A 288358-nucleotide genomic window follows, 5' to 3' on the forward strand; every position below is an offset into this window, starting at 1 on the left:
AGCTTTAATATTAAAAGCCGAGTGCTGCTGTGAAATAAGTAGTGGTACAAGTTGTACGTGCAGCAAGTGTATTAGTTTGTATAAATTCCCCTTTAATGGACGAAAATCATGGGTCACAGAGAATATAATACGAAAATATTTTAAGAAGTCAGAGCCCATCTTGTCTTATACCTTTCTGCTCTTTTTTTGCTTACGAAAAAATCAGAGTTCTGCTTCTTCAGAGAACAATTTACACCAGCCTATATTCTTGCTGCCACTGTAAAAGTGCTTGTAATACAGATGTTGGTTGCTTGGTACGTTACTTAGATGTGCTTCATTGACTAATTGCATGTTGGATCAGACACAGCAGCAACAGGGAAGTGCTTGATGAGTGCCCTAGCCCCTAGCCAGGAGGATGTCTGTCCCTGGGATGGCTGGTAACTGGCGGGGGGCAGGAGAGCAGAACTGCAGCCCTTGTCCACTAGTATTTATCCACTCCTTTGCCAGCAAAGTCATGAGAGAAAAATCTAACCTGGTTCTGTCTGTAGCTAAATATGATTAGTTACTTGTTGTTGTCTTACAGATTGACACAATTTGCTTTTTTCATGTCCACATCCTGCACACATTGTTGCAAAACTTCTCTTAAAAGGACTGAGTCAGAAAAATACCCTCATTGTTGTATGTAAAAGAATTCTTTGCAAATTTTCACTAGAAGGTAATTTATAAATCTAGGATATATGTTATAAGGTGTATCTTCATTAGAGTTTTGGTTTGCAGAAGAAATTCTGAAGCAAATCTCTCGATTGTCCTCACTTATCAGAACTTTGGTTCACCTCTTGGGACACATGGACTGGATTTCTTTTGGATGAAACTAGACTGTAAGGTATACTCCAGGAGCTCTCCTGAGGCACTCCAACTCTTAGTGGGCATTGAATCCATACCATCACATTAGAGTTACTCCGAAGTAAACGTCCTCAAAATACGTATCATGTTGGTGGCAGGTCCTCAACACCAACCTTGTTTGCTGTGCAATCTACTCTCCCAGGGCTATGACACTAACACAGAATAGCAACTGGACAACCACAGGATTCTGTGCAATAACAAAATCCTACATTTTCCATGGCCTAGATCTATGGCCACATAAAACAACATCTGATTCTTTGTCTAGCCAGGCTACATCAGCTGCAATCTTAATTTTGATTGCATGTTGGACTTATTTTGTACAGTGGTCTGGGGAAATGTGTCTAGAAATCTCTGCTGCACTAGGGTGTTGGCAGCCTAATAGTCAAAGATAGACTAAAAGGCAATGGAATTAAATTTTGAAGCAAATGAAATTGCATTGATCTCCCTATCCCTTCTAATTTCTTTTAGGTCATTAGTGAAGGCTCAAGTTTACTCCACTATGCTGCATGGGAACTTCTGAGGCAAAAAATATTGAGTTCTATAAAAAGTTGAGACGAAATAATAGAATATGTTTTTTATTTTGCAGGTCTATTTTTTACCCACTCTCAATAAACATATGACAGTATGAGAAAAGTAGTTTCTCAAATGGGGAACAGAAGGATTTATAACGGAGGATATTTCATTTTTATTCCTGATTCTCTCGCTGTAACTCTTAGCTGGACTTGCACATATTTGTCAGGTTGTCTGTACTCGGTTGGCAATCTTGCCACTTTAGTACAGGAAAATGGAAGCACAATACTGTTAACACATGCAGCCATTTAGAAATCTTTAAGAATGATACTGGAACTAACTATTCATTGGAAACTGTACTTCCTTGTTTCTATACACTGGACTTCAGGTAAAATCGCTGAGACAACAGCTTTAGAAAGCGGAAGGGAGACATGAGCACTAACAGAAATGTCCGTGTAGCCAATGGCAAAAGGAACTTTGAAGAAGAGAAAAGGATACACCTTTCTCTGAAAATACTGAGAAACAGTATTTTCACTGTTTCTGAAAATAGTCTATGCCTTAGACAGATTTGTAAGAATTATATACACAAAAAGTTGTACAAATATCGAGTGAATTTGTTTTTATCCATAAATCAGCTAACTGCATATAAAGTAGGTAATCTGAGTTGAAGGAGACTAAAATAATGTTAATTAAATTTTTAACGGCTATTTCACCCCAACTGAACTTCTCCATTGAGTTTGTTAAACTTCAGATGAGCAACATATATTTTGAAGTTTACTAACATTTAGGATGCTGGATATGGAAACATTGTGATGAAACATGCTGTATGAATGAACATATCAATTGGTAATTCATAATTACTTATATTTCTATTTTTGTCCAGTATTTGTAGCCCTATAATTAGCTCACGGTTTAAGGATTCAGATAACTGGAAAATGACGTAGGAAAATGACTCTAAGAAATGAGTTCAAATATTTCTTAATTAGTTTTTTTGGTAATTATTATCTATGAGATTTCAACAGATACCATACCAAAATTTTGAAGTACAAATTGATTAGTGTATCTGATAATTTGTCTTTGAAATCCCTTTTACTTTCCATATGAAGCAAAAGGCAATTTAATGCTTTCTGAATAACTAATTTTAAAGTGAAGTAGCCAACATCATCAAGCCTGATGTCTTTTCCATTAAGATGAAATTTTCTGCTAAGAACAGTGGTCCTTTTAAAGCGTCATCACTACAACTATTTGATAATTTCCAGGGCTTCTAAACCTGGCCGCTACAGCAAAACCAAATTACTTTGTCTACTGTAACTCATATTTATACTCTTTCCTTGCATATGAATGTAATAAAATAAAACCAAAACAACTGTAAGCTCCATCTTAAGCACAAGGAGCAGTTTCTTTGTTAAATGTCAGCTGGACAGTCAGACTAGCCCAAGACGTGGGCAACGAAATAGTCTGTACCCAGCGGCATAGGCCTGCGCGTTCAAGCACTGCTTGGAAGACGGGGTCATGGGGGACAACTGCACAGTCGATGGGCTGATATCATTGTGGCACCAAGGGAAATGATAATCACACTACGCTATGTCCAACAAAACAAATCCACTGATACGGGAGTATTGTAAACTGCAGACAGTAATGTGTAACAAACCAGTTCCATACACGGTGGAACTAATGAAGTGGGAAATGAGTTAAGTAGCATCATTTTGAGTTGCACTACCCTGTTCTTAGAATATGTTATGTACAAAGTATATGTACATGAGTATGTACATGTAAAAAGCCTACTCTTTTCTTGCGTTGCTGTATGGCAGAGGTATGTATTGCTTTTGTTCTCTGTCTTGCCTATTTCTGCCTTCTGGGCAGAATTTCTGTTATCCTGTTTTTCAGTGATAGTCTTCAGTCTTTCCCCTTCTTGCTTATGAATGATTTTCTCTCTCTTTTTTTTAAAATACTTATCCATTTTTATCCGTAGTCATTCTTTCATCTCATGATGATCTTATTGCCCTCTGAAAAGAAAGCTCACTCCTCTATGTTGATGAAAGAACAGATTTGAACCATCTAGCCTTTGCTACGGACTTCTTTTATGCTGCTGAGTGCTCTGCTAGGAAGAGGGTGCAGGAGTAAAGCTCTCGTTCACTCAGTACGTTACAAAGCTTTCAGCAAGTCTGCTAGAGTGCCTCTGACGAGCCACTTCCACCAGCACCAAAATTAATGTGGGGAAGTTCTTGCAGATTGGTATTTCATAGCTGGTCAGCACTAAAACATGAAGTGTGAACTATAATGGAAGTTTTCCCCTTGATGCAGGCAGATATGCATGCTTTGGCAAAATCTTGGATGCATAATAAGTGTAAGGTTGGGCTACAACCTTTCTCTCAGCCTGGGCACTTGCAGGATATCTCTTTCCAGTCAGTATCTTTTTCTGTCAGACAGTAACAATCCCTCTAGGCATCCACTTTGTCCAGTTCGGCTGCAATCGGTCAAAAGTATTTCAGTTATGCACACACAGAAAAACGCATTGAAACGGTGGGACTGCAGAAAGTCTATTTCCTTAGACACCACCTAAAAAGCAATGACTAGAAGCAAAGCCAAAACAACTTACTCTAAGAGGTAATGGACTATTGGTTTGGCATTTCAGGACTGAGTTATATAAGAATGAGACTAAAGTCCACAGATTCTTCATCTTAATGCTACTAAATGCTTTGTTTCTCATCAGTAGTAATGGATTCATTTTTATATTGACATAATGTTAAAGTAGAAATGTACAATCAATGAAATCTCAGTGCTCGGACGTGGGTGCTCTTTGTTTGGTGTGAGCAGTAACTCACTAAACTTTTGGTTTCTAAAAGAATCAAACTGCGTTTCTCAATGAGAAGATACAAACCCAGTGCTTCTCAAAATTGTTGAGCTACCCTTAAAAGCATCAGAGATACACAATTTGCCTCAGCTTTCCCCAGCTCGGTTGAAGAATACTTTGCACAAAGCTGCATTGGGGTGGAGGCTGTGTTGTGTGGTTATGGAGGGCTCTGGCAAGATGCTCTGGGTGGAGATGATGGTATTAATGGATTTTTGCTAATGATAGAGTCTGTGTGCCTCTTTTGGGTAGGCAGAGTAGTAACACTGAGCTTGGGGTTTTCGTATTAGTATTTCCGTATGCAGAGCAGAAATAATTATTTCTAGGAAATTATACTTATTAAGGCTATTACAAAAGCTGGGAAATCCAAGCTATCAACACAGAAAAATATTGATGGCTTTAAATTGCAGTGCAAATATCAAAGAACATTTAAATTTCTAATAGCTGATAAAAACTGCTAATTGTGCTAGTAGTTTTTATGGACTGAACACTCGATTTGAATTCGTCTTCAAATGTAGCTATATGATTATTGTATTCCATGAAATTCATTAACTGCTGCTATGAAGACAGCTGGATATGTTTCTTTTTTTATGGAAAAAAGTTATATTATTCCAAAAATGGCTAGAAAAGTGTTCTTAGTGTTCAGAAAGATGTCATGTTACAGTGACTGGATTTTCTCATTTCATAAATTTAAATGCCTTACTAAAATGTTTTCTGCATTAACAACATTTGGATTCACTTGCTGTATTTTTCATCTTTCTTTTGGCTTTAGTATCCTGATAGATCGAATTTCATTCAAATTCAGCTGTCAAGAAGTTTAATTGAGAGGTAGAAGCTGTGGACTCAAGTTGTTCATAAACACTGTTCTCTATTTAAAATGGGTGCTAACAGTATAATTAATTGTGTTGATAAGGGATATAAAGATTAAAAAAATGCAATGAAAATATCACAGGAGTAAAGTAATTTCCCTCACTTGTCAGTTAAACACCTTCAGGAGTACTGGCTAATTTAATCTACCTCATTTCCTTCACCCCTGGAAAGAAAAAAAAAGGTAAAACAATTAGAAAAAGACTGATTTAGCTGGTTATCCCTTTGAGAGCTAACATGCTGAAAAAGTCAAGAACTTTCTTTGTACACCCAAAGTGCAATTTTTTATCAAACAGTTGCTGTCATGTGCTTCTTACTTATCAGTGAATAAAAAACGTGTTACAGCGAATGTATTTTGGAAGGTGTGTCTTCACAGTACACATTGCCTAGGCTGCGTCGGAGCTGAAGCCATACCAGTTGTAATATACTGTGCTACTTCTTATCTATGTTTGCTAAACATTTTTAAGCAGGTTGCTGCAAACCAGCTCTGGGGAAATGCGGTGGGTATGGTATGTTTTTCCAAAATGTAGAACACAAACAAGCCCACAGCATACATACCCCCCCCCTCCACACACACACACGTACATGCTTGTTTCCTGCCCTTTTTTCTTTCTTATCAGAACCTGAGACTTGATAAAATCGTTCCACTTTATAATTACTGGCAATTTCTCCCGAAAAAAGCATAACATTTGGACACATCTCACATTTACAAACACATTCAATTTTTAAAAGCAGTATAGAAGTACACAGGAAAGCGGATTAGAATAGCTGTTGGTAAAGTTATTTTTCTACAACAATGAAATAGCAATTATATAAGCATTGCCTCCAGGAAAGACCAACAACAGAGGATGTTAAACGCTCCTTTGAGATGTGCCATCATTGCAGGGAGAAATATTGAAGAAATTGGCACTCAGAATAATGTACTAAAAATCAGATGTGGCATACAGTATCTTAAAAATCTGTAAATAGCAGCCTGCTGCTGCAGCACACCCTCTTGTGAGGTTCTGCTTGCATAAATACATTGCTCTAGAGAAAATGGCTTTCAAATATTAAAGTTCACATAGATGTAACCAGAGGAAATAGAAACGTACCTGTGCTGTTAGACTCTTCCCCGCACATCATGTTTTTTTTATTTTTAAATGAGGAAACTACATTCACTGCCCACACCAAACAGACTGTATTTGGCAGTAATTTAGCAGTGACTCATGTTATACTGCATATTTAATTGTTTAGAGGTAGAACAGAAGGATATTTTGGGAGAGAGGGAAAAACATCAGTTTCTTTGAATTATGCCGTTTATAAAGAAAGAGAAGACCAGACTGAAAAGGCGTAATGGGAAAAGTGGGTGTTGTAATGAAGTTTATTCATGTGGAAATGACATTTCCTGTAGTTCAAAACCAGAAGTAATGACTCCTCTATTTAGATTACCAAGGACAAAAAATAAAGGGAATTTAGGCTTAGTCTTCTGGGAAGTGGAACCCGGTGCTGCTGCCCAAGGCAAACCTGGCTCGACGAGGGCTCGCTGCAAAAGCAGGCACACAACATTACACTTTTTTAAAAAAAGGGTTAAGACATTAAGCCTCCTCCTGGGTACCCATAGCTACCTCTAACACACCTGGGGCTGTGCCAGAGAATGATGCGTCTGCTGCTCCTGCCCCGCTTTCCTGTGCTCTGCTAAGCAGCTGCCTCTTGGGCGCTCGCGCAGAAGAGGGTAAGGTTTCTGCGTATTCCCTTCCCACTGTATTGCAGACGAAGACTCTGGCAATGTGGCCTATGGGATATTTTACGCGTATGAAAAAAAATCTTGTCGTCCTGGACGTGATAATAACTCCTGAATGTTGCAGCAAAAGCCCAGAATGGGAAACAACTTTCTGTTTGAGAGTAAATTTTCTTCCTCGGTTCCATATTTTAAGTACAGCATTTGGAAAACACACGTGAAAAGCACACTGCTGAGGTATCATTAAGTCGGAGACTCAAATTAACAAGGAACGCACCGCTTCATACCTGCGATGCGGCAGAAATAAATGCTGCGGCGTAGCCAGCTCCAGGCAGGCTGCGTGAGCACGGCAGGGGCACTGCAGGGGCTCCAGGCGACACTTTTCCTTTTGACTTGCTTCGCTGGTAACTGCGACTCTGTGTGAAATTGTGCTCTTCATTTGAGAGGTTGCGTAGGTGGTCTGAGGCTTCTGGACACGGTTTTATCAAAACACTGGCAAGCCCCGAGAGGTGCTCTTGGGGTGCCTATTCCTTTTTTCATCATCAAGTTTACCCTTTCTGGTATGCATAAATCTCTTAATTACTTCCAGCTTGCATTTTTTTTCATATATTACCCAAAATATAGACTAGACACATATTTCATGTTTTAATTTCCCCAATACTGTTCTTTGAGAGTTTACCAAAGAAAACTCAAGTAATAAGTACTTATATGATCAAAGTCGATACAGAAAAAAACCCAGGTACCCATAACCACCACCACTCACAAGTTAAATCTGAAAGAAGCAAGCCTTTTACACGCTGCATACCTCCAACGAAACTCGCTGATGTAAAATAAGCTTGCTAAACAAATCCTTTCTGAAGAAGACGCAGCCCAGGTGGACACCTCCTAGTTCCAGCCTTCTCTAAAACTTCAGTATCTCTGTCTTTCCCCCGTGGCATATGTAGAAGCAAATTCCTAGCAGTCCCTGATACGCAGCTCTTCTGGTGAAACACCCGGTGTTAACGTGACCTCCTGTTTCATGTCCTTTCTTGTCCTGCTGGATTCTGGAAACACAAAACAGCATGGAGGTGAAATAGAAAGGAGATAATATGACTGTTATTTTAATCACTCATCTATTTTAGATAATTATTTATCTAAATATTTTTAGATAATTATTTTATGGGCAGGACCCTTCTGGTTCCCTTATACCGACAGCTGTGGAGGTCTCCCCAAGGTTGAAGGGAGCGCACCATCTGAACTCCCTTTAAGTGTGATGTAAGCAAAAGAACTAGCATACTGTTTTCAAAGTCCACCTCAGACAGTCCTTTATTTCTCGTGATACTGTTGAAGAGATTATCCTGACTCACCGCTCCAGGGTTTACGTGCCTTCAGAGGCTCCTGCGGTGCCAGGGAATGGCAACCCTGATTTTCCTCAAGTGGGAGAAGGCGCTTATGCACAAGTTTAGGGGTTCCCTGCTGCACGAGTCCTGTGTGCTTGTGGATACGCTCTACTAACTAACTTCAGATTTCTCTGGCAGCATGTTAACATTTGTATTCAGTATGTAACCTGCACATTATATTCAGTCTAATAGGAAGAAGACGGCTCTGTCCTATTCATATCCTTAATGGAACTCTAGTTCTATAAAAGGTTTGGAAAAATTAAAGGAATTCCTTAGCTCAGCATAACACTAAGATTCTCTGTTCTTTTTTTATCTTCAGTCATATTTATCCTTCCTACAGGCTAATAACTCTCTACCATACCCCTTTATTTTTTACCATCTTGAATACAACTCTTTCTTATAGTTCTCTAACTTCTTCGCTATCTCTGCCTTCTCTCTTTTTCCATTTGCTATATAAGCATTCATAACTATGTAAAGAACATCCATCATTTGAGATCCTAGGTATTTGTTGAGACTCCTTAGCTATTTCTTATACTACATCCACTTCTTATTAATCATATAAAGGAAGACTAAAGTCTTCCCTTCAATAGAAAAATTGAAAGCAGAGACGTTTCAAATCTAATAAAAACAAGAATAATATCTCCTTTGTCAGAAAGCTCAACAATACTAATTTTAAGTCTGTCAAATCCAAACTACTTAACTAGAAATTTCTCTACCCCACCAGCACATTATTCCCTTCCATTTTTTTTCTCAATTTAGATCGATGGGGGAATAAGCATACTATTTCAAAAATAGAAGGTGAATATTTTCTTTTATAAAATGTTGAAACAAAAGTTGCATACTTTCCCCAAATGAAATTTTATGCTTAAAATAAGTATCAGATTAAAGTATTCTGGCTATGTAAGAATTTCTTTCATTGATGTAGTGGAAACCCTGAACTTTTCTGCATCCTTTGACTGCTTTAGTATTTTTGTCCCAAAATACGAGTCCAATACTGACAGTTGTTCAGGAATTAAGAAGGTCGTACGCACAATTAAAAACAAAATCATTTTTATGCATTTGTAAGTTTTAACAAAACATTTGTGACAACTTTTTTGTCAATTCCTGGGTGGAAACCACGGCTCTTACTGCCACCCAAGAGGGAATGTGAACACTGTATGAGAACAGAACTTGTCTTGGTATTCACCTAAGTTGTGCAAGACACAAATTTTAACCCAACAGCAGAAGTGTCAAATAACAAGGCTCAGTCATATATTTTCTACATTGTCTGAGCTTGGGTCGAGCTCACAGTTCTTTTGTGGATAAGCCTTTCCTTACTGCAGAAGGAGATTTGAGAAAATTTAAGAAAGAATGTCAGAAAGCACTGTGGGTTGGGAAAACCACTTTCCATCAGCTCTAACCGCAGACTCCTCTGCTTACATGGTATTTAGCTACGTAGTGTATTTTTTAAGTGTTTGTCAAAAGAAGTTGAGAAATGATACGTTATTATATTTTTATTTAGGAACTTGAAAATTATAAATAAGAGAACAGGATAACTGTAACTCTTATGCTTAGGGGACACTCAAACATGACATTAGGAAAATACTTCTAGAAGAGAAGTGAATGTGCTTTGTATTTTAGTGAGTGCTCGGTCTTATGGCGTAAGAGAGTAATAAAAATCACAAATAGGAGAGTAATAAAAGCATCATTCTGTAGGACAGAGTTGAAACATGAAAGATCACTATTTTGGGGATGTAGTCTTAAAGGCAGTCAGCTGTGAAGCAAATGGAGGTGGAATGCTAGTCCTGAAGTCTGATGAGGATGAGGCTGTTAGAAAGAGGTGACTGCAGTTACAGGAGAGATTGCAGGTTGAAAGCCACACTGGAGAGGTTTGATGGGAAAGACTATAGTTTCTGTCAACACAAAGATGTTTTGTGATTCCTGTTATGCAAATAGAGATCCTCTTTTTCTTTCTCGTAATAGAGAAACTAACTTGAATTCTGAACATTTTGTAATAGAACATCTTTGTGAAGCTTCTAAGGTTTTGTATTTTTTCAGTTTTGCAATCTTGGAAAAAAAGAGGAATATAATAATTACAAATATAAGTTCCCAAATGGTAGTAATTAAGATTTTAATTTTTAAGTCACATTTTTATGGGGCTGAATATTCCTGTCATGTTCAATATCAGAAGGCATTTGGCAATGCACTTTTTTCTATACACTGGATCCAGTGACAGAAAAGTTCTTCACAGTCTCATCATATTTTATTGTGTCCAAATAATTTTTTGTGTATGTTAAAATGGCAGTGGGAGTAAGATAAACTGCCAGAAAACTAGTAAGATTTTGTATTGCAAATTAAGTGGAATAAATACATGTACTGTTACACGCTCACACACAGCAAGGTGGAATTTTTGCAGAATTGATCCCCTTGGGGTATTTGCAGAATTTTCCCCTGGAGGTACACACGGCACGGTGCTCTTTGAGCACAGTTCAATTTCTGATATTTATGAAGAATTCCAAAGCAGCCAGGGGGCCTTGGGATCCCCTTATTTGAGATATCTTATTCATGAAAATTAAAAATGGCTGTTTGGCCTAGGGCTTTTGAGAGCTCTTAAAAAAAAGCATAAAAATTAAAAAGAAATTCCTTTCAAAGGAAGGCATTCATGTCTAATGCTAAACAGACACTCAGTATGCCAGATTAAATGCAAACACTAGTAAGAATGCCAAAATACAGGAACTGCGCAGTATAAATGCATAGAAAGAAAAAAAAATAGAGGGAATTTATAGGAGAGTTAACGTTTTTAGTCCTTGTGCAGTAGGGAGAGGATGAGAGGTGGGCATCCACAACACTGTTTTCGTGTGTAGGTAAGACCTGGACAGACAGCAAAGTTTTGAGTAGAAGTCATACAGACTTTTTGGCTCATCTCTGGTTAGCTCAGGGTAGATAAGGGCAATCGGCGTGTCTAGAGAGATGTGGACTTAAGTGCCACTCTGAACCATCAGCGAGACACTAAGCCCTGCTCTCTCTCATCTTTAGCCTTAACATCTGTAGCTAGATGGGAACAAGCTGGCATTTATGTCGCGGCGCTTTCCCGCTAATGTAGCGGCAAGCTTTGCTGTGCCCCCTCCGCAGCTCATCTTTTTTTATCTCATGCTTGCACGAGCGACACTCAGCACCTCTGATGTGTAGGATTAAACCCTTAAAGCTGGCAGATGGTGTTTATAAAATATAACTTCCACCAAGCAGGATATTTGGTCTGTGGTGAGCTTATCCCCCCCCTCTTTAGTTAATTCACGTGTATCTTCGTATGAACTTTCAGATGAACGTGTTCGTAGGGGTTATCTTTGGAGATAAGAGCAGCTAGCATAAGCTAATATGCTCTATACCTCACAATAAAATACAGAAATAATGCATTATTAGTTCTGGGTGTCTCTAGCAGTAAGAAATACCCTATGTGCATGTTCTATAATTCATATGTAGCAGAAGAAGGTAAAAGTCGCAAATAGCGCAGGAGAAACTCTTGGAATAGTTTCTAAGCAGCAATATCAAAGGTGGAATATCACTTTTGATCTCTCTGTTACTCTTTATGTTATTAATATTTAACAGTGACTGACATGCCGGAGCCTTCTGAACTTTAATTCTTTGGATACTTTTGTTACAATAATTTGTTCTTTATGTTTTCTTTACAAAATGTCAGGTGATCTTTTTGTTGCTTTGCCTCAGGTAAATGTCATGTAGCCTGTGTTTCATTCGTTGTCGGTCATTTCTGATTCATGTATTAACTTGAGAAAAAAAGGAAAATAGAAAACAAAATAAAAATCCCTTTGCCATGAATATTGTAAAACTTTTCTTATAAAGTTAATACAGCCTCTGCTGGGCCCATCCATGAAGCACTCTTGTGGATTCAGGTTAGACAGCAGAGGATATTTATTACCCAGCATTTTTCTATGAATTAATTTGAGTTACAGCAGTGATTTTCTACAGAAAAATAGAAAGATCCTGAGGAACTATGATCAAATTTTGCAAATTTGACTCCTGCCAAGATCACACTGTTCTGCACTCCCGAAGTGAAGTAGATTTTAAAGAGGTAGACGTTCATGTTAAAATAATGTGTTTGCTCAAACAGCCACCAGTAAGGAAGGAGTTACTACTGATAGGACAACTGATGGTCACCACGCTAACTTACAATCAAAAATGTTCTTAACATTAATTCACAAACAAGTGAAGTTATCTAGCAGGGGGAGGAGAAAAAGATGATTAAATGCAAAGAAGAAAATGTCTGCAAGGTAAATAAATTTTAACTTAGTTCCTTCTTTTGTATGTTTTTTGAAAACTGATGGCACTGTATCCCTGAGGATATTCTTAAATGAAGGAGAAACAATAGAATTATAATTCTGTCTCCTGCACAGTGCAGTTTCAGTTCATATCTCAGAAATAGTGGTTTCAGTACTCCAATGCATTTTGAGTTAAGAGTTAATATCCAAATAAAACCGCACATGGAATAGCTAGAGTAGCTCCCAACAGACCTTGGGTTGTTGGCTCGTAGGCACCCCAAGCTGTTTTTTGATTTCTTTTGAAAAAGTTGCCTGCTGGAGAACTGCAGTAGCAATGTAATTAAAAGCCCAGCAATAGAAACTGTGGTGTCTGACTGTAAACTGTTCCAAAGAGCATGACTAAAGTGCACATATCACTACATAACATTTTGTTTAAACATGCTTGTTTTTTTCAAGTAGACAAAAAATGTCTAGCTTTTCTTTTTGTAGCTAAACCAACTGATAAAAAATGATTAGAAAGCATTTGTTTTCCTCACTGCAGATTGTATTAAGCTTAAAACTGATATTAGCCACCTTTCATTAATGACAGGTTTAAATTTAGCACAGCGTATAATTACTCCGGTAATGAGATAATTGTTGCTACATGGAGAACACTTGCCTCCCCATAGGGTCTGCATGCAGCAAGAGGACATTAACCTAAAAAAAAATAGTCAAAAATATTTGAAAACCTCTGATGAAATAATCTGTTCCTCTACAAATTTAATCTTTACCTTTATGTAATTTGAACAGCAGAAAACTCCTTCAAACCTACAGATTCACTTATTGAATGTAAACCATATCAGGAAAAAAGAAAAAATCTATGAAAAGCTGTCATTACAGTGTTAAAATTATCCATGCTTCCTTAACAGGGAATGTTTTCTATGTATGTATAACACAAATCTCTCTTCTTTATTCTTCAGCATACGTACTGAAAATGCCTAGAAAGACCATTTTAAAGATGAATTAAGTTCCATGTGCATAGTAGGAATGATTACTTGCTGATTTATATTTGACATGCCTCCTGAAGCTAATACTCAGCAGGTATCTTGTTTGCATTTGAGAAAATGACACAGTGTAAGGACATGTGTAAATCCTGTGTCAACACTAATTATTCATAACTAGGTCAAGCTATTAAAGATGTCTAAGGAGACTTTCATGTAGCTTTTAAACTAAACTATCTGAAAAAAAATCCTAATTGTCCTATTTATAGGCATACATATTTCACAAAATTACTAATTTATGAAAACATCTAATTTCCCAGCTTAAAAACTTGACATTTAGGCCTATGTAATTAAAATCTTCTCTGGAATGGACTATTCTGATTAATTCATTAACATATACATTAGAAAAGATTTGCAAATACTTCTAATTCATTTGCACACCAAGCACTGTAAATACAGCAGCATGCCTACTTTGTTGTGAATGGCCAATCATTTACTTTAAAGATTTAAAATAAATTATCTTCTTATCATTTCCTTGGCTATTCAGAGGTACTGGTGGTGATTGAGTCATTTTATTGATAGTACTTGGGGCAAATTTGACAGAAGTCGCTAGTGCTATTTTAAGCTGCCCTAGACTTAAAGATAAGTATATCATACTAGCTTTTTCTTTCTTTTTATATCATTACAGACATTAGCTTTGTTTAGCTGTTGTGAACATGAGTTTTCTCGTCGTGGAAATATGCTAGCATCCTTTTTTGCATCCTTTAAGCTATTCCCACTGCAGAGATAAGCCAGAATTTCAATAACACACAAACTACCCTCCATAGCACCACGCATTTACTGAAGTAACAGGTTATTCTGTATTTATGCATGCAAGAGACTTCTCATTAGCAATTAATTGCGGCTTTAGGACTGTGATCTACATAGAAAGTAATTAAACCCATACATGCTTGGTTTTCAAAAGTGTCCTGGAACGTTTTGGTTCTTGTGTAGCATCTTTCCCCTCTGTGCATTTCTTCCATCCTGTGCTTTCTCTCTCCGGGATGCAGCGCTGAGCTCTCCTGAGTCTTGCCTCCCTGAGCTCTCTTCGGCTCCAAACTGGCCCTTCATCTGCATTTCCTCTCTCTTTAGACCACTCTCTTCTCACCTCTCAGAGACATTTCTGCTTGTGAAACCTTTCCTTACAACTCTCTGTCTCTATGTAATTTATAACTCACCACCTTTGCAAATTATTTGTGGTCCTATGTGTCACAGTAAGAACCCAATATTCTGCTCTGCAAGTGCTTATGCTGTACTCATAAATATGTCATCAAGAATGCTCAGTGTCATCTCCTATTTTTTATACTGTTTGTAAAGCTTACAGGTTTTCTGTTACCTAATTTAGTTATATTTTCACTTCTTTCTGCAAGTATACTTGGAAGACAAAAGGCACGCTAGAAAAGATGCACATTATGAAGAAAAGAAAGAGCAGAAATAAAACTTGGTGTCTTTTTAGTATTTAGACTCTGTTAATTCACCAAGAGATGATTTTTAAAGCAATATGTTCCTTACATTATGTGAGATAGATGAGACTGCAAAAAGTGTCTATAAAAGAAAATAAAGTGATCAAGGAAACTCATTGAACATTATATCACATTCATAGCCTGAGTTACTTAATTTTAGAGATGGAAGGACGCAGATGTCTCAATCAGTGACGTTTGTATTTATTTAAATAAAATCGCTAAACAGCAGGTGGGTGAAACTCAGTGTTTTTGAAATATATAGTGAGCAAGAAGTGATACTTTGAAAGTGTTTTTGGCTTAGTCTGACAGCTGCAGTGTGATTTAAGTCTGATCCTCATTACGACCTCAAGCAAAACTCTATGGATGTCAATGGGAGTCTTATTTCTCTAAGAACTGCAATATCTGACCTTCAGCTATATGGTGAAATTATATGGCAGTCTGTGTCCATCAATATTAATATTTAAGATTTCTGCTTTTCAGAGCGGCCCCGTATCTATGTGTGCTAGAAGAGGCTTTTCAGGAAATAAGTCTTTTTGCTCTTGCCCTTTTAAGAAAACAAGAGCTTTCATGCTCTTCAGCTAAATAAATTCTGGAACGGGAAATTGGAGGGGAGAAGATATGAATAAATAAAAACAGCACTCCTCTTCAGTACACTATTCTTCAGGGATTTCTGTCTCCATCTCTACGGTCTGTGTCATGGCAATTTCAGATGGAAAGGGGACATGTCTGCACTGGCATTCTTTATCTTTCTGTATGTTTCTTGCCGTCTGTTGCTCATTTCAGCTCTGCTGAACAAATTTTCACAAACAGTCTTGCTTTCCACCCTTATCTCACCCATGACCTGTCTGCGAAGCTTGTATGTGATGGTTCATATTTATGTTGGGGTCTCTCCAGGCACAAGATTAAGACTATAAAGTGTTCAGTTTGGGAAAACTCTCACTAGGAAAACAAGGAAAATTAGAAAAAAAAAGAAAGGAAAAAATCTCCACCTGGTTCTGCTTAAGCTGAATATTTTACTTTATGCGAATTTGCTTTGTTTTCTTTACAGTATATAACACAGTTTTTAGATCTGGGATCTACAGCGATCACTTCATGAATGAACTTAGATCCTATTTCAAAGAACATTGAAGTCAGCGGGGTTCTATTCTTTGGGTTGGGACACCAGCGTAACTCCTTTTCCTCCTAATTTCCTTAGTATGATCTACTGACTTCGGGTTTCTTTTTCTGTGTTACTTACACCGGTAATTTATTTTGTATGGTTGAATGCTTGTTTGGACATTATTAAGTTTTTTTCCAGTTCCTTCCATAAATATGAAGGCAAATAGATATTTAGATAAATAAAACAATTTGTTTTGTCTCTCTTCTATGAGGCTGATTCAGGAAGCAAATCTTGCAATATACAGGCTGATTTATTGGGTAAAAACAAGAAGATCAAGAATTCAGTGATATTCATACCCTAGGACAGAAATTATTGGATATAGAATCTTTATCAACATGAGAAAAAATGTAAAAGGGGTAAATGAAAAATATTTGAGATTGATTTCAAGTCTCTTTCCTCAGACACTTATGTTTCAGGTTCCTTTTTGCACCATCACCAAAAAAAGGAAAGGAAAGGCACAAGCATAAAATGGGATACATGGTCTGGGATAGAAGGGGAAACAGCTTAAAAACAGAACTCTGACTTTGGGTGTTATTGGTAGAAAAGAGTCAGCAAATGGCGAATTTAAGTAAGAATTCCTTGGTGGACCTGATCCTCAGCTGGCAGTGTGGGCAAACACAGGTTACTTCAGGAGCACAGAATTTTAAAACTGTGAGCTTATTCTGACATGGATAATCATTAACTGTATGGATTTTATTACTATATGTTAGGCCTGCTCAGATAAAAGCACCAAACCAGACTGCAGTTATTACTGTAATTGTGCATGATTCATCAACAGTGATTGGAAATTGAAGTATATGCAAAGATTTTTGTCCTATTTAATCAGAAAACTTATTTTGTAGAGGTACTGAAAGTTGCACTCATAATTACTGTTCAGTATATTTTGGCAATAAAAGATACAAAGGAAAAGATGCTTGAAAGGATACATTTTCAGTTCTTTACTGCTGATGGACTTGGTCTCATGCACACACACACACACACACACACACACACACACACACGGAGAGAGAGAGAGAGAAATCAACTTATGTTTTGTTCCTATATTGAAGACTTAAAATAGATCAAAAATCTAGTAGCTAAGGCTCCTATTCAGTTGCTTCAGAACAGCCAGAGGGCCTGCCCACACAGAGTTTTGACATGGATATTAATTTACCTTCCAGCCATTTTCCTGTAAAGATATTTACCGAGGTTTGCAAATAACAATGTTATTGTTATCTGTCTCTGGTGTTTGGGGACTGAGAGAACGTATGTATGTATGTATCTATGATTAAAACTGTATTATATTTTAGTTCTTATATTTTTCAATTATTTTTTCAAAACCACAGCTTAAAAATATGTGTTTTTTAATGAAAGCTTTGCAAAAGTAGCACAGTTTTTTTCACTCCTTTTGCACTGATCTGAGAATATTTCTTCAGATGCATTGACATTGAATATTAAGCTATATGTATCCGCTGAAACTATAAAGTCTTTAGAAACAGAGAACTATTCATTACACAGTATGTGTAATGTATGTATGTAAGTTGCAGAAAATCATAATATACGTGCAACTCACTTTTGCATGGATCCAAACTTACGTGCAAATTAACTAAATCGCTGTTTTCATATTTCGTTGGGTCATACACAAAAGAAGAAATAATTTTACTTGAAATGACAATCTGTATTTAAATTGTCTGAAAACTTACCTTTGTATAATATCACGGTATATAGTACAGGAGTATTATGTTCATCTACCTGGATATTGGCAAAGTAGCCTGTTTTGGTTTCTATATTTAGCCACCACCTTTCTGATGACTGAGTATTTATGCCTACAAGAGATGAGAAATATGAGAATACATTTTAAACATTATGGGACATGCATATATATCTGAAGGTTAGTTGTGACACACATATATATAAACAAAATGTATAGTATCTCTATGGGGAAATATGTGGAACAAATAATATTATGTGACAAAAAAAATTCTATAGTTTAGCCAAAGACACATATACACATATTTCCTTAATGACCACCCTGAGGCTGCCGGAAAAATCTCTTATTAATATTTGATTCTAAGGTGTCGATATGAAATTTAATGTGATAATGGATCTTTCTGTATCTACAAAGTATTATTGTGGTTCGTTACTATTATAGATCACATGAATATCTTTTAAAAGGGGTATCTGTTATGTGTAGTCTTGACTTTGTTGTGGAGGCATAAGACATGGAGCAAATTTAAAGCAGTGGACCATAACACTTGAGTATTAGCTCTGTCCACTCTCTGATCTCGCCTAAATGACAGTTAGCTGGGTCTAGTGCAGTGATATGTGCTCCCCAAAGAAAAGGAGGTATTTGTTGAGGTGATTAATAATGTAAATCAAGTATTAAAACCTAACAGAATAGAAATAATTGATGATAACCAAGAATATTGGAATTGGAAGAATAAAAATCAAGACCTTTCCATACCTACTAAGCCCATCTGTAGTGGGAGCTAAACCAAGAACAACCTCCTGTTTATAATGCTCAGTATATTTCTGTTCTTGAAAGTAAAAAGTAATATTGACAAAAGTTTACATAAGTAAGACAGTGCTGGCATGGATTCCCTTCATCTGTTCATCCCTTCTTCTGTCCCGCATTCTTCTTCAATTGCCCAATTAGATGAGACTGGAGACATTTTTCAGGGACTATCTTCCCAGACTGGTGGAATCCAGGAAAAGAAATAAAAAGGAAGTGCTGAGTGCAGAGTGTGTTGAAAAATGTGTCTTTTTGGACAAGGAATAATCTTTTTATACAGCAGATCTAGCAACAGGACTTTAACCTACAGCTGTCAGTATCCAGAGACCCTGACTACTTTCAGTTCCTTTGATTTGATTTATTAGTCCCCACCTCATCATTTCTTCTCCTCACTCTCATTATCTCCACTCTTTCTTCTTAAGTAAGTCAGACATAGAATAATTAGAACAGAATAGATAGAAAATGCTATAATACTTCAGATATTATTTTATAATATTTAAAAATAATTCTATACTTGCCTGAATATTTTTGCCAGAATAGTTTTATGATTGTCTGACAGTTTATGTGACTTTATCCCTATAGTAGTAGTTTGGAGTCACTGAACTTCATTGTAACCAATAAGGTACTTTGGCATAAAGGACAAATGAAGAGCTCAGTTACAAAGCTAAATGCATTTCTGATCCCTGCCTGGCCTCAATTTGCATCCTGAATATGTAAGGTGTCATGTATTTATTTTTTCTGGAACACAGTATCATGAGTCTCCTATTCTTAGAGTGAGTCTTCCCAAGAGTGCCTAAAACAGGTCTAGCAGGGCTCAGGATCTGAGTGGCTGCTCTTTGGAAATCTTTGCCAATAATCACATTCTATAAAAAATGTATTTTATTTAACTATAAGAGGTGAACATTAAATAGAACTGGCTCTATATGGCCTACAATCTAGTTATTCTTCTGGATGGGATACAGGTAAATTTGCATTCCCCCAGACTGTAGTCCAGTCTTGCTCTACAGGCTCAGTAGTGTGTCTTGCTTTCTCTCTGTGTGCATACGTGTGTGTTCATGTGTGTGTCTGCATGCAAAGGGGAGGCATAAGTCAATCACCCAATATCCTGCTGCTCATAGTGACTAATAAGCAGATACTGGAGAACATATAACAATATAGAAATACAGTGAAATTATCATGAAATACTCGTCCTTTTCTTTGGAATCTGGGGTCTACAGCTGTAAATTGCATTTCTATATTTAATAGAAGTTGAAAGTCTTTTCTTCAGTGAATGTCTCTGCACACTTATATTTCAGACCTACATAATATCCTGTGGAGATCAGAAAGCTCCATAATATATTATTTATTGTGTGAAAAGTACTTTCTTTTTTGATTTAAACCCCCAGTCTAATAATTTCTTTGACTACTCTTTGCTTCTTGTGATGTAAAAAATTATGAATAATTATTCCCTGTTAACATTCTTTATATCCTTCTTAATTTTATGGACTTCTGTCCATCATCATTATTCAATGAACAGATATGCATAGATTCATATGGTTACAATGCTTTTGCTTTGCTCCTTGTTCCTTTTTAGTGGACAACCCACATGATCTTATTTACTACCACAGCACATCATGTTAGACCGACCATTTCAAAGAACCATTCCAGATCTCTTTCTTGACTCCAGCATTCTCCCTTTTTTCATCCTCAACAACGACCTTCTTGAATGCAGTTTGTTCTATAGCCTTCACTTCTGCTAATCCTTTCATCTCCTTTGTGCTGGCTTTGTGCAGTACCTAAAAATACTATTATGGACATTAACAATCTCAGTTTCCTTAAAGCTCTATAGCCTCTTTTGCATTCTTATCCTTCTCAATCTGCTGCCCTTTGTTGATCATAACCTCCTACTGGCAACCTACTTTCACGAATTAATGCTGCCCTACTTCTTTAGACCATGCTTCGTTATCTTCCTACTTAGTTATTGTCTTAATATCCTGCGAGTGTCTTCTTATGTCTTCAGACTCATTCTAATCCTATCAATGGGCACTGTTAAACCTAAGAGTCTTTCATGTCTATACCACAAGATCTTCTCGTTTCCTATAGAAAAGAGGATCCTACATAAGGAATCTTATCCCCATGGATTCTATTCATAAAATTTCCTCTAAATCATCTGCCTCATTTGAGTGTGTCCATTTCCACTTCAAAACCCTCACTGGCAATACCAGCTGCCATTTTCAGCAGCATGTGTACGACCGAATTACAGACAAGCAGATAAGTAAGTACAGATTGCTGCACCTTAGTCTGGCTGGACGTTTATATACCCCATCCCCTTGGTGGGTTGCTGGAGGTCTCATCCCGTGCTAAAACATCCAGGGTCGGGTGGTACACAGTCCTGTGCCCAGACACCCCAGGCTGAGTGATACACACACTTTATTTCTTCAATAAACGCCTTATTGCCTTGTTTTTAAGTTCTCACAGAAGTCACAGTGTCTCTAGTCCGTCTCTGTGCTGTTGTCTGCGAATGTTTCCCATTCCTTTCGTGTGTCCCCACACCTTCCTACCTCTGCCCTTCACTGCAGGTTTCCACGAGGTCCAGTATAGCTGGCCACAGCTGCCCCCCTCAGCCACAAGGCCTGAGACTTATCCAGCTTGTTCTCCATGATGTGGAATGTGATGAAAACCACTTTCCTTTTTTCCTTCTTTCATACTTTTCCTAAATCCCTTTCATCTACTTTTTGGACCATGATTTACTAAATGATTTAGGCATGACTGCAGGGACTATTCATATACTTAAGTTAGGCCTCTGCTTAGCCTAGATCATAATCTTACTGTAAATTACTTAGAATATGATCCCAGTACATTTTTAGGCAACTATATGATCAAAACTAATGTTATGCTATATACACAATGCTATTAAAAATGTTTAATGCATGACTTGTCTTAATGCTTTATCTGAAGTACTAGTTCCTTATTTACAAGAGTGCACATTTCCCTTAGGCTAATCGCATAAATGTTAATATTTACTTCTAGATTGCTCTTTGTCATGAGTCTAATGGATACTTATGGCTAGTCATGAAGAACAAATATCACAGTAAAACAGTAGAAAATTCATATGTGTATTAAGAAGGGATGTTTGTCAGTGTGCTGAAGGATAAAACAATGTTTTGCAGGAGAATTTTGGATCCCTAGAGAAATGGCATAAGGTCTCTTACTCATAAGATTATTATACTAGGCTGCAGAGCCTAGTATGTAGTTTGTAAGTAAACATGAACTTATTTTTCTTCTTGAAATATAAAATACTACTAAAAAAACTGAATAACTTCCTTGAGTAACTTGGAATTTACATGAAAGTTTTATCAAAGGGTCATGAGAACATTTTTGGAAATATCTGCTCAGAGACCTCAGGAATTTTTTTTTCCTGTGCCTCTGATTAAATATTTCATGCCAATACATGCTTATTTATTTGTACTCGCACTGTTCAAGTAAAAACAAAAGAAAACACCCTCTCCTCCCAAATCCTTCTTTTAGTAAATATACTCATTTTGAACACATTTCATATCATAAGCAGAAAAGCTATCCTGGACAGACTACTGAGCCTGTAGGGTGAATGTTGTCTCATGCTGGAAATGAACACACAGGCACATTCCTAACTGTCAGCTTCTGGAGCTGGTTTGTTAATTTAACACTTGAAGAAATACGTTGAAAACCCTAGGCAATTTGTTGCACTGGAAGACGGGGGAAGCACATCTAACAGTAGACCTTCATACTGGTAGGAGAACAATAGTAGGTAAAGTAAGCTCCTAAATTTCTTATGTTTTTAAAATTATTAGCAACATTCTGATAATTTATCTGGAATAAATGTTGTGATATTTATATTCCTCATGAGCATTTTAGATCACTAGATTTTTCTGTTACTAAAAATTGATAAGCAAAACTGACTGCAATCCTGGGTTCGTTCTAGCCATCCCTGTGTGACTATCATGGGTAGCTGACACTTCCCTTATGCCACATCCACTCTCCATCTCTCCATCTCTCCAAGCCTTTGTCATCTCATCTCTCTCTCCACATGCCCCAACCCTCCCTGACCTAGAGTAAATAAATAATAATAATAATAATAAAAAAGAAAAGCAACTTAAAGTAACTTCTTTTTAGGTTCATTAAATTGTTTGTTTGGATTGGGAGCTATGCCTTAGATTTAATGTGAATTGCCTCCTACCCTGCTTCTAGGATATATTGCCTGGTTCAGTCTTAATTCTTTTTGAGCATCTCAGAGAAATTTTCTTTCAGTTTCATGTTTGAATAGTAGCTCTTTACTGTGGAGCAGCCACTTTTCTGATGTCCCAAGCAGTAATTTTGTACAAGCAGCAGTGGTGGAACCTGCTAGCAAAGGATCTACCTGATAAGGCATGAATAGATGAATACCAAGAAATAGATAATGACTCCTTACACCTTTTTTGGCATCAGAAAATGTAGTGTGTTTTATTACTATATGTTTTGTTTGTTTACTATGTTTGTAAACATAGCAGAAGTATCTTCATCTTGAAGAGAATTAGAAACCAAACCTTCATTCATAAAAACTCATAAAAATAAAACTCCTTAGTGGAAATTCAGTGAGAAAGTGAGTTCAAAATGTCAAGTTGTCTTCAATTTTCTAAAAAATCCCAATCGTATTCGTTATGCTATTGCTGGTTGTCATTTTTTAATCATTGTGATCCCAAACCCTGTTGGCCTCGATGCCCTGCGGTTGTACCCTGAAAAGCAAATGTTCTCAAAGATCTTTCACCATACTGTCTGATGCTACTGATATGTAAATAATTTACTTTATGCAAACATTTCTTTGACGTTCCATGAAAATACTTCTATTCATAACACTGCTCATACAGGGACCAGCTCTAGCTATTTGTTAGGGTAGGTGGGATTACCAATTACAGCCCTCTTATGTTAACTTCCTAAAGTTAACATAAAAACTTCATAAAAATACTAAAAGAATGAAATTAATCGCCCTTGAGAATTTTAACAGGAAACAATTACTGTTGGCAAATAATGTTTCACTTCTACAAATCTGCAGTTTTTTGGCACGCGTAGCTTCTTCGTATACCTTTGAGTATATGAGTGGGGGGTCTTTCTATGTGTTTTAGATATGTTTTGGAAGAAAAAAAATACGCTCTGGATAGATATATTCATCTTTTATTGCTAAGTATGGATACTTAAACCGAGCTCTACCTATGCACAAAGACTGACCCCTGTGATGTGGTGATGGATTATAGCTGTAGCATAGAGGTTCATGTAAGAAAGAGAAATTTTGCCTTTGAAACTTGTACAAATATTCATTTTAACTCAGTGAATTTGCTCTTCATCTAGTATAATTCACATGCATTTCTGCATTATTATCTGTAAATGACAATATCTTTTCTAGAAAGAACTTCCAATTTGGGGGACCTTACTAAGTATTCATGACACTTTTCCTTTTTTCCTAATGGTAGTCAAATATTTTCTAAGTCTTTGCAGCTGGTGATTAAAGACAAAGCAAATATCATGGCACAGAGTATTAAACCTTGAAAGCAGAATAAACAATAATATTATACTCAGTGCCTTTAAACACTACAAAGATTTTTCAAAAAATATATTACTTTTATGCTTGTGCTTCTTTACGTTCATGTTCACAGAGGCTGAGTAATGGATTAGTGGACATGAAAAGGTGAACAAGCCTTTAAAAAAATCAAAGCTATGCAAAAAACCTACATAATATAGTTGTTTTACTGAAGTTAATAAACCCCACCTTCTGAAACAAATATCCTCAAGCCATTTGTTTAAACAAGCAGTGAGTTTAGCAGTACTACACCATAACATGATACTCCAAATTAAACTTTTGCATCTCAAGTGACCTTTATAGCAGTTTTACAGTTCATAAATTCTTTACAATAGTGCTCTGTGGAGCAGTTTTAATAAATCTTGATTGTGCTGTAAATGTTATAGCACGTACTTGAAATGGCATTTCCAGTCCTAACAAACACAAGTACAGGAATGATTCTCTATTCCATATGGAGAATTTTGCTTCAGTGTTCATGAAATACTAGAGAATATGCTGGTAATGAAGGGAAAAGTGCCGTAAGTAACCCATTACTATCACAAAAGAAAACTAGGAAATATCAAAATTATATTATTTGCATATTTATTCAAGTGGAGAAGATTGAGAAAATACCAACTCCTCATATACCAATGGGAAAGCCTTATTCAGTTTGCATGACTCCCAAAGTACTCAGTATGACTGAATAAAAAAGATTTTGTTCTCCTCTTTTTTTTTTTTTTTTTTTTTTTTTTTTTTATGATTTTTTGGACAAGTATCAGATCCACAGAACTGCAAACTGTGTGGTCTTTTTCAAACTCCCCAAAACACTGGGTTAATATGCTTAATTTAAGTATGTTTGTTTAGCCTCATTTGTCTGCTTATTTTGGTTCAATTTTGGGGAAAAAATTGAATACTATAATGAAAGCTTTCTAGTAAAAAGTTAAAAAATTGTTTTGATGTCAAAATATTTTTCCATTTATATTTTTTCCATTCTTTATTCCAGCTATTTTTTTATTTTCTGACATGGCCCTCCTTAATATCTTTTCACAGAATTTGGTTATAGTTGATGAAAAATCATTGCCTATGAACCATGATTCTGAAATAACCATCCGATCATCTATCTTAACAACTTCTCAACATCTCTTCCTTTCACAATTCCTCGAGTGATATGTTTTCTCATTCTAAAATGTAGCATTTAGTTTCTTGTTATGTGTCTAAAACCCTTTTCTCTTCCTTGTAGTTTTCACGATTTTCTTTTCTTGGTCTCAACTTTTTTATTCTCACAGTATGTTTTTATTTTCCTCCTCTTTTTTTTTTTTTTTTTTTTTAAGATATGAGAACATGAATAAATCCTATTCTTTTTCCCTCATATAGTCTGATGAAAGTCATTCTACTCAGATAATAAAGTATTTGAAAATAAAAGTTTTCAAGCTTCATTTTCTCTGTGGATTTTACTATTGAAAATAAGCCAAGCTTTCATTTTTTTTTTTTTAAAAAAAAAAGCTTTTCATTGAATGTTAAATTATGAATTTTCAAGCCAGAACTCTAAGCACTTTTATAACATTTACACATTTTGAGGACCTCATTCATAAAAAATGCACAAGTTAATGATGAATTAGTTAACAGATAGCTACTGCCATAGATGTTCTTTCCCTAAAATAAGCAAAACCTACAAGGTCTGCAAAGCAGTTGTGCTGTTCAAGGAATGCAGTGTGACTTTGATGAATTATAATGACTGATCTACTAGCTTGCCTATAAATAATGGGCAATAGGTGTAGTATTTTACAGTGAAATAGAAATAGTATATTGGATAGGCAGATACAATCAAACAGATCGTAAATGTTCAGCTCTGGAATAAATGATTAAAATAGAAAATTCTTAAATGAAAAATCATTATAAATGGTCTCATAAGAAAATGTATAATATAATATTGATGAACCTGGGTCAAAGACCCATTATTAGCATGGGAGTCATTGTTTTTTTAGCAGTAGTTAAATGCTAATCTGTAAAGACAATTTAATAATGAATGGCAGACTCCAAAGCTGGTCCATTCCTCCTTAGGATGGAAATATGTAGATCAAAATATCTGTCTGAGCAATTTGAAGAAGACAGAGGTTAATAGTCTCTATAATTGCCAGAACCTGTGATAAGTGCTTAAAGCAAATAGTCATCTCTTGCAACATATAATATCTGCAAATTATACCACGATAATAGGAGTAGGCGTTGATTTAGGATATTGTTTTGATTACTGTGCCTATAATTATTGAGTGCTATTTTTTTTCATCTGCTTTAACACTTTACAGTTACTATGTTAACATCTAAATTCATCTGAAAGCACTTTGAACACAGACAACAGAAAGTGATGTTTAGTAAAAGTGATATCTTTGATTTGTTCTCTAGATGTATTTTGCATTTACTGGGATTTCAGGGAGGATCTGATAACTGAAAGTTTCTGCCACTAGATTTTTCCCCTAGGTTATGCTGAGTAGAATTTTAAAGTACATCTTCCTTAAAATTAAATATATTAAACATAGCCCTGGAATAGATGTCAATACATTGATCTTAAAGCATCTGATTTACACTTTCTGAGGCAAAGATTTTCTTGGCTTCAGAAGATAAGCTGTAGGAAAATTTTAAACTATTTCAACATTTTTCATTTTTCTTATTTAGCTGATAAGGACAGAATGATTTAATCATGGCAAAAACTAGCCAAATAGAGATTAAGAATCATATCTACACCGTGATCAAGTTTGTTGGCCAAAACTGTCTCCCCAGAGCTCAGACTCCGAGATGTATACTTCTATATAAATGAAGATTTTCATTTCATATCTTTTATTTTGTGTCTTTTTTCCTTTTCTTTCATTTTATATCTTCTAATTACTATATCAAAAAGATGCAATCCTGTTCATTCAACACTGAGCAGAGCATTGCTCGTTATAAATCAGAGAAACAATCTAGCCAGAATGTTTGTGCTTTCTCTAATTTTCCTTTATTTCACCTATTCCTCCTTCTTTTCGTGACAGTTTTTGCCTGCTGTTTCCCTTCCACACTTTCCTTTCCTGCCATCTGTCTTTATGCTTTCTTTCTCCGTAGACTCCATGTTGTGTGATCTCTCTGTCCCCACCATTTTCCAATTGTTTCCTAGAACTATAAGGACTTCTTTTATTTATATATATAGTATCCCTGGCAGCTTTTTCACCCTTGTCTTTCATCCCGTTATTGACATTACCTCTACAAATAAAGTATTCTCAAACAAATAGTCATTCCGGACATTCCAGAATTTGTTTTTTTAAGCTATTAGAAGACAAACTTTGGGTTAATATAAATACATTATCTGACACACAAAAAAGTACCTCAGATCATTCAATCTGATAGCCTGTGCCCACTGTTACCCACTCATCCTTCAAAGGGAGCCAACAAGATATGATTGACCAAGAATAATTCCCCAAAAGACATACAGTCCAAATTGGAAGATGTCAAGAAATGGAGCGTTTATCTTTTCTATCGATACTTCTTTGAGCTTTTGTTTCAAATACTAGGAATGTGTATGAATTACTGAGAAGATGGTAAAATGATTTCTTTCCTCTTCAACTGATTTTTAGGCTCTGGAATGAAGTTGAAACATGAATTAAGTTTGCGAGAAACAGGAGCTCTCAATATTAAGGTCTTGATCTTGCATAGCATATGATTAATGTAGTACGTACACATCATCATGTTGAAACCAGTTAATCTATGCCTATGTATAGAGTTAAGCACACGCACCCGTCCTGTTAAGACTGAAAGAAAAGGATAGGAAATTCTGAGGCATCTATAAAGTGAACTCAAAAGAACTGTCTCCTTCAAGGGAACTGAAGTGTTTAGATATTGCTGCTTCCCTCTGCCTCCCCCCCCCCAAAAAAGCACAAAGCCTCAGTTCTCTTTAAGCTCTTAAAGTTCAGGATTGTTTAGATTTCTGTAAAAGAGGCAAGGCTGGACCACCCTTCTTGCTTAGCAAAAGTAACTTCTGTACATAAATCTGACAGACTTTGAAACACAAGTTATTCTTCAGAGAATGTCAAATCATGGAGTCAAACAAAAACAGCTTCTAAATTAGGAAATGTTTCTGCCAGCTTTTAAAATATGGCAAAAAATGGGAACATTTCGTAAGCCTACTGTTACATTTTTCAGTCTGTGCAATATCCTAGCTGGTCATAAAAAGAGCTATATACAGTTGCTCTCCAGAAGCTTAGTAACTTTTTGAGAAAGTAGATTCTATTATAACCTACTCAGTGGAAAAACATATGACTGAAATCAGAATAATTGGAACAAAACCACAGTAAAAAAGACACTTCTGGATGCAAAAGGGGATCTTATATTTGCTGATGTATTAGTCATCTTCCTGGTCAACTCTATTCCTATTAAATATTCCATATTCTATATTCCTACTAAGCCATCGTCTATATTCCTAATGAGATTTAAATTAATCTTTCAGTACAAAGCTTAATATTCAGTGGTCGTATCGAAAATCCAAATAATTTCATGAGCCATTAATAACAACATTGGACCTCTGAAATATATTTCCTGACAGGAAGAAGCCCCAAAATACTTGATTTGTTTTGAAATATCTCTTTCAAATGAAAATACATTGAGATTGTGTTGGAAAGTCGTGCCAGTTTCCTGTCAATTCATTGACTGTGAAGAGCCATCAAAAGTAAGGCATGAGCATACTAAAAATTAAATGAAAATTCCTTACTACTTATGACAGTGAACCATTTCCAGAATCATCTAAGGTATCTCAGAGTTAGAAACAGCCATTAAAATGTGCATTTAGAAATGTTAATGTTGCCAACAGTGTTCTCCGTGAATAATTTTTGCAAACAAAAGCAAAACTCCAGTAATATCATAGAAGAGTTTTGTATGAAAAGTCATGCTGGCTGAATACCACCCACAGATTGGATAACATCCAGTTAAGTCATCCTCTTCCCATTTATAACCATCATTCATTTAATAATACACATTCCAAAACACATGCAAAGATTTATAGCAAATCTAGATCACCTACAATAATATGTTTTAGTTTTAAATATAAGCTATCCTAAGCTTGAGTGACAGTCTGTTTTTATTGCCTAATAATGCAGAACTTGAAATGTGCAGAGTGGTAGATTTAACCTGACTAATAATAAATAATTGTTCTACTTCGTATGAAAAAATGTTTTGGAGCAGGTTGTTCTGAACTTACTTATCCGTTTGCTAACAGAACTAGACTTGATATCCCACCAATAGGGAAGGGTCAGCTGCATGTTAGCATAGAAATGTACTCAAACACTATGAAGACAGCTTTCAGAAAAGCAATGCCAACTCCAGTAAAAAGAGGAAGAAAGAAAGATCCACTTCCAGTCTAGCTTTCTCCTTCTTGTCTTCATGGTGTAAAAAGGATCCAGCATTCTGACCCTAAGACACTATTCATTGTTTTTTGTTTTTTTTTTAATTATTTTTTTATTCTGAATTTCTCCAAATCCAGGAAAGCTCTGTGGTATTTATTCTCAGATGTTCCCTTGGGTTATTTCAGTGGCTTTGGGAAGCCAGCTGATTCAGAGTCCTGCTAAGTGCAACATTTAGACAAGAATACAGCATTGCTATTTCTCCTTTCCAAAGAAACTGGCATTCCTCTACCAGTTCTTCAGTTGGACAAGTGAACAGCTAGCACTTGGTTGTGTTATTTTTGTTTGACTTGTTCTAAAGTATTTGTTACCTTTATCTCAATGACCACTTCTTTGTTCCTATCCAAAGGAAATGGAAACTAGAAGCTATGTTAATCCCAAAGTCAGAAAGAATTGAGCAAGGAAGGTTAGGAATTAAGATAGATTTTTACTCTGAGTAAATTTTTTTTTAAATGCCAGATACGGAAAAAGGGGATGGAAGATATTTTAAGATTTTTAGTTTCTAAAAAGCAAAATACAAAATACGAATGGTTTTCACACTATTTTTTAGGGATACTTGAATATATAGCTTATAAATATGATAATTTGAGCATTAAACTTCCAAAGTACTTCAATATTTTTCTTGTGAGTATTATTTTAGACCTTGGTGCCACTGAAGAAGATAGTCCAGCTTTACATATAGATCCAATTTGTTATTCAGTTTACACTTTCTATTCCAACATACACTGTGCCAGAGCACTGATGTGAATTCTGAATATTATATCATGAATAAAGAAAACTTTAGATCTTTAATGTCCCAACAGTAAGAATAAAGAACTAAAATATAAAATAAAAACATAATATATAATAAAGAAAGAAAGTAAAAATGATGAAAGAAGCTGGGGAATTTTAAATAAATGTTTTCTGACATCTGCTTCTTCATAGAATTTGGTTAAATGGAAACTTCTCTCATGGGAAGAATACTGTATACTGCTAACTCCTACCTTCCTAACTTAAAGTGGGAGACAAACAACCGTGAAGAGCAACAGGAAAGTCAATTACCTATGAATAATTTCATTTACGTATAGATGTTCCATTGGAGAATGAGGTTACATAACTCTAGGAAATCTGTCCAAATCTGACATACATTGCAAAATACATGCTATATCCTTCACTGCATGATGAAATTTGCAAAAGCACACTGGAGCTAAACATAAATATTATATTGCTGTATTTCAGCTGGGCACTCTGTGTTCATTCTGACAGGGGTAATGCAACTTCCCATGTATGAGAACAGTTCCCAATTCTATTTCAAGTCTTGTTTTTCCTTCTTTGCAAAAGACAAACTGACTTCTGTAAGGGCTAAGTACTGCAACAGAGTGCTGCACCAAATTTCCCAGACGAGGTTTCTAAGTCTCCTTTCAGAGCTCAGCTACGTATGCTTAGAGGGAGCTGAGCGTGGGCCTCTTTTTAGTTAACGGCTTATCAAACATGCTACTGCGGATTCCTATGCAGAGAACAAATATAGGTTTGAGCTCATTTCTGTTGCAATCTTTTGGGGATGAAAAACTGGCTGCACTGAAAAAGCTTCTATCATGTTAAACATGATAATGGTCTTTGAACATAAGAGTGCTGCCCAGAGGAAAGGGATAAACTGCTTTCCATATCTAGAATGGCTGTGACAGGAAATAAATTGAAGCAGGTGAGAAGTAAGCATGAAATACTTGGAGGACTTTCTATCTTTAAGGACTGTATTGCTTTGGGAGACTGAAAACACCACATCTTGATGTTAGGCAGTATCTGTCAGGCATGGACAAGGTGCACTTAATTTCGGCTTGAGAAAAGAAATAGCGTAGATAATCTCATAACGCTCCTTCCAGCTGGGTGTTCTATTATTCTTGGTGACTAGACATTAGAAAGAAATCACATGTGATTTATATGCTTGCCAATGGATACAATACTTTCTTAACATTTCAGTGATTAATTACTCTAATACAAAGTTCCCAAACTTTATACTGGAGCTGGTGAGACTTTTTCGCAATTGAGGAGTCGGTAAAATCTGATATACAAACCCAATTGCAAGCAGCTTTCAGCCAAAATGTTTAAAATATAAGTTTAAATACATTCACTTCAAAAATATATATTTTTTATGGATAAGTGGAATAAATTCCTCCTTAGCAAGTGAAGTTCTAGTTTATGTTTTGCTGCATATTTTAAAAAATGTTTTTGAATATTTATGGAACACCACCGTTATGATAGATAAAGGTATCTCACGAGATTGATGTTAAGAAAGATATACGAGTAAGCTAAAATACTGTAGCTCATTTGTGACGGATCAGACAAGCTTGTTGACTTGAGACAGGAAGAGAACAGGATGTTCTTTCTTTCTAAGTAAGACCTTGCAATATTGTCTCTCCTTTTGTAAAGTTTTATAATTTAAAAGAAAGCTCAGCTTCATGTTCATCATTTGTAGAACTAGCATAATATCATAGCTCCCATGAAATCAACCTGCATTTAACTGGATAAGTAATTTTCAAAAGGGAAGATCTGGTACAACAAGCAAATTAAAGAAAGAGGGAAACCTAAGTAATTCAGGGAGGGAGGGAAGAAGGGAAATGTATGATGGTTCAAATTTGCAACACAAATTCATGGCAGATGATAACCAAAGGTCATAGTAACCTTGCCGAAAATTACAGAGGTAAACTTAAACTAGCAGAGCACTGTTCATGAAATGTTTCATGACTGCAGCAGACAGTGGGCATGTTCCACTTTTTTTTTTTTTTTTTTAATATTTCTATGGATAATTCAGGGCAAATTCAAAATTTTCTGTATTTAGATTCTGTTTAGTTCACCTTGTAATGCTGAGAGACCACCTCAATTCTGTTTTTTGTCCAAATTTTGATAACCTTTATTTTTAACTTCTGAGCTTGGTTGGCTCAGATTGGTTTTTTACTGTACATTTCTTTCTAATTCTTAAAATTAAGAAGATCTGATGCTGAATTTCATTGATTTTAACTGTAATTCAAGCATTAATTGAAAAGAAGTGTATGTAGCTCCAGAGAAGTTTGTATTTTCCAGCAAGAAAACACCTGGAAGTTTTGCAGTTGACTTCAGTTGTGTCAAGATTTCTGACGCTGTTTCTGTCACTCATCTGAAACAAGAGCCTGTTTTCAAGGGTCATATTAGGAAGAATCTATTAATGTCTGTGAGATACTCACACTGATACAAAGTCAAAGGTTGCAGACCTATATACATAGATTCTAACTTGCAAGATGAATCTCTCTGTACATAATATCTGAAAACTCAGGGCATACACCTTGGTCTGTGACAAAAGATTATTATTCTGAAGATTTGCCAGAGTCTTATGAGTTTAATTTTCTACAAAAGATTACATCTAAATATCCTATTATTAAAGTAACTATATGATACTATAGATGATATTTACCCCGTGGAAAACTATTTTAAATGATACATTTTATGTCATTTATTACTTTTCTCTAATTTCCAGTGAGTTTAAATAATGAAAAAAATTGTAATAGTTTGAATCCAGCAACTTAAAAATTTCAGTTTGACAGGCTTACTATTTTCTGCCACTGAAAAAATTAAAGAAAAAAATGGATTAATTTAAGATTTTGAGTACATTCATTTATTAATTAAAAGAACAGCATAAAAAAAGAGTGTAATTATTTGAGCTTATAAGATTGTTCTGGCTAAAAATGATAATAATTTAAAAGTTTTCCAGTGCTTCCTACTCCTATTTGGGCTGTAAGAGCAGCCTGTCTTCTGAAAGAAGACCTCATAGGTGTTTACAACAATAAAATAAAATGACTATGTATTTCTGATCTTTGCAAAAAATACTGCTATAGACAAAGTGAAATATTTGAGAAGTGAGCTTTAGTGGTTTTGAATTGACTCTTTTTATCCTTTAGGAATCAGGGCACCAACAGAGGTATATATGCAGGAACTTCAGAGAGAAGTCCTTTAGGGTGATGATACTGTGTAGGCAAGTCCTACACAAAAAGCTTTGAAACAGGCTTTCCTGTTTCTGTCTCCAGAAGCATCATCTCTGTGTTATATTAATCACTTTGCTGTCTTCCACAATATAGCTCTATAGCTATACATCTGTATACATTTGGCACTCTGTACCAAATGTAGCTGTTGTCAGCTCAGGAAAACAGAGCAAGGTTGTGCCAGCGTGCTGGAGACAGGAGACCTGCTTGTACGAGCAACTGAAAGATAGAAATGCTTATTTGTCTCCGCCATGTATTTCCGAAGAGAAGTATAATGACGCCTTTTGAGAGATATAAGAGAGAAAAAAAGCTCACTGTTCAGTCTGTGCCTGATTAAAATTGAAGGTTTTAGAGGTAAGGGAGAATGAGCAGGTGAAGAGGACTGCATCATCATAACTGCACTGGTTTCACTTTGCTGGACTGCAAAAAACATCATACGAGGCAAGTAATAATTAATTGGTAATCCTCATTCAACAGGGACTGTCTTGTTGCTATCTAGCTGATGCAAATATAAATAGGGGGTTTCTGAAGACTTTTCTTTTGCATGAAGTTGCCATAGTTATTGCACACTCCATTTTAAGTCCTTTTTTTTTCTTTTTTTTTTGAGTATAGTACTAACTATAAATCCTATACAAAAATATAGCCTGAAATTTTTTTTCTCTTGTTTTTATATGAGCACAGAGAGAATGATTAAGAAAATAAATGAATGTCTGATAATGTCCTGTAAATCTCAGGGAATTTCTGGTGGGCTTTAGAATATCCTTTTGAAATAATGCTCTGATTGTACCTAAAAACTGGGTAATTCACCCTGGGTAAATTATTCAAATAAAAGTGACTGATAGATGTTCTGATAGTCATTCATGAGGTCACCTTGAAGAGGGGGCTAAGAGCAGGCCAGTCTCAATCCCTCACTAAAAGCTAAGAACTGAACAGATTTAGACCATCCTTTCCTTTTTTGCTTTTGTTTTGGTTTATTTCTTTTTAAAGAAAAACACTTAAAGGTGGGTTTTGACTACAGCATATCTCATCTTATAAAAAATTGATAAGTTCTACTTATCTAATTTGACCATAGACCGATCCAGTTGCACAGCACTGCTGCCTGAGGGAAGCATGGTAAAAGCAGTAGGGCTCCGTAAAGTACCTCAAATCTGCAGATGAAAGGGTATCAGAACAACATATTAGAAGGTGTGAAACATGATGGACAACAACACAAAGGCTGTTGAAGTTAGACAAACACGGGCAACTTATCGTAAAGGTCAGAAATAAAAGCTTTAGCTGCCCAGCTGTGTAAACAGGAGGATCCAGGCCCACTCTTGCATGCCCATGTGGCATCCATCCTACTGTGGATTTATCAAAATGCCGCTGAAACCAACCTCTCTTCCTAATCTGCTAAATATCAAGCTGATAGAGAAGAGAAAACATCAAAACCTTAGCGTTTCTGCTGAAGTACCATTATCATGTCACTGCCTCTTTCTCTTACTTCAAAAAACACTGCCTGTGGAGCTGAAATCTTCCTCCACCCTCCTGTTTTCCATGACAAATACGCAGTCTGAAGTAATTTCCCAGCAAGTCAGAGTGCTGTTTTTCTCATAAAGTTCTTCAGTCATATAACAAATTACGAGGTAATTTTAACAAAGATGCAGGCACTTTTTACTAATAAGCAATTTCCACACCCCTTGTTTTACTCTGTGCAGACCATAGATGCATCCTCTTTGTATGGCTGTATAGGGAAGACGGGAGCATATGGTTTGACATATAGCCTTCGCACGGATAGACTGTGGATGCAAAAAGGCAGAGTTTTAGATGTTGCTTACTCCTGCTTCCTAGGGATATTGCTTCCCTCAAGCCCTGAAAAGTGAAGGTGAGGCAGTGCAAAAAAGTTGACAAGTGTTACAGAGGCAAAGGTGATGTTTCCTCATTGCCCAAAGGGTATTCACCGTATTCAGAATAAAAGAAATAGAGGCCTAAAGGGCATGTAGTCAACACTGGTAGAGTAAGACAGGATAAAGTGTATTTAGACCAAAAAAAAAAAAAAAAAAAGAAAAAAAAAAAAAGAAAAAAAGAAAAAAAAAAGAAAAAAGGTCAAAAGCTTCAAATACTATTCACTTTTTCACTTTTCTACTATGTCACTGTCCTGGAGAAGGTTTTTTTTCTCACATCCAGATTAAAGATATTTTTACAATTGAAAAGCTATATTTAATTTGCTCTGTGGTTTCACCTGTTCACTAAATGATCACCTGTTATATACCTGGTTATGCATCCAGTCCCCAGACATTTTTAATGCTATCTGAACTGTTTTCTTCAACCTTTACTCACTGATCACATCTTCCAAACCATTTTATTTTTACCTGAGTGCCTATCTTCAGTTTGTTTACAACTTCACACCACAGTACTCTATTAAAGAAGCACTAGTACCTCTCTGCTCACAAAGGTGGATCTAAGAAAATCAAGTTAGTATGACATAATCAGCTCTTGGGAAATTCAAAAAAGCTGTTATCATCCTCCTCATCATCGTTCTTCTAGATATTTTCCAATTCTAAAATTCAGTTAGGGAAACAAACAGTGTGTGTATTTATGGGACTGGAAACTATGCTAACTATACTAGTATACTTCCTACATGCTTCTTTTTTAATGCTTTCTTTAAAAAGACATGTTAGGTTTACTGTTTCAAATATATTCTGGATATTACAGACAAATTTTAGAGGGTAATGATGAGAAGATGGAGATCAGGAACTGACCAGAATTATACACTCTAGAGTGAATTTCTTCAGTCTGAGGTGCGTGCCAGACATCTTATTTTAATACATTTTAAATGTTCTCTCCTCTGGCCCGCACCTTTACTCTCTGAATTTGTTAACTGTCTGGATCCAGAGAGCTTTTACTGGTGGCTTTTGGGTTTGTTTTGTGTCTTTGTTTTTGTAAAGGCTGAAGCATAGTGCTATTGAATACTTGTCTTTGAGCCCTTCAGAATTTTCTCCTTTTTTACTGGACTTATGTTTTGATTTTCTCTTTATGCATTTTGGGGAACTCTGTCTTTTTTCCTTTTATATTCCTGTGGTTTTCTGATCCTATCCCTACAGGGCTTGAGCTTTTTCTTTACACACTTCTTTAGACCTATAATCTTCTATCCACTTTTTGTATGATTCCTTTTAAATTTTCAGGTCACTGGAGAAATTGTGATTCCTGCACAATAGTTTCTTATTATGCTGCTGTTCCTTGCTTCACATACACATATGAAACAAGAAATGGCATTATAGTAATAATAATCCGACTCTATAAACTACTATCATCTTTTCTACTCCTGTAGTAGGTGAAGTCTGCTTTCTCTCTCATCTGTTTCCTGCTTTTATATCTTCATATACATATTGCTTACTGTTATAGCTTGTGCTTTCCATAACTTTTCTCTAATATTTCGCAAGTTCATTTGCTCAGTTTAACTTTTGCTTTATATATTCTATCATTTTTGTCAATTGAAACTGCATCTTAAACCAGAAGCTTTCTTTACTTTCCAAAACAAAAATTGCCCTCATCATATTCAAAATGTCCCACGGATTGACTGTGTCATCCTGCTTTGCTCTTTAGCCATCTCTGCATGATTATAATACCAAGTCTCTGATTTTTGGAATACCAAATTGTCATTCCAGAAAAATCACCTTAACCCTCACGTCCTCTGGCCTACATAGAATACACGAGTTCATCTCCACATTTATTTTCCTTTCCTTTTTTTAGGTAGGAAATCTAACAAATCTCACTCCTTCTTTCCCTGCACGCAGGAAAAGGTACATCCTTGATGCATGGTATGCCTCTCTCTCCTGTTGCCACACCTGTCATTTCTAAAGAGACTCTGTCTATAACAGTGATGCATTCTTGTGGTTTAACTCAGCAGCTTTCTAGATGCCATTTTTTATCACTTTAGTCTGTACGTTAACAGATACCGTGGTGCCTGTGTAACAGCATCTCAGCGACTGCACTCCTAGTTGTCTCTTTCATGACTGTATTGTAGTTTCTGATTCTCCTTCCCCCTAAATTTAGTTAGAGGAATAGATTTTTGCTTTTTTTTTCCCCATCACCTCTGAGATTTTATCACAGGTCCTAATCAAGTTTGCTTTAAATCTCCTTCCCCTGAAGCACTCAAGGATATCATGTCTCTTCTTTTTTTACATGGACCTTAAATCTTTCTCTTCTCCTTTGTGGGATATCTTTTCAAATATCAGAATACCTATCTATACTCTTTATTTATCTGAAACGTTCATCTCGGAGTCATCTGCCTCCATCTGCATCTAAGATCTTTATCAGCTGATGCTGTTGTCTCCAGTTATGCTACTGTGCTCTCAGATACTTGCAGCTTCTTTTATATTACATAGGATTCAATATAGCAGTATTATTAGGGTCATGTAAGTAAGTAGCACAATGAATCGAAAGAGAAGGACAGAGACACCTTGCTTGTCTTTCTGAAATGGCCCATATTATGGGTACAGGCAGGAGCACATTCCTGAAATGATGTGTTGTCTGAATTTTAAGCTAGTCAGGGACAGGACCCTCAAAAGACCTTATCTGGTAATGATTTTTGTTTTTAAATGCTCTTCAGATACCAGTACAGACCAGGGAGTATTGTTCCTATTTTCAAGTGCTCCTCATGTGAACAGTTCTTTCTGTCAAGAAGAGGTAATAATAGAACTCTAAGAATAGAATAAGTCAGAGAAGAATTATAATATAACCTTGACTTTCTTGCCTCTTTGCCTCTCAGGAAATCACACACTGATTGTACAGATTACTTATTATTTTCTGCGTGCCTTTATTTTGAGCTCCTTTTTGGGAAGCAAGAGTCATTATCTCTTTGCTGTTGCAGGGATAGGCAGCAGACTCCCACCCTGGAAGCACTGGATTAGGCAGACCGTCAGGAGAGGAAATACTTTGGGGAAACGCAGTTGTATAATTTGTAGCATGACTTCAGCCTATATTCAATTTTTGCTTATCCCAGTATTTGGTCATTGGTCTCCTATAATGATATATTAGATGCAATATAATAGACAAGTGTGTGCCAAAAGGAGAATATTTAAAAAATACATAGTAGAATTTTGTCGCTTTCCTGCAGTTTTTCACCCAATAGCCAGCATCAGCGCATTCTGAGTGGGAAAGAATAAGAATTTTTGTTTTTTCTAAAGTATAATGTCTTGTTTTATTAAGTATTGTATTTGGCAATATTTGTGTTACTATTCTCATATGTTATAGACATAGTTATGTCAGCAAATTGGTACTTCCATTTCAAAAGCCCCATTTTTTTCAGATGTGCAACCCAATCACAACAGTTTGCTTCAGGCTAAAATTTCTTGTATATTCTCAACCTCAAAATCTTTGTTTTAGTCAATTAAAACAAAGGACTCAAATCATCCATTAGCTCTATTTCTTTATTAACCATGCTGAACTAGAGCTAAAATACACTGTTTTGTTTGAAGCTTTTTTGATTTTCCATAGGCCAGTAAAATAGGCAAAACAAGAAGATGGCTCAAATGAATAATTGCCAAAACCAACAATTATTTAAACATTTGTCATGTTTATCGTTTATTATCACTTGGAAATTGGACTATTCTGCATGGAGACTGATTTTTTTTAAGTATATAACCACACTGCTATTCACTGTAATTTTGATGCTATCATTTGAGCCCATACATGAGCCCACCTTTCTAGGTTGTATTTCAGAAGTTATGGCTGACTAGAAGTGTACTGTGCAGTTTAGGGCAATATTCGTGAACCGGACCACGAAAACAGCCATTCAGGAGCAGAGCCCCACACCTCCAGTCACACACTCGAGACTCTTACAGAGTGCTCATTGACTGCATAGTTTAGTCCTAATTGCAAGGTGCCATGAGAGTGGCAGAGCAACCCCAGCGAGCAGTATTAAGGTAGGGTTTACCTCTGTTACTCACTCTATTATCTACGCACAGAGAAACCTCCTGCCCCATATGAGTGGCAGAATTTAGTTCCTAATTGCTACTAATTCCTTAGCTATTTGTTGTGCTAGTTTTAGTCTTGATGCAGTCAACATTAATGCCAATGTTACATCTGTTATAAAATCTCCACTATAATTCCTCTTTAATTAGCATCCTATTATCTTAAATTGCTTCAACAACTGTTTTTTTTTCTTTCTTTCTTTTTTTTTTTTTCTTTTTTTTTTTTTTTTTATTATTCTTTCCCTAAAGCTTCTCTGGTCTATTAGTAATACCCTTTTTGTAAAACTGCCTAAGAATTTTACCACTGGTTGGCTCTGCTGCAGTTTTTCACTTCGCCTTTTAATAGCTTATTGAAAAGGAAGAGAAAAGCACAGTGAGCTCTCGGTAGCGTTCTGTAGTATCAGTGTTAGTGTTCTCAGCGTCTTCCTTTCTCTGGAGCATAATGGTTGAGCTGTCTTGCAGTGAAGAGCAAACCTCCTGGGCTAATGGCAATAAACTTGCAAGCAGTGAGAGACTTGTTTGCTCAAGTTCAACAGAAATGTGAATAGTTCATTGTGGCTCTAATTAGGACCCTTGTTGTGAATAAATAATTAAATTTCAGACTGGTTATTCAAATAAAGAGATTAAGCTGAAAAAAATATTCTTCACATTTACAGGGAAATGCAGAGTCTTGCATTTCTCTTGATTTACCAGCATAGATTGAGCTTCGTTTGGAATACCTTTAAATGTGACTATGTGAAAAAAAAAAGGTACAGCCGAAATATTGCATACTGTCTATAATGAGTCTCTCTGGCAATGATGCAGCCAGAGAACATTTCTTTTTCCTTTATAACTATAATTATAATTAATGAATAGGTGAAAGCTTGCATTTTGTTCTTAAGAAGGATATTCTTTAGGCTTTGGAAAACTGCACGTTATTGCGTATCAATAAAAGTAAAAACAGCGTCATCATTTCAGCTGGTGGATTGTTTGTTCTGCCCCCCTCGCCCCAGTCATTGCATGGGTGGCTGAGTGCGAACTGAAACATGGGGCATACCTATTTCTGCTCTAAGAGCTATTACTGACATGGATGGGTATGTTTAATTCTAGTGATCTAATCACCTAAAGCAGACACCTTGGATTCCTATATTTTGTGAGGCTTTAATATCTGCAGAGTACCTTCAGCTAAACTAACCAGGCTGTTTGAAGTTCACTGTGTCCCAAGGCTAACCTCCCTTCAATCTTTTTTTCCCCTTCACATTAATATTTCAGCATTTTTAGTGTATTTAGAAATTGTTTTAAGGATTTTATTTATATTACTGCTTTCTGACAAATCTAGTATTGACATAGCAGTATAGTTCAGAAAAGGACTGTAGAATGTAAGGCCAAGGATGTCTAGGAAAAAAATCAAACTGGTGAGTAATTCTGGATATTTTAAAAGTATGCAACAGAAAACATTTCTTAGTATTTTTCAGAACAGGATTTTATACATTTTTTCATTTAGGGGACGAAATGTGCTCTACATCAGGATAAAGGTTGATTGTCTTGGGTTTACAAAACATTGGGAGGGAGAATTGAATTTCTTAGGTGGCAAGAAATGATTGGTAAGGGTAGAGAAAAAACAGAAACAGGTCAATTACTAAAGCTGTGCATTCTTCCAGATATGCTGATTTGCCCCTCCACTTGTTTGTGTGGAGAGCAAACATTATGCGTCCGGAGAGTCTTCCAACTGTTTTATTCCATCCAAGAACATCCAAAACAATTCAGTTACAGTAACTTGCATGTTTTTTCCTTCTGCAGTGGCATATAGGCTAGCTGAGACACTGCAGAAGTATTTGCACAAGTTTTCAAAATCTAGATTTCAAGAATTTGAAGTGCAGAAAGAGTTGTGATAACCTATCCTGACTTTTTTTCATTGCACCAGTAATCTAATTTCATCCAATAATTCTTCTTAAAGGGTAACTGATAAAAGTAAAAAGTCTCCTTTGAAATCATGATTGCCTACCTCCTAATCCCTTGCAACTTTTTTCTGCTCACTGGCCTCAACAATCTATAAATGTTATGGTGACAACAGCAATACACACTGTACATAAACCATTTATCATGCCCTCATGAACTGTGGTTTAAGAATCAGTAATGTTTTTCTGGACCTGCACTGTTAAAACTTCCAATATTATCTATATTTTCCATTCAACTGTATTTCCTCGAAATAAGGAATTTGGTACTGATATTGTCAGAAATGCAAGATGACATAATGGCAAGATATTGACAGTGGACTGCAGAGCATTCAAATGAAAAGAAAAAGAAGCTGGTAATGAAGCTTAGTATCCTGAAAGTCCCAATAGTACTACAAGTTTCTTGGGTGATAGTGTGAATTAAAGGCATGTCTAAAATCTAAGATCTCTGTACACATACTACTCTAAGTTAAAAGCAATTAACATATATTTTCAATAATATTTTCCTTTGGTGAACATAAGTCCACATACGTATAGATTCTTTTTCTGTATAATTAAAAAAGTAGGCAAGGATGCCATTTGTTTAAATTTTATAGGAGTGAAATTGCACTATAAACATTATTCTCTTTTGTGAGATTATCAAGTCAAACATTCAAGATAAAATATTTTTATTTCTACAAATAATTTTTTCTAATTTTTCTAATGAACTGCAATTACTAATGAATTCGTTATTATATAGCACAAATTTCATTAAAATATTTACCTCATGATTCACATCATATAATTAATTGAATGTAGTGTACCAATTTAATTTCTGATTTAATTCCTTTAAAGTAGAAGTTATTACATGAAGAATGATCTTTTAGTACTGACTGGAAGGACCTCATTTCTCTTCACCAAAGATTTTAAGTACTGTTTACAGTCATATCATAATTCTGCCTATAGACCTGTGGAGCTTCATCTTAAAGGTGAAGATAATAGCTGACAATGTGTGATGAAGAGACCCTCAATATACAACAATTTACAGAAAAGTCCCAGCTTACAGTGGACATTGCCACTATTAATCTCTAGCACGTCATTACAATTTCTCTTACTACGTTTTTAATAATTTAATACTCAAGACCACCTGGTTTGTACAGTACAATATTATGATATATAGATAATGTCCCTTAAATCTGTGTAATCAGCAAACATCTTTGGCATGTTTACCTTCCTGCATCAAGAGCATTTGATGTAAATAATGTTAGGTAACATGATTAAAGGCTCATCTCCAAGAGCGCAAATAGCCCAGATGATGCGCAATGGTGGCGGGGAGCCCCAATAACCCAATCGGAGATCCCAGCTCCTGCCCGGAGCCTCCCCGAGCTGTCACAGGGGCTGAGGGACACCCACTACCACGGGTCTCTGCAGCACCGTTCAGACTGAGGAGGGCTCCAGCCTAAGGGGGTATGGGGCTTATTACGGGATGCAGAGGAAAAGGCAGGTTGGGATTGTTCAAGGCCTATTATGGGATGTTTAGGGGAAGGGGAGGATCAAGGGAACTGGTGGAGGATAAAACAGAGGGAATAAGAAAATAGAGGGATAAATGGGTAAAGGAAGCGTGTAAACAAGTTGCTGGTCAGTACGTCTCTCTGGCCATGTCCAGTACCTGGTCCCCACAGTCTTGCCTGTCTTCTCATTATACTCCAATTCCAACTGTTTTTCTGGGTGAGGGGACCCTATTCTGTGTGTATATGTTTGTGGAGGTCTAAGTGTCAACCAGTGGTGTGGGGACCATGCACCTGGGGTGCTGCAGAGAGCAGAGTGTGTGTGTATTGTGTGGGTATCTATGTCAATGTGTGATCGCTGGCAAATATCACACTGGACTAGCCGGTGCAGGAGGGTTGGGAGCCTAGTGCTGGAGTGGCCCTAAGTCTGGGCCATGTGTGGGGGAAGAGCTGCCACTCAGCTGGAAGGACCAGGAGGTCCAGGCCAGCAACTGGAGAGACCGTGGGACCTGGGGGTCAGCTACTGGTGAGGTTCTATATCTGGACCAGCTACAGAGGAAACCCATTTGCACGCATGTGTACGAGGTAACTGGGACTCCAGGAGACCAAGGGGTCAGCCACTGGGCAGACTGGGTGTCCAAGGCCAGTTACTGAGGGCATCCACAGTGTGTGTGTGTGTGTGTGTGTGTGTGTGTGAACATCAGCCACTGGAGGGGGGCTGCTGCCTCAGGGGCTCATACGTCCAGGTGCCAGCAACTGGGAAGAGTGTGGATACTGGGGGCAGCAGCAGGTAGACTGAGTGTCTAAGGCCAGCTACTGGAGGGGTTCATATAGTATACATATATATATATTTATGTATTTTCCCCTAGCAACTTTTGTCCTTATCAGCCAGAGAAGGGAACAAGATGAGGCCATTGATGCTGTTTGTGCTTCTGTGAGTGCTGCGTTTTCACACTGCGCTGATCTGTGTGGCCGGCCATGTGTATGCATACATGTGTAAGACCTGGACATACATGTGTCTGTATACCTTTTGGGAACTTAGGCTCAGCCTTGCTACTAGTTGGACTTAGGGACATGGAGCTGTAGCCTCTATTAGACTATCATATTGGGCTCATCTCCAAGAGCGAAGAGGAAAACAATAGCATTTTTTTCTCCTCCTTCTGCTTAAAGTCTTTCACAATTCTATACTCTCCCCAGTCTTTCAACTCTTTTACCAGTCTTCAGCTGAACAGTCTGCCCTGTAGTTCTTTGAAGAAGACCAGAGAGAATAACTGTGTAGTTATGCAACTGTATAACTATGTGCATGGTAGGTTAGTCAGGGATAAATGGTGTACCAGGTCTACTAAATAAGCCTAGCACCTTCATTTCATCTATTTCAAATTTAATTTGGAGTAAATGAATGGTCCTCTTTGCAGTAACTGTCATCTGAATCATTTAGCTTAAGGTGATGCCTTTGAACGAAAGATTACATCTAACGAGTCAAAGGGCAATGTAGACAATTGCTATGTATCGTCTATTTTTAATGTGGCTCCAATGCACTAGCAAGAATCACTAAGTTTCTCCAGTTATTTCAGAACCAGATTGCTATTAGGGATTACATAAACTATGCTGTATTCTTGCCTGTCCAGCAAATTTGGATTAAATATGGATTTCCTAAAAATGAAAAGTGGGGGACTAGGTTAGTTATTTTCTATTAAATGGTGGAAACAAAGTCCAGCAAACATTCCTCAGTTATTTCTTGTGTTTCTATTTAAGGTTAATCCAACAGAAAAATCTCACAGAGGACACATTTCCCTGGCAACTTGTCTATTACTTAAAATAAATGTCACTAAATCAGACAAATGCTAGCTCTGTGACTCGTCAGACATTAATTGAACCCTTATATTTTAGGAATGCTCTTATGTCCATTTGTTCTGGGCACAACTCCATTTCAGAATTCATCTTTTTCCTATTAACCCCCCCCCCCCAAAAAAACCCTCTTGCATTAAAAGCTAGCCATGTAGTTTAAAATTACATGTGATGGATGCTAAATGGAACCTGACTAATTATGAAGAACATGAGTTCAACTGAAGAATAGTAATAGTGAAGAGACTAGTGAAGTGGAAATCCAGGAGGCATCTACAAAATGTAAACCATATAAGTACCTGTCCATTATGGCAAGAACAAAGAAAATTGTTCAGGAAGAATTTTTGGAAATGTGAGACAGTTCTCTGAATGTGCCTGAATAAAATGATCAAAAAATGCTTATATGTGCTCCCCTATACCTACCACCTCTCTCTTCTCTGTCCATCTCAGTATAGCCTGAATTTTCTCTATCTGTTTTTCCAGACAGACTTTGTCTTTCCTTTCTTTTCCTTCATCGTAGTACTTTCTTTTATTTCTCCTCTTCCTTCCTCAAATCCAATTATTTAATCTATTATTTCTAATACTGTCTCTATAACTCCGCTGAAGGAAAGAAAAATTAATATCTCAGAGTAGTTGCATTTTTGTACATGGATATTGCTGATGCAGGAAAAGGGCAAACAAATAGGATTTTATTACAGATTTTAGCATAATTACAGTCAGGCTTTAAGTTGCTAGCACATTCTGAACATTTTGTACCTAACCAGTTGTTTTTATTTTTTATATTAAAAGTTAACCAGAAAAGCGACCTATGTCAAAATAGAGAGGAAGAACGTAGAAAAACATTACTAGAATTACAGATTAAGTCATCTACAGAGCTGTTCCACCACCCTTATGAAACTGAATTTATTTGTCTTCTTCATCTCTCAAGAATGAGAATAAAGTCATGAAAATTCCAATTTTATATACCCTGCTAAGAAGACCTGAGCCAGCTATTGTACTTGCTATTCTTCATTTGGGAGAATCTAATTTGATGGATTTTTGTCAGCATATCTGAGCATATGATTACATATACAGTGTGTTGGATCTAATGAGGCTCATTCAGCACTTCAGAAAGCAATTAGCCACTCCTTGATTGACACATACCCATCTTGAGTGAAGAATCTAAAGCATCATTAGATGATTTCTGAAAATGATGCACTTTCAGCTCTGCTACAGTTATTCCAGATCAGATGAATAACTTCTGCTTGAACCAATGCTGAGTGTTTTGGATGAACACTTCCAAAGCAATGGAGGCTACCTGTAGGCTCATACGATTAGAAGAGGCCTTATGTTTGAGGAGAACAAGCATAACCACAACCATTCCTTCATTACTGCTCTGCCTTTTTCTGTGCTTCTGCATATAGACTAGCTCTGTCATCATAATTGACCCAATTTTGTTTTGCAGGAGAGCCTTGGATACAGACCTGCCTCTGAAGATACTCACAAAATTGAATATTAGCCTTAGAAGCAAAATTTAGCAATCTCTGCTAGACAATACGGAATGCCAAAGCACATCTTTATATATCTTACATGGTTCAACAAGACCATAGCATCTGGCAGATAGCTTTTTCCACAACCATGACCTTTCTCATTCTAAAATCATTGCTAGAAGAGATAGACTGATCACTTCTGCAGGTACTCTAACAGTGGACAACTGGATCACATCTCTTAGCTTTAACAGCTGAGCAAGAGCTTGTGGAATGATCAAAGCAGTAAGAAAAGCCGAGTAAAAGGTCTCACGAACGTTACCAAAAGTCTCCTTTATCAACATCCAAGGATGACTTTTTCCTGAAAGTATATGCCATGAATTTATAAACTGCTTTTCCTCAGGCACACCTCAGGTGAGACAAAAAGAAATCACTGAATCACATGGAAAGGTAAGTGACCACACTGCTTTCTGTCTAATGTAATGTGTCCATCTGAGGCTGTTGTGGATAAGTTCACCAACATCTCATAGAATTACACTGCAGAAGATATCCACACCTTTCTTATGAAAAAAGTCATGTCTGAAATAGTATCATTCTTATTATTTCTAATGTTCATCAAAAATCCTATTCATAAAGGAAAAGGTTCTGTCTTTAATTTTCTAGGTGGTCAACAATTAGAAGAAAAGGGACTTACATTTTCCCATAAGGGCAATGCTCTTAATGAAAAGATAAATACTGCCAGACAATCTCTATACTGTGAAGCCATGCCATGAAAGATGGAGTGGTCCTAATTTAGATTTAAATAGTAAAATGTACGAAGTATGTTGATAGCTCAGAAGAACTCTATAAATGGCTAAAAGGGATGTGTCTATTGATCTTTATCTAGCTAAGATTAAAACATAAATTGCTTGCTATTTCTATTAGTATTACCAGTGACTGTGCTGTCTAAAGTCCTGATAGTTTTACGGGATTCTTTGCTTTGTTGTCTGCTGCTCTTTATTATCCTGTCATCTTTTACCACCTTCTCTAGGGATTTGACGAATTCCACTCAGATCATTGTAATCCTCCCCACTCCTTCCTATTGATACCCTGCCCAGAATTACTGCCCTTGAATCATTTCATTGGAGAATAGAGCAGTATCATTTGTCTTGACATTAAGGACATCTCAAACGTACTGAGGATTTCCCTTAAAAATAATTTCCAGTCTCAGATTCACACTAAATATCCTTGCTTCTTGCAGATAGATCATACTTCTGTTCTTTGGATATTTGTAATGGCCAGCTTGTTGGCTTCTCCTGTTAGAAATAAACCTACTTTGGTGTTACTAAGGTTCTTATATTCCCTTCTATCCTTTCCTCTTCTTTTCTGTCATTCATTTTATTTCAAATTATCTCTAATTTACAATCACCGACATAATGCTTTCTGTGACAATATCCTTTTTTTCTTTCTTTGGCTGTGACCTGAGGGTGCCACCAGGCATTACTTTTCTACGAGACCAGCTTCCCTGGGTCCATCAGTCTTTCCCCAGTGGTGCCGCAGTGGTGCTGAGCTCCAGCTCCTCCCTGCCTCCTGGAGGGACCTTGGCCCAGCGCTGGGTAGCTTGGCTCCTAGATGGCCCTAGGGATGTTGCTTGTAGCTTCTCTCTAGCCTTTTGCTCCTGATGGGGCTCCTTGGGAATGCTTGGCCCTGGCTCATGGCTTGCCATACTGGGGGCTGTTGATGGACCCCGTTACCAGCCTCAGCTCTGGCAGACCAAAGCTTGCTCTCTTCTGCCGAGGTTGAAGTTGTTTGTACCTGTCTCTGGTGGTGATTTCTCAACTAGTTCATTGTACATGAGCTCTTTTGTCATAGAGGTGTGTGTGGCTTACAATCTTGTTTTCACACCTTTTCTTAGCCATTCATTTGCTCTCTGGAGACTGATAAACTGTTTTTTATTGTTATTTTTAACAGAATTCATTGCATCTTCTGTATTTTCAAGAAATGATCATCCAATGGAGTTTAGAAAGAATGTTGAGCCTTAGAGGAAACATAAAACTTATTAAAGCTTCAGTTACACATATGTTTACAATGAGTTTTTCCACTGTGTAAAGATATATTCACACAATTAAAGAAAAAGAAAACCTTGTGTTATGAGTAAAGGAAAATAAAACATACCGTAGAAAAGGGCTCAAGAACTAACTGAATGAATTACTACATTGAAAAGGATATTAGAATTAAAGCAAAGGTGGGAAAAAAAGTTGTCTTGTAGTTTTAGACAGATTGCATAAACTCTGCATGATACAAGAAATTAATAAGGTCTTCAGGGCTATAAATAAAAAAATGGTAGTCTTTGTATGGTGAGAACAAGTGAAGGACTATACACCGAAGAAATAAAATGAGTTGTTTACCTTGGATTTGAAGAAGAGTGGTAGTACAGCAAGGCAAAAGATGGGGAAACAACTTCATAGGAGTTGTCACATCAAATGGAAAGAAAACTGAGGCTGCTGTGCCCAGTGTGGCAGTGCTGTGCACAACACAGAATTGCTGCTCTAGAACTGTGAGAGAACTGGTGCATTATGCTGAAGTTGACCAAGAGTGGTTGTAAGTCAAACTGAAGCCTAAGTATGGTGTCTGTATTTTAGAAAGGAAACTGCAAAGCCATTAGTTTATCTGGTAGTTAGGTAGGGCTTTAAAGCAAAATTTTGAAAGAATTATTGACATGAAAGTTAATAGAGGATAGGAGACATTTCAGCAGCAATTTATTAAATTTCAAATTAGCTTGATATACCTATTATATGTTTTTGGATATGAAAAAAAATCTTCTAAAAAGATAAAAAGACATTTAGTAGCTATAAGATACACTGGTCCATTAATTCATATGCTGACTTTTGTGGATTACTCCTGAACTAAGGAAGATTGTCCTTAATACTAGTGAAAGATAAAGGCAGTGAGTATCTAAACAGCTCAGGGTAAATCACCTGCAGTTACAAAGCTGTTTGTTTAGTAAGATGCCATACATCAGCTAATATAGCCTGCTTTTCATCAGGCTCATTAGCGTGGACCAGCTATATGGTTCATGTAACAGAGCTGGCTCATTCTGTACAGCTTAAGAACTATTGGAACACATTTATCAGTTGGTCGGGCACCTCTACCTTGTTGTAATCAGAGCAAAAATAAAAATAACTCCATTTTTAATCCTTAGATTTCAGAGCAATTTATAGTAGAGGGTGAAATGCTCTAAATGAAAATGAGAAATAATGAGGTCAAGTTAGCTTAATTTTGAAGTGAGTTAAAGTTACTTCAACCAGTTTGAGTTTCAAATTTAGACCCTTATTCTTGATTGCAATGGTGTCCATGAACTGTAAGTGGGCATAAAACGGTATATAAGCAGTTTACTTCTATTCTGTATTGCTGTTAAAATAGGCACAAACACACCACAAACAAGGTAGCGTAAGGTGTAAGACAACAGAGGGTTAAGGCTGCTGATTTTCCAGTGGACCATGCTTAGGAGGCAGTTTACATTTAGAAACATTAGAGAAAAGACTATGGAAGGACAGATTGTCTTCAAGAGCAGAAATACTACGTGGTAAATGATCTGGGTAGCCACTGAACTCTGAGAAAAGCATCTGTTTAAATATTGTTTCCCAGTGCAGTTTTATTGCATCTTTTCACCTTTGCAGAGAAGTTTTTTCTCCTGAGGAGACAGCAGCAGTGAGCACTTGGTGCCAGCTAAGGTGTGCAATATGAGAGTGTAATTTAAGAACTGATTTTTATTTTGTGCTGTTTGTATGATTTAAAGGTTTTATATTATTTTTTCATATTTTGTTGCTCAGGAAATATAACAGAAGAAACCCTTTCCCCACCTTACTACTTCTTTTATTTTTTTTTTTTTTTTTTTTTTAAAAAAAAAAAGTAAATATAGCAAAATATATATTACTTTCCTCCTTTTCTCCACAACCAGACACTGACAAGGCAGTAGATGAACTGGCATAAAGTAGAATGAATGCATTTTATTCTCCTAGAATGACCACCTAAATGATCTGATGTGGAATTTGACCAAAGTTGTAACTTCAGTTGAGGTATAAGGTACAGATAGGACGCTATACACTGCATAAGAAGCTGGATTCAATGGCCTGAAACAGTCAGTTTCCCGAGCTTTTGAAATGAGGTTGTTCTCTAGACTGTTCTATTAATGGGTTCAAAAATCTGAAAGTTAGTTAGTCTAGCTCTGACCTCAACTAGCCAAGCGAAGCATAATAAGAATCAGTAGATAAAACATCGCACTTCAATTTAGAGACAGAGACAATCACCAAACATTCTTCTCTTCTGGCAACCAGCAAGCTACTGAGGATCCTCAACAGGAATAATGCCAAAAAAGGTTTTTCTCTAGGATGGATATGGTATATTGCTGTAGTTACAGGAAACAGCATTGTAAAAGGCAGTAAGTGAAGATATTCTAAATAGTATCTTTCAATAATCCTCTGTGATGCTCATGCAGAGACAGTCACTGAATGTGGAAGCTCTGCCTTGTTCTCCTGTGCAATTTGAGCAAGAACAAAAGTGTTGGTGAGGCTTTGCTTTGCAGCATAGCACAGCTACCTACGATAGTTATGACCCCAATTCCTCACAGTTCTCAGTGGACTCTTATGGGACATTGCAGCCAATCTGGTTGTGACTTTCTGACAAAAATGAAATGTGGATCACATAATAAACCAGTAAATTTTCATAGCAAAGTTGCTCCAGGAAACCTCTTTATCTATGGAAAACTTTAAATATAAAAGAGTGCTTTATGGACAGAAGTAAAAAAGGTCATAATTTCTTCATATGTTGCTGTTGTACATTACCAAGAAGAAAGTTGGCCCAGTGTGACCGTATCACTTAACTCTCAAACACCCTCTATAGCTCCCAGTGTGTCTTCTTACAAAAATCAGGTTCAAAATCCTAGTTTAGAATTCCCTCTTCCCCTTATAACATTTTTAGTCTTATTCTTGTCATCTCTGCATTGATTTCAAGGAAATAAAGTCAGTTACCTGGGGCAGCAAAGGAAGAGGGAGGAGAAGAGTTTGTTGGTGTTTTTGGTATCACTGGTTTCCACTAGACGGTGTCTAATAACCATAGCAGATGCCTTGCATATGCCAGAAACAAGCGTACTTTGCTAGTCTTGATGTGGTTCAGTGTCAGTTTTTTTCTTTTGCGAGTCCCATGCATATCTCCTGTGCCAAAATTGAAAACACTCTGTATATCAAATGTCTATAACATTTTTTTTGGCACAGAAGCTATCAAGAGTAGGTGGTCTTTCAATGACAGCAGCCTTGCCAAACAGTTTTCTTTTCATAATTCTACCACCCCTTCTTACGGTCTTCTTTCAGAATTCACAGCTCTGCTACTACATTTTCTCTTTTTAGCTTTAAAATAATTTCTAGAAGTTTTAATATGACAATAATGGTGGAGCTAATACTTGCTGGTTTTTACAGGACATTCTTCCTTTTTGCCTTCCCTCACTCTAACTCATTTCTTCCTCCCTCTGCTTATCTAGCACAAATTCTAACACTTTAAATCAGGTTATCACTATTCCCGAAGATTAATTCTCAATTATATGCAATAGTCACAGATACAGAAACAGATAGCAGACAGGTAAAAGACATCTGCAACTTCACTTCAATTGTGTTTATGGGTTACAATAGCAATTAGTGGGTTAAACAAAAGAAATGCTGTTTTTGCTTACTTAGAATTCTCCAGGTGTATGCAGTGTTTGCTTACTGTGTCCCTGGCAACTCACCAGTATGTTACTGACCACCATTCCCAGAGATGATTTGAAGGTCAGTGACAATTTTCACGTTGTCAATGACACACAGAAACCATCATTCTAAATGAGTTATTGAACAGTGGACATAAATTTTTTGACATTTTCATACATCTCTAGTGAAATCAAGGAAGAAGTTCAATGAATAATTCTTTCAATATGGAGCAATGGAACACATTTCCTTTCTGGTCAGTACAGTATCACATTTGTTTTACTAGGAATATTAAATAAATTAAATAAATTTTTTTTTCATTTCCTAGGAAATTTCTTAGCTTTCCTATGATTTTAGGAAAATAAACTTAGATGGAAGTAAAAAGCATGCCATTAGCCAGGTGAACTACTTCTGAAGGGTTTTCTTCTAATTCGAGCTTTCAGTGTTAATATTGCATCTAGCAGAGACTGCTGGACTCTGCTTTTGCTCATGCAAAATGTAAAGTGCATCTGTGTGAAGTGAAATGCACATATGCTTACTTCCCATGAGCTAAGTCATCTTTAATGTGAGGTTATATTTCTATTTTGTGCAGGCAAAAAGCAGTGAATCACTGAAAGAAAGACTATAAAAGGAAATATATCTTACAAAACTGTCTATAATGACTTCAGGTAACGCCTAACTGTGGTCCCAGAAATGACTACAGTGTGTGAATATCCCTGTGTGTAAATTGTCCTCTATGAGGACTAATCCACACCAAATAAGGAAAAAGTTCTGGGCTAGTATTATTAGAAACTTAATATTCTGTCATGAAGGGAATCAGGGACTATATAATCTATACATGAAATCCTTGAACTATTGAAATTGATTGGAATGATGCCATTTATTAAAGATTAACTGGAATTCTCTGAGTATGTCAAACCTGGATATATTTATATAGCACATGACACTACTTTGTGATACTTTAGTTGAAGTAGTTTGGTTATATTAGTTGAGGCATTGCACTAATGCAGTTACACTGCTTTTGGCATCAGTGCTTGCCTGGACATTTCTGCAAAGCATTGTATTTGATACATATACAGTCCATTGCAATATAGTAATCCATTGCAACAACGATATGACAGCTGTGTGAGGAATGCTTGCTCTCATTTTCATCTTGACTTTGTGATTTATAGCATGGTGAACTGGGAAAGGAAGAAAACAGCATATGGATTAAAATGGTTGAGTAACCACTTACAGTTTTAGAGCATCCTGATGAAACTTGATTTTGGAGTTAAAATTTGATTTTGTATTTAAAAATATAAACTAAAAATTTGACACATATCCTTTAACTAAATTTGCAAAAGCAACTATATGTGAGCACGTGGAACCACTGTTATGTCCTTGCATGACTAAGCTGCTTCAGCTAAGAGTACGATCATGCTTTAATTCATTAAAATGTCGTGGTTAAGAGAATGAACCACAATTCACATAACAAGATTTTAAAAAAAATCTAAATGATATATATATTTCAAGAAAATTGAAGTGTAATAGTAGTGGAGATGGATGGAAAACCACAAAACTCTGGCAATATAATTTGTGAATTTATGTCTTCTGTCCAACCTTTTTCTTCTAAATCAGAGAGCAAATTTCCAGGGTACTTAGATGTAATTTTTCCTATCATTATTGTTAAAGAAAGAATAATTCAGATCTACATTACTCCGTAACTTTAATCGAGTCAGTGAGGTCACACCCCAGTAAGCTGGAGGCTATGAGACAAGAATCAAGGCTAATAGAGATCTCATTGCCATATACAGCCTTATACACAATTAGTGCCCTATAGCATCAAAAGAGACCAGGCTAGAGCTTATCTGGCGAAGTCAGAGATTTTTTTAAGAGATCATGCATGACTTCCTAACGACTAATACTGTAGTTGCCTAAACGTTACCTTACTGACCAGCAGCTCTTTAGGTTGAAGGTCTAGGGATCAGGAAACTCCATTTTTCAGCCGCCTTTGCTGTCATGTATTCAAATCTAGCTTTTACTTTTGCCTTTATTATGTATAGACTTTATTGCCTTGTGGATGTATATGATGGTCTCCTTTAATCACTTACTTGCTGGTTTCATTGTTATACTTGCTGTAAAATTGCTCATAAGTTGCAGCAGTTTAGCTGTAAAACTCCAACAGTACAAGAAAAACCCATTACCTGGTATTTCCCATTCTATCAGACAAAAATGTCACTTTAGCTCTATACATACATTGAAGTATTATTTTTTTGTAGCTTTTTCAGGACCAGTGATTCAACAGTTATAAACAGATGTTTATTATACCATGAAGACCAAGGTTTGGGCTTACTGCAATTTAACATACACTTGCATATGGTTTTAATCAGTACTGAAAGGACTTAATGGCTGGTCATGGCAGTTCAAGATGAGCCCGATCTGCTGTATACAGACATCTGAACTTTCTCCTAGGTCAATTACAGTTTCTATATTTTCCACCAAAACTCTGATTTGGATGAAAACAAATGATTATAATAGAAGCAGACATTTATGCATGCACTGGCATTTCAAGTATTATTAAGAGATAATGTACTATGTCCTCATCTTCAGTAGTCACTGTAGCTTTGTTGCAGAGAGTCTCATAGTAGCGAAGGAACTAAGTCTCTGTCTATTTTGCAGTAAATCTCAGTTTCTGATTCATGAAGGAAATACCACTAAAGAATCTTGAGAACTGAATTGGCACTGTTTTATTACATTATGCCGATATCTTAGAAATTTTTATACCCCATGATACTCCAGCAAAGGACGCTGTCCCTAAGAAAGGATAACGATATCGAAGGAAAGGAAATGGCTCATGTATGATGCACTCATATCATAGAATTCAAGTGACCTATGAATTAGTAGGACTAAGTGATTGCTTGATGTGCAATATAAAGTTTAAATTAATAAGAACTCTTAAACTGCATTAAAGGAAAGTTTGAAACAACATACAAAAAGCTTACAAAGTGTTTTCTTGGCTGAGTAGTTTTACTAGAGATGTATGCAATCTGCAAACCTCTGGGTAGATTTAAATATAAACTTTGAATTATTTTGTTGACTAAGGAAACATGAAAAGAGAATAGATGTAAATACATGATTTTGAGTTATCATTCTTGACATCTGACTATATTATTTTGCTGTGATATAAAGCTCCTTCATTCACTAGCTAGAGACTTAACATATGGGTTTAAAATGATATTTAGTAAGGCATATGCAATAGCAATCTGATACTGCAGCCATTGCTCCAAAAAAGCATAGCAACTGACAGGTAATTTTTGTATGAACAGGCACATTGATGAAGTTGAGGATTACCCCCAGATTAGTAAACTGTATGTTATTTTATAATCATTTCCAGGGATACACATTCATATACAAATTTCTATAATAGAATAATAACAAAGATTGACAGAGGGAAATTTGGCGGTTGTATAACTAAAGAACTGATCTAGACTCTGCTCTACTTTTCCAGCCTCTTACCTTTGTAGCATGGGAGCACTCACTTTCACCAAACACCAGAGAAGAACAATTCCCAGTCCAGTTTTACATAGCATTAATGCATTGAAAACAATCTCTGTTACAGGAAGGCATATATTTTATTATTAAACAGGCTCCAACTTCAACATTCATCATTTTCTTCTGAACATTCTTACAGTGTCCAAACTTGCAATTAATAATGATGGAAATGTAAGAATTACTCTAACTGGGGTACTGACAAGGGCTCCCTTCTGAAACTGAGTTGAACTAAAAATAGTAACTATTTAGCTGAGAAGGAGGATGAGAAGGGCAGAAACACTCTAGCCATATGAAAAAAATCCTATCTACAGAAAGAAAGCTTTGTAAATACCATATGATCTGCATTAATGTACCAGCTCTCAGGATGCAGTCAAAGTACTTGACAATAAACTAAAGGCCTTTTTCATAAACTTTTTAAAACACAGTTTTGAACAGAAATAACAAAGTTTAACTAACCTACTGCTCCGTTCTTTTTGATTACCATGATATATTCCCACTGTTACTTCTCTCTGGTAACATTTTGACAGTTCAAAAGATAGCAACGTCTAGGGCTTTTATAGATTTTTTTGTAAATTAAATGTACTTGGACTTTGAGAACCATATGTTAGCCCTGCAACAAGTTCCCTATTTTCTTCCTTTCAGAATATTCAGTATCTGGCAGAAACATCATTCAAAATAACACTTGATTATCCAAACAGGATATCCAAACATTTCTGTCTGTCCCATGTCTTCCAATCCTTTCCAGAGAATTTGATAGAGATTAAATTTAAGGTAAAATGTAATGCACCACTGAGTGCAAAACAAGTCAAAGTAGAAGATAAATTATTTAGAAATTGCCTTGAAAAGCTGCTTTGTTAATTTCTTTTGCATAAAGAATCAAATGCATATACTAATTTCCCAAGAAGCAAATTAGCATACAAATACATGCCAGTGAATAAAAATATCTAGCAGGACAGAGAGCTGTGAAAAATTCATCCACTTCAGGATATATTGATTGGAGAAGAGCTTAGAAATACTTTTTACTTTTACTAAAAATGGATTTCAGAGCATCACCAAGAAGAAATGTGATTTTCACAATGGAAGTACATGCTGATTCTTGAGAATGTTCAAGGTCAGATTCTGTCTTACTGAGGTTGGTTAATCAAGGGTACTCTACAGAACGTTATACAATGTTATTAAATAAGGTTGTTGGGTTTACCTTCTGGTCGTAGAACTTACAGTGCATGCTACTTGACCTGCATAACATGCAAGTATTTATTTTGCTGTAAAAAGTTCTGTGCTTACGAGTGCCACATTTTTACCTTAAAAATGTACTGCTACCTACATATTCAGTTTAGTAAACTGAAAATAATAGTATTTTTAAATTAGTCTGTATTTCTTCATGAGTTCCCTGGAGTTCTTCAACAGCAAAGGCCAAAATGTTTGATTTTTTTTGGGGGGGGAGGGGAGAAACGCTTTACAATAAAAGATCTTAGAACTGGTAGGAAAGAAGAGAGGTGGCAGGTAGAAAAAAAAAAAAGAAAAAAGAAAGTATACCTTCCCTGGGTAGGTGCATGATTAAAGTATCTTGCTAAATCTTACATGCCACTTAAACTATTCTGCATAACATTTTTTCCCAAGTCAAACACAATTGCAAGTACTTAAATATGACAGAACCAGAATTAAAGAACTCACTATTCCTTATCAAGTATATATACTGTGTGAGAAATAAAATGAGAAATAGCATCTATTTTTCAGAACATCTGGGTTTTAAGAGTATTATGAAAATGGATGTAATTTTGCCATGATGTTCAACATCACTGCTGTACTGAGAGAAAATTGCAGAAATCCTCATCCTATTGACATGATCAAAAAAATCCTTAGAGAAGAAGAGGAAATTAAAGAAATTGCCTTCTGTATCATAACATTTTCAGTGTATTAAAGAAAGAATGTTTCTGGGTTGAAATAACGCTCTGATGAATTTGGCTTACTTTACCCTGGAAATTGTTATTGTTTTGCTGAGAGGAATGTTCAATTTATTTTGCATGTAAGTTTGACTGAATAAGGTTTAAATGGACTATTCCTTTTCTGGTGAGCAGGCATCAAAAGCAGAATGATATGAATGATTAATTTTTTCAGTTTGTTGGCTAAATTGAAAAAAAAGGAAAACTTTTCAAATGAACCAGAAATATTGTTTTCTTTCAAAATGAAAAGAAATGGAGAATAAGGTCTTGCTTCCTGACTGGCATTAATGACTATTAATCTATTCTGGAAGCAACTCTGGAATAGCCATAGAATATCACGTAATAAAATGGGATATTCCAGTAGGCAGAAGTGCCTACTAAATTAAAAGATTTTATTACACATGTATAGATGACACAGATAAGCTGATAGATAGTTGAGCAATAGCATAATTTATTAAGCATCTAGTTCTACTTTGCAATATAATTACATGTTGAAGCCATTTTATAAAACCTACATACTGTTTTCAACTAATAGATGTCTTTCAATTAATCTTTCAGTGGAGTCAGGTTGAGCCTGTAAAAAGCACATCTATCCATTCTGTTATTGCAGTAATCCCTTGTATTTATAGTATACATGCTGCCTTCCTTCTGGAGTATATAACATTTCAAATGTTAATAATTTCACCATGAGCTAATTCCAGTAACATAGTCTTGGTATTCACATTCCCTTGGTTGGGGCAGCTGAGATGAAATTTGAGGTTAGATCTAAATAAGGTCAGGAACAAGTTACCCAAGCTAGCTGAGTGTACTTAGAGCAGTCTGGTGGTATTTATGGGATACTGAGTTTAGGTGAACAGGGTCAGTGCTACAGGACTGTGAATTGCTTTTGAGCTAGCTGGGCACTGTATCGCACATACAAATTCTGTTTGACTTGACTGAGGAACCCATAGTTCCTATCACAATGCCAAGTGGTTCCCTATAATGTGCTTTGATTATTTTTAATCTTAATATGTGTCAGAGAGATCTTTTTAATAAACTAATAGCCTTGACTTTGTTCGATTTTTCCAAAAGAAAAAAATATTTATGAATTATAAGTCATCCAAGGAAGTTACTGGTCTTTTAAAACAACTCCTTAAGAGAAAGCAAGTAGAAAAGCTGTGACTGTGATTAACAGTATTTTTGGGGGCCTTCCTCCATTTATTCTTGACTTTTTGGTACTGTCCCAAATTGTCATATAGCTAGGTTTACATTCTTCAGAGAACACAGAAGATTTTGATTATTATGTTTTCATGCTAAAAATTTGAAGTCTGGCCATGAAAAGTTGTGTCAAAATATGTACTATGGAATAAATTAAGGCCTTGTTCCTTGCGGTAACGGTAAATCACAGTTCCTTGGACAAAGCTATGAGGCTCTAAAAACAACTAAATAGTTCTTATTAGCTACAATACGTTTCATAGGTCAGTAGAGTTGTATGTAGATGGGAAGTCTGAGAAGGGAGGAAATACTTTTTGCATATTGCCAAAGATTATTGTAGATTGCATATCTTTTATAAATACTTGCATATGTCTCTAAATACTGTTCAGGGCAGTCATACTACATGCTGTAGTTCTTACAGTTGATTTCAATATCTATGCCCCAGCTCATGTGGAATCTTGTCCATATAGTTTCTTTGTACTGATGATCCTTAGATACTTTCTAAAACATAAAGTTATTATCTTACTCTTAAGTCCAACCTAGAACACTGACATTGATAAGCTACATTTAAGACATGCAAAAGGGCCTGACAGTGAATGTCGCCCATAGTAGTAGTGTAAATTAAGGGTCTTGCAAGCACACTTTAGTTGTTCCCAAGTTTAAATGCAACTACCCATGGAAGAAGACCAGCAGATAATTGATTTGTGAGGTCTAATGAAAATTAAAGAGAAAAGAAAGTAAAGTAAAATCATCCAAACAAGGATTTAGTCTGGAGCTGAAAGTGCTGTGATCATGAAAGCTGTCATAAATAATTAAGAAAAACTGGATCTTCTAAATAAGAACAAATATTCCAAATCATGCATTAGTGTGACAACAAAATGTTTGTAAGGTTTGATCCCAGAAAACCAAAGGATTATCTGCATCCTGAACTAGAAGTGACTTGAAATTTTACCATCATTGAATACAACCCCAAAACCTAGCTTGATTTTTAACCCAAACACTGGCTAATATAGAAAAACTCATCTAAACCTGGAAACTGTCAATAACTCAGTTACAAACTCAGCTTTTAGCTCTTACCTAGAGAGAGATCATACTGCAATGTCCTGGGGCCTCTTAGGTGTTTTTTATGGCAAAAATGGTAACAAGTGAAGGGCAGATCAATCTGTTCAGACAGAGCAATGAGAGAAGGTAAATTTGCTCAGCTGGGCAGTGTGTGGACATTGATCAACAAGCCTTTACTGGAAAGCTTTTATCCTAAAGGAGTCTGCAGATGTGAACAAATAGCACAATACCAACAAAATTTGAGAAATTTTGTCTGTCTGGAAAACTGATTGAACTGTAAATAATTATACATATATATAAAACTGATAGACCTTTAAGGAATCTAAGGCACATGTAAATAGTTGCCATGACCGTGGCATATAAACCAAGTTATTCTGCCAAAATTGCAGTAAGATGTATTTCATTTTATAAAAAAAAGTTACTTTCTATTCATTTAAAACTGAAAGATAGTATTTGCACTGAGTGACACCTTAATGTGCATCCTGTCATCTACTGTTCCTCTTGGCTGATTAAAGCTAATTTATAGTTCAGTCTTTTCCATAACTCAACAAACTATGCAGTTGTCAATAAGGAATGAAAAGGCCATTTTTTCCATGCATCTCTCATAGATAATATGAGCTAAAATTTCATATACCCCAGGGTTTACCTAATGAATTCTGTCTAGTTAGTGGCACTCAACACAAGGTAGCTCTATGTTTATTAGTATATTGTATGATTATGATAGCCCAGACTCAGGGGCTTCAGGGAATATAAAGATGAGAGTTCAGAAAAAAGATAATGAGGAGATGTAGTATTTACATCCTGAAACGCTAGCATCTCAGAAATCAAACCACCAAAGATGCTGAAGATGCTAATTCACAGCATAGGGTATATTAGGTATGTGTCACGTACATGCAGATGTGTGTAAATGTATACATATGCATATAAATAAGTATACATTCAATGTACATAAAACCTTAGATGAAAATCACAAAGAATTTTTAACATAAAGGAGCTGAGAGTGGAATAAATTTCCAGAAGCAATCGTATTAGAATCCTGGTGGACTATTTCTAATACGTAGCTCAAAGTCCAGTCTGCTTTTCTGAGAATATCCTTTTTATGGTTGGCAGCCTGTTTTCATTCACTTGTTTTCTTCAAAAACAAATGCTAATAAAATCAAAATAGTCTCCTTTCCCCTCTCAAGACGAATACAGTCATCCTGAAGCAAGTAAACGAGCAATGGTGAATGGGTTGCAAAATGACCTGGTTAACAAGAGATCTTAAGATGAGCACGTGAGTGTGAGCAGACCCAAAATTGGCTGCGAGGACGTTTGCCCCAAATGATTGTTGGGTGACTGGATTAAACCGTAAGCAGGGAATTGAAAGGAGACTCTTAAAAACCTCAGGTGTGTGTATGTGACCTCAAGGGGTGCTTTTGCACATGTGTGCATTATCAGGTTGTAGGAGCAGTACAGGTGCTCATATGGGGGGGCTCTATGTGTGTGTATGTGTGAGAGTGTGATTAGGACATTTGGCGTTTAGTTGTAGAAGGGTATTTAGAAATTTGAAGGTGTTTATTAACCTTCTCTAAGAGTCTAGTGCTGTGGTGTGTACATGTGATGTTGCTGATATTGATCTTGAATGTATAGTTCACTGATTGTGAGTTAATTAGTGTCATTCCTAAATCAATAAATGATTTTGATCCTAATTTAAAATGTGTCAACTGAGCAGGTGTTCACTGAGACACTAGTTCAGCCCTGACTTTTTGGACTAAAAAAATAAAGGATCCCAACACTCTCCAATGCCTGGAAGAGTTATTATTAGCCTATTTTATGCAAAAAGCATTCTGATTTTACAGTGAATAATGACGGTACTCTATATTAAAAAAATGTATATATATACACTGCAGCCAAAGAATTACCTGCATCTACAAAAGAAAAATGAACTACTCCTTAAAGTATCAGTCTATTACTGTCTATTGTCAGGGAAAACATTTCCTTCTTTCCTCTTTTCCCAAGTGCTATCTAGAACTCTATTATCTGATCTGCATGCTTGCCTAAAAAACTTGGTATTAAATCTTGTAATTGCTCATATGCATATTACAATAAATTTTGAGATTGCCTCAAGCAACAATACAATTGGAACTTTAGAATATTCTTATTGCAATTAATTGATAAGAACCAAACCAACAAAGCCATAACTCCACTTCTTGGGCGTTGAACTTCCATGGCTAACACCTGCAAACTTTTGTCTAGGCAGGATAGTCTTCCTTTGGTCAACACCCATAGTATGGCTCCTCTAGGTTTTGCTAAAGAGTAGGTAGCTAGCTTTAGGTGCTCTGTATCACATGTTGGAGGTGACTTTTCCAGTGAGTAGGATAAATTTTGTTTTAAACCTAATAACAGGGATGCATCAAAAGAGAGTCAGGCCTGATCACAGCTAAAATTGCACAGGGCTGCAGGGAGACCACCCTTTTATTGATCTTGAGAAACAATATTTCTTTGCAAGAGGTGGATGTACAATGAAAGCCACACACCGTTTTTACTAGAAATTGTTATATATTTATCTACACTTTGAATAATATTTTGTTCTTGTCATGTGGTTTAAAGGTTATTGTTTTATTTTCCAGGAAGGAAAGTATATAAAAAAATGACCTAGTGTTTAGGTGTATATTTTATTTAATAAAATAATGTATTTGAAATCAAAATATGTATAAGAGATGTAATTAGTGTTTTCTTCATAGAATTTTCAAAGTAGAATCAAGCTATCTTGTGTGGAATTCATAAAAGTTGTTACTAAAGAGGGTTGTTGTAACATTAATAAATCCCTTTATGTCAGAAAGAATTTGAAAAAGCCACAGCTTGATTATGGGTTTATAATGAGTAACTTGATTACGAAACATTGTGGAAGTGCTTTGCCCCCAAAGCAACAGTGTGCTGGTTTATAAGTAATAATCCCAGGTGGGCCCCTGCATTCCTCCTTCCTTGCAAGGGAGGGAACTCAACAACTACTGCAGAATTATCTCGTTGTTTGTAGACTGTAGATCGTGTTGGGTGTCCGATGCAGTTGGGTTTGGCCTGTCTGCTCATGGCCACTGCCTGATATGTGAAGCAAAGTGGCGGGGTTAGTAGAACTGGTGTGAATGCAGGGGCGACAGAAATGTCTTCTTTCTTTTGCACACAAAGGCCGCTGTCCTATTCCTCAGTATCTAACCCCCAAAACCAAATAATTTAAGCATATTTGAATCTATTGGACAGATATGATAAAGCTACCTTTTATAAAAAGATACTCCTTTTTGAAACAGAAAATTTCTTGTTAGATAAACTGGAATCTTTCCCACATCTGAATATTGAGATGGGTTCAATACATGGTTCAATGTAGAAAAAGTCAGTGATTTTTAGGTTTGTCTCCAGGGTCTAGTAAGCCATGTGGAAGAAATCTGGATTAAGTGTTATAGAGTTTCTGCTGGGTGAAGTATTACAGTACAAAACTTGTTTCTTTAGCTTTATAAAACGGCATGATCTCCGGAAGTCTCAGAAATGATCTTAACAACGAATTCACTAGTATACTGGAAAGATGAGTTGTTATGTCTGTGTTTATTCAGCATGGATTTCATATATCCTTCCGAAGAACTGTTTACAAGTTTAATCTTTAGTGGTCTGGACGAATGCCACAAGATCTCCATGAATATGTAATATACTTCATTTTCTAATACTTCAGAGCAGCTAATTTTATCTAGTATTGGTATTCTCCATATTATAGATCAGGCCTTCTGAGCAGATATGTGCCTATGACAGTAACAGCTATCTATCATTTCTATATTCTAAATTAAGTTTCTATTGCTATCAGGACTAAAAGTCTAGCAATATGGCAAAACAACACCACCCCCTACTTTTTGCTAAAAATAGTAACTGTAGAGAATGAGGAAAATATTGATCTTAATGAATCAAAACTACATTTTCTGACAAGAAAAAACATCCTATATTTCATACAGTATCTATCTGGAACCAAATGATCTCCTTTTCTCATATGGATGCTTATCAGACAGAGTTGCTCTAGACTGCAACTTTTCCTGTTAAAGTAGCATTTCTGGTCCTATTTCAGGTAGCTCCCCTTTTTTCTTCTAATTGATAGCTAGCAATATTTGGGGTAACCTTAAAAATCTCATTTCATAGGATGGAAAAAAAAAGGAAGAAAAACGTATCCTTATACAATAATCTCTAAATAGGGAAACAGAATATTGGATATATACTTTATATAGTTATAAATCTTATGAGAAATGCTTAATCTATTCCATGGCAGCAAAGCTTTTCATCCTTAGGTAACTGTGAAAGAAACTTACTCCCAGTGGCAGAACTGAACACTGTCTTGCAGTAATTTCTTACATAGCAGCTTATTGCAGGCAATTCAGTAATAGAGGGCAGGAGCTGAAGGCGCCAGCTACTTATAGGTCTACTGGTCTGCATCAGATTATGACAGAATAACTCTACTTTAGCTAATGTCAAAATTATTTGGCATCATTCCAACTTCAGACCTTCCAAATTCCAGCTGAGGGGCATAAATTATGTGGTGGACTTGCCATGAGAGATGATTTGCCTTGACACTGGTCAAACAATTCACAAGAATTCACAAGCAGATATTGCTTTGAAGCAGATTTATTACTATTTAGAACCTTTTATAAGACAAGAAGAAAAACCGTGTCAAAATATGTAAGTAACAAAGTGAACCACTGATCTGTACGTAGGACTCAATTCCCATCAGTCTAGTAAAAAATAATAAGACCATCTTGTATCTGAAGCTGTGCTGTGGCTGCGTTGTGATACAAATCTGTGCAAAATAAGGCTTAAAATAAAATAAAATCAGAAGATAGATTCTTCCCGGTGCAGGCAGTACAGTGATAGAGCAGTACAGAGGTATAACAAAAGCTAGGGTATGAGTCTCTGTCAATAGCTACTCTCATGTAGTTTGAGGAGCTCTTCCTAATGTTCACTTCTATCATCTCTCATGGAGAGATCCAGGTGTTCAGCTTTGTCACATTTTGCCTGAATATCTAGTTTGGTTAAATAATTCTGAATCGCCTCATAAAATATAATTTGACCAACTAAAATAATTTAATATAATTTTCAGCTTTTGTCACCTCATTGCTCAGCATTCTCCATGTTGTTAATAAGTACACTGAATAAGTCCTGATATTTCTTTTCAGACAATTAGTCCCTTTCTCTCAGAAGAATTGTTCTTTTTCTCCCTGTGTTGCAGCTAACAAATAAGTGAAATTAAACTACTCTTTGATCTTAGCACTTTTTGGAGTTAACCTAGAATGAAATTTAGTAGAAGGGAAGGTAACAATCTGGCAGTTGGAGGATATTTTGTAGTGTTCATTTTAAAATATGTAAATAGCTAATAAATTGTCCACATTCTTATGAATTTACTTCTGAACCTTTAACACTAAGATACTTTTGTTTCAGCTCTTAATAATGCTATGCTTTCTGCCAGTGATAGATCATTAGATTGTCATTATCATATACAGTACTTCTTTCTAAGTATGATTAACTTAACTTATTTAAAAAAAGCTGATTCTCTTTATTGGTAAGTAGAGGTAAAAGTAAATAGATTTCTATTACTCCAAATAGCTGAGAAAATTGAGGGAAATGAAAGATTTTTGCAGATGAATGAGTATTCTAGACTTTTTATTAAATCTTAGAAGTAACTTTTTTAGCCTGGAAAAACGAAGGTTGAGGTGGGAGCTCATCAATGCATATAAATACCTGCAGGGGGAGGGGGTGTAAAGAGGATGGGGTCAGGTTCTTTTCAGTGGTGCCCAGTGGCAGAATAAGAGGCAATGGGCACAAACTGAAACCCGGGAAATTCTATCTGACCATAAGGAAAAGCTTCTTTACCGTGAGGGTGACTGAGCACTGGAAAAGGCTGCCCAGAGAAGTTGTGGAGCCGTCATCCCATCCCTGTCCCAGTCCTCACGCAGTGCTACCCATCACTTCTTTGAATAAAAGCTATATGTTCTGACTGAGTTCTTACTTTTCTTTGTTGCTGGAGGACTAAAGTATCAGACCGTTATTCGTTCCTGAAAGCTCAGGCACTACGCTTGGTGTGTACCATCATCTCATCTTCTTAGGACCTCACTGCTTACTTAGCAGAATGCCTGTCATGGTTGTAAAGTTAGGAAGTTGTATGCTAAAGCATTATAGGAGTGGGAGCTGGAGCATGAAATACCATAGACCATTTAATATCTTCAACTAATCAAAACCCACCAATTCCCTGTCACACAATTTATTAACCATAATTACAGCTAATCTCATCAACTCTTTGGTTTGTTTCTAGTTCTTGGCAAAGTTTTTATGTATGGATTCTGATCACTCTTTATATTTTGTTTTCATAAAGCTGCTGATGCCTTATTAGAAATTATGAGTCAGAAGGAAAAATTCCTTTTGTTTGGGAAAGGAAAGCTTTTTTTTTTTTTTGTAAGTCATCTTTAAAATATTTTGGATTTTTTTCCAGCTTTTAAAAAAATTAAAACATGGTTTTGCTGAATTTAATGTTCCAAAAGTAGATTACGTTCCCTGAAATTATATTTACATATACAATTTTGTTTGCTAATTTGAATTTTGAAATGAAAAGTCTGGACTTTTAATTTCAAAATGAATTTTCAAAAATACTTTTTCATAATTCAGTTATATAAAAACACATTTAAGAAGGAGATAATCAGAATTAAATGTTTTGATGCTTTTCAGTGAAAACAAAGCAGAATTTATTTGACTGAAATGTATTTCTGAGAATAACTTGAACCTTGCTTGGTTAGGGTTTGTTTTGGTTCAATTTGCGGCTATACTACTTTCCTCCTGAGCCCCTTCTAACCTTCTAATCCTGGCAAGCTCTGATGGCCATTCCTCCTCAGATATGAGTGGGAGTGTCTTTCTGAGGTGACTTCAGTGAAAGTATGCCAATTTGCATCAGCTGTTTCTTTGGTCCTGTGTAATTTTGTTTGGATAAAAACTGTTGATTTTCTATACCCCTGCTCACAATTTGTTTCCAAATATGCATCCCACACTCCAAGGGCCATCTGCTGTTTGTTCTAAGCTAATGAGTGTGCTTTACCGTGTTGATGTCCTTGGGAGGAGGTGTCATGCTGTCTCACTGTACAACAGGGTTCTTATTTTTTTATAAGCTCAAATTTCCAGCCCTCAGGAATTTGCAGATTTGAATAATTTTCTCCACACCATGCACACAGACAAGAACCATAGGTACCTCAAGGATGCTATATAGATTTACTGTAATGTTTAATGATCCAGGTTCTCTGCCCCCCTGCTCGGTGATACAGATCTCTTAAGCAAGGGAGAACACCTGCGCAATGATCAGACTTGCAGGGCACTAAGAATGCAAGCTGTTTTAGCTGCCACTGTTTATGGAGAACTAATATATATTCTTTCTAAGAGTGAACAAATCGTACTTATAGAATTATTTGTAATAAGCCCTATGTAAGTGTGGTAAAAATCTTCTGGAATTTCAAATGAAAAGATTTGCAAAATATTGTTTAACAATATGTTTCTGGATGATTTTTCAAATATTATACGTATTTCCTATTTATGTTAGTAATTTGACCTGCCTTTATACACAATTAGCATTTCTGACTAGAAAAATGCCACTAAGATCCTCACAGGTTATCTGAGATGTAAGTCTATATTTAGACTTATGAAAGCTGCTAGGATGATAACAGTGTGTCTCCTGCTTTCCCATTGCTGGGCAAAAGCAGAATAACCACTACTGCCCCGTAGCAGCTACGAAGCAGATTATACCCTGCAACTGCTTGACAGACAATACTCATTTTGCAGAGAAATGATTTGGCCACTGCTCAGGGGTTAACTTAGTTAACTTGACTTAGTTAAGAGTTTCTGAGATTAAAGTTATGGCCCGTGTTTAAGTTTTTGAAAAGTAGGCTCTCTTGAGTCAGAGCAGGGACTGGGCCTGGAATCCAGTTTGTAGCCCACTGTTCATCAGCAAAATAAATTCCCAAGGCTAAAGGAGAAAGAATCAACCAGCCAGACCCTCTGGTTATCCAATGCAGAGCACTAGATGCCTCTTACAAGCGTTTCAGATTTGTTTCTCTTAGGGAGATAGCTTGACTATCACGTTTCATCTTGGATAAAAAGCAGTGCCACTGCAGCTGGGACAAAGCCAGTATAAAAGCTTAAAGCTAACATAAACCTCATATTGTGTCATGGCTAATTTGATAAACAAGCCCATACCTCGTCCAGAGCAAATGTACACCTTCAAGCAATCTGTCAGTGCACAGACATGGTATGAGCAACGATGTAACCCTGAGCTCCCAACGCACTGCTTCAGCAGTGCCTCCAATATTGGGTAAAGGAAAGGAAAAATTAATTTTAATGTGAGAGCCAGGCAGGCAGAAGTCTCCCTCTCACCTTCCTATGCATTTTGCTTTCAGGTTGCTTCTCAGGTAGGAATGGGGATCAAAAAAGGACTCCTTCTTCTTTCCTTGTCATCTTATGGAAGCTCTTTTTCCTTTCTAATTTTATTAAATAATCTCAACCTTTGCACACCCAAACCACTCACCCTGGTGATGCAGCTCAAGAATTTTGTTCAAGGATGTAATCATTGTGAACACACTATGCAGTTATGGGAATTCTCCTTTATAAAGAAGAAGGAATAGAGCTTGAAAGATGTGATATGTATTTGCTTTTCCTTACATGTCTATATTTTGAGCTATGCTAATTCTACCCAGCAAACAAATGTTCTAATGAAAAATTTGAATGCTGTTACCATTTTTCAAACTGTAACTCACAGAAGGATTCAAGACTCTAAAAAGCTTTGGGAAGTAATATAGTTCATGATTCAGTCTTACATAAGCTACTTACTGCAAGAATAATTTGTTTTGATATTTCTAGTATAGCCAGATTTTCTATTAGCAATGGAATTAAAGATGGAGTTTAACACAAATTGCATCTTTTAATTCTGCTCTTTTAAAAAGTGGATATTTTAATCTGAACACTACTATGCCAATAAAATGAATTGGTAATATACTATATGTATTTTTTCTCTTTATCTATTTTAAGACATTCTGCTTCTTGCTTTGGAAGAAGCAGCAGTTGCTTGCTGGGAAACAAAATTGCTGCACACTACTACATTATGCATCCTACTGAAGCAAAGTTCATTAACGTAAGTAGTACTGTATTGAATGCAACCTTACTATAGTCAGTCCACTTAATTTTAAGCCTTGTTGAATTTTCTAGAAGGTTTGTGTAAGAATAGTAAAGACAATCATAAAGATACGTGTACAGCTCCATTATTGTGAACATTGTTCTAGTTTGCAAAAGGCAATAATTAAATGTAATGCATTTACCTTTATGTTGTTTATTATTACTCGTGTAACATAAGGGGTAGCCATGCCCATTTGTATATTAGCAGAATTAGTTTTAATTGTTCAGTCGATGATAGATCTAACATAGATAGATAACCATGACAACTGGCCTTATTTTAATTAGGTATTTAAAGTAAAACATGGTTTAGTTCTATAAGTGAGACAAAAAGAGGAAAAATTTGCATTCTCTCTTTCTGGTAAACTTGCAAATTGAAATTTGTAGTGAAGTGTAGTGTAATAGCAGGCATTAAAAATGCATCTGAACTCTAAAACAGTAGGAGCTACATAGCTTAGAAAAATTTCATATTGTGTCTTAAAATGTATCCTTTGTACCATTTTAAGTAGTTTTGCATGTGGATTAATAGAAATTCTTGTTTATTTTTCAATGTTTCATGTGTTAAGATACATTGCAAAGCAAGTCATTGACTGGCAGAGAAAAAGCCAACACACATCATTTCACTATCTTTTTTTTAAACATACTGTTACATGAGGAAAAATGGAAAAATATTTATTGATATTAGACCTATTGACTGATAGATACAATACATCAAAAACCAATTAAGAGTTTAACTTAAAGAAAATTAACATGTTCTTCATTAAAACAAGTAATGAAAGATAAAATATAAATAAAAAGAATTCAGTGGGAAGCTGCAAAATCTCTGAGCTGGGGTTTATCAGAGTATTAGGAATACATTGACTTTTACATATTGCAGATAAAAAAGAGGAAAAGGGAAAATATGTATTTAAACAAACTGTCACTTCTTAATCAAGGAGAGTTAAAAGTGCTGCCAGGATGCTCAAAAGGAATATTAGGCTCAGAACAGGAAAAGCTTGCATCAAATTGGTGATCTACATAGCTGCATGAATGGAATGAAGCAATGAGAATGATGTGCCTTTTCTTTTTTTTTTTGAAGCATTTTCATAATTAAAGTATTCAAACTGAAATTTCACTTTTCAATCATTTCTATCTTCTCTCAGACATAACACTAGGATACAAAGGTATACTTGAAAAAATGGCAGGTTCATAGAGGAATGCATGGAAGCAAACAGGAGAATATCCATTTTGCTCTGCAAAGCTGAGATTTGTCTTAAAGTCATCAGTCAAAATAAGGACAACCACTAAGTGTTTTGTATTTTTCTTCAAAGAAAGCAAAATATTCTATTAGACATAATTTCAGACTTACTCCTTGAAATAAGCAGTAGTCTTTTTGCACCATCTAGTTCAGTGAAAGCAATTTTTGTAGAATTTTGAATCCTCTCCAAATCTTCTGTACAAATTTGCTACTTCTTAGGTAAATTTTAGTAAAAGTATATTGGAATGCAGCTGTACCACTTCTGTACTAAAATATTTTGAGTGGCTTTAAAAATACAATTTTGCAATCTTGGCTTTACTTGTGGTGGTAAATTCAGTTGAGTTACAAGAAGCTTCAGGAAACTCACTGGTTTTCTGGTTTATTATTGCAATGATAAATGGTGTCCGTGAGCAAATTGATGCTGAAGGACCTCCCTAACTTTCCTCAGCATTAGATTCCTCTGAGGTCTTAGGGTGAACATCAGTACATGCAAGACATATTAAAATTACATTAGGGAGAGGTGGCTGAAGATTAGATACTGAGATTGAAACTTGCATAAATTTCACCCAAGCTTTCAGAGGCAAACAATACTGCCACGCAATGTGAGGAAGGTATCTCCCAACGCTTTTCTTTTTAGTTAGTTAGTTGGTTTAGTTAGTTAGTTGTAAAGATACATTACAAGCTGTTTTGGAAGCATCTCTACAGTTAAATACCTATGTGTAGTTATTGGCTATTCTGAATATTTGGGCAAAAGCTACTCAGGATAATGGTGAAATATGCATCTTTGAGAATGGAATGCTTTGAAGATTTTTTTTTTGTCTTAAAAAAGCTTGTTTCTACTCTCTCTCAAAATCCCTTTATACAGGAAAAGAAAGTTATCTCAGACTTAAATATGTAAACTGCTCTAGTTACTTGCAATTTTTACGTTCTGATAAAGCTGAAAGGTTGTGCTAAGTAAATGAGTGTATTTAACACAGTGCATACCTACTACACAGTGCGCAGTCTGTAAAGATACACTTCAGGTGGCCAGTGTGGTTACAACACCACCAAGTTCAGCGTGTACTGCCTCACGGGTACTTACCCGCAGCAGCCAGTCCCTACCAGCTTCAGCATGCCTATATAATTTGCATTTACATTTTTGGATTACAGATGTGTAAACAAGATGGCACAATTGCTGAAGGAATAACCGGCTAGAATTCCTTGGCTTAACCTTGCCGAGCTTAGAAGACAGATGCAGAGACAAAGTATTTTCTTTGGGATCTATTCAGATATCTGAGGAAGGACAGCTCAGTTTGTTGGATATAAACAGTTTCAGGAAACAGAGTTCACATATTTTGGATTTCTGGCAGGTAGAAGCCATTCATTCTGTGACGTTTAAGAGGACAGTTAAGGTTTCATGTATATTATGAACACTGTCCTATGCTTTTAGTCATTATGATTAAGTTTACATGAAGAACATCTGCTATATATCATGCAATATAGATACACATGAACAGCATCAGAAAATATATATTATACTATTCTGTTGCCATCATAAACAGTCTATTACAAAGATATATATATTGCATGCATACCTATCTGTGAAACAATAGTAGATCTGTAATGTGTATAACCTAAACAATATACTAGATATTAAGCACTTAGCACCCTATAATGAGTATTTGCTGAATATTGTTTGATGACTTATACTTTCAGCTCATTTACTTTGCAGATAAATGATTCATCCCATGTAGTGCAGCTTGGAAGGCTGTCTTACTTGTATATGAAAAGCTTAATTAGGAACGCTGATGAATTCAGAAGTTCTTATGAATAAGAAAATTTAAAGTATGGGAGTCCAGGCACTGCATGCATGCATGCCCAGGATAGAAGAAAGTTATGAATAAATACCTAAATGCTATAGAAAACAGTAAGGCTTCAATACCACAGATAGGTTTGATAAAATATCCATTTCCAGGATCATGATATGTTGCTAATGTCATTTTGCTATGTAAAGATGCCTTAATAAAATTCAGAAGTTATGTCTGTGCACTTGTAATGCTAAGGAATCTTAGTGTAAAGAGAAACATAACAAAGTGAATAGAAAAACAGAAAGGTTACGTAATCTTATGCTCTTACTTTCCTCTTCCAGTGGCACTGAAGTTGCTAAGTAATCTAGATACTTCAAAGCTGCTTTATGTGAATATTTCATATTGCTACCCGTAATATGTATAGCTGCATGAAAGGCATTTCTGGCGTTGCATTACAGAAGATAATATAACCTTAGGTGTTACAAGACATACAGTCCAAGTTTATAGCTGAATCTTCAACCCTAAAATGGTGAAGCCATTATTAAATACCTACTTCTGCTTCTTTAAGTAGCTTTTGATAAAGATTTGGGTCACCAGATTCATTTGAAGTCTGGATTTTTGCATTATGTTTTTACCTCATTATTGGATGAATCAACAATCTGTTATGTAATAACCCTTTGAAATCTCTGAAAGATGAAAATGCTAGCTTATCGGATACTTGCCATTCTGACTGTGCTAGAAATCAAAGAATACTTAAAAGAAATTTTAATAACACAATAATTAAGAATAGTTAGCATTAGCGACAATCAAACCTCCTAAGAATTGTTCTTTGTGCTTCGATGACTTCTTGCTTTGATTAGAAGGCAGAACCTGGCTGGGTGTCTCAGGAGATGTGGTTTGCTTTCCATCGTTTCCAGCCGTTCTGGGTTTGGATGCAGACAGGTATACTTCCCGTTATTTAAACAATTCTGTTATTAACTGTTTAACAGTTCTGTTCACGTTATGACTGTAGAGCTGCTATTACAGCAGGTCTGATTCTGACCAGAAAACAGAAGCAGAAAAGCAGATAAAATTATTATACATATCATAGAGGATACATTTTTTTCAACCTAACCACATCCTCCTACGAGAATACTGCAGGGCCCCTTCGCACATTAAGACAGGAGTCCTGGCAGAAAGCAGAGCCAGCGCAGCGCAGGGCTGCAGTACTTCACCTGCGTTTCGTGTGTAGCTACAAGTTTTGGTTCCTTCCCAGCCTGTCACTGTAACACGCTGGCTGCAGTCTTCCACTCCTTCCTCTGTAAAGGTTCAGCCATTTGTGCTTCTTGCTTTCCTTGAAGTTATGATGACCGAAATGAAATAGCTTGTTTGTTCACACCATAACGGTGCATGCACCTCCATCACCTACTTCCAGAAAGCATAACGTTACAGATATTATTATTATTACTTTTTCTGATTCAAACTTCAAGCCAAGGTGAGTCTGACCCACTATTTAAGTGATTATATATAAAGTCTTAAAGACAGGATAAGCCCAGGGCTGCCTTGAGCATTCGGTCATATAATTGGTGGTTTCTAGATTTCTCTTCTTAGGCTCTCAAAAGCTCTTTTTTTTCTTGAATCAAGAACATCATGCTATCTCTTACACACTCCCTCTTCCAGAGCAAAATTGATATGTAATGACATATTGATCTTGAAATTCTCTCCATTTTCTCATGCCTCACTTTGATTTAACTAATCCCATCCAAGTCTTAGTTTTTGCTTTTTTAACTCTGATGAATATCTATTCATAATCAAATTCTTCATAAAATTAATGGTATATATTTTAAACTGAAACATGTATATGTTCTTTTCCTGTTACTTCAGCGTATACATCTTTTATTCATCTTCAAATATAAAAACTAAAAAGTCATGTTTCTGTCTTTCCTTACATGCCTGTAATATAAATAATTAACCATGGTGCCTTTGGGGAAAATCAGTATCTGAGAAATACACTAATAGGAGGACATTTCACAAAATATGAGAACTTACTGGACTCAACTTGAGGAGGAAATTCAGTACTGTATACAAAGATGAAACTCAAGTGGCAAACAGAATAATCTACTTTTCCTAGATTAGAGGACAGCATTTGGCTAAAGAGTATAGCACCAAGCGAATGGCTATACTCATGCAAATAACCACTAAAGGTGATATCTGCTGCATCTATGGAAAATCTTAATCTTTTGGCTCCATGTGGAATGATGAACAGGTGAAATACACTCCTGTTGGGAAATTTGCTACAAAGCCCTATGTGAGCAGCAGTCCATCTCTGTAGACTGAAGTGCTCCATACGAAAGCTTATCAGCTTTCCTAAGATGCCGGCAGCTATCATATAGGATCAAGTAACTAAGTCCTTGTACCTTGAAGTAGTCATAGATGTTGTTAAAATCTCCAAAATTTCCTATCACTTTACTGGTCCTCTTCAGCCTTCCCACATCAGAGCCTCTTCCTTTGCCTTTGGTATCTGTTGTGTTTACAGCTTCTCCTGTGCTGTCTATGAATGGTGTTGAGGCAAACTAAATCCTAAAACTATTTCTTCTTGTTTACCTCCCCTAAAGTCCTTCTTCCTTTAATGCTTATGAATTGTCTAAATCATAAAGTAACAGGGTTCCTCCATACAGCAGCATTGTTATATTACTACAGAGTTGTAGTGTGGTAAACAATTATGTAGGAAATAGGATATCAGTGATTTTAATGGAAAAGGAATAAGAACAAGAAAAGAAAGTTAGTTCGTTTTCACTTCAACAGTGAGCATAGGTTTAGGGAATTTTCTCTCTCCTCCCTCCTCAGAGAGGATAAATGCTGCTGAAACCAATAGATGCTTCTCAAGCCTTGTTTTTGTCTATTTTTCATTTGTTCCTATCTGAAGTAGTTTGGTTTGTTACCCTGCTATAGATTTACTGTACCAACCTTTGCTCTTTAGTTTTGTATTCAGGAGGATAGCATCCTTATTCTTCAGCTGAATCTTTCTGTGGACAACAATCAATAAATCAGACAATTGTTAACAAAAAGCAAGGTCTTTGAACACACAGAACACATACCCTAACATTTCAGAAATAACTCTGGATCTTAACACTTTAGCTTCCTAACCTTTCTGTAGCTGTTCCATTGCAGAGGTCTAGAGAAATTAGAATAAGCATCTATGTTGAGATTCACTTTAACAGAGCTGATTCGCATGTAATATCTGCACAGATTTTGCGTTGTCAGTGGTTTCGGTATCTTCACTTTGTCGTAATTGTTTAATTTACAGTTGTGAAGAGGGCAGAACACAGTTAAACCATTCTGATTTTTTGTTTTGTATTTGCCAAAGAGCTGGAAGGCAGAGTTATTACTAGATGTTAAGACTTTGTTTTCAGATCCCATTTCAGCTAATAATTTCAGACCCAGAAATCACATAGATATCTGAAAAGCAAATTAATTTAAAGTAACAAAACAGTATACACTCAACTATTCCTCTGTGTAACACTGATATATGGTCTGAATTCATTCTCTTAATTTCCTCTAGATTTTAGTCCTAACAGTCAACTAATGTTGCCTTCATCAGAAAGCAGAAACTAGACCAGAAGGCAGCTTTCCCCTGTCACTGTCAGAGCTAACTCACATCTATTGCTTTTTCCCATTATATTCTACAGTTGCAAATGCTCCTCTTAAACACTGTTTAATTATCTTACTTGCATCTTGTTTACTTTAAGCAAGGCGAGCCCCTGCAGACAGCAGTGTGATGTAGCGGCACCCACACTAGCTCAGGGTATCCAAAGTGGCACCTGCAGTCTCCACGTGACCAGATTTCCTTGCTTGTCTCACGGAGAGCTACTGTGGACCACGTTAGCTTATCCACTCTTGACAGAGAAGACAGCATTGTGGACCTTGTGAAAGGGCTTCCTCTTCCCCTGCAAGTAAGGCTGTTCCATGAAAGGAGTCATGCACCACAGAAATATCAAAATCCAACATAAACTAACAATCTATTCCAGTTAGTCTTTCTACCTTGGTAGACCCCTAGATTAAAAAAATGACTTACCTAAAGGCAGACATAGATCCAAGTTTCAGGCATATCAAGATGCTATAAATACTGTTTAATACATACTTGAACTCCTTCCCATCCTATCCCATATTTCAAACTATTTATTATAATTCACCTATATTCCTCCTATGTTTTCTCTGTATTTCATGGAATAGATTTAAAATAGAAATTCAAACTACTATTTCAGCCTTTGAAGTATGTGATGAAGAAGGAGAAATAAAGTCTGCTATGTGAAATCATAACCTAAATTTCTCCCATGTTCTTCTCTGGGCTCAGCAGATATGAAGCTAGAAGTCTATACTTACTTTTCCAGTCATATTAGTTCCTATATTTTGCTCATTTTACATCTCTTTTGGCTAAGAGTTTATAGTTTTAATCCTTTTGTAGGCTCATTGTTTTAAGAGACTATAACTGACATAGTCCTGAAAGCTAGGAAGTGTGTGTGTATGAGGCTTTCTGATGATGTTCCTTATCTGCTTAGGTTCTGATGACTGTGAATCAAAACAGACAGGTTTGTTTTAATGCAAATTACATAACCATGAAAAATCTTTTGTAACACTGCTGTTTGAAGAAAAATTACAATTTTTTTTCTCTGTAAAGATTTCATTCTGTTGAATTTTGTTTTACTCTGGACTTCTGGAATTGCTAAGGACTTATTAATCCTTAGCAAATGTTTCTCTAACTTAAAATGTGAAAGGAAATGGAAAATGACTCCTTGAATCAGAGTTATATTTTACTTTGGACGCTCACATGAAATACAGGAAACCAGAGTCCTTTCTCTTTTTTTCCTGCTTCAGTGGTGTTGTTTGAAAACACTGTTTTGAATTGATTATTCTAAGTTGTGAGAATATCTCCCTTACGTTAAGTGAACTCCCATATCACCTGGCTACTCAGTACTCTTCCACAGGATTTTTCATGATTATTTTTGAAATGTTTCATTTTTGCTGGAGATATGTAACTGTTTGTGGAATGGAATTATTGTGGTCCAGCTATAATTAATAATTAAGCTTTAGGATTGCTGGAAACTCAAGGGAACTTCAAACAATTCCTCAGATAAATAAGTTGAAAGCAAACATTGAGGGCTTTTTTGTTTTGCCCCAGAGCTCCATGAATTGCATCTATGTAATTTTGAAGGGCATTTTTGTATTATTGGTAGAACACAGGCTGGCTGCAAACTCCTTTCCAGAAACAGGGATTTCTTATGAAATCCATAAACAAGAGTTTTTTACCCTTTTAGATGACAGCTCACTTAGGGACAAATGCTAAGCCAACAAATACTTAGTATGCACATAATGCTAAATACTGTCAGATATCTCAGGTACTCAGAAAACTCTTACATCTCCAATTAAAGTTATAATTGCTCTTTTCTGATATAGTTCATCTACAGGACTCTCTGTCACTAATTGTTTTATAATCCCTGCATATCTTGAGGTATAAAGAAGCACCTAGAAGCATGATTTTGAATTTATTTTATTTTATTCCTGTGGAAAATGATATTGCTATATTATCTGAAGATATATGATACTTTCTTTTTAGGAATGATGGTACCAATAAAAGGAAGAAATAGACTACCAGGAAAATGGAACTGAAAATCATAAATAAATGGTGCAGTATAAAGTATCCTGCTTTGGTGTACCTTTTTCTGATGTCTTGATGCACTATGAAGAAATACTTATCCTGAGTGCTAATATTAAATGACATCTTTTTAAATCTTTTGTTCTAAGGCGTAAATTTATTTCACAGTAATTTTATTAATGAGAGAATTACTTTTAACCTTTCACGGAAGTCTTCTGCTACAGGGTATATTCAAAAGCTTTCCCTCTCTAGCTAGAAGGGTTTGGAAAGCCCTTAAAAAAACAAACGCAAATATGTCATATAGAAGCGTTTCAAATTTGATAGCTGGGTGTCATCACAATGTGTTTTAGTCATTTCAGCAGACAAGCTGTTTACATGCCTAGATTCAAGTCTTGTAGAAAAGATGTTTTTCACTTTGTCTTTTTCATCAGTTAAAACATAATGGCATACGATGATGCCCAGGGGTAATCAGATTATTGCATGAAATGAATTTCTATTAGTGCATCTCTCATTGAAAAGTAGAATAAAAAATGTTTTAACTCATATTTACAATTTTGCAACCAAGCTGAAATTCATATCTATTCAAAACTATTTGGAGAACCTTTTGATAGTGTCTTATACTGTCTAGATACAATTAAACTTTTATATTGAGTTCCTGCACTGTGAAAAAGAGGTAACAGTAGTCAATTATTTGTAATTAAAAGTCACCATATCTTATCTATATTTTATATGAGGTGTCATTATTTTGATAAGGAAACTCTGATCCGTCTTTGAATGATTTAGAAATAGGTGAAGAATTAAAATATGACTGCATCACATATCACATGCTCAATTTTAACAGCCGTGGAAACATATATTTAAATCTCAGTGAAGACAGTACCCCTGTTTGGGAAGCTTATCAGAACAAATTTAATTTAAGCATATGCTTAGTCTCTTCTCTGAACAGAAACATTTTCAAACACACATTTTCCTGAATGGACTCTGTTCTTCAGAATATATCACTGCATCGCTAAGCTTTTATATTCATAGGATCATACTGAAATTACGTTCAATTTTGATAATATTTGTTACCCATTCTTGAGATATAAGGACTCCTTGGGCCAGGCAGTGTTATTAGATGACACAAAGCACCATACACAGATATTCTGCTGCTAAAGGCAACATGTTTTCTGAAATAGTGCAATTACTTTTGCTCAATATGACGAGTGGTTTAATAAAACCTGCAAAAACCAAATAGGCCTAATTCAGATCGTTTTAGGTATCTCTGCAGAGCTTTAGAAATGGTGGGACTGAGAAATGTGCTTTAGAGACATTTCAGTAATATTACCTGGGCTGACACCAGCTTCAGGTAGACTTGTTTTCTCTAGCCATGCCAGGCCTGAGCTGAGCTGCCTTGATCCTCCACTTGCTCTCCAGTGGCAGGAGGGTTCTGGCTCAGCCCTCTGGGAACCAAAATCCAAGTCCAGGCTACTTCTGCACTCAGCGTAATAAGTCCTGCTGCTGGAGCACTCAGCTGCCCCACCGAGGTTTCAGAGCAGCCGCCCTGAGTCCAGCGAGATAAGTGCTGAGCTAAAGCTAACAAGCTCGGATCACCCCGAACTAGCTCATTATGGAGAATGGGAAAGTTTCTGCAGTGACCTTAGCACCTGCCTTATTTGGGGTCAGGAGCTCTTCAGCTCCCTGAATAACAAAGAGCTGAATGCATGCATGAGGACTGGATTCTCTGCTGTCGTTTTCCTTTTAATAGTTTAGATCGTATTTTGGATTTCTTCATAGAAGAAATCCTGAAATATCCTTTTTTCAGCCATTATTTATTTTTCCTTTCTAATCCTCTCTTTCTCTTTTTTAACCTGAGAAGCAATTTTTTCTTTTTGTTGTAGTCCAGCAAATTGAAATATTTCTAGGGAGCACTGTGTAATAAATATGAAAATCCTGTATTTACCATTAAAAAGTAGTAATCTAAATTAATAATGTGCACATTCATTGTTTGCCTTATTTTACATCTAGTCTTTATATCCCTGTTAAATGAAGTTCCTGTCACTGGTCCCAGGCTGGTGCTCTAAGAATGGCATGAAATTGGTTTCAAAGTTCTAAGTTCAAATCTTCACTTGTAAATATGATCAGCCACAATTTCTTCTGCTCAAGACTCCATCTAATTTGGAACCAAAGGCATTTTAGAAAATGGCTTAGCTGATTAACCGCTTGTAGGCTAAATAGGTACTCATATGCTGCTGTCTGTAGTTTTGTAGGTGCTAGGACAGGTCATGGTCCCTAGCTGACATGGAGTAGCAGAGGAAAGAGATTTGCAAGTAAAGGGAAATAGAGGCTTTATTGAAGAAAAGAAAATAACAGAGGGGAATAATGGCTTCTGTCTCTTCGAATTATTGGTAGCCCTGGTTTGCTCTAGTGAGGCTTTTGCAACTCTCACTACACATCAGCTTTACCTCATCTGCCATAAACACCAGCTTAGCCCAGCATCACCTTTCATCAGACTCTATCTTCTGGTATCACACAGCACTTCAGGCTTTTCAGTCCTTACAAAATCTCCTACCAGGCTTTTGCTTCAGAGTCTAGACGCTTCACAGAAGATATAGTATAGATTTACATCAATTCTATTTCTTACGTAGGTAGGATAGTTTGTGACAAGCTTACTTGCTTTTTTTCCTCAGAAAAATTGGAAAGTAGTTGTAAACATATGTAAGAAGATAAATATTGTAGCTTCCTACTTCCCTCAATTCCTTTTGTCACTTCCAAGTTTTGGAGCAGAATTTAAAATTTATTTTTACGGGTATACAAGTGCGTCAAAATGTTTGGTTTTAGCATTATGGTTTCGATGATTTATTTTACTTGCTTCCACATATTTCTGTTTTTGACATTGAACTGATATTGGTGTATACTTGGGTAGAACCATCTTAAAAGCTGATGTACGCATTATGCAACCGACAAAGTTCTATTATTGGATCTGAAAACCATTATAAACATTAGTTTCCCAAGGAATAGATATCTATAAAAAATTTCAAAAAAACTAACTTAGAATCACCACACCACGAGTACTAGCGGAATGGCTTTTTCAAAGGATTAGAATGGTTTTAAGGCTAAGACACTGGTTCAGAACTAAAGACTTCAGTTTCTGGACATATATTTATATGAGGCGGATACTTCTGCCCTGTGAATATTCTTCCCATAAGTGGAAAATTATGGACCTATGTCTGGGCACCCATCCTACCTGGTAGAACAAAGGAGAACCCCGACTAACTATAGATGAAGATATGAGACAGTGTCAGAAATTCTGAGCCTAAATTTGAGATGTTCAAATTAGTAAAAATGGACTACATGCTAATGTATGCTAAAGCTGAATTAAAAAAAAAAAAAGCAAACCCACCTTTTCCTTTGCTATTAAAGGGAATGTCACAAGAGACTGAGGAACTTTTAATGGAGTTTTGAAATACTGCCTTTGATTCTTTTAATGCTATAGCCAATAGGTCATTGTCTGATGAAGTCTCTTTAACAACTTCCTGTCTAGGGACTGGAAATTACTATGTGAAATATGATAAAAAATATAGTAGGTATTTTATAGCTATGATTATTTGGACAGAAACAGAATACGAGGAATAACAATAAACTGTATCAACCAAACATAATTTTGTAGAAGATGCTAGGTCAAGTATCACAAATTTTTTAGGTATGATGGATATTTTGATACACTTAACAAAGACGACAACATAATTTTTCTCTTATCATAGCTTCTTTCCTCATGTTAATTCTTTTCATTCGCTGGTCTCGCTCACTGCTTGCCAGACACAATTGCCACTGCAGCCTCTGCTAGCAGCCCTTGCTCTGCCGTAGTGCCTGGGGAGGACGAGGATGTGGGTGAAACAGGGCGAGACGAGAGAGGCATCAATATCTGCTGGGAGCACTACTTTGAAATACTGGCTGTGCTTGAAAGCTGCCTTCCCCGAGGGAAAACAGGATGTAGGATCTCTTTACATAATTGACTTCTCCCTTTAATGTGGTGGCAGTGGTTACAGATGCATGTGAAAATTGCATTTCTCCTTTGGTACTTAGAAGCTGGTTATTTTCTGCTTTCCTCCCCCTCCTCCTCCTCCTCCTCTTTCTTCTTCCTCTTCCTCTCTTCTTCTTCTTCCTCTTTTTTAACAGTTCTATCACAAAAACCATCACTTTGCTGTGGTGAATGGTTTAATTATGTTCCAGTTTCCAAGGGTGTTCAATAACTATCTCTGCTCCCATTGGAGTCTGTGACAAAATTACCATGGATATCTATGAGAAGAGTGGTAGACCAACGATTACCAAATTTGAAAAATCCTATTCTGTTACCATCAGATGAAATTTCAAGCTCCTGTGAATGTAAATATTCTTAAACTTGATAGTCAGTTTTCCTATTTATGTTTGTACAGCTCAGCATGGCATTTATTTGCCAAATAACATTTCAACAACTGAAATTGCAATTAAATAGTAATTATTTTCCTAACTTATTGTAATAGAATATTTTTTTCCTCCAAGAGGAAAAAATAAAGAATGAGAGAGCTTGATTAGGATTTGAAAGCCAGAATGAAGCCCAGAAAAAGAATAAAAAGAATAGAAGAATGGGATCCTAGCAGAAGATAAATTTATCTGTATCAAGAAATGGTAACTTTGGAAACTAAAAGAAGCCCACTAAGTAAGTAGCTGTTCTTTGTGAGCATAAATATTATACTAGGTTGTCACAATAAAGTATAAGCAGTAGGTGCATGAAAGATTTATCAAATTATCCTGTTCACTTCAGTGCTCATGCAGTATTCTTTTGCATAGATTCTGCATTTTTACTGAATTTATCCTTTCTTGTATGTATCTTCCCACAGAAAAGAATCCTAAAAACGTTAGAATTAAGATGAAATGAGAATTTTTCAGCATTTTTAAAACAATAATGGAATATAACCATATCAATAGCCATCTGTAACAATACTGTAATAACCAAACCATAATTACACTATTTGAAAAGTTTTACAAGGATGTCTGGAAACTGAATGAGTTTTGATGTGTTAGAACTGAATTAAAATCATACTTTGTCAAAATACAGCTTAAGAGGAAAAACCCGCTGCTTAATGAAGCTTTCTTCTAATATTCATTTTTGTTCACCAAAAAAAATACAGATAAAGGAAAAAAAAAAGTGTCTCATAATAAAAAAAAATTATTTTTCCTCTTGACTTTCTTACGGTGGTTTAGTGAAATTGAATGTAATTATGAATCAGCAAGCAGAAGGCAAAATTTTCAAAAGAATGACTACATAATTGACTAATTTGTCCAGATGTGAGTTCATAACTTTTTGTGCAACAATGAAATAATAGTTTTAGAAAATACAAATATACTTTTTTTTTTTTCCCCGGGATACAGGGGCAAACAAATTGCCAAACAATATTAAATGGCCCAGGGAACAATGGCAAAATAAGACATGTCTCTTAATAGCTATAGTGGTGTGAACTAAGAAGAAATCAATTACACTGGTGAAAGTAAAAATAAATGTAAAAGATATTAGCATACAGTATTTTACTGAATGGAATTAGCATTTCCATCTTTCCATTCTATCTTTTCATCTCTTGGAAAGATTCTCTGAGATCTTCAGTTGACAAATTCATGTTTACTTATATCGTTTATTTTCATTTCCAGTTCAGATGTGTATATGAGCAGACAAATGAAAAACAAAGATAAAATATCAGACCAAACTCGGATTGGCACATATTCTTCCAGAGTTTGAGACATTTCTTCCAATATGTCCCCCCTATATTCATGCAAATTTAGGGACAAGTTCTACTTTTGTGTGGAAGTCTGTACTGTCTCCCTCAATGGCAGAAAATACTCTATGATTGAGATAATATACATTTAATTCAGGATAAATTAAAAAAATGGAAATGTAAAATTTAATCACACTAATTAAAACCAAGAGAGGGTGCTTAGCAGAATGATTAAAAGAGAAAAACAAAGGGGGAATTGGATAGCTCAGAATAAGAAGAGACTTGATGGGATATTTGTGTTAGCCAGTAATAAAGCTCTCTATTACAACAGCAGAGGATGGGATCCCAGGGACAGAGCTCTTCACTGGAGTTATCAGATGGTTTGCAATACTTTTATTTCAATCTTTAAGGCCTGTACAACCTTAGAGAACTCCAGTAGAAGTTCAGACTCCTGTAAAGTGATTTCTAACCTATGTATCTAGAGATTACATACTTGCTTTTCTTAGTGATCTCCTATGTATAGTCCAGAGGTCCACAAACACATTCCTCAGAAGTCCTGAAACCTTAGGCTTTTCATTAATTTGCATGCAGCTCAAGAGGAAAATAACTTAAAGCTCTTCCCACCACTAACAAATGAATATTCTATTACATTTTTCCTTGTACATTTTGATATCAGCGATCATACCACTTATATATACACATACATTTAAGTACACTCTTACATGTAACTACTGAAAAAGTTACTTGACTATAAGTCATTACTGAATGAAATAAAATCCAAGTGAGAGCGGAACAGGATAATGAATGGTAAAATGGCCCTTTGGCAAAATAAGCTGAGAAGAATGGAAAGAATTGAAACTGGGAAGTGTCAATATCAGAAAATGGTGAAGAAAAAGAGATCAGATTCTTCTTTATGCCTAGCTGATATGTGTTTCTATATATCTAATCTACTTACCTAACTATCTATCTGGTAATGGCAAATATACCTGCTATCTTGGGAAAGAATAATTCCTTGCAAAAAATGCAGGCTGGGGACTGCCAAGCTGGGGAGCAGCAATGTGGAAAAGGCCCTTGGCATCCTGGTGGGTCACAAGCTGAGTGTGAGCCAGCAGTGCACCCCAGCAGCAGAGAGAGCAACAGCCCCCTGGGCTGTGTTAGTGGATCTGGGGAAGTGATTATCCCCTCTACTCAGCATTTGTTAGATCATATCTAAAATAATGAAGGAAAAACTTTTTCACCAGGAGTCAGCAGACAAGCTGCTTTCCCAAAGAGATTTTGGCAGTCTCCACCCTTTTTTCAAGGTCTGACTGCTTAAAGCCCTGAGCAATCTGGTCTGATACCACAGCTGACCCTGCTCGAGCAGGAGGTTGGACAATATGTTCTCCTGAGGTCACTTCCAACTTGAGTTATCTTATGATCCTATATGCAATGCTGTAGCTCAAAGCTTTCGAAGACTGCAATGTGCTGTCAGGTCAACAACTTCAGTGGATCAATGAACTTCACTGGGTCAAATTCATGCCTAAAGTTATTCTATTGATTTCAGAGAATTACCACTTGAAATGCTATGCTAAGTATCTTATCTCAGGATTCAATGGCTCATGTGGAGTGCAAGAAACTTCATAAATTAAAAACAGAATAGTATCTTCCAGGTACAGGTAGAAAAGTATCTTCCATACCCCAAGTACTCAGTATTGGTTTTGAGACCTAAAATTCTTAGCTCTATAGTCAAAATATGATTTCATTTTACATAAATAACTGTGGAAGTTTTGCTGATTTATATAAATCTCTAATCTTTTCAGAACTGCACCAAATTCTCAGCTTCAATAATATTTTTGAAGAGATTTATGATAAAACTTGTGAAAATAAGCATGGAATTATACAATGAACTATGAATGTCACATCCAGACTCCAGATAGTCCAGTTCAATTGATAATTTAGGCTATATTTGTCAGTTAAATTATTTAGTTGAATCAGAAATTAGCCACATAACTCCCCAGATGAGCTACCAAACATTAACCTCATCCACAGCAGGGTTTAAATTTACATTTAAGATCTAGACATCTTTCCTCCATCATGAATTTGTTTAATCTATAGATCCCAATGGTGGAAATCACCTTTGTGTAGAAAATACGAGCAAAACCAATTAAAATAGCTTTCCCTGGAACCTATATTTGGTATAGGGTTGTGAAGGACTCTGCACAAGACTGGACTTGTTTCTTTTGTTACAGTGATCTATATCTGAGAGCTTGTCTGAAATTTTTTTGATAAGCAGCAAATATTATTTTTAGTCTAGTCAGAAATAAAGTGGTCCCTTCACTCATGCCTCAAAACATTAAACATTATGGATTATCATCTGACTGCTCTGTAAGTTGTGTTATACTTCTATGACTTTGCTCAAGATATGAGTATTCTGTCCCAGTCATCATCTTGTTCTTGCTACTCTTCTATTTTAAGTAGAGTAGATGTGACGTGACAGAGCATGCCATTGAGGAGACACCAATAAATGTTTTCTAGACCCCTACCTTCCTCTTAAATGTTTAAGAGGGCAAGTCCTCAATACTCTGTAGAAAAGGAAAGATCTTAAAATCATGGGGTCGAACCTCTGAATCCTCAATGCCATCAAGATCAGCACTTGAGGAAATGTCTTACAATATAGTTGTTTCTCTCTTTCACTGCAATAAGCAGTTTGTCATGAAAGTGTGATCCCACCTATAATTATGCAAAATAAAAGATAAAGTATTATTAAAAGCACTGGGCCTCCAGAGCTGAAATTGTAATATGAAATGCTGTCACTATAATGTGTGACAATTTGTGAAATTTCAAGGTGGTGTTCAGCCGTAATAACACTGCATGGCTCACTGCTCAACTGTCACATTAATAAAGCACAATAAAAAGATGGTACTATTCCATGTCACCTGCTTTTTCTGCACTTTTTCCCTGTAACAGCATCATCTAGTTACTTTTCTTAAGACTGTTATGTTTACTTGTATTAAAATTCAGTTATCACTAAGAATATTTTATACCAAATACTGTTATACTGTAATAACAAACAACTCTTGCCAAGTCTGTGTGCAAAGTCATAAAGATATACATTATGGATAATTAGGTATTTCAAGACAAATATGATCTTCTAGAAAGTAGATATTCAAATGTAAAATATTACTTTGAAAGACAATTTTATGCTGATTTTTATGAAATGTGATTGATCTGTGTTCTTTTCTGACACAATTATTAATTGGATTACTCCAGCCATTATAAAATTAATCATAATAAAATAACCCAAAAAAGAAACAGAGAAGACTGCAGATATATTGTTAGTCTGGTTGCATCCTTTAAAATAATCTCTGGAGAATTTGACTCAAAGCTAATTCTTGTTATCTTTTCCAAAGCTTGCCTATATTATCATGTATTCTAATTAGTCCAAATACAACAGACAGCACCTGCAACGTGCAGCTTCTTTTGTTCTTTTAGGATTACAGTTAACAATGTTCAGCCAATTTCTGTCAGCTTTGAGCAAATGTGCTAAGCGGAGGAGAGATGTTTTCCTGCAAATGAAGGCACCTACACAGGAGGCAGCCATAATTTGTATGGCTGCGTGCCCGGAGCCCAGGAGGGAGCCGGAGGAGAGGCGCTGCTAACTGCAGCTCTCTGGACTCCTATGGCCCTTCTTCTCGCCCTGGAGGAAGCGCATTGCCACACAGGCCTTTTGCACGCACAGGCAATTAGAGGGCAACATTTGTTGGTGTTGTTTGCCCTTGCTGGATGTGCGTGACGCCGTTCCCGTTGGGCATCTCCACCACAGTCACCACATCAAAGCCTGAACTTGTATATTTACGATCCTGAGAGACTACATAAGCACCCACGACAAAGGCATTGCAGTTCCTAAAAGTAATTGTTTGATCTTAGCTAGCTCTGGAGGAGTCAGTGAAGTGTTTAGTCAACACAAAAATTATGTTGTCTCTAACGATTCTTCAATGTGACCGGTTATTTGGGCCCTTCCTAATACTCGTCTGCTGAGGATAAGGCCCTGGCTCAGGATTTCAAATAAGGGTCTCTAAAGAGTCAGTGCACTGATTTTTCTTTTGATGAAAGGCATCAAATTAGGCAGCAGCCACATTCTCAGGAGATTTCATGCATTTTATATTACGTAATTGCCAGATAAAAGCAGACATATTCTTAAGTTCAGAAACTGAAGCCAGAGTTACTTTCTTCTAGCCGAGTGCCCCTGAATTCTACAATATAGAATCACAGTCCTCTTCCCTGTTCCTCTTTCCCCATAAATCCTGTCCTCCTGAAGGTGAAAGAGGGTTTCATAAAGAGGTAGGGGTGGAAAGTCTCCTGCTCAGCCAGCAGGCCTTTCTGCTGCTTGTTCCAAAACCTGCCCTGCTTGTCCCAGGTTGAACGTTGTTACCTGACGTGAAGGACATCCTGAGCGCAGACACCAGATCAGGATCCCCAGGTATCCCTCTGATGCAAGCCTGCATCCTAGCAGAAGTTTAGCAGGGTAAAGACATTTAGTTCCCTAAACAGTGAGATAACTGCGCATAAACCCCCAAATACAGGGGTCTAGGCTGTGGAAAAAATAGGTGTCAAAACGAAATCGGTAAATAGTAAAAACTGATCGGTAAAATCGGTAAATACTGAAAACGCCTTTCTTCGTTCATTGCACGTACCGTAGCTGATCTTCTAGGTCCTGCCCTGAATCGCTCATGCTGTTGCCACAACAGCAGTACAGTTTCATCCGGCCTTCATGGAAGGCTGCAGCACTTTAAAGACAACGGTCATGTATCAAAAGGTCAATTTTTAACAGGAGTTCCAGTAAATGTCATGTGAATTGCTTTTGGTCCAAGTATTTTGAATACAGAGCAATTGGGAATTGTGAAGAATTTGCTAACACTGTTGAATTTTTAAGGGTAAGCACCGAAGCAGCCACCAATTTCACATTCATTTTCTTTCCTTTAGGAAAATATTATTGTAAGAAAACCATCAGCAGACAGAAAGTGACAGAGAATACTATTTTAAAGCTACACAGCACTTAAAAAATGGATTATGTTACACTCTAGTGATTTAAATTAGAATGCAAAAAGAATACTAGAATAATTTGCTTGAATTTTTATCTTGAATTTTTATTCAGAACTTTCCAGGCAATCTTATGTCTATGAACACAACTTGAGTAATCATAACATTCAGCTAAGTTAGGTTTTCATGTTCATCTGTATCTGTGACAGTGGCTTCAAAACTGTAGTAAGTTTCAAGTGTCTTTTTTAAGGAAGAAACCATGTCTGCTCCTAATCATTTTAATTTCACAGATATGTTTGAAGTGTCCTGAATCATGCTTTTAATGTTTTCTGTTAGTTTGACAGGAAAAAAAAAAAAAAAGGTAATGTTACTGCCCTATTCTTACCTAAAAGAACATCTGAGTAGATTTAATTTAGCAGTGATGTTTTACAAATAAAATGAAGAAAACTCTTTTAGGTATATTGATAACAGAAAATATGAAAGAAAGTATTTGGAAAGTAAAGTGACCTTCACTAGATAAATTACAGCTGCATTTATTCTTTCCCATGAGTCTGATTTTGTGATGTTTTTCCAATGCACTTCAAAAATAGATTCCAAATCTGTTCACTCTGTCAGAAGTGTCTTCATTTTTTATGCATTAGATTTTCATATGTTTCCTTTCCTGATATCCCTCTCATATTCAAGAACTCTGGTTTTTGATGGCCAGGCATGCCAATTTCCACACTAATCAGCAAGTATTGTAGCTGACTCCAAATTAATCATTATCTTTCATCTCAGTTTCTATTTATAACTCAGATTATTCTTCTGAAGTCAAAATTATACATTTTAAATTTATTAAGCGTTCTTGCTGTAAGGTCTGTTAAAACTTGCTCTCACTGTTCCGGTGAATTGCAATGCTCAGTGGGGCTGTGATACAGCTGCTGAGAGGAATAAATGCTTTTTAAAAACAGAAGGACCTATGGATAGATTTTATATTACTGTAGAATTTGTTTCATGTCATTATCAGACTCTTTAAAAAGATTTAATTGCATATTTTCACATCTAATATGTTTTAGAGTTATCTGCAGTACTAGAAAATATAAATAAGCTAAATATAAGCTATGAATAACATTTTGTTACTGCTTGCTGTCAAGAAAATCAGTGGTACATGACTCCTTTTGATTTCAGAAAAACTGAGAAAAAGCTTTTTTTTAATAATGTCCTCTCTTTAAGTAGTATAAATAAAGTTTGCATCTGAAATGGTTGTCTAACAGGAAAAGCATATGAAGTCTTTCAGAAGCATTTGTTTTCTGATAGCAAGGCTGTTTTCTGATCAGCAGCTGCCGAGGTGACATTTTGGATGTGAAGGTCTCATCCTTATTTCTTGCCTTTATTCCAAAGAAAAGAGGCCAAGAGGAAGGAAGTGACCCTAGGCAGCCTGTTTGCAGCTGGCAGGAGACTGTGTTTTGGGGAGGAGAGGAGGAATAGGGATATGGGAGATTTTTGAATTAGCTTACCTGTTCATTTTTCTTAGGCTGTGAAGGAAATACTGTAAGGCTCTTTCCTTGTGACCCCAACGTCCACTCTGTTCTCATAAGGAGTAAAAAGTGGCTCTAGCAGGCACCAAAAGCATTCAGGTATAGCAGGGGACCAGTAGTTACTCTCTGGTCCACTTTCATGATGCCCAGCCTCTTTTAGAAGGTATTTCTCCCTTGCTCTTACTCTGCTTTCACTCATCTGCATCCATATCCTGCAATATGCTAAGGCACAAATTAGGCTGACAGATCAATTCTGGGGCAGTATGAGCTAGGTAGGGGAAGTGATCCAGATCAAAACCAAGCAACTAAAAATAATCTGGATCTACTCCCTGATCTTATTCATGGATTCTTTGCACCAAGAGCTGTGTCAGCAGAGCAGCAGAAGAGCCTCCAGGTGTGGGGCTGGAGAAGACCAGGAATATTTTAAGTTGATATTGTTGGCAAACATATTTTATTTTGAAAGCATAGCCAGAAGGAATGGCTGATGGAGACCATGCTCCATCCTTTCTGGGAGCTGCAGCTCCCCTGATGCTACAGAACACAAATGTCAGTGATATTCAGCAGGAGTCTGCAAAAGGTACAGTTCCCCACAGTGACGAAGGCACCGTAAGAAAGTGATTTTTGTGATTTTGAGGAAGACTGTTACAAGCCAGATATTTTTCCTGGGGCTGACTCCCAGGATTAAACAACTGATTTAAATCCTCTATAATTGGACTTCACAGTCTTGAGAACATTGTGATTTTCATCTTGCAATCTTTCAAAAGCAATGTCTATTACTTTTCCTACATATTTAAACTGTTGCTTTTATTTGCTGTTCATAAGTGGATAGATTTGATGAAGTGTAGTACTGTACTGTAGTTTTTTTGATAAAAATGGTACTAGAGATCATAATATTTTCCCATTTTTTCTTTGACCAGAATCACATCTAATACAGTTTCTCATTCTTTTCCTATTATCATAAAAAAAAAATCCCCCAAAGGTAACTTCCTTCAGAGAAGTCATTAAGCACTTACTGAAACCAAATGTACCTTCCAAATTTGGTTCAAAACAAGTTCACCATGATTTCCTTCTCAGAAACATTTTATTTGTAGAAATTCATGGAGTCAAGCAATTCATGTGTTCTCATGCTGAAAATACAAATAAAGGATATATTTCATGCTTGCAGAGTCTTACCTGTCCCCCTGAAAAACAAAATATTTCAACTCAAGCAAGCACACTTCCATTACGAGAACTTGAGCAAATCTGTCATTACTTTTTGAAAACACAAAATGTTTGCCAGTTTCTATTAAAGCTGAATCACGGAAGGAGTAATGTCCAGACTCTCTCTGGAGTAAAAGACATTTCATTCTTTTATTGCAATAGGAAAAGTCGGGTATAGGGGAAATGGGTAATAAAAACTGGGATCTGCGTATATCAGTGCAAATATTAAATGATGATAATACTATCATAACTCTATAATCTGAGGATTTTCAGGGCTGGCTGCTAACTGTGCCTGTGTCTGTCCACACAAATGTTCAGGATAATTCTCAGTTATACCATGTGCTGAAGTTAAGTAGTGGCCTTTCAGCTAACATATAAATAGCTGGCTTTAGAGCTAGACTGCCAGTTGTGTGATATTTTCCTGAGTGCAGCCATTTTCTATGCTTAATAAAAAATATTCATTCTGTTGAGGGTGCTGGAAGTAGCGCTCTGTAAATCTTCCACGCAAACGGGGTGCCGAGCAGACAGAATTCAGTTCAATTTAGATCAAGGTATCTTTGTTTTGTTTTCAAAAGGCCATTGAGAATCAAATGAGGTAAAAAGCCCTCTTCTCCACCCACCACCTGTTTTTTTTGGCAGATTACAATTCCATTTCAAATTTGTGTGGGTTGCATTCGAAACTAGTTGTGTGTTGCAAAGAGGGTTGCTGGGTCCGAATGGCAGGGGAAGCTGGATAGGGCTGGGAGTGCCAAGTGTGAGCCCAAGCTCCGTCCAGGCGTGCCTGGATCCTAATGAGTTCAAACAGTTTAAGGCGTACAAAGGGCAGATGGACCAATTTATAGGATATACCTAACTCAAGCACTTAAGAGAGTGCCTGACAAAGCTAGTTAAAGATGTGGTATGGTTAGAGATGTAATTAAAGACTGAGCACTGCAGTATGGTATAATACCAGGATGGGCATCACCATCTTTACTGCAAGTATGACTATCCTGGGAGCACAACTGCTGCACACTAATACCAAAGTTACAGCGAATAACTGCCTGATAAAAGGTAGGAAAAGATGAATCAAAATTTTCTGTACTCTTTATCCTAGAAACAATTTGCCTTTCTCCTTCCAGGAAAATGCTAAGGAGCTACCGAAGGGAGGACCAGAGAGTTATATATCTCATTGAAGCAAAGCGTCATAAGTGAACAGCTCGCTCCCAGTTTAACAAATTGATATTTACATACTTATGGAAGTGTGTGGCAGGGGGGCTTTTATCCTAATTAAGAGGCATCTCCTAATTGAGGAGAGAATAGAAGAATTTTTAAGGGAAAAGATTAAACTACCTGAACAGCTTGAGTTAAATCTAATTTTAGGCAACTTCTTAACAACTTAAAGCTGTGGGAAGCCTATAAATTCAGACCTGGGACATTTTAATCAAGTAATTCAGCTCCCCAGCGTATTCCTCACTATGCCCAAAGGCTAACAGAGCAGGTCCCTATGGATGGGCTGGGCAGCTGGAGTTAGCAGAGGCAGAGCTGTCTTGCAATACCTTTTGGTGGCATTGAATTTTCTCTGATCTACAATAAGATACTGGGGTCATTTGAACCTTGAGCATCTGAGGGAAGTAGTCTTACATATGACATTTCTGATTTAAGAAAAAAACAGTTTATCTTGTGCTATATTTTACTAGTGAATTTTAAAAGTATGATTTAAAGCCAAAGTTTATGTGAAGTTATATGAAGTTATATGTGCAAATATTTACACTTAGTATGCACATTTAGGCAATTTCTCTACATAGGTTTTGAAAGATATATAGGCTTTATATACTATGCTGTATGAAAATTATGTTCTCTTTTACATACATTTAAAATATACATCTAACTATTGAATGATACATTTTGTATTTGGAGCATCTTTATCCTTTGTTTCTGTTACCATGATATTCTTTAGTATTTCTGTATATCTATGCAGCCTTGCAATAATTCTGACAAATATGCAGATTTAATCTTAAATCTCTTACCAACAACCTTTTAGAGAGCCACACCACCTGTCTCTCATGTTTAATGAAGAAGTGATTAAATCATTGGAAAATAAGAGATAAAGTAAACATCTATGGAAAGAAGAGCTTAAGAAACCTATATTCACTCTTCCATTTGATTTTTCTTTGTTTGCCACCTGACAATTTTGCTTTCTTCTCTGTGCTGTGAAAATACCACAGAATCTGCAATGCTTTCTGAACTTTCAATGCATGCATACAGCCCTTTCTAAAAGTCTGTAAGTCTTTAGATTTAGGCCACAGAAGCATCTACAGCCTATTTCCTACACAGTGCTGAAAAGAAGACCTTCATTATATTTTAAAGCTAGGAATATTTTTGAGGTTGTTAGAAAGAATTGCATGACTGGAATTAACAAAGCTTACTTTGTATATCAAATTAGAAATGCTTTAGAAGAAAAAATATTTGTGGAATATCTTATGTTCTGCCCCTATTCTTCCCCTACCCAAAAAGAGGAGGTTGTAATTTTGGGAACATACAGACATTCTGTACTGAAAAGAACAAGATTTTTTTATTTTTTTCATGGTGTTTTGGTTACAAAATTTTTATGTAGTCTTCTGAGAGATTTATTTATTAACAAAATTTTGAATAATCATCAAATAATAATTAAATGATTAACAAAGATATTTCATTCGTGGCAATAATGAGAGGCTTATAAGAAAGTTTAGGAGCTAAAATTTGACCTTTGTTGTACAGGTCATCCCATCAAAGCTAAGAGAAGCTCTGAGAAGATACTAAAACTAAAATGTACTTCAGAAGGCTCTTGCTGCATTTGAACACAGGCAAAATTCTCTCTCAGGTTTCTCCTATTTTACATAATAGATGATATAGAAATTACAGATAAGTTTGGATATTTAAAGAAGTCCCAAAGATTACCTTGTGCATGAGACCCTCCTTTTTCAGATTTCATTAATTCCCTAAGACTGGTTGCAATCCAGTGCCATCCTGTGCAGGTAGTCAGTACCAGATGCTCCTGGGAAAGTGCAGAAACACCTGACTTGGGCAGCAGAAGAATAAAGTGCTCAAAAGAAAATTTTCTTTTTTATAGAAATTTGCCAGCCACTGCTTATGCTCTAGGGCATTACCTCCTTATCAGCAGTAACAACAAAAGGCTATCATTGTATATAAGACACACTTATCTGAGCAACAGCTGTTTTCTCAGGCCAAAGGGCTGCAGTTTTATCCAATGGAAGCATTCAGCCTTGAGCTGTCTTCGTAAGATAAGGAATTATCAAAAGGCAGGCTGTTCAACTTGGAGAATTTTTAGAAAATCTCAAATTTACTAATCATTGTAATCTAAAATACACTCCAGGTAGTGACCTTAGGATGTGCCAGAGGACACGTTTCTTCATCCAAGTAGTTTGGAAATGAGAGATGTCTGTAGCTGAGCTGCATTGAGAATCAGCCTCAGAATTAGAAATCTTAAAATGTTTTTTACACACCAGTCAGTGCTGGCTGATGTGTTGGAGTTTTGATTTTTGTTCCTGAGTATTTAAAACTACTGTAGAAAGTAGTCCTCTCAGTTAGTAATCACAGGCTACAATTCATACTTCGAGAGAAATACCTCAGCCTTTTCTGAACCTGCCTAAACTCCTGAGCTAAGTATTGCTCTGGGACAGTAAGTTCCACACTTACATTGCATGGCAGAGAAAATATTTTGTATGCATTAATTCCTACTAATAAATACAACTGTAAAGACTGAATATGTTAGTTAGTAGCTTGAACGCTTCATTCTACCACAGCCTTGGAATATGTATTGCCTGAACTTGGAAATGTATTTGCTTGGGTTTTGTTAGTTACAATTTGAATTTCTTGCAGCACCCGTTTGGGAGAAACTAAGGTGGGAAAAAGGTAATTTCTCTTTACGTTCCTGAAAGAGTAGATTCTTTGCAGAAATCTGTTCCAACAATTTTTGTGTTAAAGATGAATGCAAAAGAATAACAGCATTAAGTTATGAAACTCTAGTGTGTCCATGGTTTTACATTCAGCAGTGGTACTGCTTCAGCCAATTTAAGCAAATCTTACCTTCTACCTCTATCCTTCCTCAGTTTCCCAGGTGATTTAAGCTTTTGCAGTGGCAGATTCCTGCAGAAAGAGTGAACCTGGCTAGACTCCTGCCCCTCTTTTAAGTCTAGTCATAACCACAGAAGGAGCTGTGCTCACAAGGCGGGAGGTGGGATGTGTAGCTGGCAGTGGGAGAAGGGGAGAGGAGGAAAAGGAAACTGGCTTTTCATCATCAGCCTACAATTTTATCAGCTGAAGCTGACCGTAGAACTATGGTATCTACTACTTCTGGTCTGCCCATCATCATCCTTGTGCCAGCTTGTGCACTGAACCAAGTCAAGGTGATGATTCAGGGCCCTGCATCCATCTCTAAATAAATTGCCCGGGTCTCTCTTCGCTTTGAAGAGATTTGTTTGTTAATCCAAGTCACTATGTGGCCATGCAAACATACGTTCTGGCACAATGTGGAGAGCAGCTTGGCACTGGCATTGGCAAAGTGACTCAGGAAAGAGCATGACTGCAGTCTGCTATGGAAGAATGCTTCAGTGCAACCTCAGTTTCAGGTGAATAAATATTAAATCCCTCAGGGAGTATTACTAACTTCAAAAGACTTTAGTAGGAGTACCCATATGAGTAAGCAATGTACAGGATAGCCCTTGGCTTCTCTGCAGTATTTTATCCTCAGTTACATCACTCATCCCTGGTTACCCGGCAGTCTCACTCATTTTCTCACAGATTTCCATCTGCACTGTGCTGCCAATCTGTCACACATTTACATTAGCATAATGGGAAGGGTTTGGGGCTTTTGTCATTACCAGTTTTGTAGAAAGCAGAGTTTTATAATGTATTTAAAGGATTTGGTCCTATGAAGTGCTGGGTCTCAGAGGCTCACTAATTTCATTTGGAGTGGAGTTTGCTGAACATCTCTGAGGGCACTTGGCCTCTTAAAGGATTAGACCAGTCTGGAATACCATCCATTTGTGTCAATATTTTGTTGGTACTACAGAGATTATGCATTAGATTGTGTCTTAACCTGATTAACTGCTGTACTAGAAAGGGATATTGCATCTTTATGCCTTTAATAATCTAGAATACAGTTTGATATACACTGTATTGAACCTTACAAATAAACATAGACCTCAAAATGCAAAGCGTTAATACTATCCGGATAGTCTATCATCAGGCAGTGAATATGAACTGTCGACACTTTAAAACGTCTGTTGGAGTAAGTGTCTGACCCGGTGGATAGAAGGGAGACGAGGAATTTCTCTCTGAGAAGGAGGGTAGGCCTAATGTCTGGGCTGCGGGTTTGCCCAGCCAGATGCTGTGGGTAAGTTCACTCGATAAATGCTGCTCCCTAGGTCACCCCTCTGGACCTGCTTTCCCGGGCCTTCCCTTCGCAACGCTCGCTTCTTCTGAAACCGCTGCCAGGCACGGCCCCTTTCCTGGCGACTGCGGGTGCCTGTCTGAGGCTCAGCCTGGCTTCCACTTCTTCCCCTACTTCAAAACCATTTCCCAGGAAGTATTTGAGATGTGGCAGAGCTGCGGCTGGCACCTGGTGTTGCTGCTCGCTCAACGCCCATTATGGCAGCAGGGCACAGCCATCCGGAGAGGAAGGTCGTCCTGAATCGCAGGGAGCCGTCAGGGCGCACAGAGGTGCTGCTTCTGCAGGAAGCAGAAGTACCAGTGATGGTGCAAAGGGTAGCCTCGGGAACACAAAATTTGATACCGGCTCACAAGAGGAGGTGTAAGAAAGAGGATCTCTGCCTTCGGGGAGCAGAGTGTAGAGCAATGACTGGCTGGTTTCACACAGAAAGAATTGGATGGCACAAATGTGCCTTGAGGGATACTCCATCCTGATTTAATGAAGGCAGGTGCATTTTGTTCCTGATAGAAAAGTGAAAAATATTACAAAATATTTAGGTGACAGTGAGGGGTAACAGCACATAGAATAAAAAATCTGAGGTAGCAGAGAGATAGTGGATATATTTCTCTCTGGGTCTTAATCAATTTTAAATTATGTAAATGTAGAATAAACTCTGTATTTACCAATAGATTTCAGATTGTTTACTAAGCTACTTACTTCATGAGCCCTACACTGAACAGAGTAGCTTCCATAACAGAAGATACAATTTGTTTTCTTATATGATTTATTCTAGCTGCATTAATGCCAGTTTATGGTGGTGTTTTAAAAGTCATCAGAATGTCACTGTTGTTATCTACTTTGGAAGCTTTGTCATCTTGCAATCTGGAGGTTATAAATCAGACATGTATCTGGTGACTTAAAAACACATACTGTACTTATATCTAATGGGCACATGGGATCAAATTATAGTGTAGGTTTTTAAAGTGTGAATAAATACTATATCATGCCATTGTTTGGAGGAATTTTCAAAGTTATACGAAGCATTGATACCATTAGGGCAAATAGTTTTCATCATCCAAGATGATGATCACTGAAAAACAGTTTTATAACAGAAAATTTTTATGAAGACAAATACATAAAATCAAATGCTATGTAGTACACAATATTTAAAAATAAGAAAAGGACCCTGATTCTATCATTTGCTACTCATCCAAACCACACCACACGCAGAGCAGGATTCGCAGATGCTCAGCCATGTTAAAATTCTGTTTCCTTTGAATGGGAAAAAGAAAGAAATAATCTGTGTGGCAATAGTAGTAGATCTGTCGAACTACTATTAAATGCTTTTGAAAATCCTTTCAGAAACACTAAAGACTACCTGATCTTGCTTCACGCACATTTGAAAGCCAGGAGGTGGACCAAGATGTACCGCTGCTGGCCATTGAGACAGTGATATCTGTCGACATGAGCCTTATCATTCTTTAAGGAAGCAAGTGCGCACAGACCAGCATGCTAACCTTGGAGTTGGGTGTTACTTGTTAACAGACAAATTCAGAGTTAGTTCAATGTTATGGGATTGACTGGATGGCACAATGGCACACGAAATGATCAATAGAAAGTATTTTTCTTTAGCCTCCAGATTACTTGATCAGGAGCACAGGGAGCACAGTGCAGAGGGAAAGTTCCACCAAGAAGAAAAAAACAGATAAAGAGAGGGGAATAATGTGAAAAAAAAAAAAGGCTATGTAACTGAGTCGAGGTTTGTAAGGAGAAATGTAATATTTTACTGCATGACTTGACACAGCTCAAGGGAGAACAGACTATCAAATCAAATGTGTAAGATCATTTTCAAGTCTGAAAGAGAATCAGGAAATTTCAAGCCAGATACAGAAAAAAATGCTGTGAATTAACATAGTTAGGTTAATCAGTTGGCCAAATATAAGAGTAGGAGACAGGGATTTCTTTAAAGTTAGTAGCGTTAATAATAAAATTAATTATGATTATTCAACATTGATTTCAATTGATTCAACATCGAACTGTCCACCTTCTCTTTAAACTGTACTCACAAAATCACAAAGGGATTCCCTTCCCTAAAAGCAGGTCTCAAGACCGTAAACTAGAGCAGGAAGGAACCCTAAAACAGAGGAAACACCTTTGCTTTGTGAAACCGATGAAAAAATAGGAGCTTTGAAAACAAATCTCCCCTGCACTTTTGCACAGGTTCCTTCTCCCAACCTTGCTTCTTCATTACATAATACTCGGTCGTCATTTGGGTTTGAAAAACTCTACTCACTCCACTGAATAACTAGGAAAATAACCTTACTGTCCTATCTGAGGTTAGGCTGGACATCTACTGAGAAAAAGACTTCACAAGAGCTTTCCAGTTTTCACTCAGAAAAAAATAGCTGTGTTTTTCAACAGACATCTTGTCTGGCTAGTTCTCAAGAGGGACATATCTTTCCCCTCCTTCAAGAGAGTCCTTACCCAGAAAAAAGCAGCAGAAAGAGTTACAGAGGCAGTTTTCCCATTCTCAGCCGCAGTCTTTTAACAAAATATATCACAAAGTACACAATAAAATAGCTATACCATCTTTCACATACACATATGCACATATATACTTCTTGTTATTTCTAGAACTTTATAGACAACAGGACAAACTGTACCACCACATATGTGCATTCTAGATAAGGACACATAAGTCACAATGTTTTGTCATTTGAGACTCTAAAATGAGAACTGAAACAGAGCTACATTGAATTATGGCTTCTACTTATTTCATCAATACATTAACAGTCTGCAGAGTTCTTATGGCTGGCTGGAAGAGAATTCCATTTCCATTTCTCCAAATTAAAATATCTTTTTCATGAAACAGCGAGAAATTTCTTTTTTTTTTTTTCCTTCTTTACTATTCATCACAATGAAAGGGAGACCTCTTAATATTGCAAAAATATTTTAGTCCACTGTTTATGAAAATCAGAGAAAAATTGATACAAGTCGATTGAAAGATCTAGATTAGTCCATGCCACCTCCATGTGATGGCCTCACCACGGAACTCTTGGCTCATCTAAACTCTCTGGTTTCCACAGTGCTCTTGAGTCTCCTGATCTCTCCTGCAAGCCATTGGGTTGTTGGTCATTCTGATGACTTTCTCTGGTTCTAATGTCAATTCCACCCTGGACCTAAGGAACTTTTCTCACAAAAGCTTGTCAGGACCAATTGTTCTGCTTTTCAGAATCAGCATGTTCTGGCACAGAAGTTTTGTCAAAAAATTACCCAAGAGCTATATTACCTATTTTATTCACGATTCAGCTAGCTTGCTGTGGCAATAATTCTTTGTATCCCTTCAGATTAGCTGTCAGCCTAAAGAACTTGCCCTTGTCCTGCCTCTGCAGCTCCCTTACTTCTGAGGAACAGAGATTTGCATCTCTTTTTGTCATGCACTGAATTCAGCTGAAAGAGATACATAGCTAGTATGTCTTTACTGGTCTCTAGCTTGTTTATGAGATCCTGCCAAGACTCTTTGTAAAGCAGCAAATAACACACAATTCAAATATATGTAAAAGTAAAGTATTATTTATTTTCTTTGGATTGTGAGTTGCCTCTGCATCAACACTGCAGTGAGATTGCCACAAGATAACTTTCTGAGTGCCCCTTTTGCCCACTGGCTATGAGCCAACCCAGCTGGCCACAGGCAAGAAAACTCATTTTAGTTCCAAAATGCAAACATTTTTCAGAATGTCATCCAAAGCCAAAAAAATTATTTTTGCAGAGATTGGGCAAATACTCCATTTTCAATCTCTATTACTTTAGCCATCCGTTTGGAATAGAACTATTATGGCAGGTCATATTACAACGTCAACTATTTTAAACTCACTACAGAGAGGACTGCAGCATTTTATTGGGAGGGAGGAGGTCTCAGTAATTCCTGGGAGATAATTCATCTTGTCCATGCATATTGGTGCTTAACAAATTACTCATTAGTTCTTTGTCAGTCTGCTCATTTAAGAGACAAGTGCCTGGCATAATGGGTTGAATGTAAGCCTTGAAAATCTCTAATACAAATATACAAATATAATGTGCATTTCAGATACATAATGCGCATCATTCTTACATTTAAAAACTTGTTATAACTCCCTCCTGCAACTTTGTAGTCAAAGTATACCTTTAGGTGTAACTACAGTTGTTTTTCATATATATTAAAAAGAAAGTCTAAATAGAAATAAAAGGATTTATTTTCAAGAGATGTTGTGCCCTTGTGTGAATGACATCCACTCCTATTTCATTCTCACTTATAGTCCATAACAGGCAACACAAAATGCTCCCAGCTGTCAAATCTTGAAATCTGAGTTCAGAAATATTATAATACTGAAGCAAAGTGGTTGACATTTCTGTTACCCGATACACACTATCTGCTCCTAATACAAGTTAAAGGAATTGAAGAGACCAAAATATTTCACCTTAAGATATTTTCTTTCTTAGTAATGTAAGATGTATTTTAAGTAATGAACTGGCATTTTTACCAGTTACTATTTTATTTATCTGTAATATTTAGGATCCTAGAAAATGATATAGCTTGACACAGAAACTTCTTTAAAATAAATGTTGTGCAAAAATAATGCAAAAGGTATCCCCAAAATCTTTCAATATTTAAACTGCAAGAGAAATACTTAGATGAGGTTCCTCCGACATGAATGACACAGTAAAGTACAGGATAGTATTATTCAGCACTGTAAACTCTTATGTGTCCTCTGAACAATTGAAAAGGAGAAGATATTGATGACTGGAGATAGTTTTAACCTTTAACTTGTCTATTTTGCTTTCTTAGGGGTCACATAAAGCTGAATTGCTGTTTAAAGTCAGTGAATTTTGATCTCTTGTTTTAAGCGTGGCAAAGATACCCAAAGCAAATGGCTAATTTTTTTTTTTTGAACACTTAAGACCATGCAATGAATAGCTTTCTACTCAGAGCTAAACAAAGCCTAGAGCTTTTTCCATGTCTCCAGATCCACCTCTGAATTCATATATGCCGCATATTTGCACAGTAGAGTAATTATTAAGTTTCAGCAAAATACATACAGCATTTCTCCATGTTTGTAGCTCTTGATTCTGCAGGCTCAGCCAGCTGTAAGATATAGTAGAGTTGAAAAATTGCTTGCTCCTCTGAAAAAGCTAAAAAAGAAATTACATGGATTTATTTTCAGCAGGGCAAGCCATTTGCACTTTCCAAAGCAGCTTTCCGACCTGAAAGTGGGCAGTAAATAAGCACATTGCAAATATCGACCAGCTCATGCAGTAAGTAATTACAGCATCAAGTTATCACTAATCTAGGTGGTGAAAGTTATTGTAGTTAACCTGCAGGGCAAAAGGAGCTTTGCCTTTCCATTAACACCAGTAGGCACATCATCTGGTTGCATGTAGTAGCGTGACCTCCAGTTAGATCAGGGCTAAGTCTGTCCCTTTTGCTGCAGTTCAGCTAAGATATAGCGTTCTTTTTCCAAAATTGTCGGATTTAGTACCTTGTTGTTATCTTCCCTGTCACCCCCACAGAGGTGACCTTGCTGTGGTTTGAGCTCACTACGGTGCCGTTTTTTACCTGGGCACTCTGGTCATGGGAGACACTGGAGCTCAGCCTGTGGCGATAAATGTTTCCCCACTTGTTTGCTCTTTTACGCAGCATCTTGGAATAACTCTCCTTCTCCTTTGATTTATTCTGTTTATTTTTCCCATCACTTTCTTTTAACAGACTCTTTGTTCAAATTTGTGCCTGATGTTTTCCTGTAATTATCAGTTCAGCTTTCTGTTGTATGGCTCTTTGTTTCCCTTGCTTGCACAGATTTTTGAAATTTTAGGTACAGGCATACAGCAATTTCCTTTCTTAGGTTTACATATTCTTGTCATCTGATTCCTTCTTTTCCATCATATGGCTGTAGAGGTGCTCAATGGGTTGCTTTGTTTTGTTTTGTTCCTTTCTAAGGGAGAGTAATAGCTCACGGGTCTAAAAGGGGGGGGGTCTCAATTTCCATATAGGCTTTTAACTGTTGCATTCAGTTTTCTTGTGTAGCACATTCTCCTTATGTTTCTGCAATAAAATGTAGTCATCATTGCTGCTGCTAAATGATAGGCAAAATGATTATGAGGTTAGTAAAGCAGGGTAATAGTTCTGTTTCGGGTTCTAGTTTCATACATGTTTGTTTTCCTTGGTCGCAAATTCCATATGCCTGGAAGATCAGAAAGTTTAAGAAAATAATCTTAAATTTCACTGACTGAATTCCACTGAATAGACTAGAAAGCGATTGTGATAATAGTATTTTAAAAGTTAATATAGACATAAAAGCTTATTGAAAATGGTTTGTTATTGCCATATACATACACAGGAAAATGCAAAATGTTACCAGCTGGAATAATATATTGGCAGTCATTTGGTCCAAGTATGGATTATTATATACAGTGCATGTAAGTAGAAAATGAAGTTTGAGCTGTGGTTTGCATTGTGTTAGATATGGAAATTAGGCTCTCTGTGAGCACTAAGGATGTCTTGTGGAAGCAACTCTACTATCATGTTAGTTCTGATCTTCAGAGAATAGATGTACTAATACAAATGTGGGGAGAGACAAATAGATGTTGATATTCAAAGAAGAACGAAAACTTGCTAGCTCTTACAGTGATTTTTCTTCATAGGTGTTCATGTCACTTAGCAAGGCAAACTAGCATTCTTTCTGAGCATGGAATATATAAAAGAGAATCAGAACAGCAAAATGCAAATAAGTATTAAAAAAGAGTCCATATCTTTTAGTTAAACTACCGCCAGCTATGTAATATTATGAGTACATACATAAAAAGGAAGCTATAGTAGGAAACAAAGTTTGTTTTCAAATGCATTCCATGCATACAGCCAGCTTGTATAAATATGTTAATATGAAGTTTCTAAGTTAAATAAGATGAGGTTTTGAAACATCTGGGGAGAAGCATTACATGCGTGTAACAGGAAGCTTTGGAAAAATCCAAAGCTTTGTGGAAACATAACAGCAGTAAGATACTAAAACGTAAAATACTAACCTTCTCATGTGTTAAGTAGTTGTGTTTCACAGTGATACATGACAATTCATTTGGCTTCTACAAGCTGCTTTCATTGGCTAAGCATCAAAGATGACCAGGGCGCATGTTTTTCTTTTGTGACCTATTAGATCATAAAGACTTGCCTCTTCTATCTCTTTAAGTACAGAAACATCTCTCACACCTAACCTAAATGCATGAGAGCAGCAGTTCTTCACCTGTGTCTATTTACAATATTGTAATCAATGATTATCTCTCTTTTTTTTTTTTAATTTGAACAACAGCTTCTCAAAAAAAAGAATGTGCATATGCATTTATTTTCAAGGAATTTTTTGGTAGCTTTAGTAGGAAACTGGTGAGGACAATAACAACTTATCATTTAAAGTGGCAAATTTAGTCATTTTTACGGTCTTTCAACACACTTTAAAAAAACATAGATAATTTCTCCGTAGAAGAAAAAGGAATCATAGTATTTTTAAGATAACCTGAATATACAGTCATGAGTGTGCTAAAAGCAAATGTAAAAAGGTAATGTGGCCTATATATGTGTAGTTCACTGAATTTTTGGTGAAAGATGAAGTGAAATATTGTCATTAAGTGATTCTACAATAATTATTGAATATAATATATTAGAGTTACTACAAATGGATTTTGAAAAATGCATATGCAATGGCCACATCCAATGTGTATGCACAGTCACTGCAAATATGAACACAGATGGCCAATTAAATATCTAGAATCTCATCCAAAGACTGTGGAAGTCAACAGGAGTCTTTGAACTGACATCAATGATGTTGGATCAAGCATCTAACTAACTGCCAGAGAGGAAAAGCTAACCTGCCTAGAACATAAAAACTCCCTCACCATCTTAAACAATTATGCTTTAACACTAGCAGTTTCATAGTGTAGATGCAATATAAATTAAATTAGAGTTAAAGTTCATCTGGAATCAGTGCTGAATTAGCAAATCTGGAAGCCTTGGACAGGCAGCCTGCAAAGCGTTGCTCACTTGAATCAAGTCTATCTGGCAGGTGGCCTAGCTCAACTCCTAAGAATTTTGTTGAAGAGAAATTAACATATAACCAGTAATCAAAACATTGATGTAATTGCGAGACAATGACTATTTAATGGCGATACCAATAGGTACCTAATGAGTTGAGGCCTTTTTTGTAACTGTCCTTCTAATAAGCACTACTGCAGTATAAAGTTAATCTCTCTGAGAACTTAGTTGTACATGAATAGACAGTCAATATTTGTACTGTATATGACAGTTTTACCTAAATAGCTTTAGACATTTGCAGAACCAAAATTAACGTGACATTTAGCATGGCAAGAAGGGTAGTGAATAGGCCAGCTTTTAGTAAAATTTAGATATCACATTGAACAAATTAAATTAGAAAAATATTTTCTCAATTTGAATAGATCAAATACTTTGTATTGGGTCAGTTTATTTGGCTAGAGGAGTTAAACACATTGTTTTATTAATATTTCATTAGGTTTTCTGATAGTGAAATCAAAGTTAATGTCTCATGACCACATAAAAAATATGTCCCTAAAGATTATATCATGATTGGAATAAGCATTTTTAGACTATAAGACTGTTACAAAGTTTTGAAGCAGTTATTTCTTAACCATATATAATTCTAGATAAATTATGAAAGACAAAGCACCATCAAATCCATTTGAGTGAAATATAAGATTAATATGTCTGTATAATAGAAAATGTGTCTTAACATTTTGACTCAGTATTTGAAAAGGTTAAAAACAAGGGCAGCTTCAAGGATGTTGTGTATCATGTTAAATATATACAACCACGTTTTTAACTAAAAAGTTAAATCACCGATGTAGATTTTCCTGGAAGATTTAGCAGAGGCTTGACTTGTCTGTCATGGATGCAATGTTCCTAAGAGGGAATGGGTTTTTGCGCATTTTCACTGCATATTTTCCAAGTAAAAGGAAGTTGGAATTCTGGGTATTCATTCATAACTGCTGACCACTCAAACATTTTACCTAAGATGTGCTAGAATCAAATTAAGATGAAAAAGAAAAAAAAAATTGAAACAATATTTTATGTCTTTGGCAAAAAGAACCACACCAAACAAAATATTAATGTTTTGTAAAATTATGTTTTACCTTATGCTTACAAACCTAAGCCTATTCCTCCAAACACTGAGCTAATGAAATAAGTAGGAATTAGTATCAAATGAAATAACAGAAATAACCTTTTTCACTGGAAGCAGCTGGGTATTCTTAAGTCTTTTCTGTGATATCAGACCTCATAGGTATGCTTCTGCAGCTTTAAAATGGCCCTTACAAGGGAGAGAAAATAGTTAAATTATCTGGATTGTATGAACTAAGTCTCTATTCTACCAATACCCCTTATTCCCTTTCCTATAGGCTATACAAAGTTTTTATGAGGAAAACATTGTGTTTGACAGTCGTTTAGCTCTATTAAAGATTATAGGAGTTATTCTTTCCGAAGAAAAATAAAATTAGTTATGATTAGTAAAGATGGCACCTCTTAGGGTTTGGGGGGGGGTTGTGTCTTTTTCTGTCTGAACCTATTTTAATGATGACAAAAAGGACAAATGAGAGAAACTGGAGAGCTCACTTCTGTTTGTTACAGACTCACTGCACTGTTGTAGAAGAGGTAATTTATTGGCCAAATAAAGCTGACATAAGGCCATATCTTCCTAATTAAATACAAGACAGAGAAAGAAAATTGACATGAGAACAAATAATGTAGGGAAATAAAAATATATAAGAGAGAACTTAATAAGAGGAGCACAAGTAGCAATTAGCGAAGGTCAGAACTGAGCCACAAAAAATATGAGCAACAACAATGCAACAGACCAAAGCTGGAGAATTTAGAGATTTGCCTGCAATATAAAAAGACCTTTTTCAATTGGTTAATTGATTGGAAATTAAATTTGATATAATTTTGGACTATCGAATTTATATGTGCTCTAAATAATTGTTTCTAGACTATTTAATGTTTAACTCACAATAAAATAATAAATAACTCTTCCTAACTTTTTCTGACCTTTTGGTTTTGACTTCTTTTATGACTGGTTTCTTCCTGAAGGTGAATTTAGTCATTTACAGGGGAAAGGTTGCTTAGCATGGATGAAAATGAGGAACTACTCTAGACACCTTGAATAATAGACATGAGATAGTCATTTTCAAGTTAATGTTATATGTGACCTACATACTTGCTTTCAATAAAATTATCTGAATGCTCTGGGTCACAGACTAGGCATCATTCACTTTCCTCAAGCCTTCTGGCACTGTGAAAGCACATGGTTTCTGCACGTCCAACCGCTGTTGAACCGCTGTTTCATTTGTCACCAGAAGTAAATTGATCAGTGAGGCCCTCAAGTGCTGTTAAGAATCAAAACATATTTGTATTGAACTGCGAGCATAGGGTTACATTTACCTTCTAATAATACAGAGCTATGCACATCTTTTATTTTCAGTTTCCCAACTCATATCACATGTAGACTCTGAAGAGAACTTCTCTACAGAGATTCTTTTTCTTTCTCCCATCCAACTTCTATTCCTTCTGCTAACTCAAATATTCAATTATTCTGCCACTGGAAAACCATCATTTTTAATGAAATTACTTCATTTGCATTAAAAACATATTTTATTCTTTGATATATTTAAGCCATCAGATCATCAGATATGTCTGAATGAAAAAAAAAATGCTTTCTGTAGATCACAGTGCTTCAGCAATGCTTTAAAGGTGTAGTTGAGGGAAAGGATGGAAGAACACAATCAGCTGGAGAGTCTTTATATGATCTGATGTAGCTAACCATAACTGCACACTACTTGCAGTCCACATATATAACACATTTTCAACAAGGCAGTAGCTCTAAGAAAAAAAAGGAAGGGGGCAGAATAGATGGGCAGAATAGATGAAGACATTGTACCATTCTAGGATTTTCTGGATGAACATACCTGTTCTATACTAAAGGACCTCTAAGCTAATGTGGAAAGAGCATAAAACACTACGCAGTACCCACTGGCTAGTTAGTAAAGAAAGAGTTTATAATTTCCATGGGAGAAGCCCTAGACTATCACTGCCCATCGTCATAGCCCGGGAAGACCTAGGACTAGACTGAACCCCTTTGTGTAATGTCTTTCACTGAAATCCTTATTGAAAGGCACTATGAATTTCACTGAAATATTTTCCTGCTTGATAGGTTTTAGGTTCCTCCCTTCAAGAACCACTTTCTGAAGTGAATTGAATAAAACTAGCAGTGCTGGCAGAGTAAAGATGGTGATAACCACCTGTTTCTTGAGATGCTCCACATTTAGGTAAAAAAATAGTTGTGACAGCAAAAAATGAAGTGACACTGGAAAAAGATAAGTGCAAAGAAATGTGCAGAAAGGAGAAAGGAAGGAGGAGACAATGGAAAGACACAGTGAGGAACAAAGATTATAGTAATTGCAGTAGTGGGGATGGAGTTGATAGGGGAAGCTGAATAAAGGTGAAAATAGTAGAAAGAAGAAGAGGGGTCACAAAAAGCTACAGAATCACTGCACTTGAAATAAACATTGAATAAAAACTATGACAAAGTAGAAAAGGTTGAAACTTGGAGACATATAGAAGAGGGAGGCAGCCAGGCACAGGCACAGGATGAAAGCATGCATTAAAATAGGATGAATCATCTGGACTTATTTATAAGTACCTACGACAAGATGAATCAGACATGTTTACAGATAAAACCAAAAACTTATATTAAGGAAGCAAAATGTTTTAAATGTAGATAAAAATCATGATGTAATAAAGTCAAATGGTCAAGTACTGAAGAAATGAATTAGAACACTGACTATTTGCTTTTTGCATTTTAAATTCCTAATAGACTGAAATATTTGTTATGTTTTTAAACTGACAAACCCTTTGAAGCAGTAGGAGAGCTGAAGACTGAAAAGAAAGTCAGTATATTTGAAAATATAGCTGTATTGTTGAGGACTTGTTAGTTACACATAATTATATATATTTTCAGTGTATTTAGGATTGATTTCTTTTCTCACAAGTGCTCTGCATGGTTGTTATCATGTTATTTGTTTTTTATAAGCATGAATGTTCGCAAGAACATTGTGCCAATGATATCTGACTTAAAAACCAGCAGGGATCCTCTTTAGCTGTAAAACATTCTTCAGTAGTTTCAATCTGTTCAGATAGCATCTAACTCCTAAGCAACAAACTAACGCAGCGGCATTTTGTCTGCTATTCTGTGCTCATAACTTCTGAATATGTTGATAAATTTCAAACAAATTTGACAAAAGAGTAAAGGCCACAGAGACGTTAAGTTCTTGCCAGCTTTGTGAGAGGAGACCACAGAGGGAAAGACTGTGTGTGATCCCCCCCCACACACACTTATTAAAAGCAGGAAATCCAGCCACGAGTCACAAATCTCTAAGAATCTAGGCTTCGTCAGTTTTTTTGCAATACAGGTTATGTGTGTAATTGTGGAAAAGTGTATACAAACATAATAAATGTAGGTCAACAGGTTTATTTGACGGGTGAATCAATACCTTTAAAAAACCTGAGCTCTGAGCCAGTATATTGCGCTTCACCAAAATCTTTCCAATTAGTTTTGGGGAAGCAGTTTAACAGTTTCAAGAACCTGATTAGCTGCAGTTCAAGGACATACTGATTCATTTGCTCTATCTTTCTTACTTACAGTGAAGTTTCTGCTTCCCTGATTCAAGCTTTGTTTGAAAAGGATGGTGTGCAGGACCGAGCCTCTGCAGGTATGTCTGGAGAAGCCCTCTCATGAGCCCAGCTCCACACCTCTTCCCTAAATGGTTTCTTTAAATATAGGACTTTCAGTTCTCACAAGTCATAGAAAAGGGAAGTCAAGCATGATCTATACATGCAAATTCTGTTCTGGTTACTACTCTCTTGAGTTTTCATAATGCTGCTCCAGCTGATATGTATAGCGTCAAAATTTAAGGCCGATTTTAGTAAATTTACGCGGATTCACGATATCTTTATACTTAATAATGCTAATCTCAAAGTAAGAAACTGTTGAACATAGTAGATGGTGATGCAGTCTAACAGTGACATTTGAATCTGAAGCACATGCTCACACAGTAAAGCTCAATTAAAGACTAGATAGCTCCAGAAATATGCAGTTCAATCAGTGCTGCGAATGAGGCAAGAATTTTCCACGACTGCTTAACTAATGCATCATGGAACATGTGTGCATGAATTTATTTTAAGTTTTACAATACGTCTTCCATCTGACACTCTAGTGCTTATTCTGAGAATAGAGTTCTCTAAAGCTGCCGGCATTTTTCTTGATAAAATAAACAATAACCACTGTGATAGAGAATAAAATCTTCTGTTGTTCAATTTAAATTAATCTAATCATTCTTAACCCCACATTTTAAGCTCTATTTTTTAGGATGATCCATACCCATAAGAGAGTATTTATATATTCAGACTATTATGCCTCCAAAGCTGCCAAATATCTGCTTCAGAAATTACAAACAACCTAGTACCAAAGAAAGGGGATGGGGGGAAAGAGAAAAAAAGATCAAGAAGTCTTTGTAAGTTATATTTTGAATTTTATTACATACTCCCAAATCAAATATGTTTTTTTTGCCACACAAATAATTTATCATTAAGTTTACTCCACATATTAAACAAGCAGTTCTATCTGCAGTGTAGGATGCAGATGAGAACAGGAATGGAATAGAGGAGTACAGAGAGTAGGAGCAGGAACTGTGAAGTATTTTTAAAATACAAGTATATTGCTTCAAATGGTATAAAACAAATAGTATATGTATTCTCAGTTTTGTTTGTTTTCTGAGGGAGGGAGTGTTGCCAGGATATTCTTTTTATCTAAATGGCAGAAAACAGTATAATGATGGAATTAAAAATCTTTTATGATTATGCTGTATCTTAATATTAATATAATTCAGTATCATTGAATAGGCATACTTTTCTCAGTCTGGGCTTAAAAATGATTATTCTGCTATCTTGTTGCAGTGCTTTTGTATGTGTGGAAGGTAAACAGCAGAGGATCGTTTAGATACACAGTGATGATGCAACGCAAATATTTAAACAGACGGATAGAAGAGTAAAAGATATTTGTAAAACAGCAAGTTAAAGTTATTTTTGCTTTAGGTCAACTAGAAGTCTATTAAAGATGAATCTATTAATAAAAAAGCAGCAAATACTGATGGCAGTTCAAAATAGACTAGCAGTTGCTGTACAAATATTTTATTATGCATTAGTACCAAGCAATTAGTATGAATGTTTTTTACTGTAACTAGCCAAGCCCTACGCCGTCATGTTCACCCATCATACAAGTTAGTACAAGATTTAAACTGGATTAATCCAACCAAAGTCAGGGAAGCCCAGAATGTATGGTATGCAGCATCTAATGGTTTAGAGCAAACAAAATGAAAGCATAGAAATAAGTTTGAAAGATACTCTAACATGTAGAAGGATTATTAAAATGTTTAGAGGCATCTGACCTAAAGTTGATCAAGTTGCTGGGGGTATCCAGAATGGTTCATAGAAATACATTCTTCTTAATATACAACTAACTCAAATTCAATCATCTAAAAGAAGAAGAGGAATATAAAGGAATCTTTTTAAAGTAGCTAAGATACCAGGCAGAAGTCAAAGGCAACAGTAATGGTAATGTGAAGGAGCTAGCAAAAGGCGAGAAGTCTGTAAGGGCTGGGAGGGAGAAAGAAAAACAACCAGAACAGAGTAAGGGAGAAGTAAAGAATAAATCTAATGTGTCACCTGTGGAGTATAAGGCAATTCCAGAGCAAGAAAAATATGTAGAACTTGCAACATGTCAAGCAAAGTTTGACTGAGAACAAATTGCAACTTATTAAATTACACTTTTTTGAGACGTTTTTCTCCTTTCAGCTCAGTTCACCCCTATCCCTCTGCAGCTGCAGCAGTGAGGAACAGCAGGGAGCTCTGCCTGACTTGGAGCCCTGGCAGCAGCAGGCCGGGCTGGTGGCAGCACTGCAAGCTGTCTTCTACAAAACACAAGCAAATCAACATGCTTATTCCGCTAGAGAATGCTCCAATAGCGTCTCTCATCTATTGAACGTATGATAAATTAATTTTTATTGCTTATGTAGTGAGAAATTAGTCCATAATTCTTACACACAAAGGCAGGTGTGGATAGCTTCCTGCATAATTTCCAACTGCTTTCCCTCTGGAAAGTTTATTCTAATGAAAGTAGGTTTGTCTGAATGCCATTTTTCTTTTGGCTTTGCTTTGCTTTGCAGGCTTTAATATCAGGTATATGCATATTCTTCTCCTGATAAATGTTCTATATCTGTAGACTCCCACAAAAGAAAAAGAAAGACTGGGTTTTAGCATGTTCGTTTAACTTTCCTTTATTCCGCCTTTCATTCATTCCCTGCTTTTACTAGCCATATCAATACTGTACAGGCATTTTCTATTTCAGCTGTGTAAGTCCGGAAATATCACGAGAAGCCTATCAGATCACCACTCAATTTTGCCTGTTGATACAAAAGCACGGTTTGGTCAGCATTGCCAATTTACCAGCCCTGAAGCATTTTGCGTTAGATAGATAAGGTGTTCATCAAAACCAACAAACCCTATACAGATTTTTTTTTTTCATGGAAAAATGCCTGATTTCCTGATAAACCGGCTACAGGGCTGATGCTTCTGTTATCTGAGCAAACTGCCCCGTTGCACTGAGGACCTAGTGATGGGGCTGCCCCAGCCTGTGGGGTTTTTGAGTGTGCAAGGCTCTGGAGGAGGTGAGCTGTTGGAGGATGCTCCACAGCTCTGCCTGGTGCCAAGCACCTGCGGTCCCCGTGGCACATCCGCGGGACAGGGCATGCCATCCCCATGGCCTCAGGGCACCTCCCAGGTGGCTCAGGGATGCAGTGATGGGCAGCTTGCTGTTCTGCTTTGTTTTAGGAAATTCAATGGGTTGGAAAACTAAGGCCAGCGCATTCTGTATAGCCACGTATAGCATCAGTCAGAACCTCATTTGAGTGGTTTTAGGTTTATTTATAGCTACAGCTGGATACGAGTTTTCCATTGGAATTTCCCAACAGAGTAAGTAGCTTCTGGAAAACTGCTTTCTGTGACAAGCTTTTCATAATGCCAAAAAATATATTAACCTTCCAAAAATTAGAATACACTTCATTTTGTCTTTTTTTTTCTTTTTTTTTTTTTTTGAGTCAAAACAGAGTATTATAATTTAGTCTAAAGACTTCAGAACAATAGACTGCATTTTTCTTATGGTACATGGATTTCCTCATGAGGCATGTAACCCCTCTAGTCCCATCTTTCCTACAGGGCAGCATCCCTGGAGCATTACATCTTCCATAACATCACAGACAGAGCAAAGTTTGATGTGCACCTCGTCTCACAGGGCTAGGAGGGGTGGGGGCACGCTAGCTCTGCAGTTCCTACTGCATGTTAAGTGCACCACAGGAAAGCAAAGTTTCATTTCTTAAGTGATTCACATCAAAGTGCTTCAGGTGATCCCAAAAAATCAAAACAAAACATTTTCATTTTAGGAATATCGGAGTACTCAGTTTCAAAACTTCAGTGAACAGTTTAGATTATACGGAATATTATCATATGAAACAATGTGATTTTTTTTGCACAGAACATTGTAAAATATACTCATCCTAATTCAGGACAAGTAATGAAATTATGTTCAGGACAAATAAATGGAATTGCAATCACTGGAATTTCCTTTGGGCTTAAAATGTGACTTTGTTTTTTTAAATTCACTTTCACTCTTGCTCATTTATTATTATTAATTTATAAAGTATTTCATTTCGAAATGATTCATCCTGTTAAATTGTCTTATGAATAAGCGGTAGAAATAAAAATAAATTTTAAAATAGCTTCTCTACTCATATATTTAAAATAAAATACTGGTCATGAGATAAATTTTTCCAGTGTATTCTCTTCTTCGCTTCTTCCCCATGCTTTCTACAGCCTGCTTTTTCCCGGTTTACTTGAGTGTTTTTGTTTGTTTCTCTGTCTTTTCTTAAGAGCTAGGGATATTGGGAAAAATTGGATGGGATTAGATACAGTTAAGAAATGACAGGAAATGAAAGAAAAGAAGAGAAAGGAAATGTTTCCATAATGAGCCATATTTGGAGTGTAGCACTTCGTCTGGGGCATATGGCAAAAACTATGATTGTATTACTGTGTTGAGATCTTGTCCTTTCACTGTTGCAATGTCTCTGTTTTCTCCCATTTATGCTGCTGGTACATTCACCTCTTTTTAAACTTATTTCAAGTCTTATTTTAAAACATAGCTTCCAGGTTTACATTAAATTAGTGTATTGAATGTGCTTTAACATTGTTTGTCTTGCAATGTTAAGTGTATTAGGCATTCTATTTTCTGTACCGATCCCTAGCAATCAACAAGACAAAAATATAAGATTACTTTTTGACAAACATTCCAATATCAGTAGATATTAGTGAATAAATTTGCTAGTAAAAAAAGTGTTGAAGTTATCTGTGAAACACGTTAAAAATATATTACTTTATTTCAAAGACTAAATTCTATATTAGTTCTAAGATTATTTTTCATATTTAGATTTCATTCTGCCAAATGTAATCTATAGATCAGGTCCAAATTCTTATCTTCTTTGCACTCCACAGACTTAATGTTTTAATACTACTTTTTTATTCATCAAGTGACATCCTTTCCTCTGGCATAGTTTTATTTAAAGCTCTCTTCTCCTGAATTCTAGTCCCTACATGTAAGCATTGTCTAGCCTTTTCCCACAGAATATCTCAGCTACCTACAGAGATGGGCAGGGGGGAAGGGCAGAAGAGCCTTGTGGACTGCATACCGCTCCCGATCTAATATAAGAGGAATTTAATTAAAATGCACCTGCTCTATGTAGTCTGCCAGAATTTAATTATTTGAAGTGGCAGATTCTTATGGATGGGAATGGCTAATCTCCTTACTTTTTAACTGGATAAAGCATAATAATTCAAACCTGTCCACTGTCTTTTAAGGTTCATTGTCTCTCCATTTGTCACAGCCAGGTTTAGTAAAGGTGCTGTGTCGCAGGGCACAGCTCTGAGGGAGTTTCATTTAGGACCCTCTATTTTAAGGAGCTTCTCAATTCTTATTCTGAAAGTACAGATAGGATAAACTAATGTCCCTGTCTCTTGAAACAAGATGAATAAAAAGTCTCTTTGACTATTCTGAACATGTCATCAGTAACATCCAGAAAAGAAGTCCAAGGAATAATTCGGTACTTGACTCTTCCCTTTATAATTCTACACATTTCTCTTATTTTTATATTCTGTTCCCTGCAGGCCTGATGTCTCTGCTTTTTAGGTCAGACAACATTAGACTAATATTGCCTTTATCTCCTATGGTGTTAAAGGCTACCCTTAGCTAAGTGTAGAGCGCCAGTGATGATCAGTGTATGTAATAACCTCCGTCTTGGCAGATATAACAGAGGTTACATCAAAAACTCATAGAGCAGAAAGGACAAAACATGATAGCTCAGGTGAAAACAGGAACTCCATGGGTTGTGTTTCCTGAGGATGAGATTCAGAAGGGAGAGAGTAGCTCTGAATAGCACCTTTGACCGGGACAGGCATCACCCAAATGTTCTAGGTCTTCAGGAAGCCACGCTGAAGATGCCACCACACTGGCCAGAATATACGGTGAACTAGAGCCCTCAAAAATCATCAGCAGCAGTATGAATTGTTATAGCTTCAGATAAATAAAACAAAGCAGTATCTTCAGTAAAGTGTGATATTCTCTTGAAGCCAGATATGCCTATATAGACATATCAGTATATTATATAGACACATCTTAGCTTCACCTTTTCAACCTTTACCTCCTCTATTAATTCCACACTATGTGCTCAGATCTCATTTTTAAAAAGAGACTTCTTGGAGCTTGTCTTAAATTCTCACCAGCTGAGTTGATGTTTATTCAGGTACCTCAGGAACTTTTGAGGGGTGATCCAAGATTGGATAGGATTTTAAAGTATCTGTCCCTACCCAAATCCTTCCATAGTCCAAAGCAGGAATGAAACTGGTTGGAGTCTGACCTTTATCTCCATGAGATTTTTAAGAAGTATATATATATAAAAAAAAAAAAAAAAAAAAAAAAAAAAGAAGAGAATACACTAATCTTTTTCAGAAACAACTGAATAAGCCCCCCATCCAGAAGCTTAGATACAGAGACCTTTGAAAGTGACTAATAGCAATTTAAATTGCTAACATTTAGATACAGAGCAAACTACAGAAGAGAAAAATACAGTTTAGCAATGGAATGCGTTAGCCAAGTATAAGTGAACTGCTGGGTCATTGCATAAACAATGTTAAAGAGGCAGGTTAAATCCTGCTGTGATATTGGCCTTAGGTGGAATCCAAATATCTTTCACATTAGCATATAAAGTGCTACTCCCTTCCATTATGTACAGCTAGAAGAAACTCAAGGGATGGAAAGTAATCCCTACTTTGCTCAGCTTCTTCTTAATGCCTCCTGAAGAAAAGTTTGGCAATAAAAAGTAATTCCCTCTCACTTCCCTCATGTCTTGGTATATAGCTATAAATCTCCAAGAGTAATGTGTACCTAAGAAAACTACAATTTAAAAAATAAATGTTTACAGATTAAAATAAAAAATGTGGTTTTCATACAGCCATCAGCACCATGAAAGTTGAGATGCTATATTCTCAAAAAAAAAAAGAGACATATGGACATATATGAGTCAGACATATATACTTCCCATACAGTAAATGAAAAGAGATAGCGTCAATCTTCTTTTCCAGAGCATATTGAGAACATTTTCCACCCCCCGCATAAACTGGAGTCTCCTTTAGTAGCAGTTTATCCACATAGGAATCTAAAAGCCACTGATACGTGCTAAGTTCTTTTGTTGATCAACTCTCTTCTGCTGAGTAGTACATTTCTGCTCAGCATAACGTTGGGCTCACCGGACTCATCAGTCAATGTGACCCAAGGGCCAGACCTTGTCTTTAAAAGCAGCTGACAGTACTGTTTGGTGGTACAGTTCTTTCCAGCTCCACTCACCAGCTAATATCATATTTAGACTTAAATTCACTTCTTGATTTAAGATGTTGGATACTCTGAAAAATCCCAGTCTCATCTTGTCTCTAAAGATCTGTCAATGAGATGAACAGATAATAATGCAATGAAGTGGAAATGGAATAATACACTTTTAATTAAATCTTGATAGAAGCTTAGTTGTCTAGAAAAATCTTATTGAAGGCACATTATTTAGTAGCTTACACTTTCTCTGAACAGCAGCATTATCCCAACAAGGTGTATTCCTTGTGGAGTTGTTACATTTTTTTTCCAGAATTTTTCTTTATGAGCAAAAGCCAGCTTCGGGGAAGATAGCTACTGAAATCTCACAATAATCCTCAGATATTGTGAAAAGCAACCGTCTCATTGCTATTAAAGAGGAGGTAAATGCCAAGCTTGGAGAATAAAATACAGTATGAAAGGAGATTTTAAACTGTGCATAAAGCTTGGCTAAGGCCCCTGCTCAACGGCAAGTGTCACCAAAGGCAGGAGGAAACATGGGACTCCGTGGAAGTTAAAGCAATTTAACAGCTGTAGAGTAGTCTAGCAGTCAAGGGTAGCTGCAATATAGGAAAATCCAGCTTTGCCTTTCCTTGCCTGTTCTTCAATCCCCAGGAAATAAAACAAACCCCAAACCTAAAAGGCTAAATAGTTTACCAAAGGCCTTCCACACAGCAAAGACTCCAGATAAGGATTAAGTAGAATTTGACCCACAGTAATAAATGATAGACAAAGAGCACACATTTTTAATAGATGATGCAGTTTGAGAGGGTTTATTTAATTCAGTATAATATTCATTATATATGCTTTTTAATGTTCAGAATGCTATCTTAATTTATAGTTTAATCTATGTTAATAAAAACAGCATCCTTAAATGCTTTTTTTTTTTCTTTTCTCATAAGAAAACCTTTATATGCCTTGATATCAATGATATAAAATTTCATTTCCTGAGCTGGCCAGAAATCACTATTGATTTTTCTGCATCTGATAACTTAAAACCATTCTTTTCATTGCAAGTAGCTGCTTCTTCATGTATGAAAGACTTTTTGGTCTGTTTTCACTTGTCTTCTGCAATTATGGTGACTTTTGATAGAAGATCTTCTTTGTTTCCTGGACATATTTGATACAGTGTTCTCCCAGATTATCTTTTGTGCAGAATATTTAAAATTTCAGTTTATGTAGAAAATAAATCCACAGCTCCCATCTATGGAATTTATTAAAATATTTTCCCTTCTCACCTCCATTTGATACCCAGGAAAAGGGAGTTTGACTGAGTTTTTTGGATTTTTTTTTTTTTTTATTTTTTATTTCAAGGTCTATGTTTTGAAAATACAACAAGTTATTCCTGTACCTTAACAAAATCTGATAAAACTGCCTCCTCTTTGTTGATATATTGCTACTTCCCTCTATAATTTGTGCATTTTTAATGCCTCATGGAGTGCAATGAGAGAGCAGCCTCCTGAAATTTATTATATTTCCTGCTACATAAGAAGAAACACAAGTCTGGAGCAAGCAAGAAAAGGATTTGGAAAAGCAGTAATAGGCTCCCAGTTAGACTAATGACAATTATTTCTTTCTGGAAGAGAAGAAAACCAGAATACAAATATTTTCTCCAAGTGATAATTTATAGTCTGCTCTCTTCCAGGGAAAAAATATGTACATATTATCTCTTAGAGCAGACTTAGTCACTGACGACCACAGCTTAATGACAGCTAAAATCAACACATGGTTTGAAATGTAACATTTGGTACTCCACACTGAAATTGTAAGCCATGTTGGAAATAACTAACATTATTTTAGCTACTAGGATAATCAGCATTTCTGGATCCTTCTTACCCAGTACATCGTAAGCGGTGTTTTGTAGAGAGGAATAGTGCATCTGCTATTTTATATGCTTATGCCACTGGAGTTTTAAGCACTCTTCCTGTTTTTCTTTCTCCTCAAAAGATGAGAGAATCAGTCGGAGATCTCTGTCTTTTAGTTTGAGTTCTTTAATCACTTGACTAGTACATAAAATGTTATCACTAAGTATACTTAAATCATAAAAACAGATAATGCTCGTGATAAAATGGCTGGTATTTTATTTTAAAGTTTTTTTTTTTTTTTTTTATCTGTGAAGTGTGTCTTGAGAAATTCTATTGTACTGAACCTCAAGGGAGAAAGAAATATAGTAAATATTTTTTCAGATACTTATAAGAACTGGGCATGATTGGTACCAAATTCCTTGAGCCTGCATAAATGAGGGTCTAGTACAATCTTGGACAGTTAAAGAACTTCACTATCAAAAAAATGAGAGATGTAGAGTCCAAAAGTGACAATAGTTAAATGGGAGTTTTTCAAGATGGCAAAGTTGTCCTTGGGTGATTTATTCCACTTATGCTTAATGTTCAAAAGTGCTCCATTAAGAAAAAACTTTATGTCAATTCCATACCTGTATAACTGAGATAGGGTGACAGGTTTCTCTTCAGACGCATATTATAAAGTGCTCAAATCCTACTGTGATGGTGACTGTGTATGCATCATTTTAATCTGTGATATTTCCATACACAAAAATAGTTTTGTAGAAATGCAAGGAAAGCAAAATACATGGGAAGTTCTACTTCCTTTTTCCATTGCCAGTCCAGACTGTCTTGTTCTCTGACAAAAGCAACTGTCTTGCTCTATGAGAAAAATCAGCAAAGAACAGTCCATTTTTTAAAAATGCTATGGAGCACACTTGTTCCCTGAGGTAGTCAGTTTTTTAATATAGCAGTGATGTTTGTACTGGATCAATAGCTTTGGGGCAGCCAGTCTCAGAATTATCATAATTATCTATGGTAAGTAACACTCCCTTGAGACGGCGAACAAACAAGAAGCTATTAAAACAACCACCCCCTTTAACTAAAAAAGAAGCCCAAGTGTAACCCCATTAGAAAATAAAGAGATTAAGGAAAACGTAGTAAATGTAGGTGTAACAGCAAATAGATCTTAAGAATTCTTTTGAAAGAGAACTTTCTACTGCTTTTACATAGAGGAAGGGCAAGGGAGAAATACTGATCCAGACAGGTGTCAGGCAGAAGAGCGTGCTGGGCTCCTGGCGCACCACAGCAACAGCACCATCATTGCCTTGCAGCCGTTGCACAGCTGTCTGAAAATGTGACCACCACCTACGGCTTTCTGACACGCCATGACTTCTTCTGTTGAGATCCCTCTGCTCAGTTACAAGCCTTAAATACCTGACGACAGGTTCAGTATTTTGACTCTCTTGTAGAAATACAATAGCTTCACAGCATTTAGACATTTTTCAGATTATTTCGGTGATGGTTTTCCCTCCAGGTAGTTGTAATGCTCTTCCACTTGCTGGGTGCAATGGAAAGCGCCCCTTTGTCTCTTGAAACACCATAAATCTCTGTTCCTTCATTCTTGATTTTATACATTGCACATTTCTGGTTACCATCCAAGCTAAGAAATTTGAGGGTAATTTAAAAGAATGTAAGTATTTTATGACTCTGTAGTCACTGGTGCAATTTGTGTTACCTTCAGAAGGTCGTTATGTGCAAAAAGGAAACACACCTTATATGTAAAGCCGAGAATGTAGCAGTATAAATGAAATTTAGCAGTCTAATCCAAGAATCATTGCTAGTCCAGATCTGATTATCACACAAAAAGAAAGAAAAAGAAAGTAAAGAAATGAATGCTTCTATACACAAAAAGTCTCAGTAATAACAATAATAGAGTTAAAATTGTTATTATACATGCACTTGCTAGTATCTAACGCCTTTCTGTGTTATGTTCACCCTTCCACTGCTGTTCTGTGCCCTGGAGTTGATGGCTTCAGTCTGCTGTGTGGGGAGCGGGGGTGATGAGGGAGCAGCAAGCTGTCAGTAGCTGGTGTCCTTTGCTGGGACTATGAATATGATGTTGATAGTCTCTTCTCCCTCGCTCTAGGATCTGACTGGTGTCCTTTTTGTATGTTTACCAACATACTTTTACTTGTTTCTTTAGTCTGTAAGTTCATATTTTATCTCATTTAACTATTAATGGTATGTTTTATGTGTATTAGATACTATTTCTCTGTTCTATTTGTTCTCACACCCCTAAAACTGACTTGTCCCGCTCCAGACCTGCACTTCCTTGGCTGAGGGTGTTTGAGCTGCTCGTAGCCCTGCGGTCGTCAGCACCAGCCTGTGCTGAGCACAGCAGCAGAGTTTTGGCAGGGAGATGGAGACTCTGAAGCATGTGTCCTCTGCAGACCAAGGCATCTTTCGCTCTACCTTATTGTTGCTAAGAATGAGTTGCCAGATTTTATAGCCGTTTCCTGGAATAACGCACAAGTTCCCCGTGAAAATTCCAAACTACAAGATCAGTCACAAAGTATATTCTCTACCAGAAACTGTTCCCACACAGACAGTTTGCTAGTTAGTTCTTCAGAGATTTCTAGTTTCTTCTATAAAACTCTGTCCTGAAACAGCTCTTGCTAACTCTGTAAATACCCAGGACAGATCTCACTTTTTTTTTTTATTCTAACGAGGTGCCTTTTTCATTAATAACAAATTACCTGCAGGTGGCTGAAAACTGTTAATTTTGCAGGACAGGCCAGCCCCAATCCTCTTGGCCCTGAAAAGGTCCAAATAAACTAGATACAATGACACTTTAATTATTTTTTTCACAACACCATCACAATAACAGATAGAAGGAATGCTATCAAAAACAGAGAAAAGGAATATCACTACCGCAAAATATGGATACGTACAATAGGGAATAGATTAACAATTCTGAAGTCAGTCCCTGATGGCATACAGCTTCCTCTGATAAACATTGGGAACAAGTATCATTTATTAGCCATAATAAATTTCTGGTATGGAAAATCATGTTTTGAATATAAATATTCAAGTGCCTATGATACATCCAATAAGTTAAATTTATGTTCCTCTATTTCACAGAAAAAAAAATCTTACTGATGACAAACTACAGCAACAGTGTTGAGAAACAGTGAAGGGAATCTTACCATACAATTAAATTACAAAATTACTATAATTTGTAAAATAATTATAAAATCCATTTCCGAAGGGGACACTAAAAGAAGGTGCAGAATTCAGGTCACTGAATTGAAGAGATGTAAATCTAGAAAGGAAACAATGGAAACAATGACAAAACTGACATTTTTGTGATTCTACTGCTTCTTCCTGAGTGATTTTACCTGTAAACCACATGCTTTTTTTGCATCTCCTTATGGAGAATGCAAGAATCTTCTGTTCAAAATCCACAGAGCCCTGCTCCCAGCTGCTCTTGTAGCTTGGTAGTGATGTTCATCTTATGGAAATGCAACATGCATGAGTCTGAATCTCTTTAAGTCAGGAACAGACTTACGCCAGTAATTCTATCTCTCTCTTTGGTTAGTGCTCTGATCCTCAGACTGTTACAGAAAACTGAGTACCACTTCCAAGTCCTCCTCTGGTTAATTCTCCGAAGAAAAGGATTAATGATCCAATCTTCTGCGGTGGACCCGATATTTTGTAATGCGTTGTAAGCATGGCAGAGAGACTGAACTTCAGAAAACTGCCTTTCCTTCAGCATTGCTACTGAATGGTTGAGACCATTGCGAATCCCGTTTTAATCACTACTACCTCTATTCAAACATCTAGGAAATAATAATTTAACTCAGCAGTGTTGACTGCCTCATTTGTCATCAATATTGCAATACTGAGTGCTGCAATTATTACTAGTTTGTGAATGTGGACTTTATGGGCTGCATTGTTGAGCAAAACAACTCAAAATCTGTTCCTTCTTTTTAATATCTCTGCCCTAGAGAGTAACCAATACAAGTCAGAAATATATTAGTATTATAGGTGATGAATTTTTCAGTGTCATGCAAAAATTTGTTTTTGTTACATGAGTAATAATTCAAGAATCTTTTCTTCCTCTTTTGATGTAAGAATGGAAGCACACTTTTATTTTAGATCTTGCTGAGATGAATTCTCATTTATATTCTGAAATATACAAAAGTGCATGATTTTTGTCTCCTATACTGCCTAAAGTTAAATCAGATATTCCAAAGAAATCAGTCAGAGAAAAAATATTTGACAGTATTATAAATATTTGTTATTCTCTACTAATTTGTCTAATTCTGAGCTCCTTATTTGACATTACTAATCAATAGGAATTTCAACTTCCATCTAAACTTTTATTGCCTATAACTGTCTTTGTTAACATAAGTTAGTGCCATATGTGTTCATGATAACAAAGTACATCTGTGGTATTAGAGAACTGGAGCTAGAAAGTAATTCTGTAGTAGCTTCTCTCTCAGTTGTCATTTATCTTACCTTGGAACAACGGTTGCTGACCTCTGTCAGGAACCAGACACTAGACTAAACATAATATAGAAGAACACAGAAGAATATAGCTTTCTCACAGTGTAACCTTTTCCCTCTATACTTTGAGACGAACGGTGTCAGATTTCCATTAATTTTTATTTTTTTTTATTGAAAGCTAAGAATAGTTCAATCCATCTGTTTTCTAGTATTGAGGAGAAGCAACAAGAAAAATGGAAAGGGCTCCGTCCTACAGTAAGCAGCTCCCATTTTTCTGGGATGTTCACCAGCTGTGGTTCAGCAACGTGTTGCAAATGGCCAGATGTGATGACTGTTATATGAGAAACTTATCTCTCACATTCATTCACGAGAAAGGGTGAAATAATCACTGCTCAGGAACATACTGAACTGTGGCATTGAGGCCATATGCATAAAAATGAGACAGTCTGTCTCCAGATGAGATTTTTGGACTCTGTAGCACATGACAAATACTGCATATGGAGTGTTTAATACATTTTCTCCTTTAAAGATCAATCTTGTTTTAAAGCTTTGGACAGAAATTTTCCTTGTCCCTTCCTCCTATAAATAGTTCTACTGAGCTGGAAATTTAATGAGCAATTTTTAACCTTATAGCCTTTATATTTTGTGGACTGCATTTTCAGCTACACGGAAGTTGCAGCTTTCTATTAACTTATCATGCTGTAAAAATTGTGAAATGGTATTTAAAGGGAGAAAAAGGTCTGAGATTTCTTGATTGCATCCATGAAGCTGAGTGTGGACCATGAGACGAGGGTTTACAAGTCATTTCTAATTACTAATCAAATGTAGTACATACTCTTTATTTCTCTCCTGTTGGAGATATGATAGACAAACCTGGCCTTCACTAATTCCAGGACTTGAGTGACCGTAGTTTCTTAGTAAGAAAAGCAATGCACTCTCCTCTTATGTTTTGCAACTCAGTCCTATGGGAAATGAAGTCATGTTCTCAAGTGAAAAAATTGTCAGCATAAAAACTGCCTTTAAAAAGTATTATATTCCCTCTTACAAAACATTGCAGCATTTTCACTTTTTAACCAAACAGTTTGTGAAAACATCCTATGAAAGGCTAAACCTTTCTCTAGGGTTTTCTAAGCAAAATTAAGACATTTCTTTTATAAGAATGGATGCCATTATATAGAATATGAGAAAGAGAGCAGAAGGGTCTTGTAATAATCGAATTAAAACAAAAAGTATCTATTGTGCCATGAACAAGGGTATTTGGTGTCAGCACCACTAAACATCTCAAATCATGTTTGAAGCAAGTAGCTCATTTATGTTAACATTTATGAAAAAAAATCAGAAAAACAACTGTAGAGCTTAGTAAATCAGAAAAGTGTACTTGAATGTTTATATATTAATATATTTTTTCTGTTCTGTGACAACTGATGATCATACTACTTAAAAATATCATCCTAATGGATGAGAATTGATATCAGAATATTCAGTTAAAGGAAGTAAATCTCAGAATTGTCATTTTTTATGTTTTATCATCTCTCTGTTTCCTTTTTCTTTTTTTTTCTGAATAACTTTGATCAGAATTCAGTCTGATTTTTATGTAAACCTGCTACTTAATCATCTGTGTTTGAGTTTTGTTGAATGGAGTACTTGTATGCTCCAGGCTTCATCTGAGCTAGACAAAGAACAGGCATTTCTTTCTGAAAATGTAGGCTTTCTGAGACCTCAATCCATTTGAGAACTTGGAAACTGAGAAGTCATGCCCTTCCCAATACCTGTCCTCTCTGAAGCCTTGCACAAGAAAATCATGGAAGAGCACACTGTATAGCATCCAAATCAGTGTTCACCTCCGCTCGGTCTTGCTGTTTCCCTAACTTTAATATACCTTGCAGTAATACAGTGTCTGGGCGCCCTGCTGTAGCTGTCAACTATCGTTCAACTTTGCACTTGCACAATTTTGTTTAAAGCTTGCTAGTTTTTACCTCTATTTTCCTTATTACCTTTTCACAGGGGTATAAGAATCAGGACTCTCTTGGGAGATGACCCCAATCTGTAGACAATCGTAACATGACTCATGCTCTTTTCACAGTAAAAGTGTTCCTACTGATCCATCCTTTCTCCATGCTTGCACTTCTACTCTCTTCTATTCAGTTTTATTCTGATCTGAAACATACCCACTGCAATATAACTGCTTGTTTGGTGCATGAGCCGTTCCTTCAGCAACACCTGCAGCCGCTTACGTGCAGCGGATGGGGTTGCTGGTGATAGGGCTCCTGCAGTTTTGCAGCTTCCACCTCTGCTACCATGGACAATTATGAAGCAAGACTTAGCTGCAGAGACTGAGAGCTTCATGCTGGAATTAACTGCAAAGCCAGTACGGCACAAAGAGTGGTTACAAGCTGAACTCTGCAGCTTCGAGTTAGACTGTTGCATTACTTTTTTCTACTCACCTATAGTGCCTTTTTGTAGAAAATAAATTCATTTTGTCTTAAATCTGAGTCCTTTGGGATAATGCGGATACAAGCGAACAAGCCAAACACCAACTTTTTTTTTTTTTTTTTTTCATATAATGTTACATTCTGAAATCCAGTTTTTGTGGTAAATTCAATATAATGCTTTGAGAAATGTGATTTTGTTGAATAATTAAAAGAGCCAAGTCATGAGGCACTTGATTGAGAATGCTTCTTAAAGTGCCAACCTCTATTTAAAAATATTACAAAAGTAAGAAATTAGATGATAAGTTGGAAAAGGAAAGAGGTCCACAGTATTGAACAGCTGGGGGTATCTCAGTGATATTATTGCTGATAATGACTCAGGTGAGGAGTACAAGTTACATATAAACAACAAATATACCTGAAAGAATTTTAAAGCTGTTACTTGTTACAACAAAATACAGCAGCTCTTTAAACTTCTTGCATGTTAAGTCTTTCCTGCTTGTGTACGAATACTAGAACAGAATCGAGTTTAAGTAACACAAACATGACTTAATTTTAAGACAGATAATTTTTTAAGATTTTGTTTTTGCTGGCTAGTTTTACATATATGAAGTTCAAGATGATAGGATTATTGTATGTTTCATTTTAAATATAGGAAAATTTTGAATTTGTTATCATATTTAGTTGCAAATTGTTATTCAAATTGGTCACAAATAACTTTGGTCTCTTGAAATGACTGTGCAGTTTGCCCATTACCCTTACAAGAGATCAGAACGGTCTCTTAAGCTATGTGGCATGGGAAGTTTATTCAAATAAACAATAACATCATGGACTTTACGGTACAAGTTTATATGTTTATTACTTTGTTGCACTTCATAACAAATTTCGCCATCTTTTCAGTATCTCTTTTTCCATTTTTGTTTTCTGCAATATATGGAGCTCTATGAATATCCTATCTATACATTCAACATTTTGGACGTTCGTTTAGTAATTTGGGTGCTTTTGTTGTTTTTGTCTTTTAATAAACCACATCTCCATTAGGTTGCTACCTATATTAAATTCTTTTTTTTTCACATGTTACATTTTAAAATATAAATATATGCTATCAAGTGAAAATTCCTAATTCCTTCAACTTTCTCCTTTTTTATCCTCCTGTAAAAAACAGCAATTTGTTTTCTTTCTTCTAATACTTTAAAGCTGCTTGTTTAAGATCTTGCTTTCATTCTCATTCACTGCCACTGGCTTTTGTTCTCCTCTATTTCCACCTTTTTTGCCTTCCTCTTCAGGATTCTCCCTGTTCCACTTCACTGTGAGTAACACATTGTAAATTTGTGCCTGGAAGAAACATTGTGAGGAGGATGGTGAAAAACAAGTTGTCAGTCTTTGTAATGACCTAGTTGCTTTCCTCTTTCCCGTTGGAAGTGCACAAAGAGGGGCTTTATCTGGTCGGGTAACTCGTCTAAATAAGGAGTCTATTTAGTAGACAAATGAGGATTTTCCTCATTTTCGTCTCTGCTCTTTGGTCAGCACATTTTTCTGAAGAAGGTATGAGCTCAAGGTGTGATCTATTAAAAAGCGCCCTGTCTCATACTTCAGTAAAATGTCAGTGTGATTATGGCAGATCATAGCTCATGTTTCTTTATAACAGTAGTCCATATTTTAAGCACATTCAACGTATCTTTTCAGTTGGTTGTCCAATCTGAATGCATTTCTTGTGGTTTTCTTCCTTTTCATTATTGTCTGCAACCTACAGCCTATAGTCAGAGGCTGCTGTAGAGGCTTTTTTTGGTGATGTGAACATGAATTGGTACGTGGCTTATTGCATATGTGCAAGGCTGTTCAAATAATGAACTCTCTCTAGAGCTGTTTCCAGATTATATGGATAACTGCCTACATTTTAGGGAATATCATTGAAAACTGGGCTTCTAAGCAACTGAGATAACTTAGAAATGTTTTAAAAGCAGAGAGAAACTTTCTAAGTAACAACTTTGAGTAACAAAGACGTAAAATTTGTTTTGTGATGTTTCATGTAGATGTAACATAGACAAGAGGGAATCTTTTATATAGTTTACCATCATCCTTAGAGTAGTATATGACCTGTAATAAAGAAAGCAGCTATTTCCCTCTAAATTTAGAATGTAGTCATAGGAATAATGAATTTTCCAATGTCTCTGTGCCTAGCTCTTATTTAGCACATAGGTTTGGATTAGAACAAACACTCTTCGCCATAAGTAACATTTACCAGAAGCTACTAAAAATCTACTAGACTTAAAAAAAAAAAAAACACTAATGGAAAAGACATGCTGACTGTAGCTTTCCAGAAGCACAAGTGATTATCAGTGCTGTGGTTTGAGTACTCTATTAGAGACATATTAAACAGGCCCCATCTCCAGAAAATCTGGATTTCTAACAAATTTCAAAGCTGAGCATTCATACTCCAAATCATTAAGGACTTCTGAAAATTTAAAGCTTAGGAAAATATAACTCTGTCCATTGTAGCTGAAAATGTGCCTTGCCATTTTTTCTAAACAGGCAGGATTTAGTTTATGCATATCAAATTATAATGGTCAGAGAGAAGTTATATTAATACTATTGTTAGAAAAGTAGGATTTGCCTAAAAAAAATCTACACAACTTGTTCCCTCCAGAAATCCTGCTAGAAAAAGCTGATATAAAATCTTAAAATACTAGGAAAAATCTCCTTCGAATCCCAATTTATGCATATTGGGTCAAAGCCAGCACTAAAGGCAATGGAGTTATTATTCCAGAGTTGGATTTGGCCCAGATGTCTGTCTTGTTTACACATGTGGAAACCCATTAATCTTATGGGACTTGCAATGATATAAATGGAGGCCAAAATCTGAGGCCAAAATATTGTTCTTTTCAAGCAACTCAGCTTGAATGTTATATAAAAGTTGGCTATTATATTTATATAGGGATATATCCCTTTCAAATGAGACTTATACTGGGGTCTATATGTTAATACATATGGACAGGAAATCTTAAAACTGATGCAACTCTTCTTTAATAATGTCCTAATTTTGCAGCTGGATGGATTCAAGCACAAGGCAAAATGATTGGGTTAAAATCAGAAATGTGTCAGAGTTATAACATACCCTTGTCTTACAGCATACAAGACAGAGACACAGAAAGAATTTAGAAGAAAGTGAGAGGATGTTGGAAAAAAAAAAAGGTGATGCTATCAACAACTTTTTTTTTAGTTTACTCGAGAAAATAAGATTTCAAGAATGACAGTCATACAGAATTACTTTATATTCATCAAGATAGGTGATGATCAGAGTTTAAGCGAGAATCTGGCAGTGCAGAATGCATTAAAAAGTCAGGTGCTTGTTCACAGAACAGCAGAAGTACTGAATTTTTGGTCAAAGAAGTTTGACCCTAAGTTGCTGACATTTGGCACTAGAAATGATCATGTAAACTGTGTGATCACAATAAATACAGTGACAACTGTAGCAGAGCAAAATGATTGCTTTTACCACTTCATATAATAGAGGAGAAAATAAAGAATTTCTTTGTTTAATCTGCATTGGCTGTCCACTACGCATGAAATAAAAAAATATACTACTCCTGCCCATATAAAGTCTACCAGAGGTCTACTTTGGCTAAACAGGACAGATTTAAGTGCCACTTGGTAATGAAAACATGTTGAAGCTTGCTCATTTGAAACAAGACCAGATGGGCTGTAAAGTGCAATATAATTCACAGACAGAATGATATTTTTCCCCTATCTTTATGTATACAAGCTTGTGAAAGATGACAGGTATCTGTGGTGAAACCGCTTTTGCTGGGAAGCACCTCCCTGCTGCGACATCTTTGCTGTAACTAGACTTTTATTAAAAACCTTCAGTGGCTTATTGGAAGTTATTCCCCTATTTTGTTCCTAGAGCTGGAACGGGTACTGCAGGAGTCCCTGTAAGGATGCACCTTCCTCGGAGGCGGACAAGACTGACGCGACCTCAGCTGACCTGCTGGTGGGAGCATCTGCTCTCCCATCAGGGGTTGCCCCGGCCTGTCCCTGCACGCACCCAGTCCTGGCCTTGGGAAAGGGAGCTGAGCACGAGAATAATTCCCCCGAAATAAAGCCATTACAGACAAGGTAATGGTGATAAGGGTAGGTTTCGAGGAGATTAGGATGACGAAACTCATTTATAAAGGAGTTACGTTTCACTTCAAGTGATATTAGTAGAGAAGCCAGCACATTCACAGCTTTTCATCTGAACCTGGAAATTTCCCTTCCCTCTCTGCCCCTCCCCACTTCAGAAACATCCTTCAGGGCAAGCAGATACTCCAGCCTGGGGAAAGTTCAATCATTGTTGAATATTGTAAATATTAATATTCATGCATTGCCTGGGAATCGGTTCAAGATTAATTCTTGTCTGCCGAAACGCTGCAGCGCCTCGCAGGCGCTCTGGTTTAGTCATCTCCTGCTCCCAGGCTCCTCCGTGGCCTCGCTGCAGATGTCGGCAGGCGGCACGGAGGCTCTGGCAGATGCAGATAATGTGAACCACGCTAAAAGAAGTTTCAATTTTCCCTTCAACACTTTCGTGCTAACAAATTGCTTTCCAGGGCAAAACATTCAGCTAACAAGTTTGTTTTGTGTGGTAGTTTCCTGAGCAGTGAGCGACTCTAACACATTTGCAAACGTTTTGTTGAGTCACAGCAACATCCCTACCATCTAAGAGTGCTCTGGGAATTCTTTTTTTATTTTAAAATTTTATACACAGTGGTATTTTCACAAAAATCTAGAAGTCTGACAGCTCTGGCATTTCCTTCCTCTAGTTTAAACAGTTTCTATAGATTGCTATTTGCCCTGGCTGTATACTGCAAATATGGAAATTCTAGTCCTTTTATGAAGAAATTTTGTATTTGGCAATGATTATTTGTTCTTTTCATACAATTATACCTGGCCCTTAGTCATTAATTTATATGTGGCTCCTAACATCTTTTTTTGTGCTTTCATTGATGTTTACTAAGAAGATTATCTACAAGCTGTTTATATAGCAGACTTTAATTCTCCAGTCTCTGAGAATATACAGCAGTATAGCTGTGAACATAACTGGTTAAAATAGAGCACGGCTTGTATTTTCTGCTTCACTTGCCACTTTTGATAGAATAGGAAAAAAAAAAAAACGAAGTCCTGAATGGCATATTCAAACGGGCTTATAGTTTTAAGAATTCATTATTAAACTGGATATTCAAATATTCATTTCATTAGATGGGCCTGTTCTCTCCTTCTGCACATCACTGTGTTAGGATTCCTTCTAGATGCCTAAGAAAACCTGGTCAGTCCATGTTGTATTTTGTAATTGGCATCTATTAAACTTTGAGGGTTTTTTAAGTGTCTTAAGTGTTTTTGAATCATTAAGCGTTTAACACATGACTCATTAGAGTGAATAATAAGAACTACTCTGAATTCAGTGGGCCTCTTACAGGTCCTTTGTACTGCAATATCCAATGGGACTCTGTTTCTGCCAAGATTTTTCAATAGAAAAAGAAGTGAAAAAAATTTCCTTCATTTAATCACATAACCTGAATGTTTACTGTTGTATCCTTCAGCATTTTTTTCTCCTGAATTTCTATTTCCTATTATTTTTTATATGCTAACTTCCAATCTGAAGGACTTAAAAAAAATCCAGATGAAAGGGCTTTTTGTTCCATTTCCTCATTCACATTCCTCATCTTTTTTCCTTTTTCTTCTGCTGTTATTTTTTGCATTTTGTATCTCTTTCAGGCTACAGCTAAACCTGAATTAAGATATTAGATATGGATTGTGTATATTCTCAAATACAGTATTATGACAACCATTCAAAATAGGGTTTAAAATTCTTTATCTGACTTTTTAAAGAGCACTCAGCTGATCCTAATAAACTCGATACTGTTACTGCAACAAAGAACTTGGGCCATTTTCTCAGCATAAAATGTTTGCTAGCTTAATGTTTTGTTTTTTCCTCTGTTTTCAATATTAAAATTACTCAAAAAATGATTAGAAGCTGATATTTTATATATATATATATATATATATATATATATATATACACACAACTGTGTTTTATTTCATCTGATCATTGATATAAAGCTGATTGTGGAGGCAGTCCCTATGAAATCTCAATTTGTAGGACAAAATAAATTGATTATATGTTTTATTTTAGAAAAAAATAACATTCTTTTCCCTCTTCTTTTTTACAAACTAAGCAAACAATGATGTCAGAATATTTTTATTTAAAGTTCTTCCAGTGTTATGATATGGCTTCGATCCTCACACCACAGCAGCCCACTGTTTACAGAGAACCTATCATTCAGAGTGGTTTCAGTTTAAATGTGGTTTCAGCATCACACTGGAGCTGGAAACCATCCTGTGCTATGAACGAATGCTTTTTAGCCTGACTGTCTGCAATTACATGCCCACACAAATTCAGCACAATTGCAGATGGAACAAAATTTCACCACGGACTAAACTATCAGACATCAGGTATAATATATAGAGCTGCAATTCCAAAATGGTTTCTGTTCAGACAAACTGTGGACACGTTTCTTTTCTTTTCTTTTTCTTTTCAGGCAATCAATTTAAGAAAAAAACTGTAATGCTCTTAGGTGTTTTTAAAATACTTGTATGGAAAGTATGTGAGTTGTTAGATAAAATATTTCTTCAAATACAGAAGTTCAGGTGTCTGTATGGTATAAATATCTGAAAAATCAAAATGGCAAATTAATTGGTATCATCTAACTCTAACTGAGTGCTTTTATGTGTGCATATATATATATATAATATATATACACACACACTCACACAACCATATTCTTAAGACTACATATAATTTAATTCAATTGAATGACACAAAAGTACAACTTTAGATTTGTTTTTAAAGCATTCATTTGAAGGCATTTACAGAGTCTCCTGTGTCTTTTTCTGCAGACATAAATCACACTAGGTAAGCTCGAACATGCTACTTTAAATATACTAGCTTAGCAGTTGTGCTTTTTACGAGTTCTGGGTTTGATTGCACTCAGAATATATAATCTTGAGGAACAGGGAAAAATAGAGTTGGCTGATCTTTCCAGAACTCCTGGATGGCTAAGTTTCTTAGCCTGAATGGAAATGAGACTAGCTACTTCCTTTGAGGGCTCTGAACATTTGCAGTAGTATTGGAAAAAAGCCACTTCTATACTTGGGAGCTACCTCTAATCCCACTCTGTGTCTGCCTGACCATTCCTTTCTGTGACTTCCAGCTGGGAACAATTGACCCCTATGTGTAAAACATGCCCTAAAGATAGCACTAACATCCTCCCTCTGCCCCTGGTACCATGTTACGGTTTCTATTATCGACCTGTAAAAAGCAATCCTTTGAATATCTTTCAGATTATTTACAAACTTCCCGGCATAAACATAAAACAAGCACCTCCTGCTTACTGCATCGAGAAGTCTTGAATGCACCATCCCCATTTGCTTTCATGCTGGCTACCAATGAACTGGTATATTGATTTTACATCAGACTGTAGCTTTGAAAGCCATTAATTAGAAAATATCTTACAAATATTAGATTAAAAATGAGTAACATTTTTTGTTATTCAAGTCCGAGCACACTGGACTACTGTATTTACACTAAGGGTGACTGAACACAGGAACAGGTGTCCCAGAGAGGTTGTGGAATCTCTGTGCTTGGAGAGACTCAACACCCAGCTGGACATGGTCCTGGGCAACCTGCTCTGTGTGACCCTGAGTGAGCAGGCAAGTTGGACTGGATGATCTCCCAAGGTCCTTTCCAACCTCAGCCAACCTGTGATTCTGTGATTCTTTGTTTCTTGTATTACCTTTTCTACTATTAAGAGCAATGCTTTTTATAAGAGATCACTCTTGCAGAGACAAATGGAGGAAGGTTATACAAAACAAATAACACGTGCTAACAAAAAATTTAATTACCAGATTTTTCAACATCCATTTTTTCTCCTATTTTAACAAAAGTAAACAATTTATTAATCCAATATACTTGTAATTTAGTTTTTAAGTACTAGTAGTTTATTGATGTTTATTATGCCACCCAGTCTATGTGAATATGAACATTTTTATTATTCAGTATAATATGAATTCCAAAGCAGCTTCCTCGTGAAGCATAAGGAACTGAAGCGAAATACTGCTAAAATATAGTTATTTGTTCCTATTGAGCTTAGCTCCTACATGTCTTCAAGAAGAGTCCTTTTCGCAGGAATAAAACCTTCACTATTGGCATACAACACCAAGAAACAACTCAAATTTTGAGCTCATTTTGATTTAGTAGGTAAGATAAAAATATAAGTATAAAATACTTCTGGTTCTGTCTGTTTAATAATAAAAAAGAACAAACCTGGGAGCTAAAGAAGTTATGCCAGTTTAAATGTAGGCTGTTTGGCAAAATTACAATGTTGATAAAAGGCATTTAATTTATAAAAGTAATACTTAGAAACTCTTATATAATTATTAAAATTACTTCAAAATACCATTCTTAATTGAACAGATAGTTAGCAAAATAATATTTGAAGACATAACAGACCTCAATGTCACAAGATAAATTCAGACATAAATTTACATTATATGAACCAATAACTACAGATGTACAGAATTATGAAATGTGATGTGGTTTTCTGAAAAATTCAATGATCTGCCAGTATACAGATGCATGTTGTAAAATGAATTACTACTATTCTATCATAAATCTGTTGACTGATATGCTAATAGGGCAAATTTCTTTGCAGTATGGTAGCTCTGGAGACAGACAGCAAGGGTAAAGCAGAGAACCATATCGGCTATACTGTATACTTGTGCAGTGATTATAAATACCGATTAAGGAAAGGAGAGGACTGATGATGTGAAAACATACTAAGAAAGTATAATGTAGTTATGAAAAGGATATCTTAAAATAAGAATATTTTATTAAAACAATACCATTCATGGTGATTTTGCATTCAAATCAATTCATATGATAACATGAGTATTTCCCTGCAAGATTAAAGGGATATCTTTAAAGTTTTAATTTAATTTTAGGTTATTCTGATACACTAAAGAATTTTTGCCAGACTGGCCTGTATGACTCACAGAGGAGTTTCTCCCTTTCTCAGGATATTATTTTAATGAAAATTTGGCCAGAAAATGTCTGTATACAGTTGTTGCATTACACCATTATGCTTGAAATTCACATTTTCAGCTTCAGCTTAACATTTCAACCAGTTCCAGTATGAGCCCAGGAGATTCAAAATTGTTCATGGCTTGAAAATCCAATTCTTCCACCTCTGCCCTGGCCTACCGACTCTTTTTGCCTTGTGTCTTTTTTAAATTTTTTATTTTTTTATTTATTTTTTTACATCTGTAGAGTAAGGAGTGCAATATCAAGCAATCTCAGACAAGAATTTAAAAGAGCTACAATAAAGATTGGTGTCATTATTATTCACAAAACTGGATTATATTTAGATTTTTTTGGTATGGACCTACTTTATTTTCACATATGGCTATGTTTATACTAACAAGGGACTGCTCAAAAGCAGCAGTTCAGCAGGTAGAAGCCATTGGGTCTGAGACCTCCACACTTACACTACGTAGTGCTGGGAATTTTAGTTTGACCTAGATTTAGTCCAGTCAATGGGGAGCGAACATCTCAAAGCCACTTAACGCCCTCCCCACCCCGCCCTCCACTGGTGCCCTTGGGTCCCCTCTGCAGAGCGGCACGCGCTTGGGGCACAGTCGGAGCAGAGCTCCTGCTCCAGCTTCCCAAGTTCCTTCCTGGCAGAACCCAAGTTCATGCGCAGCAGAGCTGCTGAGCAAACTAAGGCATGGAAAATAAGCAAGACTGGCTTATTTTTTTTCTGAATCAAAAGTACTTCTAGAGGCAGAATGTGCATGTCCATCATCTCACCACTGAATACTGCTGGACAGCACCAGTGACTGGCACCTGATCAATGGCTTAGGCACCATGAGACACATTCTTTTGACAGATATAAGGATTTATGCTCTAATAAAGTTAACGTTTATAAAAATTGAGATGCTCTCTGGAAGAATATCTTGATACTTGGAGGTTGTTAGCAGCTCAAGTGGGAATCCTTTTGGGAGTAATTACAAGTTTGCAGTTAATAGTTTGGCGTTCATGAGCAGATTTAAAAATGCTTTCTGTTACTTTTAAATTCACTTAGTGATAAATGGTTCTTTCCAGTATATGTGTTGGGAGTGTAATGGTGTTCTATCTTTTAAACTTAAATCTTCTTGGTTGGAACGGTTTGAAAAGTCAATAAAAAAGTTAAGGAAGAGCTGTAAAACACTGGAACATTAAGAAAACAGTTTATTGTGGAGATTTGTTTATATTTACATCAAAGGCAGATGAAAAAGATGCGGATAAAGCAAGAATTAACTAGAACATGGAACAGTTTTGAAATGGCGTACATTTGCTGTCTTTAAACTGCTGTAATTATATTTCTTTGTCTCCATACTTCCCACTTCAGATGTCAGCATTTTATTAAAACTTAAAATATTATTCTTACAATATTTCATCCATGGCAATACTCTACAAAAGACATGAAATGATACATTCTCACATAAGATATTGAAAGAGTTTAGACAGCTATTTAGCTAAATGGAGAAAAGGTGAAAAGAGTAGTGAAAAGAGGAAAAAAATGAAAAGTTTTTAATCTTACAAGAAATAATATTGTAAAGAAAATGAATTGAGTTTTTCATATATTTTTTTATAAAATACTATACCAGCAACCATACCAGCTAAAACTATACTAACTGTTTGAGTGCAGTGCCCTTAAACATTTCTGAAAGTCTTCATTTACTTAGTAAGTAGGAATAATAATGTAATGATGTAATATATAAAATAATGGAAATAGAAAGCTTCCTCTCAGAGATAAAATATATAAGATCTCTAAAAATCCATGGAGAAATCTGTGTTTCTTAAAGCTGACAGGCCATCAGAGAGTCTACTCAGAGAAAATCTTGCATTCCTGTTGGATTGGACCATTACTATAGTACTACTAGGAAGAATCTCTTGTTTTGGTCTCAGAAATAGACAGATATGTAACAGAATTCTGGGAACAATTTCCATAGCACAAATAAGTAGTGTTGTAAGCACCGGAGTTAAAGAAGTCTGTTTTCCCTGTCCTTTTACATAGGAAGCTGTTTATTTCAGTTTCTTTGCAATACTGTTATTTCTTTTATGATTTAAAAACTTTTCAGTGACTAACTGTGATGCTAACTGCACTATAGTAAGAAGAAGACTGCAGGATACATTTATACCCACATAAACTATATTCTTGCTTTTGCAAGTAACTGTAATATTTGTATACAATTACAAATTGTAACTCAGACTGAAGCTTTTCATCTCATTGAGGTATTTTTATATAGTCTTCTCTACGTGCACTCTCTAGTGTCTAATAAAACATAAGTTCATGCTGTTGCTTTTGCATTTTTGAAGGCACCTGGAAAGTCCACTTTGAAAATCTTTCTCTGAACTGGCCTGCCACTCATGTTCATTTACCTTGCAGGAATGTAACTATCTTTCCAATCTCTGTTTCTGTGTGAGATCTGGATGATACTGGCCCGTGGGTTCAGGAGCTGTTAGAGAGATTTCACTAAGCTTGTTTCCTTAGAGAGTATGGTGCTTCTCTGACTTGTTCTCAGCTATTCTGAAGGGTCTAGGAGCAGAGAAATCTGAATGCTGCTTTATTACCCCATATCCAGAAACAGGAAAGCATGTGACCAAAGGGCCATCACATCTGAAAGCTTTTCCTGAAGAAGTACATTTCTGTTGCTTTTCTGAATGCATAATGAGAGATGGTTGTGGTACAGCTACCCACACATCTGCGAGGCACCCAGGTCTGGAGACCATGCACCCTGAACAAACCTGGTGACGCACAGAGGTGGGATAAGATGGAGACACACATATCTGTCAGCACCAAGATGGTACATAAGGCATATCCAAAACCTGCATGGGGTCACCAACCTGAGAAGAGCCCATGACAGAAAAGAAGGAAGTGGCAGCTGGTGTCTCTGGCCTGCCGTGTCATGGCAAGAGATTCTGCACTTAATGTCCTGGGGTCTGTGTGCTGGTTGGCCTTGTCCTGGTGCTGACAGTTGGACAGGCTCCTTGCTCACCGCATTTTTCCAGACAGAGAGTGAGTGTATGAGTGAATGAAACCAGTTTGTTTCACTTCTCACTTTAAACCAAGATCGCTAAGATCCCCCTTAGTATTTGCTACCTGGTTGATACAATATTGCACCAATATTTCCTACAAGCACCCTTCTTTGCTGTACTCGTATTCACTTTTTCCTGAACAATCATCTTTAACTATTGAAAACACTTTGTGCTAACTACCACAGTTATCTTTCAGCTCATTCAGTCTGGAGCCTCAATATAAGAAGTGAGGCTATCAGCTGTGGCTGCTTCCCACTTGTGGTCTGCAGCTGTAATGGAAGGGGGAACCACGCACTGTTTATTAGGCAAAAACACGAGAAAATCTTTTTTATTTTTCCTGGGAATTGTAGCATGGTAACTCAGCTGTGTGTACAGAGACAGTTTTATTTTAAGAAGGTTAAACAGGAATAACTGAATGAATGTATTTTCAGGAGTTACTTAGTTTACATCACTGTTTTTTATTACTCATACACATGATTTTTTAAGTTTGTTTTTTACCCATACTCCAAAACAATGGCATATCTAGATTCTTTACAGACAAATTGAATAATTATCTATACTCCAGTGGATACTGCAGATTTTCACACTCATGTTGAGCTAAACTTATCAATTACCTAAAAGGTACTTTTCTATTAAACAAAAACAAAAACAAAAACAAAAACAAATCTATTGTTTGTTATTAGACCGAATTGAAACACTAGCATGGACTGGCATTTTATAGGCATTCTGGAAATTATCCCTCTGACTGATTGTAAACCTCCCTTCCTTGGTTCAAAACCATGATTGTTATCTTTTGACTTTGAATGAAACATTCAGGAAGTGTTTATTGTTCATGTTAATCCATGCTGTAGCTGACTTTGCTGTTTCTGTCATCAAGCTCTGTTAACAAATAATGCCATTGTTTGTAAAAAAATAAAGAAAAGATAAAGCATCACTTGTTGTCTTATGCCCCTCTGTAATAAATGGCAATAAAGTCATTATACCATGCAAGGCTATGAATCAGTTTAACAAGCAAGTTCTATTGAAACTGCTGATTATATCTGTTGTAAGGGCACAGGTCAGCTGGTATTTCTGTAAACAAGCACAGAACTCTAGTTACTGTGCCTGGCAAGGACTTCTACGCCTCCACACTTGTTTCATTGCCCTATTTCTGAAACACAGAGAATTCTTATCGTAATTTTTTACAAAGTGATGAGATGATTGAGGATAACAGACACTATGATATGGCCTTCACTTTCAGTCCTGGGGGACATAAAACTCTGCTGTTTCTCCCTGAGAATGCAGGGATGTCGCAGTGGGGAAGAGAAATGTTAGAAAATCAGATTTGACTATGAACCCCCTGGTCCTCTTCTACTGAGCACTCTGGTTTTCTTGTGAGCTGTTATTTTATCTGCAGAGACAGCAATACCTAGGTTTTGATCTCTTTCCTCTACCTGGCTTTCTACATCTTCTCACCATGTTTTCCTCTCTATTATGCAGTTGAACATATGGTCTTCTTTCTGTGCTTTCTTGGCAGTGTACCACACAGAATTGCCAGATATAGCATGAAACATGCAACATCTCATACTGTATGGTCAAATTCCATACCCAAAAGAGTCTGTATTTTCTGCAGCAGCTGAAAGCTTTTCCAGATGCCTGTGCAGCTACTGAGCACACAAAGGTATATCACAGGTACTCTGTCGATCTACGTATGTACAAAGTGACTCTAAATCAGTTTTGTGTTAAAATATACACACATGATTTCTCTCTCCATATTTCAATGTTAAGATTTTGTCAATATATATAAAATTGCAATAGAGATAAATTTATACCATATGAATAAATATATATTTGTTTATGTATATTTTTTCCATGTTAGTGAATCAGAAGTGACTCTTTTTATTTCCCCTCAGACTGAAAGCTCAGAAGGTTTGCAACTCTTTTCTCTTTTGGATCCCTTTCAGTCTAAATTTTCCCTCCTCTTTCCTTAGACCATTTAAAACTGTGACTATTCAAAAGGCAGCATGGAAAAGGAAAGGAAGAAAGCAGATGATTGCTTTCTGAAAGCTGCATGTAGGAGTCAGTATCAAGGCTCCAAATGCACTGCATCCAAGCCACAGTAACAGACTGTGCATGCACATGTTGGCCAGTATAAATAGGGGAAACACATGAACTAACTCTGCACAGTAGCAGTTCCAGGCTTCTGCTGACATATGGTAACTCCGGGGAATTAGATGGTGCTTCTGAGGCCTGCAACAGTTGCCAAGTCACCCATGCAAGATAGGAATTCCAATTAACAGTAATACAAGTTAGTGTATTCCCAAGATCATTCTTTATCTTACAAAGTTTTCTGTTTGTTTAATAGACTTGCAAGAGAAAAATCACTGGCTAGTACTCATGCCTGCAAAGATATTCCTATGCTTTTGCAATGATATTTGAATAATAATTGAATTTGGTTCTTCTTGCTGCTGACAAAATGTACAAAAGGATTACATACGGAAAAATTAAGGAGAATAAAAAGTGTGGGAGTTGAGAAAATGGTAACATGAGTGCACTTTAGCATAATATAAAGTGATTCCAAAGCTAATACTTACCAATTGCAGGATTTTATGGGATTCACAGCCAAAGCAATTCTAAAGGACAAATTTGAAGGAAGATGAACATAGTGATTTTAGAACTCAAACATAAAGCTGGAATATAGAAAAACATGCTTGTGAGAGAAATATGTACATGGAATTTGTGGTTGCTTTCCCTTGTCAGCTGAAGTTCTTAGAGAACCATTGGTACTTTCATATAAAGATCACAGCTATACAGTATGAGCAAGCGCTATTGCTTATTCTGCTATTTTGCTTCATTGCTATTTTGGCATTTATAGAAAAAATCCAAATAAAGGTATTTTGATAACGGATTACAAATCTGCTCTGATTAGCCAAATTAGTTTTGATATTCTTTTCCCACTTAAAACATGATCCTGCAAGAAAGACAAAAGACCAGTTTTGAAGCTCGCTGTTACACTCCTGTCAGAGAGTCTATAAAAAGATACATTAACACTTTTCTTATGTTTTACCCTTAGTACAAAGACAACTACTGAAATTTTCACAAATGAAAGCAGGTTATTTGACCCTTTTTTCACTTAATTGAAAGCCTAGTCAATGTATTAAACTTTATTACAAAAATTAATCTGGATTTGGAGTAAGACTTTTCTTGCTATTGGTTAACTGGTTTTACTGATGATACCAGTAGAATTAGAACCGCAGAACAAGTACTCTCCTTTAAATATTCCTCTTCAGATCCAGAGGAATTTTGCTAATATTAGTACCTCCAACTATAGAGCAAATACAATGCCAGCTAGAGACAGAAGATCCAGTTCTGACTGAGCCAACCTACCCCTCTGTGATACGACAGCCATGTTAGCAGAGGTTAATAGAAACTGCTCCTCAGCACGGCTAATCAAGGTGATCTGGCTGTTTGGTTTACATCACCGTGATGTAGTAACTCTATATTACACCACATAGAATCCCCTTGAGACTTCTACAGTCTTGGAGAGAAAGGAGACTATCTACAGAAAGAAAAAGCCCGAATGATATACTCTCTAGGTCCCTTTTACAATTCCAGGTAATGAAAGAATTTTTCTTCACTCCTTCCCCATATCAGTTCAGTTTGGTTAGCTAACATTTTTCAGTTTATTGTCTTGGGCAGGAACGACAGATGTAACTGTGCTGCAAAAAGGAGCAATAAGGACTGTCTCTGCTGAAGAATCAGCAAGAGTTTGAGCATCATCCTGAAAGGACCAGCTGAGTGATAGCAGTTTCTGGCTCAGCTGTCATTCAGCTGCCTGATGTACTTACACAGCCAGAACCAGCATGTCAGACTGCAGCTGTACTATGTCAAGTGGCTGCTGGCCTGGCGGAGAAGTGTGGAGCACCTTGGTACTGCACTCCAGTGTGCGATGTCGATGCTTTCTTTGTGTACGGGTCTCAACACAGTATCACTACTTTGATAGTAATACATGTAGCTATTATTCTTCCTCTGTTTCTCCTTTTTTTTTTTTTTTTTTTGGATGTGCTTGAGAGATTCTAGAAACTTGGCAAGGTATTTAAAAAGAAGAAAATATAAACAAAACAGAAGACCAGATGAGAGAATGCACATCGGGGGAGTAAGGATTTTCAGAGCTTAATATCTTCTAGTTTCAGACCAGGCTACTGCTTGTCATCATGTTCCTTTTCACACTATTAAACACCCAAGAGTAACATCACACTTTCAGTGTATTCCACAGAGGTCTGAGTCATGCTGTATTTGAAATCAGGTGGTCAGACTCAATGTCTTGCTGAGGAAAAGATCCCAGAACCCAGAACTCAAGTCCAAGTCATTTGTTCTACCAAAGCAGTTTCAAATTAAATACATTTGGAGGAAAAAAAAAAAAAAAAAAAGATCTACTGCAACTTTTTAAAACGCCAGCACACAAAAAAGCTGACAGCTACAGGGTTATCACAGAATCATAGAATTGATAAGGTTGGAAGGGACCTCTGGAGATCATCTAGTCCAACCCTCAAACAAGTGGCACATATGGGGATCAAACCCATGACCTTGGCATTATTAGCACCATGCTCTAACCAGCTGAGCTTATCATCCAGGGAGCACTGTCTGATAGGTTTCCCTTGCTTTGATGTTAAGGAAATTGGTCCATCTCAGCAAAGGAATTTGCTACTTGAGTTAGACTAATTCCAACTAACTAGCATTATTTGAGTTACTGTAACGATACAGCATTTGCTGGACTGAGTAGATTATCAATGGGGCAGCATAAAGACGTTGTCTGACTGCTTTTGTTAAGTGATTTACATGCATGCTGGAAAAGAGAAGAAAAAGGAGGTAAAATTCAGTGTTGATATTATCTTGAGCAATCTGCAGAGTTCCAGATAAACTCTGGTTTTGTGTTCCTCGGTAACATTTTTGGGAGGGAGGAGTTGGGAGGCAGGAGTCTTTTCTTCAGCCTTGATGTTAGAGCTTGTGCAGTATGAAAGCTGCATACTGCACTGTCATCCTGCAGAGCTGCCATGTGAAGAGCATATGCCCTGTAGAGACACATGAGCCCCCTTATCAGCTAAGTATGAGCTGATATAAATTCAGAGAAAGATAACTCAGTCATTCATTTTCTATGAATGATCCTATTTAATATCCCATAGATCTCCCTACTATAATTTCATTAAAGGGGAAGGATTTCTTCCATTTTATTAAAAAGATTTAGGATGTTAGAGGTTAGATATTGGCTTTTGGAGATTGTATTGAATCAAAGGTTTCTCACTTGTCTGAGGGAGAAAAGGCTTCCTTTCTTCTAGTTTTTGTGGATTAACTGAATCAATCAGATATTACATTGACATATGATCCAATGCACAGTGCACAGTGACAAGGTGCAGTGAGACGAAAAACGTGCCATGCAGGTGGATAATAGTATCTAAGAAGAGCACAACGGTACTGAACTGGGGTATTTTCTCCATCTGTAATTCCTCTCTATACCAGAAAGAGAGGTGAATTGTTTCTGCTTCCGTTCTGGTTACCCCTGAGAGATACAGCTAGACCAGACAGAGAAGATGAAGAGCTGCATAGACTGTGCATGCTCCAGGGACTGGTAAAACCCATAAGGATTAACTGTCAAGTAGCTGAACAGCATAGATCCCCCATGCCAGTGCTGATCATCCAGGCTGGGGACACCTCTGGACCAAGCCACAGTGCCTTATGGCTTGTCTACCTGGGCATCCTTCCAGGGCCATGGGGACATGAGGGTGAAGAGGGGAGGATGGTGGGCTCCTGGGGCTGGATGGAGTGGGCAAAGAGCAGAAAAGCCCTCTAGATCTCATTAGACCTAGCATATTGTGGTATGGAGTCAAAAGTCCAGATAGGTGGAACAGTAAAGAATACTGATACAGAATGATGTGATATGTCACATTCAAGAAAAAAAAATATCTCTTGAGTGAGTAAATGGGCACACTGTGACTCAGGAACAACTTATTTCCTGAGATAGCATTTCTGAAATGGTCAGTGTATCTTCCCCATTTAAGATAATGTACATATCCTTTAATCCTTATACCCATCGGAATCAGATGACCCGGGTGTTTTACCAAAGTGTGTGTGCTTGTGTGTCCTTTGTGCTAGCCTCAGATGGGCTATAGAGTTGTCTCAAAAGCCTGTGTGAAGACTGCACCTCACAGCTACTTGCCATAGAGCAAGCTATGGTAAACTCTTCATCACAATTCTGGTAAAAGGACCAGGGCAATTTACAGTTCTCTGGAAGCTACTGTAAATTGTTTCTCACTAGTCAAAGCATTAACTGTGCTGGACATCAAACATTTGTCCCACAGTGGTCCTTAGATTAGTTTTCTCTTGCACTTTTTTTTTTAGTTTAGCCTTTAGTAGTAGATTTCTACTGTACTTTTCAATGATGATTTTGTTACAATTTTCCAGTAAGACAATAGGTAGGAACAAGTTTTCAGTTTTGTGACTGCCACTCAAGACTGCCACATTTCCTCTGAATTTTGAAAATGAGGTGGGAATTTGATGTTTTTTGAAAAGGTTAACATAATTTCCTCTTGTATGTACATTTTTGCAAATGTATTATTGATATAAAATGCCAAACAGCCTTTACAAATGTTAATGAATAGCTAGTGCTTGTAGATACACACTTTAACTTGGATAAAATGAAGGCTTATCATTTGTAATTATTACAAGGTATCTATACTGCTTCAAAAGATTGTTTTAAAAAGCCAATATATCATGATGCAGAAAAACATTAGCTTGATTTAAAGTATTACAAAAAGGTTGCATATGATCATTAACCAAATGTCTGTGTGCAGGGAGCAGATCTTTCCTGTAGCGAAAATTCTAAATCATCTAACAAATTGCTTTAAAATAGACAAAAACATGTCTAACCGAAAATGAAAACACCACCAAATGAAATTCATTTAAAAAACTGAATTATTAATAGATTTTTTTATTGCATTTATTTCTTGTAGAGGGGATTTGTCTGTGCATTTTATATCACCTTATGTAACGCTTTGAAAAACCTATCTATAAATTCATAGCTTCTACCAGCCTATTCTGTGTGTGTTGTATACACAAGTACTTGTTCCACAGCAGCAACATGAAGCTCTGAAAACAAGTGTTGCATGACCAGAATATATTTGAAGAAAGCTGGTCCTCCCGTTGCACCAGATATATTTGTGGGTAAGAGGTAAACATCCCAAGTGTGATTGTAGTAGAGGTGATTTTTTTAAGTTACACTTTATCTGCAGTGCTTCCACAAGTAAACAAGTGTCCATCTAGAAAAGCTGTGCTCTCTGTATTAAAATACTTAGTACGGCATAAGTCCATCTTAAATATAGGCACAAAGTAATATGATTTTACAAATTAATGCTTACATTTTCTAATTCTAGCTCTCATATGATTCAATCACTAACATTTGGAAGTGCAGATGCATTAGGCTGAAATATGCATCACCTTCTTACTATTACATTTTGAAGATTATGACAATAAATATCTCTATTTTATATGATGGTTAAATAGAAATAAGCTTAATTTGTTTAAGAAAATATAACCTCTATCAATCCTACTCCTCAAACAAAGATCTATCTCCTTAGGAAGAGTTTAACACTTTCCTCCCAATTAAGTATAATTTGTTTCACAGCTGTTGTTAAATATAACTGGTAATATTCTGATGTACCATTAAGCAGAATTTCATAATGTTGAAATGATTTAACTGCTAACAGTACAAGATGAAACTTTCTTTCTGGATAATGTTTAAGATAACTGTAGTAACATTTATACAGAATTTTTATATATATGTGTGTGCGTGTGTGTGTGTGTGTGTGTATTTTTTCCTCTCTTTCTGAGTAAATTATGCTTAATATATTGCCCAATATGGCATTTACCAACAAGACTTAAGAGAATGTGCAAATTAACAAGTACCTAATCATTCTTTGTAAAAGAAAATAATACATGGGGAGATGGTAGAAATCTCTTTGATAAATGCAAATATTTTTAATAATGTAGCCAACTTTATTATTATATCTGTTTTGACTACTGTTCTTTGAGCAATATTAATTGCACAATGCAAATGAGCTTGACAGGCTTTAAGATTCAGTCCACTGTCTATGATATTGGGCAACAATGACTAGCATTGCATTCCCTTGCTTTCCCCATCTCTTTGTATCCATCTCCTCACCTTATACTTGATATGTAAATGCTTGTTCAGTGTTTCTACATTACAACTCACAATACTGTTAAGGAACATCTCTGTTCAAATTTTCATTACCTGGCAAAAGCATATAGAATAGAAACAGCACTCCAACATTTTACCACTTCAAAACATGTTATTCAAATATCTCACTCTCAGTAAAAAACTCTTGATTATCAGTCTTGCTGAAACTAAAGAGGAGTTAGTAATCACTAGTTATGGTAGAAAATACAAACTACAATCAAATACTAGAATACCATTGTGCTAGTCACTCTACTGCCTAGCACAGAATAAATACCATGCCTGCCCTGAGGACTTTATTGCTAATATGTTCTTTTCCCTACAGCACTGAAGAAGAATCTATTTGCAGAGGAGTTTCTACAATAGAGAGAGCTTGTTAACTTAAACCTGGATCTTTCTCTGAGGTAAAAAGATTTATAGTCTATAACTCCCTTAGCTCGCTTAGTGGTACAGAGAAAATAGTCCTTCAGGTGCAATTCAGAAACTTTTATTTTATTTTTACTGTCTTCCGTCTTTTTATTTTTTAACTCTCCTTTTCCTCTTATTTTTGCATCTGAATTTAATGGCCAAGATGCACTATAAGTGCATTGACAGCAAATAAGAAGGTAGCATTTTGGTTCAATTATCAGGTTGTTTTATGTTTGTCACCATAAAAAAAAAGAATCTAAAAATTCTATATTATGAAAACCAGACTGTTCTTTGCATCAGTACTTTTCTGAAGATACTCAAGCACAGCAAACAGAGGCAGTGAACAGAGGCAGCAGTTTGCACAGAAGGGCACAAGAATGCACCTTTGTTCCCAATCCTAGTAGTGTACACTTCCTCAGAAATGGTCATGACACATTGCAGAGCACATTCCCCAGTACTTGTTGCTGTTGCTGCATCAGCTGTGTCACAGGCTTTGACCCAAACAAACTGCTCTGATAGCAGATGTAGCTCTACAGATCTCAGGCTACAGGGAGTGCTCAGGTCCCTCCATGAGGCCTGGGCTGACAGTCAGGTCTCCTGCAGAAGCTGTGCTGTTGTGGATGACTTGTGTCATCAGGTAAAGGAGTTATGGGAGGAACTCAGTACGCTGCGTAGCATCTGTGAAGATGAGCAAGAAATAGGGTATTCTCAGAGACCATACAGCTCTAAGAATCCCAAACCCCCGGTAGCAGAGTTCCTGGAGGACTCTGTGCTGTGTGAAACAGTTCATCATAACACTGTAGCAGAAGGCTGGAAACTGGTCACTGAAGGAGAAAAAAGGCTCTTATTCCTCCTGAAGACTTGCAGTTGAGGAACAGGTTTAGTGCCCTCCAGGTTGAGGAGGAACTGGTCATGGCTTCAAAGAAAGCAACCGGGCCAAGAGACCCTGTCCCTTGCAGGAACACCTGGAAAAGTGGTGAGTGATTGTTGTGGGAGACTCTGTGCTGCAAGGGACAGAGGCACCTATCTGCTGACCTGACAGGTTGTCTAGAGAGGTTTGCTACCTGCCAGGAGCTCGAATATGAGATGTCACAGAGAGATTGACAAGGCTTGTCCGTGCCTTGAACTATTACCCTCTGCTGCTCTTCCATGTGGGCACTAATGATACCATGCGCAAATTGGAAACCATCAAACAGGATTTGAGAGATCTGGGGATGTTGGTCAAATGACCTGGGAGCCCAGGTAGTTTCTCCTCAATCCTGCCAGTGTGGGGGAAGAATGGGAGGCTAAGTAGATGGATTTTAAAAGTTAACAACTGGCTGCAGCATTGGCGTTGGCAATAGGGTTTTGGTTTTTATGACGAGGAAACGAGGAAAGATAGGGGGAAGGAGAAAGTTATAGAAACAGGGTAGTCAGCAAAATGCAGCTCAAGTCAGTTCAGCGAGTGCATGCAGCTGGGGAAGTGCATATAGCACATGGCTATGGAGGATCCTCTTGCACCCCTCCCGGGAAATCTGCATGCTTGATTACCTCTATGAAATGCCTATAGACCAATGCATGCAGCATGGGGAATAAACAGGAGGCCCTCATGATCACAGGCCCTAGTTCTTATGGGGGACTGCAGCCATCCTGGTATCTGTTGGAAAGACAACACAGCTAGGCAGAAACAGTCTGTGAGGCTCCTGCAGAGCACTGATGATAGCTTTTTGACATAGGTGGTGGAGGAGCTAATGATGAGAGGTGTGCTGCTGGACCTTGTACTAACAAGCAAAGAAGGACTGGTTGGAGATGTGAAGGTTGGGGGCAGCCTTGACTGCAGTGACCATGAGATGGTGGAGTTCAGGATCCTGCGTGGAGGAAGCAAGCCAAAAAGTAGGATCACAACCCCAGACTTCAGGAGAGCAAGCTTTGGTCTCTTCAGTGCCCTACCTGGGAGGAATCCCATGGGTTAGGGTCCTAGAAAGAAGGGAGGAGTCCAAGAGAGTTGGTTAATATTCAAGCATCACTTCCTCCAAGCTCAAGTGGTGCATCCCTATGAGTAAGAAATGCAGCAAAGGGGGCAGGAGACCTGCATGGATGAGCAAGGAGTTCTTGGCAAAACTCAAATAGAAGAAGAAAGTATACAGAATGTGGAAGAAGGGATATGCCACTTGGGAGGAATATAGGAACATTGTCAGAGTATGCAGGGATGTGATGAGGAAGACTAAGGCCCATTTGGAATTAAATGTGGTAAGGGAAGTCAAGGACAACAAGAAGGGATTCTTTAGATCATTTAGGCAAGCTTGACACCCACAAATCGATGGGCCCTGATGAGATGCACCGAGTGCTGAGGGAGTTGGCAGATGTTATTGCTAGGCCATTCTCCATCTTTGATGGGTCGTGGAGAACAAGTGAGGCGCCTGAGGACTGGAAGAAAGCCAGTGTCAGCCCAGTCTTCAAAAAGACCAAGAAGAAGGACCCAGGAAACTACAGGCCAGTCAGCCCCACCTCCATCCCTGGAAAGGTGATGGAACAGCTCATTCTGGATGTCATCTCCAAGCATGTGGAGGAAAAGAAGGTGATCAGGAGTAGTCATCATGGATTCACCTAGGGGAAATCATGCTTAACCAATCTGATAGCCTTCTAGGATGGACTGGCTGGGTAGGTGAGGGGAGAGCAGCTGATGTTGTCTACTTCAACTTCAGCAAGGCTTTTGACATTGTCTCCCATAACATCCTCACAGGTAAGTTCAAGAAGTGTGGGCCTAATGAGTGGACAGTGAGGTGGGCTGAGAACAGGCTGAAAAGCAGAGCTCAGAGGGTTGTGCTCAGTGGCACAGAGACTATGGAGGCCTGTAGCTACTGGTGTCCCCCAAGGCTCAGTACTGGTGCTAGTCTTGTTCAACCTATGTTGTATACTCTCCCTCTTCAAACAGCATTGTCATCGCATAAAATTGGGATTGAAATACCAGCATCACTTACTGCATTTGTTGCTACATTGTACTGCTTCTATGAACATTTACCTTACTCTACTCTGCTAAAAGATGATTGGAGAGAAAGAGCTGCTTAATATCTCATATATAAAAGCCAAATATTTGCTGCTACTATCCAAAAAGTCAGAGTGCTGATTTTAATGCTTTCTTCAGCAAGATAATTAAGCTCATTTCTCTTTCCTGATTTCCAGGATATGAAAAGAGAAAGGCAATTCCTGCTACAATGTTTTCTGCAGAGCTCTTTTCTACAGAGCTTCAAGGCACAAGGAGAAAAAAAAAGTAAGAAAAGATTGTGTTACCCTGTGATGGGAACAAATTGCCTCCAAGGAAGGAGTTCTAGGTTTCAGTTCCATATACTAGAACCACCTATGAATTTTCTATTATTATAAAATGAATAAGCTTACTGAATACAGTATAAAAACAGTTAGAAGCTTTACATAAAGACATTACTTTCCCTACTGGGACTGCCTCTTAGACACTCTTGATGGATCAATTTTGCAGTACTGTTATACTGTTGATGGTGAGACTTGCATGAATGAATTTCTTCACCTCAGAAAAAACTAATACCCCTGGGTCCTGGGTGGCTCTTAGGGTCAGGGAACGGGGGCAGTGGAGGCCCATTCCTTGGCTGCCTCCTGGCATAGAAGTGCTGTGTTTTTGTGCTAGATTCTCTCAGCAGTAAAATACTCTTAACAGACGGGGCTCAACTATGTCCTAAAGAAGTCTGGAGTGGGGACTGAAACATTATCAGGCATTAAATAGGCGTTTCTAGAACTGGGCATCTAAATAGTGAACAAGTTCTTTTCGTAGGTTTGCTTGGGTTTAGGTAGTAAAAAGTTACTTAAGTATTCTCTCATATCTCATACTTTAAGGATTGAATAGCTAGATTTCCAAAGCAATGTTATTTATTTGGATATGTTTGTCTTATGTTATATGCCATAAATGTCTTTTTTTTGGGGGGGGAGGGGGGTTACTGATGTATTAGGAGATCTAGATGGAAATCTCACGATTCTCTTGGGCTTTAAGACAGAGTTGTAATGTAAAAAATCATCTCCGCTTACATTTAAGGACAGAAAGCTGATGGCCACTCCATTCCTCCAAACTTGTGATTGTAGAGAAACAGTGAAACTCTGGGGGTTGCCAGGCTGAAAGCTGAAGAGTTGGAGAAACACACATTGTGTTTTAGCAGTTTGCTTGGAGTGAGAAGCCGTGGGGAACAGACTCAAGGCAGCTGCCTCTTGGTGACTGAGCTAGATAGAGTGGCACTCACTGTGATAAGAAAGGCCAATACAGTTCATCCCATGTCTTCTTAATCAGCTGCTCTCTAAATACAACCATGCAAAACAGTGAGTGGACTGAGGCAATAGAGCAAGAATTCTCTTTAGCTTTTAAAATACCACAAAAATGAGACGTTTGTTAAAACCTTCTAAGGCACGACTTCTGTGTACCGGACAGATACTAGTAAAGCTAGAAAAGTTATTTAGTTGTTCACTTCAACATTTTCTCCATTTTTATCCGATGCAACCAAAAACAGCTGCTGACTGAGGTTGTACTGGGTCAGAGAAAACAATGATGTGCCCAGTCTGGTAGTATTATTTATCTAAGAAGAAACTGGCACAAACCTGTGTGTCTTTTTGGGGAAAGAGATGGAAATTATAGTAATACATCTATAGAAATACTGTTTTTTTCACACTGTAGTCTTGGCTCACCACTAAAGCTTTTTCTTCTGAGGGCAGGAAGTAAGTGGCAGTATTTTAATAGCACAGGAATTCATATTCTAGCAGAAAACACTACACTGAATTTGCTTTCTTATTTTTGATGTTTATCTGGCTGTATTTTCTAAATAAATAGGTCAGGAGTTCAGAAACCTAACTTATAATGTGGTTTCTGAAAATGAATCAACATTCCAAAATTGTCAGATTTTTTTTTTATACGTATTATTTTCCCTATGGGAGTTCCAGAAATACAAGATTTATTTGCTACTGGCTGTTACTCTAGCTCTTAGTGAACAATATCAGGCAACTGGTCTGCTATGAAATATACCACAAAGAGATCATAGACTGATATATAGACCATAGACTGAGAATATATTCACATGGACTTGTAAAGAAAAAGAGAAACTACTCTCAAGAAATACTTAAAAGAGTCATTTAAACACACTTGATTTTGATTACTCTATTTGATAATCTAACTGATGACAACAGCAAACTTTTCAGGATCTGCAGACTGTTAAAGGTCAGAGACTCTCATCAAACATACTTATTGCATAGCTCAGAGAATTATTTTCATGATACACAAGGTGAGACTATACCCATAAAATTAGAAACATTTTATGACCGAAGAATTGGTACAGCATGTCACTTGGCTTTGGGTTTAAATTTTTTTGTATATGACTATTGCCAAGTACATTGAAAGCCAGCTGAATGACAATAAGTAAAGGTAAAAGTAAGTGAATGTGAATCAAAATCTAGTTTGGACCAAGTGCCTAGTTTTCCAAATGCAAGTGTATGTAGTAAATTAATTTAAAAAACTAGAAGGAGGTTAGGAGAAAGAGCAAAGAAAACGAATAAAAACAAAAGTTAGGCAACATATGAACTCATAATTATGATTCCCCCCACCCCAGTCAAATAGATGGAATACAAAGACAAGACAGTACATCCTGGAATGTACTGTAGTATACAGAACAGGGTGACAATGTTTTCAAGAAGCAATAATATTACAGTTAATATTTTGTGTCCTACTACCGCACATTTTAAATATGAAAGAAGTTCAGAGAAGAGCAGTGGTATGTGTATATGACAAAGGTGTTGATTGATGAGGAAGGATTACTAATGCAAATCTGTGCATCTGTGGTAGGTGATGATTAGAGAAGGTAAAAATCAAGTATCACCTGAAGGGTGTACTCAGCAAAAAAGAAAAACCTCACCTAAGAATAAAGAAATACAGACACATAGTGAGAACCTAACAGTCAAGGATATGTTTCTCAAAATGACATCACTTAGATGAAAATTATATGAACAGGAGTGTTAATGTATATTAATGATTATTATAGTCCAGAAGTAAAAACTTGGTTCCCGTAAAGCCACTGGCACAGAGCCTATTGGCTTGACTGGTGTCAAGTTTTTACCCTAACTTTTCACTGACAGTAGGATGTTCTAGATGCAGCACTCAGCTTTCATGTATAACTGCTGTGTATGCAAAAGCTTCTAGTAAAATTCTGATCATAGTCGGTGTAAGTCTAGTGAAGACAATGGAATTCCTCTGAATGCATGTTTGTGAAAATGACACTAAAATTTAGTCCTTAGTTGTTCTTCTCTTTTGTCTGCTTCAGAAAATTCTGTAGTGAAGCCAAACGGTGCCTCAAAGCCAAGAAAACCATAAAATTCCTAAGGTTCCTGGAACAGTAACTTCACAATCACCATTTTTATGGGCAGCATCCAGCATATGGATAACAGCATGCGGCTTCTAGCAACAGCTTTTAGCAGTGCTCGTTATGCTGGCTTAACGCTTGCTTGCTAACAAGTATACACATCCCATGGAAGACATTTCCCTGCCCTGGCACTTTGGAGACAGCTTATGGCCGTAATTAGTGTGAAACTATGTTCCCTACCTGGCTGTTGTCCTCTTTCATATTTACAGTCTGAGCATATTTCATCCTGTATAGTGTTACTGAGGGACACTCCATCCAGAGAACATTCCTCTCCTATCAATATCATGCTGTTATTAATATGAATCTGAAAGTCTTTTTGTGTGTATATGTGAACAGGGTAGTAGAAACAAGAGATTCACAGGGCAAGATCAGTGTTACTACAAATCACTGAAGGCACCATGCAAGCTCCAGTGTAAAAAAAGCAGAGCAACATTTTTATCATAAGGCCAATACTGAGCACTGAAGAGCCTTAAGCTCTGTAAGGCCAGGCAAAATCGTGACTATAACTTGGGTTTAACTAAAGGCACTATCTGGCAATTTCTGCCACAGAGGATCATCCCATTGGATCTGAAATACAGTCTTAAAAGCTCAACACATCTAAAATTGTCTTGGCTACTGGGGAAATATTCGTGCTGAAAACATTGATATATTAGCTCTTAGCCCTGACTGCTGCTACTCTGAGCAATTTAAGAACTCGTCTGGGCAGATTCCTTCCCAATGGCATATACCACTTACAAAGGAAAACACACACACATCTACCTATGTTTCTAGTAGCTAATACCTAACTGCTGACTAACAGAAAATCATTGATCTTTAAGAATTTTTAACACAAAAATAACAGTAATCTTTTAGACACTGTATTTGCTTTGTACTGTAATTTTCAGGCAAAAGTGGCTTTAATATTCAGTTAGCCTTTAATGCTGTAGCCATCGTATTTGCTAATTAGACTGTCTGTCCTAGCAGCAGGCCTTTTATAACACCGGTCTGTTGTTTTTCTCCTGTCACTACGATATACATGTCACATAATTTAGTCATGGGAACATTTTGCTCTTTGCTATGCTTGCAAGTTGCTTTACGTGAACCTAAAACAGTATCTCAGGGTGTGTCTATGCTCCAGACAATAAATCAATTCATTTGGAATTGCATGTTTTGTGGCTAGTACCTGAGTAAGCGTATTTGATTTTCAATTTATTTTATTCAAATTAGTTTTCAGTTATATCTACTGCACCGCTGAAGAGACTTATCTTAAACAGGGAATTTATTTTGTATTTCTCCATGTCAATAGAAAACCTTGATTATTTACTGCCCAAAGTTCAAGGAATCAAAAGAGAATAAAATAAAACCTGCAGTAATTTGGAGAAAGGTATCTTGCTTCTTTCTCCAGCAGACTGAACCTGTGAGGTGCTAACAACCCACAACTCCGAGGTACAATAGATTGCCAAAATGTAGAGGGCATTTTGTTTTCTACTTGTCTTAGGGCTAGCCAATGTTTAATTCATTTAATACCATAACATTCCTCTTAGAGGCTGTTATGAGAAATTCAAAGTTGATTTTTTTAAAATGGCAAAGTTACGCTTATGGAACTCATTTAGATTTTGGCATTTCCAGATTATTTTCCTTCTCTCATTTTTAAGAACATGTTCAATATTGTACCTCCTTGACTGTCAAAATATTTTTTAGGTAGAGGAGATGGCAGACAATGCACAAAAATGGATCTTTTGCACAGCACAAGGCTGAGTAACACCTACCCACAGCTGGATGCTAGTTCTGCTTCCCTGCATCAGTGCTATTGCAGTGGCACACAAAGAGGAATCATTTTAATCCAGGATAGTATTTGGAAATATTTCCATCTAGTTGAGTTAGACTAAAGAATTTAGTGCTACTTCTCTTCTACATATATCTCATCAGGTTCTGATAATACACAATAAAATGAAACAAAAATAACTCGTTTTCTTCAAATCTCTATTCTCATTTCAAAACAAGGGAATAAAACAAAACAAAGATAACATAATTTAGGTCTGTAAATGAAAAAAATGTGATTGGTTAATCAGCTGTTCTAGCTGAATCATGAAAAGTATTTACACACAAAGTCAGACCAAGATCTCATGTCCTTGTTTGATTCATATTAGACACTAACACTTTGTTAAATAACTCCATTGTTAAATGATTTCACTACTTTACAGTACATTTAACAGTATTCCCTGTAGTACTAATTTTCTTTCATATCTAATCGAGTTAGTAATCTACCACAATGATTTGACCTGTGGAGTAGGACTCTTACGGTTTCCTTAAGCCATAACTTTCCACAGTCACATTGAGAAGAAGTCAGCAGACCCCTGGTTATTTCTGTTTCTCATTATCTTTTATTTTGGCAATGATAATAAATAGTAAATATTGTGATAATGCATCATACAAAAGCCTAGATGCTTTTGAGATGTTTTGCCTTTGAGATGGGTATAGAACAACAAATGCAATTAAACAGGCACACAAGCACCTGCCTTTATTATCATCAAGCTTTTTAGAAATTAGAACCATATATTTTAAGGTTTAGATTAGGAGTCTGAAATCTATGTCCAGTTTTTGTCCTTGCTAAAACATTTTTGTCGGACCCTGGGCAGGTTGTTTGATCCTTATATACCTGATACCTAAAGCAAGGATAATAGCGTTTCCTTTCTTACGCCCTTTGACTCTTTTATCTATTTAGTACTCTGGGATTGGGGACTCTCTGTATTCGCAGAGACACTGTACTAATGGAACTAATGGAGCATTGATTATTTTAAGCATTTGTTAGTTTTTACTTGCTAGTTCTCCAAATGCCAGGCTGCTTTCCAAAGAAACCTTGCCATTCATTGTGATCCTGAAGTGCCTATTACTTTCTGCAGACTACTTCCTACAAAGGCCATCTGCCTTTGTATGGGGCAACTTCAAAGCCGGCCAAAGCTCCCATTAGAAACTATAATGGGTTTTGTTGTCTGCATGGTGCAATCACCAGAAAGACAGATGGGAATCATGGAGGCCCCAAACCTGTACCCAAGGCCGCTAAATACCTTTTGAAGTGTGCTTGAAACAAAACACTAGAGACATCTGAGCCTTATCCGGGGAGCACTCAGTGCTGAAGAGTAGCAGTTTTAGCACCAAGTCTGCCTTGGGAATAGCTCCATGTTACAGTGTAGAGACCAACACAGCCATAGCATCTTCCAGTTTTGAGGTTTTTTTTCTAACCCAAGTTTCTCCTGAAAGCTGTAAAAAGCTACCTGTAGAAACACAGCTTCAGGCTTTGCCTGCAGTATATTTAATGTTAACCACTGAGAGTTATGAATCAGGCAGAAAAACAGAAGGTAACTACTCTTAAAATATGTATTTTTAATGGAAATTTGCCCATAAAGTGGTATAGCACTCAAAGCTGTATGTAACATACAAATGATAAGGCTTTCTGGCTCTTAATGTTTTAAAATTCCTTGGCTAATTTGTGTGATTTTCATTACCTCTCAGTATAAAATCATATAGCTGCCCAGCATTGTCACATGCAAGAGGGAGCGTATAAAAACCCAGAGGACTGAGAACTATGGCATCAGCATTTCCTTTCCTTATCCTAGGCCTGTTGTGGCAATTTGGACTTAAAAGCAGGAAGAAAACTCACTCTCTTTGCAAGGAACGTGTCAGTGACTGTTTGATGACGGCAGTTTGGTGGGGTAAAATTTCATGTTATCTCATGCGAAAGCATACAGGTCAGTCAAGAACCTGAAAGTGTATTTGTGGCATAATTGAGATATTTTAATTTAACCATTTACTTAGGAAAAATACCACTAATGAATGTTTCTTGTCACCACCATACTACTAAGCACTATAGAAAAATTATCTGTCCTTATAAAGTCCCTTTGAAGATAAGCAAGTTTGAACACAGAGCACGGACTCATTGTACCAAGTCCAATTACCTGAACGTCTTGCTTCGTAAATTTTAGTCGTTTGATTTGAATTCCCCTGAACTTTATTAATGTTACTTTCTTAGTCAAGAATTAGGCTGATTGGAACAAAAATTTCAAGTAGGCCAGCTCTCTACGAACATTGTAAAGTCCTCCATTGTCTGTATTAATCCATTTTTATATTGGATTATACTGTTTTGCAGACATTCTTTACATTCCCTGATGGTGCAATATTGAAGCAGTTAAAGGACTTTTACTCATTCCAAAAGGTTCCAAAAGTGCCTCTCAAAAAGAACATTTCTCTCTGATAAAAAAGAAACATTTATCATCTGAACTACAAAATGATTTTGGTTTGGCTTAAAATTTGAACTTTTCAGGTCACTTACTAGGAAGTTATCTGATTTGTCTTAACAGAATATTTTTTCTCTCCCTCCCCCCCCCCCCCCTTAGGCTAGTTTTTTTGGATAAATTCATGTCTCTGCGATAATGAAATGAAGGAATTCAAATCTATGTTACAGTAAGTTATCCATCTAACCAGTTTTAACTTCTTGAGTAGCATTTGGTTACCTGAAAGTGATAAGTATTAAAATGGCAGACTGAAATTCTGAGATTTTTAGGTAACATTTGCAAAGCCAAATTGAAGCCAAGTTAGAAAAGAGAAAAACTGTATGAGAAAGCCTGATATCTGACGAAAACTTTAATATTGAAGTGCAACTCATATAGATAATGTAACTGTTAGAGTGTCAAGTGCAGGGGACTCTCAGGTCTGTATTTGTAATGTCTGGCAGAGGCAAAACAGTCTCAACCTGGGGTATTTCACTTAATTTATTGTCAATTAACATACACTGAATTAATGATTCTGGTACTGGGAGTGGAGTGGGGGTGCAAAGACAACCAGCTAAAAAAAACACTTAGGGAAAACCCTTTCCTCCGCTCTTCCTCATCTCAGCTTCCTTCGTTTTCGCTGCAGGTCATACTCAGTCTGCCCGATTCCTTCCGTGTGGCATCAGGCAGCACAGGCGCCAGCGTGTGATGGTTTCTTTCGCTGCTCTGCACTTCTTAAGGCCCTGGCGTGGGCTGCCCGTGGGCACAGTCCCTTGAGGTGTCCCTGCTTGAGCAAGAGTCCCCCATGGGTCACACACCCTTTGATTTGGCTACTGAGGCAAAAAAAAAAAAAAAAAAAAAAAAAAAAGGCGATTAAACAGAATGGTGAAAGTTAGAAAAACAACCCCCATGCCCCAGTTTCAAGGCCTGTCGCTGTGGCTGCACGTTACGCTGCACCTGCTCCAGCTCTCTTGGTGAAGTGCTAGGAGCGCAGCTGGCCGAGGGGTGTGTGTGTGTATGTGTCTCCTCCTGCCGCCCTTCTGCAGCCCCTCACATATTTGTTATTATTTGTATTTTCCTCCCCTGAAGTGGGGGAAAACCCGCCATTTTCTCCCCACGTGCTCCGTCCCACCCCCGCCACCGCCATGTCGCAGCCATGCCTGCCTGCATTGGGCAGGGAAGGGGCAGGCGGAGCCGGCTGGGACCGGCTGGGACCGGCACAGGGAGGCTGGCGGCCTCTGGCCCAGCGCATCCCGGGGCCGGCTGAGGAAACCCCAACGTGCCTGTCTAGTGCAAGGGCAGCCTGAACGAGTAAGGCACCAATGCAGTACTGTGAGCTGTTAGCAAAACAGCACTCAATCATCTGCGTCTCCCCCTGCTTTATGCCTATACTCTGCTATAAGTGCCTCTCCCTATTAGTGCTCCACGATTATGTTTTCATTATCTCTTACTCTTCTGCTCTGGATTCCCTCACAGAGAGGTAAGATAAAACGGAGATGAAAGATGAATGGGTGAATGAAACTAGAGGTAATGATTTGCTTCCATTGAATATTACATGCTAAAATACTGAGTTTCTGAGGGACTAGCAGTATGTAAATTCATGTAATTGTCTCAGTTGAAAAAAAGGAGAATTTCATAAATGTAAAAACATACATTTTAAATAAATCTTTCCAATTAACACAGATCTCACAGTTCAAAAAACTAATCTATTTCTTAAGAATGCATCTGAAAAGGAACAAAACAGTATTTTCAGTATAAAAAAGAATGTTTTGGCTGACAAAATTTGTTTTCCCTAGATTATTTTTTAAAAAATAAGTACTGAGGCAACTTGAAGCCATCCTTCTCCAAATTTTCTTTTCTTTTTTCTTTTTTTTCCTGTTCTACCTCTGTGTAGGAAATGGATAGGACTCTGTGTATTTTCTTGTCCTTAAGTATTGGAACCATTCTGAGGACAACACATAAAAAAGCAAGAGTCTCACCTAATGTGCTGTACGTAATATTAAATCTGGTAGTTCCGTATCATGCCTTCTTTAAAAATACTATATAGTGGAATTATTTTCAGCCCAGCTCTGTTCTGGTTTCCTACTACAACTTGGGAAAAGAAAAGAAAGGGGAGTATTTAGTTAAAAGACCTAAACAACTTAAAAATCAAAATTTGGCTTCAAATTCCAGGCTCTAATAAGAGAGAAACAGGTTAATGATGCATCACTGCTTTTAATTAGATTTTTTTAAATAATAATCTGAATTAAAAAGGAGAGGGAAGCCTGATGTAGCTTATCTGTGATGTCAGCTGTGAAGCACAAAGTATTGTTCAGCCATTAAAAACACTGGGATGAATATTACTGATGCCTGAATTAAAAAAGAAGAATGTATATAATAGGAAATTAAATGGCTAGATGATAACAAAAAGGAAAAAAAGAAAACCCTTCACTGGCTCAGGTGTTGTTTTGCTGACAGCAAAAAGGAAAAAAATAAAAATTTACTGTTTCGCAAAGTTACCTATAGCCTGTATATTGTAATGCACTTCTACAAAGCAGTAACATATAAGAAGGCTGTAAAGATACTGATTTTTATTTACTCTTAGTCTGTATCACATAGTTTACACCACACTGTATAGTTGTGTTATGAAAGAGAAAAGGGATGATGTTAGAAATTCCCATGCCAGTATTTAGCAGATGCTTTCATGAAAGCCGATCCCTGAGAAGGACACTGGCAAAGTCAGTGTCAGTGTTCCCAGGGTAAGAAGAAGGTCTCTAGGTCATCATAAAAACTGTATGAAAGTCATATGAAATATTGTATGTTGGCAGCTTCAGAAATCAACCTGAAGATAATACTGAGTAGGAATACTGCATACTCTAAGGAAGTGTTAAGTGAAAGACTGGATAACCTACTTTTTGATGAAAGTGAGAAATGAGTAATTCCATGTGTTCCCTCAGTCATGCACCCTCAATTATGCAGCTGAACTACCCTAGGGATATTAAAGTTCAGCCAGACTTTGCTGAAGATAGAGGAGCTGCTGACTTCCCTCTCTCTGCCAGTGTTCATACTATGGCATATTCTTTACCAATAAATGAAGAGCTTTTGCTAACCCTGATAGTATCTTGTTTTATATATGCTTCAGAAGGATACTTTGTTCCCTTTGAACTCCTATATTTTAATTTGTGTGGGACTATCAAGAGCTTCCATATAACAGGTACCTTACTGGGCTGAGTTTAGAGAGAGGACGTTTTCAAGAACAATTCAAGAACAATTTCCATCCACTTCAATAAATTTAGGAAAATTCTTCTTTTTTTTCTTTTTATTTCCTGTTGAAGTATTGATGTATAGAAGCAAGTCTTATTTTTTTTTCCTGATCTATTTTGAACTGTTCACTCCCTGCACCACTCCCAGACAATGCACAGTATTGTAAGTAGTATTAAGCTGGATAACACACAGTGCTATAATAAGATTGGAAACAGCTAAAATGCAGAAGTCGCATGCAAAGCTAGTGGCATGTGAGCAGGAGATAGAATCTTCCACTCTATCAATTAAAACAAGGTTAAAGACCCAGCAGTGAATGTAGCAGGAGCATTTATGTGTGACAGAGGAGTAGAAAACAAGGGAAAAAACAGCAGATATCGATATCTGAAGCTAAAAATAGGACATCGTGGCTGAACTAAATTTCAAGACACTCTTAAAAAAAAAACAAAACTTACATACTTTAGTCATCTGACAACTACTGTGGACAGCTTAACTGATTTGGAGAAATAATTACTTACGATCAAAAATTTTAAAAAGATTTGAGAAGCCACTTGTTGCCTCACTGACTTTAAACTGATGTTTCTGCTCTGTATGATACAATGCCAAATCTATACTGAGGATTTGATAGGTGTATTAATCTCTACTGTGATGATAGCTTATTTTGAAATTTGACATATTTAGTGACTTCCACTGTATTATATACAGGTTTGCAATGTGGTAGATGGAGAGTCTTTTCTTATCTAAAACATATTTCAAATGAAACAGATGTCAAGGTTTTGATTCATGCTAATAAAAGTCATGGACTTATCTTACTAAGAGGAGTAGAGTTTCAGACATCTTCAAGTTTAGGCAATGGTTTAATGAAATTAAAATTGTTTAGTGCATAACGGAGAAAATAATCAATGATTGAAAATGGAATAAAAGTTGATTAAAATATACAATGACCATATATTATTATTGATAAAATGATATTCCCTAGGCAGCATGGGTATATTACATGTTTTATTACTAAAGCACTTCACTAGTATTAAGGAACAAATTATTATGTTCCTCTTCAATAACTATATTTTATTAATATGTTATTGATGCAGAAATAGAAAGTCAAGATTTTCAGATGCAGCATCTTATCCAATATGCCTCAATGCTTATATGGATAATTGAATTTATAATGCAGAGTTACTGAGTATCCACAAATTAATATTAGGTTAATGGCTACAGATGCTCATCACTACGGCAGATTAAAGGTGTCTCATGTTCATGCTGTAATTCAGAGAATTCTTAGGATGATTTCTGGGTGATTTATCTTAGGTCATAGATGTCATCCAAATCAGAACTCTGATTTGAATCGTTTGCTAGATTAAGGTAAAGCCCCTCTTTTGTCAAGTAGAAATACATTGTCATCACATGTTCAGCATAAAATCTTGATTTATTCTAAAATTCACAGGTTTCTTTATTTAAAACAAAAAGTCTGCTAAAAATATTTTATCCAGTGTAGCCAGTAAGAATTTTCTCTGCCCCATGATCTGTGAGCTGGCTAGATGAAAATACAATTAAATATATCTTGTTAAAAATAGCAGAAAATAATGATTAAAAATGGAAGAGAAATAGATTTCTTCATGAACCTTTTAGAGCTGATTCAAAAAACATAAGCAAGTCTCATTTTTTAGATCATTTGTAGGTATCTCTACCATTTGTTGTCTACATTTTCATGCTGATCATTTGCAGATATAAATAGTATCCCTGAGCCTGTTTTAGGGAGAAAAGAGTTAGTCTTGGCTCTAAAGTCAGGTGCAGCCACACCTTGTTTGGAGGACGTTTTTGGTCAGTCTTCATGTCTGTAGATTGTGATGGTACTGAAGGGAAGACAGTGCTACTATTTAGAACAGGATCAGGCAAATGCAAACTTCTACCTAACACATCCATACTACCTACCATAAAGAGGCTTCTTTTTTAAAAAAATCCTGGTGGCTGCAAAGCAGTAGTTGAATTTAACATGAGAATGTTAGACATTAGGCTGTCTTCTATGAAATTCAGAGGCTGTTATTTTCCTTAAAGGTGTTTGTTTTGGCACTTCAAAAAATCATTTAGGTTTGAGGCTTGTTGTAATATAGGCAATTTTGAACTTACATCTATTTCAGGGCTCGTATGTAATTTAACTATTTCAGTATGAGAGGTAATAGTTCCAATTAATGACTAGAGAAAGAGACTTTGCTTCATAAGATTGCAGTTATTGATGAACTGTTTGCTAGAGCTGCATGTCAATGCATCATCAGCTGTATTGTTCTGGACCCTGTTTACCCTCAGATGCTTGTGGCTGCCCTGTATCCAGATGTGACCACTCCTCAGCACACAGCCCATGTAGCTGCCATCTAATGTAGTTCTGTCAAAATGATCATGTTTTAAAACCAAACCAGGACATTCCTACTATTAAAATATTTAAACTAACCTGATGAATCAGTTTGGCAGAACTGGCAAAAGGAATAAATATGTATATGTGGATATTTTGGCAAAGCAATAGAACCACCTTTTATACAAGAGAACTAGGAAAGTAATCTCCCAATCCAGCTCAGCTGCAACCAGAGCAATATGTCTAACCACACCTCTGATTTCTGCTCGTGGCTTGTCATATAAATATGCTTATTTGCCTTGGACAACTGTGATGTTTTACTACTGAGTCTTGATCTTTTTCTGTGACTCTTGCTGATACCCAAAAAGGTCTTGAAGAAGTTGCATGAAAAAGCCCCTATACATTTATCTCAGTAGGTGGGCTGTCTTGGACATGTCCGAATATAATACACACATGATTTTCTATAAGAGACAGACTAATTTAATCTTTAGATTGTCTTTGATAGCTAAGTTGGGTAAGTGAAAGTATTGTGAGGATAAATGACAGCAAAATTAAATCAGCCAAGAAGCAAATTCTTTTACATGGCATATTTCTTAATGGCTAGTTACAAGCTTCTAAATGTGTGTGTGGTAATATAAGCAAATGAGCAAAATTGCTGAATACCATTACAAAGTTAGTGGGGGAAGGCATTAGTCTGGGAATACTAAATGGTTGGTGGCCATTTGAAGCTGGAGACCTGTAGCCCTGCAGAACAAAAGCTTGTAGGAGTGGTAACTGAGTAATAGAAAACATCATTACACAACTGGAAGGAGGGAAAAATGGGCAGTGAAGCACAGAAAGAAGCTCTTTACCTTAGAGGCTGAATGACCTTGCAGTGTCATGACTGCAAAGAGCTCTGAAGTGTGCTGAACATATTTTTTTGTTTGCCTTTTTCCGTATTTTTAATCTATCTCCAATAATAAATTATTAATAAATAATTTATAATAATGGTTAATAAATTTGCAATCTCTTTTCTGGTATTTGCCATATGAATAGTAACAGCTACCATACAAAGACAAACTAGTTGATAGAGGTACACTGTAATCTTCTCAAATATTTTCAAAGAAATGCTTGGTAATTTGTTCTTTTTGTTGTATAAACTCACATAATTCATGTCAAAACATGAAGTGAATTTGCAAACGACACATATTTTTCTTGGATGGTATATTTAAAATGAGAAGAAGTTTCTTTTTGTTCTTCTCCCTTTAATGTAGCATATCTTTCTGCAGTGGTAGTTTGTAGGTAGTGAGTCAGCTAGATGTGTCTAATAAAGCTGTAGATATTAACTATTCATATTAATATCAGATGCTAATTATCAGCAAAATCATCCACTGCTCATAATGAGGAGTGATCTTGTGCTTCCAGGGTCACAAACTCTTTGGTTTGTTCCTTCTCATTCACAGATCTTGGGAATCTTTGCTTTAGCTGGCCTTGGCTCTAAATTCTTCAGATCTCCGTAGTCTACCGGAAAAACATTTAGGGCCTGAAGAGTCTAAGGTATTTTGAGTGATTCAGTTAGTCAGTATAACTATGATTGGCAGAAAATGTCAGAGCAATTTAACTAAATTGTTAAGCAATTTTATTCATTAAATAATGACTCAGAATGAATAATTTTGAGGTGCTGTTAATGAACTTTCTTAGCTTCCTGAGATCTAAGTGACCATCAGAAGTAGTCCTGTAGATTTAATTTTTTTTTGATTATTCTCTGAATAGCAGCACTCAAGTCTGTCCTATACTTGCAGGCTATAACAAAGGTTAGTCTAGAACAAGCTGATAAGCTTAATTACATACTTTACTATTTATTTATTGGTAGAATGGGCTTTAGAATGAATTTTTCCTCTTTATGATAGCTTTCATGTTTAGGAATTTGTTTTTCTTCCATACTGGAATGAAAGTAACATGTTCAGAAATTTCCTTTCTTTCTGTTTCTGACTTGGAAGTCTGCATGTGATTTCACAAATCTTCCCCTCAGAATCTTAATCTCCATGCATGCTTTTCTGTAAAATATTTTGTCTTTGCTGAAACAAGGAAATTTCTGTGAACATCCTTGACATTTCAGATTGAGAATTCCTGACTGCAGAATCTAAACCGACGTATTTCATAACTGTGAAATTTGCCTCCAAATATGCATGATTGCAATACCTAGCAGGATGTGCAGAGTTTACAAAATAGGTAGGATTCTCATAGTTAGCCTCAAAGTATCTGAAAAATTTCTGTTAATGCTTGCTTTTCCTCTTTTTTTTTTTTTTTTTTTTTTTTTTTTTTTTTTTAAGTTTTTAAGTCTATGTAGTTTTTCAGAAAGTTCTGATAATAATTGTGATGCCAAGGACAGTCTGCAGTAAGAATAATAGGGTTTATTATTAAACTGAGCTCATAGTTCCACTAGAATGCTAACCACTTTTACAGCCTATTAGTCCACAGTGGTGAGTCAAGTAAAATTATACAGCTATGTTACTTTAGACTAAAAATAACTCTGTCAACATAACTGAGATTTTATTGCTCCTAATATCCTTTACACATTGGCTCCTTTCAGATGCAATGGTAATGATGACATTAAATACTGTAGTTACTTTTTAAAATTCATTGGTTTTCATTTTAATGTCAAGACCTTGGTGTTGTACTAACAAAAATAATCATATAGTTGAGAACACTTAAAAGCTCATAACTAATTGTATTAATTGATTGGTTTACGGAGCAGGATACCTACGTACAGGTATCTCTGTAGTAAGGTATTTTTATAACAGTGATGAAAGAAGAATTGTCTTTATGAAAGGTTGAGCTAAAAATATTCTTTATTCCTTGTCCTGTTTACCAGGATTTAGAACAAGAACTAAAAGATTTTAGCAGAGCACCATTTTTGCCTGCATAATATGAGTTTAGGAATCTCTAAAGGCAAAGATTAAATATAACAGGAAATATTACTCAGGTATTCCTAAGTCCTTTGAAAGAAAAATATTCTCTACTGGTCAGAGGAGGGCTTTTGTTTCTCAGTCTACCTCAAAATCTTGTGAATATATATATATATATATATATATTTTTACCTAAATCACCCTTTTTAGGAGGTAAACTCATGAAGGTTAAAAAATTAAGAAAAGAAGATTTTGACTATAATTCTTTCAACCCATGACTCTGAAAATAATATTCTTTGAGAAACAATAGAAATATACTTTGGTAAAGGACAGGGGGGCAGACAAACTTTTTGCACCATCTGACTCTTTCTCAAAGTAAAAAAAGAAATGGATTGTAATTTAATCCCTTAAAAGTTTTGAAAGAGTGCTTGGTTTTCTTGTGAGTTGTGACATGTGAGTTGTCTTGTAAGGGGAGGTGGAAGTCGAAGGAGGCTGAGTTACACCACACTGTTTCCAAACCCAATGACTTCCTATTTTAGAAACCTTGAGGGTTGTTCTGCTTTATTCATGGGTAATGGTTTCATGGCAGCAGGTTAAGTAATTTATCTGCATTTCCAGATTAATAATAGATGACCATTTTTTTTTATGATTAAGACCAAATTTAGCAATTTTATCTCGTATAGTATAAAACGTCAATCTTTTTTATATAATTTCTGGATACTTAGAGTAAGTCTATTAGCAAAGGTTAAAAACCCTAGCTCTGTTATCTGATGACTTATTTTATTGCCATTATATTATTTAATGCTAAGTCACAAATAATAAAGGTGTTATTAAATCAGGCTAAGTCATTCAAAAACAGGATGTAAAAATCACAGTCATGTTAATGCTATACTTTTTGAAAGGATGACCATTTGTATAAGTAATGTTGACAACAATGGAATTATAGGTTTGTAAGATCTACATAGTATCCATTATTGTGGGAGATGGTCAGAAATAATTCTGAATTCTCTAAGCTGACAGTACTGTAATCATTACTCAGAATGTTTATAATTACACAGAATGTAGATAATGACTGCACTTGTTTGATTCTGTCAGGCTGTTTTTCTTTTTTTTTCTTTTCTTTTTTTTTTTTTTCCCAGCCTGGACTGCAAATATCCTCAAGGAGTTAAAAGTCAGTAGGGAGCAAATCTTCACAAACATTTTTTAAACGTCAGCAAGTCTTAGAGCAGCTGTTTTCTGTATGCACAATATCATCCTCATAGACACTGTGACCTCAGCAAATGAATTGGTGGTACATACAAGCACAAACATTATTAATCAAAGTGACAGGGAACGTTCCTGTAAATTTAGATTCATTTTTAATTTCATTTTTAAAAGGTGTGCAGTGAGGTTTGTTGTGGTTGTTTTTGGCCTTCTTTTAAGCATAGGAGCCTTCTAATGATTGATTAGGAAACAATTTGTGGCAAAGGACTAATAACAAAAAATCACATTTTGCAGTGGCTTTAGTAACAGTCTCATTTCCTCTTTCTCAATCTGCCAGTGAAAAGGGCAACATAAGCTGCTTCAGACACTGGAGTCTTTGAGTACAGGGAGTGAGTGTGGAAAAGACCTGCTGGAACTTAAGAAGAGCAGAAGTGTATTCTCACTTGTGGATGCCTTCACTGACATGTTGGACTCCTGGGGCTACTCACTCTGTGTTTACTGACTTCCTGATCACACATCAGCATTCTGGTATCTCTTAGGTCTGGTATAGAGACACTATCCAATACTTCTTCATGGTGAAATGTTTATGGCTTGATTTTTCAGACCTGTATTTCCAGCCTGATGTCGGAGACATAAAACACATGAAAAGCCCGACTGAAAATGCTTATGTGGAGGGAGATACAGATAGAAAATTATATTAAACAGATTTCAGGCAGTTTAGTGCAGCCTTTCTTCAGTTCCTCTGAGATGAAGTCTTTTCTAGGCCTTATATTGATACTGTCTTTGAACTGACCCTTCTCAATGATGGACTGAAGAACTCCGTTCAACAGCGTTTCATGGTTATGGAGCTCTGTTACTTGTTTTTTATCCACACATCTGTGGCAGGAGACTGGTGAGGCTTTCACAATTTTTATTCTGATGGGCAAATTACACCCATCGCAATTTATTAGTACTTACTGAAGCCCAATCTTTTTATTTCCTTCTCTGTTAAAATGAATTTTGTAAAAATGATTTTTTTTCGTCCCTACTTTCATTTCTTTTCAGTGGTTTATTATTATATTGCTTCAGAAGGCTTATCTCTCCTATATTCTCTGACATCTTCTTAATATATCTTTAAGCTAGTTTAGTGCTCTGCTTGCCTGATATTCTCAATACCCTTATTATCGATGATAGGTGTAATAGAAACAGTGTTACTTTTGAAAAATGGCTGGACATATCATTAATGTCATTTCACTGAGAAATAGGAGTTTGTTTAAAGCATATGAAAAATACCAGCAGAAATAAAAGATCAAAGGGATAAAAAATCAAAGCAGTTTTTCTTCCTTTCAAACACTAGATTCAGACTCCTTAACACACTTTAAACAATGATTTATTAGTCTTTTGAGATTAGAGATGGTTGTGTCTTCTTAAGCAGTAAGTTTTGCTAATCCTAAAAATAAAAAACAGCAGTAACATAAGGAACTAATTATACTTCAAGTTTATATTTTAATATATATCTTTTATGGAGTTCCCTTTCATAGCTGTCCATATTTCCATGTGCCCTGATGTACTAGCAGTAGTCCTAACTGAAGAGTAAATTAGAAATGTAATAAAAAATCCCATCTGTTAAAAAGAAGAAGTGTATTTTCAGTGTAGTAACAATAATACTATTTTGCTATCTCATTTTTATTTCATTCACTATTTCATTTTTATTTGTAATCATCAGATTAATTGAAAATCCCAGGAAAATCTACAAGGACTAGAAGCCTTCTACTATGTACTGCAGACTGAAAAAATACATCAGTGTATGTGTACAGCCTACACAAAGTTCAGCCTTCTCCGTCCTGTTCCATAATTAACCCTGGACTGTTTTTTGCACACTTTCTGTTTTTGCATCTGTTCTTGGTTATCTCCTCCTCAGAATGCTAAAGAGTGGGAGAATATTAAAGCCATTAAATCAGCAGAATATTCAAATTAATATTCAGTTGAATGAGTAACTAGACAGTGACCATTGTAGATAAACTGAAGACTACTAAAATCAAAAAGCTTCATTTCATTAGGACTTATTTATAATTAAAGAAGAAATAGAAAAGTAAACACTGAGAAAATGGGAGGGAAAAGAAAATGTTCTAGTTAAATAAATCTCCCGTTTAGTTTTCTAAACATACTTTCTTTTTCACAAAGGCTTATATGTCTGTTTTTACAATGATACCTGATGGCCTAATAACATTTCTCTGGAAATATTAGCATACTAAAACTTTTACCACCTGCTATTCCTAACTGTAAGAATATATGAGCTTTTTCCATTCCAGTCCTGATTTTGTAGGAATTATTTAGCATCTCTTCATTTCACTAATGTATAAAGAACAGATTAATTCCCTAAAAGTTACGAAAATAGACATAGGTGAGTGAAGTTGGACTAGTTCATTCTGAAACATTATGGAACAGACACAATCACCAATTTTCCCTAAGTTTTACTTGCTGGGCTTGTACGTGATTGATGTGTCAAGAACCCTCTGAAATGACAGGAGAAGAAGACTTTCCTTTGGTTGAGGAGGATAGGACTAGAGATCTTCTAGGCAAACTTGACATCCACAAATCCATGGGCCCTGATGGGGTGCACCCACAAGTACTGAGGGAGCTGGTAGATGTTGTTGCTTGGCCACTCTCCATCCTCTTAGAAAGATCGTGGAGAACAGGAGAGGTACCTGAGGATTGGAAGAAAGCCAGTGTCAGCCCAGTCTTCAAAGAGACCAAGAAGGAGGACCCAGACTACTACAGGCCAGTCAACCTCACCTTCATCAGTGGAAAGGTGGTGGAACAGTGTATCCTATATGTCATCTCCAGACATATGGAGGAAAAGAAGGTGATCAGGAGTGGTCATCATGGATTCAGCAAGGGGAAATCATGCTTAACCAATCTGCAGGTTTAGCTGAGTTTGTTAGAGCATGGTGCTGCTAATACCAAGGTCATTGGCCAAGAAGGCCGATGGTATCCTGGGGTGCATTGGGAAGATTGTTGCCAGCAGGTCAAGGGTGGTGATTCTGTGCCTCCACTCAGCCCTGGTCTGTCCAGTTCTGGGCTCCCCAGGACAACAGAGACATGGAGCTACTGGAGAGAGACCAGCATGGGGCTATGAAGATGATCAGAGGGCTGGAGCATCTGCCCTGTGAGGAATGGCTGTGAGAGCTGGGCCTCTTCAGCCTGGGGAAGAGAAGACTGAGGGGGGGATCTTATCAATGTGGATAAGTACCTGAAGGGAGGGTGTCAAGGGGACGGGGCCAGACTCTCTTCAGTAGTGCCATGTGACAGGACAAGAGGCAACAGGCACAAACTGAACCACAGGCAGTTCTACCTGAATATGGGGAGGAATTTCTTCCCTGTGAGAGTGACGGAGCACTGGACCAGGTTGCCCAGAGAGGTTGTGGAGTCTCCTTCTCTGGAGATACTCAAAACACACCTGGATGCAACCCTGTCTAACCTGCTCTAAGTGACCTTACTTGAGCAGGGAGGTTGGGCTGAATGATCTGCAGAGGTCTCTTCCAACCTTACTGATTCTGTGATTCTGTGAGAAGACAAGATATTCAGATAAACTTTTCGAAAGCAGAACCAGATCTCTGTCCCTGCAGACTGAACATCTCAGTAGTTACTGGAAAAACCAGTGGACCAGAACGTCAGCAGCTGTAAATCAGTGAAATTCCACTGAGTGCAACAGGGTTACCTTAATTTACAGAAGCTGACTATTACAATATACTTTTAAAGGATTTTATTTGCAAGACAAACACTGTCTAGCGCCAGGTGCAAAGTATTTTTTAAAGTTTAAACTATTTGTGAGGAGTGAGACTAATTAGGAGGAAAAGATTTAATGCAGGTCATGTGAAAACTATGTTTTGATTAAAAACTATGTTTTAATTGATTTAAAATGAGCTTAAAAAATCTGCAGAGCGCTTGAAAAAAACAATGAATTTTGAACTGCTAATTGTTTGAGAGGCAACTCATTATACATGAGAAATAAAGCTTCATTTTATAGAAATGTTTCAGTGGTTCTCTCGTATTGGTTAGTCAGGTACTACTGCCATACTTGTGTTTAGTACTGTATGTATGCTCTGCTCTTCAAGCTGTTCTGTGAGAGATCCGGAAAAGTTATGTGATAATCCAAGTGTACCATAATTTTAAGGATTTTGGAATCTCAGCATATGGGCTGATGGTGTCCCATGATATTTTGCTTGAATTTTCAGACTATTAAGGCTTAGATCCACAAAATAACTGTTCTGTTGGCAATCCGTAGTGTAAAAAGAACAAAGCATCAAAGATGTAAAAGTCATAGCTTCAAATGAACACAGAAAAGTGCCATTAAATAATACATGCTCATTATTAGGGAGCAATACTCTCTGATTCAATAGAACAACGTTTTATATGATACCAATCAATATCTATAAAGAATATATATTTTAAAATGGATAATGTCTTCAGTAGCCCAATAATAGCTCAAAGATTACGGTTTTTAACTACAGTCTCTTTTTTTTTAGGGTCAAATTGAGGATCCTTTTTTTGAGGAATCCTTAGACACAACCATCAGAGGAAAAAGAAATTATCAGAAAAAGAGACAATAGCACAAATTATCCTCAAAATGTAACTTTCTAAATGGCTACAATTTTATAAAATAAGACTGAAATTTAGATCAGTTCTATAGTAATATCTAACTTGTTCTACCAGTTTTATAGTAATGTCAGCTGGTGTTACCCTTTTAAAAAGATAACACATTTCCTTCCTATTCTGATCTGTCTGTAATGCTTCTAGATTGATCACTGACTTCCTTAGGGTTCAGTAGAAAATCGTTTATATACTTAGATTCTCTTAGATTCCCTTTAGTTGCCTAAATCAACAGTTACTCTTTTTCTTCCTTTTTTAGAACTATGGCTTTTCTTGTTTTCCCTTGTTTTGTCTGTCTTCTCAGTGTAGCCTTCAGCTTGATACTGCAGATGTTACCTCTTTATGTTTTTTATGGAACTTAAGTGAACTCATTGAGCTCAAAGCTCTGTTAAGATTACCTGGAGCTGCCAAAATTGAGTTAATTGCCTTTGTCAGTTAGAGAAATTCCTAGGAAAAGATAAAATTTAAGTAAAGCATAGTGGCTTTCAGAGAATAGTTTTCAAGCTTTTTCAATACTCACACTAAATCTCTGTTCTCCGTATTTTGTCTTTTACCCCACAAAGTCAGAGGAGCTGTAGTTCAATCCTAGATTTGCACATTACAAAAAAGTGCATTACATTTGCTTTAATTATATAGAATGTTGAGGTTGTTTCTTAGTTGTTTATTTAGGTACCCAGCCATAAAGAACAGCAAGCATTAAATACTTTGGGATACCACCTTTTTGTATTTATGAAGCTTTTAAGGCAGCTTTGGCAAAATTCTACAGATACTTGGTCACCTGTACCTTATAGAAACCAATATCCCATAATAATAATACTGCTTTACTGCTTAGTTTATCAAAATTGATTCTGTTGTTTAAACTATCTCTCAGAATACAACTTCAAATGATTGTTACTGAAGTTGCTTTAGTTGTATAGCAGTGGAATCTCCTCTGTTAAACGTTTCACATCATTATTCCTAACCTTTTTCGTTCTTTTGTCTTGCAAAACTGATGTGCCCTTAGTAGCAATCTGGCATGCCTCATTCACTTCTTGCCTTTAAGAGTCTTCTTTTTTAACCAGCATCAGTGGTATAAAATGGCCACATTTTTATAAGCATATGAAAAAATCTTTTCTTACCGTAAAATCAAGGAGACCAGTTTTTAAACGTCTGCTTTGTGGAGAAGAGAATAGTTTTGTATGCCAAATTTTCAAAAACAAAAACCAAAAAAAAAGAAAAATCAAGCACTTCAATATTTTTTCACCACAAATTTCTTTTTCTTCTTCTTCAAAAAAAATAGTAATTTGGGGGTTTCACACTCTTCACTCATTTTTTTTAAAAATGCCTCCACAGAAAAAAAGTCTTGCAGAACAACCTTCTAATGATTAAATGTGGAATGAGGAATGCATTTTAACCATAGGAATCCTGTCTGAAAATACTCAGTCATCTGCAGTTCCTTTCATTTCATGCACTTCGCTTTTCACTTCATTCATTTTACAAGCCCGCTTTAAGCATCTCGCTTTACTCCAAGTGTTGCAATACATGATGAAGAAATTATTTGTACTGTCTGATCTCATGCCATTTGTGTTTCTGTGATCAGAAACTACAGTTCTACATAGGAGACACTAATTAGCCATAATTTCTGGAAAACCGTGTGTTTTTAAGTATCTCACAAACAATGCCTCCTATTTAAAACATCATAGCCTTCAATTTCTCAATAGCCCTTCTGTAGATTATAATAGTTTATGGCAACATAGCTGAGTAGAAGAATGTCCCCACATGAAATAGTGAACTTTATCGGTGGCAGAGTTTTGAAGGAAAGGATGGTGTGGTGGGTTGGCAAAGGCATTTCAGCACTATGTGGTTTACCTAAGGATAGAATAAGACTGTTGCATCTCAAACCTTATTTATGAGTGAGTGATTACAGCCAGTTAAGGTAATGCAAAGTAATATTGTATTGATCACTTCTAATTTTAATAAGATACAAACATTAAAAATATGCTTCACACTCCAGTGATGTGTTGAAAATTTAATTTTCTTTATATTTTCCCATTAGTTTAGTAGTTTATTCAACATGTGCAGAAAGATTTCGGACACTCTCTATAACTTCTCTTAGCACTGAAAACTTCCTATAATTGTTCCTTTGCTTCACTACTGAAATGTGGTCAACTTACAAATCGATTGTAGTCTAATTTTTCTCCTTAGCAAAAATGAACAAATAAAAAAATATCTATGATGATTTTACCTCTGTTCATGTTTAAGTTTTAGTAAACCTCCTTATTCACTAAGAAATTAATATTTTAAATTCTGAAAAAAACATATTATTCATGGATATATATTCACCCTATCCATGCATATTTATATAGTCCTGATTCATGTTGAATCCCTTTAGTGCTCATCATCATGAAGAACACAGATTCATAGAAATCAGAGATGGGGCAGAAAAGTCTTTTAGATCATTGAATTTATTCTCTTGCTAGTATAGCAAGATGAATTAGGAAGACACTAATAAATGAAATATGGAGAGTTTTCAGGGGCATAAGATCTACTATGTCTCATCAATAATTGAGTTTTCAGAACCTTCCTGCTAAAGACCTCAATAAGCAATCTATTTAGGTGAGGCCCAAAATGTATTTTCTGATCCAGATTTGCCATTTTGACCAAAGTTAGAAAAATAGCATTTTATTTTCTTTATCTTTACTATATTTCTGTTGCGGTGCCTTTGGATGTATTTTTTTTCTTCTCCGTAAAAGCATCTCACTGGTCATCAGTCTTTTGGACAAACAGGGATCTAAAGGATTCGGAAAAGATTACCTTAAGGCCAACATTATATACTGAGTATCTGTCTTCCTCCTTCATATTTTATCTTGTTTCCTATGATTTTTTTATATATATATATATATATATACACACATATATATATATATATATATATACACACACACATATATATATATATATATATAAAAACATATATATGTATATAGATCCTGAACAATTAGCCTTTAATCAGACTATATTTAAAAAAATCTAGAATACGTTTAGGAAATGTTTCTTGTATTTAAGTAGTCTGTATGTAGTGTTTGTATATGCATGTATATGTATACATGCTATTTTTTTCTCTGGCTTTGTGCTTCCACAGTACATGTTAAAATGCATGTCCAAATATGTGAGAAAAACTAAAAATTTTGTTTTAGCTGAGAAGCAGCATGAGCGCAAAAGTGCTCAGGCTTAAGGGTATCTCAGATGCATCAGGTTTATTATGCATGCATAAATCATCTGTGCAGCATATGCTCACTAGAGTTGATGGGTCATGGATGAATACATTCAGTGGTTATTTGTTTGGGATCCCCTGAAATTCTGGGCAAATAAGCCAAGGCACAGTTTCCTGCACAGACAAGTGGAAAAGGAGAGATAGGTCCTGGAAATTCTACTCAAGATGCTAGTAGAAAGTACTGCAGAGGATGGAAGCTGTATTTCTTTGTCGGTGTAAATTCTTAAGTGGTCATTTAAGTCACATTTCTGGGTGCTTTGCATTGCCCTGTCTGTTGTAAAGCAATTGTAAGGAGAGATGAAGAGTTAGGTTGCTTGGGGGAGGGAATGGGGAGAGACTGGACACAATAACCCAAAACCCTCAGTTGTCAAGTCAACCTCGAGTGTAAAGGAAATGTTAGTAACAATGCAAACATGATTTTTAATAAATCTTAATGGTAATAGATCCCAGGAGGTCATTACCAGTGTGGATGCAGATTCAAATCTGTAACCAATATTTAGAAGATTATGTCATGGATATGTAGTATGCAGCCCTCTATGTTTATTTATTTGTCATAAAGTATATTTAATAGTTAATAGTGGAGATGTTCAGACAATTTTAGGGATTTTTATGAGTAGTAGGCAAAACTGAAAGGTCGAGGCTGGGAACAACTCTTTTATTAAACACAAACAGTTTTTGGAATGCAGTTTAGTAGCTTCAGTCTTCCTGTACTCTTTTCCTCTATGCTCTATTCTAAAAGATATATGAGTAATTTAATTATGATCTGGGGTGAATTGTCACTGCTTAAAATAGTTAACAGAGATCTATAACTGCAAATTAGAAATATACTATAAATAATAAGGTGAAAATCTAGACACTATTTGGTCAACAGTCACATAATCAACAAGAGTACTTTTAAAAGTGGAAAGATCCTTTAGACAAGATACCTGCTCAGAGTAGAGATCATCATAGATTGTTAACTCCCCTTCTCTGCTTAGCATCAAAATGAAAAATAACAAAACCATATTAAAAGACTTCTTCTAAGGAAGACTTCCTACATATTATAAAATATGTATTTACTTTCTAGGTGCAAAGTAAAATGTGTTTTATCAAAACATATACTAAGACTCCTCAAAAGATGTTTTTAATTAGAAGTATTTTATAAGGTTTTATAATTTTAGAAAAATACTGGTTTAAATATCCTATGGAATACATTTAAGTTGTGTCTAGTTCATGTGTCCTTTGGAATGTGTTTTTTTCCTAAAATTCCTGAGATAAAGCATGTAAGTTATTCAAACTAATATTTACTGACCTTTAATTTGCTTTAATAGTTTTCACATTTCCTTCTTTAATCAAAGAACACTTCGACTACTAATGGTTTCTGTCCAGTCTAGTGAAGCAATCTGATGCTCCAAGTGATTAACATAATGTAGAAAAAAACATTCTCTGAGCACAGAATTTTTGTATTAATTGCAGGATTAAAACATAATCTGGCAATCTGAACAACATTTTTGCAAAATGGAAAACACAAAGGATAAAAGAAATTGAGAAAAAAGACAGCAACATGTTTAATAATTCTGAAGTTTTAGTAACATTTTAAATATGTATAAATAATCCTTTTTAAAATTATTTTGAAGTGGCTTTAAATTATATCTATTAAAACCTCATAGAACTCATGATGCCTTAGGAAATTGACTGGCTTAAAAAAAACCCAAGCAGTCATTTTAAAGATTCTCTGAGAATTTTGCTATTAGAAAAGTAAAGACAGTTAGAGGCATGATGTGTAAGGTATTAAATAAGCTGAAATGAGCTGAAGGTGTTACTAAGACCAACTTGTTGAGGCACTAGAGCATTAAAGAAAAAAATATTTTGTTTTCCTGTAGTTTATAGAAAGAATGGGTTATTAACACAGTATAAATTGAAGGAAGGATCCACTGTTTCCTACTACCCTTCCTATTGTAAAGCAAGCAACACAGGTAATCATATTCACCTCTGCAACAAACATTACATAGCTAAAAAGCACAAAGACTCTTCAGCACGTAACAAAAGACTCAGTGATTGTTCAGTTCAGCAGTTGAATCTTAAAAGTATATAACTGGAAATGCATCAGCTTAGATGAAGAAAATTCTAAGTCATTGTTTAAGAACTAAATGTAATCCCTTCCTGCAATTACTTTATTGTCTAGAAGCATTCCATTGTATCTTAAGAAACAATCTGACTTTCAGATACCTGAGCTGCTTCTGTTAATTGTTTAGCTTAGGTAAGCATGAAGACAAAACATTACCTCTTTATAATAATGAGGGAGAAACTGGACATAAAACTTACTGTAAGATTATTTATAATATTTTATTTGCATATGTAAACACTATTTGTTGCTGCTATTTTCTTGAGTACTGAACACTGTTCTCTTTGGTCCTAATTACGATTTTTGTCATTTATCATTTTTGAGTTGTGGTTATCCATCATAGAGTCATGAAAGATTTTGGTTTTCCATCTTTAAACTATATAAGTATATGCACTATTTATCTCTTTCTGATTTTCACATTTGCCTTCTTATTTTACTAATAAAACTATTATGGTTTCCTTTGGCATAGGCCTAGTCTCAGAAATGCAGCTTCTGTGAAAAGCTCTTTATAAAGGATAAAATCCAGGATAAAATCCAGAGATTGTAATGGTTGTAATTCAGATGAGTTCTATGTAAAGAACAATGAGGTCATCATGAATTGCCATACTAACCAGCTGGAATGAAATAAAAATCGCTGAAAGTTGCTACCTAACTGTATAGCTTTAACAACAAAGGAAAAAAGAATAAACTGTTATTGCAGAATATCATGCGAACAAATTTCTGTGTTTTTATAACTAGATATGATGGTCTAAAGATGTGTATGAACACATGCTTTTGAATACAGTAATAGAGATTGAGGTGGAATTTATACTTGCCTTTTTTTTTTTTTTTTCCCTGTCCTTCCGAACAGATGTATGCACAAGCATTAACCAGATTACTTGGTCTGAAATGTCATATGATCCAACTGAGTTGCTTTTTACACTATATTTCTCTTCTGTTGATGATAAAAACATTAGGACTGTCGTATACTACTTCATTCTTAACTTAGGTATTTCATAAGAATTATCCGTGTGCTTATGATCAGAAAATTCAAAAGAAATGTGGGTAACATTTTTTTCTTGACATAATGCAATATTTCTCATAGATGGAGGATAATTTTAGACAGATTTTACTAAACGTAGCCTTTCATTCAATAAAATTTTAGTTACTTGATGACAAATCCCATCATAAGGCATCTTTCTTATGATAAGGCATCTTTCTGATGATAACGTTTGAAGCAGTATCAGGGTATCACTTAAGCACCCTCTGTAGGATATTTTCTTTAAGGCAATACTGTTGTTTTGCTATTTAGTTTTTGTGCTGGGTTTTTTGAGTGCTAGACCATAGACCCTCAGGTTGCTCATATATTATGGAACATATTATTTTATTGTGCACTGTAGAGCGTAAACTTCCATAGATTGATACGCGTGTATTCCCCCCCCCCCCAAAAAAAAAAGTGTCATGAAAAATACTGAGCATTTCAACTAGGCAGAGAATATCTGTATTTTGATTTGCATGACAATGAAGGAAAAGATAAACAGATGTGGGCTGAAGATCTAATTCTTTTATCCTGGAAAATACCGGATCAGAAGCAATGTTTAAATGAAAGGTTTAATGATTGATACAACTTCAGGTAAGCTTAAGCAGGAAAAACAATAATTTAGAATCAACAATACGGCAGACTACTTAATTGGAGTCCCTGGTAGTATCACATGGCAGAAAGATGGGCTGAATGTAAACTTGCTGTATTTGAGACAAATGCCTTCAACCTTTAAATTAACATCTTATTTTCTTTTTTGGCACCAGAGTTATAATTTATTCATTAAAGTTATCTGTTAGAAGTTTGAAGATTGCAGCCGTTGTTTTTGTTTGTGTTAATAACAGATATATACAAGCTGCTGTTTTCTGTCTTCCTTTGTTTCACAGGAAAATGAAGTCAGTAGAAACTGACAAAGATGACAAAATCTGTCCCCAGCTCTCTTTTTCTTCGTTAGTAATGTCCTGTAGTAACCTATGATTGGTTTTCATGATGCTCCATTATCACACACTGCTCTGTCCTAGGAAAATTTTGAGGGGAGAAAAAAAAAGGGGGGAGAGGGTACAATCCAATGCTTGTGCATTTTTGATATGTCACTTCCCTTTTTAATTCCAAAATAACTTTATATGTAAAACAGTGGAGTAGTCCAAAAGTGAGCAACCTTGTCTTCAGTTTCTTCTTCTGGAGCTTTTTTTCTTCTAACTGAGCCTACTAACCAGCACATAACTTGGAGCAGCTGCACTTTCTGTCTCTTACTGCTAATACTTTGCTTTAGCTGGCTAAAGAGATGTGGAGTGAGGGGGTGTAATGAGAGAAATCAGCCCACACATCCTTACTGTGGCATACTCATCCTAACATCCTGGATAGCAATTATCATTCATAAACTCTCTTGCACTGGCTAATTGCAAGTGACTGTATGGAGAGCAAACTGTGTTCAGCTAAGTGAGGAAGAATATATATTTAAGTCATTGTTTCAGAGTGTTTGTTTATGCAAATATAGAATAGTATTCCCTGAGGTGACTGAAATTATCACCGTTTCACATCTCAACTTTGTTAGGTTCCTTACAGCAGCTAAAAGAAAGACCTCTGAGGAAGGGGGATTTCCAGGGATTGCACTCATCTCGTTGGATTGTGTCAAACTGGCTCCATCAAATCAAAGTATTTCCTGTCTTGTTGATCTTATCATTTCAAGCCAAGCAACAGGTTTCTTTGGGTTGCAGAGGAAAAGGAGATTGAGAAATATTTTTAACAGAACTAATGGAAAACTTTCACATGTGAAAACTTTGAAGACTTTTTGATGAACACTTGTCACGTGTCATCATCAAGGTTCCGTTATTTACTTTGATAATACTCTCAACTTGCTGGAGAAGGGTAGGCAGAAATAGTGGAACAGCTACACCATTTCTGAATTCATTATTGATGTTCCTTTAAATAGAAAGTATATAGCTTTGTCATTCCTTTTGATAATAGCTCTGACTTCTCAGCATGTGTGCCTTAAAACAGAATAGCTAACTCTTTCTAATCTCTGTTCCACTGTATTTGCAGTGAGGCTAACTAAGTTAGTGTTGATTTGTGTCTATTTGCCCCAAACCAAGAAAAGATGTAATACTTTTAGAAATCTTAGGGCATGCAGATAGTATTTTTGGTAAGTAGACAAGCACTGAATCATTTTACCTTTACATGTAACATAATTCTTTCTAAAAGAAGGATCTCAAATAGCATCCATATTATAGACGCTTTAGGAATAAAATGAATTTCCTTTTGGATAATCTTGATAGCTGCTGTTGAAACATCTGATACATATCACGCATGAAGGCAGCCTCAATGCTTGAAAAAAATAACAAAAATACCCCCCAACATATTTATTTTATTTAATATATGTACTCCTTTATGCAAAGACAGTTTCATTTTCAAGAAACAGCCATTTTTCTGACTTAAATGATTTGCAGTTGCTTTAAGTGGAAGTAAATTACTCCATGTGATAGAATGACAGCATGATACAAAATCTTCTTGCGTGTTTTCACTTGACGGCCTTCAAGGATTTAGGATATATTTGCATAGCCCATGCAGCATCTTCAGTCTCAATGTGCGACCTGTGCTTTTAGGTATATATTAAATATTCATTATGTTAACTTGCCTATCATTTACCTCAATATGTCATTCTGAAATTCTAGAATTGCTACAGAGAAATTAAAGCTAATGTTATAGATGGTTGTTGTGCTTGAGAATATGAAGAAATTTAAAATAAAAATTTTATAAAGTCCTCCAAATCGGTTTTAAAAGCCTATTAAAGGTATAAGAAAAGACATGAAAAATTAAGAAAGAGTATTCTGTTACATGAATTATGATGTGATCTCTAATTGCAAATTATGCTTTTCCCAAAGGATTTTCTTCCCTTCCAGGATAGAGAGTAAAATACAGTCACAACATATTTTTTCAGTCTGTGACTTTGTTATCTTAGCTGAAAATTTCAAGCCTTCTTTTGAAGACAGAAGTATGTGTTTTCTATTTCACCAATCAACATAGGGGCTTGAGAAATAACAAGAAATTTGTTTTCATAGCACTCTAATTAGTAGTGATGTCTATATTGGCATTTGGATATTTAGAATTTAAGCCCAGAGAAGTACACAAGCACATGCAGGAATATGGAACAGGGAAGGGGCACCAGAAATAATACTTCAAGTACTGATCTTAGGTATTTTACAATCTTGAACCATAAATTCTTAGATTTAATTTCCTCGCATTTTTTTAAACCAAACCAAACCAAACCAAATCAGTATATTGTATTAGTTAGAATGCAGGATCTACATGCGTGGTACAGAGTTTACTACCTTAAATAACTACATTTTCTTAGGCCAGTCTAAGTCCTCATTTCTGTGGAACATAACTGGAAAGGGATGTATCAGACGTATTTGTTATTTCTAGATTTCACCAGTATTTGCTGAAAGCAAGTAATGAAAATGTTAGTAGTAAGACTTGGGAAATTTGTACTCTATTTTAGGTTTTAAGGAGAAGGGCATCAAAGAATTATTTCTGCTCCTGTTTTCTCCAATGTTGACCCTTCTATTGAAGCTGTTGTTCACTCTTCTATCCCTTTCTCAGTTCTTATGTCTAATTTCTTGTCCAGCCAGGGTTTCCCTCTGATAATTCATTCAGTTTTCTTATTCTGCCACTTGATATTTCTCCCATTACAGTTCACTTCCATCCCTCATACGATGCCTGACCCCAGCCAAGCTCTCCAGATTTGAACCGAAACAGGGAAGATTATTGCACACACTGTTTTGATTTTGGCTTCTTTTCGTTTTCTTTTTAAGACGAGAAGTTATGTGCATCATCTGTCATCAGAAATGGCTGAATCGTTTGTGTTGAAACAAGAATAATGGCAATTCTCTTAAGATAAAGACAACTTAGACACAAAATATTTGTTTGCTGTTATAAGTAACCAAAAATGAGGTCTTGTAAATTGTCAAGCAGCCTTAATGGCTGTAGGTAGCACTTCTGGCTATGTCTGTGAAAAAATAAACATCAGAAAGCTTCTAAAGTGCCTAGTCCTGCAAAGGCTGTTATGCATAGTGTTACTTTAGTATAATAGGCTCAAGAGTGAGGAGCAAGTTTGTGCCTTAAATCTGTATTTCATCCTTAGCAAAAGGGAGTTAGAGTATTACCTTGTTGGTTAATAAGGTAGTTTATTTAAACAATAAAAGATGCATAAATTGTTATATATTAATATATGTGTGAAATAACTTAGAATGCAGCAGCTAATGAACTTTCTTACATTTTTGGCTAAAAACTTTCCTCCTTAGTTTTAATTATCAGTTTCAGACAAAATCCAGCAGAAAAGTGTTCATAATTCTGATATTCAAATTTTTGTCCTTTTATTTTAATAGTTCCATTAATGACAGTGTCAAACTTGACATGAACACTTCTCCTAGCCACCCAGATCTTGTCAGTCTGTTTCGGTTTGTCAGTTTGTTTGAACCTAATAATGTTTCTGATTTTGTTTTGTTTTGTTTTATTTTTTTTAAAGTGCATCTAATCTAATGGAACAAGGCACAGGAATTACATCACTGAATTTTGTATTGGATTATATACTGTCACCAAATATCAGTGTTAATATTTTGTAGTGTTAAAATAGCTTTTAGATAGTTCAGCTCTCAACTGTGCAGGTATCTGCTGCTTCTTGTTGTAAGCTACATATTGACAAAAATAAAAAATCTGGTGTTGTCAAAAGTAACTTGTTGGCTGATTTTTAGCAGAGATGAGCAGACTGTTAGGTTTTTCAGGCTTTAATAGATGAGAGGAAGACCAGGCCAACCCAGAATATACCACACTAAGATCTGTTTGAGATCAGTAGAGCTTTTTTTGTTCAGTTTAGTCCCATGTTAGGAATAATCATCACATTTTACATTATGCGTTTCTAATTTGAGTGCTCATGCCATGTAATTATTCTCTATAATCAAACCTAACTTCTGGTTTGCTACATTGAGCTATTGAAAGAGTATTCTGGCAGTGAAGCTAGTGTTTAACTGTTTATTTGAAAAATGTGCAGACTCATAATTGTAGAAATTTGATAAATCTATAATTACAATGTGTGCATATCTTCAGCACTTACGAAAAACTACAGCAAAAGAAATAACACATATAAAGCAGCAGAATGGCACCCTGAAAATGACTGGCATTGCTCTGAAAATTACTGTTCGTGGATGCTCTGAAAAATTATTGTTCATTATTTTGTCTGGAACGCTAAGTTCTGCTTCCAGTCTGATCATAAATAAGTCATGGAATGGATGATTTTTTGATGTAATTTTATTTACTTAAAAATTTCTCAAGCATAGTAGCAATACAGGAGCCCAAGAGTTTGTCCATCCTCACAGAACCTGTGCTTTCCAGGCAGTAACACTCCAAAGGCATTCCATCTAATTTATGTTTGTTTTAAATGATTGAACTGCTGTCTGCTTCTTCAGGCTTCCTCTCTGTGACTCTGCTTACTTTTCTTTTGCCTTTTCATACATACATCCAAAGTCAAGCAATATTCAAGTTCCTGAGGGGTTTGGGATCTGATTTTGATGTGGTTTCACATCATCACACATTTATTTTTTGGTTTATTTTATTATTTGGCTTATTTTTTTGGCATTACACTTCTATTTAATGGAATAAAAATATTTTAACTCTATCTATAATGCTGTTTTGAAACTGCCATCAAGTTTCACGTTGATATGCTTCTGTAGCTTTAAAAAAGCAGAATAGTATCAGTTCTTAATTGCATATTGTAAAATATTTCCTAAATGTGGAATATTTAAAATATAGAAAACACCTAATCTTGTATATTACAATATTTGCAAAAAACAGGCAAAGAAATTCTTGTGCTAAATAAAGGAATTGTTCAAATGTCAAGAGTAATGAAGTTTGCAGATCTTCAGTATTTCTGTCTTCGCTCTTTATTTTGTAAAATAATAATGATAGCATAAAATATATCATGTTTGGTTTTCTAAATAGCCTCAGAATTCTTAGACTATAGACAGATGTCTTCTGGAGTTGGAGACACTTCAAGGAACTGCAAAAAGCTGGGAGATGAGTTGAAGAGGGAGAGCTGTAACATATTCTGTGAGCATAGTTACTTGCTAAGGGAACATCTGCTGACCCCTTTAGAACCCATATGTGAAAAAAGAAAGAAAAACAATCAGAAATGAACTGTTAAAAAACAAAACAAAACCTCTTCATAGTTATGTTAGCATTTGTTAGATTAACTTGGGAGTTGACACACTCTTTTACTAAAACAGACATTTTCTAGAGAAAAACATTTCACAGTTTTCCGTTTGAAAATTCACGTGGTAACAATGTTGCTAATTAACAATGTCAGTCATGATTTTTTTTTTTTAAACCTATAAATGCAGTTCCAGCCTTTTTCCGATACGAGCTTCATTTAAGGGATTTGGTGATGGTCCTTCTTTTACCTGGAGATAGTAATAATGTTGTATTAATCATTATAGTAAATAGTATTTTGCTTTGGTCAATCCCAATTGTTTTTAGTTATCACCGGTATAAAATAAGTATGCAGTAGCTTTTGAATATTACCACTCCTCAATTGTATCCTTTTTTTTTTTATTACTATAGGTATGAAATATAACACTATATGTGAGAGTCCTGTCACAGAGCAGGAGCTAAAGAGCCAAGCATTAACACATGTATGTTTAGGGATGTGGTGGTGAAGAAGAGATTTATTTATGCAGTGCCTTCTCTTGCATGGTATAGCATAGTTTTGCATCAACTGTTTTTAGGAACTATGTGAGCTATTATCAAGCTATCAATTATTAATGTAAAACAGTGAAAAAGGCATTAAAAGATTGCTCTCCCTGTAAAAAAATGCATATTATTTTATTTTGCTTGCTTAAAACACGTTTGTGTAATTTGTTTTACGAGTACATAGGGCCAAAATGATGCCAGAAGAGACCACACAGCCTGGATTCAGGCAACAAGGCAGAACAGGCAGGGTCTATTATAGCAACCCACTATATGCCTGATGTTGGACCTTCCTGAGAGTTTCAAATGACATGACAAAGAAGAAAACTGAAAACTGAGTTTGTAGTAACATCTTGCTTAAAAGTTTATCATCACTATATATTAATATTAGAACATGTGACTTTGATGGTATCATATATAGAGAAAGCTTATTGAAAAAATATTCTAAGAGAATTAGGAGGAGAGCTTTGTCTTTCTGGTAGGCAAAATATAATACGAATTTAGCTGAACAAACCCTTCTTTCTGTTTGACAACCACCTGTGAGCCTAGAATATCTTTGAATATTTATCTATTTGCATGTGAGGGATTGTTTTTCCCTGGCCTCCTTTACTGAATCCTTTGTCTTACCAAATGGCAATCACTGGATTCTCACAGAACTGTATGTTTATTTGCTGTTGATCTCTCTTGATTGGTCCCTTTAGTCCTATGGTGAGGTTTTTGCACTTTATAAGCCACAGCTGCAGCTGCTCAGAGGTGTGCTGAGCTTCTCTAGTGTCAAAAGGAATTTTATGAGGGGCATGCAGGTATCTTTTCTATTAAAGACAATAGTTACTAGCTCACTCATCTGCTAAACCTTAGATCATTTTGTCTGACTTTATAATAAGTAAATCATTATATTTTCCTAAACGTGTATTGCTGTTTTAAAATGATTGAGGTGTTTTTTCCTGAAAAGATGCAAGTGAGGAAGACGCAGCATCTGCTTTGTTCTTCCCTTGGCTTCAGGACATACTAGCTGGATAGACAATCCCCAATCCCTTTTGGATGCATTTGTAATACGAATGTGTTAATGTGTGTATACACTTTTCCTCTTTCTTGACATCACAGGGCCATAATGGTTACATTAACCTAAAGTATTTATATGAAAAAGCTAAGCTGCTCTTGCAGCTCAGTAATTCAGCGTGCTCTTTTATTCAGTAGTGATTTCAGGTGTTCTCTGAATTTATATAAACTTGATTGATGAACAAATGCAACCAGCATACTTATTTAGGTATGATATTGGCTCTTTTTGAGGTTAGAGATTATGAGTTAGGTAACTGGTATTTATGAGCTAAAAGCAGCCAACTGATTTTTAATTATGATAGAAACATTACTTATGTAAATTAGATGTGGCCTAGCTTTTCTTTTAATGCTTTTTTTTTCAGTACCAGAGTCTACTGTCAATGTAATTTTAAATAAAGTATTGTTTATTTGGTTCCTATTTAGCAACTCAGAAAGTTCATGTTCTTAAAATTTTAAGAAAGCAGATAAAATGTGAATTTGAGAAAAGTCCCTATATTAAGACTTGCAGATAAGAAAAGTGATAAGTTGTTTAAAATGAAAGTCCTAAATAATCTAAGGAAGAGAAAGGATAAATATTGGTGTTGTTATTAAAAACAAGATTTTGAAATCTGATGTCTTAGTGACAGTTTATGTCAGCAGTTGAGATGTAAAATATAAGAACACATTCTTTGTACTGACTGGCAAACTGCTAAAGTTGTGACTGTTAGCTTGAACTGATTTATTTTGATGTTACAGTATGGGAACAGAAAGAAAATCAGGCAACTCCAGTCATGAAATTTAGGTGAAATGTGTATCTGATTTTTGTTAAAACTGAAATTTCAGTGAATTGCAGAGCTATTCCAGAGCTTAAGCTAAAGACTGTTTAAGTCTTCATTTTTTTTTTTAAATATCATCAGTAAAGTATGTAACCTCCACTATCTGAAACCTATAGATCTGAAGTTCACAAGCAACGTCTCAGATGCTGACTGTATTTGTCATCTGAATTACTGGTGGAATAGTTGTGATTCAATAGTAAGCCTTAAGCTGAATCTCAGAAGTGAACAAACACAAGGTTTCTTATCAGTGAACAGAAAAAGATCTGTGTAGAAGTTAGATATTTAGAACTGGTACTTGTAATGGATGAACTTTAACCGTGTAAGAGGCTGGTTCACAGTCCCAGATAGGATCACATCAGGAAGTTGAAGTGATTAATGTTCTTCGGTAATTTAGAACCAGGTTCATTCCACAACCAATAAATGTCAAAGCCAGGGGCATTCTCTCTGATGTTGATAAAAAAGAGGAAAGGGAAGCTGGAGGGCCATTGAGAGGAAACATGGAGAATGCATCAAGCATGAATAAAACTCAGTAAAATCACTTGAGACTATTTAGATTTAAAGCTCTAATAATTGCAAATAGCATAGGATGGACTATATGCTTGAAGTGCATGTAGTCTGAAAGAGAGCAACAACAGAGAATAGGCAAACACATAATGAAATACTACTTTTGATATTCAAGGTTTCTTACAAATTTTAGTAGTATTTGCCGTATGTGTAAGAGAATTGGATACATAACAAAAACTCCCCAAACCCAGAAGAGAGCCTGTAGCCAGTGTAAGTCCGTTTTGCAGACTCAAAAGATATTACATTGTATTTTAGCATGAATAATTATGATCTGTAACCTGTGATCCCTTGCATATTTGGGTCTGCAAACCTGACAGAAACCTTCTTACATCTAAGAGCAAGCATTCAGAAATGCTACACTCTTACAAGAGAACTTTTTCAATCTGAATGTCATTCTATTCTCAGTTTGCTGCTTAATGCTAATCTTTACCTGCTGCCAGAAAAGGGTATGATGAAGGAGCAGTTGTTTCCGTATTAGGGAACAGTCCTGACTAATGCAGCAGCACATTTCAGTGTTTTATAAATAATTCATTAAACTCTTGAAAGTCTGGTTGTGAGAGATACTCACCTTTTCTCAGTCTGCATGCTAAAGCTCATTCATCATAACTGAGATGGAGGCATGCTGTCCTGCCTTAAGACAGGAAACAGAAAAGCTTTTTCCTTAAAATCTAATCAGTGCTACTCTTGTATGAGAATGCCCTGCAGCTGACTGCAGGCCCCTTACAGCTGCTGAAGTAGCAAATGGGTTGTAACATGAACCTTGTCTATCTGTATCAGCAGAACAGTAAGACTGTGATGCTCTGCATTTACCAGCTTAGCCTCAGAGACGAGAAAGAAAGATAGTTTCTAGACTAGGCTTTTAAAAGAATCAGAGATTTAACTACTGCCACTTTGAAAACAAGTTGCTGCTTCACCTACTCCATTTTGAAAACACCATTATTTTTTTTTTAAATGCTCCCTGAATAGAATTTTTAGCCTCAGAACACACTCAAATACACAACTTTTTGTGAAACAAAAAACAAAATCTTACTTCTTTCCTGCAAATACAGCAGAAGTATGTAAATCTTGAGCAAAAACTAGAAATAGTACATCTACAAATCTATTCAGAACTGCCCTTCTAGTACAGCTCAAATCAATGAGTTCCCTGAGATAAACATGAAAGTCTCATATACAACTGGTAGTTAATCATGAAAAAATTTTTAGACCTTGATACACCACTAAAGTCAAAAGGAAGATTAACTGCTCCTTTCATACATTTTTTTTCGACTGTATGTTTTCTGCTCTTTTTTTCTATTTTCCTTCCTACCCCCCACAAACTTGAACAGAAAGATAAGGGGAAAAACAGAGTTAGATTAAATGTGGAAAAGCACGTATTGATTTTGTGTAAATATGAGTGTAGAATTTAAGTGCGCAATTTTGATGAAAATAGAGAAAAATGCAGCAGTGTTCACACTGTAGAAGACCATTTAATCCCGTGAATGGTAGCAGTGAAAATGATATTGTCTATAATAATAGGGTGTTTGTACTGCTGTTAAACAAACTAAGTCTGGTTGTTGTAGCTGCACAATGATAAAAATTGTAATTAATAACAAAATATGAGTCACAGGTGTATTAGGACTTGCGAGCAGGTCTCTGAGGCCTGCTACAGTCAAATTCATACAGGAGCAAGAGATTAGCACTTGCCATTCTCTGTCCCCCCATCTGTTTTCCATGGTAGGAAGCCCAGTGCGCATCTCTAGAAGGGAGTCATGGTGCAGATCGTGACTATGGTTCAGCAAGCACAAGGACTGCAAGTAACTCCCATAGCCACAACCTTCTCTGGTTCAGAAATCACCTAACTACAGGTGAAGGTTTCCTCTTGTGAGCTCGTAAGTATTTATGCATATGCACTTATTAGGCTTATGCTTTGTACCTTACGGGCATGCATCACAGATAGGAGAATATTTTTCTGAGCACCATATAGTTTAAAGAAAAAATAAGGAGAGATAAAGGACCACTGAAAAAAAATTACTGTTGATGTTAGTTATTAGCTTATAAAATGCTTGTCCAGGCACCAACAGAAGAGGAAAGCAGAATAAAAGGAATGAGTGGGGTTTTTTTGATTTTGTTTTGTTTCATTCTTCCCAACAGCTCATCCCTTTCTTTGCCAATTATTTAAATCCCATCACTCTTGACCTATAGTAAGCTCTACTTCATTGCTTTTTCTGATGATTGTATCTTTTTGAATACCATTAATGATCATGTGCTGATTGATTACTTTTCCTCAAGAGCATTGTCTTTCAGCTGCTGGCTGTTATTTTATGTACCATATTCAAAACGCTGTCTTCAAATAATGATATTTACATCAGAAACAAAGAAAAAGCTTTCTTCCTATCCTTAGATAACCTTTCCTGCGTAAAAGTTGCAGGAATCTTAAAGCAATGAGTACTGAAATCATCTGGAAAGAGAAACAACTACTTCAAGCAAAGACAAAGTTACATCTTAAAAGTTCATCTTGTATCTTTTGGTTGTTTTTTCAGGAATGAATTGGCTACATTTTGAAAAAAATGTTAATAAATACTGGATTTTTTTAAAAGCAAAATAGCCAAAATTTATGGTATGGTGAAAATCAAGGCAATCAACCTTTGACTGAATAGCCTAACAAAAACATGCAGCAATAGCTATACTTTATCTATTGGTACTTATGAATGACTTTGACAACTGACAGATGAAAGATCAGATGAAAAATTGGTGAATAAAACGGCTTTTTTGGGGTACTCTTTTATTTGAAATATTTTAGGGTCCAATGATTGCAGATAGGATCACAAAGATAATTACAGGTTTTTAATGAAGTTTTTTCAAAGTTACCGTTTCCAATTGTGCAATGAAAAGGAGGATTGTATGATAGAAAATATATAAAGCATTACATTTTTCTCCTCAGAATCAAAATGGTGTGCTTTCTCATGTTTTTATAAAAACAAAAATTATGATAAAGGTTTTATCAGATAGAAGAGGAAATTGGTCTGTGGGAATGGAAAGGTTCTACTAAGAGTAGTAGAATTATACCACTCCTATCAAAGGTCATCAAGTTTTTACATGGAATCCTCGATAGCTGATTTGGGGAAATCAAGTATGAAATTTTTCTTTTGCACGTACCCTAAAAATACCCCCCAAAAATTTTTTAAGGAAAGATCCTAGTATTTGTGTGGGTTTTGTAAGAGCGTCCTATATATTATTTCTGCTAAGTGTAAATTGCTCTTTGAAAAGAATGTGGAAGAGCATTACTGAGACATTCAAACTGCTGGAACCTCAACATAAATCCTTCACTTCTTGATCTAGACTTCTGTATTGTATCTTCACCTTACTGATTGGATTTTATTTTCTTGAAGTACTTATCCAACAATAATTTCAACACAGTGAGTGTAATTCAAAGGAATAAAATAATTACTAAGTTTTAGACAGATGTTTTCATACGTGAATCTACTTTCTGCTGCAGATAGGAACATCTTAGTGCTTGTATGTATAGGACAGATTAGAAAGTGATGTAACTCATGCTCATTAGCTGTGCATTTTAAAAGGTTACACTTTAAGAAAATTACAATTGTGATACACTTACATTTTCTGAGGATCAAGTAATCACCCACTTCAGTTCTGACTTAGATGAAATTATTTTCTGGCTGAGGAAACAGACACTAATTTTTCCAAACAATTACTACTTTTTTTCCAGTTATCATGACCCCTTCAAAGACTAATATGACATAAAATGTGCAAGTCCAAATTCTTTGCTGAATTATTTGAGCAAAAAAAATCCATTTATCTTTTGCAGAACTGTGTCTGTTCGCTTCAGTGCCAAATTTGGCTAGCTTCTAGATGTCATTTATTTATATTCCACAAAGATACTGAATTGATCCATATGCTACAACACAGCTTTGATAACAGCTTAATATCAGGTTTCTAGAGGAATCTCAAAGCAGTTTACAGATGCAGAAACAAATGATCCATATTAGAGGGAATGTGTCTGAAGTCCCATCAGTCCAAAATACTGGAATAGCACAAGAGCTGTGTGCAATTAGAATAAAATCAACTTTCTGGATATGAACCAACTGGCAACAACATGCACTGGTTTTAAAAAACATGGTTTATCATTGATTTGCCTTCTTCACCTGTACCACCTTACTAAGTGACAGCAGTAACACAAACTCACTGGTTCTGTATGTTCACATACAAGCTCACAACTACATATTGTGCAAATCGCTCAGGGTGTAAGAAGAGACTAGAAGTGTGCTAAAACTGGTAAGCAGTTGTTAGTATCCATAGGACTTCACCTCTCAAGTCCTATCTTAGAGAGCTAGGCTGTAAGTGAAACCAACCTGCTCAGTGATTGGGAGTCACTGCTTTTAAATCCTGTTCAGGAGTGCTTCATCAGCTTAATAAATTAAAATTCTTTTGCTTCAGAGGTGATGAAAAACAAAAATAAAGAATTTCTCCCCGCTCTGGCTGATCAGATACCTGTATTACTACCTACATAGTATTAATTGAATCCTAAGAATTACAGTTTGCCACATTAAAAGTAATTTGAATTATATAGAATCATGTGGTTGAAATATAAAACTTTTTCAAATCTTGATAATAAATTTCTAAATAATTTCACTTTAGCGTTACTGTTTCCCTTTGGACTTGCTTTCAGGATTGATCCAGATTCATTAGTTTATTTTTTCTGTTTGTAGAAAATTAACTAATTCATAAATGAATCATATCTAACTACAGTTTATTTTTTCAAACCTGACTTGCTCTCACTTCTGCACAATCCAAATTCAGTATTGTGGGTTAGAGATCACTGTATTCCTTAAATCCTGTGCTAGTCTGACAAACTTACGGCTTTGACCTTTTTATGCTTTTTTAACTGTAATGTCAGTTTTGAAAGGGTTTTGCATATGTAATAAGTAAATTCCTCTACCTTACCAACAAAGTGCATTAAACACTTCTTGATTTGTGTGAAGATAAAATAGGCAGACACACAGATTTTAAAGACCTAATTGCCTCTACAGATGCTTGTGCTTGATTCTAGAGCCCCAAATTCCTGCCCGGTGTCTTTTTCTCTTTTTTGGGTAACTGAGGAGCTGGTTGTAAATCTTTATGAAACAATGGCTTCAGCACAGTTTGTATATCATACTTAACCCTCCCTTACTGTTGACAATAGTCTTAATACTCAGCTATTGGATGGGCAAGTGGTTTTATAAGGCTATTATATCACCATCTGAATCCAATACTGGCTTTGGTGGAAATGACATATGAAATGGATCTCAGTTAATTGAAATAAGCTTTTCAGACCTGACTTTAGTATTCAGTTCTCCATTCAGGATTGCATAAAATTGTCCAGTACTCTGTCAAGTCCTTCACTCAAGCACTGTTAAATGGGGTTTTAGCGGGGACGGAAAGAAGGGATGTCAGAAAACAGCCACATAAGCACGAAGTACTTACCTACTGCGGATACACTTTCAGTTTTTAAAAAAGCAAGCTTTTTGCTGTGGAAAGCTCTAGATTTCCTAGCTTTCTTCCACAATTCTTTCACTCTCTTAAGAGTGACTGGAAAAATTTGCTATCTCTAATTTATCTTGGGTTTTTTTGCCACATCAGACAGTCTAGTGAGGAATACAGAAGACTGGGTTTCCTTGAATAAATTGCTTCTATCTGCCAGTGTATAGTGATATCCACTGAAAATGCATTTTGATCTAACTTACTCTGTAAATAACAGGGTATCCCAGTTCAGCTGTGTAATGCTGGTCTTTATAATAAGACAGTAATTTTCATCCGTGCTTTGTTAGGAGGTGAAAGGCTTAACAGCATGCTTCTGTTGTTGATCTCCGTTTATTGGCTGTTTGCTTGTGAGTAGATGTGTTGTCTTGTGGGCATAATCTTTTTTTGTGTAGGCTCTACGTCTGGTGTGTTCTTCAGTTTCTACTATCACCTTCATAAAAATACTCTATTTTATGAGCTTACAAGCACACTACAGGCATATTGGGCTTTTCTTCTTCTTCTTCTTTTTTTTCTTTTTTTTCTTTTTTTTTTTTTTAACTGCCAACCATCAACTTTGGAAGGACTTAACTATCTCATATTCTGCTTATTCAGCTGGGATGTGTGCTGCAGCAGCTAACACTGAATTGTGCCCATATCCCTCCACTTCTAGCTGGGACTAAGTTCCTTCATTGTATTCTGTTTACTTGGCTTTAAGTTTACAGTTTTTGCTGGAATAAAAATACTCTTTTAGAAGAATAAGTGCAACTCCCTAATTTATTTTGAATGTTTGCATGAGGATAAAGAATCTCTCACTCTACTGTAACAAAGCAAAATTGTTAATTCATTTTTTATACTTTATTGATGCCTGTCTTTGTAGAACTCTCCCATTTCAAGTCACTTACAATAAAACTATCTTGGATACAATAACTTTATAATCCTTAATTCTTCCTTAGAATGCATCTGATCAATAGTATTGAGGTGAAGCCAGATGGCTCCAAGATTTTTCAGATATGAGATTTGTTTAAAAAAGTATCTCAAAACATGCTGCTGCTTGTTGCCAGCTGCAGGGTTTCGATTAGAATCTAGATTTGGATTTTGCTCATATTCAGAATTTTGAGATAATATTCAAGGCAAATAATGTTCATCTCCTATGTGTGTTGGAGCTGTTCCGTGAACTAGAAAATGTTTTTACTTCATAGATATATAAGAAAATCTGAAAAGCCAGAATGTAGCAGTGACAGAGAAAGAAAGGGATCAAAATAAACACCACCACCTCTTGATTTACTGGTCTCATATATAGAACTTGAAGCCAGAATGGAAATTTCAGGTCTACTGTTATGAAGATGTTTTAGATGACTAAAGTGTTACTGATATTTTTCTTACTATGTTCAAATATTTCTTTCCCACCTTCAATGCTGCTTTCCAAATGTGGGTGTGCGCAGAAAGGATGTGGATGAAGATTCTGCTCCAACAGAACACTGCAAAATCAACACTTCACTGACTTCCCATTGAAACAAAGAAGTAGATATGCAACTATTCCAAGTTACTGTTTTTCTGGAGAATCAATTTTATACATGGGGAGATCCAGTGTCAGTACAGATTTTTTGAGTATTTTACCTATATTTGGATCTGGAGTTACCCAGTAACTTGTCTCTGTTGAAGTAGTTGGTGTTACTTAATTTGCAAGGAAATTGCAAATGTAGCAGTAGTTCTATTTAGCTCTTGCTTGGGGCGTTCTTTTCCAAGGCTTTATTTGAAAATTAAATTCTGCATCATGTATTAAAGTTGAATTTGGAACAGTTTTTTTCAAGAGGCATCTCTTGAGAAAAGATCTAGCAACTGGAAGAAAAAATGGGGGAGACAGTCATTTCTGAAAGTAGCAATGGCAGGTTTCCAGCACAATGCTATTAGAATGGAACTGTTTCCATTTTCTCCTATATTCCATCTGTATGTCTTTTCAAGTTGGTACCAGTGAAGAAGGATGACCTAGATGAAGATGACTTACAGCGTAAGAGACAAAGGACTGCAGAAAAGAATAGCTTCAAGTATTCCCATGGACTGCTAGGTTCTTAATCAAGTGTATGAGAGCTGCATTAACGTGAAAAAAAAATGTACAATTCATGTCTTACTGTGCATATTTTCATCCACAAACAAAGGATCTGATTTCCCCCGTAGAGCAAAAGCTAGGGTAATTTGGCTGCTTTAATTGTGAATTATCATATTTTCAAAAGTTTAGTTTTCTTGTGGGTTGAAGTGGAGGAAATTCATATTTTAATCTTAAAGCTTTATTACCTTTAACATTCTTACAGAGTAATAAACATTTAAATCACAGATTTGTGTATGCATTCTTAGCCTAGATGTTATGTGGATATTATTCAATACCTTGGGACATCTACCACTCTCTGTGCTACTAGCACATTAGGAGATATTTTCTTGTGCATAATCTGTTTAAAAGCTAAGCCGCAACATCTTAATAAAGTGGCAGCCTAACACACACAAAGTCTTTCTTTGATATTTCATGTGTGTGTTTGTGTAGCTGTGGAGGAGTAGATATGTTTTGACAGTTACTTCTTGGTGACTTACGAGTGCTTTCAATGGCAAAATCTTGTAAGAACAGGATGAGGTAACAGAAGGCTAAGAAAGAGGTAGAAAAGTTAGAAAAGTCAAGCGCTTTGGCTGAAGCTGTAAACTTATTTTAGTGTTGAGCTTTTATATACAATAACTACTGAGATGTATATTGCTCGTGAGTATTTTCTTGCCTATTCTGGAGGTATTAGTGAGGTTCAGATAAATAATACTGTTTTTTTACTTTTATAATGAGCACTGAAACTGAATAGAATGGACTTGTTCATTAAAAAGAGCAAGTGCTTACCAGCTTAGTATTAGATTTCACGCTAGATATCTAGAAGTATAAAACAGCATTTCCATCCATTTTAAAGAGTGCAAAAACAGCAAGACAGCGGAAATGATCAATTTCTCCTACTCTTAGCAAATGCTTGCCCCTCCCAAAGACACATTTCTGACAAATGGGAGCTGCTGGTGTTTTTTGCAGTACAAAAACTTACATAGTTCTGGCTGCTGTCTCCACTGATACCAGAAGTAGAATTCCTTTAAAGCGGTTTGTCATTGAGACACAAAGCAGAAATTAACTTGAAATAGTGTGATTTTAATGCTCTAAATGACAGATTCCTTCACCTGCATGAGGTCTGTGTGATTGCATTTTGGTAGGAGTCAGCACATGTGAAAAGGAAGAGAAGTGTATATTGTGTCTGGAACTGTAGTACAGAAAGTCAATATATTTATTTCTTCAGCATGGAGTATGTACGTCAAAACTATTTCACTGAGCTATCCTAGCTTACCTTCAGTTAATGCAGTATCCTTTGAGGGATGATTGGCTGTGAAAGTATAGAGATTCATGATCAGATGACAAAAGAACAAGAAATACTGTGTGCAAATACTTAAGAGCTAAGTTTCAGATCTTAAAATCAGTTGATCATCTGCTGGGATTGTCATTGAGAAGTCAGTAGGTTCTCAGTGGTTTTCTTTGTGAGTAGGTACAAAATTACTATGGATACAGGTACCAATCTGCTTAAATGCTCTCTGCTCATTGTGTACTCTTCTACATTTTTGTATGGGTTTTGTCAGGAAGTTTGTTTCAAGCATTTTCAAGATGGGGATTTTTTTTGCTAAAACAATTTAAAACAAATTTCTTGATAACTTTATTCTAAAGCTCTAAAGGCTATGGGGGATCCTTTTGCACCCCTCCTAGGAAACCTGCATGCTTGATCACCTCTATAAAATGCCTGTACATCAATGCATGCAGCATGGGGAATAAACAGGAGGAACTGGAGATCTGTGTGCGGTCGCAGAGCCGTGATCTCATTGCAATTACAGAGACATGGTGGGATAGCTCGCATGATGGGAATGCTGTCATGGACGGCTACGTGCTTTTTAGGAAAGACAGGCCAGGAACACGAGGTGCTGGAGTTGCTCTTCATGTGAGAGAGCAACTGGAATGTATCGAGCTCTGCCTAGACATGGATGAAGAGCAAGTTGAGAGCTTATGGGTAAGGATTAAAGGGGAGGCTAGCATGGGTGACAGTGTTGTAAGTGTCATAATGATTCACTGCTATTTTGTTGACATAGAAATTATGATAAATTTTTCAGAGTTTCATACAAGGTAAGTAACAATATTGTGATAATAATATTGACGTTTAGGTAGTAATTGATCCATTCAGATACACAGGTCCTATTATTCTCTTGTAATATTTTGGGGCATATTTTGTTTTGATGACAAAACCAACAAAAAATGGTTTGAAGATCACTCACATTTTCATATAGCAGTGATTCAATTTCATCTTTTAGTGCCTCATGCAAAGCTCTTATAAGAGCAAAAACTAACTTTAAATTGCAATTTATTGAGTAATTTAAATTTCTACTTTTTTCCCCGATTATCATTTTTCAAAGTAAAATCTAATTTTTTACGCTTTGTAGTTTTAAAACTGATTTAAGTATCTCCATTTAGATAAAGCTGTCTACTTTCCAAGATTCAAGAGGAAGAATCAACTGAAACATTCTGTTGCTTGTTGATCGGGACAATCTCCTAGGCATTCAGGCTAAGAAGGACACCGAATTCAGGTTTCTCAATTCCTTGGAGAGAGCTTTCACTGCTGAACACTTTAGAAGGTAGGTAGGTGCAATTTTTTTAAATAAAACTTTAACCAGCTACTACTATGCTTTGCGGTCAGCATTTTACAGCTGTAAAATGTTTTAAAAAACATAACTCTAAGCTTCTGTGAGGACTTAACTAGAAACATACCTCTTTGAAGTCAAACAGGGCTTTCATGAGAAAAATAGGTTGATCTGCTCAAGGAAGGTCAATTTTAGGCCTGCAAAGAGGTGGGACTCCAAGTATTTGAAGCATTTCTGTGTAAAAGGGGAAAAGACTGAGTGTGAGAGCAAGCTGTACAGGAAGTAAAGGGAGAAGAATCTAGTAGGCATGTTTGTGACATATATGTTTGATTCAGATTACAAATCTTAGGCTGAAGTGTCTCAACTTTATTTAAATTATGGTTAGGTGCCTTAGCACACTATAATTCTAGCCCTACTCTGGATAATTTCTATATACAAATACAGAACTTTGAAGATGCGGTGTCTTAGCACAAAAGATTCCAGTGATTCCTTTTGAAAAAGACAAGATGCTTACTTGATATAAATAATACAAACAATATGGCTCAGACCATAAAAGAAAGCAGCAGCTGTGCAATTAGTAGCCATATAACAATAAATGTCTATGAGAAACTGGGGAATATGCATATATGGCTGGTGCTAATCTGCGTGTATCACAGTAATTAACAAGAGTCCCTTGTTTAAGTAGTAAATGCAATAAAAGTTTAAAGTAGGGAAGTGAAAATTTACCAATTCTGAAGTGTCATTTATTTTGAAAAGTGACCACTTTCAACACATTGTTTGGGTATGAATTTGAACATACGTTCAGATTTATTGTGCTGATTTTATTACAGTTAAGTTTTGTGTGTGTGTGTGTGGAAAATATTTAATCTCATTGTATTCATGTAGTCAGAAAAAGCAGAGATTGCCTTCTCTACTGAATTGTATTGCCACAAAACAATCCAGTAGGCTAACTAGATTTTACCTTAATCAGCACTGATTGTACAGCATTGCATAGATATCAGACATGACATGTATTGGATTACTGGAAGTGTGTCAGATGCATAAAATGAAAATGCACTATGCTAAATTTACAAAGGTAAGAAATATTTATAAGAAGGAAGAAAAGTCTTTTAGTGCTATTGGTGTTGTCAGGATTGATTCTGTTTTCCGCAGAATATAATTCATTAGTGAAATTATTCTGTTCCATCTTTGATACATAAACAAGAAGGAAGCAGAATATATGGAACACCACATTGCCAGTGCTCAGACTTGTTATTTTTGAAATTAAATTTCCCCTTATGTCTTTCCAGTAAGGTAACTACTGCTAAGATAGATGAAGTAATAATTTAAATTGGGGACCAGTCTTACAAAGCGCAGCCTCTAAAATGACAGCCGCAATATATATCGAAGTAAAAGTTGCAAATTGCTGTAAGATCAATGGTGACTACTCTTGTAACAGAGGAATCATGATAAGCACAAAGAAAAGATAAAGTAGTGGTTTTCAATGTTATCCCACAAGACATTTTAAAAAATTGATGAGAAGGAAATTTTTATAGTTAAAGCACCTAAAAAACCAATTTTGTAGGACAATGTTTCCCTACATTTTTTAGTATTGGAAATGTCTCCCTCGTTGAGCCATTTGGAATATGCACAGTCTTGAAGAAGTTAACTGTAGAGATGGAGAAGCTAAATTTAAAGATTTCTTACAAGTTTCTATATGCTTGACATAGAGCTTTTCATTTTAGAGTCTGTTAGTGCAGAACTTTATATGTTCCTTGCATGAAGAGCCATAGGGTTCTGTACTATTACCTGATACTCTGTGTTTCCATGTGTGATCATTTCAAAGATAAAATCTAGCATGGCATTTGGTGACTGAGTGTGTACTGGCTTAACTGGTGCCTTTGTGTAAAGCAAATTAATTCAGTTTCAAATTTTGCTGCAATATCGTCAGTCCTGGACACAGATGATCTGAGTTTAGTTAAGGTAATTACTAGGGCAAATTGAAACTACAATTAATATTGAGTGCTAGCATATATTAAGCATCGTTGCTGCTACTAATAAGGAAACACAGTCTGTGTTAGGCTGTAATTTCAGAAGTCATTCTTGTTTGAATACAGAATAGCAAGAAGAAAATCTGGAAATTAACAATGCTTCTATTTTTAAAAAACTTAGTTTCTCTTCATACAAATAACATAAATATTACGATTTCTTCATAGGTTACTAATCTTTTTGAATATAAATCATGATTAATCTAAATTCACAGGTAGACTTTTTTTTCTTTTCTTTTCTTCTCCTTTTTTTTTTTTTTTTTTTTTTTTTTTTGAGGCTTTGATCAGAATAACTTCTATCAAGGATTGCATTTATTAACTACAATTACTGGGTCTCTAAAGATATGTGTGTCAATAGACTGTAATATGTCTTTTTTGTTTGACCACACACACAGCTGTACTTTTTAGGAAGTACTTTTAAGACAAAATATTTGTAAGGAATATTTGTTTTTCTTCTTCCTGCCCCTGAGCTGAACGCTTTCAGAAGCTGTTAAAAAATGTGAACTCTCCAACTTCATCCTAATCAACTTCAAATACAAATGACTGAGTCTGCAGACTTTCTCAAGCAGAAAGCACAGAAAATTGCTACAAAAATCCCCACTACTCTTTCAGCAATACCACTGAATGAAGAAGAATAAATTGCTTGGACTTTAAACACACTTTGCAGAATACTTTGTTTATTTGTACACTTCAGTAGTCTCTAGACAATTTATAGTTTTTACTGGTGTAATTAGCCTATTGACCTCACACAAAAATATATATAAACAATACATATCTCTTACTGGTTGGCTATTTCAATGGAATGTGGATATTGATTTTGCTGCTTGAAATACTACACAAAAATAGTTTTCAATTTAAAGGAAAAAAAATACATATGTCTGACAAGCAGCCAGGAAATCTTCCTCTGTGGTCCTCCCTTTAACTGCCTCCTGTAGGAATTGCTTCAGTTTTTAATAACATTTTGTGTTTGACTAACTTTGAAGATCATGAATGCACGTTTGAGAGAAATGAAACTTTTGTATTAATGAGCCTAAATAATAAATACAGATATGAAACATTGTATAATGGGATTGGTTCAAGACTTCAGAACAGTTCTATGGCTTTGAAGTTTTAAGGTTTATCAGAGAACTAGCCTTCAAGGTTGTACTGATAATTCTGTAACTGTGGTCATGATATACTAAAACGTTGATATCTTTTCACTCAGAACGCAGTAAAATGATAGAAACTGTGGCTAATTGTCATATATTCTCCCATTCATTCTTGTGCAGCATAATTGATATTTTCAAGGCTTTTGCTAAATGCTTAGATGTTGTATGATTCTGAAACAACCCTGCTGTTCAAAAAAAAAAAAAGGTTATTGACAGCTTTGGCTAGTTGCTAGCTATACTGCAGGGCTGTGAGTTACAAAGTTAATTCTTGTTAGCGTGGACATCTGTTCTTCAGTGCTTACAGAGGTTTCTGAGTACCACTTCTGAGGAGGTGGGCTTATAGCCCTGTAGACAGGGTAAAAATAGTTCTGTTGTACAAGACCTAAGATCAACCAGACAAAACTGAAATGACATATATAAGTGAAAAAAGAATATCCATGCTTTTGTTGGGCGTACTGGTGTATGAAACGGATGTATTAGTTATGAAATGGCTAGTTATCTTGGACTAACGTAAATACAGCACTTATGGTATGTATGTCCTTTTGGTTAGACGTTAATGCAAAACAGTTAAGTTAATGAAGTTACGTGATGACAGATGCACCATTATTGTCAATTAATTGACTACTTAACAGGAATCTGCAGCCCTGCATTGCCAAAACTGTTCTGTATGTGGTTATCAGAACTACTAGCCCTTAACTAATAGATGAGCTTACCAGAATTGTTCTCAGTTATTTGTTTTTCCATGTGAACTGCAATTTACTTAAAAATACTCTCAAAGGGATACCATATTCTCTTGTTAATAACATTTTTCTAAATTGCTTGCAAAAGCTGCTTATGTAGGAGAAAAAAATGGAAAGCTATTTTATTCTCATTTCTTTCTGTTGCTATTAAAACCCATGGAAAAGTTAATAATCAAGAAATGGGAGAAATTTATTCTAGAATTATTTAATTCTAGAATAAAACTAGAAATCAGTTTTGCAAAAGAATTTTGCACTTGGGGCAGAAACATGCTTATTTAATTGGCCTGGTAGTGTGAAAATAATGGTACCATTGGTATGTTTTTCATAATACTTACATTTTTTTCGTAAGTATTGAAATAATACTTGTCCAGTGTTGGGAATGAAATACGAAAAAATAACTAGTAACAGTTTAGTGTAACAAAGCACCTATGTTTTATCCAAAGTCTCAAAGACTTCACAATAAACCTGAACAGCCTGTAGAAACTCTTCTTTCTCTATGTTAACTGTGAGGATGAAGTCAGTAAATTTTTCATCCAGGAGGGGTTAAGACTGCCCACAGGAGAAATGTCCTGGCATAAAAATTCTTGTAAAAGCTGTACAGTGGTGGGTCACTGTATCAATATTCTCTCTCTAGATAGAAGGGGTTTTACTGCGGCTACAAAGGAAACAGAACCGTTTCTTAGCCCTTGGCAATCTCTTATGAGCTACAGGTATCCCTTGACTGGTATGATGGGGGAATGACTGACAACACTCTCTCATTTCCCCTCCTACCCCTCCCCCACCCCCCCAACACCCCTCCAGTTATATGGGTTGGATGGAATTGCAGGGTATATAGCATGTCTGGCCTATTATATAATCCTGTTGATTAAGAAAGTTCAGTTGTGGAAACTGTGAAATGGTTCAGCTGCAAGAAGTAAAAATGCTTAGTTTAATTCCCAGCTTATTTACAAACTTTTTCCTGATTTAACAAGTTAGCTGAGAGGTGACGCTAACACTTCTACCGAGTGCTGTGAAGTCACCTGAATCTGTGAAGTTTTTTGATCCTTTCTAATAAAAGAACGAGTAAAAATCTAAAGATTAATAAGACCTCAGGTATCTATCTATATATACAAATACATTTTCAAATGTGAAAATATGCAGTGTTGGACTGGATACACGTTGCATAATTACTTAAATATAGTAAAAGGTGCCTTCTGCTGTGTCTTTTAAATAGATTTTAAATAACTACACCTCCAAAAAATATCTTTACTAGTGTATGCGTGGGGAGAGAAGATTATTATTATTATTATTATTATTATTATTATTACTATTATTTATTCATTTTCTGATGAAAGGTTGGACCCTCCCTCTGGGGAAGACATGCTGCCTTTAGGGTGAGTGATTCCAACTGCCAATCATAGAGATGTGATTCACCAATTGATTTCTTTTTTACCCCCAATCCATGTGATGAAGATTTGTGTTTGGTGCCTGGTCAATGAAGAAATATAAAACTCAAGCTAGCTCTAAAGAAGCTGACTCTGAGGCTAGGAAGGAATGATTAGAATGTGAGGGAGGAGGGAAAGTTCACCCAACATGCAAAATAAGCATGCTTGAAAAGGCCAGTACATTTTAAATGCTAAAAAGAAGATAACAGAAACAGAGGGAAATAACTTTATTAAGCAATTATAAAAAGACATGTACCAACTCTCCAATATTCGCTATTGTTAAGTGATTAAATATATATATGCTTTTACATATATATATATATTTATATTATATATATATTTATATGAAATAAAAATACTAATAGATTAAAAAAATCACTGTGAGGAAACATACATTGCTATTTTATAGATATATCCGTTACACAACTCTGTGACATACCCTTCTGACCTTAAATTTCCTCAGATATAATGCAGTCAAATTAAAGTCTCAGTAAAGCTCATGCATTCAACATATAAATTAGTCCTGTGATTGTATAAGGTTAGCAGATTTGTTGCTACTTTTGCTCTTCAAAGTTTGAACAAAGTAATTGTTATCTCTGAATCTCTGAAGTGTTAGAATACATTTTAAATAGTATCCTTTTTTAATAGCTTTTGGATAATTTTTCAAACCTAGTTTCAAGGATGTGTTCAGGATTTCTGCTGAAAATATAATTTCCTGGAGATTTGTAATTCTTTGTCTAACTTTTATGTCCCTTAGGAAAAATAGTACAAATAAACACACTTCAAAATTCACCATGCTTAAAATCAGTTAAAGCTTCAAAATTCTTTATTTTTGTTTATCTATCTATCTATCTATCTATTTATTTATTTATTTGTAAGGGAGAGAAGGGAAAACAGCCCAGTACTTTTTTAGGCTAAAAATATTTTATTCAGTTGGAAAATGGTAGAAGGTGAATATACAATCGATTGCTGCAACAGTGATGCAAATGAAAGTGACTTAGTAATGGAGGCCAAGGTTGAGATTCTTTGTGAGTAATGGAGAGCTAATTTTAGTGCACTATTGAAAGATCCTCTGCTTGAAAGGTCCAGAGAGCTTCCAGAGGAACTGGGAATGCAGCAGTAATATATCCTATTATACACATTTGAGATGTTTATTTACTGAATGCAGCTAGACAGCCCTAATATCTGGGGGCTTACAGAAGAATGAACCTGGTCTACTGTCTGCTTGACTTTTTGAAATAGCAGAAAACAAAAGAGTATTGTTCAAAATATTCTCCCTTCACAAGAGTACAGTCCAGCTGGGCCCTAATCTAGCCTACAGGACTAGCTCTGCACATCTTAAGACCTACTTTGGCCTTGCTTATCCTTTGCTAAAAATTGTAGTGATTCTGATTCTTTTAAAACATGATGTTGTTCATGGGACTATTGTGCTCCATGACAAATTAATCCTATTTGCGGCTATGAATTTGTCCTATCTTGCCTGTCCGTTCAGCATTTCAGTAAGGACACATACACAAGGACTGATGCTGACCCAAAGGAGAACTGAATGGGGAAGGAGACATACAAATCAGCTGTTTTTATTAAGCACTGTACTGAGAAGCAGTCTAGCCATGCTAATTAGTACGGGTATGACAGTGCATTAATGTTCTGGTACCATGTTGATGCAAAATCTGGCACAGCATCACTCTGTCAACTCATGCACCTTTATGTTGTGAAGAGAGATCCTATTGAGCTGTACAATAGACACTGCAATTCAGTAGCTCCCTTAAAACTTCATAATTGAGTTTTTGTGTACATACTAAAATTTTCACCATTTTTAATTTCAAATACATGGTTTACCTTCTATAGCATGTAGCAGTTCATTAGTTTTCAGTAAATTAAATTATACTAATTATAGCAATGTGATGAAAGCAAAATCAATATAATGTAGCTTAAAATATAAATCTTTAAAAGAACTCATACTGAGTATTGAGTAGGGATATCAGAAGTAAACTTAATACTGCTCTGCAGTGTTATACACAATTAAACTAAAACAGTAACGGTTAGCTAAAGTAAACGCATACAATTGCTAAAAGTATAGATGCATAAACTGCATTAGGATCATACACTCAATATGAGTTAAAATATAAACTCAAAACATAAACTTAAAATATGAACTTAAATATAAACTTAAAATATGAACTTAAAATATAGAATAAGGAAATATATTTGGAAAATTGGCCCAGGCTTTTAGCTGCCTGTAGTACTGTAATGTTTGTGTTTTTAGCAATATATGTCCTTTACCTAAAATATGGCAGTACTGTGCAGTTTTATAGCAGTACATCTTTGGCAATTAGTACTTGTATTGGCTTTAATCTTTCCTAAGGTCATATTCATTTTTCAGACAGTAGCAAGAGCACATTTTTGCTCTATGGTATGAAATGGAAAAAGGAACAAATTGGATAAAAATAAATCTCCCAAAGGCAAAATTTCCAGACAATGATTATAGTTTGTATTTAAAGAAAGCATCATATAGAAAAGCCTAATTTGAGGCAATGAAAGACAATTTTGAAAGAGAACAACACATTGGTAGGGAGGAGGAATAACAAAGCGTGACTGATTCAGAAAGACTGATGTCTTCATAGACTTCTCCAAGGATGCAGAGCAAGATTGATTGTCATTTGCTGACTGTCTCTGTGATAGAGAAGTGTCTTTTAAAGGCTGAAGGAGAGCTTAACAGGAAAGGATGGAGATAGAACGCTAATTTAACAATATCGTCCTTTCTCACACACATGATTCATGTTGCTAATTAATGCCAATTAAAGTTGAACTCAGTACTACAGAGCATTTTTTCTTTTTGGTACTGCAGAATGTGCGATATGAAAGTGCATGTAAGGACATGACTACTGCTTATGAATAGTACTATGATGATTTTTTATTATTATCATTTCAGTGTCAGCATTTCCTGCCCTAAATATATTTTCAGGAGCAACATATCAGATACTTTCTAGTATCCTGTATTCACACTATTATGGATCTTATCCAAGAGTACTAATAATCTTAAAGTGGATTTTTTTCTAAGCGCGATGTGAATGTTCACATAAAGGAAGTTTTTAAGGCTTCTGATTATTGATAATCTGACTTTCCTCCAGTAAAACCGTTTATCAAAATCGTTACTCCAGGGGTGAAAGTGGAGACCACATCCAGCAATTGTGCAGTGCAACCACAAACAATAATTTGGAAGACATTCTGAAAGAGCAGGGCTGTTCAAAAGAAATTAAGAGACAAATGTATCTGTGAAGGGAGAGTAAGAGTTCAGCAAGGGGATTGTTGCCAAAGGCAGCTGACCTGGTGAGAAGAAGTATGATTCTGAGTTTTGGGTTAGCAGAGGGTCATTACACCTGGTCAAGAACAGATTAGTGATGTACAAGGGGTAGGAATGCACCTGGAAAGAGTCCAGATGGATCTGTAAAGGAAGAAAGCTATTCAGTACAACAATATATTTAGTGAAATTAGAGCTGGAAATGAAAAAAAAAAGTGAAATGAATGCCTCTTCTTTTTAAGACAAGACAGGCTACAATTTTTTTTAATGCAGAGGTAAGTAAAGTAGCAGGAAAAAATCATAGGTTAAAGTGAAGAAAAGGGTAGCCACAGTATCCTTTGGTACACATCCTGCAGCAGGTCCCAACTGTGTAAATTATTGTAGCACTCTCAGCTTCAACCTTGTCTTCATTTTTCGAGTATCCTGTGAAACCTGTAAACTCGTGAAGGCTTATGGCTGTATGGGAAGCTAGGATTCTTTGTCATTTATATTTTGCTCTGAATGCTGGAAATCTGATCAAGCAGAAAACAAGAATGTTTGAAAACACATTGATTAGTATTCCTGTATGTTGCATAAAGTCTTACTATGTTCTGTTTCTTTTTTATTATTATTTCTAGCATGATCCACATTTTCCTTCAGTGAATCCAAAATAACTGGCAAACCGTACAGAAGGTATAAATCCTGCAAAGAAATGTATTTCAAGAAAGCCTGGTGCACTGGGTACAGATCTAATTTTTAGTGCATACTGCCTGTCACAAATGAGAGCACAAAACTTAATACAGTTTGGATAGCAAAGTCAGATGTGCATAACACAACCAGAAAAACAAAAGTTTATAGAAGATTCAAAACAACTTGATGTTTGGAAGGAAAAGTAGCAACAAATACTCAGATGCTGACAGTTAATGATAAGAAACAAGTGGTTTGAGATTAGCAAGCCTCAAGGGTATCCAGACTTTCAATTTTGAGGGAAACCTCATATTAATGTAGAAGTCTCTGTGAATATTTTCTTTTCCTACAAGAACTTATGCTTTCTAGCTGTATCCACCACGCTTCCTCTACACAGAGATCCTCTTTCTGTCTACAGTTCTCCATTTCTGTGTTCATTATGAATAAAACTTTCTCAATTTTCTCTGTCAGTTGTTAAAAAAATGAAACTGCGGCTTTGATGCATGCAGTCTTCTGGGGAAAAAAAAAAGTATTCCTCCCACCATGCACCCCTGTGCTGTGGGCATGGGTCTTGATGGGCTCTGCATATATACTCAGGGGCTGCTGTTGTGTCCCCCCAAAGCTGTTTCTTCACCAGGCCAAACAAGCCTCAGTCCTGCCCTGCTCATGGAGCAAGTGCTTCAGCTTCAATCAGCTTGGTGGCTCTCCCCTGGGCTTGCTGTCTTTTGTTGGTATTTTCCTTGTATTTGAGGGGTCACAAAGCTGGACTGTGTAGTCTGATAAACACATCAAAGCTGGAAACCCAAAGTTATATAGGCTTTTTCAAAGAGAAGCACGGAACATTTCATTGAAAAAAATCTGTGTGTTAATGGCTCACTTTTGTAATCATAACAATACACTTATGAAAGACATGCTAACAAAAATACGCGATGATTTACTTTTAATATGTTAGTTCATGTTAGTCCCAATAAATACTGTGAGTGCAAAGTACAATAGATATGTGTGTAGGCATAGGATAAAGTTATTGCCTGTCAGAAAATGCATTATTTCTACTTATCGATAAAGAGAACTGAAGTGTTGAAACATTTTATTAAAATAATATTGCATGCAGTTTTTGATGAAATGTGGTTCATTTTAATTCCATAAAGTGGATATTATTAATCTCATTTTAGTATTCCATATTAATTTGTTTATGTAATGTTTATGTTATAAGCAAGTTATGATACACTCTTGACTTAATTTTGTAATAATGCTTTATGAAAAAAAAATGTAGGAAATACTTTACAGGATAAATTCTTCCTGAAGAGGTGATTTCTGACTATCAGGGGTGCTGTTCTGTGTATGTGATGTTAGACTTTGATTCCACTGTGTTATATTAACTTTCTGAATGGTAGATACATACATACATACACACACATATATATAAATTTTGTATGTGTATGTATAGGTTTTTGTATATGTCTGTGCATGTATGTATATTGTTTTGCATCTCCTGTACCCATCCCAGATGAAATCAGTGATTGATACTTTGATTTTTGTATTCAGCTTTCATAAATTCAAATCCTTTAGATGAAGAATAAACATAGTGCTTTCCATTAGGTAGTCTGTTTATAAGCAAACACTCCAGGGACCTACAATCAGAGAACATACCGTGTAGGTCGCTAGCAAACAGAATGCATTATAGCATGATGCAGATGAGGATATACAGATGATAGTCTAGGCAGGAATGATTGGTACCTGTCTGCACTGATCTGCACTGATGCCCATCCTCAAATGCAAATCAGCAGAGTGCCAACTTTTGTGACACTGTTTTCTAAAAGCGCAGCTTTGTGTCAATGACATGGCTATTTCACAGTCCATGACATGAGCAACTCATCTTTTCTTAGAACTGGCATATACTTGTGTCTGCCTTGTGTGACAAATGAAAACAAATTCCCTTTCTGAAAACAATTTCACAGTCAGTCTAGGATCTGCATTAAAAAAATAAAATAAAAAGGAAAGAGAAAGGAGTTTGTTGCACAGGATAGTTCTTCCAGGTGTAATGATGTGATAGAAACAAGGTTAGAATTAGAGTGGAAAGAGAAGGGCTGAAGGAAATGCAGAAATACTGTAAGGATCAGGAAGAGATGAAAGCATAGATGTATGCAGGGGTAAAGTTTAAAGCACTTAAACCAAAGAAAAAGCTCTCTGAACTTCTTACAAAAAAGAGGGTAAGGTAATAATACAAGTATCATAGGAGAGGAAGATAAACTTGCAGTCCTGCTTTATACAAATAAGGATCAGAGCTTGAATAGATGATCAGCAAGGTAAACAAAGAATTCACTGCTAAACTATAGAACAACAAATCTTACTTTAGGAGGATTATTTCTGTTGATTCATTTCTTCTTATTAGTTAAATCATACCTGATAATGAAAGCTTAAGCCAATTATAAGCACTTCCCACTTACATGAGTGGAAAGGGAGTTTGAAAGCAAAAACTCTCTGCTGCCTTATTCTGTAAGAACAAGTATAGTTGCTTTGCTCACAGATATGGAGTCTGAAACATTTTGTCTGGAAAATGGTCTTCCTAGAGGGATGTGCTTTCCTTTATATTCATACGATTTGCTGTATTATAGATTGTATCAGAAGTTATGAAAAAGAAGAAAATGGCATACAAATAAATAAATAAAATGTTTGTTTGATGCACTTGTGATGTGTTAGTGTGATCTTGACTTCACACATTTTACTTCACTGATAGCTGAAAATAGAGGGAACAAAATGATTTTGTGTCTCATACTGAATATTGCTTGATGATCCTTCTCACCTGGCTGATGCATAACTGGTACTCCTACAATGCCAGTACCCTATCCAGAGCTGTTGCCCTCAGGCCATGAAAGATTGAAGAGAAGTCGCTTAGCTTTCACTTTAAAAACTCTGCAAGGTTCACTGCTTCCACCTGTAAAGTTATCCACCTGTAAAGTTATCTCTGAGAATGTGAAATGAGGCAAGCTTATCACCAGGATTGAGAGTTTATTGCTGATTTTCCCCTAACAGATTGCAATCTGGAGCTGAATCACTTCAGTTGTTGAACAGATATAGTGGTGCCTGGCTAGAAGCAACAGCAGCTTGATAGTGTGAGATTGTGATTTAGTGAAGTAAAGGAAGAGCTAATCCCCCTGCTAACACTGAGATACACAGTCCAGCTTTTTCAGGCTGAGTACTTGAAGTTAGATACGTAAATCCAGAAAATCCTAGAGAAGACCCTCCTCTATCTCCCTTATCATGCAGATCAATAGTAGTGCAACAACAGAACTTTATTGTAACAACTATTTCAGTTAACCAGACGTGGGCATCTATGAGCTTCTTGTAGAAAGGTGTATTTTGGGTAATATGGTCCATCCCCTCTCTTTGTACTACATCGCTTGCTTTTACACCTAAGTGCAGAGTAGCAGTTCCATCCCTTTGACCTGATAGAAAGAATGATATTTTTTTCCATTATAAGCTTTATTTATTACAGGAAAAAGAACATGTTATGTGAATGGAAATCTGAAGTAAATATTCCATGTATTAACTATTGTAAATATCAAGTAATTTGGAATGTGTAACTTACTCAGAAATATTACCCTTTCATAGGTACTGATTACTATGTTAATGTTTTACAAAATCACTTGTAAAACAGCCCCATGAGTTGAGAAAAATAACCCCCCCAAAACCTCAGTTAGCTGCTCTGACTAAATTTAGTATGTCAACTCTGCCCACAGTATAGCATTTAATAAAGATACTCTTCTGAAAGGAGAATTGTAGAAATACTGTGTTAAGTATCTGGCATTAATACTGAACCTTATCATCCCAATATATGGCAAAATACTTACAGATTTGCTAAACTCTTCCTTTAACATACGTAAGCTATAGGCAGCAAGCCCAACTAGTTATAATCTAAGATTACTGATATTAATGTGCTTGGCTGGCAGAAACTTTGAAAAAAGCAATTCAGGTTCAATTACACCAAAAAGATGATGGTATTTTTTCACATCCCAAGGCACATGAAATGAGTGTATTTGAAAGAATTTACCTGTGCAGAACATTATGAATGGCATATTGCTTATGTAGAACATACCTTATCTGGTGGTAATTCCTTTCTACCTGAAAGTCATCTGAGCATCATGTATTTGTCATGCTATTAACAGCTGAACTCTGAAGTAATACTGGTTCACCTGTTTTCTTGCTAGCCCAAAGGGGACTGAAAGCATTTGTAAGTATAAAAATTAGTACTTGTCCTCTTTTCTTTCATCTGTCTCCTGGGATCCCTGTTTTCAGCTTGGAAGGACAGGTCTAGAGGTTAAAAGACATGGCATTGTGGACAAATTCAACTTCAGAACTGAAAGGTCATTTCACATAAATTTTGTATTTCCTCTGTGGTGATCTGTTGCAAATAAATCTCAGTCTAGTGGCGGCACTTGCACTAGCCTTGGGTATAAAAGATTAATAGATTTTTATAGAATCTAAGGCCAGAAGGGACCATTAGATCATATACTTTGACTGTCTGTATATTTTGGGTCATTATATTTCACCAAGTTGCCCTATATTTGGTCTGATGACTTCTGTCAAACAGAAATATGTCTTCTAAAAAGGAATCCAAACTTCATTGCAAGACATTTGGTGAAATTACTTTGATTTTGCTTCAGTGACTAATCAGTAGAAATAATTGTGTTTTTTTTCATCTAGTAATCTCAATCTGATGGCATTGCAATTGTTTACACTAAAGATTTATTTCTACAATTAGGCCCAAATGAAAAATTGTATCTAGGGGGAAACAAAGATTTTAATATTTTAAAAATGAAAATAAATGCTTCTTGCATTTCATTAACAGAAAATACATCAAAACATGAACTGAAATGAAGCATATCAAAATAACAATCCACATTTTTGATATGGATGAGGAATAATTCTGACTAAAAATAATTATACAAGTCTAGACCAGCTTGGGAGGAAAACTAACATGTTTTGGAAATTTTCATGGTGAAAGCTCTCTCTTGCTATGTCTTGTTAGTCAGGCACACCTTCAGAAACAGGGGTTTTCCTTTACTACGTCCAATTCTAATTTGCCTGGTTTTGGTTTCCAGGAAAGTCACTAATGATTTGCATTCTGTGCTTGTAAACCTGCATCTCTACATTTGGCTTATCTTAAATGCGTTTTATTTGAATGGGTCAGATTTTCAAATGATCCATATTATTGTATAGGTAATGGTTTTCCTCATTTCTTATCATGTCACCAAGCTTTAAATAGCTTTTATATGTATGTATATATATAAAATATATAAATAAAAATATATATTTTTATATATGTAAAGCTACAAGTAGCTTTAATAATTTTATACACACTGATTTTATATTCACTTCCAGATCATTAATGCAACTTCTAATCTTGATATCAATCCCTACAGAACTTTATGAAAAACTCTAGTTTTATGTTTTTGTTTCTCATCAATAGCTACTTTTGAGTTCTGCCACTTAGGTTTTTCAGTTCATTTACTATTGGTAATACATTGAGCTATTTTAATTTAGTATAAAGTCTTCCACCAAGCAAAATATATTATATGTCTATGCTTCTGCATTAATTCAGTCAATTAAACTTGTAATCAACTCACTTTCTCCTGAATTTTTCAAGATTTATTAAAAACAAATTGTTTATAGACCATAAACCTCTGGAATCATCTCTCCTGAGAGTTTCCTTGGTTCTTTATAGATTACTGAATGTAAGACTTTACTATTTTAAAAATATTCCCATTATTTCCATCTTTTTCAAATAGAAAAAAAAGAGTTAATCTTGTTGTTCAACTTCTTCGCAAATATAGAACAGAATAATTATTGGAGACTTCTGTCCTGTTTGTATCAATATCACTTACTTACCAATTTTCTCTTTCATAGGCAAATGTTATTGTTAAATTTCTTTATCTTCTAACTCACTAAAAACACTACTTTTCCTTAACCTTATCAAAAGTATATTTTTCCTCAATAGACTCAGCATCTTTAATCAATTCTGTGCATGATACAGTTGCCTTGTTTATATTGATTACAATGCATATCCCCCTTATTATATAAAGCTATTTTTCTTTTTCCCAAATATCAGCCTTGAATTCCTTCTGAACTAGAAGGGACTCTTAACTTCAGTTTAGTGATAGTGTTTCTTAATTATAAAACTGTAGCCTTTCTGCTGTGAACATAAAACCATGTCCTCCAAAAGCATAATCAAATGCAGTAAATACTTTATATTTTGTTTGTGTTTATCCATACTGCACAGTAATAAATCAAGTATACAGGACGAATTGCACTGTTCATTTTTGTTACATTATAGAAAGTGCTCATTAATTTTTACACCATTCTTCAAATTCATTATTAATGCCTATGTTAAATTTAGTGTTATTTTCAAATGAGCAAGATGTAAACTTACACTTCTCTGTTGCAAGTAATGTTAGGCAATAGCTTTTTTTACAAGATATTAGAATGTACACTGTGTTTTATGGGAAATGGCAGGAACTGTGGATTGTGAAATGTCTGCAAATCCCTAGCAGAATCAGGGGACTCAGTTGTACAGAGGAGGATAACCATGTACTTGTGGAATGCCAGGATGTAGATATCTTTTACATCCTCATGATCAATAAAAGCAGTTCTCATAAAAATATTATTTTCTCAAATAGTAGCTACTTTTCCTTTTCTGGGCTACTTACAGACTGTATATTTTGAGATCTACACTCTGATGAGCACATTAAATTGGGTAGCCTTGTAAGGGACATTGTTCTCCAAATACTTACACCACTTACACTATTAATCATATGTAACCCAAGTAGCTAAAGCATGACATAGGATAGGATGCAGAGTGCCCATCTCATATCTATTCATTTAGCAAAAGTTCAATATAGATTTGTGGATAAGAAGAAACTAGATAGCTCAGGTTGTTTATAATATAAATTAATTTGTTCTCAAGTTACTGCATCACTAGCTGTTTCCTTGACTTATCCTTGCTAAATGTTTTCTCTGTTTTTTATTCAGTGTGTATTAATCAGATAGCTCTCTTGGTTCTCAGTTACTGTAACAAATGTATCTAATGTCTACTCTACTCATGCATATATTTGCATATGAAACCCGAAGCAGAAAAAAATCCAGACTCAAACTAGCCTTGTTATGTAATTAAACACGTAGCAGCCTTATATCTTTAAAAGCAGATGTGCTAGTGTGTGGCTATAATATTAATTACACTACCACAATATTTTTTGAAATCTCATAATTTAATTCTATTGGAGCAATAGTCACTGTATTGTGGTGAAGATGAGACATTTCTTGATCAAGTCTGAAACTCTCCTTTTCCTGTCTTTCTATTTCTGCTTCCTTATGTTAGTGGATTAGGGGGGATTTCAGCTATCAGAGATTTGCTTATTCAGGAACCGAGAAAATGAAAGATGTGTGAGGTGCTTTTCAGAGGTGTAGTAGGGGTGATAATCTAATAGCAAAGACAGTGAATAAGCATGTAGTTTGGGCTGCTTGGATAACTTTCAGCTATCAAGTTACAGAAATGCTATTTTTATTCAGAATGCCGAAGGAACTTTATGTTCCACTTTGCTACTTGGAATCAGTCATGTAGATCCTCTCTGGGCGGTCTCTGAGGCAGTGAGTCTGCATGCGCATTTGCCTCACGAATGGACTCCGAGCTCTTAGTTGATGAACTGAGGAGAACTAGCATGATGGATGTAAAATCACCAGGGAAGGCATCGTAGCACGTACAGGAAATTGAACTGTCTAATTTCTGCCCCTGATGAATGGAAATAGGGAAGTTTCTTGGTGTCTAGTGTCCTAGGACATATAGTTATGTTCAGAAAGAGCCTACAATCAGAGAGAAGAAAAAGCGGAAACTGTAAGCAAGGGATGCAGGCTACCTCAATGTGATCTGTGCACTAAGTTGCCAACCAGTGCAACATTTAAACACAATTATATGTAAAACCTTCAAGATAAGGTTTTACAGGTTGCTACTTTACAAGGAAAATTCACTTATGTGGAGGCCGGGCTTAGTCTTAAGTGCCATGTAAATTCTCACAATAGATTATAGTCCTCTGCACGAGAAGGAGTTTTGACCTGTCAACTTAACAAAATATGACCTCTAGTTCTCCCTTCAGTTGTGCACAAATGTTAAAAAATCCGGTGATTACTTTCAGTAGACACTAAATTTAAATTCATCTAAGAATTGGTTACATCCTTCTCTCCAATTTATGCCAACCGTCATTTGCATAAATATGATCAGTTACCTTTAGTAAGTGTTACATCAGCTCTCATATCAAAGAATTGGCAGATGAAAGAAACAGCACATTGATAATGAAATTTTTTGAAAGACTTAAAAATACTATGAAAGTTTTGATCTAAGTGATATAAACTGGCATATTTGTATGTCAGGTGTCTAAATGCTTGGATGTTTTTATAATTTAGTAATTTTTTTGTAGTTTAGTAAATTGCACATTTGACAAGTATTTTAGAAGATATATGTGATTTAGTTTGCACATTAAAAAGATTGTGATACAGTGATCTAGCTGACAAAATTTAATATATTCAAATAATCAGTTTTAGAAATAACTCTATATCTCCCAGTGCTAAGAAGCACCTCTGATAATCAGTGCTAATTACTTTTTCTAGATACTTTAGTTGTACATTCAGTGGATTCAGCTGCTTATAAAATGATGTTTTTATTTCAGACAAGAATTCGTCACTGATTTAGGGCTGAAATGTAGAGGTGTATTCTTCATATTTTCTTTGAAATCATATCTAATTGTTTGTTAACAATTATAAATTTAATTTAAAGTTTAATTTAAATTTAAATGTTTTGAAAAGTGTGTTTTCCTGTACACATAAATTGCTTATACAACACAGTTTTTCCACTGAGCTAAAAAAAAAATGTTTGGATCTCTGCAGAAAACACCAGGGAATCTGTCAGATCCATTTCATCATGTAGTTATAGAAGGTATAACTACTTAATGGGATTAATATACAGATATCCTTGAGGGCCAGTGTCTATCATTTACACTGGTATATGGATTATAGAAAAAACATTTGTATTTTGGCCAAGGAATGCAGGTCCACAAAACGTTTCATAACAGCCTGCATTCATGAACAGTAGTAGAGCTAATATCATCCCTGGTATGTACTTATTAAGTTCATTGCTTTGAGTGGCACCTTGATGATTGTAGCCTCTGGATGCCAGCTGGATGAGGCTCTAAGTCTAAGCCAGCACTTTAAATCAAAGTTATTTTTCTGTATCCAAGAAGCAAGCCTCAAGCAGTCGAACAGAAGGACACATTTTCTTCTGTCATGAACAAAACCAGTGAAGAAAATTAATTTTGCCTACATTTCAGTCTTCAGTGTGATAAAGTTGATGGAATGTTAAGAAGCTTAGTAAATAAGTGATTTGGTGATTCTCACAGAAAAAAATGGCCTCCACAGATATATAGCTACATGATAGCTTTAGTCATATAAACACTGTAATCTGACAGCTAAATCTGTTCAGTGTGGTAAGGAGCAAGTCTAAGAATTACAAAAGACAGGACATTAAATTATAGAAAGCTATTCATAGGCACACAAACCACTTCTGATCTGTCACTGATGATCCTTATTTGCATAAATGTATCTAACTGTTGTAGACCAACCAATTTTAAAGATTTATTTATTCGTTAACCAGTTTATGAACAATTATAGCCTATTAGAATGTTGTCCTATAATCTATGTCAGCATTTAGATTTATCATTGTAAAACAAAATGACAGCAACAAAACGTGGCCTTTTGCAGTTGTATAACTATATAATTTATTACGATGGCAAATATGAAGCTCTAGATTACATCTGCAGTTTGATAAATAAATTATTCTTAATTTAGCTAGCAGTAGCTAAATGAAATCTTCTAAGGAATTTAAATCACTTTAAAGTTATCATAGTTCCTTGATATTCCCTCTATCATAATGCAAATCAGATAAATTGGACTTAAATGTCATAGCAGCATCAAACTGTTCAGAGTTCATACATGTCCTTCATGATCACTTGATTCAACAGGGTCTCAGTGGTTCGTGAGAGACTGATTTTTTTGAAGAACATATAGATATAAAATGTACCTGCTAGAAAACAGAATATCTTCCTGCCACTGACTGCTCTATTTTAAATTATTCTGACTGAAATTACTTTTATGTAAGATATTAAGATCCAAAGGCTATTTTGATAACAGAAAAAACCAACCCTCCAAACCAGCAAAGGACTACGGACTGAATAACAAGTATTTTTTTTTTCCTAACAAGTATTCTTTATTTGTTTTCAGGAATACAAGAAAACTATGTGTACCATCATTGTTTTCATACAGCTAGGCTTGGAGAGTGAGTTTTTAGGGACTTATGCCTTCACATGTTAATCAGTAAATTTCCTGCAAAGCACTATCTATAATTAAGAGTGAATGCATGGTCAGATTTGTTATTTAAGCCTCAATTGCCAATATGTAAACTGATTCACTTCGAGTTTGTATGGATTTAGAGCAAGAAAGGCAAACTTAGAAGAGAAAGGAAACTCCTGATCTAATGATCAGTAAAAATATCTTGAGTTTCTGTGACTTTTTGTACACACACATTCGTAAGCATGAAAACGTCTTTACTTGAATTGTACGAACCTGTACAATTCTGTTGAAATGTGTTAAGAACATAGACTCATCTCTCCTGTTGCATTGCTACATTATATCAAATTGCAGCATCTTCCTTGGTAAGCAGTACAAAATCATTGTGTTCTGAAATGTTCCTTCCCCTGGCATCCCTGTTTATATTTCCATCTTATTCTAGAAAGATCAGGAATTAAACTGTCAGCAAAAGTAAAATACAAAACAAAAAAGAAAAAAAGTTTATGTAAACTATTAACAAATTCTTCCTACTTTATTTTGTGCCCCACATATTAGATAATAGTTATATGCTATTCCTGCTTGCTCAAAATGACCTTCTCTTTAAGAATCTCTCTCTGCAACTCATCATTTTGTTAAGTTCCTACTCATATAAACAGGTGTGTGGAACCTAGGAAAATGTTAAATAAAAACTAGCATTATATTTTATTTAATAAGTGTATCTCTCCAGTCTAATTAGAATTATCTCATTCCAGAGCATTCATTTATGGTTCTAAAAGTCACCAAAAGAAATGGACTACTCACTCTACCTTTTGAATGGCATCTGTTTAATTTACTGAAAAAGATCAATTTTTATTACTTCCAGTGCTTAGAGTCAGTAAATCCATATTTTTCCACCCCACCCATCTCGTTGAAAAGAGAAAACTAGAAGATAAATTCTTGCTCAGTGGCCATACCTCTTTAAAATGCTTAATATTTCCCTCCCTAAGTCATCAAGTAATGTAGTAGTTGTGTATTATCAATTCTGAGCATTTGGAGAATGTAATTTGTTGACCCCGTATTAGCTTCTAAAGAAAACGAAATGTTACATTACTGGGTTTGATGACTATTCTGATGATTTGGTGGTATGACTAGCTGACTTCAAAGTTTGTAAATTGTTGACTGTGAATCCTGCTTACCTGAGGAGTTTCTTATGCAAAAAAGGCTTATTTCCAAAAGAAATGATACTGCTACATGAAGCTATTTTTTTTTCTTCTCGTTACTCTCTAGTTATTATTCTTTTTCTTGCTCTTCAAGTTTATTTCACGTTAAAAGCATATGCTAGAAAAATGAGAAACACAAAAGATGGTGTTTAGGAATGTTTATTCCTCTAAGGCAGAGTTGCTTTTTCAAATTTATCCTTTGTGTAAATGCTGAAGTGAGTAGACAGCACCAAACATGTTTTTAGATGTATTTTATGAACAAAAGGAAAAACAGATAAGGTTTTTGTTGCTGTTTGTTGCTTTTGTTCTTAAGTAAAGGCAACTAGTCCTCATGTGCCTCGGAAGCAGTACAGCAGCTTTGGTTTAATGTTCTGGTCAAATTCAATGCAAACCCAATTATAGCTAACCCCCAAGCTTTCTGAAAACCCATAGGATTAGTCGAGAGACAAATAGAGTCTTAATAAGCTGCCTAACTTGTAATCCCCTTTTTATCCATAGCAACAGGTGGGGCAAAGGGGAGAGGAGACCAGTCTTTCAGAATGTTCTCAGAAACTAGAATTATCTCCTTCATCAAATTAGGGCATAGAAGCTACCAGGAACATCTTAAAATGTTTTTGTGCTACTAGGATATGCCTAATTATTTTGTTGGATTATAGTCCCCTCAGTGGGAATTGAGACTGACTGAACTATTTACTGAGAAAAGTTGCTTCAACAGGAACTTGCTTTTAGGAAAGAATTATTAAGCAGAACTCAGTGGGAATTGATTTTTTTATTATTATTTCAAAGATATCTTGCACCATTTCCACATGATTTGATTCTGATATAGAACAGTAGGGACAAACCTTCCAAATTTCCTAGGAAGTCAGATATCGGGGAAAAGACTTCAAAATTCTTACTTCTTCATTTTCACTTTAACAGTTTTTTTGAAAACTGTTTTGAAAGTCATAGAAGTGAAGGCTAACTGCATGGTGAACTGCATTGTGAAGAGTATAGCTAATGGGTTGAGGGAACTGACTATTTCGTGAGGCATTCATTAGGCAATGTCTAAAGTACTGTGACCAGTTTTGGATTCTGTAATATGTGTGAGAGAGAAAGATTGGCAATCTGAAATAAGTCCAGAGGGCTACTAAGGTGGTCAAGGAGCTGGAGCACATGAAGTATGAGGAGCAGCTGAGGGAAGTGGGTTTTTTTTTTTTTTTTTTTTTTTTTTTTTTGATTGTTTTTTAAAGCCTAAAGAAGAGAAGATTGATAGTGGGTGGGACCTACTTTCAGTCTTCTGCTATTTTAAGTACTTAATTAGGAAGTCATTGAGAAGGAGCTAAAATCTTCTGAGGGATGTATAGCAAAAGGAGAAGAGACAATGGTCATAAATTGCAATGAGGGAAATTCTGATTGTATATAAGGTGGTTAAGCACTGGAGCAAGTTTCCCAGAGATGTAGTAAAATCTTTATTCCTGGAGATTTTCAGAACTTGACTGAACAAGAGTTTGTGCAGCCTGGTCTAACTTTGAAGTTAGTCCTGCTCTGAGCAGAAAGCTGAATTAAGGTTGGTATGACAGATCTCTTCCAACCTAAATAATTATATTCTTCTGTAAGTCTATGAAAACATAAAAGACAGAAGACGAATGCTTTGTGTATTTCCCTGTATTTTGGAATTTATCTAAAGAGATAATAAATACCAATATAAATATGAAGTAGTACAGATTTCATATGGCCATGGAAGTTACTGGACTAAGCTATTGCCTAGATGTAATATTTTGACTGATTCTGCTAATTCTTTTCAGTTCATAATACCTTGGACAGTCTTCCCTTATTTTGTAAACAATGTAAATGAAAGATTGCAGATCTTTAGGCCCTGGATGGAGAATTTGTTTCTAAGTTAATAGTCCTCCTATGTCTTAGACAGTTTTCTAGTGGGACTTTCATTACAGACAAACTTGATCTTTAAAGAACTCATGCTAGGACAGTGGAGTATGTTCTTTTGTAATTACTAGTATATATGAACTTAGTGACTTTTGAATGTACCAGCATGCACATGCTAATAGCCCTAACTCTTTCACTTAGCTGGCAAAGTGCTGTTTGTTTGCTTTACCCCGGATTATTTTCTTAGAACTGCTACTCAATTTCTGTAAGGCATACAATTCATATATCTAGCTCTCCTATCATGCCTGAATTACACATCATGTACAAGCAGTCTTTGCTTGCCTATAAAATCATCAATTTTTAAAATAGCTTCATGGCAGGCCAGAGAACTATAAGCTAGTAAGTACAACTTCCGTGCAAGCCAACTGTTAAAAAGTGACAGTGGTTTGGATTTTTACTTTATCAGAAGTTTTTATTTTATCAGAAAAACAAAATGACCAATGTCAAAGTGATAATGACAGGAAGGTAGGATGAAGCTAAACTTACATTTCTCTAAAATGAGTCCAAGGTGGAGGCAGTGAACTTCCCAAGTGATTTGAACTGTTCTCAGCAAGTTGCATTACTCTGTAGGTATAGGCATTTAGAGTGCATAAAATGACAGTGTGTGAATGCTACAAGGGATATTGCTGGTTTTGTGCTGTTTGTCAGTGAGAGGATCTCGTTTCTCAGATTAAATTACCTCTCTCTTTTTTTTTAAGATAACTATTTAGTGACGAGATCTGATTGCAACTAATGTGTGTAATGACTATCTAATCAGTACTAGATTTCTAATATGCTCAATATACCTCGTGTTCCTCCTTCCAAGTTTAAAGGAAATGATGATCTTTGGAAAATGCTTTCATACAGTACTAAATAATACATCACATGAGATAAAAACTAACGATGAACCAGCACAAAGCCTTTATGTTTTTAATAATAATCCCTGTTTTGAGAGTTTAGGAAGTGACTTAACTTTGTATGAGCTATCTGCATAGAGGTGAATTTGAGTTTCATAGGACAGATGTGTCATAGCCACAGAAAGATGTGCTCCTTTAAAAATATGTGGGGCTTAAACTTTGAAAAAGACTATGGTGATGGGTTAAAACCACAAGTGGATATGTCTGTTACTCAGATTAGGTTGAATAGTGAGCAGCTGTTAGCTCTTATGAGTAATATTCTAGAAGAAAGAACATAGGATAATAAAGTACAACATTGATTTCAGCCTTGTTTGAGTTAAATATTTTATATACATTTATAAATTACTCAGAGGCTCACCTTAATGTTCTGTGTGCAGTATGAAAGTTGAGAAATAAAAGTAGGGGAAAGATGAATGTTTATTTGAGGGTCCAAACATACTTTTGTAAAAAATCAGCAAGATTTTTGCTGATGAAATCATTCAAAGCAAAAGTTCTTTTACTCCTACAGCAGAAAACTTAATTTTGCACCGATCATTTTAGTCACATAGAACTTATCTACTTACATGTTTCTGTGTGCATCTTAGGTGTTTTTTGATGTGTACTCCCTAAGTCCTATTTAATAATATTTTATAAGTAGAATCTGTTCATTACATAGTTTTTTAAAACATGTACATACATATATACTCTATATCGAAAAAGTAACCTAGTTTTAAATATTCAGATGTGATTCATACGATTCCAGTATAAAGTCTATGAAATGGACAGTTAAAGAAACTGAATAAACAACTAGAGTTCTCAGTATGTTTTGAAATAGGCTTACTTGGAAACAAAAATTTTCTCTGCACTTGCCACAAAAGTTTAATGGATATGACCTTTAAAACCATACCAGCAGCATTAAATCTTGAGGTCTAGGTATAAGGAAAAAAAAAAAAAAAAGTATTTAGTCCATGATCTGCAGTCAAGATTAGCTTTGTCTCTAAAATTTTATTAACCAGTCCCTAAAATTTTATTAACTCTTTTTCAAAGTATCTGCAATGATGGGACAGCTACCGCTTTCGCCAAAAGGTTTTTCTGTACTTTAATAAAAATCATTTGACAGGATATTTCCTTTATAAGGAAATAAGGATTTTAATAAGGATATTAAGGAGAAAAGACAAGGATTCTTCTTTTTTCTTACTTGAGAAAGCTGCAAGTTTGGAGCTTCTCTGAATGTAGAGGATGCTTTTGCAGTGTGCTTAAAAAGAGAATTTGTGCATAACTGACATACTGTTTTTTGGTTTTGCTCTTCCTTCCTTCCTCCCTTCCTTGATTTCTTCCTCAAAATGTATGCACAATGTAGCATTAGTTTCCTATGCCAACAGTGACCAGTTTTTGTGAGGCAGAATACTATAACACTCAAATGCTACCAACTGTCCACTTCCACCCCCTTTATGAGCAGGTGAGATGGATTCGCTTTTCTAGTTGCTCCCAGAAATAGAAAAGGTGGCACAGATGTATGTAATAATTTTGCTTACCTTATTTTCCTCTCTTTGATGCATTGCAGCAGTGCTGAGTCAGTTCAGATAAAGATGTCATCTACACAAATGTTCTCTTTGCATATTGACAGTTAGCTTTTTATAGCCATTGCTTATTTTTCCTGTAAATGATTATATGTAGGTTTCATATTCTTAAAAAAAAATATTTTTTTGTTTTACTCTATATTTGACTGTAAATTTGAGGACATATTGATTTCATTTTTTATGTTCTCTTTTCTAAAAAAAAATTCTCCCACTACTTCTGATGAGGAAATTAATTCCATCTTTTTTATCTAATAAAAAGATTCAGTAACAAATTCTATAAAACCAAACAAGAAAACAAGTCATTGTAATAATAAATTCACTAAAAACCCCACCCAACTCAACCATCTCCAACACTATAAGATTCTATTTGCATTTCAAATGTTTAAAAATTCCCCAAGGAAAAAAAAAAAAAAAAGGCAAATAAATTACCTCCTGTTATCTCTGGAAACATAGCCCAATATTATTTCATTAGAACTGCTGCTTTAAATCTCATGCTCTTCTAAGCAATCTGGCACACTGTGCCATTTTCCCTCCCACCTACAATATTGATTACTATGTATCACTGTCTAAAACCTGCTCTCTACTTGGCACTAATAAGAGTATGGCTTGGACTACCATGTCCAGTAGTGTTTGCAAGACATTAAGAAACAATAAAAAAAATGGAAGGAATCCAGAAAAGAAAAGATCAGAAAACTAAGAGTTTTAGAAAGCATTATCTAGTACGCACAGCTGAAGAGCTAGGTGTTTCTATGTTAGAAAAGATACTGAGGAAAGCCATAATGACATTTCACTGTACAAAATAGTAGGATAACTTTTTACTTCTACTGAGAAAGTATAAGTATAAATTAGATACATTTGCCAGGAAGAAGAGTTTTCCTTGGAGATTTGAAGAAGACTTTATAAGGAGCAGAATTTTGGAATAGACAATCTGGTAATGGTGAGACATTAGGAAAACATTAAGCACAAATGTTTTAGAGATAGTGTAGGTGTGCTTGATGAATCTTGAGTGTGGATTTGACTAGGTAATCTTCTGAGGTCTTTTCTCATTCATGTATTTCTTCATAGCTGTAATTCCAGAGATCATTTTGAAACCTGAAAACTATATAAGGGACTGTCCTCAGGTTCAGAATGTTGTGACTATCAAAGAAGATATTTCTACAGGATGACAATGATTGTAAAACGTGAAAAAGGGAATAATAGACTATTACTTGGAGGACTTATTCAAAATAGGAAGTGTTATTTTAATAATAGCTACTGATAAGAATTTCCAAAAGTCAGTAAAGCAATTTCAGTATTGTGCTGTTTGTGGACTTCAGCATTCTGATAGAAGTACCAAACTTAACCTGGACATACACAATGAAAACTTAGCTATATTTATGTAACGTACTTCTTCAAACATCAGCATAGGTTGTGAAGTATAACTATTATTTCTACTATTTTATTTAAATGAGAGGAACATTTGATATTGTTACTGTGTATAGGATGAGGGTTCCAGTCATAAGCTACCAAATAATACAGTACCAAATATGTTTTTGTATGTGAGCATGCTTGTAGTCATGCGTATAAGGTTGGACTGTTAGTATTACCTGTTTTTAAGATTGCGTCCTGATACGTCTCTTTATTAGATGCTATTTTTAATTGCTTAAAACTTTAACCATCTACACGGTGTTTTAAGTGCCAAATGTCCATTTCAGTCTGGTTTTCCCCTCCAAAGTGGTACTGATTTGTCCAAGAGTGAATATAAGAAAAAATATAATTGTTTGAACCATTTTAAGAATGCTGATGATTTTTTTCCCTGAAAAAGCTGTAGGTTTTTGAAGAACTTCTGCTCTGGAGGAGAGACGTAATTTTGGCAAATAGGTGTCCTTCTGTGTCATGGATGTGTTGTTTTCCCACCTTCACTACAGCCAGGAGATGTGGCCAAGATAATAAACTTTGAAAGACTGCCATTTTTATGGGCTTAGTAAAAATTTGCAAGATCTTTACAGCTACATTCCTCAGAAATTGTCCTCATAGTGGGAAGACATCAGCTGTAGAAAAAGTTGTAATCTATGAATACAGCTGCAAAAAGTCCAAAATGAAGTGGTATTGGTAACATTAAGTAAAACCAGGGAATCTCACTTTGTTGTTAGTGCTCGTTGTTAGTGCTCCATATGCAGCTGTCGAATTTGAATAAAAAGGAAAAGAACCCTGGATTTTGCAAAAGGGAGAAAATAGGAGTTTGAAGTAAGGAGCTTCTGATAAGGCTGTGGAAACTAGAAGAGTTAGGGCAATTGCAAAAGTTAGAACTTATATCGGCAGGGCAAGGAAACCATGAAGGTGAGCCAGTGAATAGAAATTACGATAAAGAGTTTGGCAACAGGACCAGGATTGGGATAATAAATATAAGAAAACAAAGAGGCTGGAACTTGGCTAGATAAAGACCACAGGACTAGGACAAAGAGCCAAAGCTTAGGGAGTTTGGAGGAAACAAGTCTAATCCAAAGATAGTGTGTCTGTCTTGCTCAGAGCTTCTCTGTCGTCCAGGTTTCCACCATCCTTCTGTTTTCAGCATTACAAAACCAGCCCAACACCAGTATGCCAACTCTTAACCAAAAGGAAGGCAGGAGCAAGATATCACTATCAGTCACTATGACAGCTCAAGTCGCAGAGGCCTAGGAGGTGAAGTTTCAAAGGGTATAGATCATTTCCTTGAATTAATCATGTGGACATCAACAGGATGCTATAGGAGGATGGAAATCTTTTCATAGGATACTTCAACAATTTCAAAGTCAATCTTTCAGGATTTAGTTAATCGCCTGATTAGGATTAATCTTGTTAATCATAAAGCTTCTGTGTGTTTACACAATTTTTGAGCTCAGAGGCTCAATTTAATTTTTAAATCTACAAAGCGTAATCTTTTGGTTTTGACATTTGTGGTCCAAAATTGTGGTAGTTTCTCCCTGGGGGAAATATTGACCATGTGACTGTATATTTAATATATTTAAATCTTTTATATATATACACACATATAAATCTTTTCATATATGTATATATACACAGACACACGTATACATACATATTATATATATATACACACACTCAGATGAGGATATTTTATGTCAGACTAAAGGCAGTTTTGCACTGCCAGTGCACAGACATAGGAAAAGAAACCTTATAGTCAGTATTTATGGTAGTAGAAATATGAAGTGCTACTGGATCTTATGTAAAAAAGACTTGAAAGCTAATTCAGTGGAATAAGAAAAAAACACAATGGTCATCTAAAAGAAGAAATCAAATATAAGTAGTTGACCTAATATGATGTATTGTGCTGGTAAGAGAAGGCTTGCTATTTTATGTTTACTTGAACTTGTTTCTGACTTGGGGGGATAAGTTTTGGGAGGATTAGCAATAGGAAGAGCTATAATTTAGCATTTCAGCAAAGGCTTTAGAGTCACCCTGAGACTTGCAGACGATGTATCAATCCATTTGTCAAGTATTTGCAATTCCCACTTCAAGTAGATTGCACAAAAATAATAAACACTGGGCCCAGAAAGCTGTTTCCAGACATTTTATTAAATAAAAGCTGCCAAAAAAAATTGTGAAAACCTGACTGCTTCTGCCAATGCTTGTTAGTATTTGTGTTATTTTTGTTAATGATGGGGCTGTATATATATTTAATAAAATCATCTTTAGCTGTGTCTTCAAATAGAATCAATCCATAAATGTTTCTACACTTTTCTTCATATGAATTGTAATATCAAAATGAAATATAGTTTACCTCTATACTAAGGAGTATCTGTCAGCTTTACGGTTCCTTTGAAAACTTCTCCATTTCACCTTCATCAATATCTGTACACTGTCACACTTTTCTTTTATATCTACTTATTTGTTGGATTGGCTTGTGAAATGCTTTGAGGTAACTTTGTGCAATATGCTACATAAAAGAAGCTGAAGAAGCATGCTGTTCCTCAATACATGCAGATCTGGTGTAGAAAATCGGCAAATCTCCCAAATTCCTCTAGGCACATGGTTTAGAGTAAAATGGCTTATAGCTGTGTAAACATCAATCACAGACACAGGAAATATATTTTTTTAATCCAGATTTTTCTAATTCCAAAGCTGTTTACCAAGGGTAAACACATCACTCTGAAACCCCTTTAATTTTTCACTTTTGTTTTTCAGTGTTGCTTCCAAACTTCATTGTTTAAAAAAGATGCTTGTTGTAAAAGCATAGTGTATTTATTGAACACAAAAAAATGCAAGGGCTATGCAGTTCAGCTGAAATGAATCAATCAATGTAGGTTAGGAAAAACAATAGTAAAACCAGCTTTGAAACATGACTTGTAACTGGACTCGGTGCTGCTGATTATGATGCTTTTAGGCTAAAAAAGTAAATTGTTCAAGGCTGAAGTCAGATGATTAAGCCAGTTAAAGAGGTTCTAAAATCAGGACTACTCTTTTTTGGAAAGCAGAATGAGTTTTGTTTCTTCATATCCTTACAAAAAAAATTTTTTGAACCTAGAGGCAAGCCCTTATCTTGGTTCGGTATTTGATACATATTCCAGTCTCAATAGGAATCACAAATTTTAAAATAAAACTTGATGAACCTCTACCTGTAGGGGATGTTTACAGCACTGAATACTAGGACACAAGGCCCAAAGGTCTAACTCTGTGTAAGAGACACCTGCTGTACCTTAAGTTAGGTTTTTAATAGAGTGGTATGTGCTGTAAATAAACCTTTGCCTCTTTGCATTTACCGTACTAGGAGAAGCACAGGCAATGCAGGTATTCCTCTCTGTATTTAGATCTCATATTTCAGAGAGCTGCTTATTTACAGCACTTGAATGTTAAGATTAATTCCCTCCAATCCCTATCATGTGTATCTATCATATATAAATTTTGAGGTAGGTTTGAGTTTACCCATGTGCATTGTGTATCTGTGTCGGTTCAGAGAAAAACTCTGTACGGAAAGTCTCTCCCAGACAGTTTTCCACTTACGCCTTCTTTCTTCCAAGGAGAATAACTTGTCGCTGCAATTGCTTTCCTCTCTGGGCAAACGCTGGTCACAGTCTTAAGGCAGAGAGGTAGGTGCATGGCAGCATCTGTTCCCAAGGCTTGCCTGCCCGCCTGTGTGTGCAATAGGAGGGTGATGGAGTAAGAGAGTCTTAACAGTTTGTCAGTAGTTGTTTTTCGTCTGGTGGAAGGGCTGGCCGGACACTTAGTCATGACAGGGCTTATGTGGAATCTTAATAACATGCATCCTCGAATAGGAACATAAGATACCAGAAAATCTCTTTTGAGAAAGAACTGCTAGCTTCTGACAAAGAACTCCCAGTGAGTTTTCTAATTAGAAACATGTCTGCACTGCTGTTCCTTCTAATTCTCAATTATTATGTTTATTCCATTATTCTTACTTCTTCATGAGTTCGTTTCATCTTTCTGTATTTTCTCTCCTAAAGAACTAATTCTTTTCACTTCATGCCTTTAGCTCTCAAAGTTTCAAATTCTATGCCACAAATTACACCTGCAGTTTAGAAATAAAAGACAAGATTAGAGCAATATAATGCAACAAAAATATATTTTTATGTAAAACATGAAGGGAAAAATGTGTTTCTATTTTCATATATTTATATAACTATTGTATATATAAATCTATACATATCTATGTATTCATATATAGTTAGTATTTAAGTAAGTTTTTTCAGCAGTTTTCATGATATATTTATAAGCATTCATTATCTAAACTTTTGATACTTCAGAGTAATTTATTTTAGACCATTTACATTTTTGCTGCAGTATGCATTGATTTTCTTCCCCTGGGGAAATATAAGCAGTTAAAAAAAATATAAGCAGTTAAGTGGAAAACTGTATCCTTCTAAATTAACATGAGATAGATGCTAGATGCTATGGAGCTAAAAGAAAAAACAGCTGCTACAACTAACTGGGAGAAATGCAGAGAATATGGAAGTAAACAGATGTTTAAAGAAGGCAGGGTGGAATTTAAAGTAAAACCAGTCTGAACTTTCAGTGGCACTGCTCAGAGCAGAGATGTAGTTCAGCTGTGATGCAAATTCTTGTAAATACAAAAGGGTGATTTTCTTCAATACTGGGCATGACAGGCCCTGATCCAGTGAAACATATACCTATATTTAATCTATATAAATAGATTTTATTAGGTCCTTTAAAAATCAACTACAATTTCTTTCCCCACTACATATCATACTTTTATGTTTAAAGCTCTGATGAGCATCTCTTAGTGGGATGGCAGAGGTAGTCTGCCCTGCAGGTTTGGAGCTAATTAATTCTGCCATTAGTGCCAGCTGTCTGAAGTGACAATTGAGCTGTCTGTTTTATAGGGTGCTAACTGCCATTTTTTTCTGGAGGAACCTAGGATTTCTTAGGATCAGATTAGATAAAGTCACAGATATGTTTTCCATGTACCTGCTCTTTCTTTGCTACATAGGACATAAGTTGCTCTTGTCTGGAAACCCTGCAAAGGAAGCCCAATATGCTTTTTACCTTTTAAGGTAACTCCGTACATGACTAAGTTCCAGAAAAAATAATGAAGTAATTAAGGTGGTTTATGTAAGAGCATGCTCCAGATATATGTTAAATCCTATTTTATTTATTTATTTGTCATTAGACTTTTTCCTTTATATTTCTAATTACTTAATTTTGTTTCTAGTAGTATGTGGGAATACGAACACATGTCAGTCTAGAAACTAAATAATAGTTAGGGCTCTTCCTCTGCTATAACAAAGGAAATCTGTGTGTGAAGTATACAGACTATAAAAGTGTACAGATTTCAAAACTCTCAGTGCTTGGACTAAAAATTTTTCTAAGTCTAACTTACTACTGTTATTGACACTGTGATTTTCCTTAAGGGGATAAGCATGTGTATAACTTTTTGGTGTACCATAAAAGCAAGGCACCTTCCATTAGTTCACATTAACTAACACCATATGGTTTACTTTGGCAGTCCCTTTCCAGCTGGGTATGTGCTGTTTAGCATATTGCTAATATTCGTCTAAACTGAAAAGACTCATTTGAATGATCAAAAAAATAAATATTAAAAAACAAATTAAAAAATAAATTTATTCTAAGTAAAATCAAAGACAACATGAACAAAACAAAACTTGATGAATTTAGAATTAAACAAAAGATGGAAATATAAATGAAAAAGAGCAATTGGCCTTCATTTTAATGGGGGACAGGACTTGGATAATGAAACAATAGGTCCATATGTGCTAAATTCAGAAATCTTTTCAACAAAAATATCTACCAGGAATTTCACTGATTTATTTATAGCACAAGTTTTAAAGAATGGTATAGTCTGCCTGCTCACAAAATCACTTGGGTACAGCTAAGCCAAATTTAACTCCGAAGATTTCACGTCCAATGAAATACACGCTTTGAGATTTCCAAATGGAGCCAGCAATGGAGACCTAGCTTTTTAGCAGAACAGTTCACTGAAATAGTAAGGTTCACTAATAATAGGAAAATGAAAACACTAAAAATCTTTTTATTGGTAGGCCCTTAAATTCTGTGCTGAAGGACAGCAGACAAGATAAAAGGTTCATCAAAAGATGGAATAGATAATAAAAATGGCACTACTTTAGCTGAAATATTTTTTTTATTAGAAAACAACCTCTCATATAAAATACCTCAATAGCTATAGTGTTATGTTCAGATTCTTCAAAATGTTGTGAATTGTTCCTACCAATGGCTCTCAGGATTGTGACAATGTTTACACTTTCTTAGGGGACACCAGACCTCTACATTTATCATCCCAGTCTTCACTAGAAACCTTGTTTTTTACAGATTAAAAACAAAACAAAAACAACCAAACAAAATAAACCCCACAGGAAATAGCAGAAACAACACATTTTTTCCTTTAAGGAAATATTATTTCATCTTCTTTAAATTCTCTTTCATATACTAGCTTCTATGTCTTTCTTTTATGTTATCACCAGGTCGTGGATGGAACCCTGTTCTCTGAATATTGTGCTTTGTTTCTGTTTTCACTCCTTTCTAGCAATCTCGTGATACTGTGAAGTAGTAACTTAGTGCAAATTGTAATATGAGGCCTTCCAAATAATTATTTCCTCTTAAGTTGCTCCAGAGCCCTTTACTTTGCTGTATGTCTTCTAGACTGTAAATTGCGAAGAGCTGGTCATGTGTATTTTTCAGATATCTACTACGAAAATCTGTGGAGTTTTTATGCAACAAATAGCAATAGAAAAAGCCAATATAGAAGTAGCTGTAATACAGATGTATGCAGATACAATTTAGTTATCTAATTTGCCAAACAGGAGACCATTTTAGATAGCAATTCCTTCTCTTCCAGCTCCTCTTCTTCCTTTGCAAACTTGAAAAGCCTGAGCTCTGAAGAGAGCACCAAAGAACATTTTCTGTGAAAATACAAAGACTTTATGTAATAGAAACCTCTCCCTTATTGGAGGTTTATCTGAACAGTGGCTTTTTAAATTTAAGTATGCATATAAAGAAGAGAGGGATTAAAGAAAATCTTATTTATACATGCACTTAAAATTTTCAACTCCAGTTAGATGTTTAGCCACAGATGTACAGATATTTTGACTTTTAGACAGTGTCATCACAATTCTCTTGAGAAAAAATTCTAGTCCAAATAAAACTGTTTGTTCACCTCAAACTCTTAAAAGTCAATTGTGACAGAATATGAGCTGCAATGAAAGGTGATATGAAATGCCAAAAGTCTGGTTCTCATGGAAAAAGAACTTTCCAAAATGCTTCACTGGAAGAGTTTACTACAGCTCCCACAAGGAAAAATGAAGCACAACAAAGCAAATAGCTGCTTTTACAATAACAGAAAAAAATGGTAATAATAACGTGAAAGGTCTGCACCCAGAGTGTCGAACAAATAAATCACTGCTATTGAGGTGTCAGTTTACTCTGTAACTTAAGAGAGGCTGTACTGACTGCTGTAGCTGCGTTCAGGATATAACAGTGCCTTCAGTGAGCATTGCCCAACTTCAACGAGCATCTGTGCGTGCGCGTGTGCGTGCGTGCAACAGGGAGCAGCAAGGCTGGACAGAGATAGAAGGTGAAGTGTAATTCCCTTGGAAGTCTGTGAAAGGATAAAGCTGAATAATGCTGGCTATTCACATTTATTATTAGGATTCATAGGACTTGGACGTTACCTGCAGGATTTCTGTGCGCAGAGCTACCGATTGTTCTGTCTTCGGGGGCCAGCTGACTTCCTAATAGGCGTTAATGGAGAAAGCAGTTGGCACTTTCCATAAACTGGAAATCTCGCATGTCCTGAGTAGTGGTATGTCATATGGCTACTAAGCAAGGTTGAACATGGTGCTGATAATTCACTCAGAAAGGCAGTGATATCCTTCAGTGTGGCAGACAAAAATACTGTTATCATCGATAGCGTATCAAAAAGGTTTAAGGTGCATTAAATGTAGAGCTACTTGGGATCACTTTAACCAAAACAACTTTTCTTTAGGAAATTGAATTTAAATGACATCATTTTGGATTTCATGCTCAAGGAAAATAAAAATGATTTTAAAGTCAATTTTTAGAACAATCTACTTGGTTTCAAAATTATGAAATATTCTTATTTAAAGCAAGCTAGGAGGTTTTGTCAGCTTCTCCCCCCCCGAATTTTTCCTTAAGTGGAATGCGCTAATCTTCAGCTGTGGTAATTTTTGTTTGGACAAGAACTAATTTTAATTATTGAACTATGTTCTACTACGTTCTAAATCTAGATTAAGATCCCATTCCTAAATCCTTTGCTCTCATTTATTATGATAAATTATGGTTTGAATGTATCCAGCTTTGTAGCTGTTATTAAAAAAAAATCTGCTGTCTTTGAACATATTTTCCCTTTTTTGGTTATTTTGAAGTTCTTGTTTGACTCTACTGTCTCATTATTGAATAAGTAGCAAAAATTGCATGTTACTGGAATTCTATAGATTTCCACGTGATATGAAGGCTACAGCTTGTTGAAATGTTTGGTTTTAGTAAGGCAGAGGACTATTTCATTCCTTAACAGACATTACTTCTTTTTAATCAAGTCCAGAGTGAGAAGTGTTGCTGAATGTTTGACGTGCATCTTGTTATATTTTTCTAATTTTAAGATGTATGAAAGTCAACAGATTGTATCACTAAAGCTCTTTACATTGGGACTTTAGCCATAAGCCCATAGTAATCTTTTTTTATGATGCCTTGCTAGTGACCTCAGAGCCTGTTTTAGGAGATGGACCTTTCTAAGGAGACAAAGTTTTCGTTGTTGTTGTTTTTGGTAAACAGGAGTTCAAGTGTAGCTGTCAAGTAGTGTTCTTTCAGCTACCTTAAAGCTTTCTGCTAAGAGCGAGCGAGGGAAAGAATGAAAGAAAAAAATGAGCTTTCTGAGGATTTTTCTCAATCACTACTATCTGAGAGTCTTACAAGAAGTGCGTAGGCCAGCAGTGTTCATTTTCTTTGTGCTTATTTAGTCCTGCAGCCGCCCCCAATGGACAGGTGCCGTATTATGTGGTGCCTTAGTAATGGGGCTATTACAGATACTGTGCTAAGCTGAGTTCAAGGAACTCATTCATCTCATTGATTGTGCTAGCAGTCCAGAGTGAATGCATTCTTCTGACAACCAAATATTAAATAAGCTTTTGTAATACCTTTCATGCAAGCTCATACTTGCATCCTGGGTATTTTATGAAGAAATGCTATAGACAAAATTGCTCTGCCAGAGAGAAACCAAGGTTTAAAAAAAGAAAAAAAAAAAAAAAAAAAAAAGGAGAACTTGAATGGTTTTTCAAGTTTATTGAACAAGCTTTGAGTGCTCTCTATGAGTGAATTTCAAACTGGTTTTGAAGTGATACACAAATGTGCAATATTGCTTTATATTATAGAATAGAAAGGTCTCTACCTTTAAATAGGCTAATCTGGGATTAACAAATCATATAAATACATATTCCAGGTATGGTGGAGACTATTGCAATTTTAAAATTTAGTAAATGTTTGACAAGAAGTATTAATGTAATTCCCAAAGACTAACAGATTAAGCTGAGGCTGCTTAGTGTGGTTTAAATGCTTTTAACAGGAACTTGGATGGCATTTTATGAGAGATAATAAAGCTTTTCAGTAGTCTAACCTGGAGGTCAGAACAGCATAGAGTATAGTTATCAGCATCAGTCCGCAGAAGCCCTGGCTAAACTATGGTTGAAGACTTCATGTATGAAGTTCTAGTAATGGGCCTAAAGTAAATTCAGATTATAGAGCAGTATCTTTGGTGGTCTTAAAATGCCTAGTGCCTAAAAAAAATCAGATCGCTATGGATGAACATAAAGTAGAAGGGACTTCAAAGGAAAAAGGCAAATTTAAACAGAGAATTATTACATTTTTTGTTTAACCCATAAACTCAAGGCTTGATTTTCTAGAAGACTATATTCCCAATAATTGCCTGCAAAGCCATTCAGAAATCCATTTTTTTAAAATAAAATACAGCTGAAATATCAAAGAGGATGTAAGCTTGTTTTAAACATGCCTTAAAAATGCTTAACATCCAAAAAGAAAGCTTTAGTACCTAAATTAAACACTGAATTGCTCCTTTGATTACCAAGCTTAAATTAAAGCAGAAGGCAGACTTTTTTTCTGTGACTTACTTTTACTGTTAGCATCACAGATGATATCCTTCCAGATGGTTATCGCCAACTATGAACCAATAAAAGCCTACATGCAGTTAAATTTGGTTTTAAAATATATTTTGTTCCACCTGTTACTTTAATGGTCTGTGATTATTTTAGAGGAGCTGTCATTTTAAGAGGTCATGCAGCTTGTTGCTGCATGAGTTTTTGAGCTGATACAATAAACGTACACATATCATGGAGGTTTTTTGGCATGTGCAAGAAGAAAAGGTACCTATTTATCTTCAGTAATCTTGCTTTGGAGGTAATAATAAGTTTCACTGCTTTCTAAGTTTCAGAAGTACATGTTATTTCATCTCCTGTAGAAAGTGAGGTGATTTGAGAATGCTTTAGGTAATTTGATAAATGAAGTCTGAACTTGAGAAGTTTGGAGCTAAAATTCTTGGAATAATCCTAATGAGTCCTAATAACTTCTGCTGCAGAAGGTGATAATGGAATTCCCGCTAAATCAAACTGATCTGTGCTTGAAAAATCTGATTTTTGGTTCAGATAAGCACTGATGTGCTTGAATATTCATTCCAAGTCTATTACAAGCTTTGAAATATCTTTCATTTAAGAACAGAATGGGAATATCAGGCTTTACTGTAGAATTCCCTTTCCAGCTTATTTTCTGAAAAAATGTCACAACAGCAGCCCTGTTTATCCTAAATACACTCCGTCAGCTCTTTAGGGCATGGTGGCTGCCTTTTCTCATTGGCAAGGATTCAAGGACAAAATGACCCTTCTGTTATTTTTATGCATTTTTGCCTGTGCAAGGCTCTTAAAAATCTCCCCAAAGTTCTAAGAATCCCCAAGTTACAGGCTTTATCATTGTAATTTATAGAGGTGATGTAATTTTTTGTTGAGGCAATGCTAATCTTGAGATTTTAGTTGCCTCAGAAAACTCAAAAAGGAGAATGAAGTTTCCTCATCTGGATTTTCCCTCTTAAACTAATTTCAATATGTTATGTGTATTATTCTATTCACAATTTTTAATGAAGCTTTGATTTTGTAAATGTCCTCATTTAACCTAATTGTTAATATATATCATTCTTTATTCTTGGTGGGCAAATATGCCCATATGCCATAGTCATTTCAGGGAAACGTAAGCTTTACAGGTGAGTCACTATAAATACTTTTTTGTTTGTGTTTGTGAAAGGAAGACTAAGTTTATCTGAAGTGGTATTTTCAATTTTGCAAAGGAAGTTCTCAAAACTGAATTTTATAGCTTTATAAAATTAATGCTATAATAAAAGAAAATGTTTATTAACCTTATCTTCTCATTAGCATCACTCCTGTGACTTCTACAAGAGATGGGAGCACAACTAAAATGTCTCATTTGCATTTTGCATTTCTAACAAAAGCATGTTACTCTGTTTAAATTATAACTAATATCTTTGTAGTGGTGTTATATATATGTGAAATTGATTACACTATTTCTTCTTCTGTAATGACATCGTTATATTTGATTTTTTTGTGCCTCATTCTTTTTCTTTTTGAAAATAATGAGTATGCAACAGTGAGATCGTTATTTTTTTGTATGCATTTTTGTTTCCACCTAGTACTTCAGATGAAACATATTGACTAGTCTGACAACATATAAACCCGCTTTCACTGTGAGCATCTGTGAGTAAAGAGAGGCTGACTGTGATAGCCAGGGTTAGCTAGAAAAGGAGAAAATGTTAATACCTTGTATGTTTTCAAATAACAAGTTAAATTGTAGGTTGAATGTATCCATTAAAACGTATTGTCCCTCTCAAACTGGCAAATAATTTTCTCTGTACTATTTTTCAAGCCTTCAATCCTTTCAAGCCTTTAGGAATTGTTATTTGTTGTTAATATATGTAAAGCATCTTGACATCTGGTCAGGGAACAGAACTGTGTTGCATTGCTGATGTATAGATATAGACAGAAAGGATAATTCTTGCTCCAAAACCATGAAATACTAGAATTTAGGCAAATATACACAAATTCATGAATGGTTTAAGGAAACAGTGCAATAACATTGGCCACATTAGAGAAAATGATTTCAGCTCAACAGCAGCATAGTTACTGTCAAGTGCTGAGATTTTGTTGTATTTGTTCCTGAGGGAGAGGTCTAAAGACTAAGGAAAATAATGAATCAGGAGAAGATGCTTATGGAGAGGTTTACCAAAGGTGTTCCCAGTGTTAGACTATTAGAGTGAAAACTTGAAAATTTAACAATAGATGAGGTAGGCTAATATTGTAGGTGGATTCGATGTGGTAGTCAGCATTTTGGTGGTAAATAATAGTTGGAAATCCATCATAGATAGATTGAAAGTGAAGATTTGTTAGATGTTATGTATGGGCTATGAGTGTACAATATTAAGGTATGGAGACAGAAGCAATTCAAAACCATGGGATGGGAAAATAATCTTTGCAAAAACATTAGGAATGGATATAGGAAAAGAAAATAGGAAGAAGGAGAATGCACGAGCAGAATTTAGTAGATGTCCCAAACTACATTTCAGTAGGCAGAATAATGAAGTATACTATTCTTCTTTTTGGAAAAGGCATCTTTGGTCACTTACAGAATATTTTTTGTTATGATATCTAGGTTCTTTTTCAAATGATCTTAGGTTATCAGTAACTTTTTCTCTGCTGATGTCTTGTTGTGTTAAAATTTTTCTGTTCCTTATGCAATTACAATTAAAAATAATACTTATGTAAAAACTGATTCTGCCTCTTCTGATGCGGACGGAACAATGTCTTACTCTGAGAACACTGATTTGAGTGATACAATGAAGTAAAGTATTTATACCTTTCAGGCAGTTATCAGTCTTTATTCTTCTACACAGCATTGTAAGATTTATGAATGATCTATAGTATTCATACCGCAATATCTACTGTGTGCCTGCCTAGATATACTATAAGTCATAAATCAAGCCATCTAGTCATTAATCATTTTCTACAATTTCTTGACAAGTTTCTGGTGTTGAGGTACCCAAAACTGTGCATCATATTGCAAAAGTTTCATCAAGTGCTATATATTACTCCCTCCCATAATGTAATGCAGCTGTGCACTTGCCCATCAGGATTTCTGTATTGTAGTTCAAAATGTATTGATTTTGTTTATACTGCATAATGTTGCAAGATTGTATTTATTTTTAGACATCAAAGTTGCCCCTAAGTTTTATAAAGCTTTACCTCTTACATAATACAAAATACTCTCTTCTATTAAATCTGAATTTTAAATATGTTTGGTTGTTTTTGTGGTTTTTTTGTGGGTATTTAGTTGTGTTTTGGGTTTTTTTTACAAGTCTATTAGCTTGAAAATTCCAGGCTGGATTTCATTGTTTCCTTCCTTTTCAATGATGCTTTGTATTATGGTCCATATTTCTCTGTTGTCTGCAGCATTTTCAGTGGGAATTTTTTCTTAAGGCTACCATTAATTCAGCTACTTAAAACTTTGTCCATGGTTTGGGGTTTTTTTTCAGTTAAAATTTTAGAAATTTGAAGGAGTGCAATTGAAATTAATGGGGATCCTTAGAATTTACTGGAATGTATCTAAAAGCAAACTGTCTGTTTTGTAAACCGAGACCTGCAATTTCCATTTACATAGCTTTCTTGACACAAATACGAAAAAAGGCACTGGTCCTTCAATTGACTTCAGTGACACTTCATATACAAACCAACTGGAATTGCTTTACTGCTTCATTTTTATATTAGTGTGTATCATTTATTAAAATCTAAGATCTGCTGCTACCTCTTGGGAAATGTCGGTGGAAAGCAATTTGTAGTTGGAACATTCTGTCAAGGGAGGTATTGGATTCTCCATTGTTCGACATTTTCACATCAAGACAAAAAGCCATTCTGGAAGAGTTGATTTAGTTAGTGGGCCCATACAGAAGGAAAAAAAAAAATCCATAGCTAGAGAAATACAGAAGATAAAACTATATGACCCTAAAGATTGGATTTGCCCCCACATTTCTTAAGGTGCTTTTGAACATAGGGAAATATAAAAAGTTCTCTGTTGTTTTGTTACTAGTCTTAGGGTAAGATTGGGACCAAACACATAGCATAAATTTTTCTATATTAAGTAAGTAATTAGGTAGACCTTGCTTAAAAAAAAAAAAAAAAAAAAAAGTAATTTGTCTATCTGTCTAATAAGGCATTTTCATGATTAGCATTTCAACAATTCTTTAGCTCCTAGGAAATTTAAATGTGTTTACTATATGAATTACGATAGAATCCATTTCTTTCAGCACTTAGATCTGTCTTTAGTTAATCTCAAAATTTCTTCTTAGCTTTTAAAATAATGCTTTTGATTAACAAAATTTCCAGGCATTTTGAAAAACTACCTAACTCCTGATGCTACCAAACACTTGAGTAAATGTCATGATATGTTTCCCAGTCTTTTTAACAAGTCTCAGTTGAGGAAATTGGCAGGAGCACCTCCTTCACTTTTTCTCCATATGTCCTCAGCAAATCACTGTCTCAATAAAGCTGGGTTCAAATGCCCCTTAGGCAGCTGTGTGCAGAGCCACCAAAAAGAGGGGTCAACTTATTTTAACTCAGATGTTACTAATAAACTCAAATTTAGGTTTATTCCTTATAGCATTCCTGAAGCCATTATTTTCTTCCATTTCCCCCTAAGATCCTTTAAAAGAATCATAATGGAGAAGATATTTTCCTAGTATTTCAGAAGGATATTATAAATGATTTTAAAGTGGTTATAATAGGAGGTAGAACAAAGGTTAATTTTCTTTTTCTGAAATGTTTGGCCTGCAGGTCTGCATGTGCTTTTGCAAATTTGGAGTCTAGCATTGGAGAAGGTTTTGCGTTGTGTCAGTCTGCACAGTAAGAAACTGAAATGCGCAAAGTGGTCAGGAGTGGTGGATTTTCAGGGTTAACTTTTTTCTATATATGTTACACAGACATTTTTCAGAGGAGAAAGGAAAATTTCTCTTTTAACTATTATTGTAGCAGTTCCAAAATAACCTACAGATAGGGCCTATGAATAGGATTAACTGTTACAGGAAGTTCTGTAGAGAAATTTTCTCACTGCTAATGAAACAGTAAGCCCCTAAGTAATAACTGTTCTTTCACTGACATGTCTTCTTTATACTGAAATCTTTATTCCAGAATTATTTCTTTGGACTTTTATCTATAATAAAATGAAATTCTTTTTCTATCTCTTCATTTAGATCATAAGCTTTTTAATGTGTAGGTACTGAGGGGAATCACAGTACTGATAATAAATATTCTGAGTGCTGGTATTGTGCTTGATGTTGCATAAAATAAGAGACAAAGAGCTTTCAGATTTAAAACATGGCAACTGGAAAACAATAAAGCACCAAATGTTCTTGTATATTTACAAGGGAGCAGTTAGAGGTGAAAGTACTTTAAGAGCATTTATTTCTTTTTTTAAGGATTTTTGATTTAATGTTAGGTAAGCTCCCTCCCTCCCTTTATAGAAGATCACTGCAGGAGATCTACTTCCAGCTTTGCAGGAGATCAACATGATCTTTTGCACACAGACACCAAAGGCTTTTCAAACGCAGGCAGTAGGTAAAGAGGTAGAAAGGTAAAATAACTCCCCATTGAAGGCAGGCTTTCTGAGAAGGAGGAAAAGGCAGGAACCATAAAGGAAGCATGCAGGTACGGGAGACTCAGCAAACCAGGGAGAAGTACACAGAACCAGCCTGAGTCGCTGCAGTTACTGTTTGCTCAGTTACAGAGACAGGATACAATAGTGCTGAACTGGAACTCGCCTGGTAGATCAGGTTCCATGAAGCTTCACTACTGAAATGCAGAGCAACAGGATTTGTCAAAGTGATTTGCTGTGCAGTATGATGGCTCGTTTTTTGTTTTTTCCTTTTTGAATGGTGTAATGCAGTACTCGTCATTGTTCCTTAGTTCCAGGAGGAAATAGGTTCCCTTTACCTGATTTTGCTAGATATTGTAAACACAAGTTATACATCTGTTAGTTTTACACCTAAAACAATGTTGAATTTGCTCTTTGAAGAATCCTAAAGACAAAGCTGACTAGTTAGTGAGGGATGGATAGAGTTTCATTGTATGAAGACACTTAGGGAAATCAACAAATTGCAGATGTACTACGATCTTTGACTTATTAATGGATGAATTGACCAGTTTTAGAACTATTCATGATTCAAAGCATTCAACTGGTTCTTTGATATTTTTGGTTACTTTTCAAAAATTTCCTAAGCTTTTTCTATGTTATTCTTTAAAATTTAAGAGTTAAAAAATGTTAATTAAAATTTTTATTTTTACTTTTAATTAATTAAAAATTATGAGAAAATCTATTAATAGATTTTTAAAGGTTCTTTCTTGTTTTCTGTTTCACTACTCCTATCCTTTTTTTTTTCTATACTGACAAACAGTATAAAAGGGAAGGAAAGGAGAGGGAGGGGAAGGAACAGAAAAGTGGAAAAATGAACAGTGATTGGATTATATTGCATGCATATTTTGATTTAAATAACAAAAAACAAATTATTTTCAAGTGAAAAACTTCAGACAAAAGTAAATTAACCCATTCAAGTTACTTGCCACTCCTCCTTATGCATATAATGAATTTATCTTGTATCAAATGTTCATCTTGAAGATTTTTGTGCTTTTCCAAAATTGTTCGGTTAGAATTTTATATTGCAGAATAAACTGCCACTTTTGTGGAAGGAAATGGCACATTTTAGAGACTAACATTTAGTTTTATAACACAAGGATGTTGTTCATCCATCACTGATAGTGATCTCTCCATCACTTGTTGGTGATCTTTAAAAAGCGGGAAAGGCTTAGTGATTGCTTCTTGTTACTTCCAGCTTCTCTGCAGGAGTTTAGCCCTTCATTGCAATACCTCTATTAATAGCACAGAAAGAGGAACCAATCTAGATGTCAATATTGTGTCACTTTCTGCAACAAAAGTGAATAATAGACTAAACAATAGTTGTAGAGGGTAATTTTACATATATTATAATAAATAATTATGTATAGGTAACAGAAATAAATAGCTTGAACAATGAGACAGAGAAATCTCAAAATCAGTGAGTTTTAGCTCTACTTCTAGTAAGATCAGAACTTCACTCTGTCTACCTAAAAGCTGATACTACTAAGAAAAGCAAGTATTTCCTTCCCCCTCCAAAAATATTCAGAATAAATGGGCTATATTAATGTTTTATATTATACATACTTCTGTACAGACCAAAAAATCAGAATGCAAAATGTCTCCCTTGCCTTCTTGTTGGAAGGACACTTTTTTTGAAAGTCTTGTTTTACTCATAGACTTGATAAGTAGTTGTTTGGCTTTAACAGAAGGTAGGGGATGTTCCAGATGCCAGTTACAACATTTGAATGACAGGCAAATTTTTATTTATGTGAATATCTTGTATCTAAAAATTTCCAGACGTGTTGCAGTGCAGACGCGTAACACCAGTGTACGGGGACTTTGGAGATTCTGAGCCCTCTTAACCCCGGTTTCACTGGCATTCCTGAAAGTGTTCATGGGGACAGATTAGCCATGACTCAGTGGCCTACAGACCTTTTTAATGTTCTTTTTTTTTCCTGAGAACTGGATTGTACTTCAACATCCTCATGGATGCATGAGGTGCTGTAACATGTTAGGTTGTAACAAAAGTGTATGCTACTGCTCTGTCAGTAACCATCACTATCCACAGGTGCTAGAAAGTGGATTTGCATCAGTTTTATCCTCCTTCTTGGTGCATTTAAAATACCAACAAAAAAATATCCCCCGGAACATGAGCTCTTTCCTGCATCTGCTTTATCCATGGATAGTTGAGTATGTAGCACTTTGCAATGGTTTCTGAAAGAAAATATATTATCTCTTGGTGGGCCTGGTTTATGAGCCATTGAGCCTTTTTTCCCCCTTCTGTTTCCCAATTTCCCTTGTATGTAGGGGTAAAGAAGAGCCAATTATTTCCCTGGGGAGTGACTCAGCAGCCAGTATGTATGCCAGCCCAAATCTTTGTCATTACCAGCCGTATGTTTAAGTTCCTAAGCTTGGTTTACTTTTCTTTTTTTCTTTCCTATTCCTCATCTTAAAAGAAAGAAAAGTAAGCACCAGAGCCTTCCATACCAACAGAAAACCAAGAACAAGAGAATAAGAATAAAATGCCTAAGCTTAAGATTTCTGGACCTTCACCCACTCCTTAAAAGAAAGAGAAAGAGAGAGAGAGAGAGAGAGAGAGAGAGGATGCTAGCTGTCATTGCATTTGGGCTGGACTCTAAAGCAGGCACGCTCTTACACTTTCAGAAATAGTTTTGTGAACTGTTAGTACTATACAACTAATAAAAAGTCATAATTCCTCCACTTAAGCTGTGGGTCCCATTTTCTTTCATCAGTGTGGAATTGTTAGTTTATTCTATTTATGTATTTTATATTTTAGACTTTGCAGTCAAATTCACTACATCATGGGCTATGAAGTAAGACACTTTATAGGCTTCAGCTTGTGGAAAATGAAACCAGCAGCCTTAGAAACATTCATAATTTTAGCCTATTTCTCTAATGGAACCATCCTTACTTTAATTTTCCGTTCAATTTCATACTGTATACAAAATAAGAGAAGCTGTAATTTGATTTGAGAATGCAGTCTTCTGGTGTTTGTTATTTTAAATGTTTTGCTATCTTATCTGAAACTCTTGTATAGGGATCTGTTAGTGTTATGTGAACCAGATCTTTAGTCCATGAATTTTTGTTTTGTTTTCTTAACTTCATTAAAAGGGACAAGCGGCAATACCAAAGCCTTCGAAGAAGTTTCTCCTGTCTGTATTTTCCTGAAGACCTCATTGAGTGTTGTGCTGCCCTAGATTTTGTTGACCTTGATTTTTAACACATTTCTCCTGACAAGAAGTACTTGTGGAACAGATGTTCAGGTGTAACAACAATTAATGCCCAAGGGAGAACATATTTCTAATTCTCTATAACAGGTGTATAGCATACTTTGTAGCCCTGCAAAATAACTGTGAAATGTACTTACTGGTTGATATATCTTCTTAATCTAGATATTTTCATGTGCGCAATGTGGATAAAAAGCCCCACTTATTTATTCCCAATTGCACAATGATGATGTGGACAAGCCATGGTGTGGCATCCCCAGATAAGCAGGCCGTTTCTCACTACATCCTTTGCACATGCTGGGGGAATCCTTCATGAGAACATCTGTGAGATCTGGGCAATTCTCCTTCCTGACTCTACTCTGCAACTGCAAGACAGTCACTAGCTGTGATGAAGAGTTCAGAAAGGATGTATTATGTTTTCCTGACTGCCTGCTAACTGGAGCGATGCATTTAATTTTCCCAAATGTACATGCATTTCTTCTCCAAGTTCAGTCAGTTAGGCAAGGATAAGCTATAGATATCCTTGTCAGACAGAAAAATCCACAAAATCAAAAAGATGAAAACAGTACATCACCTGAGTGATGAATCACCTGGCATTTAGGAAGTCAAGGTGCATAACATGGGGTCACTGAGACTGGGCCTGCTTCCTGGAACTGTACACATAGATGTATAGAGAAATATGAAGACCTTTGTTATATAGCATTATTTCTACCTTTATTTTTAAAATAAATAAAAGAACTCCATGAAGCACACTGAGTAAAAGCAACAAGCTTCCCACAGCTAGTTTAAGACAGTTAATTACAACTTCTGGCCCCTGCCAGGAAGCCCAAATCACATATTGATGTACACACCCCAGCTTTTGCAGGGCTAGGATTCTGATGGGCAGCAAAAATCAGTAGCACTGAACTGTGTAGGCAGGATGAGTGTGTGTCATTTTTGAATTCTCAGTAAACAGCTACATACGCTCATCCCTGTTATGTACATGAAAACCAATTTCTGTATCTGAGCTACAGAGCCTGCCTTCTATAGAAGCAGAAATAGGCTCGTCACTTACATAATTCTTTTGAAAAAAAAAAGGTAAATTGCTTTTTGATTTACAAGATGGAGGGCCCAAAGGAGTCTCACTTAAACTATTACTTTTTAAGAAGTTATAGCTTAGACACGGTCAAGTGGACCGCTTTTTAAAATTTGTATTTAATTTCACAGTGAAGCCCTGTATATTCAGTTTTAGCCTACTGCACATTTTTACAGCTGAATGTGTAGCTGGAACTCCTGGAAATACAAGCTTTATTATGGAAGTGCTGGCATAGTTTTAGCTAGGGTCGGCATATGCAACATAGTATAATATGTTTTAAAACTTGAGATGGAGACCATCTGTCTGAGGTAAAACAGTAACAAGCCTTGTATGTATGAAACACAAACCTCAGAAAAAAAGTCTTACAAGCCTTCTGCTGCTGTCTTAACTTCCATTGATTTAAAAGGTCAAAATCAACCTCATTTTGCTTGTTTAAAAATATGATGCTAACAAGAAAGTTATTGGTGCGTGGATACAAACAAAAATCCTCAGATTAAGAAGTGAAAGATGAGTCTAACAAACAATTGTGTGAGACTAAGTGTTCAGAAAAAAAGAAGATTTAGTTGTGTTAAAATGGAAGAATAATAAGATTTTGAAAGAACTGTTTTGGTTTAGTGGCAATCAGAAGCAGCTTCCTCAGTCTGAAAACAGTACTGGAATGTCAAAGCACTTTAATTTATCCAACTGTGTAATTTTAAACTAACAGGTGAGACACAAGCAAGAATTCAAATGATCTAGGCATAATGAAACAAGAGACTGATACTGCAGCAAATGATCTGAGAAAATGAGTTCTCTTTCACAAGGTTCATGAGGCAGTGGTAAAACAGTCTGATCACCTCATTAACATGGATTTAAAATGAGAGTTCAGGATTACAAATACAAAAAATGTTAGTTATTAGATAAATGGAGTCAGATAGACACTGACGTCCCTTCTAATTTTTACTGTGGTTAATTGTGAGTGACTTTGCACAAGTTTAATGCATTTGAATACAGTTCTTTCATTTTCCACCCCCTTTTATTTCTCTCTTTTTATTCTTTCCAATTTTTTCATTCACTTTCTCCTAAGCTTCTAAGTTCAGTACAGTTAATCATTACGTCTCACTTTCTGGTCGTTTCACACAGGATAAATGGACACTGTAGTCTGTGATTTCACCTGCCATCTTCAGCTGCACAGAAGCTTGCCTAGATGGGGCTGTGTTTAAAAAAGTGCCAATGTGACATGGACAATGACATGGACTAAACCTAGGAGGGTAATCCTTGATCTTTCCCGCAGCTGTTGCTGAAAGACAGACATACTTTCCTGTAATTCTGATAATGGTTGATGCTTATTACAACTCATTACTGTGCAGAACTATAGGGTATCTACTTCCAAACACAAGCATTTTAATATGGAAAGAATAAAGAGAATTAAATGCAGAATAATTTTTGCAGTATATGTTCATATACACTAAGTTCATATACACACTCATGTATTCTGAGACTGTGTTCAGTCACCCATCCTAATTATCCACACAGACCCCAACTAAGTTTTTTTCATTTATCTTTACCTTTATTCTGTCCAAGTTTTATCCTGTTTTCCTGGATATTCATGAGGAATCTGATTCCCCATGTGAGATTCTCTTGATGCTGCCCTTCCTTTGTTCCTTCCTTTCTTGAATATAAAGACAACAGCTAGCTCAGCTTTCATCCACAAAATTAAGTTAGAAAAACAATAGTACTCGATCTCTTGTTAAGAATATAATCACTGTTGTTAATTAGAGGTGGAGAAGATGAAGTTGACCAGAATTTTGAAAGCATTTAGCAGGTCTTCATGTGGTGGAGATCTCCAGTAATGTAGGCCTTTTCAAATAAAAAGTATGGAATCTTTATCGTATCTTTATTACATCCCTAGAGAGATAGGCAAGCATAAAGGTCATGTATAAAATATCATGAATAGGAAATATTCAACAGTGGAGATTTCATACAGATAGTATGAAAATAAGGAAAAGGATATGAAGCAGAATTTTATATATCATTTTATACAATGAGCCAGTACAATCAACAGTATTTGGCAAAGGTGTATATATGTGTGCAAGTGATCAGCTTAAAAATATATTTAAGTATTTGGGTGAGAAGCCTCATTTGTCCTTGCCAAAAGCTACATAAATCCTAGTCCAGGTAGGCAATGGAGTTGGGGGAGCCCGACTTTCCAAGCCAAAGAAGTAGAATGCTGGGGGAGCCAGATTTTCCAAGCCAAAGAAGTAGAGTGCTTATTTTAGCCTGGCGAGATTTCAAAACTGACACTACATCAATGCAGAAAGAATGCCAAAGCAATATGGCATAGTCAACATCTCACATCTTGGTTATTTCCAGGTGAAAAGTGTACTGATAGCAAAGAAAGTGGAAGTTATTTACCAGTAATTAGATTTCTTTGAGGTATCTTGCGCACCAAATTTGTTTTGCAAGTGACCGTGTACCAAGGCTCTGGAAGGCAAATATTTCTTTTTCCTACCTTTGCATTATCTAGAGAGATTACATGCTCTCCAGTCTGGCCACGTATTTCATTCTCAGACATAAAAGGCATGCCTGCAATTAGACCTTCAGTTAGTTATCAACTGCACATTTTGACAACATAGAGAGACTCCCAGAGAAAAGACCAATGCCTCTCAAAAGAATCCCAAGTACTGGTAAATAAGTCTTTCTTCTTTGAGTGCTTGCTCCATGCATATTGATACCGTTTATCACTTCTACCTGTTTGTAGAAAGGTATTTGATAAGACTTGGTATCCTTGAAGGTGGGTGACTGATACACACCAGGTCGTCTAAAAGGATCGTTATTCTTGAGTGCTTCCTTGCTTCTACAAAAGTGTGATTAAAGCTCTATGCAGCTTCTCTGATTTTTCCAATGAAGGCACCAATATTATGTGAGAGCAAGTGGAATTTACCATTTCACCTTCTAGCGGGTTGGATTCCTGCAGACTGCCCATCTTAGTAGTCTCATAGTCTTGGGATAGATCGGTTATCCATTAGAACAGCCTTAGTGCAGCGGTGGAGAAGTCCTTCAGTCTTTTAACCAGCGCTATAGACTGCTAGACAGAGCTATTCTACAAGCTAGACAAAGAAACTCCCTTCATCCCCAACTTGTGAAATGACGTTGCACTTTAGATGTGTCAGGCTTATGGAAAACAGCCAGTTAAGTGCAGATGATTCCTTTTGTCGACATTGACCTGCCTGTCCCCGAGATCCCCTTTTTCCATTCCAGTTCTGCGGGATACTCTCTTTTGGATCATGTGCTTTTGTGTATACGCAGAGAGGAGTAGGCATTGCCACTGCATGAATCTTTGGTTCCAGAGTAAACTGTAAATCTGGGTAGTATGTCCAACAGTGATTTCAGGGAGGCGCTTGCTATCTATAGCCTTTTATTCTCAGACCAACAGTGGACTTGTGTGCAGTTTTTGATAGTACAAGAAGAATTTCTGTATCTTCCACATGAAATGCTCTTAAATTCTAAGACCCACGAGTAGAATTTTTAATGCTGGAAAAAAATTCTCACTAAAAATAAATTTTAAAAAAGGGAATATATATATATATATAAAAGAAAGGAATGAAGACAAACATTATGTCTACCTACAGAAGAATTCTCAGGAAACAACAAGATGTTGAAAGCAGTTCTGTCCAGATGTGCCCCCCCCTCAATTATTTATTCTTTGTGAGTATTTGAAAAAAGACAAGCTGGCTTCCAGCTGCAGGCCTCATTTCTAGGCTTTTGTTTACAGAATTAGCTGAGGATTGGAAACTGTTCTCCTGAATACTTGTATTTGTTGCTTACCTTTTGAAGACACTGAATTAGACTTTTATGGGTGAAGTTCTATTTTTTTAATATTTATTGGGTTTTGATTGTACCCCCTCCTTGAGTAAATAACACATGATTTATATTATGCATTCCTCAAAAAATCAGATAGAATTTTAAACCCAGTTCTAATTAATCGAGAACTTCATTCTACTATTTCCATTCATAGTCAGGAAAAATAAAAAAACATATGAGTAGAACTAAGGCAGATGAAAATCTTTTTTACATTTTAAATATAATCAGTTCAGTACCTCTAATTGTAAAGATATTTACATTGTATAAAATATTTATTACATAAATGAGATGGTGCTGTCCTTGTACTGAATGGAAAGACATTTATCATGCATTTTTAATAGTTTTATATGAACTTCACTGAGTAATCCGGTAGAAATCTATAATATTTCTATATGATTCAAGGTTTGGGGCAGTTTTTAAATCATTATAATTTTCTTTTTTAAACTATCAGCTCAAAGTATTTCTCCTCTCACTCGAATCTCCTGCTCTGAATTATGATGGGCTGTGATACAAGGGACACTGTTCAGTCGTAGGTTACTGGAAAACTCAAGATCTAATATTTTTTCAACTACCAGAGTTAAAAAATGATTTGATGACATTAGGAATACAGTAATTATTCTTTATCTCAGAATAATTCAGATATCAGATTTTAATTTTAACAAAACTACTTAAGGCCTTTTTAGAAGTTCCTAAAATACATATATGCATTATAAAAATATGTATTACATATATATTTTATATATATGTGTAAAATTAAGTAGATGTGTACACATATTCATTACATTTATTTCAATTTAAAATGTAGATAACATAAATGTATTGACTAATCACATGTATATTTATTATATACTTTATTTCCCTTTTATGTCCACATTAGTGAATAAAATAGATCAGCAAGAGTGAATGTGTAGAGCAAAACAACTGATGCTGAGGGACTTGATATCCACACTACATTAGTTTCGGGGTGGGGGTGGGGAAGGTTGACTCAGACTAGCTCTAGTCTAGTCCCTAGGACTGAAGGATGCCTGTTTGCAGCTGGAGGGCTTTAAGGGATTCCTGGAATCCTACTTCTACTTTATTTTCATCCCCTCAAAATACAATTTCTGCTTCTGAAAATGCTTATCAGTAAAGATCAAAGTATAGTAAATGGAAGATTTGCTTAAACCACATTGATAATCCTGTCTAAAACACACCCAGTGCATCTTTTTCAGGTGTTCCTTTGCAGAGTGAATCCACGTTAATTTTAATCTACTATGCATATTTTATATTAGTCTGATTCATACATTTCTAGAGCGTCTACAATAAGGAACTATTTAAAATTATGAGTATTGCAAAAAGGCTTCATTTTTCTTGGCTGTCCAATTTCTATATATGTGTGTTTTCCACTACACTTGTGTTACCACTGTTACCAATATGTGTGTGTGACTGGATAGTAAATATATAGGTTGAAGGTTCATTTCTAATATTATTTAAAAGCATTGTATCAGTGGTAGAACAACCTCTTTACTGGCAACAAAGCTCTTTTATTTCAGTCAATGTGAAACTTGCTTTTTTCAATTGTAGTTAAAAGGTACAAAAGTTCTTTGAATTAAATAATTCTTAGCCGATGTGAGGTATGACTGAAAGAAATACACATCAGAGAGAGTTTAGCTGCTGTTCAGTAATGAAAGCTATTTCTTCATTAGTCATAACCTAGATTTCATCTCCTTTCAACTGCATGGAGTTATTTCAATAAGAGGAAAAGAGCTGTAGCGGGTAGCATATATCCTAGATTACAGATCAAATCTGATTAACTCAGAGTAATTACTTTGAAATCCTTTTTGGGCTTTACCCACTTGGGACAAGTTTTCGTTTGATTTAGGCTGGATATTATTCATAAATAGAGAAAGAAAACTTTTTCCTTGAAACAAGCTTTGTTCAACACTAGAATCTAAACTGGAAGGTGTACTTATTTTGTCAGTAGCTCTGCCTAAAATGCCTTTGTCGGTAAATTCTTGCGGGATAGCTAGCCACATCACTTTTCTTTTCACTATTTTTACTATTATTTGAAAATGAATATTAGGCCATGTTATGTCTATTCTTAGATATTCCTTGATTTATGGTGACATAAAAATTAACTTACATTTTCAGGATTACCTTCAATATCAGGTGCTTCTCAGTCTTCAAGACTTGATTCAGTTGTCCAACCTTAGACATCTACTGCCATTTGAATTGCCTAGAGGCATCTTGCATTATGTCCAGGTATTGTCTCAGAACATCTACATTTTCTGCAGATCCTGAATCATATGTACAGGCCAGTCCAATGAGGATGGCTTGATGCTCTAAGACATCTAAAATACTATTAGATGCTATGTTGGCAACTGAATAAGCCCTCAGCAGCAACTACGCATCTTATCCAAGTAGCAACAGAAAAATCCACTGAACTACATGGAAAAATTAAGACATGCATTTATTTGGAATTGAGTCTACAGCCTTTACTTGAATAAAATTCTCATTAAATTAAGAGTCTAAATCTTTTGTCCATGTTCTTTGCTCCTTTCTATCATCTATCAATGGAAATACTTTGAGTTTATACCTATGTTCGTAGGAGGAAAATCTGGAATGCTCTACTGTTCAATGCAAAGAACAGTAAGAATGTTCTGCCTGGGGCTTTACTGCATAATTTAGTGCTTCCTTTTGTACATGCATTGCCTATTGAAATTTGTCAAATGTTTCAGTTAGTATTAAGCAAATAATGTATTAATTTCTCAGGAGTAACTTGACTTTTGCAGAAGGAAATGAAAAACCACAATATTCAGATTCCATAGGGAGCTAAGCAGATGTACAAGAAATGGGTGATGTGATATCACTAAAATGAACAGGAACTAGGGAAACCATTTCCTTTCCTTGCTAAGATCAAATTTTTCATTTTTTATAACAAATCTACTGATGTATTGTCACTGCTGTGAAATTTAATGAACATAGAAAAAGTGCAATTCAGCATTATAATTTCTTTTTTTTTTTGAGTCAACTGAAATTCTATGTTTAAATTAAGTTAGTATTAAAAACCCCAAAATATTAGAAATGACACCCAAAAAATGTCAAAAAAAAAAAAAAAAAAAAAAAAAAAAAAAAAGCAACTGTCACAACTTTTGGAAATATTTTTGGATAAATTTGTCTTTCAGAAATAGTTTAATCAATAGTTCTGTGCTTCTAACACAGCATCTTTGAAAGAAAAAGTCTTTAGCAGAGATTCGACAGCTTTTCCCATAAGACAAAGGACCCTAGGAAACAATATTGGAAAAAATGTATATTTGTTTTTATCTCTTAATGTATTCCAAGCCAAAAAAAAAAAATCCTTTTTTCATTCTTCGTATAACAGTATTGATAATAGAAGTAAAATATGCCTGGTGACAACTATTTGAGGCAAGGCAGAACATTATTCTCTATTGCTAGTTTTCCAATCCCTGTGATGCATGTTTCACAAGCAGATAGTTAAGAATAGTTGAAACTGTGAAAGTTAAGAATAGTTGAAACTGTGAAAGGTATTGAAGGATATTTTCACTATCTTCTGCCTGTGTAAATTTTCATACGTCTGCTGGTGTTGTTAGGATGTCAGTTTTCATCTGTTGAGGGTTTGCACAGTATTCATCTATCTTTCAGTATCACCTGAGCAGACTTCTGCATTTTTTACAGAGCTTCAATGAGATTAAGTAGAATTTAGTTACAGGGGATTCCCCCTTCAGGAATAGTAAGAAGAGTCATAGTGCAACTACTCTACGCGGATTTTTATGTGCTGAACATTCACCTACCATTAGTTGGTCTTTGATATTCATCATTTTTATAATGTTTTGTTTAAAAAAGCTGGATTCATTTTATGACCTTTCAGAAATGTGGCATTAATAAGAGTTGAAACGGTGCTGCCAAAATTTAGTAATAGATTGATTACTCCTGAAATTCCACTTATTTTTAGTTTCTTTCTTCTAGAACTACTGAAGTCTTATGTACATAAACTTTGCATAAATGAAAGTTAAATTGCCAGCATGATTGTTATAATGTAGCTATAAATACCATCAAATGCATTCTGGACTTACTTATATATTTATTTAAATAAACAACACTCACTATTTTCAAAACAAAGTCTTTAACGTTAAGTGTAAAGAATTGAAATCACTGTGTGAACAAAGAAAAATTTGAAAACATGTTTGACAGTAAAACCTTGTGACAATTTGCTTTCCTTGCTTCCTACTTACATGTTAGTTAGGAAGTTATTAAGATTATTTGTTATTAAGGTGTTATTTTTAACGCTACTGTTATGGAAGCTGTATAGAAGCTGTATAAACTGTTTTCATTTGACCAGTTTTCCAGTCATAATAAATATAAGTTCTGATAGGTTTCACTGTTTAAAGACATAGTCTTTACTAAATTATTAAGTAATAATTGTAAGTTAGCACACTGACTTGACTTTTTGGAATGCTAGAAGTTGTGACTTAAAACCATAGTAACCCAACCTCAAGTGAAGTTGGAAGTTCCAGCTCTCTTCTGAAACAAGAAAAGACCTAAAATCAAATAAAGCAGTCTGAGTGGTGGCACTGTAGAAAAGGTGGTTTGCATAGAAAGCATGGTCTGGTAAGGGCTGCCCAAACACTACAAAGTCAAGTGCTTTCATGTCAGCCGTGAAAGAAAGAGTTCAAGTCACAGCTATTCTGGAACCTATTTTGATAAACACAAGTGGGCCCAGCAATAAGGGAGCACAAGACTGATTTTGTCCACCCCCACAGAATTAGAAATACATATACATACATACATGCATACATAAATATGCATAGATAGATTTTCAGTGGGGGCTCCCAGAGATACTGCAGAATTTGAACCAACAGTGAAATAATAAAATCCTGAACAAAAATCTGAGTGCATTTCAGGTCCTTGTAAGTGCCTCTCCTGAATTTTGAGCTAGAACAAAATACCATGTCAAAATGCTGTGAAATCAGAAAATTCAGATGCAAATCTATATTTGAACTTTGCTATTTATGTGACAAACGGTTTTTGAAATCTATCTTCATATCAATTCATATTGTGGAGGTGATATCAACATTATCTTCAAGACCACTTGCAAGCAATTTGGCTCACGCAAATCGTTTCATTGAAGTAACTTGGATGAATAAAGGTTGCAGGATCAGACTCCTAAAACATGAACTTTTGGACTGCTAAGCTCAGCAGGAAAGATATAATATTCCTTTGAACAGAATATTAACTGTTTTCCTTTTTTTCAATAGTATAATGACGTTCTTGTATACAGCATAATGTACCCAGTCTTTTAAGCACTCTTTGTGAGTAAAGGGCAGTAACATTAACTCAATACAGAGCAGCAATGCTTTACAGGATGTTTCTTAATAGTGGAAGACGGCTCCAGTGTGCCTAATGAGAATACTGTGTTAAACACAGAATCAAAAAGATGTAAGCATACTTGTTTTCTTCACATGATTCTCTCTAGCATTTCCAAGCAGCGGTAAACATCCCTATGGTGAATATTTGCTTATCTTTCTTTTCCATATGAAATATTTGTCTGCCCTTGGCCTTGGCTTCATCTTAGGGCAGGATTTTGTTAAGCAAAATAAAAAAAAAGATAAGGTAATATTCATCTGTGCTTGGCATAAGCAGCAAAGTTAGCAAAAAATGCATTCGTCTTTGTCCACATGGCAGTAGCAAGAACAAAGCATATTTATGTTTTTCCTATGTATGATGATAAGGCCCTGATAAAAAAAAGTATTTCTTTATCTCTGAGTCTAGCAATGGCAAGGACACAATTACACAGACTTCAGTGTTGCATGCAGTAGTGAAGGAAATGTTTTCATTAACTTGAAAAAAATGAAGAGCAAGACCATTTTGAAGTTTTGTTTAGAAGATCACAGAGAGCTTAGTTTTTTATTAACCATACCATTCTGCTATTGTCCAATACTAGTCTCAGGCCTCAATATTGTATGTATGCCTTTGAACTGTGCGTGGAGTCATGCCTTAAACTTTAAGAAACACTCGATCATATGCAAGCAGCCAAAGGATGTCCAAAAATTTACTCAAATTTTATTTGGAGTCAAAGAAGATTTCTTCACTGTTACATATTCTCACCATTCAGTCTGGCTTCTGATGTTGTTACTAGCCAATTGACCTGACCTAATATGACTGATAAAATATTTGAACTGTCTGGGTATATTTTGCCATTGTTCATTTTAACTGAAGTGCAGAGCTCTTTGAATTGAAAGTGTATGAAAATACAAAGATATGTGAATTGTGTCAGCTAACATGAACCTTTTAAGTGCACAAAGGTTTCAGAAATTTTTATTTTTGCTAAAATAGAATATTTTTGTTACAGAAATGTCTATTATAATTATTAGCTTTATTTATTTATTAGCTATTTAATTATATATAAATTTGAATTCTTTAATTATTAGTAATATAATGGAACGATTTCAGTGATAAAATCACTTTTTACACATTTTTTGTGTAAAAACACAGTTTTAGCACAATTATGCAAAATTACCACTGAGTACTTGCAGTATTTCTTTTTGTTTAAACTAGCTGGAGGGGAGATGGGTTACTAAACTAAAGAGTTTGTAGTTGTACAGGATTGTAAAGGAAGGATACATGATTGATTGTCACTATCCTAAAGCATATGTCCTGCAAATCAAAAAAACCTTTCACTTGTATTTAGAGGGTTCTTAAGACATCATTAGAGATTTACTCCTTCCATACACTCCTGTACATCAAAGGTGAGAAATCATGCCTCCTCAACTCCTGCCAGCACCAGTCTCTCCTGGCAAGTCATCATCCCTGAATGGAAAATAAATATGTATTTTTAAAGAGCAAGTTTACTTGTCTAATTATCAGGGATTTCTTAAAGCTATACCTGTGCAACTTGTTTTCCAAGAAATGCAATTTCTGGACATTTGTTTCCTCCAGAGCTATTCTGTCTGTAAAAGGCTGGAAACACAGTAGAAAGATCTTGACAGGAGGACTGTGACTGTCTCTGTGCACAAAATCTCCTTCCTGAAAGTAATTTACATTACATTTAGTTTTTCCATAGGAATTCTTGAGAATTTCATGAGACCATCTTTATAAAGGATAAAACTGAATAAGCAAGACAAAACAAACTGAGATAAATAGTGAATTCCTGTATAAGCCAAAGGTCATATTGGGGTGGGAGTGGTGGGCTTCTCATGTTCCACCTCTTCATAAGTAATTTGGAAATTTGAATTACTTAGATGAGAGTAGAATAAGGAATTTCAGAAAGAGAGATCTGGAGGATAACTGTAATGAAATTCAGCATCAACAATTTCCAGACATAATGAAAAGTTTTAGATTATTCTGCATTTGTCAGGTATAGTGCTCTTATCCTTTTCCTTTTACCCGAAACACCCTGTCGTACCACGCATGATCTGAGTGTACTGGAATCAACTCTGCCTCACCTATGAAGTCCAAATTTTAATCAGTCAGAAGTGTGTAAGCTCCATTTTGGAAGCCACACAGATATTTTAGTACTGTTCTGTTTAGTATTGTGCCCGAGCTAACATGTTTTGTTAAGAATGGTGGTGGCTGTTAGCTTCCAGGGAAAAAGCTGACTTGTGCTGGTGAAGTCTTGCTTTTGCAAGAGAGAAGGTTCATTGAAAGGGGAATTGTCAATGATGTGAATTCTCCAAATTCTTTTCATGTCATCCCTAAGCGTCTTTTGTACCACATAACATCATCTCCTATTAGAGATTAGTGAGTTTAACATCTAGATAAGCATTTAGATGGGAAAAGATGAGAAAATAGTGAGAGGTTGGGAACTCTGAAACATTTTACAAATTAACTAATTCAGGACGTTAATTTCATTGAGAGAACTTGTCCTCCTGTCAGCATTGGCAACAAACTATTTGCCTGTCAGATACCGTATTATAGACTTGATGGGCTGGAGAGAGAACGTGGTATTTTAGAATCCAGATTCCTGGAGATACTCTGAGGAGGCATTCTTCAAAGTCAGTCTGAAGAGCCTTATTTACCATTTCAGATGTAAGGGGCAACTGAAAAATTCATAGTCCTTGAAAGACAGCTATATTTTTCTCCTCAATTCTTTGGACAGAAAAGTCTGTGACAAGACGAGTGAAACCCATGGCCTATGCACTTTGCAAATATTCTGTGCCTTGCACAGTAATTCTGAGTTTTGTTGCAGCTGTACAAAACACCTGTACAAAGCATGTACAGTAAATTTAGTGTTTTCAGAAAATAACAGATTGACTGCATGTGCTATGCAGTTGATATGGTGGTTACTCAGCACTTCAGAGTAGCTCCAACAACTCTGCCAGATTCCTGAAAATCACAGAGCTTCCTGGAATTCTCCAGGACAAAAAAATCCCAGACAGAAAGACCAAATAAATCTTCATGCATGAAAATCAAAGGGAGAAGACTGTACATGGGAGCTTTCATAATCAGGTCCTAAGTCTAGAAAGGTGTTCTCTGGAGGTTTTTCTTCAGATTTTAAACTAGTGTGGATGCCGTTAAATCCAGATGAGGTCTGTATCATGTTTCTCTATTTCTTTTTCCAAATTGGGAGCATTAAGATTTTATTTATATGTCACAGGTGTCTCAGCCTACTATGTCTTCATGTTTTGTTCAAAATCTTTTGGCCTGAGGAGTAAGTTCTATTTATACTGGAGGCAGAGTAAAGGTATTTTGGCTTGAGGAACATTGAACCAAATTCTGAATTACATCCAGAATTTAAAAGTGAAATGAGAATTAGTTTCTTTTCTATTCTTACTATCTACTGCTTCTGTACAGCATATGAATATTGTCTGAAATCTTTAAAAAAAGGCAGGAGGAGAAGAGTAATGATGTCATTATGTGCTACCTTCACTCTCCAAGTAAAGAATTCCTATTTTCTGCTTTGAGTAAGAACAAATACGTGAACCTCTGAGAACTGTTTACATTCCTTGCTGAACTGAATGAAATAAAACACTAAGTAGGGACACAAACATAATATTTTATCTAAAATTTAAAATAATATTTGTTCTGATATAGAAATATTATGCCCCTATGCTACAGATTAATAATCTAGGCTAGTAGCTTGCTGTGATTTTGAGTAATACTTTTTGCTTTTGCTTTTTTAGTTAATAAAGTTTTCAAGTCAAGGCTACATTGTTAGCAAAAATAATACTGCTGAGTATTGGTAAAGAAAAGGCAAAAAGTGTATGTCAGATGCTTCTTCAATTTGTTACTGAGATCCTTGTTTTACTTTTGTTTTCATTATTTTTATAAAAAATAATAGCTTTTATAAAGACTCTGGTAACTTTTTTTTTTTTTTTTGCAAGTTTCAGCCGAGAGTAATGGTACTGAAAACAGAAATGTGACATAGTCTAATTAACAGTGACAGAAGGAAGGAGATATAAAGGAAGTAGTACAGTTACATAATGTTCTAAAGTAATACTCACTTTCACTAATAAACCTGTTAAGATACGGAGGGTAACACTTCAAATATTGGTAGATAAAGGCATGAATTTCTTTTATTTTTTTTTTCCTCTTTGCAACTTAATTCCTAAAAAGTGTCTTTTTGTTTCTTGTATGAAAACCAAAATAAAGTGTTACTAAAATTGTACCAAGTCCAACAACAATATGAATATTAATCATAGTATTTTCAAAAGATCTTTAGTCTTCTGAAACTGATTAACTGAAAGTGCAGCCAAGGCTCAAACCAGAAAGCACCTTAGTTATTAACATGTGTTGCATCTAAGAATCACTTAATTCTGAGTACAAATGAATTTTACTTCCTAGTTAAAAAAAAAAAAAAAAAAAAAAAAAAAGGGTCAATGCTGACTATCATAAGGGTAAACATTTTATTCTTAGGACTGTTAGAATTCAAATAGTACAATATTTTAGAAGATAATGGATGATTCAAAGCTTTTAAATTCCAGTGATTTTAAAAAGGTTTTCTCTGAGCTTTTTTTATTATATATCCCTGCTAGCTGGACCTAAGTAGTACAAAGGTAAATTGGCTGATTGACAGCTCCTTCAAGAACAAATTAAAGAACCAAGATAGAATATTATCTAAAAAAACAGTGTTAATAAGAATGAAAATGCAGTGCCACTCTAAAAAATAAACCTGAAGTTACTGTGTTGAGCTTGCTACAGATGACAGAGTCGCTACTATAAAAGGAAGTGAAAGAAAAATAAATTCAGGCAAGGAGATGAGAAACACTCATCAGTAAGTGGATGAAGTCTCCACAGGGCAAAGTTGTGAATACAAAAAATATTGGGGTCATTCAAATAATGATTGTACGTGTCTCGGGAAAATAATGTACAAGGAAAGGATGAACCGCAGTGGGCTAAATGGCCTTTTTCATTCCCGATATTCATGCATCACGGCTGTCATGCTGCAAGGTATGTTAAAAAGAAGAGGTTACATGCTGATAGCTGTGGGATCTCTTCGTCTGAAACCGAGCTCCGTATGTATCTAGTTGAAGAGCCTCTGCTCTCAGACACTCGCTGAGCCCAATTGCAATTTAGCCCTTCCAAGAGTTTTATAATCACGCTTGTTATTTACTTATGCTAAAATGGAAGTAGCAACACATTGCACAAGTGACTGCTATGCAACATCAGACCAAGTATCTTTAGAACTAAATTGTGGCATTTGGTTACTGGTTCTAAAGAGGAGTACTCTGGAGGAAAGCTCTGGAGGAAAGATTTCTAAAGCAGGCATAAGCAGGAACAGAGTTACTCCTTTGGTTTTTATTGTTTTCTTTTATTCAAATACTTTGGGCCACTTCATTTGCATGATTCGCTTGCCCAAACAGGGTGGTGAAGAGACCATGATAAAAACCTTCTGTAATTAATCCTCTTGCAGGCGTGCAAAGAACTTTCCATCTAATATTCTCTGCATGATGACTTACAAGATGTTAGTTTTCAGTCCTGAACCAGGATCTTGCACAGAGGTAGGGATAAGATTTGAAATGACTTCTAAGGGCTTTGAAATCTCTGTGCACTTTAAAGTGTATTTCACTGAAACTAAACTGACTAAGGAATGTGGAAGAACAGCAGAATTGCAATTGCACCTCTGAAAGTATATTTTTTTGCAGATGCCTTTCTGTTAGAATTTGTTGTTTCACTAGAATTCAAATGTGTTGAAAACTGAGGTCAGTTTCATTCAAAATTAGCTCAGGAAGAAAAAACAAACCAAGAGTCTTTACTCCTCCAAAATTCCAAAAATGTTTAAATATTTAGTATTGATATTTTCAGCATTAGCTCTTTAGAGTTTGCACTTTTGAAGCTGGTTTCTACTTCAAATGTGTTTATTGACACATGCCTGTGGGAATATTATAGTACTGCTATATTATCACATTAAGATGACAAACATGGTATGTGATGGTTTATTGACATGGAGAGATTTCAACAGTTCTTGGAGGTTTTACCAATTGTCCCGTATGGCAAAAGATGGTATCTGTTTTCAGTCTTTAATTTCAACTGGATATGCAAAAGAAATAGAAATTAAGGTAAAATTGTAATTTTAGTTCATTTGTGTTTGTGCTAAGAGGTAGTTAATTTGGAGAAAGTATAATCTGCAGGATAATCCAGCTGAAATTTTGATTTACCATGTATGTATGTACTGCCTGAAGAACTGAGATATCTTATTTTGTTACATTAATACTGGATAAAACCCAAAGTATCTTATGTTGTAGATATGTATGTTAGTCGATGAATGGTATGCCTGAGAGAGATAATAGCATTTAAGGGAATAAAACTTTGATCTGTGTTCCATTTGGTATGTTATGCAGGGTAGGATTTCCAGGCCTGCTTAAGTTAGAAAATTCACATTAGCTTTTCACATCTGTGAGATAGCTACAGTAATATTTACCCATATCTACCCCCTCTTTTTTTTTTTTTTTTTTTTTTTTTTTTTTTTTTTTGTGTGTGTGTGTGTGTGTGAAAGCTACTTTAGAAAACTACTTCAGTAAATATTGTAACTATTTGGCAAAGTGACACAATAAATGCAGATAGTTGAACACTGAAACACAGTGTTTATGGACATTTGTTCAGATGTGCATGTCGATGATGTTTATGTCCCTTTTCACTTGCTTTGAGAACACTCGCATGTTTTGTGTGTACACAGATGCTTAGGAAATTGCTGTTTTTCATAGGCACATCCATATTCGTAAGACAGCTAGCTGTGCAGAAACGACAGTATTTGCTAGTCTTTATTAAGAGTTTTCCTGTTTAGAAGAGACTTGGCAACCTGAAAACAGAGCTCGGAGTCTCAGAGTCCAAAAACAAATCAGAAATGGCAGTACATCATTTTTGAACAAATAGTGAAAGATAAATAAGAACCATTCCAGATAGTTTGTACAAAGGTGCAGCTAACATGTTGAATATGGGAATAACAAGGTTAACTTTAATTGCCTTTGATATTCAATAGGTGTATGCTTGGCAAAAGTGGTTTCCAGATAATATTTGTTTGTCTTTTCACTCATTTTAGATCTTCTAGTATATTCTAATATACTTTCAGCATTTTCTGACTTTTGGTCTATAAAATATGTTGTCAATAAAACCAGATGGTCTCTAGTACCTGATTTCATACTTGTCTTTGATGGAGACCTGCTTTTCACTCCTATGCCATCTCTGGCAGAAATAGTTGGTATAAAAACTATAACAATAACTTTTCTGGAATATATTATTCTTCAGGAAGTTTCTCAGAAACAAGAGAGATTCTCTCAGAAAGAGATGGATATCTGAAATTTGTTCTGTAGCCTAATCACTATACCATTTAGTCTGTAATGTAATAGAATTGCAATAAAATCACTTGATCTGAAAAGACCATACTTTTGTAAAGATATGAAGCCACAATTAAATTTTTGTATGTTTACAGCTTGAGAGGAAGATTTTGTTTATTTTAATTTTAAATATAGAACACTTAATTGCACTTTTGCTGTCCTTACAGTTTGTAAGATTACTCAGAAAGCACTTAGGAGACCACTAAGAAATAGTCTAGAAATACTGATATATCAGTCTTGTCAAATATGTTTTATAGCACTTTGAAATATAGTTGGCTATCATAAGTTTTCCTTGCAAACAGTATGGTAAGCAATTTGCATCTGATTTAATCTGAAGCTGACTGTGCTAGTCAAAACAAGTTTTCAACATTTTTAAATCCCTGGTATAATTTAGCTGTGGATTAGGACCTCTGAGGACTGTATAATGATTTATTTGGTATGATCCATGTAATGGATGTTTTCCGTGTAACACTCCTATTTTACTATGGTTTTGTCTCAGGTTTTAGGAGGACATTTTTTGCCTTGGTTGAGTAGCTAGAATGCTTCCTCAGCTAATGATATATTTGGTCTGCTATTTGCTTTTTAAATTGGATTCAGATTTTTGGCTTTGCTAAGTTGCCTAGATTCTAGAGTAAATATTTTTCTCATACAAGTCAAATTCAGCTAACTTTATGTATTTTTTATGGTTTTATGAAAAGACAAAAATATTTAGCTCATCTGTAAATATATATATTCGTTGATGTATAGTACACTTCTGTGTGTGTATGTTGGATAAATGTTTAGATCCCATCCTAGCTCTTTTGGAAAATTATCTTACAGTTTATGGCTTGTTTACATTAACATTAAACATGCTTAGGAGAAAGATTGTAGGAGTACAATTGTATATTCGGGCTGTGTAAGAGTTAATATAGTTTGGGGCTTGATTAGAGCTTCTTTACTGTATCTGCAATAGATACTAGACCTAAATGACTCACCTTAATGAGTTGTAATAGTATCGTTTATTGCTTACATTTATCTGACAGGCCAATACTCTACCTACCTGTATAGATACTCAGTACTCATTATAGACATTCATGATGTCTGTAATGAGTACTGTAGTCCCCAAACTGCAGAACATGTTTCCTCTTAGCACTGTATAGGCTTCATTTCAGCCCATAGTCCTGATTTGCTGTCTTAGATAACCTGCAAAGAACCCTTTTCACCTTTACCTACTCTGAATCAGTAGTTTTGTCCAGTTTCAAGTTTGGCTAAACTTTGTCCTTGGTACTTTATATGCATTTTAGAATAGTCAGGATATAATTGGCCTACTAGAATTAAAAAAACAAACTTGCATCCTCGTGAATAAGACATTTGTTGTCTGATTTCCCAAATAATTTTTCATGTCTGGAAGATACATATAGCCTGAGCAAACTCTGAGAAAGATCATCCATAAGCGTTGATGCTTAAAGAAACTAGCTCAAATAAATAATTTTTTGATATTCAGCCAATTTCCATTGTTTCACTGTTGAGATAGAACATATATTACCCCACCTTGGATCTGTGATGAAAGATGTTAGTGACATAATCTCAGGTGAGATCATATAGCCCTAGTCAGGAGAACAGAAGTTTGTTATCTGTATAGAAGCTCAAAGCAAAGCAGCTGCCTGGAAGATGTATTTCACAAAGTCAGACAAAAACAACTGGAAAAAAGTGCAGTTTACATAAAATCTACTGAATGTTATTTTAGCAAGCTGAAGTCATTGATGTTCACTACAAGATTTTGTCCAGCTGTGTAAAATAACTATTCCAGTAAAAACTATTTCTGTGTGTGTTGCTATTTAAGTTATAAATAGTTTAGTGGGCTTGTTAATAATATCTGTAATGAAATGTGTCTACGGCACTGAAATAATAACCATTTTAAAGCTATCATCAATTGGATTTTTAGCAAAGTAGTGGGATTACAGGTAGTTGTCAGGTTTTTTGAGGAAATAAATACCCTTTTTAAAGTCCAATATTCTTGCTATGCTGCAATTCATACTCCATGTAGTCTGTGGGCATAAGAACTTCATTGTGCTGTAGAAAACTCTCTTGCAGTTCTCTTTTTCACTCTGAATAAAAGTAACTGCCCATATTTAACATAGCTTTTGGCCCCAAATGTTAGTGTAAGTATCTTCTGCTTTTGTGCTACAGGACTGAAACACATTTTACCTACTAGGGCCGATAGAAGAAAATAAATACAGATCCTGTGAAAGAAACATCAGATACTGTGTGGGAGCCTTGAGAATTAGTTTGTGTTGTGGAATATAGTTTCTCTTCAAGCTTAATGGTGAATTTATATTTGTCATCACTTATTAGTACTTTCCTACCACAGATTTCTCAAGCACAATTTTCCTTTCAGAGATACGAGTGGTATCATTGCAGAACAGGTTTTGCTTTTTGGGATGTTTAGTAATAATTTATTTAATCTTCGTTGCTGAAACTTCTGGGCTTCAGCCTTGCCAGTTATGTAGTAATTGTTGTTTTGTTGTTTTGTTTCAGAGTTTTTTTTTGTTTATTTGTTTGTTTTGCAAGCAATTCTTACAGCTTGCTATTTTTCTAGATCAGATCACTCTACTCATCTTCCTAAAGGTCTTGTGTTTTGTAATTTGATTTATATGGTAACCTTGAAACAAGGAGAGACACTAATAGACCATTCTGTTTTAATGAATGGCTTGTCAGGTCCTGGTTGACTACTTTAGTGGCTGGAAATTCTCTTCCTCCAGGCACTGATTAGAAGGGCAAGGTTTCAGGCTCTCAGTCATGTCTCTGTCTTGCCTCATTTAATATTCAGCAGCTGGCAGAAGTAGCACTGGTTTGAAGGGCTCATTGGATTAGTAATGACTGATATTTCTATACCTCTCTTAAACTTGTCTTTCATATTTTATATTCAGCAGCAAGATCTGGAGTGGGTTGTAAGTACTGCAACTGGGGAGAGTGCACACTGCCTCTCAACTCTCTGGGTCAGAAATTGCTGAGGAGCTCTGTGTACGTAGCTACGGGAAGAATTTACCCATAAACTTCAAAGACAGATGTCTGCTTGATACTTCTAGAAATATTTTTGCTTTCTTTCTCTCCATCTTTTCTTTTATTTCTTTCTTCTGGTGGCTTGGCTCCCAGAAGGGAGATGCAAATTGTGACTGACATCTGTGTGTTAGGCAGGTCTTATGTGACTTCCAGTTTGTTATGAAGCAGTAGACCTCCCAGGCTGTTCTACCTAATGTACTGCCCGGTCTAAAAAGTCCAGAACCTCTGTTTCACCCCACCTCATTCGCTGTAAATGGGGTCACAAAGTGGGCTTAGAGTGTGTAACCGCATGCTGTGTACCTCTGAAAACAGTGGAGAATGTGATATTTTCCAGAAGCACAATCATTCCTATAGCACCTCACCCCTTAAGAAACACGGAGAGACTTCAAGTCACTTAGAAAACCAGATGTGAGTTTAATGTCGTCAATAAACATGATTTGATTTTCCTTAATTTTGTGATTCCTTATCACTATTCTGTTTTTATAGGAGATATTTTTGGTGGAGTTGTTTGGTTTTTTGGCCTCCAGTAGAAGCTAAGGATAAAAGGGTTGGAAATCTCTAGTTTTGGAAGGCAGTGATCGGACTCTCGCTGACTGCAGAGTCTGAGCATTTCAGAAAATAGCACCCAAATATGAATTGGAATGATTCTAGTTTTTGCTCATGCTACTGCTAGAAATCATTGTAAAGTTTTTCATCAGAATTCTTTTATACGTCAGTATTACTTACTTGCACTTCTGGGCTCGTTCTTAACCTTGTGGTTGTTGCTGCATGTAATGTGTCGGCGTCCCTTTTTGACACCGGTCGTTTGTTTGCTTCTCTTTCTGTATCCTTGGAGTATCTGATCCTTAGACTACAATGCTGTTTCCAGGGTCATCTGTCTAGCAGACTTGGTTTGAACAAAATTGAAATTATATGCCTGTTGCATGTAATTATCTGTAATGTCTGCACTTTTTTCCAAGTATTTCGAAAGCATAAACTGCATGTATAAATTTTTAAATACATAGATAATATAGGGAGTGATCACTGAAATAAACAGGAAATTTCATTCCTATGATGAGAGAAACAAAATGAGCTGAATTTAACTGTAAACCACAACTTAATCTCTAACAACCAACTGAGCTTACTGAATAGGTTTTCATAAACCCCTTTTAGAATGTCATGAATGCTAATGTCATCAGGTAATCTTTTTTTTAACTGATTCCTCTCTAATACATATCATATACCCATACCTAGTGCTAGTTTTGGAGTTTTATTTTGACAGATTTTGAAACAAAAGTAATTTTTCTTCAAGTAAACATTGGTTTCCAGTTATGAAAGAGGAAGAAGTTGTTGAATTGTACAAAATTCTAAATGGAGGAATTTGATTTAATAAAATAGCAAATAAACATTTGTTATGTCCAAAGAGAATTCACAGAACTGAAGGGCTTTTTTCAAATAATGTCAACAGATTTGGAAAAGAACTTTTGCACTCTGTGGAAGGAAAAGAGGTGGGACAACTTCAGTGCAGAAATAGGTATCTGACATTGTTACATTGATACAACAGTCTGCTTAGCAGATACTATAGTGAATCCAATGTGCCTAAATCCTGCCTATACCTAGGTAATAGCGATTAGTTGTATATTAGTTGATTTTGTGTTTGATATTGTTTATTACATCATGCACCATAAGAGTTAACCAAATCACCAAAAATATATAGAATAATTTTGGGGAAAACTTTTGAAATTTCTGTGATTTCTTCAATTTTTAGTCTTTTTGCAGTTTGACATTCTTCAAAGGGAGGATTAATAGACAGAACCAGATGTAATTCTTTACAAACATAATAATGCTTTTTATTGTACTTCTCTTTATTCTGTTTTGACATTTCATTAATTGATAGGCTTTTGTCTCTTAAGACTTTTTGACTCTTAAGAGACAGATTCTGTCTCTTATTCAACAAGTTCAGCTAGGTGATTCTGACCTACTAATTTCTATGAGTTCTGAAGCTGTTCTTATGCTGTCGACTCAGATTAGATTTACTTCCAAAATAAGCTTGTATGTTCTTCAGTGTATTTAAAAAGTCAGAAAATTAGTTGTTTAGAGTGTGGTGCTAATAATGCCATGGTCATGGATTTAATCACCGTATGGTCCACTCGTCTGGATCTCCAGAGGTTTCTTCCAACCTTACCAATTCTATGATTCTATGATAAAGACTGGAGAAGATCTGTTTCATTGGAAGTGTCACTTGAAAGACTGGTTTTGAATAAGATTGTTCTGTCTAGCATAAGATTATCACAGCTTCACTCATCTTGAGTTTTGACACACTTTCTGTTTCAGATACTAAGAGTTTAAAATATTAGTATTAACAAGCAAAAAATTTATGTTTTTTTTTTTCCTACCAACCCTTCTACCTTAAACATTGACTTTGCCTTTCTATCAGTATTGACTATGGTCTCATATCAAATTTGTTTTAGCATCTGTAATTCACTTTTTATAAAAACATGTGTGGAGAATAAAGAGCAGTGTAATTTGCTGTGGACTTCTCTTAACTGACCTAATTAAAAGCTTCATCAAATCCAGAATATAATCTCAGATGTAGTCTCTCTGTATATATACTTCCAAATAAGGGATGGAATATTTGAAAGCTAAACCAGTGGGACACAGTGATAAATTCATTGAGGCTGGCAGTAATAAGTGATCTGAGAGCAAAGAGGGATTGTTAAATATATTTTGGGAGTGATTGTGCTGAAGGAGATTAAGAATGGTTAGGAAAAAGGGTGAAGCTGGGGGCAGTCTATTTTACAACCAAGCAATGTGGAACTAGCAAAATGAATGGCCATCAGCTTGATAGATCTACAGGGTTTTTTTAAGTATATATATATATTGTATTCTTCTCACAGAAACAGACAGAACAGGGTTTGATCCTGTAGAGGAGCCTTTGAGCAAAACTGCATTGAAAGCTATAAATAATAATAAAACAGTAAACTACCAAGGCACAGGCTGAGCTCAACATCACTCGGTTACTTTGTTATTGTGCTATGAATTTCAATATCCCACTGAGTGTGGTTGATGTTTAGCTGGGAATTGAAGTTTACACATACTACCAAAATAACGCAGACCTGAAACAGTGAAAATTTACACTCTCTTTCCATCCAAGTGCACCTTGGTAAAATAAGTGCGACTGAAGAAGAGAGTATTACAGACTGGCTCTCTTCTGGGATTCCTGATTGTTTCCAGACTCATATTGAAAAGAAGCTTTTCTTCTGAAAAATATCTAAGGTTCCTGTGGCAGGAGAAACTTGGTTTAAAGCCAGATGCTTTCTCTTTTTGTTTATGCAGACAGAGAGAAGTAAATTTAGAAGCTGAATGAGGAAAGAACATTAGTGTCTTTGTTCTTCTGATATTTCATCTCTCTCTGATCTAGCAGAAAAACAGTACTCCAGAGCCATAAGATTTTTGTAGAATTGTGGGATTTGGATTTAGAAAATGACCATTCACTAATTACAGTAATTGAGTTCTTTACCACGCTGTGAGACCTGGTTAGTGACTTTCTGCAAGGGGAGAGAAGACTTGCGGCATCTCAGAATTCAGAGACTGTATAGCTTTTGAATATAGTCTTTTTGGAAGGGACGCTACTCCTTTTACCTAAATCCCACATTTTGTAGTTGAAAATTGTGAGCATTCAAACCTAAACAAACCATGGAACAAATCAGTTGATTGTAGCTCATTCCATGCAGTGGGATCTCTGTTACACACTGTGATCTCTTCTGATTACAGGCTAACTGAAGGTGTGGGCAGCAGCATACAATTCAACGAAAAATAGGGAGATAGATAATCCTACATTTTAGTTTCCCTATGAAGATATTGGTGGTGGTTCAGCTTTTAGTTACTTAAACTTCTTGATTTTCTAAGCTAGAATTCTCACCTCTTCCTCAATCTTAGTTAATTAGAGAAGTGGTGTTCCGAGGGACATATTTGTTCTTTTATATATTGACATTGTTTTTTAAAGGCATTGTTACATCTTGAGCATAACCAACAAACGTACAATAACTAGATCTTTTGTAAATGACAGTACATCTGTTTTAGTCGTTACACTGGTATTGACTTTCGCCAGCTCTTGCAAGATGATCTGAAACATTACTTAAAATGCATTGTAGTACATAATTATACTATGATCTGTTTCGTCAAAGTGTGAAGAATTCCTTGGGGAAGATTTGCTTAGGCAAATATATATAGGCACACAAAACTCACATATACATACACAAAGGCATTTATGTGCATAATAAATTGAGTTTTAAGGCTAGAGGGAGTCTGTTGAATTTTCATAGATACCCAGGACATACATACACATTCATAGGAGTCTACTCACAAATATTGCATGCATGCGTGCAAAATAGATGTTATTTGAAAAAAAAAAAAAAATCTGATCCAGGGGTGTTAATGGAACGTACTGTAAATAGACTATGTGCTGTACTGACATGATGTGCCCCAGTGGCTGCTCGTGCCAATATCTACAGAAGGCTAATGTGCGTATTGAATGATATTTTCCACGTCCGCTTGCACGTTTGTAGAAATCACCTAAAATGATCTGTCAGTTAATAAGCTATGTCTCTAAGGGTAACTGCAGTGTATCTTGTAAGAGCAATGCAGAAGTTTCTGATCAGGTAAATGCTCACTTTTCTTTCAGTGGAAGTTCTTATCAGTGGAAGTAGAAGCAGAAGGATTTATCTAAGACATAGCAAACATATACAAAAATATGATTGAGACATTGCATGTCATTTTGATAATACATAATGAATAAAAAAGACAGGAAAACAGCAGCATGAATAAATTTAATCTCCTGTGTATGGCTCTGAGTCCTTAACACCAACAATATATTTGCAGTTACTGCTAGGTTGAGGTATTACTATTATTTTTGTTAAAAATATGCAGTTGATGGCAATGTTAATGATACCTCCTTTTAGCGTTCAGCAAAAAGGATATGCTTGCTCAGAGCTTCACTAGTATTGGGCACTTTATGTTAGTCGATTGAGAAGTGTTTCATGAACTCAACACTTTATCAACACAAAAGGAAGCACTGAAAATCAAAACAAAAGGTTTCACACAGAGCAATACAAAACAAGACTTACATTGTAGGATATTCATGAAAGTCTTGTAGAAGAACTGAGAGATATCTGATGACAGCAGGTACTGTGATAACATAAACATTTCTTGATCTTTAAAACTGTTTAGCCCTCTGGTAAAATTTTTCATAACCTTGCACAATCTCATTCAGTAGTCTTGAAACATTATTTGTTTATAACAGACAAAATTCCCATAGCTTCATTGATTGTACTTAGGATGTCTTGTAGATAGTGATAACCATTTAAACTAGTAACACTTGGAACTCTGTTTAAGATAGCTGCATATTTTCTGTGACATGCAGCTGTAGGAAACAAAATGTCATTGATGAAAACAAGTTAGAGGAACAAAGAATTTGTTGTAGCCCACATGATGGCTTCAGCTTTGATTCACCAGTGTCTGAGACACAGGATAAAAATTTTATGGGCTTGGGCAGAGCCAAAGTGCAATGGTACAAATTGGTGTGGGAGTCTTTCATGTATCTTATTTCATTGACATCTAAAGTATCTAAGAAACTAAAAAAAAAAGAGAGAGAGGAGAGGTTTCTAATAAAATGCATGTGTTAATATTTACTTACCAAATTCTGCTTAAAATCTTGTAGTCTCAAAGCTCATTTCATCCAATTGCCTTTTAGTTATTGTGTCTTGCTCTAACTTCCAAATATAATGACTTTTTAATACAACTTGCACTTTTCTGTATCCAAAGTTGGATTAATCATATAAACATATTTTGTAATTAAACCACACAGCTGCAAAATCTCTACATTAAAGTATTAATGTCTAGCTTAACCCTAAAGGAAAAGGAATTTTAGAGTAGAACTTGCAATATTAATCCACAGTAATATAGTGTAAAGTATCATATAGATATGGTATACTATTATTGCCCTCTATTATTTAGGTGTCCTCTCACAGGCTGGGAGAAGAAACTATTTTTTCTTCATATAATGTTCTATTATCAGAAACAAAATTAAAGAATAAAAATTGAAATTAAATTTGTGGAAAATTAGTGTACATGAATTATTTAGTAATGTATAGAACACTGTCGTTAAAAATAGATGAAACTATGGAACACATTATAAAACAATGAAGTTAAGTAAAGCAGCAAATGTCACTTTTGTCACTGATTACTAAATCAGTTACACTCAATATGCACATTCTAAAACCAGAATCTTTGTGTAATTCATGGGATTTTTCAATATCAATACTGTTTATAGCCACAAAATGGAAGGAAGTTGTGGATATTGAGATATTTGAAGGCCAGAATTGACTTTTACAATTATCTAGTGTGGACTGCCAGACAATAGCCTGGAGATCCTAATGATCCCCACACTGTTCTGACATAACCGTGTCTTGTGTGATCTCATGATAAATACCTGGAGAGGTGGTACGGGGAGAGAGCAACGAGGAGCTCGAGATTTCATGCCTAATTTCCCACTAGCCATCAGTGGCAAGTCAGAGCATTTCTTTCACCTATGTTTCTACTCCATCTGCTTATTTAGATTGAATATGTTGATGAGTTCATAGAATATAAAGATTGGTGAATGGGGTTAAGAGGGAATATGAAAGGTTTTCTATTGTATCTTCCCCTCAAGTTAGTTGGCAGACATATGTCTAACTGCTCTGGCATTCCTACAGTGACAGAAAATCTGCAACTTCTCTAACCAATTTAGTCTTACTGTCTTACCAATTTAGTCTCACTATGCTTAAAATCAGCATTTCCCCCAAAACATGTGTGCTGAATCTCTCTTGCTTGCGTTTATGCCTATAACTTTTATCAGATTGATTTTTGGACACAGAATATAGATTATTCCTTTTACTTTTGCAAATAATTTTATATATCTGAAGGCTGTTGCGACATCTTCCCCTTTTTTCTTCCTATCTTCTTTCTTTGGACTAAACAACTTCAGTTAGTGCAGTCTTTACTGTTAGATCATGTCTTATCTTTGATCACTTCTTGCATCTATGATTCTATGATCTTCATTTTATTTGTACTTTCTTGAAATATAGTTACAAAATATGGATATTTGTATCAACTGAGCACCTACCAGTGCTGAACAGAAACACAGTTTTGTTTATTTTGCAGTTTGTACTTCTCTTTGTACATCAGTAAATACAGCAAACACCTATGCCAAATTTAATTGCTGGCTTCTTCAGGTTTTGGTCTAGGTATTCCTTGCCCGTCCCTCTTTCTTCTCTGAAGAGCAGCTACTTAACCTCATGTTCCCTAGTCCAGATTATTTCTCCTTGAATCATTCCAGATATCCAAACAAATGTATATATCCCTGATAAATAAGGGAGAATCTCCTCCATTTTTTCACAACTAATCCTTCCAAAAATAGCCTTTTATATTAATATTCTAGTCAGATTAAGTGTCCCAACAAATTCTCTGTTTTGTCAGTTAAGTTTTAAGGTTGAGATCAAAGGAACAAAAAAATCACCAGATATCATTATTTTAATAAGAACTTGGATTTGAAACCCTCATTTTCCCTGCATAGTAATTAAGAAGAGATTTCCATTAGCAGTATTCAGATAGTGTTCTATGAAAATGATACAGACTAGGATTCTGTAATTGTAGTTATGTGATTCAGATGTCTTATTTGGCTCGTTTCTTAAAATGAATATGCTTCAATTCTGCAATCCGTGAATTGTCAGGTTCTAGGGGAGGATCCTTTAAATATTTCACATTTATGAGACAGACAGTATTAAAAAAGGAGCAGTCCCTGAGCATAACATCTGACTTGGACATTGCAGAGGAGGAGACTCAGATGATTTGGAAAATTGCAAGGTTATAGAGGATGTGATGAACCACATGCCTTGTAGGAATTCTTCATGTTGGCCCTCAGTTAGAAGAATAAATAGAGAGGACAGCATAGCAAAAAAGATGGTTTATGCAGTGCTTTGAGAACAAGGTGCTATTGCACTGGAAAATAGAACCCCGGTTCTGACTGAGGCTTCTGGTGATACCATGATACAAATATAGGTAGTAATAAGCATTCTGCAAGAAGAGCTCTAGAGGAAAGTGGCAATATAGAAATATGAAGCCAGCTTATAAATTTTTTTAATATGTGTAAGAAATATTTAGACATTAAGTTTTCTCTCTAGGATGTATTTCAAATGGCATGATAGTTTGTTAATCCAAATTCTGAATCACAAATATCTCAAGATGGTATCTGGAGTGAGGAGGATTAATCAAAAATTGCATTTTCTACTTTGAAACTTGGTACTTCAAGAATGTAGGAGGACTAAATAGAAAAGGAACATTTTCTGAAACAGCAGTGAATAACTATCCCTCCCTCTTTAAAATCCATCTTCATTTCTATTTACTGATTTTACAAATTTTTCATGACAAAATTTCTACCAAGACTTCAGGTACTAGTTTGTAACAGTTATGTCCTACTGTGAAAATTCTTCATAACTAGTAAATTCTACAAATTCAAAGCAAAGTATACAGCTTTTCTGAAAGTATGATCAAAAGAGTTGTTACTTTATCTCTAGTCATCCTACCCACTATGGCTATTATTTACTGTACATATTCAAGAGATTTTTTTATCACTATTGCATTAAAAATAATGTTATCAAAATACTAAATACTGGTTCTGTGTGTTACATGCATTAGATTTTAATATCTATGCAGACTAATAAAAGGTTTATACAAGACATAAAAGCTTACTGTCCTAGATAAAAGAATACATATACCGGAGAACAAGAAACATCCATAATGTTGATATTATAATCTTCTAAACACAGACTATGTGATTGATTTAGAAAGGTAAAAAACCTCCAGCATTTTACTTAGACCTGTGTCTGATACAAAGTGTTTCCAAATTTCTCAGCAGTTTGGGCAAAGAGGATTGCATCTTTGTAAGCTATTATCTTGCCTGTAAATGTCAGAAATATATGCAGTGGTGCAATGGATGATAGAAGAGAAAGACTGGATAATAGAATAACTATTTGATCTTATAATTATAAAATACCAGCCCTAAAAATTGAAATTCTTTATGGATTTTTTTCATAGAGTTCAGAAGGTTCCAAAGTAAATAGTAATAAAGGAACATCAAGTCTACTATTTATTCAAATATACAGATTAAAAAAATTACACATATACACATAAAGACACAAAAATACACTGTGCGTCAGGGCTGTTTGTTGGTGTTGGTTACAGTTTTAATTGAAATATGATTCTCTCTCCAAAGGAGTTTCCCCAAAGAAGAACACTGGTCATTTATTGAATCTGCCTGTCCCATAGATTTATTTCATATAATATAGAAAATCTCAAATGCAGATGTTTGACCAAATCTAGTTTTCAGCATCTATGTTTTTGCCTTGCCTTTTTTATAACTTGTTAGTCTCCATGAGGTCTTGATTCAGCTGCCTCCTAAATAAATGTCCTGTGACATTTGAGATGCTCTGGGGTACTAACATGTCCACATGGAGCTGGCCGTTGTGACATGATGTAGAACCTATGGCATAGAAACAGCAACTGGAATTCCCTAGGGCATTTCAAATGGCACAAGACACTTCTGTGTAACCAGCTAAGCACTGGTGATATAGTTAATGCAGTTATTCAAGCCTATAGAGCTTTTTAGCCAGCAGAGGCTAAATTCAGTTACCTAAGCAAGGCCTTTGATACCCGTAGTATAATCAGAACCCAGAAGGTACAGGAAACCTAGATTGGCAGATGAAGGCTGAGATACCTCTAAGTATCATAAGCACATAAGAGAGGCCCTACACAATCAAACCAAAAGTCCGTTTAGCTCAGTATTCTGTCTGGCATTGACAATAGGAGATGATATTTAGGGACAATTTGTGAACCAGGCAACTTTCTGTGGTCCAGCCTCCACAGTTTTCGTATAACAAACGATGAGAAGTCTCTCTCTCTAAAATATTCACATTCATTGTAGTATGTTTCTTGTCCTATCATCCATGAATTTGTCTAACCTGTTTTCAAAATTTCTGGTCATTTCTGCCCCTGTGATACCTGTGGCAGTAAGCACCAGAGGTCTGTTAAACAGTGCACAAAATACTTTCTTCTATCTGTTTTAAAATATCCTACCAGTTTCATCTGTACATCCTTATTTGTAGTATCAAAGGATTTGGTCAGTAAAGTTCTGTGATTGTTTTATCACTCTCTTCATGATTTTGTAACCCTCCATTATATGTACTCTCAGTCTTTTCTTCTCCAAATAGAAGGGTAACAGCATTTTTACTCTCCTCGTAAGGCAAATAATCCACCTCTTGATAGTTGTCCTCAGTTCCTTCTGTAGTTCTCTCTTGAGATGTAGAAACCATGACTTCACCCAGTACTCAGTATGTGGGAGTATAGTGACAAAATGACGCTTATTCTCTGTACATTTACTCATAATGCACTTTTGGGCATCCCCACATGGTTTCAGAGCACCTTCAACAACAGCTCCAAGATCTCTTTTACAAGGTTTAACTGCCATTGGTGCCAACACGAATCACGAGTAGCCTATCTAGACATTTTGAAATATCTGCTACGTTTGCATCCATGTGGTTTTCCTGAGCATAACAAATCCAGCTATCTGTAAATCTAATAAAAGATTCTTTCACTATTCCCACCTGCTTTTTGCAGGGTGTCCTTGAAGACACCCTGTGCTGAAGAGACATCTTCAGTACAAGAGTAGATTGTGATGGCAGTTGGAGAATGGGTCTCAGCTAAGAGACTACCTTTCTACAGAAAGCTCCCCTTCTCTGGACCTATGATCTCCTTAGCAGCCCAGGTAGGAGTACTCTTATAGTGTCCCTTAAGATCTCATCTATCAACCTGGCTGTTTGTCTTAGTTGCTGTCTTTACTTGCACACTCTCACCTCTTTTTTAGGGGCAAGAACTCCTTAAATCATATATACCCTATCTTGCCCCTGTAAATGACAGAGAAAACATGCTTGCTGTGTATGATGAGGAACCTTCTTTTTTCCTTAGGACTGATACAAAAGATGATGAGGAAAAATTATAGTAGTTAAGCAGACAAGTAAGTCAATACAGTTATTTTATTACAAAGGAAGAAATATGCAAGGAATAGAGAAATCATCAGGATTTGGAATGTCAGACATTCTTAAATCAAGGATATCATAGCAGAGGAAGATGGAAAGGCTAAGGAACCTAAGGCTTTCCCCAACAGGCTGTCATTATCCCAAGAGGTTGTTGTTGTAAATGACTTTATTGGAACTGATCTTTTGCTCATAAATTAAGAAGATTAGTGTGTTGCCATCAATAAACCGAAGTTTGAATATTTCTATCATCATAGTTATGTTATAGTTATGCATGGTTATGCATTCTAAATATTTTTTTAGTTATTTCAGCTGTCACTTACAGGTTCTTATTCTGAAAAATTATATTGCAATTTCTTGTTTCTGAATGCAGTGATTGATGGAATATCTGATTTGTGTGTGCTATTGTGTTTTCTACTTAGTCTACAAGGTATAGTAACTTTAATGTTCTAGATACCTGGTTCATTACATAACAGAAATGAAAAGTGTTTAACCAGGCAAGGTCAGAAGCCAGGCTGCAGTAGTGACATGATCTGCCTTAGAAAATGATGGCAAGGTCACTCCCTTCATGGACTGTCTTGATTTGTCTTGGGAGAAGAGCACACAATCTTGGCAGCCTGTAATGTCTCCTTGGTTATCCCAAAGGTAATTCTGAATGATTCTGGGAAGGGTGTGAGGAATCAAGCAGCCCTTCTTTCCTGATTTGAGAGAGACCTGGTTATTTTACATGTGGGATCCTGCTACAATAGCCACATTCTCCTGTCTGGCAGGCAAGGGATTGCAGAAAGGCCTAATCTCTAAAAACCTTCCTAACTGAAAGTGCTCTCTCACTGCCTCAATCCCATATGAAAAGAAACGCTGCTTCTTATCAACAAATTCTGCCAATTGCAGTGAAATTCCTTTTTTTTCCTTTACATGTGCTATTTTGCACACCAGTAATGGGATTTTTCATATTAGTCAAACAGCTGATGTAACTGGTATGGGAAATATTGCATGTGCAGTCAACTAGCTAAATTAAAAAACAATTGCAGTTGCACAATCATGTTTGATGAAAATTAATGTAAAATTTTTTGTACACAATTGTATTTTTGTTATTGTTCCATTTTTCCTTCATAGCATCTACTTCCTGCTTGCTTGGTCATTTGCTCTCTTTAACTTACTTTCTACACCTCGTTTTGCTTTTGAAATATATCTTTGGAGTAGAAGAGGATATGCATTCTTTGTGAAGTAATTTGATAGACCTGCAAGGACCCAAGGAAGACAGGATTCTTACAGTTACTAAACTTAACACTAATGAGAAAGGTATTGATTCTAAGCAGCATAATTGCTTGAGACTAATCATAGAAGGCTCCTGATATACACAACATACTCTTTGAAAAGCACGATGTAAAAGGTACTTCTAGGTGGAATTAGGATATATTTGAAACATGATACATGGTTTATGGGTGATTATATTGTTTTGTCTCTAAATGCAGGTACAGTAAATGCCTCCTAGTACAATTTACTGTGTGGTTTACATCATAATTTGACATTTAAGTGTGACATGCCAAAAAAAAAGCTTGGATAATTATTTCCTAGGGCTGAGATAGAAAAGGCATACCTATTCATGCTGAGATACTATCACAATTTTGCAGCATTGACCCACATCTTTATCCACTTCAGCAGGAAGACAGAATTGGAAAAACTGTTTTAGAGAATTTCGCACACAGCAAGGCATTGTGCAAATTTACAGAAGGAGCGAAATGGTCTCTGAAAATGAGAAAAGTCAGAAAGTCAGCATAGTGAGTCAAAATACAAACAGGCTTAAGAAAAGAAAGTGTAATATTGATATGAGAAAGAAGGAAAATGTTAAGGTGATCATAGGGAGCCAGAACAAGGTCTTAACAGTTGAAGAACTGAGAAGGTTTAAAAAGAGACTAAAAAGAAATGCCTGTCTGCAAAGAGAAAGTAGGAGTACAAATTCAAGAAGTCAGGTCTTATGACATATTATGTCCCAGGGCTGTTGATCAGCAGTCCACTAGGTTTCTTCTGCGCCCTCTTGCTCTTGACCTAGCAGAAGTAGAAAGAAGCCTGACTATCCATGCTGGTTTCATCCTAGCAATGCCTTCTTCAGTATAAATTACTGGAAAGGAAAGTGAATAGAATTTGGTATCCCAGAACAATCTCCCCTCTCTGCTAAATCTAAAGAGACAAAAGGTAATTCAGTTCTCCCCTACTCCAGTCAGGGTGCATAGGTTCATTCTGTCTCAGCAGTTTCTTTCTCAAACAGATCTTTTGGATAGGAAAAAAAGGTACTAATGCTTGATCTCTTCAACTAAATGTGAAATTAAAAAAGTGCTCCAGTAGACTGAGAAATTACTATTCTTTGTGTCTAAGATTCTTTTAAATCATACAAATCATACTCAGTTTGTATTAAAATCCACAGGTTGTATTAAAGCCTCAGTTTGTGTTAAAATTCACACTTCTAAAATATTGGGGAAAAACCCTCCAATGTGTAAACACTTTTGTGTTAGTGTAAAAGAACTGTTCTTAGTCTCAAAGTAAAATATGTATTTCTTCAAAGACTTTTTTCTTGATAATGGATTCTCTAGGGGTCAAAATAAAGAGTATAAATGAGTGATTTACAATAAGTGTCATTACACAGGTGACTGCAGATTGATTACTTATGCTTGCAATTAAACAATTAACTATTGTTTGCAGAAATATCAATTTGTGATTGTCTGTGTATTGGTTGTCCTATACTCAGTCCACCTCTGTTGTATTACTGTGTAATGTATTACATACATTCTCTATGACTTCTTGGTTTGAAATGCCACGTTTTTGTAACTGCCACTTTTTGTACATGCCACTTTTCGTAACTGGAAAGTAAAATTCATAGCTAAGAAATGTCATGGTCAATGATGCAACTGTCACACAAGATATTATTCTTCAAATGAAAAAGATTAATGCAAGCTTCTTGAAAGCCCTCAATATCAAAACTATCCTTTGTACAGGAAGAGCTCAGTGTTTAGTTGTTCAGTGTTTTTAAGGATTTCACCTTAACAGGAAAGAATCTCCGTACTAGAAAAGAAGGATCAAGATAGTGTTGTGAATAAAAACTAAAAGGCTTTTATCTGTGCTTGATAATGCTATATTTTGATTTTAATTATTTAATGAACTTAGATTTGCCTTAGTATCTGAGACTACAAAATTCAGTAGTGCTCATGGATCATAAAATAGCAGCAGTTTCCAAACTGATCTTCAGCTGACCACTAGTGACCAAGAGCTGTGTCACAAAAACTTGGAGCTATGTCTCCAAGTAGCATTATGAATTAAGGTTTTGATAACAAGACTGCATTTGGTCCCTGAAAGTGGTCGATGGTAGTGAATGGCCATGAAGTTTATATAATACCGTATAAGATGAATTAATCACTCTACAGACTTCTTATCACTGTCAGAATTGTAATAAATACATCCTGCTTTCAAACCCTTTTTAATCTGGTTCTTGCTTTTTTTTCATGAGAGGTACTTTTAGGTCTAAAATCTGAGAAATACATACTAGGTATCTTCTAGCAAACTGGTATTGATTGACCTTCATCAAAATACAGTGACATTTAATATTTTTTTGTATGTCAAACAATCTGGCTGACTAATCTAATAGGATCTGGTGTGCCAATTTGTACAAGCTACAGGAACAATAAAAATGAAGCTTAGGAATGAAAAGGCTGTCAATACAATTTACAACATTATTGCATTTCAGTTTGCCAACCTGCTAAAATATCATAAAGTTATAGACTAATAAACTAAGAATGATACATAAGATCCCATAGATCTTAACTTTTAGAGAAAATGACAAAAAAAAAAAAAAAAAAAGAAAGAAAAGAAAAGAAAAAATAGTGGTTGCAGTATGTGTGTCATTCATACAGTGTATTTTTCCAAAAACTACTGGAATGCTATCATGGATGGGCATGTGCTTTTTAGGAAAGACAGGCCAGGAAGGTGAGGTGGTGGAGTTGCTCTTTGTGTGAGAGAGCAACTGCAATGCGTCAAGCTCTGCCTAGAGGTGGAGGAGGAGGAGATGGCAGTTGAGAGCTTGTGGGTGAAAATCAAAGGGCAGGCCAACATGGGGGACACTGTTGCGGGTGTCTACTACAGGCCACCTGACCAGGAATAGAAAGTTGATGAGACCTTCTGCAGACAGCTGGAAGTAGCCTCACAATCACAGACCCTGGTTCTCATGGCAGACTTCAACCACCCTGACATGTGCTGGAGGGACAACACAGCAAGGCACAAACAGTCCAGGAGGCTCCTGCAATGCATCAATGATAACTTCTTGTCACAGGTGGTGGAGGAGCCTAAGAGGAAGAGTGTCCTGCTGGACCTTGTCCTAACCAACAAAGAGGGATTGGTTGGAAATGTGAAGGTTGGGGGCAGCCTTAGCTGCAGTGACCATGAGATGGTGGAGTTCAGGATCCTGCAGGAAAGAAGTAAGGCAATAAACAGGATGGCAACCCTGGACTTCAGGAGAGCAGACTTTGGACTCTTCAGAAACCTACTTGGAGGAATCTCATGGGTTAAGGCCGTAGAAGGAAGGCAGCGGTCCAAGAGAGATGGTTAATATTCAAATACCACTTCCTCCAAGCTCAAGAGCGGTGCATCCCAAGGAGAAAGAAGTCCAGAAAAAAGGGCAGGAGACCTGCATGGATGAGCAAGGAAATCCTGGCCAAACTCAGACAGAAGAAGAAAGTACACAAAATGTGGGAGAGGGGACAGGCTACTTGGGAGAATATAGGAATGCAGTCAGAGTACGTAGAGATGCAACAAGGAAGGCTAAGGCCCAGTTGGAATTGAGTCTGGCAAGGGTTGTTAAGGACAACAGGAAGGGTTTCTTCAAATACATCAGTAGCAAGAGGAGGACTAGGGAAAATGTGGGCCCGCTACTGAATGGGGCAAGGGCCCTGGTGACAAGGGATACAGAGAAGGCAGAATTACTGAATGCCTTCTTTGCTTCAGTCTTCACTGCTGAGGGCAGCCTTCAAGAGTCCCGGAGCCTGGACACGAAGGAGAAAGTCTGGAGAAGGGAAGGCTTTCCTTTGGTTGAGGAGGATAGGATTAGAGATCTTCTGGGCAAGCTTGACTTTCAAAAATCCATGGGCCCTGACAGGATACACCCATACGTACTGAGGGAGCTGGTAGATGTTGTTGCCAGGCCGCTCTCCATCATCTTTGAAAAGTCCTAGAGAATTGGAGAGGTGCCTGAGGACTGGAAGAAAGCCAGTGTCACTCCAGTCTTCAAAAAGGGCAAGAAGGAGGACTCAGGCGACTATAGGCCAGTCAGCCTCACCTCCATCCCTGGAAAGGTGATGGATCAGCTCATATGGAGGAAAAGAAGGTGATCAGGAGTAGTCAGCATGGGTTCACCAAGGGGAAATCCTGCTTAACCAACCCGATAGCCTTTTCTGATGGAATGACTGACTGGGTAGATCAGGGGAGAGCAGTGGACGTTGTGTACCTTGACTTCAGCGAGGCTTTTGACACTGTCTCCCATAACATCCTCCTAGATAAGCTCAGGAAGTGTGGGTGAGGTGAGTGGACAGGGAGGTGGATTGAGAACTGGCTGAAAGGCAGAGCTCACAGGGTCGTCATCAGTGATGCGGAGTCCAGTTGGAGGCCTGTGGTTAGTGGCGTCCCGCAGGGCTCAGTACTGGCTCCCATCCTGTTCAACTTCTTCATCAATGTCCTGGATGAGGGGACAGAGTGCCTCCTCAGCAAGTTTGCTGATGATACCAAGCAGGGAGGAGTGGCTGATACCCCTGAGGGCTGTGCTGCCATTCAGAGAGACCTGGACAGGCTGGAGAGCTGGGCAGAGAGGAACCTCATGAGGTTCAACAAGGGCAAGTGCAGAGTCCTGCACCTAGGGAGGAATAACCCTAGGCAGCAGTACAAGCTGGGGGCTGACCTCCTGGAGAGCAGCTCTGCAGAGAAGGACCTGGGAGTGCTGGTGGATGACAAGTTATGTGGTCAATGGTCTCCTGGGGTGCATTGAGAAGAGTGTTGCCAGCAGGTCAAGGGAGGTGATTCTGCCCCTCTGCTCAGCCCTGGTGAGGCCTCATCTCGAGTCCTGTGTCCAGTTCTGGGCTCCCCAGTACAAGAGAAACGTGGAGCTACTGGAGGGAGTCCAACGTAGGGCTACGAAGATGATCAGAGGGCTGGAGCACCTGCCCTATGAGGAACGGCTGTGAGAGCTGGGCCTCTTCAGCCTGGGGAAGAGAAGACTGAGGGGGGATTTGATCAATGTGGATAAGTACCTGAAGGGAGGGTGTCAAGGGGACAAACTCTTTCCAGTTGTCCCATGTGACAGGACAAGAGGCAGTGGGCAGAAACTGAAGCACAGGCAGTTCTGCCTGACCGTGAGGGGGAATTTCTTCCCTGTGAGAGTGACGGAGCACTGGACCAGGTTACCCAGAGAGGTTGTGGAGTCTCCTCCTCCGGAGATATTCAAGGTCCTCCTGGATGCAACCCTGTCTACCATGCTCTAGGTGCCCCTGCTCGAGCAGGGAGGTTGAACTGGATGATCTCCAGAGGTCCCTTCCAACCTTACTGATTCTATGATTCTATGTGAAAGGATGACTTTACCTACTTGTAAACACTTAGAAAACATCATACTAGCCATATTAGTTTGTTAGACAGTCCTAGTTGAAACTGTTCATTTGTCTGCGGAGCTATTTTTTTTTTCTTCTTTGTTTTAAATTTTCATTATGAAACCAAAGAAAAGACACTAATGTTTAGAATAACCATGGGCATTATTGTTTTAAAAATGGGTAAATTAAATATTGAAATTTGTTTACCTAGCAGAATACACATTTTCAGTATTATTTGCTTGATCTGCAAATGACAGAATATGAGGACTCTGCTGGTATTTGTCCCAAAGCAAAGCTGATATAATACTGGTTTCACTACTGCATATCACTGCTCTGAATATAGCATGGTAAACATAAAAAAAAAAAAAAAGAGAGGAAATAAGAGTTTTGTGATGAAGTGGAGACGCATGATGTTAAGAGATGATTGTTGCACTGTAGAGAACAAATCAGTGAGGCTAGGAAACAGTGCAGTATAAACAAGGAGTTTCATGCGTTTTCTTGAAATAGTGTAATATTTTCAAGAAGAAATAATATCTTGTGTAGTGTATACTACAAGACCGTGGAAATGTATAGCAAAACAGCCTTGGGTCAATGCCAAGCTATATGGCTCACAGGACTAAAGCATATATTCTTGCTAAGCTTGGAGAGAGAAGAAACCCCGCTTTCCAGAAAATATGTTTTCTCTGTCACCTTCTTACAGAGCTCAATCACAAGCAGCAATTCAATACCTTCACACTGGACAAATTACTCATTTTTCTGAAGACACTTATGAAGATGACACATAGGCTCTATTCTACAAATTGTGGCAGCTTGCTTTCTCCAGGACTCAAACTGTCATGTGTATTAAAGGCCTGTCAGATCTCTTTGTTACTGCCAGTCAGCTACAGATAGCGGTGTCCTACCTCTAAATGAGGTGTAACATGTGGTTTTAGCCCACCCATGTCAGATCAGCTCAGATCAGCTAAGGCTCAGGACAGAATATTTGAAAGACAGAGAAAGTATTTTGCATCAAAGGCTATGGAAAAAATTTCAGAGAAAACAAGATATACTTCATCTTTAAGAAAGATTGCAAAACCTTCCTCAGTTTTTTCATCTCAACTGGGCTCATAATTTTAAAATAATTTTTGTCCTCAAACACTGGAATCTCTCTATATCTCAGAAGAGCTCCTCAAATAAGCACTTTTGGTTTTCTAAAAGGGAGAAGAGGAAGGTCTCCCAGAAATTTCACAGGTCAGGAGTAGCAAAGTAAGCTGAGTTCATAGAAGTAGCTTGGGATGTTTTCAGCCCACAATTAAATTATAGCCCAATTCAGCCAATTAGATGACTGAACTGACGTAAATGTCACATACAGACAAGAAAGCTGTTAGTCAAATACAAAGAAGATACTTGAAAAGAAGATCCCTTAAAGGATCTCCAGCCTAGTCATTCATGTTGAGGCAAACTTCAATAACGAGTGACGCTGTGGAGAACTCTCAGCTTGAAAGAGTATGCCGACCAAGACAAGAAAGTGAGAATAATTCTCCTGTCCTTCTTCCCTTCTGTTCCTTCCATTTGCCCTCCTTCTTATTTACAAACAGAGAAAATAAGGTGCAAGGGCATTCAAGTGCTTATCCATGTCTTTGTGTATGCTTGGAATAGTCTCTTTTTATAGGTAAAGCTTATATTTTCAGCAGATGCTTTCCATTTCAATAGGCCTTTTGCATATTAGGAATATTACACATTCTGTTTGCCTTCCTATATTATACCTGCCAAAACTTGATCTGCAAGCGCTCCAGGCAAGAGCTCTTATTCATTTGGTGGATGACACTTCATATGCAGCATGATGTATACTAATGTGCACTCAAGTCAGAGAGAGTTGATGCATCTTCAGCACTTCTGAAAAGCAATTCACTTATTTACATAAATTCATATTTAGGACTTCATTTTTGTTTTCTCTTTGAAAATTACTGTGGAAGCTTTCAGATTGGTTACAAAGTACTGACCAGTACAATTTTCAAATGCTTAAAATTTCAGGCAAGTAATTGTTCAAAAAACTTGGAAATATGTATACAGAATTTATAAATTACATAAATGAAATAAAATTAACCTATGTAACACCACTTCAGGAATACTTGTGTGTGTGTGTCAGATGAAAACATTTCAGAAGGAATGTATGTTTTAAAATATCATATAAAATGTGCAAGGCAATCAGATTCTTCTGTATCACTGCACAAAGAAAAGCAGTATAAAATGAGGAGGGAAATACAGCAAGGTTTAAACAACAAAATAGCCATCTGAAACAGTTTGAATAGCTCACATTTGTTATTGAGAAAAATATACAATCTATTATTTAAACTAATTCTATATCTAATCTGTATCTGTCAGTCCTCCCTGTCTGCTCTCCCTCAGCTGTTCAAAAGTTCCAGGAGATTGGGATTGGGGGTTAGTGATCAACAACTACATTATCTAGAAATAACAATTGCAGTACAATCTTCTGATCTAGAAAAAGAGTGCAATATATAAAATAGGGACACTCTAATGAGCACCCTTTTAAAACCTTTCTTTCTTGGGGCTGTATGTTCATACAGACACTAGATTAAAGTGAAAAATAAGACATTTTTGAAAAGATTTTAAAAATACTTGCAGGGCTTGTGAGGACCTGTAGAACTTAGTAATACAAACAGAATAGTTTGCTGTGATTTTTCAACTCTACTGACTAAAGATGCTATTCAGTGCCTTACTTATGAGTAGGAGGAATTCTGGACAACCTCTGAATGAAGCATGTTTCTTATAAGTTTTCTAATTGAATGAATGAGAAATTTGCAAGTTTTTGCAAACTTCCCTTGAGCCTCAGCCACTTCTCAGAACACAGCACTATATTAACTGAACAGAGAACCGAGACTGACGTCAGGATTAAAGGTTATGAGTTATAAAGACAGGCTGAGAGTTTAGATCCATAAGGCCCAAGAATGTAGGCTGCTGAAATAGTATATTGAATGTCAACCTGAAGTTTTGGAGGAGTCTTTTCTACCATAACTGTGGCAATTGGACAAGAGGATATGAATGGCAATTAAAGGCAAAGGAATTTAAGAAGGGTAGAGGAAATCACTTTTTCATACAGATAAACTTTAGATATGAACTGTTGCAAGGATGGAGAAAAAATAGAATCATTAAAAAAAAAGTAAGAAATACCTGATGTCATACAGAATAATGCATATTCATTAGATACAGATATAGGGCCAATTGCTAGTCTAAGCCAACTTGGCTTTATATCATTTATACTGTCCAAAGCAGAATCAGACCTGTTCTGACTAACTGGAGATTTATCCCACATGGGAGAAATCTCTGAGCAGTGTAAAGCTGTCATTGCAGCAACCTGGCTAAGGAAATGCTTATTGGAAACGTACTGGGGCAGGAAGGACTATACTTGGAGCATACCATGCTCCAGTCATCCCTGCCAATGTAATTGCCTCTAAGGGGTTCTACCATCTGGTGCAAGTTACAGAAAGCCTGAGGCTATTTAAGCTTGTACCGAGATTTAACCCATAAGCAGGAAAGTGCTAAACTGGCTTAAAACCAGCTTCACCTTCTTCGCTGCATCAAGCAGGGTATTTCTGTAATTATAAAATCTAGTTAAAATGCATTGAAGTTCAATTAGTTAATACGGAATTGATTCTGACTTCAGGTGGGAAATAGATCTTGGAAGCAAATAAACCTCTTCGTTTTCTGTTTTTCATGCAAATACTCCTCATAAGAGGAAAAACAGACAAATATCAAATACATAAGCAAAGTGTTCTCAGAGTAGATTTTTGTTTTCAGAATGTTTCCATTAAGTCAATTAGAAATTCGAACTTGCTGAAACATTTCCAAGAGTAATAACAAAAATACCTAGATAAATAAAAGGTGCACATATGCAATTCAATAGGAATGATGTATGGATACAGACCTGTCATCACTCCCTCACTTCATAACTTTACCTATTCCACACCTGTAACATGTGGTAGCACTGAAGGAGATAGCCAGATCTGAAGTTATGACTCAATGTATTTGTGTCTTTTAGAAGGCTTTGGAATTTTGTTTGTTATTCTTCAGCTAATGTTCTTGCTAATCTCTAATACTGTCATTTCATCATGACAGATATATTCTAATTCTGTAAAAAGAGTCAGCATGGACAATCCTGCACATTTTGCTTAAACTGAAAGACATTATACAAAGATAAAACACAAAACTAAAGTTCATAACTATAATTGCCTGTATTTTCTTTTGCTTTATAAAGTTATACTTTTTTTTTCTTTCTCGTTTTAGTGGAAAAAAGAGATCAGCAGCAGGAGAATGATATCAGAGCTCTTCTTCTATGGCATTTAGTGTTTCAGAGGGTATTTTTTTTGCTGTACTAACCATCTCATGTTATAAGAGTCTGAGAGGTGTTTTTGTGATTTGTGTTGTCTGAGGATGGGTGAAACATATATGCAGATCATTCTGGAGTAACCATCAAATTCATGGTTTCCTGTGATTGCTGAGACTTAATTATATCAATGTTCCTTGATGCTGCTAGATTTTTTCTACCTCTCAAGAAATACATACCTGAACACTGAATCAGACTTCAAAATGTTCTGGAATTACTCTCCTGTCATTACCATGCTCAGATTTTGTGTAATTAGTGATTATTAGTATCATTGTGTTTCATAGTCAGTGGTCTCATTGATTAGAATATGAAATCTAGATGTATCATTGACCTCCCTGTATACACACTGTTCCAATCAGGATAATGCAGCACAGACTAAAAGATTTTTACACCTGTAGAAAGCAGAGCTTCAGAGCTGTTTGTGTGACTCATACTAACTGACCCTTTGGCAAAGGTAATTTTCTTGTTTTACATTAAAGTTTAGCAGTTGTTTTACACACATACACATGATCTTTTTATGCAAAAGGCAGTTACTATGTAGGAATATTAAATGAGTATAACAGCACTGGGTATGCTAAGAACAGACCCTAGTTTAATAAATGGAAATATTTCAGAGCTTAAACAAAATTCAAATAAAAAGTAGAATCACATATTATGATATAATCCATATTTTTACATGTTCTTATGTCCTCTTGTGTCCTTTTGCTCAAAGCAGATATATTTAAGATTGGAATAAATAAGCATGAAACTGCAATTTATGAGATGTTTTTTCTTTCCAAGTGCAAGGCTTTTTGCACTATTTAATCATTCTGAAATCAATTTAGGGATAGACACTATTAAGCAGAAGAGGCAGGAGAAAGGTTAGATTGTGCCACTGGGAACTTTAAAAACATCAGGATTTAATTCAGGCTATTAGTATTTTTAAAGACTGCTAGCAAGTATACAGTGTGGAAGTTCAGAGGTGACTGCGTATTTTGTGAGTCTGAACAATAGTAGCTGTCGTTTCAGTATCAGTCTTGCAGTATGCAGCAAAAATGTGGCAGTGAAGGTCTTCTCTATTAACTGGACTGTTTATGAAGTTTGATCAGGCAATCTTGAGGCTCATAATTGTAGTATCAGGCATGTGAAATCTGAATGTGCTGTCTAAAACACAGATAAGGCAAGGTAACAGTTTGGGATTGCCTTCCATTTTAAGACAGAGAATAGTGAAGAGAAAAGTAATATTTCACATAAAATAAACATTGTTCTCCCACCTAGTAGGTTACCACTTGACTGAAGGTTGTAGGTTTATCCAGTCAGCGCTCATGAACTGTTACGGACAGTCAGTTTCTAAAAGTATTCTTCTTCCTTCTCCCCATAGAAAAGCAGAGAAAAAGAAGATCATGATCATGATCATGATCATTGTACATTAATGTAATAGCATACAAAGTGATGTGTGTTTGCAAGTTCAGAGAACTTCATTGGCATTGTAACTTTACTGGCATGACGTGTTGTAAATGCATTGCCATGTCAGCAAAGAGCATGTCAGCAAAGAGCCTATCCAAAGCTAAATCACAGTGCTTCCAGAAGTACTCGGGGTTTTGTCCCATTAGTTCACTTTTCCATTATTGCCAGTTTATGGTTCAGTAGCAGCTTGCTATGTATTAAGATGTTGGTTTGTCCACCTAATAATACTTTTTTTTGAAGCGTTACTTTGTTTCCCATAAGAAGTATATTCTCATAACTACAGTATTTAAATGAATAAAAATACTTTTCAAATAATCTAAACAGGATGTAATAGATCAGCATGATTGTGTTTATGAAGGTTGAAAACATAATTATCTTTTTTTTTTTATCACATATAGTGCCATTTCTAGATTTCATCCACCCTTTCTCACACCTTACTACTATGGCCAAGCATTTGCTAATGTTCACATTCTAAACAGCCTTGTGGAGCTCAGAAGTGATATCTCTATTTTGCAGTTGCAAACTAAAAAGAATAAATGATGTGTCTTTAGGTCAGGAAAATGAAAAAAAAAAAGTTTCCTAAGTAGGGCTAAGCAGATAGTATGTTTGCTGATGCTACTAGAAACTCTATTTAGGCAGAATGGATAGTGAGCTTTTGCAACATTTTCAGTGAATCCAGCAGTTTGAACATTTTCTATTTTAGAGGAAATGTAGTAAAAGTAATTATTTCAAATACACCTCTGAAACATTTTACTTGAAATTCCTTCTATTCTAGGTTGTGATTTTCTGGGAAAAAAAGCAGTTCAATGAAATTGACATTAATTAGTGAACATTTTCATGTCATCAAACTTTCATTTTCTTACTGAAATTTCTCTCAAATTACAAATCTATATTTGAGTCTCCTTTTACTGCCTGAACCCAAATTCCATCTTTTTGCTCTCAGTAGAAATATCTCTTTGTGGATGTCTATAGTTCCTTTATGGTTTCTTTCATCTTAATCTCTTTACAATTTATCTGCATTTAATATTTTTTTTCCATTGATGTAAGCAGTAACAGGGCTATAGAGGTATTCAGAAAGCTCTGCTGTCAGATAGTTAGGGTCTATAGCACTGAGTTAATAAACTCCGCTTTTCAGTAAGGTTAATTTACTTAAACTAAGGACTGCTCACTCACAGGTATTCTGCTTCTGCAGCCAGCTTGATCAAAACTAATTGTAAGAACTTTATATATGGTGTTTCATCATGGTACCCAGAAGTGTTGAATCAGGATATCTTTTGTACTTCCATATACATTAAGATTCTTTCTCACTCTTCACACATAAACTTTTCATCTGCTTCTCAGTACGTTCCTGTTGCTCTTTAGAAGTAATCAGTCCCATGGATATTTCATGGGTCAGAAAGTACATTTTACAGTGCGGTAGTTCTTTCTGAAACACAAGAAATACTGTATATATCAGAAAATAGAACCAGCTTAATGGTCAACTGAGTTTTTTTTTTTTTTTTACTACTGTTCTTATATTTTAGGGAAATTTTAGATGGAAAGAAAATGGAACTTTT

This window comes from Rhea pennata, chromosome 4 (genome assembly GCF_028389875.1).
Source record: "Rhea pennata isolate bPtePen1 chromosome 4, bPtePen1.pri, whole genome shotgun sequence".
Lineage (NCBI taxonomy): Eukaryota > Metazoa > Chordata > Aves > Rheiformes > Rheidae > Rhea > Rhea pennata.